This window comes from Haliotis asinina, chromosome 1, assembly GCF_037392515.1.
Source record: "Haliotis asinina isolate JCU_RB_2024 chromosome 1, JCU_Hal_asi_v2, whole genome shotgun sequence".
Lineage (NCBI taxonomy): Eukaryota > Metazoa > Mollusca > Gastropoda > Lepetellida > Haliotidae > Haliotis > Haliotis asinina.
In genome coordinates this window covers 73,986,391-74,248,739 of record NC_090280.1, presented here as the reverse complement: position 1 = coordinate 74,248,739, position 262,349 = coordinate 73,986,391, and the positions used below count along the sequence as shown (strand labels likewise).

Below are 262,349 nucleotides of genomic sequence, written 5' to 3'. Positions count from 1 at the left end.
CTCGGGTTCGATTCCCCACATGGGTACAACGTGGACATTTCTTGTGTCCTCCGCCGTGATATTGCTGGAATATTGCTAAAAGCAGCGTAAAACTTACTCAATGCATACTTAGAACTTGTGAATCCTGCAGTCGCTACATTGTATCTGTTTTTTCTGGTACGCCAGGGGTCAATTGTGGACTCAACCACTCGTCCGTTTTACCTGCCAGAGAAGCATCAGATCAATTTCCGCTGTTAATGAACTGCGGAGAACACAGTGACATAAATCGCACACCAAGAATACCACCACCGCGTACCGAAACAGAGCACCATGGCCATTCCCAGAGGTGCATTCGACTCCGTCCTTTGATTAAAGGGCAACTCGAGGAATAATTACAGGAAAGTTGCGTGCCACTCTGTGCAAGTCACTGAATGACGATTTTTATGCACCGTGCTCCATGTCAAAGAGAGTGAGAATGGTTTTACGCCACTTTAGGCAATATTCCAGCAATAACACGGCGGGGGACACCAGAAATGGGCTTCGCACATTTTACCCATGTGAGAAACCGAACCCGTCTTCGGCGTGACGAGCGAACGCGTTCGCCGCTTGCCTACCCACCTCCGTGTCAAGGTCGATATTGGACAATTTTACTATTGAAATACTCCTCGGTTTGAAGCAAGCTATACAAAAATAGCATTTTCTTAAGCGTTTACTAACAAACAAGAGGCAACAGGGAAATTTGTGCTTAACACGTTCGCTCGTCACTCATAGTCCCGCTTCGATGCCCCGCGTGGGTGGAATGTGTGAAGTGCAGTTGGGTGTCCCCGCCGTGATATTGCTAGAATATAACTGAAGACGGCGAATAACTGGACTTTCTATATACAGAACTCACTGGATATTGAAAGGGTATACTTTCCAACCTCTGTGTCCAGTGGCTGTTTTTAGTGACCATGCGCATGTTTCATGTTGATCATCGTACAGTAACAGGACGTTGAAGGTCAAACAACATGCTGTCAGAGTAAGCGAACATAATTACTTAACTATGTATGCAATGATTTATTAAATACATGTTATCTGAAGCACGATGCGGTAGCATATAGCTAGTAGGTAAAGCGGTAAGCCGTTCCAGTTAAGACCCAGAGTCGATTGTTCATAATACATAATACACTCCTTTGTTTAACTCACTCCAAATTACACCCTGTTCCATGTGGAATCTTCAAAATACTTACAAAACGTATTTATTTTGGAATGTCGAAGACCCGGATCGATTCCCCACATGGGTACAATCTACATGTGTCCTGTCTTGTATTGTCCATGCCAAGTGTCCACCCAGAACCAACACCAACTGGAGCTGTGATGATATATCGTAGTATCGATAATCTTGATACTGTATCGAAAAATAAATATATCGATACTTTTTTCGTATCGGGGTACGTATCGTTGACCTCAAAATTGTTATTTGTTGCTAGGAATTGACCGTTATGTCAAAATTTACATTGTTACTTGATATCAAAATACACGTTTCTAAAGAAAATAACTGAAGATGGCATATCGAATCGTATCGTTCCAAGATATCGCAATACGTATCGCATCGTGAATTGTCTGTATCGTCACACCAACACAAGCTTGAATATCGCTGACCAAAGCCTACAATATCACACGGACGCTCTATATCCTGGCTATGGAGCGTATCTGATTGAAATCTGAGGTTGAATTGTATATAACCAAATAATGATTCGCAGGTATTGTCCTGTCACCCACATTAATAAAAGCGATAATGAACCTAATTTTCACCTTATCAATACATCTCTGTATTGATATATGCAAGCATATACATTATTCATTGCAGCGCCAATAGGAAATTATTTAATCGTTATCAACACATTATTACAGGTCTTTAGTCACTATATAGAAGGTGTTGTGTTTCATAATTCACGTGTTCTTGAAATACGGTCCTTGTAGCGATTCCCGTGCAGGTTTCCAGAACATGTGTATGTCGAATGGGTCCAGTACATGGTGGATCAGGTGCTAACACTTTGTGATATGGCTAGGTAGGAACGGGGTGTGTTATAAATCTGGCTAGGAGCGCCATGGCCCGTGAAAATCCAGTTTAGGACTGGCCTTCAGAAACTCTTGCTTGTCGTAAGAGGCGACTAACGGGATCGGTTGTCAGGCTCGCTGACTTGGTTGACACACGTCATCGTATCATCACTGCGTAGATCGATGCCCATGCTGTTGGTCACTAGATTGTCTGGAGCAATATTTACGGATCACGGCCATATAGTTTGAATGTTGCTAAATACGGCGATATATTTAACAAAAAAACAAGCGAACAAACAAAGAATAGAAGCACCTTAATGTGCTTAGCGTGGACGATATACACACAAGCAATCACAACATCGACACAGCACAGCCGTGTAGCATCTATAGCAGAACAAGTGCTTAGGGAGGCGATAAACAACAACCACAGCACCAACAGTATATAGTGCACATGACTGTCTGGAGTATGTGTAAAGGGAAGTGAGGAAGTTTAGTTTTACGCCGTTTTATCAATATTCCAAATGGACTTCACTCATTGAACCACGTGGGGGCCCTCGGCGTGACGAGCGAACGCTTTAACCTTTAGACTACCCTACGGCCCCAAACTGTGAAGAAAAGCAAGCACATAGACAACGTCCCGGACGGACACAAACTTGCGGCGTGAGTCGTTGCCTGTCTCCAAGCCAGTTTCTGCATTTCCTGTGCATCAAGACATAATTCGGAGATAACGCCCTTGACTATTAATACATTCGGAAGGCAATCAATGCCGTCATTACCTGGTAACTGAATGCAGGAACACAGCTATCTAGAAATATTGCTTATATCGATTTTAGCGTCATCCAATGTGTTATGTATTGACACCATCCATTACACCAGGAGACAGGTAATGGGTTAGTGCAAGGTGCCTCACGTTTGGGGGTTGTTGTTTTACGTCGAGTCAGCAGTGGCGTCACAACCACCTGTAAATATCCAGACTATCCTGTGGTTTGGAGTAGATACCAAAATACATCACAGTTGTAGTGGTGGTAGTAGTAGTAGTAGTCGTCGTCGTCGTCGTAGTCGTCGTCGTCGTCGTAGTAGTAGTAGTGGTGGTGGTGGTGGTGGTTGTAGTAGTAGAGTAGCAGTAGTAGTGGTGTTGGTAGTGGTAGAAGAAGAAGAATATTAGTAGTGTTGTAGTGTTGAGGCAATACATCAGTCGTAATCATAGTAGTAGTGGTGGTGGAGGTAGTAGTAGTAGTAGTAGTAGCAGCAGCAGTAGTAGTAGTAGTAGTAGTAGCAGCAGCAGCAGCAGCAGCAGTAGTAGTAGTAGTAGTAGTAGTAGTAGTAGAATATTAGTAGTGTAGTAGTGTGTGGTGGTGTTTAGTAGCAGCGGTGATGGGTAGCAGTATGATATTATCAGTATAGAATACTAGTGTTGCTAAACATAGTATGAAATGGGCACAAATATAATATTCTGTTTCTTACCGAAGTGTTAAATTGAGGAAAATGAACCCAAACCTACTTTCAAACGCAGGCTGGCAACCCGCATGGTGTGGTGTGGTGTGGTGTGGTGTGGCGTGGCGTGGCGTGGCGTGGCGTGGCGTGGCGTGGCGTGGCGTGGCGTGGCGTGGCGTGGCGTGGCGTGGCGTGGCGTGGCGTGGCGTGGTATGGTAGTGCAGTGTAGTAGTATAATGTAGCAGTAGTAGTAATTTAGTTAACAGTAGTAGTAGTAGTAGTAGTAGTAGTAGTAGTAGTAGTAGTAGTAGTAGTAGTAGTAGTAGTAGTAGTATAAACCCGACAAACCTCTCTTGGGATTAAGTAACTTCCACAACCGACACAGCTCCACAACTAAATCTCAACTGCGCCTTGTGTTTGTACCGAGGTCCATCCTGCTCTGTCGTCTCGCCCACGAGGATCATGTCATGACTGATTCACGTTCACTGCACTGTTTTTGACAAACTGGGAACTCATTCACTCACTCTTGCTTCTCGGTTCGGCTTCACGAAACCGAATACCAGCATTCCTAAAGACAATGATTATGCAAGACAATAACTATGCAAGACAATGATGACACAAAACGGTGAATTTGCAAGACAATGACCCTGCAAGACAATGACCATGCAAGACAATAATACATCGTAAGTGCAAACCAGTCCTCAACGTCTCAATTCCTTCAGTGAAATACAAACATAAATACATTAAAAAAACACACTTTCCAGTGTCCCCTAGGCTTACCATAGGACTGCAGATCATAATGAGTAACTCAAGTAGTGTCTGTCAATAAACGAAACCACGTGTATCTAATCCTAATCGATGGAATACATACATTAGCGCACTCAAGCCCCAGAGCCATGTTTTCTGGAACGGCAGTCATTACCCAGTTCACAGGCCAGGGAACTGTGCAAAGGCCATGAAAATGTAGGGTATTCAGAGCCATTAACTCAGTTCGACAACTTACTTTCACCAATATTTGATCCGGGCTAGATGGCCGTTTTGTTTCCCACACATTGTGCCTGAAACCAATCAATCGTTTTCTCATAAGCATTTTACCTGCTTCAAGACAATTGGCAAGGTCGACAAAATGAGTATTAGACCGTCACACATGCCAATCTGCTGCTATCGGTCTATTGATCTGATCAGTGTTGTGGATTCAGCGATTGGCACATTTTATTATGTTAGTAACAGTGATTGTGTGAAGCCCCTAAGCTGGCGGCTTGCCCATCTGTGTATGTAGGCATTTTATTACTCGTCTGAAAATATATAAGGTGGGTTTCATTGTTAGATCTTGCATTTTAGTCAAACTTTAGTTACACCCATTACACAGGGCTATTTAATGATGAAGTTGGGCATATTAAAACAGTATCAAATATTCTATAGTTCAAATAAGACCCGTTGTTATTGACTGTGAATACACGGTGCCATTTACGGAGTGGTCATATGTAACATACTTGGGATTACACTTTATCAGTAAAGCACAGATTCTAGTACTCTGGTTGGGTTGATTCCCATCTGGGATCGGCGGTGGAATCCGAGGTGGAAGCTGCGGTGGCTGAGCATGTTAGGCGGCTGACTGTGTGTACTGGCGATTACGTGTCTGACTATGAGGGGGTGGGAAGGGGACATTAAAATGTCTTCTTTATCAATCACTGTCGGGGATCACTTTGAAATCTTTACGTTCAAATACAGGTTACAAAAGGCATGGTCCCCGTTACAACGATACTCAAAGTAGGTTACAATGCATTTGAGCGAAAAAAAAACGCTATAAAATGGATTGACATTGGGCGCTATATTGCAGTCCACCGTGACATCATTTCACTTGCGTCAGAAAAGTGTGACGTCATTACACTGATTTGGATTGTGGAACTAAAAATTTAAAGGTTAAAGTTTCCCCACATCGTATTCACATTTAAGCCAGCCGTTCTGCAGGCTACACGCTTTAAATGTCATGCTGAAGTAAAGGACTCCGATATCATGGAAAGATGTCCTGGCATAAAGCCTGGCATGCTTCCCAAACGTTCCCATACCGAGTCAAATCCTCTTCAGGCAACACCTCAACTTAAACTGATAGGAGCCCGTTCATTTTCCCTATTAGAGTAGGGATACACATAAAGTAGTTCCAATGTAGAGCTTGGAATCCTGTAGGTCAAGCTGTTTCAAACTATAGGTAGCCTGGTTCAATGCCATTAGCTGTGATTGTTGAATCTACATGTCTCCCAGCTCTACAGCGAAAACAGCATTGTTAATTTCCAATTTAAATATTTTATTGAAAGGTCTTTGCGTCATAATCTTCTCAATGCCCAAGCCCTGAGATGAGTACGTGGTAAAGTGGATTTACTGATCATGTCACTTTCAAGACGCATCAATAATTCCTGTTTCCATGATAACTCAACGAATCTTGGTACACATACTGGAAGTTGATATGGCTTGAAATATGCATGTAAGTTTGAAGATCAATACTGTACATGATTAATACATGCAGTCACTACATGCCTACCAGCTGTACCAACTCCGCATTCTCTGATATTGGCGGAGGTTTGCAATGAAGAAAAACACGGAGGCAGAAGTGAGTGAGTGAGTGAGTGAGTGACTGAGTGGGTTGGTGTGTCAATTGACTATGCGTGAGTGAGTCTGTGACGCCTTTCTGAAAACACTACCGTGAGCGCTTTATTTGGAAGGAAGGACCGAGTTCAAACACACACATGCACGGGTTCGACTCATCCGAAAACAGCAACAAAACAAGGGTGAATCCAGGTGTCGAACCAATTACATTCCCCCACGCCAAGGGACGTAACTCTGCGCCCAAATACATCATAGAAGTGTGGCTCCATTAGGACATTGCAAATTATTATGGTGACAGTAACGATTACAGTGATGATATTCATGGCGTCGTCCACTCTTCTCATTCTGTTTCTTGGAGGCAGTCGTGACAGAGAGAACTGCTGACTAAAGTTTTTAAGTAGATCCATTCACAAGGAAGCCTGCACAGTGAAGTAAGGCACCAATTGTTAACAATAAAATATATAGTTAATCTGATGCGTGAGCTTTCCAATAAACACTGAACCCTACATGACGCCAACAATTACAAGACCGAGGTTATCTCTTGACCCAGCTAATATCAACTTATGTAAGCTGAGTTTTAGGATTACTGATATCAGTATGTCCTTGCAGTTGCAGCGAAACGTTTACAAACGTTTCTTTGAATATTAAATTTGTTTGGCAAAAATGGTTTAATTTGGATGATTTCGGAACCGATTCCGGTTTTTATCCGCTTAAAGGTTTAATATTATTCACATATTTAAATGAAGCTGTTGTTGATGGAATAGAGTCCATAAAAACCTTCGTAGCGCTACGTGAGTGTGTCTTTTTGCATTTATCAATATTCCAGCAATATCACAGCAGGGAACACCAGATGTGGGCTTCATACACTGTACCCATGTGGACAGGTGAACCAAGGTCTACGGCGTGACGAACGAACGCTTTACCCATAAGGCTACCCCACTTCCCTGCGACATTCGTAAGTCCATGATAAACTATAGAGCTACGACAGGTCGCAACGTTACGAACACTTTGTGGATCGATACACAGAATTAGATAATTAGCCTTTGTTTAGGGGTGGAAAAATCAATACGACTGATTTAATTTACACTGGTACATTACACAAATTACCGCCATGATCACCAGTGTTGAGATTGATTTTCTCGCAGTCAGGTATGAAATATTTATTTTCCTGCTCTGTTCGTGGGTTGAGTGAGAGCTGAAGATAACTAGTGGAGTGAAGCTTGTATATCCGTCACTGTTTAGTTTAACATTTCACAAATGAATCTGAATACATGTAACATGAGTAAGTCTGTTGTCATGGTTATGCAGTAAAACGGTGCAGTTAAATACTGTTACCCGGTAGAATGGTTTGATGTTTGATCCTGATATCGACTAGCACCGTTTGCCTGGTTTCATTGACGGTTGAACTATCGGTCGATTAACATTTAACGGTGAATCTATTTCAAGGATTAAGGTCGACAAAGTGGATGTGTGACTTGTTCTGGTCATGGAGCCGGATGAGGGCGCACAGGTCCATTGTTTTACTTTCAGTTACTATGTCGGCATATGGTTGTGACAAATCAATGAATCTTTTATTTGTCCCAAGAGGATCCCACGCTTTTAAAGGATTTCTGAACAGAATTCGTTTACCAACGTACCTGGTTTCAAATGCTTCAAGGCGATGGGGTAGCCTACTGGTTAAAGCGATCGCTCGTCACGCCGAACACCCGGGTTCTATTCCCGATAGTACTAAATGAGTGAAACCTATTTCTGGTTTTCCCCGCAGTGATATTGTTTGATTATTGCCAGAAACGTTGTGAAACTAACTCACAGAGATTCTAATTGCTTCAGGGGGCGGTGGGGTAGCCTAGTGGTTAAAGCGTTCGCTCGTCACGCCGAAGACACGGGTTCGATTCGCCACATGGGTACAATGAGTGAAGACATTTTCTGGTGTCCCCTGTCGCGATATTGCTGGAATATTGCTAAAAGTGGCGTAAAACTAAACTCACTCACTCCAATTGCTTCAGGGTATCCCACGGTGAGGAGATTACAAGGGCATTTAAACTGCACTTTTTTGTGATCAATACTATTATATCAAATGCATTTCAATAATCAATAAATGTATTCCCGACTGAACATACATATCACTCGACATGAACATTTCGCACCATGAAAAGGGCCCGCCGCATGGGAATTCCCGTTGAACTGATCCCAACCCCAACGCTGATTGTAAAAGTCGACTGATATTGCCTTGTATAGTCTGGTTCATAATTATTGAGAATTTTTCTTCTTACTTTGAGCTATCCTAACACCTCAACTGATTCACTGATACTTAAAACTAAGTAATGGTATAAGGGAGGTAACTCATCTTGGCCTACTGAGTATAGTACAACTAGAGTTACCTCCCCTGAATTTGTAGCAGACGTCATTTTCCTCAGCACTGTCAACAATGTCTGCTGAGGATAAAAGAAGGTTGATTTTTGAGTTGTGTAATCAAGGAATTGATGATGTAAATACATTGGCAGAGAGAACAGGAACTCCTCTTCCTACTGTGTATAGGATTAGGAAGAATTTTAAAGAGGGAAAGGATTTTGGGCACCAGAAAGGAGCAGGGAGACCCAGAAAATTGGACTTCTCAGATCGCGTCCGGCTGGGAATTTTAGCGTCTAAAAAGCAAAGGGCAAGCATCTCCAACATCAGGTATGAAATGATAGAAAGGGGATCAACAGTTGTATCAAAATCTACAGTTAGAAGAAATTTGATTGATCTTGGATGGGAGAAAAAGACTGGAATTCCTTCTCCTCTCATGAAACAAGAACATAAAGACAGGCGTGTTGAGTGGTGTTTGGCACATGAAAACTTTGACTGGGAAAATGTGATTTTTACTGATGAAAGCTCAATATGGGTATATCCCAATAATGTGAAAATATGGACAAAGTCTGCGTCAGCACCGTTGTATCACGACCTAAATACAGCCCAAAGTTTCATGTATGGGGAGGGATATCCTTATTAGGAACGACCCCGCTGTGTGTGTTTGAGGGAAATCTGACAAGTCAACGCTACACTAACATATTAGATAATTTTCTCCTTCCAAGTGCACGTGTTTTTTATATAAATGACTGGATTTTGCAGCAAGATAATGATCCTAAACACACCGCAAAACATGCCAAGCAGTGGTTTCAGGAGAAAAATGTGACTGCATTACCATTTCCTGCATATAGTCCTGACTTAAATCCCATTGAGAACATTTGGGGGATGATGAAGGAATGTGTGAATCAAAAGGGGTTGACAAACAGCGCACCCCTGCAGCTGTGGACATTGCGCAACACATTAATCAGTGTATTTTCCAATCAAGATTTCATTGTATACTGCCGAATTCATAAAGCCGAACATTTCGAGTGAATCAAACCAGAGTGACAGTGATGGTTATGCAGCTTATTGCGCCGTAAGAGAATCACAATACCAAGCCCACTTCATAGTATCCCACTGTTAGTAGCCTTGGCGTCATTAGGTATGGATGTTACATTTGTGAGCGATGACGCTATTAGTTAGAGAAGACAGCATCCCAAGGTCACTCACAGCAACTACCTTTAACAGATTTTCGAAACCGGTACCTCCTCTACTCTGTTCATATTTATGCCTCTGTTTAAAAAGATTTGACAAAATAAATAAACAATGTTGCGCTTCTTTTGTTGTTCAGTACATATTTTTTGTGTTACTTAGTTTGATGTTTAAAGCCGCACACAGCAATATTCCAGCTATATGTGGCGGCTGTCGTCTAAATGATTGAGTCTGGAGCAGTCATCCAGTGACCAACATCATGAGCATCTATGCACTGCAATCGGGGTACGATGACATGTCAACCAAGTCAGTGATCCTGACCACCCGATCCCGTCAGTCGCCTCTCACGACAAGCATGGGTTGTCGGATCTACAGGATGTCAGACTAGATAAGGCGAAGAACTAACCGTGTCAACTTTAGGCAGTCCAAATTACAAAGCTGGATCTCCTAAAAACGCTGTCCGAACTTACACCGGGGACTATTTGGTGAGTGAGTATGGCTTAACGCCACTATAAGCAATATTCCAGCAATATTACGGTGGGGTACACCAGAATTAGGCTTCACACATTGTACCCATGAGGAGCATAGAACCCAATTTTCAGTGTGACGAACCACTTGTCAACCCCGCCGCCCCAACGAGGACTATTGATTGCATCAATGGTGTTTTTCTGCCAGTAATTACATCTCCCCGTTTGAAATGAGAATCGCTATTATCAATGGCTTCCGATGTTGCTAACAGCTTTTAGGGACAATACAGGGAATCAATAGCACAACTTTACCAGTCGTCTACAAAGCCGTTTGCTTCATACGGGATTTTCGATTTGCATGTCATCGCAGGTAAAGGTACCAAGCATGTAATTAGATCGTGATTTAATAGCAACTGATATATCTGTATTGCGCTGGCAGATTATCGTGCTGGTGAATCCATTTCACACGTTTCCCGTGTCTGCCATATTACGCCACGTTAATGATATTGTTCAAGGTACGGACGGCGAAGAGCTTTCCCTGTAACATGTCATTATATGGCGTCAATGGTGACATAAAATAATACGGTATTCCTGTTGTATTGGAGATCATATATTGGAAACCGTCTGTGGTAATAATTAGTTACCGGAACTTGTTCTGCGACACTTACCGGAGGGACCTTTACATGATTGATTCCAAGTTTGACAATGGAATCAATTACAGGGTGCCAAATCATCGGACGTGTCGTTTGATGTGTGTTTGAGTCCAGGGGCAATCAGCACGAAATAGTATTCTCTGTGAGAAAGTGAAGTGTCATTTATAACAGAGCGCCTGTCTATCTCATTGAGTAGCAGATATCTGGGAGAATGTCACTGAACGACAAAAATTATCACTCGCTGACCTTGGAAGCCAAGAAGTGAGTATGGTTTTACGTCGCGTTTAAAAATAGTTCGGCAATATAATGGCAAAAGACACCTGAATGAGATTTACACATTGTGGGGAATCGAACCCGTGTCGTCAGTGTGACGTGAGGACGCTTTAACCATGAAGCTACCTCATCATACCCGGAAGCACACGGTGGACAAAGTTTGAGAGCTTTTCACTAAAGTTTTATTCCACAGCACTCCAGCAAGAGTACTGAGGTTACCATTGAGGTTACCACACAGCATCGTTATAAGCAACAACACAAGTATGAGTGTATCATAACAGCAGAGTCCAACAGCCACGCGGAAGATACTAGGCTTTACGGTAAAGAAAAAAAGCACAATGAGGTTGTATGTTGACTGGGGAGGTTTGAGGGAATCTATACCTGCACCTCTGTGAAACGATGTGCGAGGTGCAATGATATACATTCACACATAATATTTTAATTGTCACAGCAGGGGCAAGCAAGGATGTGTACTGAGCCCTCTATTATTATCAGTTTTCATTGAAGAATTGTTAAGGGATACTTCAACTAACAGGAATCGTGAATTGGAGTTCATTTTTTTCCAGACTTGCATAAAATTCTGCTATTATCGTTTGCCGATGATGTTATTCTAGTTTCCGACGCAATAAATGGTTCACAGAAGAAACTATATATTCCTGATAAATTTGCATAATCATACGGTCTGTCGATAAATCTAGATCAGATGAGTGAATGAGTGTTTAGTCGAAGAGCGGCTTTCTGTTAGCAAGAAATAGCTCTATGAAGGTAACGTTGTCTCAACCTGTAACCCCATAGTGTTGCATACTCCTATACACCAAAGATAAATAAATGTGTTCCACATCTATCAGCTAGGGGTTAACGAGCTATAGATGAAATGAGTGGAAAGCTGGTTTTGTTGTCACTTACGTTTATTAAAATAATGAACAATTCCATACACGATAAAGTCTATTATGCTTGTGTATAGAAACAAGTGCACTTTCTGGTTTACAAAACATTCCTTTACTATGATACATACGTTCAAACATTACATGCTAGGGTGTAGCGTGCGGAATGTGTACAACGCGTAACATGCTCAGTGTAAGTTCTCTCTCGTGTCGTGCTCTCGTTCCGTGCAGTATTACCCAAAACTCATCGAAATGAATAAGTATGATATGCTGATTAATGAGATAAATATGAATAATGTTATTGCTGTCCGCTGCATGCTATTTCAAAAGACTGAAGTAGTGTGAGAGTTTGTGACAAACCCTTATTTACGAGAAGTTTGGGGAATGTTTTGATAAATATTTTGCGTCAGAACAACCAGTCCAGTGACAAGTATAATGATCATCGATCTACGCAAATGAGACGCTATGACAAAGTTGAAGTTAGCGAGCCTGACCACCCGATCATGTTCGTCACTTCCGCGACAGACATGGGTATCCCATGAAATATTCTAACCCGGATCTTCACGGAAATGATCAGTCCACGATAACATCATTTGCTCACTGGATATAGATAAGCGTTCACAAAAAAATACGCATGCGTAGCATACGTAGTATGCATGCTGACATCGATCACCAAGGAGCCGTGCAGATGAAGAAACCTAATTACTGTATAATTAATATCTTGAAAAAAGAGTAATGAAATGGGTTACCCTTAGGATATATAATGCAATATGTCTCATTTCTCTTTGTTCATTATACTACCGTTAAAGAAATAATGTTTTTTTATCTGGAGACATTTACTATAAAAAGATTACACTCGATCATTCTGTTAGACAACAATACCATTTCTGTTACGAACATGTCACGTTACCATGCCTATGTCTGCATATAACCTATTCATGCCACCCAGGTATGTTACACACATTGTATATTTCGTGACCAAGGTGATATACAAGACGTAACCATTGATCCGTGGCACACTAAGCTGATATGTACACAGGCACTTGCGTGTTCATTTCAATTCAGTTCGAAATACGTGATCAATAGCCGTACGTTGACACGGTCTTGAGTAATTCTGTCCATTGTCCTTGACTAATTCTGACCGCCAAACAGGCCGAGAATTGGTTTGTTACTATTTGACTTTTGTGTTCTCACCTTATTTTTGTTATTTATTATTTATTGTAATATAGATTCTTTACTGTTGGCACTAGCAATGTAAAGTGGTAAATGTAATTACTGCCATGTCATTGTACATTTGATACGCGAAGCACCATGTATATTTGTGCAACACGACACGTACTCGCAGTCAGGGATCATCAAATCATAAAATATATACCAGGGGTATGAACAATATTTGCACATGCCACATGTATGCTGGGAGCTATTCCTGATACTGACAACTGCAAGGATGTTTAGAAAAGTGAAATCAAATAAAAAAGCAGCAATTGCAAGCTTCATCAATACAAACAAGATACTGTAATTTGAGAAACGTCTCCGCGCCACACACTATGACTGGAACTCCCATTTCTGAGGGGAGAGCAATGTATGTATATTTGGTAATACAGATTACACCCATTCATTTTCATAACTTCTTAAAACCGAATTATTTTTCATCTCCCATTTGATCTGTAGAAAAGACATGACATGACTCCCATCAGACCAGACATGCGACCCAGTGTAGTGAAAATGTAATGCCAATTATCAGGCTGACAGTATTAAATATGTACATCTAATGGTAGCCTGGTTAGATACACAAAGACAAATAACTAAAAATAAAATAAAACTAAAATAAAAATCTTAATAATTCATAACAAGAGACTGAAGCAGAAATGTGCCCTTTATCCTATAGTAAGCCTGAAAATCGCTTTTTTTTAATGTACAGCTTGCAAAGAGCACAGAGCATTAAGTAGGATGTAAGTGAGTGATTGAGTTTAATTCTTCACTGCACTCAGCAATAATCCAGCTGTATGGAGGCGGCCTGTAAATAATCTAGTATGGATCAGACAATCCGGTGAGCAACAGCATGAGCGAACCTGACCACACGATCCCGTTATGGGTTACCGAAGACCAATTCTGGCCCGGATCACGACGGGGACGTAGGATGATGTTCATAAACACGTACAGTGACCTGTTTTTGTTCTGGGCAAGGTCAATGTTTGGTCTGGTGACAGTACAATCATTCACAAATATTCAGTATTGATATCTCCATCTTGCGGCTGTCATCAAGGGGGGATAAATCGTTAGCCATAACGTTTAATTCTTTATGTACCTATATTGAACATCACGTGCTGACAAGGGTTACAACTGCTATTTTATCGTAAGAGGTGACAAACGGGATGGGGTGTTGTAACTCGTGGACTTGGTTAACGCAGAGATTCCGTTGTACCCTACAGGCAAGATCATATTTGCAGAACGCTCTCAGAGATATATTTGCTTCAGGGTCTGTATGACAGACGAGAACATAGCTTGGTAGTGATGATACGAGACAAAGATGAGCGTATCGTGTCGCATCAGTGGATATCCGAGTGTGTGTTTACTGTGTTTTAGTTGAAGCTAAACATGCGTAATAAATCTTATAACTGCATGAATATACACGTCAGTGCAAGAGAGTAACCAGTCTTGACAACCCTCAGAAACCAACTCCGTCTGATCCAAAATACACAGAACAGCAAAAGAATCGCAACTTTTTAACAGAGAAAATGAACATGAACGCTTACTTTTACCGAGATTTCATTTTTCTTTCGAAACTTGCGTTTCTTTTGTTGTTCAGTATATTAGGTGAATGGATCATTGAAATTCTGTGACACCCGTGTTAGCAAGGATATGTTGCGATACCCAATTTGCAAGACATCCCAGACTGTTTGACAACAGGGTTATCTAACACAAGAGGAAATTAATAACTTTATATCTCAGTATTCCTCGAGCCATTCCGAAAAACAGACCTTGAAATCCAATATTTTCTGTGTACATCAGGGACAAATATCAATAAACAAAAGTGTAAACGTTCTGTTGCTAGTTCATGCTGTACTCGGTGATCGAATTACTGAGTCAGAGTTAAAACGGGCTACTTGACTTACACATCGATGGACATGTTTTGACACAGATTATGTACGCTAATTGAGTAGTCCACTCGGTCATGTGTTCAGATAAACTTGCCGTTGGCATCACTGAGGCCTCAGGATAAACGGTTAGGGCTAATGTGGTTTTATGTCGTTTTTAAAGCAATATTCGAGAGCAACATCGGCGGGGAGTACCAGGTGACGTTTCTTGGCCATTTTACGCCGCTTTTAGAGTTATATACAATATAACAGGTATAAGGCGGCGGTCTGTATATAATCGAGACTTGACAAGACAATCCAGTGATCAACAGCATTAGCATCGATCTACGTAACTAGGATACGATGACGTGTAAACCAAGTCAGTGATCCGGACAACCCGACGTCATGGATTACTGACGACCAATTTAAACCCGGATCTTTGCGGGATTCGAACCCCGGTCCTGGGCCTGACGAACGACCATTAAATACTTTAACCACTCACAAATGAACAGAAACAAATTCACCACGTGTGTTATGACCACATGCGTACCAGTAGTTTTCATTTTATACACATTTTGTATCATAATATTTACCCTCAACTGTCAATCTTCCTCTGCCTCTTTCTAATAATTGCTTGTGATATTATTGGTTATTGTTAATATCTTTGGATAAAAGTTTTATAAGTTGCAAGAACATGTGCCTGATCCATTTCACTTTTTGAATAAAATATGTGTAAACTAAACAGGTAAACGCCTGTCAGGTAAATCAACAACACGTCTTTTGACAAGCGTCAGACACATCCATCCATATGCGAGATATCGGCGTATGAGCAAACAAACTTGAAAGAGACGATTACAAGCATGTCTTGATTTACACATGCACACACTCAATATACATACATTTTTAATAGGTACACGCAAATCGGTTGCCTGCTTCATACATATTTAAAGTAATTACTACAATGATTGAGAGACACTAACGGATTGCCCACCAAACCAGCAGAAGTCAAATGAAAAAGGAATCAACTTTCTTCTCAGTTTAAATAATGTTCAACGTATTTATTGCAACAAACTTCATGCATTAGAACCATGTATTGAATAACATTTTGTATCAGCATTAAAGCACGCGTGTAATGGAAACGACACAAATTAACTCTGTCAAAGATCTCCCTCCTTTGTATTTATGCCAGCAATGTTAAAACTTTGGTCATAGTGGAACCATGTGTCCAGGGTTGATATCATGCATTTGCTTAATGATGATTCGTTGAAACAACAAACTAGAACCGAACATACACAGTCCAGGCGTCTCTTAGTACATTGATGAGCACAATTTGAACACCAGTTTGGCTCCTGGAATAACGAATGAGAGTGTGTCAAGTTAAATTTATATTCCCATTGTGATGGCCGTACACTTCTTCTGTCTAGGTGATGTCATCAATATATGACGGGGAAACATCATTTTACCACCAGCGTATTACAAAATGTGGAACAAATAGTAACTTCCGACACAGTCCAGTCACACAAAAATAACATCAACAAGAAAGCCATTTACCATTGCGTTCCCTTGTCGATTTCAAAAGTTATAAAGCCACAACATCTTAACGATGAAACAAATCGGATTTTACCAATCATCATCAGTCTTTTTTCCCATCATGTTCACATAAAACAGTATGTCCACATGTGATTTATGTGGCACTGAGGTCATTATCGGATTTCGCACGCGAAGACTGCTGTAGAGGCACAAGGCGAATGCGTCGTTTCTGTGAATGAGATTGACCTACATCAACTGTCTTTATTTCCTCCTTAACATGTCCAGAGGTTAGGTGCACTTTTGCACGAGTAACTTTCTGTGGACGGAACTTTGCATCTAACTTCTTACTTTTACTCTCGTTTTGTGGGTTCAAGGTGCACTTTGTCAACGCGTCATTAAGATCCCCCTCGGATTTGCTGAAGTTCTTCAAACTTTCGAGGTTGCTCGTGACAACAACTATTCTTCCGTCTTGGGATCGCTTCTGGTGTACAGGGGAGGGCACAAAAAGGTTGTTGCCTGTTTCTGGGCTGACAGGTGTCCCTGGCGTTCTGCAACCAGCATCCGAACTTGCCGAACTCTGTCTTACAGGAGGCAGACCATCGCATTTTTCAACTTTGATGGACGGAAAGGCCCCTGATTTCTTACCGGAAATACTCTTGTCAAGTGCCAATGGGCTTCTTGGGCTATCCATTGAATCATCGGAACTTTCCCTCTCCCTCGGCGCAGGTGAACACATTGTGTGCCTGAGCCCCAATAGCGGGCTACGCAAATTTCTCGAGCCCACATTACCCTGAGCGTCTGCTCGAGTATTCCTTAAGCCTTTTCTATCCATTCTCCTGTTTAAACCTCCCAGTCCTTCTAAATTCGGATTTGTCAGGTACTTTTTGTCTGAATATGTAACGGGTGGCGAAGCAAGTTCAGTATCATTCAACTCTGAATTAACATTTGAACGTTTTTGACTATGTTCCATAGGATTACGAGCAAAAACATCAACAGACTTTGGCCGGGTGCTAGTTCCTCTATCACTTACGTTTTCAGGAAAAAAAGTATACTCCGATTCACCACGGGACCTATCGTCGGGAGCACCCTGTTGTCGTTCATTTGAGAATCCCAGCGGCGGTAAGTCCTTCACATTCACATGTCGTCTGCTCATGTCGTCTGCTCGACTTACAACTTCGCAGACGATACTCCATGACTGTGACTCTTTACCTGTCTATTGCCACCTTTGCCTGCACAATTTCCCGCTCTGACTGTCACGTTGTGTGTGGATCTAATGGACAAGGCACGGTTAAAGCTGTTGAGCTTCTCTCTTCCCATCATTAATTTCAACTCCGCCGAGATGCATTGATTGCTTTGGTCGGGAAACTGTTTTGTGTACAACTATTGATCGGAATGCCGGAGCCAGGTTGGGCATACTCGGCTGCCTGGTGTCAACCAGCGATTGCACTGACGTCACAGCCTGCCCGTGACTGCATGGTATTTCCCATGAACAAGTTTTTCCTTCCTTTTGTATCCAAACCTTTCACCAGAAGGACCCAAGGTATATGTAAGTTCTGTGTCTCTTGCACAAAATCCACGTCAGTGTATGAAATGCTAAACAGATACCCTACGTGAGAATATCCACGAATGAATAATATATATATTTCTGATCGAATGACTTTAAATTGTATTTAAATGGGAATAATCTTTCTTTGTTTTTGTGCACTTTCACAAACTTAGTATCAGGTCCATTAAGTAAATAACAAAATTCTATGAAGTATGTATATCTCTCCAAACAGACTAAATATATCTGGGAGGTGGTGGTGGTGTGTGTGTGTGGGGGGGGGGGGGGGGGGGGGGCAGCTCTGCATGACAAATGTATTTTGATAGCATAGCCACCTTCTCATTGTATCACATCGTGTACTTCTATTTTGTGCATTCGATACGGTGTTTGATGAACGTGATAAGCCTTCAATAGACACCACGTAGTGCTGTGCAATCAGGTGTAGACAGTGTACCACTAGAAGACCCCATAGTGTGTTGACGTAACGCATACCTATGATCAGACATAGGCTTTTTAATCTCCTTTAACAGAACGTTTCACATGCCATGCCCCAATATTGTCTGTACATGCTCCATTTTGGACCGAAGAGAACATTAAGCAATGGTGACTTTTTTCTAAATTCTAACGTCTGTTTACGGTGTTAATATAGGCAAATGCATTAAAAGTGCATAGTTTATACTATTTCTTAACACAATTTAGAGAACTGACTTAACTGTTTATGAACTCCATGCAATATATATACTCTTCAAAAAAGTAGGGGATAATGAGTTGTCAATTTGGATAGGAAGTGTAAATGTTAACATACGTTTCAAGGACAGACATCTCATGAACGCACCACCCTTTCCCTCTATTACCACCCCTAAACACAATGATATGCACGTGCACAACGCAGTAGCCCCATACACGTGCATAGGGTCCCATTTTTTATTTTGACGTTTTTTCAAGAAGGTCGCGAAATCACTTAGAGCATTTTTTGACACTCATCTTCATCACACATTTATCAGTATTTGTTTCTAGTCGTTTGTTTAAAAGTGAAAATCGTATAAATGCAAATTACATGTCATACACCAATCATCTTTCAAATACTACATTGCAAATAAATATGCCTGTAAGGAAGTTGAAATGGTGATGCACTCTCAAACCTTTCAATAATATCATACCAACACTGACTCCGATAAATCTCCTAAATAATCCTAAATAAAAAAATGAAGATTCCCTACTTTTTTTAAAGAGTATATCTATGTATAGATAGATAGAGAGAGAGAGAGATAAATAGATATAAAACACTATAACCATGCACTTCCTCTCCCACAAATTGCATTTTGTCCTCCATATACTTCATACGTCATACTGCTGGATTTAAACAAAACACAAATACATTGACCATATGGTCAATGAGCCTGTGCATGCTTCATAAAAAGAACAAGGCGCTAGCTGTTTTCTTAACAACTTTTATTCTAACAGTATCACAGTTTCTAGGATATACAAACAGTTTCTGTTGCTTGGTTACATTGTTGCCATAGTAACTAAACTAACACCCATCTACTTTCTCTCTAACATGTATTCCCTATTACATTCCACAACATGCATTTTATTTCATTCCGTGTACAACACTACAATCAAAGTGCTATATACACCCTATATAATAGACAGTTTGTTTACAAAAGAGTATGAAAGCTTTACTAACAAACCATAGAGCGTAACTCCCGAATCACAGAATGTTTTCTTCTTCTAAATGTGCGTATTATTTATAGTGCAATGGACACGTTCATTATACTCCACCGATTCTACAAATGCACCACATTGAAATGATCTGAATTTCACACAGTGAAACAAGACGTGTGTGTACCGAGCTGGTGTTACTGAAGGAAAACGATTCGGGCGTACATATAACAGAACATAAATGAGATACTTTACAAAGAGCGCAGGTCAACAACATACCTCAGAGATATCGCATAAGGTTAATTATACAGATTTACTACTGTATCCACGGGACGACATACTTCTCACTTATTAATGTGTATATGGACTGGAAAATGTTTAACATTATTGCAAATAAATGTTTGCGAAGCATAGACTTGTAATGGTTGCAATATAGAATTATTCACAATATCCTCCCAATAAGACAATTGGATACACTTCTTCACCAATATGTCCAGTTTGTGAAACAGAAAAAGAAGCTGTCAACCATATGTGATGGGAATGTGAATATGCTTTTATATTATGGAAAAAATAGAATCATGGTTGAACTCAGTACAGGTACAAGTGGAATTTACAAATGGAATCGTTTTTTTTGGGAATGAAAGGAAAGAACAATAATCCCAATAATGGAATCATTTCAGCAGTCAAACACTATATCTATACATGCAGTATAAATGGTATCAGGCCAAGGTTAGATTATATAAAAAGTTATATTGTCCGTAACTATGATGTCAGGATATGATTACCAAACAGAGGAATTGTTTGGGTTTTTTCCATATATTGGCCACCTTTACATTTAATACTTATGAAATAATCCTCCCAATTGTACATTTTCAACCAAATGTACACTTTTATAAATGTTTACATATGCCATTGTATTATTTTGAAACTAATCGATACGTTTGCCTGTACTCATAAAAGAATAAAAGCATAAACGAAATAATATGTATATTAAGACGTACTCATTTCAGAAACCATATAACAGCCAGTTTAATGTCCCGGTATTGTTTCATCGCATATCCTTGCAATAGGATTATCAGCGAGGTAGTTAAAATGCCTTAATAGGCTTCGAGAGGTCGTTCCATTCCATATGCATATTTGATGCCAAGAACTGAACGTATTTATATTGCGGTTCGTATGGATGTACAATGTACATTTGACAATGTGTAAATCATTTAAAAACTTTTTTGTTAAACAGGTATCAGATACATTATTTATGCCTTTCTATTATATTTCTCATCATTTGTAAAATATGAATTAATTTAGGACTATTATCAGACAATAGGCAAACATATGAAACTATTTAATCAATATTTCATTTGCTGATAACTGTTACATAGTACAGAACGATGACATATGTTTGATGCCGTTTACAGGTGCAATTCATACACATGATATCATAAACGATCGTCAAATGCGAACTATGTATAGCATAATAAAGCATATGTCTGTATTGCTAACAGCTTCTTGTTAACTGTATAGAGCGACGTTTCGAGAGGGATTCTTTTATCGTTTTCAAGCTACCCGTGACTATACCAAGTGATGAGAACATTACATACACTATGTTGTGGCGATGAGACCAGATAGAGAGTAAGAACATCAACAGTATGGACTATGAAGCCCATAAGCCAGTGTACGCTGCTCTTGCTCATTATCTGGTTGTAACCAGTGATGTATCACTTGTTATCCAGTTATATGCTGTTATTAATTTTAATCTATGCTCGTCTATGATAATCTATGCATAGTATGTATAGGGTGCCCCCAGAAATTGAACCGGTTTTGACACGTATTTTCTCATCGATAGATGAACTGAATTTATTAAAACTTTTCTCAGAGTAACCATCAACGAGTCTACACAACATCTGAGAGACTGGTTGCAAATTATGCGAGCACTGTTGAATTTTTCAAACATAAATTTAGTTTCTCTACCGCTGATAAAATACTTGTCAAAAACCGGTTCACGTTTTTGGGACACCCGATGTATATTCTTCTTATAACATGGTTGCAGTTACATTTAGGAGATAAACATCATATGTTGACCAGTTTCCGGGTGTTATTCAGTATATGAAGCACGGGAATATTTCATTTGAAACCTCCGTCTGGCGCCGTCGGTTCTAAATGTATTCCCATGCTTCAAATACAGAATAATACCCGGAAAGTGGCCAACACATGATGTTTACCGACAATGTAAACAAAAAAGTAAGCCAAAGGATTGTACTGTCTGCACTCGTTTACATCGAGTACGGGTACAGCAGTGAAGTGTCATCGATTGTCCGTTTCAGCTGGTTCCTGTGGTAGCATCTGGAGCTACTCACTTGTGACGTCATTCTGACTGTACGTCACAATATGATTCTCATGACGTCACCACTGATGACACAATAAAACAATTGTTTGCGATGTTTCTACGTGTCAATACGCACCGAATAGGCTTGCAGTTTCAGGGTATCGAATACCATTTGATAATGTTTTTCAACCAATCAGATTACAGAACACAGTGACTTGTGGTTTACAATTAGGTTTAAACCGGCGTAAACATCTCCACCGAAACGTCACACTGTTCAATAAACAAGAAGTGAACTGCATAAAGTCGTAAGACTCAGGGTCATTAACGTCTACGATGCACGACATTACGTGTAAGATCAAAGAGGAAAGAAAGCCCGAAGTGAGCAGATCTTAAGACGTTCCCCACATAGTGAAAACCACGAGCAGTGGTGTGATGTTTATATACGGCTATAGCAATGAATCAAAGAGATCTAGGATTGGAACACAGCATTTGGTGCAAGAATAGGACAAACGCAGAAACATATCAAACTCTGTCATGTTTTGTTTGCATTAACAAACCTTTACAATGATTGCTGCAAACTACGTGCATTTTTTACACAAGACATTTTTATGCATTTAACACGAAATTAAAAATCAAATGAACTACCACCATCGCAGTTGAACAGTTATTTTATGATGGAAGATTTACACCGATGGTATATACGGTTAAACCCCGTTGTGTCGAACTCGTCGGGAACAAGGGGAAAATTCGACTTTTTCGAGTGCTCGACACATCAGTGTGCATAGAAATGAACAAGTTCCAACACGACCAAACTCCTTACAACATCGCTTTTTCTACGACCGAGAGATGACTTCGACACAACAGAGAATTCGTCTCAGCCGAGTTCAAGACATTGGGGTTCAACTGTACCTACATTTATTGCACAAATCATGGAACTGACGCAAATTAACATATAATTAAATGTGTTTCAGGCAAAATCTAACCAATGCAGCAACTGATAACTGATCCTACGTGTACTGTCTGCTAAGAGGATATGAAAAGAGAACGTCCTACACCATGGGAGTTAAAGGCTAGAAGAACTAAGGCACGTAACAAACTCTACGTGTATGTAAATACAGTCCATCACATACGCAAGCTTCATCACAATATGAATCAACAACAAGGTATATATGTTTACAAAGTCCCCGTTTTTCTCACTCGTATAAAATTCAACAGACATCATCAAACACAAACACACTATACATCATATACAAACATTAACATCATGAACAAACTTCAACCTTATGAACAAACATCAACATTAACTTCATCACGGCTGTATCAATTCTCTGCAACGTATCCATCCAAGGGACTGACGAGACTGGAGTTTCATATTTAATTATTTTGTTTCAAAATTGCACTTTCAAACATTAATTTTCAAACTTGATCCTATCAAATTGAATGACTTTGTGAATCCAAAAGAATTACATACGTTATCTCTTCGTAAACAAAACGGCAGTCACAGTTAATGTATCAACACTTTCCAACAATGGATGACTAGGACACGAATTGCACAGATACATCACTGATGTTTCGTCTCCACTCATTGGTCCTATCACTCTCCTGTTAGTTTTAACGAGGCCTTGGTGTCATTGGTCAGTCAGTTACAATGCCCATCACGGGTTGCTGACGAACGTATGGAAAGCCATGACGATTATCAGTCATAGAAGAATTCACCATTTTCATTCCAGTCATGTTTATCCTTCTCCCAACATCGCCGACATGATACGCGTGTTATGTACAATGTATTGCTAGTATACGTGTTTACTACTTCTTTACGCAGTTTCTAACATATATACATACACACAGTTACAAAAATTTTAATAAGCATGAGTTCGTCTCACAACTTCACTTGTAACGATTTTCGTCCCAGTAAACTGGAAATTCCACTTAATGAACTGGCAGAAAAATGTTTGGCAAAGGGGTGCTTAAAGACAACAAAAATGTTTGGCAAAGGGGTGCTTAAAGACAACATATATTTCTACTAACATTTCAAATTGTCCTGTAACTCTACCTGACTTTTGTGGGCGCGGGGCAACATCTATCAATATAATTACTAACTACTAACCAGATGTCCAGCTAGTTTACCTGTCTTATGTGGTTCAACATTATTTTTGCCTCCATATTCTGCTTGCCATTCAAACTGTCCAGCAACTCTACCTGTTCTTTTTCTGCCACTTGACGCAACATTATTTTTTCATGTATTTAATTCTAACAATCCAAAATTTCCAGCAGCTTCACCTGTCATCTCTGAGAATGGAGAACATTAGTTTTCCCTGCTTTTTCTACCAGTCATTGAAACTGCCCTGCAACTGTACATATCCTCCGTGGGGTGCTAGGCAACATAATCTTTCATGCACTATCTATGAACCATTCAAAATGTCCAGCTAGTCTACCTGTATTATGTGAAGCAACATTATTGCTCCCGTATTTTCTACCAGCCATTCAAAATGTCCATCAAAAATACTTGTCTACTGCGGGGCGTGGGGCAGATCAAAGTGTCAAACTACTTACTATTCCTGTCTACTCTGGGGCGTGAAGCAACATTTTTATTTTCCTGTACGTTCTGTTAACAATTTAAAAGTCCAGCACCTCTACTATTTGAATATGGGATATTGTTTGGATCTGATATATCCCCAGGAAACGGAGAATTTGAAACATTAGTAGGAAACACGTGGAATCCAGGGTGAATAATTGGAAACACGAGGGATCATAGATATCTATGGTAAACAGAGAATCGTGGATATTTCTTGGCAGCAATGTTGATAAAGAATTAATGTAATCAGGGCCTAGACGGGTCTGCCGAGTTAATCGCAATAACTCGTTCGTACTTCACCTCACCTTGACCCGTCAGTTAATCAAATAACCTGAGACAATGCATGTATCTGGCATTAAGATTAGGGGCATAAATGTTAAGGTCCAGAACATCAGGATCTGGGAATTTGTGAATCAGCAAATGAACCAAGTGAAAGATGCTTGGGCTACCAAACATAGAAATACTTTTATGCAGAGTAATACTCTACACGCCACTACAAAGAGTTTGCTTATAAAACAGTGTACAAAATAATACAAATACGGGTTATTTGTACAAAATTGCTCACATTTGTACATTATACTACATTATATACGTCAACATACTTACAGAGCAACACAGTTTCTCTAATACATGTTTTATACATCTTCCATGTTCTACTTGTCTACAAACACTATCATGCGCGAAGGTTTTTATACACAGCCTGACAACCTTTCGAATGAGGGTTTGTCGGGAAAAGTCCTTGGCATCGTTGCCATCGTAAAGGAACAATTATATGTCTCTATATCCCCTGATGGTGTTTTCAGACACAATGAACCTTTAACAAAACCGGTGTATATCAGATGCATGGTAGCGTAAACATATGACGTCTTCACATTGTGTGCATTATGACGTCATCACATGATGTGCACTACTCAAAGGTACACAGGGATTCCAGCTTCACTCAGGTGTTTTGGAGATTCCATTGGCCATATCATTTGCTTGATCCTCTGAAAAGGAGAAATGTTGGGTTTTTTAATGAAAACTCCATAGCATGTCATTCCATGATATTACACTTGATTACCATACAAGATTTTACCTTTATCTTTTCCTACTAACCTCTAAGAATGAATCTAAGTAGGGCTAGGTGAATACTGTTGACAACCTCTCTGAGCATGGGTGAATGTATTGTAAAATTACTGTCGTGCTGAGAGGGTACGTCCCGAATCATTTAAAGTATGATTTATCTAACCACGATTATCTAACCATGAAGAATATGCGTTCTTTATGGCTAGATTTATCCCCAAATGCGAACAGCTGAAGGGATGGTGTAAATCCAGCTTGGGTTCATGCAGGTAGCAAAGGTACTGTAAGTGCCCATGTTTGCTAACTGGTGATCGTACCTAAGTTGTTGGTGATCTTTTTTCATTGTGTAGTACTCTATTGTGCTATATATTTTAAGTTAACGTGCTAGTTTTAAATCTCTAACTGTGACGTTCGAGTTGTTTAAATGTCCATTGGCGACAGACTTTCTATCCTATAACATTATATCATAACATACATCATTACTTATACTTAACACATGATCTGCGGAGTCACGAAATGGCGGAAATATTGCCGATATGACTTTGAATTTTAACTCGCTCACTCACTGCCTGTACGTAACACGGTCGTATTGTATTACCGCACTCAACGGATTTTGTCTCGTTATCTACAGTTGTTTGTGTTAAATATTCATGATGGAATGTTGATAAATACATCCAACTGTTTCCATAGATACTGAATAATTACAAATCCCATGACTAAGTCTAATGGGGTTTTTTGACGAGCCGAATGGGTTTAAGCATCACCAGACCTTCTGTCAGTGGTGTACAAAAACCTATAGTTCATAAAAGCTCTTCTAAACCTGTTGTCACTTTGCCTATTGCATTGTGGGCGTCTCCCAAACTCATCTCCTGAAGACCTGGGTTGGAATGGTCCTTCGTAACCCATGCTGGTCGTAAGGAGTGACTTAACGGGATCGTCTCGCTGACGTGGTTGACACATGTCATCGTAACCTAGTTGCGTAGATTGATGCTGATGATTTTGGTCACTGGACTGTCTGGTCCAGGCTCGGTTACCTACAGACCGCCGTCGTATTGTTGGGATATTGCTGATTACGCCCTTTAAACAAACCACCAACCAAGCAACCATCTTATACCACTTCTCCGTGTAGCTATTACAGTGGGTCTTATAGTGTGAGTAATAATTATAGTTGACAGTCATGATATACTTGGGTTTCATCATGAACATACATTTCATGGCATGATTCAAACCTGTGACCTAAGACATATTATTTATGTTCAGCATTGAATATAAACTTTTACTGATTAGCTTACGTGGTACATGCGTAACAGCATGCGAAAATGTTTGGTGTCCTTAATTCAGCTGAATGTGTTGCGGGTGGTCGCACACACTTTCATTTTGCATCGCGACTCACTCCATTATTTCATATTAAGATATTCATTTGCTCCTATTCATTCTACTACTTCCAATCATGCAGTCGATAAGCAGAACACTAGTGAGAGTTGTTTTACATCACCTTTAGCAATACCACAGTATTATCACGACGGAGAATACGAGGGTTGTTAAAAAAAATAATGGCAACAAGATGCGCTTAGCACATTGTACTCATATGGGAAATCCAACCCACGTCTTCGGCTATTCGAGCCAACGCTTTACCCACTGGGATACCCCAGAATAATAAAGTCCTTCTCAGCATAAGACAGAATGTGCAAAGTTGCTTACAAAACCTCCCAGGCATTTTTTATTCTTGGCATCCCTTTCTTGCTTACGACATGCGTTGGATGCGTTTCGGGTCAGTATTTGTGTGTGACAGTTAGAACGGTATTGTGCCTGTGGCAGTATTTTCAGTATGGTAAATGCGAATTGTGACGTCACGCTATGATATTCATACACCTTCCATGTAGGCGACAGGGAATTGCAGTGATAGGATTGGCAATTGCGATTTGTGCGTCATTTCCTGTTTCGTATTCTGCGTCAAGGTGTCTTGGCGGCTGTTCTTCAACCAGCAGAAATGTATGACACGCCTGAAATATGTTTGCGTGTTTATAGCGCGCCGTTTAGCTTTCTTCAAACGGGCTTTAAAAATAACATTAAAGGTTACAAGAATGTGTTTCCCGTGTAAGATACAGGATCCCACTGTCTACAACCTAACATCTTGAGTTCAGGCAACACACACTTAAGTTGGAGGATGTTTTCAAATCTATTCTCGTGATATTAGAACTTCAATACATCCACTTGACAAAAATATGAAAGTCTAATTTCTTTTCGTAGCCCGACTTCAGGCTTTCGCAATAGTTATGAAACATTCGGATTGATAAAGCAAATATAATGGGCCCAAATCGTCATTGTCGTACCACTTTTGGCGGAAGGTTAATAATAATTGTTTTAATCAAATATGTGCTGCAAAACATGACATTATGTATCCTGACAAATTATGGGGTCTAGACGGCGTGTTCGGTTACTGACTGCAAGATTGCGAATGATTTGGCACACTGGCCATCGGGGTTAACACTAAATCAGAATGACATGTTCCCTGAGCATGTAGCGTGTGCAAAAACTGAGGTGACAGTGATATGTGAGAGCTGTGATTGGATGAAATAGTGAAAGACGTTCATCGTCTTTAAAAACACACATATCCAGTAATTAAAACTGACCACAATTGTAAGTATTTAGTGCTGTCACTTTTATCACCATGACATGCTTATTGAATGTAGAGATATTTTCCAGTACGGTAAATTTAGTGCGGAAACGGGGGTTAATGTGTTCAGTTTCTTGTGCTCGGAATATTGGCAGGATAAGTTAGCAGGAAAGTGTATTAGTTATTTATATTCTAGTTTAAAGGCCAGTGTGTACTCATGTGTACATGGAATGGCTGTTGACAGTGTAGGGGATATGTACAAAATATTACGTTGTTATGGAAGTCTATGGGAAAGCATTTGATGATGTGTAACTTATGGTACAAGGGACGTAACTCTCCATTTGACTTACACGCTGGCCGCTGACAAGAACTTAATATTTTACGAGCGCTTTACCCACCTCTGAGAATGATCCTGTTGTAGTGACGGCGTGTATAATGAAGTATATCAATATACACGCGATGGATGAAGACACTATCAGCCAGCCTACCGTAAGAGACCAGTACGGGTAGGTGTAGGTTCCGTACGACGGTTGAGGCGGGTTATACAGCGACAGGATGAACAGGGACTAAAAAAATAGATAAATATGTTTTATATACGTTCTTCTAATAATTTTCTATATTAGAAGAAAACATGGTCATCAATATCCCCCGCGACAGTCATGTCCTGAAAACACATACCCAATATGACTTCCCTATCAATAATGGTTACTGATCATGAGAAAATCTGCCCATTGTCCATAACGTCCCTACTGTCCATAACGTCCCCATTGTCCATAACGTCCCTATTGTCCATAACGTCCCTATTGTCCCCATTGTCCATAACGTCCCTACTGTCCATAACGTCCCCATTGTCCATAACGTCCCTATTGTCCCTATTGTCCCTATTGTCCATAACGTCCCTATTGTCCCCATTGTCCATAACGTCCCTATTGTCCCCATTGTCCATAACGTCCCCATTGTCCATAACGTCCCTATTGTCCCTAACGTCCCTATTGTCCATAACGTCCCTATTGTCCCCATTGTCCATAACGTCCCCATTGTCCATAACGTCCCTATTGTCCATAACGACAAGGGCAATAAATCTGTAACAAATGGTAACACGGTCTCCATTTTCCAACTAAAGGAATTTGTTGGAAAACACATCCCAAAGTTGATTTCCCTATCTATAATGGTTTCTGTAAATATCTGTTCCAATAATCTCGGACAAGCGGAAGCATGGACGGACGGAAGCATGGGCGGACGGAGCTCCAACGTGTAACACCCCCTTACTTACTAGCAGGGGACAATAAGTTACGCACACGCACATATCATTAAAACGTCTTAGAACGATACCCTCTGAGTGGAGTTTTCGTTTTAATTTTTTGCATGTTGTCTCTTTATATCTTTTGTGAGTGAGTACATCTGTACGCCGCTTTTATCAATATTCCAGCAAAATCACTGTGGGCGACACCAGGAATGGGCATAACTCATTGTAACTCATGGTACTCATTTGGAGAATCGAACACGGGTCTTCAGCGTGACGAGTGACGCTTTAACCACAAGGCTAACTCACCGCCCTTTCAATGGTTGTGAATCCCAGCATGCACAAACCACACAATCCCATGATGGACATCGCGAGGTTAACAGTATGTGATTTTTGTTCAGGAAGATAAATGTTTATATGCAGGAAGGCATATCTTTACCCTCTCCTGTAAATACCACAGACGCACACGCAAAGACGTACCAGCAAGAATATAGGACTGAGGAAGGTCCACGTGATCCTCCAAAAGGGCCCAGGGGGAGAACCAAGCATAGCCTCGATATCTTGACTGAACCTTTTCGTACCTGGGACGTAAAAGAGTGAGTGAGTGGGTGGGTGGGTAGGTGAGTGAGTGAGTGAGTGAGTGGGTGGATGGGTGAGTGAGTGAGTGAGTGGGTGGGTGAGTGAGTGAGTGGGTGAGTGGGTGGGTGGGTAGGTGAGTGAGTGAGTGAGTGAGTGGGTGGGTTTGGGTGGATGGGTGAGTGAGTGAGTGAGAGTGGGTGGGTCGGTGGGTGGGTGGGTGAGTGAGTGAGTGAGTGAGTTAGTGATCATTTATTTCGTACATGGTCATGTGGTCAACAGTAAATCATGTGCGATTAGACAAAAACATGTATATGTGTCACACTGAGAATATACTAGGAGATTATGTGTTCTTAGATATTTTGTGTTTTGATGGAAGTAGAAACACTTTGTAAGTGACACAACGTCTTAAGCGTCTATTCCTATTGCTTACTCTCGCTAATCGGTACATATTTGAACATGAGGGTAATTACGACACAGTATTCGAGTGAACATTTCACACGATACTCATTGCAAGGTGGGCATACTAATAAATACATTTCTCGTCTAATTCAGTCCCACAGGAACTACAATACGCAGTTTCATAGCCTTGGAAGTATCTGGACGAATTAACATTAAAATCAAGTACATTGCAGCGAAGTTTTGTCATAGCTACAAGACATTTTTCAAGATTATCTGTCTTTATGGTTGAACGGAACATCAGTGATTTGGATAAAGCTATATACTAAAACTATTCTTGATAATAAATGTCTTTACAACTCTTTTTAAAATTCTCAAGAAAACATTTTTGTTGACAACATCTTGTGCTATCCATACATAGTCTAAACTGTGTCTGAATATTAAACTAGATAATAGATACTCCATATCATATAGTTTTCGTAACATTTCATAACATGGTCCGTGTATGTCCATGGCTTCAACCCCATACGGATGTTGTAGATCAAACCATCGGCGATTTATTCCAATAACACGCTTTCAGCTGACGTATAAAATTTGCTTTAATTCTTAGCATAGTCTTAGTATACATGTTGTGGGTCAGGTGGCTTGAGCAGAACTGTGAATATGGATACATAGCTGACCATATATCCAGGAGACGGCTGCCGCTTCGAGGAAGACAACAAGCAGGATCGAGATGGGAGCTCCGTATGTGTCGAACAACTGAATGACGTAGATCCCTCCCTAAATAGAAAGAAATGTAATTCAATGGATTCGCGAGATTCAATAGTTTCAAAAATGATAAAGGTAATAGGTCTAAGAGTTTGGGTGTTACATTTGTGATTTAGTTCAATAACGACGTGGCAGTGAGCGAGTGAGTGAGTGAGTTGGGTTTGTGCCGTTTTTAACAATATTCCAGCAATCTCCCAGACGGGGACACCAGAAATGGGCTTCACACAATGTACCCATGTGGGTTATCCATCCCGCTTCTTATTGGTGACGAAGAAGGGTTAATGAATATCAGTTATAACCCGCGATCTGTAAATAATCGAGTCTTGACCAAGTGATCAACAACATGAGCATCGTAAGTAGATGTGTCAATTACGCCAGCGAGCGGTGGCCAGCTGGGCCCATTAGTTACGACAAGCACGTGTTACTGAATACCATTTCTAAACAGGATCTTCTTCAACAATATTTGCAGAAGGGAACTGTGACTGAGTACTAGTGTGGTGGTAGCTGTAGGTGGTGTTGCCGGCGTTGACGCTGGGCATTCACACTTACGTATGTGGTGGTGACAAGACCACCGAGGAAGCAGAAGAAGATTAGTCCCGCCACGAACAACTCTCGCCTCTTCCTCAACACGGGCCATTCGTCTAGAATACCAGTTATGATGGCCTCCAGGCCTCCAAACTGTAAATACACAAGTGCACATGTGTACCTTGTACCGCAATACGTACCATACTGTGGTAAGAGAGTACCGTTTCACTCTCAGTATTTACGTAAGAGAGTACCGTTTCACTCTCAGTATTTACGTAAGACAGTACCGTTTCACTCTCAGTATTTACGTAAGAGAGTACCGTTTCACTCTCAGTATTTACGTAAGAGAGTACCGTTTCACTCTCAGTATTTACGTACCGTGGTGTCGAGTCCAAGCGTAATCAACATGAAGAAAAATATTATGGCCCAGAAGGACGACCCCTCGATGGTTGCTATGGCTTCAGGATACACAATAAAGATCAGGCCCACATCTGTGAAAACAAGAAGGTATATTAACATCAAATTCTAGCACGACATTGTGTCATACTCAATTCTCATTGGCTGAGAGTTCATCAAATCCGTACTTTAATGTAGTTTGAGGACCGTTAATCAAAGTTACCGCGTGTGAATGCAATGAATCCGTTGACCCTTTTGTTTGTGAGTGAGTGAGTGAGTGAGTTTAGTTTTACGCCACACTCAGCAATAGTCCAGCTATATGGCGGCGGTCTGTAAATAATCGAGTCTGGACCAGACAATCCAGTGATCAACAACACGAGCATCGATCTGCGCAATTGGGAATTGATCACATGTGTCAACCAAGTCACCGTGCCTGACCACCCGATCCCGTTAGTCGCCTTTTACGACAAGCACAGTCGCCTTTCATGACAAGCATGGGTTACTGAAGGCCTATTCTACCCCGGACCTTCAGGTGTCTGTTTGTTTGTAAACAAACATGCCGGACATAGGCGACTTCTACTTCGGCAGCATGCTTGAGGTTTCCGAAGTTAAAAAACAAATGCTTTGAGGAAGAATTTCTTGAGTTACACTTTGCGGTCTTAAATCAGCAATAAAGGACTGCAAAATTGAAAATAGAGTAGCTTCTAAATCACTGGAAAGCTGGACCGCTAGTGCCGATGACGGAAAATGTACAAAACATTTGAAAACTTCAAACTATGCTCAACAAAATAAGTCAAGGACCATCCCAACATTCACTAAGTATTTTATCCATCATAATAGGAACTATAAACACTTTAATTTTGAAAATCGGGGTGGTCCTCAATTTTTAGTTTTTTATTTTCATTTATTTATTTTTATTTCTTTATTTTTTTAGGGGGGGGGGTGTATTTACAAAGAACATGTTTTTGAGTCAGAAAACAGCGAAAAAGCTTAATCGGTTAAACTAAATTGAAAATGAGCCCCAGGTAGACCAGAGATTCAGAACCTGAGGGAATCGTTATCTGGTCTGGAAATGAAGGTTTAAGTGACGTGCTCGTATATTATCTTCATGTTTTTTCTGAGATGTCATGAGATATGAGATACTTCAAAGTGGAAACATTCCAGATTGGAATATAGGTATGATTGTTCCACTCCATAACTCAGGAGATAAGGCAGACCCTAACAATTACATGGTGATTTTCATTTTGAACGTTATGGGGAAAATATTTCTTAGAAAAACTGAGGGCTTGGTAGAACTAAACGACCTAGTACATGTATCCGAAGCCCAAAAGGGATTTAGGTCTAGTTACTCTACCACCGACAATATATTCACTCTACAATCATTGATATTTGTGTAAACCAAATGGTAGGTTCTACTGCGAATATATTGACTTTAAGGAGGCCTTAGACTATGTAGAAAGAAACAGGTATTATATAAATTAGCATTGAAGGGTTGTTATGTGCTCCACTCTTTCTGTGAAAGATGGGGATTTCAAGTCAGTTTAGATATAACCAATGTTATGATATTCAGAAAAAGGAGGCACTATTGCTAAACGCGAAAGGTGGGTTCTAAACAAAATAATCTAAAACTAACCTCAGATTATAAGCATCTAGGTATTCCATTTCCATTTCATCAACATTGAAATGGGCAAAAAGCATGTCAAACGCTCGCAGCTCAAGCTACACGTGCAATGATACCTCTATTCTCCTTATTTCGAAAAATAGTTGCACATACTTTCCAGCGGCTTGTAAAATATTTGATAGCAAAGTTTCACCAATCTTATAGTATGGGGCTGAAGTTTGAGGGACAAGCAAGATACTTTGGACAGTCTACTAGTACTCGCCTTACTCGTCTTTCTTAAAAATGTGGGTTTTTTTAGATGTAAATGGAAATAGAAATATTGTTGTATGGTTCACCACGTGACATGTGTTCTGTCATATACAATTGTATTGTAGGCTTTGAGGCCGAATTACTGAATAAAATATCTATCTACCTTTCTGTCTGTCTGTCTGTCTATGCTGTCTATGCTATGTATGTATGTATGTATGTATGTATGTATGTATGTATGTATGTATGTATGTATGTATGTATGTATGTATGTATCAGTGACACAGCCCTGTTGAATAACAGAACTAATTGATTAGAGAAATGCAATACAGAGTTGCGTCGCCTTGGAGAACCAGGAGCCTACAGACCTGGGTTCGAACCCCGTTCATCCTGACAATGATAGAAGCGAGTGTGGTACACCTCTCTTACACCTTTCACATCGATTTGGGCCTCCACTAATATCACAACCAGGGATACAACTGAAACTCAAACATACCCGGTATTCATGACATATACAATAATATTACTTATATATCTTACCGAATACCTCAATGTTTATTTTGAACTTTTTGAAGCATGGCTATCGGATCATGATTCGTATACTTCAGCCAACCTGTGTGAATCAAACTATTCGAATCTTCTATCTTGCTGTTTTTTTCCAGTGGGTATTGTCTTAGTAAAGTCGCCGCGATGTCATTCCCCTTCTAAATATTCACAGGGACTACATTTGAACGTTTCGTGTAAATTTATGTATTGGAAAGAGAGTCAAATGTTTTCGTGGCCATCGGTAGATTTTGTAGACACACGAAAAAGAGATTTAGAGTTATCTCCCTTCCATTAATTTCCTTTCGCAAAACGTCGGTAATTTCCGTGCATCACGCATGACTTAATGTTATTCGAGATAAAAAAGTTACTACCGTGAAGTACCGAGTGAGTTGCTGTTGGCATCGGGGTATATTGCAATACACCTCGCTTGTACATTGAAAATATTAGAAGAGCGTTCAGCCAATCAGACAGCAACATTTAGATATGGGTAAAATAAACTTACTTATTTCCAGGATACAATCGTCGATGACCGTACTTCAAATATACAGACATACATGCATATACTGAGTCAAAAAAGAAACTTCACAAAATGTAATTTTTAAAAAATAATGATGATGCATCTATGCATCCGAAATGGGATCCCTATCTTTCGACTCTAGAAAAACGTTAGCAAAAACCACTCAAACCCATTTGTTCGTGTTGCATCTGACGTTAGTGCCAAATAAGGTTTTGCACGTGCAGTCGATCACGTGATCTTCGCAACGAAGTTTTTGCAATGGTCTCCAGAATAGAAAAAAAACAATTTTAAACCACAGTTCTAACGGCCCTTTAAACGCCACGATTGTCACATGTGCAACGTGAACATCCCCTTAGCATGTTGCAAGCGGGAGGATCAGTTATTGACGTCGCAAGAGCAGCCGTCGTACTGTGTATGACTTGCGAGGTCGTCTACAACAAACTAGCACCACTTCTGATCGCCAAAGGTCGGGTCGTCCACGTGCAGAAGACCGACAAATCGACCAACGTCACCTACGTGACAGATTTCTGCCGGCTACATGAACCAGGGTTGAGATGTTTAGACTGTCCAAAATCGGTTGCGGGCAGCCAATCTCCATTCTTGACGTCCATATCGTGGGCCAATACTGATATCAACGTCAACGTCTGCTGTGGGCCCAACGCCACCTCTGAAGGATCCAGGGAGACTGGAATCGAGTCGTCTTTAGCGGTGGATCAAGGATTACCCTCAGAATGGCGGACGGCAGGCATTGAGTCTGGAAACGACGTCGTGAACGGTATGCCCAATGTTGTGACAGATTCGGGGGCGGAACTTGCATGGTGTGGGGTGCTTTCTGTGGGAACAACCGTTCCCGACTTCTGGTCATCCGCAGAAACCTCACAGCTGTTGCTTACCGCGACCAGGTGCTCACCCCTGAACTCGTTCCTTTCATGGCGACTTATGGCCAAGGTCTACAGTTCCAGCATGATAATGCTCGGCCGCATACCGCGATGTTGACACAAAATTTCCTTCAAAACGCCGGCCATCGAGGTCCGCTGACCCTCGAATTTTTATTCTTGTGACTTGGCATTATGTATACCCATGTTTTGGAACGATGGTGTAGCCTAATGGAACTGATTGTGGTACTGTCAGTGTATCGAGTACATCACACATATGTCAGCAATGAAATAATAACAATTTAACCATCTTACCATCTCTTGTACTTTTATAGTGCCCTGAAGAAAGAATGTGAATTTTTTTCTACTGGTTATTTATATTGGTTGACATTTGCATTCTTCCATGACATGGTCTGTGTATGTTTCCCCTTGTTACATATACTGAGGGAAACAATATTCGATACAAAGCCTGTGAAGAAGCCGGAAAATAAATAAGGGAACACTTTTTGCGATCACTTATTTGTTTCACTGGGTATATTTTTAAAATGAGTGCGTGAGGTTAGTTTTGTCGTCCTGTTATACCAATATTCTAGCAATATTAAAGCGGGGAACACCAGTAACTGACCTCACACACTGTACCTTTGTGATGAATCAAACCCGGATCTCTAGCGAGAAGAAATGATTAACTGTCTATTGTCTGAAAATTGTCTGTTGTAAAATTGCTGACAGAAATCAAATAACTAGGAAAGGATTCATCCTGCTCAGGATTATTGCAATTATTATTGCAAACTGCAAGTACATTTATTTGGATGTCAATATTTCAAGAATATGTCAAGAATTTACAACAATAGTTCACCGGGTGAAAGAAGGCTGGCTTATACTCTCACCTGCACGTGCCACCTTGTCTATGTCCCTGTTCTGTGTCTCGGCCATATATCCAAGAACAGAGAATACAGCGAACCCTGCCAGGAAGCTTGTGAAACAGTTCACAGCGCTCGTTATCAAGGCGTCTCTGCAAGGAAAATACAGGTCATAAAACAACCCATTTACTCCATAAATACACCTGAAAATAAGTACCTCCGAATATATGGAGGTTAGGTCAGGGAAATGTTTGTTAGGGTACATCTATTTAATTGGAATTTTTACCATTTTGTTTTCCGCCCTGCTCTTGTTTCTAAGGCAACCCGCCCTTCTGACAAAGTTGTTGCAAAATTCCTGTCCACGAAGAACAGAAGAATATGAGATTGAGCAATTTCATAGCGTTGCTCAAACCCGTGAAGATCCACATGCCATAAGAAGCGACTATTCTTGCTGTAAGAGGCGACTAACGGGATCTGGTGGTCAGGCTTGCTGACTTGGTTGACACATGTCATCGGTTTCCAGTTGTGAAGATCGATGCTCATGCTCTTGGTCACCGTATTATCTTGTCCAGACTCGATTATTTACAGACAGCCGCTATATAGCTGGAATATTGTTGAGTGTCGCGTAAAACTAAAAACTAAGCTCACTCACTAGTGTTGTTCAAACTAGTTGACATTTGAAATTTAAACGTTTTTTGTATTTATTTCATGTGGAAGTTACACAATCAACCCTCAAACATTTCTTAATTGAATTTTTATATCTTCTTTTAATTCATAAGTTAGCTGCAATATAGGATGTTACCATGAGGATCAGAGCTGACGTGGCTTCAACCTCTGTATGTTACATAGAGAATCTCACCCGAGTGTCTCTTGGTATAAATATTTGTATATGTTTCAGTCGTGAAAACAACAGGTAGGTGTAAATGTTGTTGTTCATGGCACGAGTAACATCTTGCTCGACGGAAGCACGTGTAACTTACCAGTGAATTATTATCAGGAAAGTAGTCCGTCATAACCTGCCCCGAGGTCATCACCATGGAGTAGCCAATCACGGGATTAGAAATCGATCTCAGACCAGTCTGGTGTATAGGTAAGAGAAGCTATCTTTCAGGGCCTGCTTCATAGAGCACCAAGGTGGCCGTAAGTGATTTTGGTAACCGTAGTGCAATGCTAAAGAATGGGAGATACGGTGAACCTCAGTAAAGGTTGCTTCGTGAAAGGAGACCTGGTTACAATATATCTTAGAGAACTAGTGCCTCTGTCTAAAAGGTTTTCATCTATGAAGGCGATACTTTCATCGAAAAACTTTCATCTACGTGTAACACGCTTACAGAGATGATACTGTTATCTCAACAGACCTTACATTGTGACTACATGTACATCATTTGACCTATTCTGTGTTTTCACAACTTACTGATATCATTTTATATATATTTACACTCTCAACAAAGAGATAGATTTATTGGATGATTGACTGACTGACTGATTCATTCATTCATTCATTCATTACAGCCAAAGGCTACATAAAACAGAAATGGAACTACTGTCGATAACTCTTGAAATTATGATTCCAAATTTGGCAGTGATAGATGTTACCTTTTCGTATGTGCGTGATAGCGGTATACACATAAAATGTGAGTATCATCTGTATAAGAAGACATCCTCTACGAAGATGAACGTATCCTGTACATATATGATATTTTCAGGCTGTGTCATTAAAATGCTTTCACAGAATCGAACACCTCACATGGCCAGTGGTTTGCAACTAGAATGGACATGGTTATATTGCTGGAAGTAGATATTGTTACGTGTTTGCCTATAATGAAGTTTGCTTCTAATGATTGCAAATAAAACAGTCACGCTGCGTCAAAGGAAATGCCACACATGGTCATATTTCCCTGAAGTTGATAAAACAGAGTGATCTCCCTTAGATAGTGTCTGCGATCCCATCTCTGTCCAAGCCCTTGTTCCCTGTTTCGTTACTTTTGACATTTGCTTTCAGGTTTGTTTACAGGCTTGTTTACAGTTGTTGATGGATTATCTCGACCCAGCTGTTCTCCAGTATCTGTACGTCTGACTGTTCCAATATTAACACGAACCGAGATCGACTCGAGACTGCTTTCGAATATCTGACTTGCGAATTATCTTGCTTTCGGAAACAACCGACCTTTCTCCTTGCCTCCAACAACGTTTCCTGAATGCGAGCACGTCATTCGATCAACACATTCTAGCACTACACTTATATTGGCATGTTATTTGTTGGTGCTACGTCTCTTTGCAATCAAAATCCGTTTTTCAATACAATTCATTATTTTTTCAATGCTCTTGTATACAAAGATTCTCAAATCCAGCCAGACGGGAGCAATGCGTGAAACCAGTGTTTTCTGATCACCCAACAGGACAGCTGGAATGCTGCTAGAAATGACGATGCCCCACACTCAGCTGTATTCCAGCTGTAGTGAGTGAGTTTGGGTTTACGCCTGTTTTAGCAGACATTGTATTCACACATTGTACACATGTGGGGGAATACAACGACCGAACGCTTTGACCTAAGGGGAATCTGAACAAACCGGGTGTTTGGCATGAGCGAACGCCTTAACCACAGGGCTAACCCTCCCCAAGACACACACTCTACCTCCGACGTCTGTAGACACTCGGGTCTGAATCAGACAACCCGGAGACTGACATTATCAGTATCGATCTTTGCACCACTTGGGATACCAAGACATGCTTTATTCAATCAACCATTCACGCATACTATGTATAGGTAACAGAGAGGCGATGGGGCCTAATGATTAACGTCCGCCAGTCACGCTAAAAGCGGCGCAAAATCATACTCACTCACACCACTTATAGCTTACTGAAGGTCACGTCTCTCTCGGGTCCTCACCGATGTGTCTGATCAGAAAAAAAGTTGCATGCGAAGATGACAATAGTGAAGCCTTACTTGTAACAATTATTGTTGAACTTGTTGTAGCTAGACAGGGCAAGCAGTACTCCAAACCCTGGTCCTAGGGAAAAGAAGATTTGAGACGCAGCGTCCACCCAGACCTAAAGCAGAACCAATAAAACAGAGTATAACTTGAAGTTCGTATTCATTCGTATAAACAGACATTTGTCATTCGTCGGTGTTGACGTACAAGTCGCTCAGATTTCCTTAGTTCCCGGGATCGAATCCTAAACATGGGTACAGTGTGTTGAGTTTATTTCTGGTGTAGTCGCCGTAATATTGCTGGAATATTGCTAAAAGTGGCTTGAAACTAAACTCACCGACTCACTCACCCATTCGCAATATAATGTCAGGATCTGAAATTAGGTATTCTTAACACATCCCAAACATTTTACAAATGAATATTCTTGTGGGTAACTTTAATGTGTTACGTCGCTTTTAGCAATGTTCCAGCACTTTTATGGCACGGGGTCTCCAGAAACGGGCTTCACAAATTGTAACCAAGTGGGGAATCGCACGCGAACGCTTCAACAATTAGGCTGCCCCACCTACTAACTCGGGGATGAAAGTACCAAACAATAACTAACATCAACCAAATGTTGCAAGGTTGATCGCTAAAACAATTAGGCTACCCCACCTACTAACTCGGGGATGAAAGTACCAAACAATAACTAACATCATCCAAATGTTGCAAGGTTGATCGCTAAAACAATTAGGCTACCCCACCTACTAACTCGGGAATGAAAGTACCAAACAATAACTAACATCATCCAAATGTTGCAAGGTTGATCGCTAAAACAATTAGGCTACCCCACCTACTAACTCGGGGATGAAAGTACCAAACAATAACTAACATCATCCAAATGTTGCCAGGTTGAAATCCGTTGCCGAAACACCACAAACCTCAATCATATACATCACCATCGAATAACTAGGGTTTTTTTGTTGTTGTTCAAAGACGGTGAGGTAGCCTAGTAGTTAAATTCTCTGCAAAGATATCGCAAAGGTCCGGGTTCGGTTCCCCACATGGGTACGCCACAATTTGTGAAGCCAATTTCGCGTGTCCTCTTCCGTTATTTGGTTGGAATATTGCTAAAAGCGGCGTAAAACCATACTCACTCACCTCATATTTGTTTCAGTTTTATGTTGATGTTGATGTTTACTTTCCTTTCTGTTTGTATAAATATGAAATCTGAGCATCAATGCTTACCTTCGCATTATGTTCCAATGTGACAGTTTATGCACGTGTAATGGTATATCCTAGACACGTATATTGAGTGTAACGGCCAAAATTGCATCGTGTAGTTTTTTCTTTAGCGGTTGGCATTAACTAGGCGCTATGGCAGAGTTACGTGCCCTACTCGCACGAGGTTTTCCTGCTGTCATGGCTGCGCCCATCATCGCTGATGGTTTTTTTGTTTTGTTTTTTAAAATAATGCCCAAGAAATGCCGTCTCATACAAACGGTAACTATTACAAAATTATACATGCAACAGTATTTCTATCATTAATATTTACATGCTGTAAGTTAAGCAGAATAAGTCTTTTTCTGGTTGTTTATCATATATTGCATCGCTGTAAGTTCGCGATGTGTAAACAATGTTTACAGTTCATGGTAAAGTTCGTTTTCAAGGTTCATATTATGTTTGTAACATATTTCATAGCCTTTTGGTATAATATCATTTATGTCCTTGCATTTTGGTGAAAGGTTTTTTTTTCCACAAATTCCAAGATTACCGTAAATATCCTATACTTTGATACAATCTTTATTTTCCTAAGAAATAAGCTAAATGTTTCATTCTTTTCTCTCATAAGGTGAGGAAATCTTTTGAAATATTTAGTCCACTGTAGTTTTACATTATATTTTCTATATTGCATAAGGCAATTAGAACTTTATTGGTAAAATTGCATAAGGCAACATCATTACTTTATTCAATGTTTAGTGTATATATTTGTAGTGTTTGCATAAGGCAATATTTTTGTAAGTATTATACTACAAATAATTCTACATTTCATGGCAATAGATTACTGGTATTTACACATTGTTCATCATAAGTAAGAATATCTTTGTTTATTTTTTCAGTCAATCTGTATCAAGCTATAAGAAGCTTTGTGAAGTTGTATGAATCTGTACCCAGTAAAAGTAAAGGAATAAAATCAAGACGAAGCAAAGTTGCACTTGAGTCCTATATAGAGTACATTCGAAGAGTTTTCTACATTGATACCTCTTGAATGTGTTAAAATATGAAACACTGGTCTTATCACGCACTGTATCTATGCACTACAAATATACGATCGGAGGTTAGCCAAGTGGTTAAGGCGTTCGCTTGTTCATCCGAAGACCCGGGTTTGATTCCCCCAATGGGTACAATAAATGAAGCCCATTTCTGGTATTACATTGCTGGAATATTGCTAAAGAACTGCGTGAAACTCACTAATACTCATATACAATGGTGGATGTTTCAAAAATGCACGAATGCCATTTATAGTACTGTTATAACCGCCAGTACTATTACCAACCCGAGAAGGAGCGTAATGTCTAGAAATGTCTTACTGCATGTGTTCAACGCCATGGGCATTACCAATGCCTGACCATTGGCGTCCATCTTGAGTTCACCTCCTTTCGGGATCTGAACAGTTCAGATCACTTGAGTATTGGATATACTGATTATTCCCTCGAGGTGAATAGGTTCAGTTGAGAAACATACAACGCGCTGAGAGTGTCATTTTCCACGTGAGTAAATTTTTAAAAGTACCGCACAACCGGTTCTATATGGCCTGTGGCGATCGACTAGAAGTACTGTTGTAAATATTAGTGACTGGAGGCAGTGTTATTGTCATGCTTTTCCTTAGCTGATTGAATTTGCTTCCAATTTGGACTGTGAGACTGTGAATACCAACTTATCAAAGGAATTTGTGAGGGGCGTGCGTGGCGTGGTCGTAGCGTCTTTAAAGAGTTACGTCCCGTAGGTGCGCCAGGAACCCGACAGAATATAAAATCAGCCGGGATGATTGCGGTTTAGTTCTGTGGTACTTAGTCCGTGATCGCGGCTTCTACAAGTGTAGCTGGGATAGTGTAGCCTAATGGCTAGGGCGTCACGCCGAAGAGTCGGTTCGATTCCCTTCATGGGTACAATGTATGAAGCCCATTTCTGGTGTTCACTCTTTTTAGCAGTAAACGTCTGAGATATGCATCGATTCAGGCTATCCTCGGCACGATATAACAAGAAGGCACTGTACGAAGCAGCGTAAAATAACACCAACTCACTATCCCGCGCATTATGAATTGACATCAACAAGAGGTCGTCAGTGTAACAACGGTTGGGTAACTGTCACTCAGTCTGTCATATCAAAGTAATGAGAATGTCCAACACAGTTTAATATAAAATGATTTTCAGACGAGCCACCTATTCAGAAACATTCAGTTCTATTAAGACTATTAAACTTAAGAATGTCTGCAGTGTTTATACAAGTTTTATTATTCGGAAAGAGAGACGTATGAAACTGATTACAGTGGTTTCCTTGTGGAACATGACATAATTACCCGATGACATAATTACCCGATGACATAATTACCCGATGACATAATTACCTTGAAGACGGTCCCTTACTTCTTGATTCCTCCGCCCTCTGTACAGGTTGGATAAACGGAGTTTCACTGTACAACTTGTTATATCTATCTCATGGTCCTGAAGACGGTCCCTTACCTTGCTTTTGATTCCTCCGCCCCCGATGTCGGTTGCATTATCGGGGTTTCCCTGTATAACATATTATAGTTACCTGATGGTCTCGAAGACGGTCCCACTGAGGTGTGAGATAGTATTTGATCCCGTCCAACGCGCCTGGCAGGGTACATCCCCTTATAAGGAGGATTATAAGTACAATGTAGGGTAGGGTTGCTGTAATCCACACGGCCTGGAAACAGAGTGAGTGAGTGAGTTTAGTTTTATACTGTACGCAGCAATATTCGAGATATATAGCCGCGGTCTGTAAATAATCGGATCTAAACCAGACAATCCAGGGATCGACAGCATGAACATCGATCTAATCTATTCGGATACGATGACATGTGCTATCCCAGTCAGTAAGCCTAACCACCCGATCCCGTTAGTCGCCTCTTACGATAAACATGGGTTACTGAAGATCAATTCTAACCCGGATCTTCACGGGTCCCTGCAAATAGAGGTGGACACATATAGAGGTGGACACGAATGGTCAGAGAAAACGAATGCGGTACAAATTTAAAACTAAAATTTGGATACAATGATGTATTAAATGAGTGTATATTAATCTTGACCAAAAAGTGGTTGAATTCGATGTTATATTCTTTTACACAAAGTATATTGTGTTGTCAAATTATTCTATAACAAACACTCGCTGTGACAAACAATAGGTACCGATAAAGCTTGATTGCTCAGAGAAAACAGTGCTGTCATACTCCAATGACATAATTTAGAGAAAATAACAGTTCAGTCGATGTTACCGCTTCCTGAACGTATGTTTGTTTGCAAAAAATAATGTGATTCAGCTAATATTGAATTCTACCTCATGTGTTGCCAAATTGTCAGTCATCATACTTTGCCTGAGCTCTTTATGCCTTTCCACAAGGCGAAGTAGACGAGGATAAACACCCCCATCAGACACAGGGTAATGGTGTACTTCAATCCCCCAAGATTCCCGATACCGTCAGAGAACTGAAGTTCAAGGACCTCTCGTCTGAAAAAAGCGAGAGAGTGAGTGAGTGGATTCGTAAGTGAGTGAAAAAGCTGATTCGTGAATGTGTTGTTTCGTGAGTGAGTGAATAATTTGATTCTTGAATGCGTTGATTCGTAAGTGAGTGGAAAAAGTTGATTCTGAATGAGTTGATTCGTGAGTGAAAAAGTTGATTCTTGAATGAGTTGATTCGTGAGTGAGCTGATTAGTGAGTGGGTGAATAAGTTTATTCGTGAATGAGTTGATTAGTGAGTGTGTGAAAAAGTTGATTCGTGAATCCGTGTGCCGGTGAATTAGTGAGTAACGTTTGAATAAAGAATAATTTTTTCGCTATCCGTTTCCAAGACGAATTACATCGAATACGTAATTGTAAAATATTCTAGCTGCCAGTAAACGATAGATGATGCAATTGTGAATATTTACGGTACCTTTCAGAATTTCGCGGTGCGAGACGTAATTTATATACCCGGTACACACGTGTATCAAAATGATAATGTATTTATTATGTATTTAATGAATAATGTATCAGTCTTGTACATAAAACAGCATCCATCCCAACATAAGGAAATGACCCTCACGCTTGTAAACAGTAAACAATAACTTGAAAAAACAGGGGATCTTTTCATTAAAATATGACAGACGAAAGACGGAAAGTATGAAATTCAAAATAATGCAATTTGATGTCATATGTAAATTTCTGTCATGTGCCACGTATCACACAAGCTGCCACTTGACGAGTCTCCTAAATCCTACTCATACGGTTAGTATGCGTCCACAAATTCCCCAATTCCACAGTACAAATGAGTACTGTATTACGTCGCATTCAGAACCATTTGGACTCCAAGATCCATCGATTCAGCCATTTGTCCATCCAACCGCCCCACGACAGAAATTTCAAACTGCAGAATTTATGCTATAACGCTCGCTTTGTGTCTTGAATCAAGCATTGTTAAGCGTCTTCCCTGAAGTCCTCCATGCTGTCGTTCGACTTTGTATCCAGCTGTGTACGGTATCCGCTATGAAGGACTATAACATCCCACCATTATATCCATTAGCACGTGTCTTTGATGTTGGTTATATATAATGAACACATCCTGACCTGATTGTCTGGCTGGTAGAGATGCTGTGAATGCGGAAAACGCCCCCAGAAAGAACCCATCGCTTGAGGAAATATACCATAGTAACAAGGTAAATAGGACAAGAAGGCCAATGCGTGTTGATACTTTTAGAACAACCAACCTTTGTCCTGGTCTACTTTGAAATACGAAACTATTTCAGTCTGTTATTCATAATGCTCTGTGTGAATTACGATCGAGTTTGCAGAGAATGAGATTGTATCCATTCTTACTTTGTTTGGTACAAACTGTTATCGATATCTATCGGGATTCCTTTACCATAAAACATTTCAGGGCATCACTTGTAATGTAACAGGGTTATTAGACTAAAATGTGTGAAATTAAAATGTGGTAATGTGATTGGTTGAATGGATTTGTTAACTGGACCTCGATCTTAGAAATCTTCCGTATATGCTTTGCTGCTTGGTCTGAACTATTTTATCCGTAGTCCTAAGACTTACAAATATACATTTAAAGAAATAATTAATATGGTAATTAAATATCATTTGGATTAAGAGTTAAATGAGCTTCGAGTTTTCTTTTGCCTGATGGGTTCATGACACATGATGTGTCATGACGTCATCCCACACCTTTCTACCGAGCGTTCTTTGCGGTCAGCCATGTACCCCTGCCACAATCCAATCAACAAGAAGTATATAAGCATATCTCTGTCAGTTTCATTTTTAGACATCTGGTTATTTAGTGAGGGGAACGTGAAATATGCTACATGCATATATTTCATTTGCTTTAATGGCTTTAATGTAGTTTGGAACCGCTGCAAATAGGCATCAATCTCAGTTGAATGTGTGCAGATATATTCTGCCAGCACAATCCACAGCAACAAATAAGCACCACAGTAGCAAGTCGCCACGTAAATATCGGAGATTCCCATCACCACAGTAGCAAGACGTCACGTAAATATCGGAGATCACCATCACAATTTCTAGCATGTCGTCCCGTAAATCTCACAGATCCCCAACTCCACACCAACATGTGGTCATGTATATCTCACAGATCCCCAACACCACAGCAATGTGTGGTCATGTAAATCTCACAGATCCCCAACTCCACAGCAATGTGTGGTCATGTAAGTCTCACAGATCCCCAACACCACAGCAATGTGTGGTCATGTAAGTCTCACAGATCCCCAACACCACAGCAATGTGTGGTCATGTAAATCTCACAGATCCCCAACACCACAGCAATGTGTGGTCATGTAAGTCTCACAGATCCCCAACACCACAGCAATGTGTGGTCATGTAAGTCTCACAGATCCCCAACACCACAGCAATGTGTGGTCATGTAAATCTCACAGATCCCCAACACCACAGCAATGTGTGGTCATGTAAGTCTCACAGATCCCCAACACCACAGCAATGTGTGGTCATGTAAGTCTCACAGATCCCCAACTCCACAGCAATGTGTGGTCATGTAAGTCTCACAGATCCCCAACACCACAGCAATGTGTGGTCATGTAAGTCTCACAGATCCCCAACTCCACAGCAATGTGTGGTCATGTAAGTCTCACAGATCCCCAACTCCACAGTAGCAAGTCGTCACGTAAATGAAGTAGTTATGCTGCAAGTTTGGTAGCAGATGATGGAATGATGGCAAAAACACAGACATAAACATAAATCCCTGTTGTTCATATACGTTCATTAATTTTCCCTTTTCCGCTCCGTGGAATATGTGGGTATTTTTTAAAATATAAAATGAAAGAAACATATTTCATATGTATTAAAATATTTGTTTAAATATCATTTGAACTGATTGTTAAAAATGTTAAGCATTATTTTCCAATCATGAAACAAACACCGTTGGTGAGGCATCGGTGGTGTAAGTAATTCATAGATTAGACAACCTACTCAAAAAATTCTGTTGATGCAGCGCTTGCCCAATCATCCGACTTAAGGGCACACACAGAGGCATTGGTGCTATTGCACGCGATGATACGATCGTTGAAGGTGGTACAATTGGGAGTGTTCCACGTGTTGTTGCAGCTCAACCACGGAACTTCTGACCGGAAGGAATAGAAGAAGAAGTACACCGCCCACGCTATTATGGTGTTGTAGTACCAGGATACAAAGAAGGCGATGACACAGATTGACAGCCCGATACCTGCAGTCATAAAGGACAACTTGTTAACACAATAACTAGTTATAAAGAACAGCTTGTTAACAAAATACCTGCAGTCATAAAGGACAACCTGTTAACAAAATGCGTGCAGTCATAAAAGACAACATGTTAACAAAATACCTGCAGATATAAAGGATAAACTTGTTAACAAAGTACCTGCTGTCGTAAAGGAATGGCAACTTGTTAAGAAAATACCTACAGTTATAGAGGACAAGTTGCATTCCACATGAAATGACAGTAGATTGTGAAAACACAAAGTTTCCGTTTTCACAACTAGTGTTACGAATTCACGTTTAGACAAACATGTAGGCAAGATAATTTACCTATTGAAATATACATGAATTCTCCACCGCCCCACATAAGTATGCCTCACTCTACGGCACGAAGACGCTCCCTTCTCATTGGTTGACATTTCGTTTCCGGGAGAGAATTGTTCACTGTTGTCAAAAAGGTCGATTTAAGGTAATTAAATGTCGAAATGACGGAACTCTTAGAAGGTCGTGGGATAAGGACAGGGACACTAGAAACATGACTAGTGAACTTTGCAGCTATGTACAACAACGCAGACGTGTACAAGTGATCAGAATATGTGTACCAGCGATGGGTGGACGTATACTAGTGATCATAATGTATGTTTCAGAGACCAAAAATATGTACCAGGGACAAGAAAATGTACCAGTGAAGGGTGGACATGGACCAGTTATCAGCAGACGTGTACCACTGAACAGAATATATGTTCCTTCGAAGAGAGGACGTGCACCAGTGACCAGAGTATATGCACCAGTGAGCAGAGTAAATGCACCAGTGACCAGAGTATATGCACCAGTGACCAGAGTATATGCACCAGTGACCAGTAGACGTGTATCAGTGACTGGAATATTTACCTCACACATAAATGTCGCTGTGTGATTGGCTGAGAGCTCTTCTATTATTTTCAATGTACCCCGTGTACAACCGAGGTACGTTGCAATACACCCTTCTGCCAATGGCAACTCATTCAGTACTTCGTGGTATAGACCCGTGAAGGTCCCGAGGTAGAATAGGCCTTCAGCAACCCATGCTTGCCATAAAAGGCGACTATGCTTGTCGTGGGAGGCGAGTAACGGGAACGGGTGGTCAGGCGTGCTGACTTGGTTGGGACATGTCATCGGTTCCCATTTGCGCAGATCGATGCTCATGTTGTTGATCACTGGATTGTCTGGTCCAGACTCGATTATTAACAGAACGCCGCCATATAGCTGTAATATTGCTGAGTTCGGCGTAAAACTAAACTCACTCACTCATTTTATCTCGAATGACATTAAATCACGCAAGATGTATGCGAAAGGAAATCGGAAGGGAGATAACTCTAAATCTGTCTTTCTTTGTGTCGTACACCATATCTAGCGATACCTACGAACGGATTTGCCTTCAAAGAGGTTTGAAATATTGACAAAATGCTGAAATGTAGTCCTTGTGAATGTTAAAAAGTACACCGCGGCTACTTAACTAAGACGATACGTGAGGGAAAACAGAAAGATGCAAGATTCGAATCGTTTGATTCACACTGGTTGGCTGAAGTGTACGATCCGATACCATGCTACAAAATAAACAAGCATAGAGAGTACCTCAACCCACGCCCTTCGAGCACAGGGAACATAAACAAGCATAGAGAGTACCTCAACCCACGCCCTTCTAGCTCAGGGAACATAAACAAGCATCGAGGGTACCTCAACCACGCCTCCCTCGTGACGAAGCACCATTGACCAGTAAACATGTACGAGTGACCAAACTATATGAATCAGCCCCAAGACCAGCGACCAGAATATATGTACCAGTGACCACTCAACATGTACCACTGACTAAAATATATCTACCAGGTAGCAGTGGACGTGTACCAACGACCAATGAAAGTGTACCAGTGACCAGAGTATATGTACCATTGACCAGAAAGTATGTACCAGTGACCGGAATATATCTACAAGTGACCAGTAGACGTGTACCAGTGACCAAAACACATTTACCAGCAACCAGTGGACCTGAACCAGTGATCGGAATATATGTACCAGTGACCAGAACATATGTACCAGCGAAGGGTAGGCGTGTACCAATGTGCCATTGACCAGAATACATGTATTAGCGAAGGGTGGGCGTGTAACAGTGGACCAGAATATATGTACCAGTGACAAAGAAAATATGTACCAAACACCAGAAAATGTGTTCTAGTGAAAGGTGGATGTATACCAGTCACCAGTAGACATGTACCAGTGACCGGAATATTTGTACCAGTGACTAACAGACGTGTACAAGTGAACAAAATTTATGTACCAACGACCGGTGGGCGTATACAAGTGACCAGAAAATATGTACCAGCTAAGTGTGGACTTGTACCAGTAACTAGTAGATGTATATCATTGACCAGAACATATGTACCAGCGAAGGGTGGACGTACCAGTCACCCGTAGATGTATATCATTGACCAGAAGAAGTGAAACAGTGACCTGTAGACGTGTGACCTGTACCACTGGCCACATTATATGTAGCAGTCACCAGTGGATGTGTACCAGAGTCCAGAATATATGTACCAGCGAAGGGTGGACGTACCAGTCACCCGTAGATGTATATCACTGACCAGAAGAAGTGAAACAGTGACCTGTAGACGTGTGACCTGTACCACTGACCACATTATATGTAGCAGTCACCAGTAAATGTGTACCAGTGACCAGATTATATGTACCAGAGTCCAGCTGATATGTACCTGCGGATAGCTACTTTGTACCAGTGACCAGTAGGTATGTAGCAGCAGATAGCAATATGAACCGCTGACCAGTAGATATGTACCAGCCACTACCTGATCTCTAAAGACCGAACATTATGTATATGCCATTAAACCTGCTCAAGCCACTAACAGATCTGCACCACCGATCAGTTCATATGTATCGGTGAGCAGTAGCCATGTACTAGCAACCAGTAGATATGTACCAGACACAAGAAGATGTGTACCAGTCACTAGTAGATACGTACCAGCCACCAGTAGAAATGCACCAGCCACCAGTAGATATATACCAGTCACCAGTAGAAATGTACCAGCCACCAGTAGATATATACAAGCCACCAGTAGAAATGTACCAGCCACCAGTAGATATATACCAGGAACCAGTAGAAATGTACCAGCCACCAGTAGATATATACCAGCCACCAGTAGAAATGTACCAGCCACCGGTAGATATATACCAGCCACCAGTAGATATATACCAGCAACCAGTAGAAATGTACCAGCCACCAGTAGAAATGTACCAGCCACCAGTAGAAATGTACCAGCCACCAGTAGATATATACCAGCCACCAGTAGAAATGTACCAGCCACCAGTAGAAATGTACCAGCCACCAGTAGATATATACCAGCCACCAGTAGAAATGTACCAGCCACCAGTAGAAATGTACCAGCCACCAGTAAATATGTACCAGCCACCAGTAGAAATGTACCAGCCACCAGTAGATATATACCAGCCACCAGTAGATATGTATCAGCAGCCAGTAAATGTGTACCAGCGACCAGTGCATTTGTACCAGGTTCTAATAGATCTCTATCACCGACCAATAGATATGTACTAGCCACCAGTCATATTGTACCATCCAGCAGTAGATACTAGTACATACAGCCGACCAGTAGACTGTTCAGTATGTACCAGGCACAAGTGGATATGTACTACCGGCCTGTGGATATGTACCAGCGACAAGTACATATGTACCAGCGACGAGTAGATATGTACCAGATGTACAAGCAAGATATGTACCGGCCACAAGTTGATATGTATCAGTTACCTGAAGTTATGTACCAACTGACAAGAGAAATGTACCATCGTACAGAAGAAATGTACCCGTGACAAGCAGATATGTACCAGTATCATATAGATGTGTGCCAGTGACTATCAGATGTGTCCAAATGTGAATCAGTAAGGTTTCACGTCGTCTGTATTCGCGTATTAGCACAAGGCTTCCAGTATAATTAGGTCTTCACACAAACGTTGTCACCAGGATGCCATCCTATAGATCCAGCTCTGTGGTAGTGTGGAAGAACGATTGCACCGGGATATGGCAAACGTGACAGGTACGGGCTCTCAGACAAAAGCAGTAAGGACTTTTCTTTTTTTTTTTTTTTTTTCTTTTTTTTTGTGAGGTTAGTTGGAGTGAAATGGGGTTTGCAAGGTGAAGCGAGGTGGGGTGAGGTTAACTGGAACGGATGACTGAGTGAGTGAGTTGTGTTTCAGCAATACTGCAGCAATATCAAGGATGGGGACACCAGAAATGGGCTTCAAACAATATACCCATGTGGGGAATCAGTTAGAAGAACCAACGCTTTAACCAGTGGGCTACCTCCACACTGGGTGAGGTGAGCCGAGGTGTGGTAAGATAAGGAGGTGTGGGCGAGGTGAGGTTAGGTAGGGTGATGTTAAGACAGGCGAGACAAGGTTGGGTTGAATAAGTGAGGTGAGGTTAGGTGGAGTGAATGAGAGAAGAGTCGATGTGGGGAGCGGTTAAGTGGAGAGTGTAAGGTTAGGTGGACTGTGGACGATAAGGCGATGTGAAATGATCGAGGTGAGAGTGTGATGGGTGAGGTGAAGAACGATGGGGTGAGGCTAGGTGGACAGGATGAGGTGAGGCGACGTATGATCTTGTACCAGTGAGATACCATATTATAATACTCTGACGCATTGTACTGACTTTAACGATACCGTCCCCTATTCCTTCGAACCTTAAACCTAACAATTTGGTTAGGTATGATGGGGCAGAGAATCGAAAAACGGCCTTTTGGAAATGCACTATATACTGCACCAAGAGGCGGTTCGACACGACCCTGGCATTCGTGTTGACTAACCTTGATTGATGATCTGATTGAAACTAAGATTTGAACCGACTGCCAATGTATCCTAAAGCACCTAATCGATTGAACAATAGCTGCCAGATCAGTAGGATATGTGTTATTGACTTGGCTATGTTTGGAACGTGTCCTCAGTGGGTGAGGAATCGTTTTTGTTTACAACTGGTAACTCACATTTTGTTAGTAATTCATAAATATCAGTGATGAAACTGATACATTATTAATATTGTGGAAATGAGTAGAAGGAGTACTCATTGTCTTGGTCAATGAAATCTGAAATCTAAATATTGAGATATTCTAATTCATTGATGTTCCTGTGCCAAAAGACAGATTATGCTCCAACCTAGTCTTGTTATTAAGAATATAGCATCAACGAATAATTTTGTCTTGTGCTTTCTTTATGCAGATATGTCTTGTTTTATAACGCATTCAAGGTTTCATTCACCTAATTTTCACCAGCTAGAGCAGTTCTGCTGAAGTTTATCCGAGACATGCATCACTGGGTTCACAGCGTGGAGGCTTGTTAAGAACAATAAATCTTCAAGAACTACATATTCTAAACCCAGAGCAACGGATGCTCAGCTGTACCATTCAAGTCAGGATATTCGACGTGAACGAAGAGATCAGAGCGTCATCCATGCATGAAGCATGTTCTGTTAAGACGCGGAAACACCCAATATAACGGAAAACACTGCAATAAAATATCAGTTACATCAACTTCAAAAACTATTAACGTTTCAAATTAAGCAAAGTAAAGTCGCCATTATTCTTGTAGGTCAGCGACGTCGTTACGTCGTCGGCCATCTTGTTTACTGCGGCGCCGAAGTTGATGCGCATTTACAGCCGGAGTTGCGTAACAGATTTGCGCCTCTCATAAATATTCATTGATCTTTAATTAGAATGGCGATTTAACGACGACAACAACGTCGGCCCTTATCATCAAGCCTCGCCTGGCATTGAGTGCTTGATATTTTGACACAACTGATTCGTCTATTATTCACGGATGCTTAAAGCACAGCTACGTCGGCCGCGATGTGGCCGTCTGGTCTGTAGCTCGTTCTTATTGAGATCCCAGGACAGGGTAAGCGTTGAGCAGTCTAGATCCATTAAGGCTGGACAATGGGGTCAGACATTTAAGAAAAGCGGACCCTGACATTTTTATCACGCAATAAGTTTAGTTAGTCTGTCTAAATAATGTAGTCATCCTGATAAAAGTCAGAGGTAGGTATCCTGTAATTTAAGGTTGATGTGTTACAGGGAAGATGTATAATCAGGGAATATGCATAATCCCTGAAAAGTTCAGGTAATGTGTATGACTGTCTGATATTCACTCACGATCAGAGAATATACATAATACCTCAAATTTTCAGGGATTATACAAATTCTCTGGTTTTAGGAGAGGTGTTTAAAACATATTCCCTGAAGATGTTTTTTGTTTGTTTGTTTGTTTTTCTTTCTTTTTTTCTAAAAATATAACTTTTAGCTTGTCAAGATAAAACAACTTAATGACTGTAGTCACAACATCACGGATGAAGTAGTGCAAGATTTCCCAGTCACTTCCGAGTATGTCAGGTTTATCAAGATCACCTAACTATGTTTTGTGCTCTTCGTTCCATTGTGTCCACGCGTGCTGCTGAGGTTGTTTACCGGTTATTGGATATGTTTCTTTTGTTTGGAGCTATCCGGAGTGACAACGGATCAGAGTTTACTGCCCAGGTAATTGCCGACCTAAAGCAAATGTGGCCAGACCGTGTAATGGTTCACGGCAAGCCTAGGCATCCACAAAGCCATGGCTCTGTTGAAAAAGCCAGTTTTTATATTAAGATCATGTTGGTAACATGGTGACAACAACAGAGCTGATTGAACAGTCAGACTCAAGTTAGTACAGTTTCAGCACTCCTTAGTAAAGACCCCAAAACTAAGTTCATCACACCATCCCTGTGAGATCATCCAGAAGCTTCAAAGTGAAGATATCTTCTTGCTGCAGTATTTGATCCCGCATCAAGTGAAGAGTCCGACACGTTTCCAGACCCTCCAAAGAAACCGACCTTGTCATACCAGCATCGAGTGTCCTTCGTGGAAAGTATTCCTGCAATCAGGTTTATGTTTGTGCTGCTGCCCTTTACGGTTTTGATCATAATTCCAAATACAAGAACATTACATTTCGACACGGTGCTAAGTTTGAGTCACAACTGTGGTAGTCAAGTATTTGTCCGTTGCAATGGTGCCAGGTAAAAATAAAATGCCAAAGAAACCGCTGTATATGTTTCAACACTAACGTTTTGTGCAAGGTGTCATTCTTCTGTTACATGTAAAAATAAATTAAATACCGGGGGATCTTGTTTGCTTGTTTGGATTTGTTAATATTTTATTTAAATACTTCCATGAAAAAAATATTTTATTTCAATACTTCCATGAAAAAAGGACTTAGGTGCTACAATGAGAAGTTAGGCATTTACACTTTCAAAGTTTCAGGGAATATCTCTTAAAAAACCTCCTAAAACCAAGGAATATGTATAATTCCTGAAAAACGTAGGTATTATGTATATTCCCTGAGAAAAGCATACATTACACATATTTAGTGAAATTTTCAGGGACTCTGATTACACACACACACACACACACACACACACACACACACACACACACACACACACACACACACACACACACACACACACATATATATATATATATATATATATATATATATATATATATATATATATATATATATATATATATATCGCGAGACTCTCCCTAACATGTATAAACTCTTCTGTCCACCTCTTGGCTGTGACATGTGTAGCAGTGAGTATTGTTTTAAGCCGCTTTTGGCAATACTCCAACAACATCACGGCAGGGGAGACCAGAAATGTGTCTTACACATTGTGAAGATGCGAACCCGGGTCTTCGGTGTGACGGGCAAACACTTTAACCACCAGCATATCCCATCCCATCAAGTGGCAGCTTATGTGATACTGTGGTCCATATATATATATCCTGGATGGCTCTTTAATCTTGCGCCCTTTTTCTGCAAGAACGTGATCAGTGTAGGTTCCTAAGGCTTGTTTATTTTCCGCAGGTAACAGAACTGTTGTCCTAATATAAGATATCGTTTTGACATTTGTTCAATGCCCTGACAATGCTATGACGTCATGAACGTGTTGACGTCACAATGCCATCGCTGCACTGCAAGTCTAATGACAGTACCGTGTTCAAAGATATACGTATTTTCAACGAGAACTAATTATTGTGACAAATAAAATGTCACCCTTTTGTCTCCTGAAAATAAATGTATCAACAATCGTTGATAAATGCAAAAAGTATTCTCAGCAAGCCTCGGATATTGGTAACTTTATCAACTCGTATGGATATAACTGATATCAGTAGACGCCTGGGTGATACTCTCTAGATAATGCCGATGTAATACATACATTGATGTTTGGAGTACAGTAACGAGACAATACTAACAATATGGCATTGTGGATACAGAAGGTATTGACTGAATACAGAAGGTACTGACTGGCGAGTGGTTTAATGCAGCATATGACAGGATGAGAGAGGCAACAGTTCTGTTCAAGAATACTTCATTATGTGGAGTGCGAGAGTATTTGTATAGTTATATAGCAGCTAACCTGCGTCTGGTGTTGATAACATGAGCACATAAAGTGGTTCGTGTGGTATGAATATCACTTGACTCTATATTGTTAATCAGTTTTGCATCATAACAAAAGGTTTCGAGGTAACTTGAATTATACCTCAAGGAATACAACGGATCTCTTATTGGAAGATAAACTGAGTATGTCTTCACATGAAGCATGCATGTTGTTAGTACAAGCGAAAGAACCTTTGTTACACTAATTATGAATGAAAACGAGTCGTATATAATGTACTATTCGTTTTTATGTTTAGTTGGTTGGTTGGTTGGTTGGTTGGTTGACTGATTGATTGTTTGTTTGTTTGGTGACAATATCCCAGAAAAATTTTTTAATCGAGTCTGGACCAGACACTCCAGTTACCAACAGCAAGAGGATCGATTCACGCAACTCGGGTACGATGACAACCAAGTCAGTGAGCCTGACCACCCAATACAGTTATTTGCCTCTTACATGCACGGATTACTGAAGACCAGTCATGGTATTCCCTACACCATGAGACAGAAAGGCTAATAATACGTATTATATGAACTCAAAAATATCAAACACAGATCGTAATGACCGCTTTATCTATGCCAGAATTCGTTAAAACCAGGTCTGAACGGCCCTAGATTCACACGGTGTATAGAAGATAGGGTGCCTTTATTCTGTAGATGGGAAATTATTACTTACGTATACTAAAACAAATGTACAAATGCAAAATGAACAGCGAAACAAAGCTGTGCGTATGTATCTTCTGAAGCAGCTATACCGAAATTCCCCATAAATAGAATAATAATTATTAGGTGTGTTTTCACTCATACTGCCGACTTTTCACTTACTGATAATGCAACATACTGTGGCCTTACAATTAAAATACCTCGCGTAATCTCTTAGAACAGAAACCCTAACTCGAACTATCAGAGAAATATTGAAATATTGCTCGCTTCCTTGTGCTCTTAGCTATTTATCATAATTTGGACAGGAACTCTTCACTGCGAGTAAGTAGATTCACATATCTTGCAAATATTCCAGATATCGGTGAAGCCTGAACAAGATCACTGGTTTGGTTATTGACTGACATATGGTGATTTATTCAGACTGTATGCATACTACAGATTACCGACCGAAGACTGCAGATTACAGTCTAGAATATGCAGACTTCCGGCACTATGGGTAATCAGACATATCAAATTGGTCTGATACCGTCAAGGCTCAAGAAACAATTACATTGCTGAAAGGCATTTGCTATATTCACCACAATTAATGTAAGTGTCAGGTCGGCCTTTTCTCTTCCTTGTATTATTTGTTATTCGTGGCTAGAATTTTGAAAAGATACATATTAATATGATAAATCGTTATGGATCAGTGTACCCATCCACAAAGGATTCGTAAAATTACGACATGTCGTAACTCTACAGTTTATCATAGGCTTTCGACGATTGTACTATTGTGAAAGTTTTGTGGATTGGACTTTTTTGGAACACCAGCGTGGAAATAATCTTTAAGGTTCAGGATTTTAATCCAAAAAGCACTTGTACGTTTTTTACCTGTCGTGACTCTACAGTTTATCAAAGGCTTACGAATGTCATATTGCTACGAACATTTTGTGGATTGGCCTTCAGCTCGTTTATAATACCAGCGTGGAAATAACTTGTGCCATTTGCACAACTGTTGATAATAATTACACACTTCTGTTGTCCGCTGTCGTGGGAATATAACAAATTGTAATTTTTCAAATTATTCTCTGTTGTATTGCTTAAAGGAAGCCGGAAATCGTCCAGTGAAAATACACATAACACTGCATACTTTTATGGAACTGTAGCGCTGAAATCAAACTTGTGCACAACTGTAAGTCATTGTCTCGGGGCTAATGGTTTATTGCCTTGCACCAACCAAACAATTATGAGAAATATAGAAGAAAGGTAAAACGACAGGATAAACCATACGTTTCCATAGCCAAAAACATGACTCCTTGACGTCTGAAATGTCAACAAAAAAAGATGCGATACGTTCATCCCTTAACGATAATATAGCATGCATCTATCCAACTGACTCCAAATGGCGGGTCCCAAGCATTCTGTTCAATCTCTGATATATAATACCCATTACTTAAACTTGTCAGTGTTTAAGGAGAGAGGACAAATTTAAACATATGGGTCAATAATCGAACACACAGAAGACGGGTTTGCAAGCACAGTTAAAATGATCCTGCCGAATCCCAGCTATGACTCCGGTATTAGCCTTTATTTCACATGAAAGCTCCTCTCTTCGACCGCGATCCGGGTAATTACGCTACGAGTCTCAACGACGGACCTGGATTAAGACGCGGCCTTTACCGGGCAAATAACAGCCGCCGATAAGGCAATCTCAGTTATGATAATGTCCATTGAACTGCAACATCTCTGCATTACAATGATAATGACAAGGCAACAGAATCTTATCCAAACGTTGATGCAAGAACCGCCGATCTCCAATTGGTTGTGTTCGGAAATTAGACGGCGTGTTCCTGTCCGGATTTTAGGATTGCGGTATGGTTTACATGGTGCTGGCAGGGCAACCGAACGAGACCCAGAAGGAGTGAAGGTTCTAATGTAACATCCACGGGTTGAACTTTTCATATGGGTTGTTGGGTCAATGGATATTTCATCGAGAAACAATGAAAATTCATAAACGTGTTTTGATTGCACGGATTATGTTACAAATATTGGACGTATCTGAGAAACGATAAGCCTGCTGCTGTATAAATAAGCAACTTGTGTCCATTTTGGACATCCTTAGGTCCGCAATGTCGACGTCCTTGACAATTGATGAAGGACATTTGGGAGGAAAGAAGAGTCACAGGGATGACCCGGTAGAATAATCTGTCAAATGTGGCACATACATTGTAGAATCGAATACAGTACTATTGATCAATCATAAATGAGGCAATAACTTATTAAATACGGTTAATATAGAAAATACCATTATAATGCCCACGTTTTATTAGAAATTAATTCCGTATGTAGTTCAGAAATTGCATACGAAAGATAAAATTATGTCGAATCTGTTTGGGAGACGCTTACCTCTGACTGAACCCTCACTTGTAATATTTTCGTTTCGGTTGTTGCCTGACCGTATTTTCAGAGGACAGTCATTATGCGGTAATTATAAGTCAAATACAATGCAATCCAATATCTGAATTTTCATTTTTGGTGACAAATTTTCATTTATCAGTCAAATTCTTCACCCAAATGTTTTATTCGGCAAGATGCCCCGGATAACGTACAAAGATGATAGTCGCTTATTCTGTTACACATCTCAGAAACAATATTCGTCCGCAAGATCGTATTACGAGTAAAGCAAAACTTTCTGCTGGTTTTGTTGGTTTAAATGACTCTTCATAAGCAAACGTTTTAAACCTTTGAACGACTTTTCCAGGATACTGAAGATTTTAGTTTTACGCCACTTTTAGCGATATTCCAGCAATATCACCGTGACCAAAACTAGGCTTCAGACATGGTACCCAACTCTTCATCGTGATGAGAGAAAGCTTTAACCAATAGCCTACCCCACCGCCCCTGGAACACGAGGAACGAAAGGAATAGGAACGTAGTGAACACAGAAAGCAATACTGTAGACTGATGCTTGCAAATGCAATGGGACTAATTAAGCCTAATTTTAAGCTCCGTTCATATGCACACAATTTACTCATGTAAGTAAACATGCACATATATAAACGTACATACGTATGTGATAGTAAAAGTACTTTGCGTTCACACTGAAATCATATAGAGTGAGTAAAGTTGAAAGTGACTAACAAATGTATTAAATAGTCTTCTCTTCTTTTTTTTTGATGAAATTCAACAGGGAATGATGTTCTCTTATCGCTGGCGCTTTAGAAGACAAACACAAACATATTTACCGTTATTGCAATAGGTTGTCACAAGACAGACTTCTCTGGAAGAAAGGAAGACCGTCTGTTTGGTGGAACGACATGAATAAATCTTATGACGGCAAAGACTAGTACGGTATTTTAGAATGACCAAATGAGATTTCCATGTTATCCTCACAAAAATGCAGGATTAAGCTGTTATCCAGTCTTTGAATATACGAATTGAAGTTAGTTGCAATTGCACTATACTAGTTGGCTTCAACTTTAGAATTTAGATAGAGCTGTGGGGAATATCTTTGATGTTTGGAAGTCCACTGTTTGTAAATGCATTCATAAAGTTTATGACACCATATGTGCTTCCGGAATATGCAATTTTCCCCGGAATGAAGATGACATTATATAGTTCACTTACAGTACAAATTTGCACATGTGCTTTTACACCTGATCCTGACCACATGTAAATTTGCTCCTAGTGTATATTTACACGGAGTAAATGCGTTCACATGACACATTTACACACGTATGTAAAATTTGCCCATGTGTGCATTTATACAACTGTGCCAACAGGTGCATGTGAACGGGGCTTCAAATTTTAGATCTCACATAAGCAAGCAATGGTTGCTACGTTGGATATTTTCTCATATCCTGAGTATCCAAAGATGTCCTCCGAACCTGCACTCTCTTGTCATTTGGACCAAAGTATTTCATCCAAGTTACGCTTCACGTAGTAGCAGCAGACCAGGGCACGTATTCTCGACACGTTCCTATCCTTAAGAATTCGTAACTTTCATCGTAGCCAATGTATTAAGAATGAGCTTAAGAAATTCGTAAGGTTACGAACGTTTCGAGAATAGCTAGCCTGGTTGGTGGTTCCTCTGTATGTCGGCAAGCATGACTGATAGTGCCGTGGTGTGATATTCCAGCAATATCACCCAAAATAGGCTTCCCAACATGGTACCCAAGTCTTCATCGTGATGAGAGAAAGCTTTGACCAATATGTATCTGTATGTCGGCAAGCATGACTGATAGTGCCGTGGTGTGATATTCCAGCAATATCACCCAAAATAGGCTTCCCAACATGGTACCCAAGTCTTCATCGTGATGAGAGAAAGCTTAACCAATATGTATCTGTATGTCGGCAAGCATGACTGATAGTGCCGTGGTGTGATATTCCAGCGAGGCTACCGCCTTGCTTACATCATGTTGGTCAGCAACGTATTCAACATGAACGTTTAACTGACGTACACTGTTAAAGACGTCTCCATGCCAACACACGTCGTTAACGCTGACACGTAATGATCAATAGCGCCAACAACTCTTTCACTTATGAGGTTTGTATCTCGAACCCTTTCAACTTTAGTTTTTAATATTTCCATTTTAAGTATATTTGATAAGATGTACATTGCCTTGTCAAAGGATCTTGTACATGTTTCTAACTAGCGTTTACAAACTACCAGTCTCATGGGACTGAGGAATCAGGATAACAACATAGTATGACCAACACTTCAGTGACATGTGTCCTGTCGTGTGGAAATCTGTGACTGTGTTTACCAGCTGCTTTTGAGTTATGACTTCACTTTTTGAAGTATGAGTGAAGGTCGTTGTGAACACTTCATTTTGTGAATTTGGATCCAGTGGTAAAAGAAAAACTTTCACAAATTCACGACTAATACTACAGATATTGCTCCAAGATAATGTTCAGTTTATCCAGAACCATCGTCGTACAGAGTTAGGACACCACAACACATGTTCTGAAGGGGCAGTGAAGTCTGATGCAAAGATGGTCGAACTTAAAGATTAAATCCCGCTATTCAAGCCTCTAAACGTGGCTCAAAATTACTGGTCGCATCATTTATACCGTTGTTTACAACAACCCTACCTCACCCAAGACTTTCTAAAACAACCCCAAAGTATCCAACATCATCTAAAACACATTACATCAATACAAAAAAACACATCCTTAATCAACCCCATAACTTTCAGAGAAAACGAAAACAACCCAAGCAATCTAATGCATTTTGATTCATTCTAACTGTGAACGATAAAGCACAATCAATCTCAATCACATAAGTCTACTGTAAGCAAACGCCATTCACACATTTAGCATAATAAGTAAGCGTTTGTTTCTCTATCTTCGAATATGTTTGGAGATCATGTTACTTGCAGCGTTCGGAGGTCTGGGAAGTGATGATGATTATTTTATATTCTAAATGGAAATAAGCATTCATTATTATTTCCTGTAAAACAATTTGTCATGTCACTGGCGTCGATTCAACAGGGGCAATCATTCAAGGCACATTACAAGCCGGTCATAAACGTTCATGCCATGTTTTTTATAATTCCATTTGTCCTCTTCTAATGTCCGCAGTTGTAATTAATGTTGAGACAACCACTCACATTTAAAGATACTTGCAGGTAAGAAAGATACAAGGAACTTAATGAAGCAGAATATCCCACTCTCCACACCTGCTCTTCCAAACATTAAACCCGAAAATACCACTTTACGCTTTGTCTGAGTGTTCATGAACGCCGAACTCAACTATATTCTGTCTGTGTGGCAAATAATCGAGTTTGGATCAAACAGTTCAGTGATCAACGGCATGACCATCTATGTACATATTTGGGATACGGTGACATGTGTCAACCGAGGCAGCGAGCCTGACCACCCTATCCCTCTTACGACAAGCATGGTTTACTGATGACCAATTCTAACCCGGGTTACTAAAAGTGGTGTGACGATTCACCGATGCGTATCGATGCATCGATCCATAGACCGTCGATACAGTGAATCTACACGATCTTTGACATTGCCGTAAATCCCCATACGATACTTCGAGTGAGCTATGATACGTCGATGTTTTTCTTTGAATGTTGCCGAATCGCGATATCTGTCAATAAAGATATACTTTTGTCTGAATAGGATATACGCATACTTAATTTCCCTTTCCTTTTTGTCGGAAATTCATAAAGCCAAGAACAGTGTCAAACATAGTGCTCGCATTTTATTACCATTCACAAAGTCCGTGTACACACTTATTTATCACATGAATATGAGGGGCGGTGGGGTAGCGTAGTGGGTAAGGGGTTCGCTCGTCACGCCGAAGACCCGGGTTCGATTCCCCACATGGGTACAATGTATGAAGCCCATTTTCTGGTGTCCCCCGCCGTGATATTGCTGGAATATTGCGAAAAGCGGCGTAAAACCTAACTCACTCACTCACTCACTCATGAATAGGAACATTGAAAATATCCTGTCGGAAATTGACGAAATACTTGAAATGGTTTCGATTTGATCTGAAGGTGTTTCATAGTTGGTGTTAGAATTATCGTATCGCCGCCCTTGCCTCGGGGTTTCTATCATATCGCAGCTTCATTGCATACTACCTAGGCAATACTACTTCGCTGTGACTAAAATCTAGGATTGTGATGTATCGTATCGCAGGTTGTATGCCAATACCACCACCAGTTACTACTGCAGGTCAAAACGGGATACAAGACTTACCTTTGAAACAAGGGCATATCCTTTTCCACACAGTGAGACAGCCACACCTCTGGAACTGTCCCAGTGCCAGCTCCATGTAGAACAGAGGTAGGCCGCCAAATATCAGCATCACAATGTAGGGGATAAGAAAGGCACCTGCACAAGATGAGAACACATGGTTGATGACAGCTGTGAAAATATATTATTCTTCTGCACGTTCACAAAGCAGCCACACATGGCTAGCCACTATTGTACTACAAGGAAGTATATCAGAATTTAACAATTTGTAAATAAATACATCTGTAGAAAATAGGCATGCACGTTTAACCATTGATTCTAAAAGAAACATACATTATTACGTATATTATTCATAGTCAAATAGTCAAATAGTCAAGTTCGGTGACGTCACATCTTTCTTTTCATTTTGTATAATATGACTAGAGAGATGTTAACACAAGCTGTTGAGTTTGTTCACCAATCTAAAATGAGGTTCACGAATAAAAGTATGTTTAAACTGAAAAGAAATGGATTGAAAAATCAAACTTAAAATCAAAATAAGATCCGAAACGTTGAAGCAATTTTACCATTAATGCTTCGTTTAGAGTCGTCTGAGTGCATTCATTCCTTAATAAATATATAAAGGGTTTGAGACGGTTTTATTATATTCGACTTACCAACCATGTATTCAATAGATTTTATAGCATCAGTATTATGGTAAAACGTGTTTGCAGACTTAATGGTTAGTTTTAGTGGGTGTAACTGCTTGAATAAAAATTTGTTTATAACTTATGCAAACATAGATGGGTAGATCAGAACAGTGTGTACCATAATTATGCAACTATTTATGTCAAATAGTGATGTGCCAGGTATTTCCGTGCTTGTGGGTGGGTGTCTTGCCAATCAGGAACATTCGTTACAAACACATGCTAAGTCAGGTTATGTGCTCACCTGAATCATATGGTACAAGTCGAAATACTCTGAGTGAGTATTTTTTACGCCGCTTTTGACAATATTCCAGCAAGATCAATCCAGAAATGGGATTCACACATTATACCCATGTGGACAATCGAACACGAGTCTTTGTCTTAACGAGGGAACGCTAGAACTGCTGTCCCAGTCAAGAAACAGAATTGAATGGGAGGCCATCATTTGCTTCACTGACGGACATACCTGGAACTGTTCTCCACATGTCTACGACCAACGTCATAATGCAACACTCATGTTCAACAGTTGCTGTCATACATGAACATTGCTGTCAGCATAACGCGTTTTAAAAGCTGACTTCCTGAACATACATGTACATTTTCAGCGTTAGAGTAGCTAACGTGTTGTGTTTTAAAACGGGTTGGGTATTTACAGCATATATTCTTTGACTGAATAGTGAGGTATCGATTTGATCGATCTTCCAACACGTAATACACGTGTATGATCGTTCATCATGAACTGGGTCATACGTCTCTCTTCATAGTCTGAGCCAGTTAATAAACTTCTAAAAACATGTTGAATTGTCTATTTTCATGACACACATTTGACAAGTATAGTCACATTCGAATGATATCCGCCATCGCTGGCTCGGTGACGTGGTTCTTTGTGTGACATGGTGCCTCGCTGACTGGAGCCGTTGTTCATTATATCAGTCACAGGGTATAATGGTCTTAAAAATAATTATGTCCGTTAATTTAGCGCCAAACTTCAAACCAGTTACGTTCGTAATGGTAACTATGACTAAAGCATTAATGTTCATTATATAGTTCATTACACCGCCATTTCTGAAGAGAAAGGTGTTAGATAACTTAGCTTTTCAGGGTTGGACCTCATCAGGCAGGGAATTCCATGCCATGTTCTGGTATGGCTTGTAACCAGATGATTTGGGGTTTCACTTTGGTACACAGCGCAGATTAGAATTATTGTTGGAAAGTTATGAGAGAGGGGTTTTGGAGATACACAGGGGAATGCCATGAAGTCTTGAGTCAAGCACAAAGCACCGTACGTAATGCAACTGAAATATTGCGGTTTGAGATGTTAAGCAACAATATAACAAACACATTGTAAAGATGGTATCCGTTGTAGACAACTTCAAAGCATTTACATGACTTGACAAAGAAGAAAATATATTTCGTTTCAGGCGAAAGAGAGACAGTAAATACTTATCATGTACCTTCTTCAGGGTCAGTTTGTTCAAAGGTTCAACTGGAATATGTTAGAAACGCTACCTAATAAACCTAAATCGCCGATCCTAAGAAATATGTTACATTTTAACTTTATTACCTCAGAATCAACATTCAGGTTGAAAACGATTTACCAAACACACCCAAAATCATCTGACAATGGATACACGTTGCTTACACTTTTGATGATTGTCTAACATGAAAGTACAAAGAAGGAAATAAATCACAAGGCCAGGGAATCTTGGAGCAGCGCCGATTGGGCTATGCGAGTCCATAGTACAAGCAGGACTTCAGGAACACCAAGCTCTATGCACAAGGTACAGGCCATGAAGTGTTTAGACTGGAACGCAGCATCACACACACACAACCTGTGTAAAGGATTATGTGCTTCACGAATGCACAGACCGCATAACAGAATATCCTCGATCCGTCCTCATCGATGATAAAGACGTCGGTCGTCCTGAACTACGCAAAGTAGGGAGCCATTGCATGACTACTCAAGGATACAATTGGGTCTGTAAGTACGTCACAGACATTAGCACTTCCGATGACAAACAACGTTGTGCATGCCTTTTCGAATAGGGTCATGGTTGTACACTTGGTCCCGTCTACTAAAGTCATATTTGGCGGTCGCGCATTCTGAAACCAGAACTGGTTCTTAAGTATATGTTTGTCGCCGGAACTCTGGTACCGGAAGCAGGTTGAGCCCGTATCGCATATCAAAAGTTGGCGTTCGCAAAGGGGGCCGGGAACCAGCTCTGTACCGGAAATACCGCCTCGCCAGACATACAGGCTCTATTGTCTGTGGGAATGTTAACGTCCCAGGGATAACAACCTGCAGCCAGTTGTCTCTCCATTTCTTGACACTACCACAATCGTTTATTCAGAACAATGGCAAACCCCATACTGCCCGAATAGTCCAGGATCTTACCCGTGTTGCCCTGACCGTCACGTTCTGTCAATATTAGACGGATGGGACAACTTTGGGGTCATATCTGGCGACACACAAGACAACTTAATATCCTGCCAATCCACGTATGGCAGCCAGCAGAGGCATATACGCCTCGGACTCTCGCCAGTTCAAGGCATGTCTTGATGTTTGAGGATGCACAAAGTCAGTCCCCACTGTATTCCTCAGTCGAAAAAATCACAATTCGGTAGTGTATGTTAAATCTACACCTGTCTGACTTGAAGTTTTTCTTTCTGATTAACGGGGACAGCTGATTGAAGTCAATCTGGCGATCACTTGTAAAATCATATAGACATCTGGTTTAGTAAGCAATAATATAGTGTATTATTAATAGTGTGTGTGTGTGTGTGTGCGTGGGTGTGTGTGTTATGTTTGTGTGAGTGTTTGGGGGAGGGGTTGGGAAAGTGTTGGGGGTTACATTTTTTAAGATAACCGTTATGACCCAGGGTATATGCACTGGGATTAGGTCGGCCCAAGTACAAGACATAACTGAATTTAAACATTTTTAAATTTTCCAAGTTTTTCAACTGGCAGAGAATACGTGTGGTAGCCTTGTGGTTCGCTCGTGAAGTTGAAACTCATGTTCGATTCCCACAAGAGTACAATGTGTGAAGAGTATTTCTGGTGTCCCTCGTCGTCATATTGATGAAAGCGGCACTTAGTTTAACTCACTGGCTCACTCACTCAGCTGGCAAGCCTAAGTCAGTATCTTTTGACCAGTAGTTATTATAATTATAATCTTCTACACTCACGTGCAACAGAAAGGTCCCAAAAATATAAATTATTATAACTGATGTCTATGTGGCCATATACGTGAATTATGGTTGGGTGTAATCTCCCAAACACACATTAACATTATATGTGAAGGAAAAGCACCTGGTACATGTCTTAAGCTGTAAAAATGATTTGAGTGCCAAAAGGTCCCGCATGTGAAGAAAAGTACCCGTATAAAACGCGAGTTAAACTGCGCTCTGTCATCACTTACATCCGTATGACCAACAAAACATTCCTCGATTAACCTCAGAGCAAAGAGAGGGAGCAGTTGTTATGCTGGAGGTGGGAGCCACGAACTCTCATGTTGCAAGAATCATGGGCTTCGCAACACGAACAGTTGGAAGACTGGTCACACGCTTGAGACAAACTGCCAGGACAGCAGACAAGCCAAGGAGTGGATGACCCAACGTCACCATCCCCTAGAAAGACCACCGTTGACGGGTGCTTCGTCTGAGGAACAGATTTGCAACTGTGAAACGTCGACAAAACGTCTGGGGCATCGAATCAGCAGATGGACAGTTAGCAGACGTCTTCGTGCACATGGTATCCGTGCCTACCGAACGTTCAAGGGCATGACGTTGATGCATCAACAATTACGTCGTAGATTGGAATGTTCGTCAGTAGAATCAAGGAAATTGCTGTAGAGTTTTTTAACAAATGATATTTTAACAGACCTAGAGGTTAGGTACGTGTCTGAGCGTTCCTCCGTTGACCAGGAATGCGTTAATTCAGGTCCTGCAGGGTCAAAGGCTACAGGTGCCAGATCACGTGATCAGACTACACGTTCACTCTGTACGACGGTGTGTCGAGGCATGCCTTAACGCCGGAGGTGGTCACATGCATTACTACAGATTTTCCTGTCTTTTGGAACTTATTATGCTGCGTGTTGGCATATGCACGAAAACCGAGCGATTAACCGTCATTTGTAAACGTAGTCTACAAACATCTACATAATTATAACATCTATAATAGCCTACCAAATTGTAAAATATAGTTTCTTACTGATAGAAAATCTTGAACATACGTATTGTGTTTGTGACTGCTGTTTGAGAGAGAATTATATACATGGGGACGTTTCTTTTGCACGTGAGTGTAGTTCAAAACGCCTGAAAAAACAGGTTGCTTTTTTTGCTGAGATAGATTACATAGGGCGTAGAAAACACACTGTGATACCAGAGAAGGATACGCATCTTTTCCCAACATCCCCATCCCATTCCTCATGCCCTCATCACATGATACTCACATAATTTACATTAAAGAACTACAAGTAACGTTAAGGCTTCCTTGTTTTAGCTGGGCACGATTGACAAATAGTACTGTTAAAGTGAAACAAAAAATTAAATAGAAAAGACAGAAAGACACTAATTTCGTGTGGATGAAGGAGAATGTCAGAGCGGAGCGACACATGTCCTGACCAGCTTGACACAAGTGACCCAAAATGCGCAACTGCATCGCTAATTCCGTCAGTCTTGGCATTATTGAAACGGAAGTAATAAACTAAACCTGTTGACAAGTCAACACGCCATCTTCCCTTTAAGCTGGATATAACCACTACGAACGAGGCCATCACGGAAGTACATGTGAAAGGTTGGTCCCATTCAAATTCTTGCCGGAACGAAATTTAGCGTATCGTATAAATTATGTCTTCTTTGACTTAAGACATCAACATGGGATAATAGAAATGTTACCGAAAATAAAACCAGACCATATCAAAGCTCGTTTTTTCCATTTTTTCGGCGTGTTTATTATGTTTTCATGATCATATAATTTATAGTTGCGTTGGGGGTGCGATTACATCTTCACTAAGGGTGGTTTATTAGACACATTCGATTATGCTCGCCTTTAACTTCATACTGCACTGTTTGCTTCTAAAAAATAAGAATAACTTCTTAAAATGAAGGCTTGTTACCAGAAAGATGTTTGTGTTCATGTTTAAATGAAAAGAATATTCTTCCAAATGTGTCAAATATAGCTGCTTATTTTTAAACAAATGGACACCACCAACCCATCCCCCACCCCACTGAGGAAAGAATATTATTCTAAAGCAGCTAAGCCAATACTATTTCGTGCAACATCGGAAATGATAAAATGGACATACATTTAAGTTATAAGTGTATAAGTATTAAAATGTTATGCGTACGTATATTCATATAGTTCTGTATACCATATGACATTTAATGTTTATTACCAATGTAAAGGTATGGATAATTTTTGAATGCACAATTTCGAAGACTTTCATGTTAGACGTTAGACAAAAAACGGTAACATATATGTGGAAATCCTGAAGAATATAAAGACTATCTTCTTGTCTCTCAAATGGTTTGTTGGCTTTGTCCCCTAGTCATCTCACAGACATAACAATGAATATCCAAAGGCACTAAAATTTGAAATATTCTATCAATGAAAACGATCGTGTCTGAAATAATTCAAAAGGAATATGTTTCATCTTCAAACGCAGCAAACCCTTTTTGATTGATTATGTTGATTATGAACTCGCATTTAATTTATTATTGAAGACTTTCCAATGGCGGACTTTCAGTCTGTACTTTCCTCCAAAATTACAATAGGACACGCCAATACAAATACGGAATATTTATATTAATAATTTATTGTGGTCTCAAAAGCATCAGAAGCTTTGACTCTGAACACCACATAGTGAGATAACCTTTGATCATTAAAAGAACACGGATAAAACGAATCGATCTTATTCTGTCCCAAATGACAAATTTGAATGTCTCCTATAACGGCCCGGAAGTGATGTCAAGGTTCAAGAACGACAACTTCTGAATTGCTCAAACGTTCATCAGTACTGAATGTCATTTAAAAGAGAGTGTTTAAGGGGTTTTGTTCCTAACAAATACTTCAGTGAGTTTCAGAACCTATTTAAAAATGATTTTCATTGAAAAGTACATAAATTGCTTATATAACTGACAGGCCATGTGTGCTTTGCATCCGTAATCAAGTACGGAATATTTCAACTCTTAAGGTGTCTCCTTAGAATGTTTATGGATTGAACATGATCATGAATAACCATGTAACGTTATCCTGTAATGAAACTAAATTCACTCTCAGATATTGGCATGGACGTCAAACTGTCCACGTATGTTCGCAAGAACACATTTACATCGACAGAATGGTATTCCACATCGGTATTAGTTCCAGGATGACAAGCAGCAATGGACATTACAATTTGCAAAGGGCATCAGTTTTGCTTCCATTTACGTCATTTTCACATCTGTTTAAGCCACTATGACTATACGGCAGTGTGGAACGCATGAAAGTTTGCCTTAAGATATATTGCATCCTTGATTATGGAAGTTAGCCGTAATTTAACGACACTAACACAAACCTGTGTAAACAAAGATACAAAATTCAAGACCTTGGTTTAGCATTCACAACTGTCCATGGGAGACTAATAATCATACTTGGGCAGTGCCAGTTCAACGATGTTTACGTGTATTCGCGTTATTACTTGAATTGCCTTTGCATGTAAATATAGTGAGCTTCTGTAGTGCACAAGACAGCCATCTTTGATAACACCTGGCGTCCTTACGCTTTTATAGTTCTTCAGAAACAGTTTATTTGGAGGGATTCATATAACGTGAAGGTTTTAGCACAAATTCACTACGGTTTTGTGAAGGTTTGTGTCGTTTTTATGAAGGAATACCATGAAACCATGTGGTGAGTCAAATCCTGAAGTAGACAAAAACAACCACTCACCAGGCTCCTCTTACGTATTGGAAGCGACAAGCACACACTACTCACTTGTGACAACTGTGGGAGTCGAACGGGTGAGTAAGTTTTGTTTTAAGCTGCACTCAACAATTTTCCATACATGCATATGGCGGCGTTCGCGGCAAATGAAGACGGATGTTTTCAGTTATCATAAATATTTAGTGCATCCAGTGCCCGTTTGCCCGTAGCTAGTAAAAATCCAGTCGGGCCAGTACATCTCCATGTCACTGATCAGACTGGCTATTAAACTTTCATGGGGTCATTTTTAATAGAGCTCTCTGTCTGACTTGTTAAGCTATAAATCACTTTTAAATTATGTAAACCTGTGACCTGATAAATGACGGTATTTTAACTTTTTGTGATCCTTTGCCTAGTTTCTACATACAAATTTGGGGCTAGTGAATTACTTTGTAGGCTCGTAACTTTCAAGCATGGTTAGCCCGTCTGACAAGGTAAATTTATAAACTACTTCGCACACTAATCTGGTGGCATCACTTTTGAGTGATCGATATATAACTTTTCATCACTATTTTGCGTTTTAGTCTCAGTGGAAACTCTTTGAACGATAATCTAGACTTGTTACTCACTAGCACTGACGTTTCAATTTCAGGTCACGTCGTTATTGTAAGGGATTTGGACATTGATGCACTTGTTTATAAGACCAGTTTGAGCTAAAAATACACCGACATATTTTTCCTGAGCTTTTGTTAAGGGATACATGCGTTGTATATCACAAAACCTCGTTATGGATTGATATTTACACGATTCCCCTTAAGTAAATCTCGTGGATAAATGACCTTTTATGCAGGGTAGGGGTTATTGTCTATAGCCGCTGGATAAGACACAGTTATTGACTCAAATAAAGATTCTTGTCTCTGTAAATCTGTAACATTTATGCAAACGAAGAAATGATTTTGTATCGATTTTGGACGTTCGTGGCGCGATATTCACATTTCTTCAGATTCAAAAATTGTAAATTTGTAATTCTATACATTGTTTTAGTTTGTGACGATTCTGTGGGAATTATCTGCAATCCTCATTTGCCCACTCACGTAATACGTGTATATTGTATTGTGTCAAGAGAGAGTGAACACATACTGAAGAGGATGAATATTATGGGCGAAAGTTTATGATATCAAAAACATTTGGTGAGATACAGTATTACATTCTTCTTAATAATTTTTTCTATCGCTTAGCAGGAACATTGATCGGCAAGAGTCAATACGTTCTTTTACATTCAAATATGCATCACATTAGAAAATTAAAAGTTCAACCGCCAGACCGATCTATAGACGGATTTCGATCAAACTTAGGGACGCACTGAAACCAATCATGGAACTGTTGATTACTGGGACAGCTCACACTATTCCAGATAGGATTATAGCTCACATATTTGAGTTTGGACCAGACAAACCAGTGATGTAACAGAAAGACAACGTTGTATGGTCACCGCTTGACCTCAGACTATCAGGCCCTTTCTCTAACCCGTCAGGGGAAAACTATCCTGACTTATAGGCGGCATTCTATCCTAAATTGCAATGAGCAGCTACCATATTCTCGTCAATCACAAACTGCGTTTCCCGTTATATGTACAAAATAGTTGGAAAATAAATCCTATATACTGTGTAAACTCACTGAGGGCCATGTTCCAAGTAGGCGTGAGCGACGGTGTCATTCTACCCGAGTGACAATAGTTCCTTACAAGTGTTCATTTGCTAGCACGAGGGCTTCTCGATGATTAATCAATAGATACGTGATAATTTGCAATTATTTTCACGGGTTAATGAAGGAACTATACCTTCTATGAACTATGGTGTTGAAACTACCGCCCAAGTGTTGACGTGCTTGGGGCGGCTTTTAGCACTTCCATTGTGTTGTGTTTAGATGCACTGAAAAGTAGTTTCATAGCACAATATTTGCAGCTTCGGTTTACAAGGGAACACTTCCTTGAACAAGGCAAATATTTATCTGCTGGAATTTCACAAAAAGCGCGTAATATTTATTGGTGTAAAACGACGTCAATGAGGCATTGTTGTGAAACAAGTGAATCTTCTGAAGTGATTGTAGAAAGGGTGTCGATACTCGTCAGCTTTGATACTCAAAGGAGAATAACGTCATTTCCAACGTAACTTCTGGAAATCATTTCTTTTCTTTTTTCTATTCCTTACTCTCTTTTTTATTTATTTACTTATTTATTCATTTGTTTGTTTCATGTTTCACAATTTTCGACAGATTTATCTTCGCAGTTTTACAGGTTCTATCTAACGATCTAATACAATTTTGCCACTTTTAAAGTAACATTGATTCAGTGGGAATAATTGGTGAAAACAACATAATATGGCGGTATTCATAAGGTTCTATTCGATCTCAAAGGATCCCTCATTCCTGTGTATACCCTTCGCATGAGGTATGCCCGAAAGCATACGAACATCAATTCAAATTATTATGCGCTTAATGCTTGTCTTTATGCTTGTGATAAACAAGAGTAATGCCTATTCATCCGGGTACACACATAAAAGTGAAAAAAAATAACCAATCGTGCATTTTACTGTGTGGGATATATTTTTAAACAAGAGTAGAAGTCGTGGACATTGTTGTAAAGTGAACTGCAAATGCAGAGTATGAATTTGGGATGTAGATACATATGTTTTAGATGACAGAACTATGGTATACACAGAACGTACATTTTAAGGCAGTCAGGTTGCGGATAAATACCTTAGGCTCTTTAATTATTTTGTAGAAATGTATGACAGAGAAGCAGAAATGAGTTACAAGATATATCAAAACTGATGTACGTTTGACTTTCCACCTAACTCATGTCCTTTAAACGGGTCGTGTCCTGAAAAGCACAGATGCGTCAAGAAATTTTCAAACTATCGGATTCTATTACATACCCGATGTCTCCTAAAAAGTACATATACGTCAAAGGAAACTCTCAAACTATCAAAATCCTATAGAACACTCGTGTCTCCTGAAAAGAATATGTACCTAAAAGAAAACTTTTACACGAATTGTTTTGACAAATGAGGTTGATTTAAGCAGACTCTTCTAACCACTATCACCTGTGACAGTGGAGTATTTTTCTATGTTTTGATTATGTTTGCTCGAATGGGAAAGTTAACTTTTCAGAAACTACCTATCTTAGAATTAATGGACACGGATGTCTTTGAGGTCGCGTATATTCTTACCTCCTCCATTTTTGTAGCATATATAAGGAAACCTCCAGACGTTTCCAAGATCCACTGCAAATCCAATGACTGAAAGTAGAAATTCGGTCTTCTTCCCCCATGATTCCCGCTCAGGTTCAGATTTTGGTTTTTCAATTATTTTAGTTGTTCCATCCACCATTGGCAAGCCTGGGCTGGGAGTCATAGTGGCCGGTCCGTGTAGCCAACGCCCAACAATCAATATTAGTCCCTTTCCCGCGCTTTCTCACTGTCGTCTGCTGGCCACACAGAAAGTCGTCTGCCAAGAGTTTCCGAACTCAATTTGGGAACCCATGAAAATGCATGTACCAGCGTGATCGATCCCAACAATGTAATGGTACGCTTAATTACAATGTGGCAGCGCGGGAGGTTCAGACGCCTTCCAGCTATAGGTGGATTCTTCTGAAGATATCATATCCTTACAAGTATCGAAGAACCATATTTTATGTATCGTTTGCTGATGGCGGCTTTGTGAGCTAGTAATCGATCAACCATCAAGATAAGTTGCAGAAATGTTTGCGTTGTTTGTCAACCCCTTCCCGTCACCAGATCACCTTCAATAATTTGCCCAATAGAACGGGATGCCTTTTTTATCCGCAAGCCACCAATAACAGATGCTAATGCAAGCGGTTGGACAGCCAGTCGATGTCTAGAGGACCGCGGTCTGCCAGAAGCTCGCTGTCGCCTGTTCACGGTCCGCTGCTCTTAATGAGAACTTCCAAATCGGAGAGAAGTTTGTTGCCCTTTCCCCAAGCAATGTTAGGTTTACAATGAATGCGTGAACTGGTGGTATTTAGTGAGTGTTCTTTCCTGTCAATCCGGATCGAATGAGTTACACTACCAAGACAAGACTGTATGACTTATTGTATAGCTAGGGCATGCTTCTGGCCATCGCAGACACCATCAATAGACGCATGTAGCTATATATGGCACATGCCAGGTTGTCTTTGTATCGTAAATATTTCTCCTTGTCATGTACGGTTTTCGAGGTAAAATTGCATCCTGCACGAATGTCGCAGCATAGTGCTGAAGCCGTCTCACGTCACGAAGCCGGGACTGATTCACGGGCATGAACATTTTCACAGAACAAATAACTTTTATACGAGCAGATTAAATTTGTGATTACATGATAACGATGTTTGAACCCGCTGGGCTGTTTTAAACAAAACTAACGCTTTAAAGAATCTACCAATTTTTGCAGTACCAATGCAAGACGACCATGCGATCGCATTAGTTGCCTGGATACTGCGGTAGTATTCTGGACATTTTTCAAACAATGAGAAGTTTATAGCGACGTCTTCAGTTCTGAGGTTCACAAGATTAAAGGAATCTTATAATTAGTAATCTTAATGGAGGAAGCTCTTATCGCCTGGTGTAGATGTGAAAATGTGAATATGTCTGGAAAACATTGCAAGGGGATTAACAAGTTGTGATGATTAAAGTTTCAGTTGTTTTTCATTTGTCATTTGTCGAAGTTTTCCGTATCAATATCAAGTATCATGGATCTTTTGCCGCTTTGTCGACTAACAGGCAATCACAAACCATCGATAGATCGATCAGTCGTTACAGCCTTTCATGTGAGGAGGTTTGAACAGTTGTCTACAAGAGCGTTAGTGCATAAAGGTCACCCTGAAAAACGTCAGCTAGGTGGATGTATTCTCTAATGGGTCATGTTCGCTTCTGTTTGTCGTCCTCCGGGTGTTCTTATAATAACAAAATAAGATACAACAAGGTCTCACACTGACGTAAGCTAAGTGTTGGCACATGTGTAATTTCAGTATCGGGACTACCTGACATGACAGCTGTTGATAACACGTTGTTACTGCGTGTGCTGAACCAGGAGCTAATTCCACGTTGGACAGGCCGTAGGTACGGTTATATTAGCAATGGAAAGAATGCTCTGTCACTCGAGAAAGCGAAGCTGTTATGAAAAGGAACTGCATGTTTGATCCCACATGGTCAAAACTTCTGTATTTCACGTCTTCCGTTGCGTCCCATCTTCAGACCTTCAAGTATCGCGACTCCAAGATCTTAACAATGAAAGAAATTACTTAAATAACCCACAAATCATTACAAAGCCGGAACCATAAAAACAAACACTGCAATACTGATGTATAATGAAAAGGAACAAAGTACTGATTGACGAGAGTTGTCACTGATATTACCATTATATTCGTATATATGAAAACATGAACAGAAATGCTGTTGTACAAGTCATTTGCTAGGTGTACATGCGATGTTAACGTTGTAATATTCACGAACAAAACCAGCGATTTGGACTGAGACAAAACCTCCTAAACACAACAGACTCAGACTGTTGTTTCTTATCAGTTTGCTTGTGTCAGTACTGCTAATATTTTATCTGTTTTATAAGAAAAGCGATCGTTTTCTGTGTTACCTCAGGTTGGATTATTATTTGCTAGAATTCAGTAATTATACCCTCTACATTTTTTTCCAAGCATCTTTTTCCACACACATATGACAACACTGGAATCTTACAATGTTCTTTACCTATTAATATTATCGAAAGTGCTGTTATATTTTCACTGTGGTCGAAATAAGCTGTCATTTACGGTTATATAACCGTTGTACATAATCAATTATCAATAATAAATATGGTGCTAAAATGGAATGTTTTGTGTAATCACCTTCAGTCTAAACAAGTATCTTGTAAACTTTATTTGTTTTACTTAATCTACTAATTATGCTGAACTGATTCATTTAACTGTTCATTTTCCTCTTGATTTAAAAGATGTATTGATGTATTGACAGTGTGTATGTTATGTGTTAACTCTATTCTGAAAATCGATCCTAATGGTATACTAATCACTTTAAACAATTGTTTATCATATCTTTGAACTCAAAGAGATTTTTCTCATTCGCAAATTCAAAATTCAAAGAAATATCTGTCAAACCATCTCTTACTACACTGATGTTATAACTGAAGGTTTATGACAAAATGTCAGAACTGACAACTTTTTAAAAACTTTATCCCACAAGTTTGATCAAAACGTTATAGACAAAGCTTTTGGACACCCCTTCCAATGTGTCCTGTCTTCAAGTCTTAATGTTTCATGACAGCTCCAAGATCTTAACAGTGAAAGAAATATCCAACATCAATATCACAAAGCCGGAATCATAACAACACACTCTACAATACTATATGGAATATTCAGTGTGCTGTGACTATTCAACTTTGATTTCTTTTGAATTTGGTTTCTTGTTTAACGCCGCAATGAGCAATATTCCCGTTATACGGGGACGGTCCATAAATAAATCGAGTGTGGACCACCCAATTCAGTGATTAACAGCATGAACATCTATCTACGCAGTTGGGATACAATGACGTGTCTGAACCAAGTCAGCGAGCCTGACCACTCCACCCCGTAAATCGCCCTCTTACGACAAGCATGTATTACTGAAGACTGATTCTAACCCGGATCTTCACGGATGCATGGTTTGTATGTTAAGTGGTAATCAACACATAGATGATATCAAATGAGTGCCCATGTCATACCACGTTTACGACTGAGTGCCTAAATGTTGGTATTTCCCGAGCGACAGGGAGGGATACACAAATATTTGCGCAGGCGTGTCGTAAACGTAGTATAATATGGGCACGACCATAATGTTCTATACAGACGGGCAAAAGAAATTTTCTCCTCGTTCAGTTTGATTTCACTTAAATATAAAAGCAAGAAATCTAATTTTGCAGTTTATAATTTGTGAAGCAATGACATAGGCACGTGCTAGGTGCAAACGATTTTTAACAAGGCTGTTTACTTATTGAACATGTTATCGTCGTCATGGCGGTCTCCATTCGGGAGACATAGCAAAGTGTGGATAGAAGTATATGTCCACTTATGGCTGTCCGCAGGTGGAGGTCTTCCTACGCAGTTGTCACCCGCGGTCTGGGGCCTGTCTGAGGTCTGGCCAGTCTGTTGGTAACGCCGACGAAGGTTCCTGACGGTCACGACGGAGCAAAGGAAGGTTCTTGCAACGTGACCCGTTGTAGCGCCTATTTGCAGCATCAGATGGTCATCTCTCGCTCTGCTGAAGTCAACTTCGGCATTGTGAAGTGGTTTTCTACTGAAACACGATCTGCCCTGTGCTGTCAGGTGGTGTTAAACCATGCGTGCACGTGCATTTTAACCTTGATTGCAAAATACCTGGATTTTGCACAGTTGTCACGAGGTGTTTTTCAATGTTGGTCAGAATCGAACCCTTGTTGTTGGCAATAACTATGGGACAATTTGCATTTGATTATAATTATAACTTTGCAAGAGAATTTGTTTTTTGCTCATCAGTAGGTTTATTACAGAGGTAGTCAAACTGACGAAAATAAACCCAAATCTACTTTAACACACAGCCTGGGTACGCGCCGTCGCAACGCAACGTCATAGAAGAAACGTGACGTCATAGTTTTGTTCGTGACGTCATCTTGACAGAGTGATATTTTGCCCTATGGCATCGTATGGCAAATATGAACCCCGATGTTTTCGCCCTCTTTGGTAATAAATGATTATATTGAATTCCATCCTACTATCACTGGTCCAAATAACGTACTAATAACTACGATGACAAAACACTTAACGAAAAACACAACACAAACAACAATGTAAGGTTTCACATCCTATTGATGTTCATGAGTAAATTATTAAATGGATTTTGACTCATTATGCGAAGGACTTGTGTGTGAATATCATATATTTTCAACACAGCCAGATATGTGCAAACTAATTAGGCCTTTAAGCGCGAGTCTACAATATACAAGAAGTATAGATCAAACCTTGAAGAATTGATCTTCAGTAACCCATGCGTGTCGTAAGAGGCGACTAACGGGGTCAGGTTTGCTGGTTTGGTTTGCACATGTCATCGGTTCCCAGTTGATCAGCTCGATGCTCATGCTGTTGATCACTGGATCGTCTGGTCCAGATTTGAGTATTTACAGATCGCCACCATATAGCTGGAATATTGCTGAGTGCGACTTAAAACTGAACTCACTCACTCACTCACTCACTCACAAGCATAGATCAAATGGAGAACCTTACTTCCTGGTTTCCTGCCCCTGTCTCATCATTATCCCATCATTGCTATACATCACTTTTCTACATTCCTCCACGTGGTACCTTTGGCTTCGTTGTAAGATAACATCAAGCCAACATGTCGTTAGATAACTGGAAATGGTTCAAAAGGAAAGACAAATCTTTTCCCTTTCTCTTCTTCGAGTTGCCATAATTCCAGGTCTTGAAGGCCTCTACAGTTCCAATATCCTATCAATCTCTCGTTAGTCAGCTCACAGATAAACAAGGATCTGTTCTCCACAGCAAACGGTGTAAGACCTTATGTGTTCTCTTCCCCGTGTCGGACAACTCCACTATCCGAGCTGCCGTAAGGATGGATGTGAAACCAGTTTTTTATCTCCATACTTCACAGATCCTTACGTATGTTCCCAGTCCCCAGAAATGAGCTTCACACATTGTACCCATGAGGGCAATCGAATCCGAGTCTTTAACCTCTAGGCTAACCCAGTGCCCCTCCAAAGTATGCTCAAGCAGGCTATTGTTTAAGAGACCATTGGAATAGTTTTTTTAACATGAATAGTCGATCAGTACGTTCAATCACAAATAACAGCACACTTGTGTCGATGTTGATAGGGCCTATGAAAACACTTGAACCTATCTGATTGTCCACACAACAGCGAAAAAAAGCATACGCAGGAACTAGTGTTTGACTAAGTTCGAAACATCCAAATCCTGCATAATGTTGGACTTGGATGTAGTATCATCTTCTCACAAGTTCTTCAATATTCGTATTAAATGGTGAATGAACAAAAATGAAAAATTATGTTTCATCTTCCGTGACTTTATGCAATGACCGACTTTCCTTCATATCATCAGTCACACGGATACTTTATAGTATTTTGTTTTCCCAGATACTAAAACGAGCTACTTAGCAGCAATAATTATACATTTTTAAATTTACCTTTGTGAATTCAATGTAAATTATATCTGGCGTATCTATACAGTTTAAGCACAACTAAAAGTCTAAAGTCTTTCTATCAGAAAGTTTGGAACACCAATATCTTTCCATGGTTCGTTTGTTAAAACTTCCATTGATTCCCACATATGTGTTCGTTTGATCAAGTAATAAACAACAATATATGTCATGCATCTAATGTAATTTACATGCCTTAATAAAATATAAACACAGAAACATCAACGAGTAATAAAACTTGTACCTAACACTATGTATCGACATCAATCACCCAAGATCCTAAAACTGACAAAGAGGTGCAGCTTTTGATGATATCTTCCGCCCACTTCATGGATTCCAGACGTCTAAAACTATATGAAACAATTGCTTCTGTGTCTAGTATGTCCGTTGTAAATGACTTCTGTATTTATGGATGATATGGTTGTCTCAAGTTGTAACAGTTGTTCTTTTCATTCGTAGTTTATTGTTGTCATTTTCGTCCAGATACGTACCAAACATATTACCCAGATGAATAAATCTGGACGGAGTTCACTGAAGTCTGGTATTGTTTGACCTCCGATGGACTGGTTTGACTTTTTGACTCGTGTCTGTTGCTTCCGTGGCATTAACCACTGCAATAGTTCTGTAGTGCTACAGGTTCAATCCCAGCAACAAACACCACTACCCACTGAACCACTACCACTACCCTCTAAGCCCTTCCCAAACACACCCTCCTTCAACTCCTGCCATAAACACCATTACCCAGTTAGCACTTGCCACAAATACAACCATACACTCCCATCCTCCCACAAACACTATTACCAAACCTACCCTTGTCACAAACACCACTATTCACTGTGTCCCTCCTGTGAACCACAACACTCTCTCATCTCCTGCTTATCACTACAGCTCATTCAGCTCCTCCCACAAACAACTCTACCCAACCAACTCTGGCCACAAACACGACTGTCTACACAATCCCTCCCACAAACAACTCTACCCAACCAACTCTGGCCACAAACACGACTGTCTACACAATCCCTCCCACAAACAACTCTACCCAACCAACTCTGGCCACAAACACGACTGTCTACACAATCCCTCCCACAAACAACGCTACCCAACCAACTCTGGCCACAAACACGACTGTCTACACAATCCCTCCCACAAACAACTCTACCCAACCAACTCTGGCCACAAACACGACTGTCTACACAATCCCTCCCACAAACAACTCTACCCAACCAACTCTGGCCACAAACACGACTGTCTACACAATCCCTCCCACAAACAACGCTACCCAACCAACACTTGCCGAAAACACTACTGTCTACACAAATCCCTACCACGAGAAACGCTACCCAAACAATCCAGAACACAAATATGACTAACTATTCGATCCTTTCCACAAACAATCCCTGTTACAAACCTCACCACCTACCAAGTATTTGCAACAGGCATGTTCAGCCGAATCAATCTCACATCAAGTCAGTTCCTCCTGTCCTTTCAAAACACAATCTACTGATCAGTAAGACATCAGACGAACTAAAAACGAAATCCCTGCCACAGAAATCCCAACAAGGGACACACATCCGTGTTATCCAAATCCTTTCACCTTCAGACACAATCCACCAAATATCAAAATCCCTTCAAAAACCCTTCTTCAAAAAACATGCACACCCTACGAATTCCTCCAGTAAACGTTTCAAGCAACCCAATCTCACTACGACATTCCTACCCTTACAATGTCTTACATAAAATTCATTCAAAGCATTCGATCCTTTAAATATTCTACCTGCTGCATCCCCCCACAGAAACATTTCGCCAATCCAGTTATTCATATAAACATTCCAACCCACTCAGTGCCTAATATTCCAGGTAATACAGCCTTACCACAAACCATCAAAATCCATTCAGTTCCACATCCCTGTCTGATATGATATTCAATATTGTGGATAACAGCGCTGGACCTCACCCTTCTCGATCCGTCATCTCCTGTTTGCAGCACAACGTTATCGAAACGTTACCATGGAGTCCAAATAGGACATACACTCAAACCGGATCCAATATCTTTGAGACTATCTTGGATACTAAGTTCGGACTAGAGATCATCTTGCTCATACGTGTATACCACATTCAAACATTCTATACTATCCCCATAACAATAAATTTCAGTCCGTCTCTGCCATACTCGAACATTCTAAGCAGTTCCCGTCACATTCACTTACGCTTCCGCTTAGCAATCAATCAATCTAAACCTTCATTGTCAAAATCAAACAATCTGTTTACCCTTGTTCGGTGTCGCAATTAACCATTCTTTTCTTTCCTTATCACAAAAAATCGACACAATGTCTGTATCCCTGTTGCATCTCAAGTATTCCGCTCCGCCCCTATCTCAATCAGACATTCTACCCACCCTGTCTCCTACATTTCGCACACAGTACCTTACAACCACCGCACCCACTCTAACACTGACACATACTGACCATCAAACAGCACATTACAACCACCGTACCCACTCTAACACTGACACATGCTGACCATCAAACGTAGCACATTACAACCAGTCTACCCACTCTAACACTGACACATATGGCCATCAAGCACAACACATTACAACCAGTCTACCCACTCTAACACTGGCACATACTGGTCATCAAGCACAACACATTACAGCCACCGTGCCCACTCTAACACTGACACATACTGGCCATCAAACACAGCACATTATAACCAATCTACCCACTCTACCACTGACACATACTGGCCATCAAACACAGCACATTACAACCAATCTACCCACTCTACCACTGACACATACTGGCAATCAAACACGGCACATTACAATCACCGTACCCGCTCTAACACTGACACATACTGGCCATCAAATACAGCACATGACAACCACCGTGCCCAGTCTAACACAGACACAAACTGGCCATCAAGCACAACACATTACAACCACCGTACCCACTTTAACACTGACACATACTGGCCATCAAACAGCACACTATAACCAATCTACCCACTCTAACACTGACACATACTGGCCATCAAGCACAACACATTACAACCAGTCTACCCACTTTAACACTGACACATGCTGGCAATCAAACACAGCACATTATAACCAATCTACCCACTCCAACACTGACACATATGGCCATCAAGCACAACACATTACAACCACCGTACCCACTTTAACACTGACACATACTGGCCATCAGGCACAGCACATTATAACCAATCTACCCACTCTAACACTGACACATACTGGCCATCAAGCACAGCACATTATAACCACCGTACCCACTTTCACACTGACATGTACTGCCATCAAACACAGCACATTACAACCAGTCTACCCACTCTACCACTGACACATACTGGCCATCAAACACAGTACATTACAACCACAGTACCCACTTTAACACTGACACATGCTGGCCATCAAACACAGCACATTACAACCACCGTGCCCACTCTAACATTGACACATACTGGCCATCAAGCACAATGCCTAAACACTGAAATAAGCTAGGTCTTCTTTGTATCAAGAAAGCCTGGATAAAATGCATAGGTTTCCTTGGAAAGATTTATACTTTTCGTTAACACATCTTGAATGCAAATGTGAAAAAAACGTCAGTGATCAATAAAATGCGGGCTCGTTCTTTAAAGTAGTGATTGTTATTTCCCTACAGAGACAAAAAAACATGCGAACTTGCTGGTGCAGAAAGAACACATCAATAAACTCGCGCGACATACAGATTATTTATCAACACTGTTAGTGATGGCAAATATACTAGTATGTCAGAAGAAAAGTGAAATTTTCAGATACAGATGGAAGTAGAGGTGCAGGCTATTAGAGAGACATATTACAGAGAGAAAGACATAGCAAGAGACAGTGACCGAGTATTCAATTCCGCCTGAGATGGACCAGATTTACAAATGGCATATATAATCTAGACCTGATTCCAACCTCATTTACCCACATCAGCAATCCTGCAAGCTGTTTGTAACGGAGTTGCCATTGCTATTATACTTCCTGGGACGCACTCAGCCCAGTGCGCTGTGTAATTAGATATACCTTGAGACGTTCTTTGACCACTATCACAAACCGTTTACAAAAAGTTTACATCAGCATGATGGCTCTCCTGGCGGAGCTCTACCTGTAGTGTCGCTAATTGCAGGTGTCATTTCACCTCGAAAAGTACAGAAGTGTCATCAGAAGTAACATGCTTAGCGACACCGACCCTTTACAATATGTCCAAGCACGATGCAAGCATATGTCACTTTGGCTGGACAGTGTCTCCAGCCTGGTTTCTTATGTGTCATCACATTTGCAATGGTCTGACAGATTCGGCGATAGTCTATGATCCAGGCCAAGATTTCTCGAAACAAACATTTATACTTTTAGTAAAATACCAATTGAGTTAGACAGGTTGAAGCAGCTGAATAACTGAGCTGCATTTCTAAAATTGAAAAGACCAGGTAACCTTCTTTCAAACTTAAAGTGTGTGCTATGTTTGAGAAAAAGTCGATATCAGTATATTCTGGCAAATGCAGTTTTGCTGCGCTTTCTCGAATTTGAATAAACAACTTAGGTTTAAGATTGTTTCGAGAAATCGGGGCCAGGTAATGAATGGACAGTATCCAAAATATGTAACTATGGCTTAGATATATCTAATCTAAATCCTACTGACCTTTGCGAGGTACATGTTTGATCTGTCAAGCCAAATTTTCAGTTTTGCTTTTTTACGAATTCACGAGAAGAGGATAGGTATTAGTTTTTTTTACCTTCTTAAACATTTTATCATGGATAAAACGTTTTCTGTTAAAAAGATATTCAGGTTCGAAACCATTGATACTGTCTATCTTAATGGTATAAACAGTGTAACAGGGACCGCTGACTAACATCTGCATTAGTTCTTACATGTCATATAACCACAGATTTTGTCACATGATTGGCCAAACCGTCGTAGCATCCACCAGGTCATATATCATGAAACGTCGAACTCATTACTATCACGCGAATCCGCATCTGTTCTCAAGACAATTCTGGATTCGACGAGGCATATACACCTAATCATACGTCCAGTGTCAGCATTGTGATCCATTCGCTCTGTGGAGCAGCTCCACGCTGGTAGAGAGTTGGTTGTGGTTGTTGACGGTGACGTACGCGCGTCCAAGAATATCCCAGACATGTTCGACTGGACGCAAGTCTGGACATATTCTCCTGTTGGAGATACATATTAACGGCATGCATCCTGTGCGCTCTAGCGTTGCCATCAGGAAACGACGTCCATGTCGGTGCGCAGATAGCACAGCGCGCACCTGCGGGATGTTGTCACGGAAGAACTGCCAAGCCAAACGTCTGTGGATGTGAACGTGTTCTCACAGTGAAAGTGACTGCACCCTATGCCATTAATGAGGCACCCTCAAAACGATCGTTATGTCCAAAGTTAACGGCCTTAAAACGCTCTTTCCATCTACAAAGCTGTTGCAAAAGGCAGGGTAGTCCAAAGGTAACCTCGAATCTTCCGAAAATATATCGTTTGCCCAATGCCATGGCAATGGATTGCCTCTTTTGAAAGCAGCGGCCTCTTGCAAAAAGAGGTGTCGTTTAGTCGGTTGTAGAATACCTCGTGAATTACGAGCATGCAGACTCCATCCGTGGCAAATGTTACACACCGTCCGTCCACCCATTCACACCTGTAGCTGTGAGACGTCACCTCCAATTTGAGAGGCACTTGAGACCACCGTTCTTATAAGGTCTTGCGCGTCAGTTGTCGCTCATGGACGAAAAATCGACGATCATTACCAACGTTATTGTCTTTTGATACTGTGATTGTGATGTGCTTATTATTCAATGCTTGCCAATTGTACGAAGCAGTTCCTGATAGGATAATCACCGTGTAAAAAAACGTTTCATTAAGTTCAAAACAATATTAAAACGACAGTCAGTCCGAAATGTACCACGTAACTGGCGTATTTGCACGAAATTCAGAAGGCGTTGTGAATGGAATTATAACAATCGTCTTCTAAATTCAAATACAATTAAACAACTTGGCTCCATAATAATGTCACACCTAAATGGAATATCGTCTACTTTGGTATTGGTACGCATACAATGATCAGTTGAATCCTTCGAAAATGGAAAAAATACAAAACAGCGATGTAATTGCCTCAATTTCCAACGTTCATGTGCGTTGCTCAGAATAGTCGAATAACCCTTTGCGTGGGTCGGCATTGAGGTATATTACTTTTATTATGTATTCCCTCAATACAAATGGAAATGTGTGAGCCGGTTCCATGTCGCATTTGGAGATATTCAACGAAACAAACATCATTCCTCATTTTAAAAATTTTACTGCAATAGTTATTTTCTGTGGGATAACACTTTTTTTAGAATAAATACCAAGCGTCTCACTTTGAGAGCTTGATTTTAGGTTCACATTTCATAAGTCCACCTTAGCCCTATACAACGTCCACCCATTTCCCACCCTATCTCCCCCATGCCACCCCCTTTATATGAAGTTGCGGCGAACGACAGCTGGGTTCTATCAAGACAGCACCTATACAATTTAACGTTTTTAATATTCCGAGTTATATTTTTGTAGTTCGAGACAAGCCGAATACTAGACCCTTCTCCTATGAGGGCTTTCCTTAAATCATGAAAGTTCCATCATCTAAACCATAGTGTAGACAAATGTATTTGCGTTATAATGAAATTTCTTGATATTTTCAGTAGATCTTTCAGCATCGTGTTTGTGTGTCAAGCCACTGTCTCACGGTAAATCACTTTAGTGTTATTACATTTAGGGTACTAACTCCTTTAATTTGACTTTAACCTTGAACAGAATTTCTTTGAAATACTCTTCCAACACGTCCTGTTTTTTTTTTTCATGCATTGGGCCTTTTTTCATGTCAGTCAGATGCATCGTTCTATTGCCGTTTTATAGTCACATGAACCAAGATGGGTTGTAAAGAAAGTAGTTTCGTAATTCGACACAGACAGCAAAGGCACGCAGCATGTAGAGAAGACAGACATCTATTCATCGCCTGATGGCAGCTCTTTTTCTTTGACCGCTCATTTGCTTACACATGACTTTTCATCGTCAGTATGCGACATTTTGAAGGCTGTCTGGCGTTACAACAGTAAACAATGAAGGACATCGGGCAGTAATTAGGTATCAGATAAGGCCGCGTTTCGTCGTGGAGCACCAAAACTGCTCAGGTCAGTTCAAGGGGGGCTTCTTAGCATTCATAAAGCAATGAATAATCATAACTCAGGAATGCAGCTGTTGAGATACAGTCTCGCGAAGTCTCCCGTCTTGCTCCGAGTCGTTTCATTGGACAGAACGACGCCCCTTACGATGTTGAAAAGCAACGTTTCAGACACAGGTCGCTTATGTATAGATTAAAGAATCGCGGATGATTCCCACTTAAAATTAAATGTGTGTTTAGTTCCTCGCCGTGGGATCATGTGTTCTTCTAGCATTGACCTGGGTTTTGTTTTGTGAATCGTTGTTAAATGTGGAGAAATTATACAGCAATCTCTCTCTTCGTGCACGATCCCTCTAAGCTATTTTTAGCCTCGTTTCTTGGCGGTGTGATCCAGCAATTACTTGAATGATGAATCAAACATAGTTTTAGACTGTTCTATCGATATGGGTTTCTTCGTCCTAAACTTGCATGGGCTCGTGGTTTTGATTGTCTTTGATCGAAAAAGAGCTATTTTCAGTCAAAATTAAAGCATTTTTTGTGAAGCGTGTCATTCAAAGAGATAGCGCTTTTTGTTTTGATTATGTTAAATGGATGTTACAAGCGTAAAGAATGTAATGATGTGTCAAAACATGCAGCGTTCTCTTCAAACTATCTGATAATTACACGTCTTCATTTTAGGGGCGGTGTGGTAGCCTAGTGGCTAAGGAGTTAGCTCGTCAGACCTGAGATCCGGGTTTAATTCCCTGTATGTGCGAAGCCCATTTTTTATGCCCCCGTTGTGATATTTGTGAAGTCTTCCTAGAAACCAGGTTAAACTAAATTCACTCATTCTTCATCTTAAATCGTTCTTCAAAGAAGTTCGAACAAACCATTGGATTAAATTGAAACGTATACTCGCCCTCTCTCATCTCTATTTGCACCCTGTCTCATCTGTATAATCGCCCTCTCTCATCTGGTGAAGTTCGGCGAATTTTTTGTTTTACGTTGCACTTAAGAATGTTTCGCTCATATGACAACATGCACGCTTGTGTATGCGTGGCTGCTTGTACTAGCCAAGACTGAAGCTTGTGCAATAGTGCTAGCTCGCTGAGATCATCATACCGCAGTTAGGCATGCTCATCCAACTCAAGCCCATTATACTGACTTCTTATGGTGCCCGTTAATACCGAGCGCCCGGCAGCGAACGATAAGTACCATATATTTTAACCTCTTGTGGTGTGGGTATAGAACCTGCGACCTTTCGCTCCCCGGCCAAACGCTCTATCTACTACACCACGCAGGCGGTCGCCAACAGTACGTAGTGATTCAGCAACGCTAATGTACCCTCATCTCCCTTATGCTCAGCTGAAGTGCAATTGTTAAATTATACCATTCGAAAATAAGTAGGGAATATTTCATCCTACTATCATAACACTTGCCAATATCAACGCACATATAATAAAGTAATTCATATATTGCCAAAAAGAATGATATAAATTGTCACATTTTCCTTTAATTCCTCTTCATCATCTGTTTTCTCCCTGGCTTCATCATTTGCATCTTGTAAATCCAATATTTGATGTTTTTAATGGTATATAACTGGGTTAAGTTAAGGGTTCATACCTACCTTTGGTAAGATCAAAGAGTTTGGTCATCTTACTTCCGAACAGCTGGTGTCATCAGTATAAATTTACAATGGATCTTTTGTCGACTTTGAAGATTTGTTGTTTCTGTGTCGATTCTTTTCTTTTCAAAGTTGTTGTATTTCACGATAGGAATGTAGGTCCTCAACAACCCATGACTAATGTACATGCTGCTGAATGAAACGAGTAGTTTCGTTGAACGTATGTCAGTTTTCCATTGATTTCGAATGTGGAACGCTTCAACCATGTTCTTTCTGATTTTTCAATTTTCTGCGTTTTAAGTTTCAAATCTTGTCACTAGCTATATATAACACGCATTGACGTTAACTAAATATACATCAATGTAATGTCTAATACATTTATAGACCATGTTAATACTTAGACTTACAACTGAAATAAATAAGACAATAACAAGTTTTAAAAAACACCAGTTTTAAGTATTTAGAACTTTGTGTTAATGTGAGTTTTATCAACATAAGAACTAAAGCTTTCATCAGTGAAAAACGGATATTAAAATAATGGCGAAACAAGTATAGTTTAGTTTCAAAATCCTGTTCTTGGTAAGAAATGGACAATTTCTCAATTTCAGTTACGACATTCACGGATATTTGTTATAATGATGATTGAACCTGCTTGAAATCAGTCTTAAAAGGTGTGTATCCAACGCTGATGAAAACTGTCGTCAATAGCTTTCCTTTGTACACTAAATTTTTAAAAAAGAACAAACATTCACCGCAATTCCTTCATCTAGAATGAAACTAATAGCAAACAAAAACATGAAAGCAATGAGTGAAAGAAACCAATTGTATTTCAGACAAAGTGTCATTTTGACAGCAATTCATACATTTCCTTTATGCTATTGGCAATTTCAGGAAATGCATGTCGAATATGCGGGGCCACGACAGAAAGTAGCATACGGTCACCACCGCTAACGATTCGCTTCTAAAACGAGGCCCACTGTCACTCACTTCAAGGTAATCGAGTTGGCAGAGCATGTGGATCTCTTTGTAATTCATCACAGTCTCGCGGTCACTGTAAAGAGATCAATGTTTGATGACGTCATCACTTTCTGGTGTCTGTCGGTCAATACGTCAGCGATTATTGTGATATTGCCTTTATGGAGATATCTTCTGGTGTAAAACGAATATTCAATGAGGCTTGAGCGCATGTTTATTGCAATAATGTTGTACGAAGGAAACTGTGATGGTTTTGTTCATAAAATTTGATAACAAAGGAATAACACTGGCAAGTGTTTTGAATAATCAATACGCTGTCTCTACAAAGGGACTGTTTGGTATGATTCGGTGTCTTTCATACACAAATTCAAGATGAGGATGAAGGGTGCCAATGAATAATTCCCATTTTGAGAACTTTCAGCGTGGGTGAATTTTAGTTTCGGATGCTGTCAACTCGTTCTGACTTTAACTTCGTTTGTCTCCATACACAATGCCCACACGTGGATATGCCTGTCGACATTTTGACTACATTTCAACTAGTCTATATTCGTTTTGCTTGTGCCATATGTTGTCTTTATTCATTTCGACTACACTTTATTCAACTCATTTTGACAAGATATTCAGTACTCATTTGGCATTTACTCATTTAGACTGCACTTCCTTTAGCTACTCCTTGTTTAAACTGTATTCAGTGTGTGTGCACAGATTCAGTTTTCGTCTTTCCTACACATCGTTTAGTCTGTACTCATTTTGACACACCTTATTCAGTATGATCTCATGTTGCCTACACCATAATTCGGTTTGTACTCGTTTTTCTACACTGCATAAAAGCATAACTTGGTTTGCCTACACCTAATTAAGTTTGTACCCAGACCTTATTTGGTCTGCACTCATTTTGCGTTTACTCGTTGAGACTATATTCGTTTTGTCTGCACTGTCTTTACCCATTTTGTCCGCACCTTATTTAATCTGTACTCGATTTGACTACATCCGCCCCATTGTGTACATACTTATTCGCTCCATTCTGCGCTCTCGTTTTGTCCGTTTTTCATTTGGACTATCCTTAACTTTGCACTTACCTCCTCTTGTTCATATCGATTTTACCTCCACCTTGTTTCACCAATATTCACTGAGACAGTGTAGTCCCAAATATAGGGAAACCAAGTTCTATTGATGGTCAAGTCTTTATTGCAATGAGTGTGACGTGTCTGTGTTTGCAGTAACACCGTAATCACATGCTTGATAACGGTGGTTGTACCTACACCGACACGTCGCACACATTGCAATAACGAAGTTGACTACCCATACAGCTTGGCTTTCCTTCACCCATACAACTTCTAAATGCCTCTCAAAGAAGTCCCAAATATCACACATGTAACATTGACTTAACCTGGGTCCTCTTGTGATGAGAGAATCACGGTCAGTCATGTCTATTTTTTATAGCGTTATCTGACATTTTATCATTGAGTATTTAAAAGAGATTGTAATTAGTTGATAAATTTTGATTAAAATGTTTTGCAAATAGCTGACGAGTGTACTTTTATTATTGATAGTTTAGATTAATAACTGAAATTGTTCATGGCTATACCCTCAAAGGGTAAAGTACCACAACATTATTGCTCGTAAGACATGACACATTTAAAGTAAATTTAAACGTGCCTCTTTTTCAATTGTGGAGTATGTGTGCTTTTAGGTTATGGCTAGATTTGTCCTCAATCACCAATAGCTGAGGAGATGGTGTAAATCCAGCTAGGATCCATGCAGGTAGCAAAGGCACTGTAAGTCCCTAGTCTGGTGATCTACCTTCAGTTGTTGGTGATCTTTGAGTCGTTTTTATTTTGTACAGTCCAAAGTGATTTTATTTTGTACAGTCTACGGTGATTTAATTTTACGATAGCGTACTAGATTTAAATATATATACATACATTTGCATGCATGACATCATGTCCGTCCTGCGTGTTGTGCTTTAATACCATTGAGCCCACATTGCGTTTGCCTACACCCCATATGGCCAACCTTCTTTCTTGATAGCAGTTCATTTTACCCAATCTCATGCATTAATCTTGTTGTGTATTGGTTCCCTGTGAGAATACTGGGCAGTTGATAATAGGGGATAACCGTGAATTGCTACTGGCATATATCTGCAGTCAGCATACTCGTGTAATTTGTCTAGTCAAGGTTACATGTAAAATGGAAGACATTTTCTGTACAACTTAAATTAGCTTGAATGATTGGGCTTTGACTTTGCCTTAGTTGGATGTTTTTAAGGTTTAGTTAAGTTGCGGTTCTAAAGTACTACAGTCTCCAGTTGTGTCTTTTGAAGGTGTGAAGGCAGTAGGTAAATGTCACAGACACTTTCGCCCAATGATTATTGATAGTGTGTTATTTTAGAGACGTCTTAAAAAGTCACCTCGGTACACTTAGAGCAGTCATATGTACGAGCATGAGACAAGATGGATCTATTAGAACCCGAAACCCCTTGTTCAAGAAATAGATTAAGATGCCCCGTTTCACAAAGCTGTCAGTACAGATAGAGCAATCATATGTACGAACATGAGACAACATGGATCTATTAAAACCCGAAACCCCTTGTTCAAGAAAAAGATTAGGGTGCCCCGTTTCACAAAGCTGTCGGTACACTTACAGCACCGATATGCACGATCATGAGACAAGATGGATCTATTAAAACTCGGAGCCCCTTGTCAAGAAATAGATTAGGGTGCCCCGTTTCACAAAGCTGTCGGTACACTTACAGCACCGATATGCACGATCATGAGACAAGATGGATCTATTAAAACTCGGAACCCCTTGTCAAGAAATCGATTAGGGTGCCCCGTTTCACAAAGCTGTCGGTACACTTAGAGCAAGCATATGTACGAGCATGAGACAAGATGGATCTATTAAAACCCGGAACCCCTTGTCAAGAAATAGATTAGGGTGCCCCGTTTCACAAAGCTGTTGTAAGGCTACGACACTCTTTGTAACTTTTCTCGTAGCATCCGGACCGTGTATACTGTAACGTTGACTTACGACATCCGTACCGTGTATACTGTAACGTTGACTTACGACATCCGTACCGTGTATACTGTAACGTTGACTTACGACATCCGTACCGTGTATACTGTAACGTTGACTTACGACATCCGTACCGTGTATACTGTAACGTTGACTTACGACATCCGTACCGTGTATACTGTAACGTTGACTTACGACAGCCGTAGAGCTACGATACCTCTGAAGAAGCTTTAAAACTGTTCATTGGACCCGTACAAGTATATTTCTGTATGTCACAAATACACATCATCTATCGAATAATTTGCCAGAAGTTACCACGGGTCCTGATTGTCTAGTGTGCTGCTCTGGTGTACAGAGTTGAGTCCAATAAAGCACTCCAGGAAGCCATGGTCGTGTTTTGGTATACCATATTCGTCCAAGTAAATGTTTCTAGTTTTCCAAGAAAACTATCTGTTCTGTTACGTTGACAAGGACTATTGTAAAAAACGCAATCAGTGCTTCCCTCAAACGTTTCGGGGAAACTGGTTGATTGTTAACACCGCTCTCAGCAATATTCCAGCTATATGGCGGCGGTCAGTAAATAATCGAGGGTGTACCAGACAATACAGTGATCAACGGTGCATGGCTACAATTCTAGAAATGCTTTCTTACCGTATATCATATATGTCTGCCCATGGAGATTCCTGGTTAGAGTAATGGTTAGCGCGTGTTTTTTGTTTTTTCCAAACCGCACACACCAATATTCCAGGTACAAAGTGTCGGTCTGTAAATAATAGAACCTGGACGAGACAATCCAGTGATCAACAGTATGAACATCTACGCAACTGGGAGACGATGACGTGTCAACCACGTCAGTGAGTCTGGCCACACGATCCAGTAAGTCGCCTCTCACGACAGGGATGGGATACCGAAGACTAACTCTACCCCGGATCTTCACGAGTCCGTTTAGGGTATTAACAGGTCATGAAGACGATGTTCATGATATCGACCATTAGATTGTCTGTCACACGTTCGATTAGTCACAGACCAGCGTAATATACGTGAATGTTGCGTGTGCGGTGCTAAACGGCCAAAAACTTTATTCCCTGTTTAAATAATAATTTGTATGGATACTATTACAAAAGTATTTTCAAGTTAACTCAACAAAATCTACAAAATGTTCAAACCAGTCATTCATATTCGTATTCATTTTTATAATCCTTCAGGTATTATTCTTCCGTATGAAACTCTTTTGCAACGATCTAACAGATGTCAAGCTCTCAACATCCTAATTCTGTCACGACTCGCGTTTCATTTCAGAATGATTATGTCATTCTCTGTCAAGACCTTCAGCCTACCAAGAAACACGTTACCGTGTTTACAACATTGTGTAACACTCGGTAAACTAAAACAAGAATATTGTTTGGCATCTATTTCAATAAAGTAAATAACATTAATAAGCTCCTTAAGTGGAAATTCGCTCTTATTACAATAAACATCTCACACGACATCTGAACTAACATTGCTGCGATTCAAGTAAGAATGCCTCTTTAGGATTGGTCAGCATTATCCTTTCAAATCATATCAAGAGCAAAGGCAACGATTCTTCGAAACTGCAATATCATTGACATAGTGACCACATTTCCAGTTATTGATATGAAACATTTTAGGAACCGTAAAAACACATCAAACAAAACACCAATTACGTTTCCTCATTATCCAGAGGTGTCTCATTTATCAGCTGTGCTAATAGGAAAAAGCAAATCTTAGCCCGGGTGTATATTTCAGTGTGACTGTCACGTATCCTGCCGGACCATCCGGTCAATATGTAGTCGAGATGTCGAGGTGAAGCGTGGAAAGCGATCGTCGTATGCAAATGACATATTTATCTGGAGGAGTGTTTCGGTACTTTCTTGGAATCATTCCTGTTGCGATATCTGCTACGCTAATCAGAGACATTTCTGGAACTGCCCGTTGACTTTGAAGTATGGAAGATTGAATGGGGCATAATGACGTGAAAGCGGCTTTTGTCAGTACAGGCATATTGACCTTCCTGCGTTGCCTCCGACCCATGACATGCTATTTCCTTGGATTTACTGAATCAAAGAGGCGCCAGCAGAATTAAGGAGCAGTAGCAGGGACACACTTTAACGACTGTGATGGAATAATCTTGTGAAATTATTCCCCTAAACTTCCTTTTCACAACTAAGGGTGTTCTTATGACCAGTAAAAACCGTGCCCTAAAAACAGATTTCTTCATAATTCTCTGTGTTGTTTCAAGTCAAACGTTCTCTCCCGGTATAAGGGATCACTCATTTTATGTTTTTGTTATTCAAACAAAGAACGCTTTATAGCGAATGGGTGTGATTTAAATTGCAAAGGACACTCGAAATAAAAATGTCCATTCGCTATAAACTGCTGTACTATTCTACTGGGGGAATGTGTGAGGTTAGTCCTACGCCGCGTTTGACAGTATTCCAGCAGTATTACCGAGGGGGACACCAGACACCAGACACCAGAAATGTGCTTCACGCATTGCACCCATGTTGGGAATGGCATCCGGGTCTTAAGCGTTACGAGCGGACACTTTAACCAGTAGGCTACCTCGCCGAACTTCTCTTCTTGGGGAAGGCAAATAAGTAAAGACTGTGACAACACTGAGCGTAAAACTTTAAACAACTGTTTCAAATCTTAGGAATGTTTGTTTATTTGTTCACTTAAGGACCAATGCTGTTTAAATATTGAAGAAACAGAGATTTTTGTGTTATGAGGTTCCAAACAGTCCCATATTATGCAGATGAATAGGCAACAGTTTTGTTTGGATTCTTATGTGGTGTAAAACTAAACGAGACTGACTGAGATGACAATAACACGATGATGATAAGTCATAATTATTATTGTCAGTGGTGCCTACACACCCATGTACCTACGACAGCAATTTCACCTCATTTCACCTACTGTCATTTGTAACATTTCAAATGTCAATGATATTGATATTTAGAATTCTTCATACCAGATTTAAAGATTATGCTGTTGTACTGTTAAACCAACTGTAGCAATATTGCAATAAAATATATTCAAACTTCAGTAAGGAACGTCAACATGATGATTCTTATCACAAAAAATGAGACCCTTGAAGATCGGGTTACAAACAGAATACTGATCTCCAGTAACCAATGCTTGTCGTTATGGGACCGGGTGGTCAGGCTCACTGACTTGGTTGACACATGTCAGCGGTTCCCAGTTGTTTAAATCGATGCTCAAGATGGTGATCACTGGATTGTCTGGTCCAGACTCGATTGTTTACAGACCGCTGCCATATAGCTGGAATATAGCTGAGTGCGGCGTTAAGCAACAAACCAAGCAGCATTAACATGATTGATATGTTCAAACTATTACTAGAAGTGTACCATTCGGACTAACGAGGTTTCATTGTAATAGCACCTTCCTTGATAATGTTTGGAATGTATTTTTGTGATGAGTGTATTTACAAATGCATATCTTGACCGTATATATTTCTTTCACAAAATCCAGCGTTTTTACTACATGCCAATCTTCCTCTGTACAGAGAGCGCAGGTCCAAAATCAGGAGAAGTTGGTCACGGAGAGTCCTTGGATGGGTGACCGTGTTTGGCACCTTGACTCCTGAGAGTTTTTAAGACTTATGTCCTGCCCAACAACGAAGCATCTATGTGGGCACACCTTAGGCAAGTGGGTCAGTTAAAATTACCTTTGTTCACCCAGCGGAAAATGGGTACCCGGTGGTATAAGTCATGACGATCAACCTTCTTCCGCCTCACAGGCAGCTTGGATTATCCGGGAAAATAATGTCTATTATGTTGTATGCCTCGTTCAATTCAGCGCTATATACGTGGCCAGTTATCAGTATTATTATTCCTTGACGAGAACGGGTGGGTCTGTAAGGCAGTTCTGCCTAAACAGTTCAACTGTCGAAGGGTCATTTAGCTTAACGTTGGAGGAATAAGTCCAAAGTGAATCTGGCCACAAACATTTACCGTTCTGTGAATCAAAAGTGCACAGGTAATGGGGTTGAGAGACCAAGGATAACAGTCTGTGAGAATCTTAGCTTCGAACCACAAAGCATGGAATCTCGATATGGCACATCCCCACCACTGGGGCAAACCGACACGAATAAGAATATGGCCGTTTTCAAAATACTCATACAAAAAGGCTAAACAGGAGAACTGTATATTACAAATTATGTCCCAACTGGCGCACCATACAATCCTGCTCGAAGACGCAAATCTGTGTAGATGTGACTAACAGTTGTCGTACTAGTCTCCCAGTAAATCACAACTGATTCCCATCGAACTTATCACTGGCAGCCTCGCCTTTGCATTATCAGTAGTCTTGCAGAAAATAGCACCAATTGATACTCATTTATAGTCACTGGTAAACATCTTGCATTGAGTCATGGCCAAAGCGTACTATTTGCGCAGTTTGGCCAGCTAAATGAGGAATTGGTCCTGAGATCAAAGCGTGAGTAAACGGTGTTTGCATCACATGGTAGTACATACATGAAATTAGGCAGCTGTACCGCTCCCATGTGACTACAATAATGATTCCCCCAACGACGAACCAGAATTAAAATACTTCCATGTCTGAAAGTTTATTTTTCTCCGGACAACACCAGAATTTTTCTTCATATATATGGAGAAAATAAAGCCACGTTTTTGGAATGTACAGCCAGTACTTCATACCCTACAACTGGGTTATCACATTGTATCTATTCAGTGTTCAACGAAATGAGAAAAATGGATACTTTCAACAAACAAAACCCCATCTCTCGTACAAAACGTATTTATCTAATATGTTAAAATATGAAATTAAAGGAAGTTTGTGTTTTTTGTCAGATGACAGATTCGATCAAGAAGGAACCAATTTGACAATTACATAAACATGAATATATAGTATATAAGTTACCAAACTTCTCAGGAAGCGATTGTTCGACTGAATGTAACTGATCTTCGTACTTACATGAACCACTATAGATGTCAAGCCTGTATATTCAACATTGGGTATTTTTTTCGTCTTTCCATTTCTTTTTGTTCTTTGGGTTTTGTTTTGCTACTAAATTTATTGTAACACTAATTAATGCCCTGCAGATTTGTCGGACATCTCTGTCCCTTCAAAATATGACCAGTTAGTATGTCCATGGGGATTGCCGCCCAGTACAGACAATGTTGTACGAGATAATGTAGAAGGATGTCATGTAGTACAGCAAATGTAGCACTGCCGACCTACTACAGATAATGTCCGTGGGAACTACCGACCTACTACAAATAATGTCCGTGAGAATGGCCGACCTACTACAAATAATGTCCGTGAGAACTACCGACCTACTACAAATAACGTGCGTGGGAACGGCAGACCTACTACAGATAATGTCCGTGAGAACTGCAGACCTACTACAGATAATGTCCGTGAGAACTGCAGACCTACTACAGGTAATGTCCGTGAGAATGGCCGACCTACTACAAATAATGTCCGTGAGAACGGCCGACCTACTACAAATAACGTGCGTGGGAACAGCAGACCTACTACAGATAATGTCCGTGAGAAATGCAGACCTACTACAGATAATGTCCGTGAGAACTGCAGACCTACTACAGGTAATGTCCGTGAGAATGGCCGACTGACACAAATTGTTCATTTGTTTTTTGAAGCAGGCACGACATACAGCGAGACGAGCGCGGACAGACAAGACGAAAGACAGGCCAGGGACTAGGAGATGTGAACTGACCAGTCAATCCTGCCCATCTACTGCCAAGTGTCAGCCTCAAGTGGCCGTCTTCCCCTGGTATCTCCTGTCGATCGTTGTGTGCAAACCGTTCAATCTGCCTCACAATCTGTACTGTGAGAAATATAAAGCCCATTCTAATTACGCCACTGCGTTCAAGAGCTATGTAGGTGTTCAACTGCTACTATATTTACAACAACATTAACCCATGAAGATCCGAACTGGTTAAAACTGGTCTTCATGCTCACCATAAGAGGCGACTAACGGGATCAGAAGATAAGGCTCACTGACATGGCTGACAGGCCATGCTTTCCCAATTGCATAGATCGATGCTCATAAAGTTGATCACTGGATTGTATGGTTCAACCTCGATTACTTACAGACCGCCACCACGCAGCTGGGAGATTGCTGTGCGCGATACCAAACCAATGACATTAACCAAGTTCTGTAAGTAAGGAATAAAACGTTTTGTAGTTCTAGTGTTACGACAATTTATAAAGTTGTCATTTGTATCAGGACTCCAGGTCTTTGATTTGAAACCCGCAAGAGTAAGTATGGTTGATATAAGAACGACCATAGGTCTCTGGTACGACAGTGCATCGATATATAGGTCACTTTGGGTGATGCACCTCAACACATTCCCCCCAAAAATGGGACAACTAGATCCCACATATCGTATGGGACAAATAATTTAGATAGCGGGGGTCATATGGGGGTCATATCCCGCATGTAGTATGGGGCAAATAGATTCCGTATGTCGTATGTGGAAATAGATCAAGCATGTCATATGGGACAAACAGATCCAACATACTGCATGGGGCAACAGATCAAGCTTGCCATAGGTGGCAAATAGATCCGTACTGTCTTCACATCTCTACGATGATAATCGTGGCCCCTGCTTTCAGTCAATTTCTTGCCTGGTCCAAAAAGATTCAATTTCTTTGTGACCATAGTTGGATTATTATTGACCACACGCACGCACGCGTGATAACAAGCACACATCATACAGTGTATAATGTTTAATAAGTGACAATGTATAACACAATATATCAGGCATTCATAATGTATGGAATATGAATCATGTCATGACAGGGAATATAACATATGGCAATCTTCATGAAGTTGCGGCTACCGTAGGGATCACACAAACATTAGCTTGTTACCTCGAACACCGTTTGATTTGTTTTATCCACGCAAATAACATGGAAGTCTTACAAGGCTTAAAGTTAAATGTTACAAAGAGAATACTGCTTCCAAATCAGTGCTGGTAGAACAGTTTTGAATGATTAACAAAATGACAATTGCTCTATTGAGTGTGATAAAAAAACAAATTTCTAAATGACATACACAAAAAGACGACCAACATCTGCGATGTGCAGTGGCTTCTTCATCATATGTAACTGTTCTGTTTGTTATTGAACGCCGCTCTCAACAATATTCCAGCTATATGGCGGCGGTCTGTAAATAATCGTGTCTGGACTAGACAATCCAGTGGTCAACAGCATGAGCATCAATTAGTGCAACTGGGATACGATGACATGTGTCAACAAGGTCTGTCCCATAAGTCGCCTGTTACGTCAAGCATGGGTTCTTTGGAACGTGAGTGAGCCTAGTTTTACGTCGCTTTTAGTAATATTCCAGCAGTACCACGGGGGGGCACCAGAAAATGGACTTCACACATTGTACCCATGTCTTTGGGAAGTATTTCTGAAACCGTGAAGGAAGTGTTATAACTGGTATTACATTTTCTGAGAAAAGTACAGATTCTAGTACTTTTTACTTTTTATTGGTTGAGTCCCGCCCAGGATTCAAATCCACATCCTTAGAGCCAGGAACCTAATCGTCAGCACACAAGGTCAGCCGTCTAATCCATTGAGCTACCACGGCTTCGACGAAGGAGGTTGTTTTTTCCTGTTTCGCTATAAACAATTTGAAATTCTGTTTTGGTTCAGCTTACAACTGACTTGGAAGCTAATTGTTCTTGAACGATTTTGCTTGGAAAGTAACGACTGCAAATCAGTCCAGTGTTCCAATTCCAACAGTAAAATACCTTAATCATGTTTCCTTGTCGCAGTTTCAACATGTTCAAGTATTTTTTTCTGACAAGACATGCATATATGTTTGCAATCAAAATGATTTAGTACCCAAGTACCCAAAAGGAAACGATGGGTGTCGCTCTGATTTCTCTGACTGAAAGACGGTTTGCAAGGGTACTTTTTGAACATTTGCCATGACCACAGTTCAAAATTTCACAAGCTGACAACATTGAAAACGGACAGAGGGACACTCCTACGGCAATAGGGCCTGTAACTTTCCCGAGGTGCTAGTTCCGGTTCTAAATTTGTTCAAGCTTTCGATATGCGAGTTGGGGTCCAGCTTACTTCCGGTACCAGGTTTCTAGTGACAAGCGTATTATTCAAGATCCAATTCTAGTTCTAAATCGCGCGACCGCCAAATATGACTTTGCTAGACAGGAACCAACCATGGTTGGCTGTGACAGCAGTGGCCAGTCGTAATAAGTGACTAATTTAGGGATGGTTAAATCGGAATTTTATTAATTCCTACAAGGATAATCGGTTCCTTACTGTCAACTGACAACCACGAGACCATTCGAAAACGCATGAAACACTGTTTGTCACCGGAAATACTAAGGTCTCGTGACGTGATCTAGTTAATGGCCCAATTGCCCAACGTAGAAGCACTAACTGACGTTGTGTTTGAACTTTAATGGCGATCAAACCTTACGTAGACACGTAACTAAATCATTTACAGGTTGGCAAGTTTAGTTTAAACCCACCATCACGGGCAAAGGATGCAATTGGTGTTCGAATCCACAAACATCGGGTTTTCAAAAGGCAGGACATTGCTCAGCGAAATGAAGCGTCCTGTACTTGAATGTCGCCTGTGTATTGCGATGACGATTCGGGTCTCTTAAAACCCAAAACAGTGATAACAAGTTTTGTTAAAAACCGTCAGAGAACTTTAGACATTGGTCAAATATACTATCCTAGATTCAAAGAAAATTTGGTCACGTTTGTTGCCGTACGTCTGAGTAAGTGAGTCGAGCTTTGCAACACTTTTAACAATATTCCTGCAATATCATAGCGGGCACACCAGAAATGGGCTTCACACACTATACCCATATAATGAATCGAACCCGGATCTTCTTCGTGACGCTTTAACAACTGGGCTACTCCGCTACCCCGTACATCTGAGACCACAGACATCGAACCTCGCTGTATACACAGTATGACTCCGAACTCGACCCCTGTCAACCTGATATCCGTTTTGATACGGTCTAAAGTTGTGGTCACTATGGTCTAATAGCGCACTATCCATATGTTTTCAAGTGCCTGAACATTTTACAAGGGTATGAAAATGGTAACTTCTTTTCGTTCAGTTGTTCAAAGTGTTATTCGTTATCAAATGTACGCAGCCTTAGCCAACCGATGTAGGGTGTGTCACCTCGTTTACAACAAATACAAGCGGGCGAAAAGTGTGGTCATACAAGGGAGGTAACTCTTACGAAACCCGCTTTCAAATCATTCGTGACCACCTATGTCGTTTCCTTAAGCCTGCAGTTTAGGAGAAGGGTGTGTGGTGATGAATTGTTCAAAAAAGGTCAAACTGACATTGAACAGATAACAAACATAAACAAATAAAATCAAAATAATAAAGAAGAATGTGTAACCTTAGTTTTCGAATATTGCACTGTAACGATGAAGACAACATATAGTAAATTCAAAACATAAACTTCGCCCTGATTTTAGCTTACAACTATGTATGTTGCTGTAGGTAAAACCGTTGTCAGTGTCATGTGATAGAGTACGTATATTGTGTTTAAAGAGCTCTTTGGACAATAGTTCTGTTACTGCATGGTGTGTCGGTTTTTCTGGTAGGAGTGAGTTTAGTTTTACTTCGCTATTAGTAATGTTTCAGAAATATCGCGGAGGGAGACACCTAAAGGGGGCGTCAGATAGTGAACCCACGAGGGGAATCGAACGCGGTCTTCGGCGTGACGAGCGAACACTTTAACAACTAGGCTACCGCACCTCCCTCATTTTGGAAGAGATGAGTTTCTTTTAGCGCCGCTAATAGTAATATTCCAGCAACATCACAGAGGCATTTTGGAAGGAAGGCGATACGGGAGCAACGACATAACTGGTACAACATGCCGACAGGATACAGCATCAAAAACAGGGATATAGAATAGACATGATTCGAAATAACCATATAATAGGTCTCGCTGCGATCGAGCAATATTCGAACCTAATTCCTAAGTGTGGGCACGCAAAATGCAGTACACAAAATGCGTTCCTTCGTCTTTTTAAAAACGCTAAAATATTAGATTTGTGACGAATATACGTATTTTGTTAAACCCTTCGGTATTCATTTCGAACGTTTGTATTAAAATAGTAAATACCTCGGTTCTCGTTATCAGTATATCTGGCTGTTAAAATACCAAATATACTGATGAAACAACCACATACGTGAATAACATATTTGACATTTACCATAAGCATGACATATTTACACAACCACAAAATATACCTTGTATTTGAGCACCAGTAAAATCGTAACAATATAAAGAATGAACAATGAAAATATACACCCACGTGCGTAGCAACGTTGCTGTGCCAAGCTCCCACATGAGTAGTAGACTGGTTCCCCTGCCCTATTCCGCGCTGCGCTATCGCTGCACTACAAGGACAGGTCAGGCCCGCCATTTTCGGTGGAGATTCCTCCCGGTAGTTTTATGACGTCAGTCCAGTCCATTACTCCACGTAAATATTCAGAATTGTGTTGCGCTTGCGGAAAAACGACGTGTTGGTTCTTCACGTGGTAAGGATAACACTATATCTGCTTTATTACTGCGATATGGTGATATTAATGTTCCTTCTCACTGGGATATACCATCCGGTGCTATATTTAGACTACCGCCTCGTCCAATGGAACGAGTGAACTCAGCGCCCCTGACCTGTCCTTTGTGTAGCCAGCTTGCTGAGCGTAGCATTGGCAGAGTACCAGTCTAACATGATTAGCTTCCATTATGTGAAAACTGGTCGCCCTTCCGCCGAAAAGGTGTCGTTGTCGTAAGTGTCGTAAAGCGTCGTGAACCGTTCTTGACATGGCTGACGTTGGCTTGAAGTCGTGAAACCATACGAAGGACTACGTGGCAGACTCGGTACAGTTTCCTCCAACCTGGCTGCCGGGCAGTTCTTCCGTATCAAAACTCTGTGGTGAGGAATATTTACTTTCACTGTCACTAAGTGTCCTGTTCACATGTGTAGGATACTCAACTGGTTTGACCATTCGTAGACACTTCTGAAATATCAATAAGTGGGTGAAAGGATTCATTCCAAACATAACGAGTCTTCAACTGAGGCTGTGTATTAAATAGATAGATGAGTGACTTTGGTTTTAAGCCGCTTTAACAATATTTTGACAATGTCACGTCCTTTACACCGCGAATGGGTTTCACACATTGTATCCATGTAGGGAATCGAACCCGGGTTCGAACGCTTTAACCACTTAGCTACGCAACCACCCATTAGTAGATAAGTGGTGACAGTTAAGTCATAGACTTAGTGGGAAGGATGAAGTTGTAATGCGTGATTGAGGAGTATGAAAGCCCGGAACATGGCAGAACTTGGTACATGAGATGAAACCTTCTGAAAAGGTTAACCTATACAGGTTAAAAGATAAAAGTCCAAACGTTGAAGAACACTAACTAAAATCATCATAAAATGTGATAATTCATCGATATCAACTTCTTTATTACTAGTTGTACTCCGCACTCCGCTATATTCCAGGTGTAAAGCCGTGAAGACCCGGGGTAGAATATATCTTCAGCAACACATGCTTGCCATAAACGGTGACTATGCTTGCAAAAGGCGAGTAACGGGAATGGATGGTCAGGCTCGCCGACCTCATTGAACCGTCATCGGTTCCCAGTTGCACAGATCGATGCCCCAGCTGTTAATCGCTGGATTGATTATTTACAGACCGCCGCCATATAGCTGGAATATTGGTGAGTGCGGCGTAAAACACCACTCAGACAGCCCAGCTGTGAATAGCATGAGCATCGATCTACGCAACTGCGATAGGATGACATATGTCATCCAAGTCTGCGAGCCTGATCTCCAATTCCCGTTAGTTATCTCCTACAAGAAGCATGGGTTGCTGAAGATCAACTGTAAGCCGGATCTTCACGGGTCTCCTACTATGTTATCCCTTCGCCCCCATGATGACAACCGATCACAGTGTCCTTACCTGCTTCATGGTGCCTTTAGACGTAAGGAACCAGTATACCATGAAGACCGGGATACAGAGAAGTGACATTGAGGTGAGACACCAGCCCAGCGCCACAGCCCAGGGGGGATATACGTAGGTTCCTAGGTGTATGCCCTGATATCCGATGATGGACAGCACGAACAGAGTCTGAAAACAATTGGGCATAGCACGTCACGATATAATTCTAGAAACCCCAGAGCTCACCGTTCATCTTTTCTGACTAAAGATTTGACAAAATGCAACATGCAGTTATCATGAATATATGCCTAGGATGAAAAACTAAAAACATTTTTTGAAAATTCAAAATTTAAACTCACACCGCCCATGAGTGGTGTTTTCTTTTTGTTCATGCTTTCCGACGTTGTAAATGACATTTGGATTTAACGTCGCTTTTGAACAATATTCTAGATATTTTACCAGTTCAAAGTTGTAGGGAAATGAGAGGCGATGTAGGTGTTTGACGTTTACCCATTTAGTACAGAGAAACATGGAACAATTATCGGAGTGAATTCGGGACTCGATTCAACGATTCTTTGCTAGCTTCTAGTCCTTCTAATTGGTTTTACTTCATTTGTAGCATCTATAGAAATTCGGAACAAGTTATTCAGCATTTGTTCCGGAAAGAGTAAGAACAAGGACATTCACCCTTTCTTTAGCGGGGACATCAGATAGCATTAACTTGTACCACATATTTCAGTTTTTAGAACAACGTCTTTGACAAGGTAACTGAGTCTTCAATGATGGTTTTGATACTTGTTAAAAGCATATAAATCAAAGAGATTGAAAAGGCCAGTGAGATTTCCACGTGGAGGATGTTGTGAGTCAGTATTCCAATCGCCTTCCAATTTTTGTGCTGAGCAATCAGTTTCACTTGGGGCTTAGTTCAGCGTATTTACCAATAAAGGTGTCAAAGAGTGAAATTTGACGTAATGAAGGCTTTCCTTACCAGCAAGCTGAGGGGGCAAATCCCGACCCAACAAACCTTCCAGAAGATGCCCGGGGGTGATCCCAGCATGGTCTGGATATCCGAGGAGAAACGCTGGACTCCTGTGGGGAAGATATATATGTGACGGTCACAGATACCTGTACCAGGATGTAATATTTGTCACTCGAGAGAGTCAGTGAGTAAGTATTGTTTTCCGCCGTTTGTATCTGTATTCCAGCAAATATCACAGCGAGGGGACACCACAAATTGGCTCCACAAAACCCCACGTGGGAATGTAACGCGGGTCTTCGGCATGACAAGTGAAAGCATTAACCACTAAGCTACATTGTTTAAGCGGTAAGAGGGGCGGATAACTCTATATCAAAGTGAACGGTAGTTCCTGTATGTATCAACGGGAAATATGGGAATATGTGAGCTTAACTGCGCGCCTGAGGCATTCGTGGCCTACCGTAAATCCAGTTGACAGCGATGGCCTCGATGAAGCAGATGAAGATGAGAGACATGGGAGCCGCATGCGTGTCCATCAGTTGAATGATGTATTGACCGCCCTGCAACACAAGGGAGATAACTCTCCAAACAATCCTGTGGTTAGCAGCATATGCATCGAACAATACAATACATAGCTATGTCGCAACGATCGGCACCAAATATGCTTATAGGCAGGCCAGAATGTCTAGCAATGAACAACACATGAAGTCATGCACGCCGTATTCATATATGCCTAGGGAAACATATAAGGCAGCACGTACTACAGCACAAACGTTCCTCTATATTTTTTTAGGTTTCCACACAAGCACTGTATTGCAGTGTGCGTGAAGAAATAAGGAACAAATACAGGAACACGCGTGCTTTCGTGTGTTCCCTTATTTGTTTACTTGAGTATATATCCCGAGGGGTCATGACAGGACTAGAAAACCCAGAGACTACACATTTAACAGGTTGTCTACTTACATAGGTCGTTGTTGGGAGGCCGATGAAGAAACAAAGTGCAAGCTGAGCAAGGACTACAAGTTCACGCCTCTTTCGTAACCTGGGGAACTGGTCAGTGATCGCCGTTATACTGGACTCCAGACCGCCAAACTGTAACCATTGCAACAAACCGTTACCGTTATAACATCTGACGATACGTAAACCTTCGCTCCTCCAGTACGGTTCCTTCAGCTGAAATTCTTGATTCGGTACCATTTCGGGTCGGTATCTACCCGGTAACACCTTTAAACATCCCCCATTCACATGCAGAGGGAAATTATACGTATCGACAGTCGCTTTATGCAAAGCAGAATAACTTAACTAAACCATAACAACACGGTGCTAACTAACACTGCCAGCATGGTCATCACCTGCCCGAGCACACGGCATCAAGGAAGATAAAGTCTGGATATCTGGAAAATAGCCAGAAATACCAACTGGATATTTTAGGATCGATTAAAATATGGAATTCAATGAAAGCTCGGTAAAGCAGATGGCAGCGTTGCCATTGATATCCTGATTTGTCTGAAAAGGCAGTCTCCACGGTAACTGACAAGTGGGTAGGATTTCCGGATTATGCATGGAATATTGCAAAATTTCGATTAAAGATAACTGCAGTCTTCCCTTTAAATTCGTATGCTGAATGGATGTGAAAAGAAGCGGTTGTTATTGTAAGTTTACTTGCATTCAATTTCATATAGGCATTCGCAACATTTGCGAATCAAGGCAACTGGCATGCACGCTTACACACGGACAGCATGTGGTTATATCCAAAAACAATTGCCAGAGCAAACAGAAAGACAACCTCGGGTGCTGGTGGCGGGTGTATGGAATCATCGAACTGTCAAGAACGAAAATGGATTAGGCTTCTGCTTGAAATTTGAAATTCGAAATTCACATAATTACTTTCTGACAGGACGCTTACGTATACACCTTTATTACAACTGACTTAAAGCGGTTGGAGGAGGAAGGTGTTTTACGAGTCTATTTGGGCCACTCACCGAGCTGTCGAGGCCCAGTGTAATGAGCATGAGAAAGAAGAACACGGCCCATGCCGGCGACCCAGCGAACGTCGCAATGGCCTCTGGGTAGGCGATGAATACAAGGCCCGGGCCGTCACCTGTAAAAGAAACAATGGTTAATTTATCAGTTTGTATGCATTTTCTGTAGTCTAAAGCGGCCTTCACACCGCAAACTAAAATTTGACAACATATGCTGTTGAAATGCTAAAAGTTGTCAAACTCGCGTTTACAATCGTCAAACACAAGTTGTCAAACTGAGGGTCTTGTTTCTATCGGTGCGGTCACGTGATAATTTCGTTGACTGCGACTGGTTGTTTCTGAGCAACACAAGTTTGTCGACACTTCAAACTTGAGTTTGACAACATCGAAAGTTTGATGGAAAAGTTTGGGGAGAATAGACACCGATTCTATTTCTAGACAACACTTTGACAACTCTGAAAATGGTGTTGGTGGTGAGTTGTTGGAGTGTTCACACTCTCAAACTCGAATTTGACAAACATGTGTTGTTAAACTTTAATTCACCGAGTGAAGGCCGCTTAACATTTCACATCTCTCTAAATATGAAACTACAGGGTAGCATAGTGGCGCTCACTTGTCACTCAGATGACCCGAGTTCGATTCTTGGGTGAAATGTGGGAAGCCCATTTCATGTGCGTAGCTGCGCACTAACTCAACCAAAAGCTCATTCTGGAATGTTCACGTAAGTTATGGTACACTGCATATAAAACAGTTTACATTCTTCTAGTGGTTACAAGTATGTAAAAGCGAAAGACTTTTAGTTTTACACGAATTTTAGCAATATTCCATCAATATCACAGCGTGGGACAACAAAAATGGTCTTCACGCAATCGAACCCGGACAATCGGCGTGACGAGCGAACTCTTTAACCACTAAGCTACCCCACTGCCCGTTATTGAGATGATCACCATTATACACACACATACATGTTACCAGAAGGAATTCTGGGTGCGAATACAGCGGCTAAATGGAAGACATATGTTGTAGGCAACAAGCACCCAAAATGCTCAAATAAAGGATGACGATAAGAAGTGAGAGTCCGTCTAAACTGGTACTTACTCTGAGCAGCGACCTGGTCCACTTCAACGTTCTGGAGATGGGCCATATAGCCGAGAACAGCGAACACAACAAACCCGGCCAGGAAACTTGTCAAACAGTTGATGACAGGTGTGATCATGGCGTCCCTGATAACGAATCAAGTTTAGTTTTAACAGAAGTAAACAACAACAAAATACAAACAGGGTATGTAATTATTAATTTTAGTATGACACTTCGGGTGTAGTCAATGTCGGAGACAAAGGTTACAGTTACCATGATGTATTTTCAAGCCGCTTCAAACAGTTTCCTGACAGTTTCTTTAAGAGGCATTTTAGAAGTTGGCTTGATGAGGATAGAGACTGTTATGGATAGACAACTTCTTTCTAGTGTGTGATAACGGTGTTCGAATCTGCACTGACACGTCGCAGTCACTGCAAGAAAGAAGTTGTCTATACATAAAAGTCCTTATCTTCACCCTCATGTTTTGGCAAGGTTGGTCACAGGCCTACCTGTCTTGGCGAGGATTAAAGAATACATCTTTTTACCTGACCCCCTATTCGTAATGTATATTTTTAATTATTGGGGGTTATTTTCTGGTTGTTTGTTTGTTTGTTTGTCTGTTTGTATTTAATCTTCAATCCTCGCAAAGACACGAGGGCCTGTGACGTTGGTGGGTATGTTTGTCGCTTAACGCCCCATTCAGCAATTTCTGTATATGATCGAGTGTAGACCAGACAATCCAGTGATGCCTGTAGTCGTCCCTTAATTACTGGAGACATCTATAGGTTGCTGAAGACCAGTTTTACATCGGATACTCTCGTGTGCAACTGGCAGTAATAGCTAGTCTGGTTCAACATTGAATGAGCTATTGCGCTCTAGTGTTACTCACAGAAAGCAGTTGTTATGGAATTTGTTATAACTGGCTAGAGCCAACAGGGTGCCGAAACCTGGTCCAAGGGAGAAAAAGATCTGAGCGGCTGCGTCTACCCACACCTGAAAAAAGTGGGTCAGAGATTGAGACAAAGAGTGAAATGAAATTTTACACTTTGTTGAATTGTGTTTAAGAGCTTCCTATCCGAAAGTGATTGAGTTTAGTTTTACGCCGCTCTCAACAATATTCCAACGGTATGAGCATTGATCTACGCAAATGGGAACCTATGGCATGCATCAAGCACGTCAGCGAGTCTGACCACCCGATCCCGTTAGTCGCCTCATACGACAAGCATGGGTTACTGTAGATCAGTTCTAAATGGGATCTTCAAGGTCCTATCCTAATGACAATCAGCTAACTATACGTTGCAGGATTTGTCTGATGTACAGAAAAATATCTAGATCCTTATTAGATCCATATATAGATCTTTATTCAACTATGCTCATTTCCGGTCTCCAATGCCGTGAATTTGCAGTAATATTGCTAAAAGCGGCGTAAAACCGCGGCGTAAGAAGCTCCCTTTCTCACCTATGTCAGGTGTGCGCATGCGTTCTCCACACCTGGCTCACCAGTTTCCTGAAATACCGCGATGAGTGTTACTTACATCAACAGTGCCAAGTCTGGAGAAGTCGGGCCTAATGAAGTAGTAGATCCCTTTCGACGCCCCGGGGAGAGTGCATCCTCGGATGAGTAGAATGAAGAGAACGATGTAAGGGAGAGTGGCGGTAACCCACACGGCCTGGGAACACAAATTGTTTTTATTTCAAATTGGAAAACAAAGGACGCAATTAAAATCAGATTTTCTGCCTGACCTCTGCAGCGCTTTTTGAAATTTGAAGAACACATGACATAAATGCTTAGTATGGAGTAGGATTCGGTGAGGTGAGGTGAGGTGAGGTGAGGTGAGGTGAGATGAAATGGGATTTAACGTCGTACTTGAGAATATTTCGCTCAAATGACGGTGTGTATGTGAAGGTACTTGTACAAGACCAGGCTTAAGCTGGCTTTAAGTAGCACTAAGTAGGGACCATGTTTAATCGTCTTTTAGAGTGACGCGGTCGTGAATCGAAGCTGTGCCCTTAGCGGAAGCTCTAACCACTACACCATGGGCACGGTACTAAGAAAATGATATGCCAACTTTCGGGGATTTTTTACAAAACACAAGGCGATTATTCTTAAAAGTGTTTTGATTGAGACAGGTGTCCTGTACCGTGTTGTGAGTGGAATATCAAGAAGATAGTGGTACCAGTACGAAACACAATCAAACCCGGGTATTCGGCGTGACCAGCGAACGCTTCATATTTTGGCTGTTATCTTGTTTTCTGTTCGTCTTTCGTTACTGGTTTTTCGTTTGTTTGTTTTTGTTTTTTGTTTGTACAGGACTCTATTTTATTTTGTACGTCAGTCTATACATATCTGGTTTCCTCAGGGCGGAAATTGCCTTATTGTTTAGTATGATAACACCATTAATTGGCACGCACCTTGCCCGATGACTTGACCCCCTTCCACAGACAGAAGTAGATAACGATGAAGATAGCGAGAAGACACAAAGTGAGTGACCACTTGATGTTGCCCACGTTGCCCACTCCATCTGACCACTGGAACTCAAGAATCTCTTTCCTGCAACAAAGATCCTGCCAGATGAGTCTCATTGTCAATGGTCACATTTCCTCGTTCCAGTCATGCAATATCACTTTAATGAATAATCACAAATCAGCCTGGTGAATGAAACGTTTTGGGCATTCATGCCACGTAAATATTAAAAGATGTCAGGTGGGTGACTTTGACTATTTCTAAGTCTGAACATCATGTCATGATTGTGAGGGCGGTGGGAGGAGTCTGCTGGTTAAAGCTTCCGCTCGTCATGCTGAAAACGCAGCTTCGACTCCCGACATGGGTACAGTGTGAGCCCATTTCTGGTGTTGCCTATCGTGATATCCTTGGAATATTGCTTAGCTCAGTTCAGTTCATAATTTTATTTCGATTCTGTGACCAATGCATATACTCTAATTCAAAAGCCTCTCTGCCAGATTGCGAAAAAAGCAACCAAATATATTGATGTTCGACAAGTCAATAGCCTTTTTCAGTTAGAGCTGGATTGAAGTTCAATGAAATCTGTGTTGTGTTGTTTTACTTGTTGCTCTTTTGAATAAGAAGTCAAAGGCGGTTGAGTGACCTCAGACAGTGCAAATGATCATACTGAAACCAGTGATCATGGATATTCGCCCTGAAATCCCACATTCGCCCTGATCGTGTTACTTGGTTGGCCATCATCATCATCAGTTTGTCATCAACTTTGTACTGCTGCAATATTACTTAAACACTATTGAAAGAGTCCTCTTCTTTGCCCCCGATATTACCTGCATGGCCTGAGGAAGGGCGGAAATGTTACATGAACAGAACAAAAGTAAGACATCCGTGTGTTCATTATAGGTCTTTACTTGTCTGATGCAGAAACTCGGCAAGATTCCAGCTTTTGCAAGCGGTCTGTAATTATTCGAGTGTGAACCATACCAACCGGTGATGGCTGTCATGAACAACGATATTCTCCATCACGCACCCCTTTCTGTAACCTGCAAGATGACTTGTCTACCTATTATATTAAAACAGATACCCACAACTCACACTTGTGTCCTATCGTACTGCATATCTGCATATGTGTGGCTGCTTGTACAAGCCCAGACTTAAGCAGGTTTTACTGTGCTAGTTCACTGAAATACCACGCAGCGAGTAAACATGAATACCACACTCAGATACATTACACAGACTCAGAGCCGATCATTTATGCCGAGCGTCAGGCAGGGACCAATAAATACCATATTTTAACGTCATTTGGTATGCCGCGACCGGGGATCAAAACCGCCATCTTCCGTTCTTCAGACTGACCCTTTAACCACTACACCACACGGGAGATTAGACATTGTAACTTATACTTACAAGAAATACTCGGTAGCTGCCGTGACGGATGTGTTGGTAATGTTGTCGTTGTTGGCCAGGGATACACAGTTGTGGCTGTTCCAGCTGTTGTTACAGCTCTTCCACGGCACCTCTGCCCTGAACGAGGACACCAGGTACAGCATGCCCCACGCTATCACGGTGTTGTAGTAGGACCCCACCAGTGTCGCGATGATACACACGCCGAAGCCGACACCTATCAGTGGAGTGCACACGGTGCTGTTACAACTGTTAATTATGATCTTGTCAGAAATGCTAGGGTAACTTAGTGGTTAAGAGTCACGCCGAAGACCCGGGCTCGATTCCCCACATAGGTACAATGTGTGAAGTACTGGAATATCGCTGAAAGTAGCGTAAAACTAAACTCACTCACTCACTCTTGGTAGGCGTTGCTTTGTAGTGTCAAGCCGTGCTGTGCAATTAGAAGCGTGTAAATCATACAGCACTGATTCTCGATTTGTCAGCAACGTCCCTGTGTTCTTGGTGTCACTATGCTGGTAAACACTTAAGGAATCTATTGCTTCCCTCCCAGATCAGGTACTGTTCAAATCACTGTTTACCAAATCAACCCACTCGCAAATGATTTCCTTTGATCACACATAAAAATCGATGAAAGACTTTTTCAACAACTATCGTTTTGATACAGTTATTTTTGTTTTCTTACATTTCTTTTGAACAAACGGTATATATAGTCTGGTTCATAATTATTGAGAATTTTTCTTCTTTGAGCTATCCCAACACCTCAACTGATTCACTGATACTTAAAACTAATGGTATAAGGGAGGTAACTCATCTTGGCCTACTGAGTATAGTACAATTGGAGTTACCTCCCCTGAATTTGTAGCAGACGTCATTTTCCTCAGCACTGTCAACAATGTCTGCTGAAGATAAAAGAAGGTTGATTTTTGAGTTGTGTAATCAAGGAATTGATGATGTAAATACATTGGCAGAGAGAACAGGAACTCCTCTTTCTACTGTGTATAGGGTTAGGAAGAATTTTAAAGAGGGAAAGGATTTTGGGCACCAGAAAGGAGCAGGGAGACCCAGAAAATTGGACTTCTCAGATCGCGTCCGGCTGGGAATTGTAGCGTCTAAAAAGCAAAGGGCAAGCATCTCCAACATCAGGTATGAAATGATAGAAAGGGGATCAACAGTTGTATCAAAATCTACAGTTAGAAGAAATTTGATTGATCTTGGATGGGAGAAAAAGACTGGAATTCCTTCTCCTCTCATGAAACAAGAACATAAAGACAGGCGTGTTGAGTGGTGTTTGGCACATGAAAACTTTGACTGGGAAAATGTGATTTTTTCTGATGAAAGCTCAATATGGGTATATCCCAATAATGTGGAAATATGGACAAAGTCTGCGTCAGCACCGTTGTATCGACGACCTAAATACAGCCCAAAGTTTCATGTATGGGGAGGGATATCCTTATTAGGAACGACCCCGCTGTGTGTGTTTGAGGGAAATCTGACAAGTCAACGCTACACTAACATATTAGATAATTTTCTCCTTCCAAGTGCACATGTGTTTTATGGAAATGACTGGATTTTGCAGCAAGATAATGATCCTAAACACACCGCAAAACATGCCAAGCAGTGGTTTCAGAAGAAATATGTGACTGCATTACCATTTCCTGCATATATGAGAGACGTTTCGATACAGACTCCTGTACCACTGTCAAGCAGGAATGTCATTATTGCCTGACAATGGTACAAGAATCAGTCTGCTCTCACGAAATGAATCAAGTTTGCTATATACTGTATGTTTCAACTTCTAAAATGCCACTTAGACAAGTTACATTTATGTTTAGTCACACTTTCCCTTGGGCGCTAGATTTTACACTGGGGCGAGGGAGGTCAACAAATGAAATTTTTAAAAGTATTTCAAAGAGAAGCAATGAAACTGAAAAAGTGAGTCACAGATGAAATTCACTCCTCCAAATATTCAGGAACTAATTATGATAAAATTCACCTTTCCTGTGTTAGTTGTTATTGTATGCCTTTGGTGTTGACGTTTTAACCAGATGAACAAATACAGAAAAGGAACATGGATAGGTGCTTCTTGGGCTCTACCATGCTGTGTGGTATGTCTTGAACACAGCTGTTCATCAGGCACGTTAATCTGTCGTGACATGCTTGTGAAACCGAGACACAGGGTAGAATGGTGAATGTATATTAATGAACTTACCCCATGAACAGTTCAATATAATTTTTCTCTTAAACCTATATCTGCTGAAAGGTTGAAGCTTGTCGGTTTCTTGGTATCCATAGGTCATGAAGAGACACAGGTCTTATGAATTGTGAATGGGGGCGGTGGGGTAGCCTAGTGGATAGGGTTCGCTTGTCAGGCCGTAGGCAGAATTCTTGACATGGATACAATGAGTGAAGTCCATTGATATTGATTGGGTGTTGCTAAAACCTCACACACTTACATGAAGTATGACATTTAAAGAACGGATGTGTATACTTGTAACTGAACTGGCCAGACTTTGGACTCACCACTGAACATGGGGCAGATCCTCTTCCAGACTGTAATGATGCCTGTCCGCTGATACTGACCAAGAGCCAGCTCCATGTAAAACAGGGGGATCCCTAGGAACACCAGCATTATCAAGTAGGGAAGCAGGAACGCGCCTGTAAACAAGCACGTGGTATTTGTCAGTGGGTGAATGTGGTTTTATGTCACGCTCAATAACACTAAGGCTCAAACAGAGCCATCTCTAAATGGAATATGGCCAGATTACTTTAGTATCTAGTCTGTCACGTCTCTGAACCACATACTAGTCCTTACTGTCTAGCCCACATTGCAATACTGAAACCTGAAATGAAAGAAAAGTCTATATTACCAAGGTCCTGCATTTCTCAGCTAACTGGGTTCTCTTTCAAGTCGAATGGGTTTATGAGTTACTGTTAAAATTATCTGCATTATAGACAGAGACTAAGCTTTAAAGTTTAAAGTTTCCTCCTCTCTCTCTCTCTCTCTGTCTCTCTCTCTCTCTCTCTCTCTCTCTCTCATCACATAATTAGCACAGAACCCAGGGCAAACAGCAACGTTGACGACTGGAACAACAACCTGAACAAAGTAACCACAAAGAGCCACCCAATATCAACGAGATGATCCTGCGCTATAAGCGCGAGCAGTCGGACACAGAAGTTCGATACACGAACAACAGAAGCAACCAGAAAACACAAGTACCGCAATAGTGACGCTCATCTCCAGTCCAGCAACCATATTAGCAAGGTGGATTACACTGTTTTTTGCCCATCTACTGCATTTACAGTGACAGTGAACATCGATTTACTGTATCAGTAAGGGTACAGTATCAATAGTAATAATTTATCTATATTAACTACGGTACGGTGCAATAAAACTCTCATTCAGGGTAAGTTCGGAATATACCACATCACCGAACTGGCCTGGTTACTCTCTCACACATAGCCAAATTAGCTCCCAGAACCTCGGTGGTAAAACTTAGGTGAAGTGGGAGGACACCATTTAAATACAGTAAAGTAGACTGCAGCAATGACGAACGCCGCTCACGATAGTTCTCTGTAACGGTTATTTTTATTTTTCACTTTTTATTATCTTTTGCATTTCGACTAAACTACTGTAAGAAGCTGGCTGAGACAAAAAGCGTTCGTTATATGGATAACTTCGAATCATGCGTGTTCGTTATAAACATACATGTAGTACGATGATATAAGTTGTATGCTTCTCTCGTCGGTAATACGATGATATAAGTTGTATGCTTCTCTCGTCGGTAATACGATGATATAAGTTGTATGCTTCTCTCGTCGGTAATACGATGATATAAGTTGTATGCTTCTCTCGTCGGTAATACGATGATATAAGTTGTATGCTTCTCTCGTCGGTAATACGATGATATAAGTTGTATGCTTCTCTCGTCGGTAATACAGTCTGATGGTCGGGTGACGCTGCTAAAAAGATGCGGACGTGGGACCATATTACCCACGACAGAAGCAAATACAATATCTCGGCGGACATTGGTTGGCATCAACCAATATTTACCAGTTAGGTGATACAGAACCAAACAGGTCACCCCAGTAACAACTTAACTCAGTTTCGTTTCCACCGTGTTTGAGGTCAGTGACCGCGGATGTCCGTGTACCAGGTCAGTGACCCATAATGTCCAGCAGCAGGTCAGTGACTCAAGATGTGCAACAGATGGGAAAGATTCGAACGTCCAATGCGTTCAAGATTTTGAAAGCGTAAGCCACATGTTTTTACCCGCAACAAGCAAATGTATCCCCTTGTCAGTGAACAAAATGAGATCTTTATCGGACCAGGAAGATCAGTGGTCGTTTATACCATAACATTAAATTTGCAGTGTACATATTGCTTATAAATTAACACTATATATAGCATAATCACACATGTATGTATATAGATTTGAATAATGCTTCTTTTTTGTTTGTTTGTTTGTTGTTTAAAGCCGCAGTTATAATGGCAGCGTTCTGTAAACATTCGTGTCTGGACAGTCCAGAGATCAACAGCATGAGCATCGAATACGCAAATAGGATACAATGACATGCGTCAACCAAGTCAGCGAGTCTGACCGCCCGATGCCGTTAGTCGGGAGCATGGGTTACAGAGGGACAATTCTAACCCGATTCTTCACGGGTAAATAATTGCTTTTCAATTAAGGCACTTTCCGTTCACATGTCCGCATTGTAATACCCTCTTGCCGATGTGTCACCTCCGGTCGCAGGTGACAAGACTATCTGTGAGCAACAAGTACGCGATCAAAGGATGCAGTGACCGTGGCATATGTTTTGTACTACTTCATCCTATGCATCAGTGAATCTGAACTAACACAACCCCTACAGAATAAGGGGAAACTGAGATAAAAAAAAAACACTTTTTAAAATATACCGCTATTTTTCTGGTTATAACTAATGAATAGCTTGTGTAATTCTTGATTTAAATGAAAAACATGCTGTGTCTGTTTTTACCTACTATGGGGTAAAGTACGTCAGAGTGAGTGAGTGATTTTAGGTTTACGCCGCACTCAGCAGCATTCCAGCTACATGACGGAGGGCTGTAAATAACAGAGTCTGGAACACATCTAACCTGTTATCAACAGCATGAGCATGCATCTGCGTAATTGGGAACCGATGACATGTTTCAACAAAGTCAGCGATCCCGACCACCCGATCCCGTTAGTCGCCTCTTACGACAAGCATAGTCGCCTAAGTGTCTTGGGCCAAATTAACGCTTCCTCAAAAGTACACACGCCATTGTATCCCAGCTGCATAGATCGATACTCATGTTGGTGATCATTGGATTGTCTGGTCCAGACTCGATTATTTACAAACCGTGGCCATATAGCTGAAATATCGCTGAGTAAGACATTATACAACAAACCAAATCAAAAAGATACGGAATGGGGGCGGTTGCAATTTTGATCTGAAGGAAGCAACTTCAGGTATCGAAATGTCAAAGGATCACTCTGGTCTATCGATGCGTGCAAGAACATGTCGAGGTTTTCATCCTCTTTATTTATATTTTTGTTCACTCGTCCTAAATTGGCACTACAAGCGAGGACTGTGACATTATCCCTGCCTCTGTCGGAATACAGCCAGAGGTGGGTCTGAAATCATCCTCTTTGATGAAGCTGCTCCTTAAGGGCGTTGTAACGTACCATCATGTACTTATCGAGTATCTTGCTGACATGCGAACAACGAGCCCAGCTCTCACCTTCTAAAGGAGTATCTTGTATTCACGTACTTTAACGAGAATCCTGTCCGCCTTACGGTCCCTGAAATACATTAGGCTACTTTTTCTTTCGCAAGCCCCCTTTTCCAGTGCATAAGCGGACTGCATAAGTAGAGATATTTGATAATATCCCTATTGCATTTGTAGAGACTTAGCGTCAGTCGGTACGTTTGAAGTCTTCACGAACAAGTTTGTCACTTTCAGGAAATGTAACAAACATGTCTTACTTGCTATACTATACTAAAACAAATATGCCTATTCTCACAAATACATATACGTCATTTTCAAACACTCGTATGAAGTACATCACTTTCACGTACCCTATGAGAATGTATTTCACCTTCATGTACTCTAACGTATATACATGTACATGGCCACTTATATCTTTTGTCAGTTAACAGGACAGGTCTCTTACTTCAGTCCCTCTCTCCCTCTCTCTCCCTCTCACACACACATACATAGAGAGAGACAGAGCAAAGTTTGATCCTGAAAGAAACACTTTAACCCTTCACGTCGTCAAATTGCACAGAAATAGCTCAAATGGCGAACTATATCACCGTTTAGCTGATTTCTTCAGCTCTTGGCTTTTAAAGTCGCACTTAATGAGAGGAAATTTCACGAGATAAGCTCTTTGTCAATTTCAGTTATTCTTTGCACTGTTTAATCACAGCTCCCGACAATGTCAGGAATTTTCCAAGATTCCTAGCGTTAAGTGGTGCCTATGCATTTTTTCTGTTATTTCTTTCAGTAAAAAAAGCGTCATGACGTCTTTGGACGATGAAACTCAAGAATTAAATGTAGCGTCGAATGCAATTAGATTTTATCATCGAGGGTGCCGTTTCACAGGAGTTAACAATGTTTTTGGTTTACAAAACGCAAAGAGAGTGAAACCATTTAATTGAAAGGATTTATCGTCGCATCTGAGTTAACGCTACGTTATGCCAGTGGGTTCCCCTACACTGACGCCAGGCTTCGAATCAGATAACCTTTTCATATCACGGCAGCACTGGCGGTACGGTATGCTCCTGGTAACGCTGTCGGTCGGCCACTGGGTCCTAAATTGTCTGTGCTGTCAGATAAAAAAATACATAAACTCTGTATGTATGTCTATAAAAACAGTGACAAAGATAGGTTAGTGTTTAGGGCTTGAATTCCCTTTGCTCTCTTCGATGCCATAGGTTAAGATGGATAGGTTTCCAGTTAACGTATTTTCATTCACTATCACTTGACAAATTCGATATGGCTGAATTGATGCCGATGAGATCTTAAATTTTCATTTTAACTCCACAAAAAGGCTGGTCACAAGAAATCAAAAGTCGATAATTTAAATGAACAGCAAGTTTTTCATCGAATATAAATGTAAATTAAGTTTAAGTCTTTAGTTCTAAATTGTCACCAAACCACTACACTTCATGTGACAATACTGGCGGAAATGTATAATATTACTAGTTGGTGGCAGCCCAAAGTACTTTAATTCTGGAATGATTTATAAACACATAATTTTGTTTAAAGCCAAACTCAACAGTATTACAGCTACTTGGCGGTGGTCCGTAAATAATCGATCCTGGAAGAGAACAATTCAGTGATCAACATTATGAACATCTATCTACGCACTTATGACAGGATGCCATGTGGTCAATCAGGTCACTGAGTCTGGCCACCCTATTCCTTTAGCCACCTCTTACCAAAGGTATGAGATACAGAAGATTAATTTTAACACGGATATCTGACTGGAACAGTAATCCAGTGATATGAAGATGTTTCATCTTACTGCTGAAGGAAAACTTGTAGTGGTGCATGGCTTAGTCATTTATCGATTTGGTGACTCCCTGAATTACTGATAAAGAGATGATAATGCAGAGATACTACAATCCCTGACTGCGATTCACCCAGTTATCAAGATCACAAGTATAGTCTTAAAAAAGTAGGGGAACTGTACTTTCAATATACCATTGTCGAAATTCGGTTTACAAATTTCAGTCAGTAGTGTGTGATTTGACCTTGAAAATCCTGACCATGTACAGATGCAAGAAAATCATCTAATTATCGGGAAAATGGCCTACAGTGATTTATCGACCTGCCTGAGAAAACGTCAAGATTTATAAATGACACCCCGTGCACTTGTAGGAGGTTCCCACGTTGTGCACGTGCTCCCCATGCATTGTGTTTGCGTGTGGTGATAACGTGAAATGATGCTGCATGCACAAGATGAATGTCATTGTAACGTTCCTCAATGGGTTTTCTTTCTACCTGACTTGAAAGTTCAGGTTCCTTTACTTTTTTTCAAGAGTATTGTATAATGTATAGTATTCCCAGAAATTATTGAGAATCATGTTGCGTCATGTAACTCATTACGTTTATTAACTTCTGGCGTTTTACTTACATAAACATGTTGAAACATCATCCTTTTACAGTCTCAGTCTTGTTTTAGTACTTTGTTAGACCTCCTCGCTCAGCAATGCATGCCTGAATACGCCTAGGCACACTACCCATCAAAGTTTGTAGGTAATCGTGTGACAGGGTATCCCAATATTGGACCACCTCGGCCTTCATATCTTCAATATTTCTCAGTCCCTTTTGGTTTATTCTGTCCTTCATGACTCCCCACACATTCTCAATTCGGTTTAGGTCTGGGCTGTAACTGGGCCAGTCTAAAACTTGAACATTTACGCCCGACAACCACTATTTTGTGTAGCGCGCAGTGTGTTTTGGGTCATTATCATGCTGGAAAATCCAATCATCTTCATACAATGTTTGTGCTGTCGGAAGAAGGTGACCATTTAGAATGTCAACGTATCTTTCTTTTGTCAAGTTTCCTGTGAAAACACACAATGGCGTCACTCCGCGAGCCGATATGCCAACCTACATGTGAAACTTCGAGCTATGTTTTGGTCGCTGGTAGATAGGTTTGACAGTATCTTTGGTCCAAATTTTCACACAATTAGGGAACAGCCAAACAGAACTTTCACCCGAAAAGAAAACATTATCCCAATCTTGATTTTCATGAGCCCGACACCAGTTTAAACGTTTTTCCTTTTGTGCATCTTCCATCAACGGCGAGGGAATTCCACGTTTTTTCACCCAATTAAGTCTCTGTAATTCCTGCCTAACTGTTTCATTGCATACCTGAGGACTTCCTCTGCTAAACATTTCATTTCTGATGTTCTCAACACTTTTCAATTTGCCCCTACTCACAATCTGCCCAAGTCTTCGGCGATCCACAACACTGAATTTCCTAGGCCGACCTGCCCCTGCTTTGTGCTCTATCCCGGTTCCTGTTTGAATATTCTTCAAAGTTCTGTATACTGTAGACAGAGGAATACCATGTCTACAAGCTAACACTTTAGGATCAGCCTCACCCCTTTCAAAATCATCTAGAATGAGCTTTCTTTTCTCTCTTGCTGTAAATTCTGCCATGTCAAGACAGGAAGCCGTCTGCTCAGACAAGGGAGATAACTCTTGACGTAATGAGCTGCCTTCTAAGCCTTCAAGAGTTGTCTCCCTTATTTAGTATGCTTAGTGCATAGTGAAAGCCCTTTTTCCAATCTTAGCATCATTAGAAAAAAAACAAAGATTTTCTCAATAATTTCTGGGAACACTGTATGTTGTATCTGAAGTGTGATAAGTTGCGGGTTCTAGTAGTGACGTAAGCGGAGAGTAATTATTGGGGTTAGTGGTTTGCAGTATGTGAAAGCATTGTATGTGTCTGGGTAGTAAACTTGTGGTCACACTCACTGTATTTATGGATTGATATGAACGTTGCAACCAGTTGGAAAGTGTATGTGTGAGTCAGTGTGGCTGTTTTTTCCTGTATATCTAGCTGGTGTGAATATAATTCTATCCTATGTTGTAGTGAGAATGTGTCAGTGAATTGTTTGTATATGTATTGACATTTAACATACACCTTAACTGAGGTGAAATACTATTATATGTAACATATTCGTTGAGGTTAGAAATGCGATGGAACTGTGATTTATATGAAGGCTTTTGAGAATGTCCCTCAACTAGTATACTAGCATAATTACAATACTCAGACATCATTCAAGTGTAATGTATAGTAGTGTTGTTGTGTATCAAGTCACTGTAAAACAGCCATGTAAACACATCTTGTGTGGGCGAAATATGTATATTGTGTATATGTAAAGACACCATGTAAATGGTGTGCTTTTTGTATCTAGTGTCCGGGGTAGATGTTACACCCAGTAAGGCTGTCCCGCCGATCGTGAGGGATCAATCCTGTATTGCCGCCTGTGATGTGAACTGACAACTGTGCATATGGGGTGAGCGATGTGTCAGAGTAAGGCTGTAATGGCTGACCAGCAGAGATCGTATACACAAACTGCAATCATACAGAGAGAGTTGATTTACAAGTAAGATTATGGCATCAATTAAAGGCAGTGGAGGGATACACTGGGATGTTCCTTCGTTCTACGGTATAAGACCAGTGTAAACCATTATAATAAATCCTTCACTTGCTACAATGTGTCTAAAAGCTTTATAAAACTAAACTCACTCTCTCATTAAAAAACATGTGCATCCCACACAGCATGGATTGAAGCATAGATTGTTGTGGTAAATGTCTGAACCTATTACTGTGAGAAAGTCCTATAGAGGTTTCTCCAGATATGTTGTCGCGACTACTCTGTCTGATACCTGTAATTCCAAAGAATAGTTACCAAACTTGTCATTAGGTAATGCAGATTTTTAATACTATCGTAAACCACATGTTTCGTCAAAAAACAGTCACACATGTTGTTATTTTTAAAAATCTTGTTAGGAAACAAACATCAAGAAGCTGGGTGGTTTTCAATGTATATCACTAGTAAACATGATTTTGACGTGAACCTTATGTTATTGATTTATGTAGCCGTGGTTGTAAATACCTGCGTCTATATGGCTGTTTTCTGCCAGTTTAAATGCAATGGAATTACACCCATTGTTTCTGAGGCCAGACAGACTAGTTTCAGATACAAGCTCTGCCAGATGCCTACTTCGTTATTCAATATTGTATCAATTTTCTTTCTGTGCATAAAAGAGTCAATGTGTGCATGACTTTTTCCCAAAAACATCAACAACAACAACAACATCCTGTCGCATATCTACATGTACATGCGTATCTATATTAGCAACAGAAAAAATAATGATTGGTTTTTTTGGTGTTGTGTATTATACATACTTCATAAGGGGGGCTCGCGGTCCATTTGATGCTTGGAGAGGCGGTACCTGGTTAGTTTATTTTCAAAACAAATATTTGTTTCCCGAAATAATTTCCACATAATTTCGTCTCTGGTTTTACTCAAACCAAATAGTTTTTCTGTGATGTCGTGAGCATGAAGATGTTTCGAAACATTTTGGCGCACTTCCGAAAAGGAGATTGCGTTGAATGAGGCAATATAGACATCTACTTTGTGAAACGCTGAAATGTTACGTAGAAAACTTAGCGTTACAAAAAGCGAAAAGCTTCAGATTTACAACAGTGTGGATTACAGGCAATCTAGAAAATAGACTTCAATATTACGATGCAGTGAAAAGGCTGCAGAAACAGGTGTTTGTCTTTCACAACATCTAATTTGGACACTCGATACCAAACCAGTATAACATAATTTTCCAACGAATGCCACATACGTTTTATACACCTCGGGTCTAGATCGGTACACAAACTGAAGGACATATCGTCGTCAGATTTCTAACGAGCCATCACGCCTTCCATCGACACGGTTCTCTAGAACCTATACAGACGTGTCGTCTTCAGCTTAGGGTTTATCGGTATGCCAAAGTGGCACTCTCCGGCGATCTCACTTGTCGACATTAGCCGTATCGGTTGACGTTAATTTTGGTTTTAAATCAAAGAAAAAAAACTTATGGACTTATTCTGAGGTAATATTATCATTTATCAGCTGAAACAGTTACGAAGCGGCTGGGAACATGGTCTCGCTTCAGTGCTATGTCTGGTGCAAACTTGATATTTTAATAGCAAACTGGTAAATTTAGGCTAATTGGCAGAATATCACGGATTCCAAACTCGTAACGAGATGTAAAATGTGTAAACCGGTTTATTTATTCTTTCCTATACGTAACGTAAACATATCTTATGTCGCTGAAACTGAAAATACATATATTCTTGACGTGATGTAAACTGGAAAGGTGTTAATGTTTAGGTGGGTGTCCGTGTGGATGTGCTTGTTGATGTGCTTAAGGGTGTGCTCAAGAAAGCGTTTCTTGGTATACTTTTCGGTGTGCCTCTGGGTGTTGTAACGTATCTGCGTATTCGGTACCAATGAACGTGCTGAACATGGGCTTATCTGTTCACTGGAAATGATGGAAATGAACTTTTCTACTTCAAAGTCGTACACTTGCAACAAGAGGTTGGCAGTACCAATTCTCACCACATCTCATATATTTCAAAGACCTTCAAGGACGTTAGAATGACTACGTACCCAGTGTAAATACTGTAATGCTGTCTTTCCATTGCTATCAAACACTAATCTCTAGAATATCATTACGAAACAAAATGGCCCCCCATCCGATTGCACCGAAAAGCATTTCCAACAAAACTACCACTGCAGTCGAAATCACTAAGTGACACGGTTTCAGTATCGGTACAACTGTAACTTCACTCGATTCCTTTCGTACCCCGTGGAGATCCGGTTCAGAGCCTCTGGTCTTCAGAAACCCATGGTTATAGAGGCGACCAACGGTATCAGACTCACCAAACTGGTTTAACATATGTCATCGTATCCCAATTGTGTAGATAGATGCTCACGCTGTTAATCACTGGACGGTCTGTTGGAAACTCGATTATTTACAGACTGTATAGAAGGAATATTTTGAGTGTGGCGTAAGACGTAATACACTCACTCTCTTTACATCCAATACTCCTAAACTGACGTCTTAAAGCGAGGTGGGTTTTTATTTCTGCCGAGAGGAATGTTTTACATCAAAGAAACCATAGATTATAACATTTAAATTAGAAACCTTTGACTTGTCACAGCAATATATTTGATCAGAACAAACTGTATATTTATAGCTATGGAAACACACAACATGGGAAGTTTTAGACCCTAAATATACGAGAAGTAGATCACATATCGCCCTGTCGAGAATAGCTATAAATATATGTGCACAAATAGACCCAGTGTGCCCCCCAAAATCTACAACTACTACTGTCTATTAATACATGAGTCACACGCAGTTATTGCCATCATGATAAACTGCCGGAAGAAAGTTCATGGGTAACACCTGTTTCAGATGACGCAGTGTATCAGAAATGGGCCTCCGCACGTCGTCACTGTAGATGAAGCAATCATATGGGAGCTGACCCGGTGGTACGGGCATCTGACGTCTACGCATGGTCGTATGAGGAAGGCGGCAATGTTGTGTCGTCACTCACGCCGCAGCTACATGTACGGCAGACGCAACAAAGGATCACCGTCACTCAACCTAACAAACATATACCCGTGATTTCTATTCTGGCCAAAATGGTACCACTTCAGAAATTGCATTGCGCAAGGATCAAAGACATTGCTGTAATTGTAGACCTCTGAACACGGAAGCGGCCCTAGAGGAACTCCTTTGTTCATTATGGAGCTGATTATACAATAACAATTAATTCAGAAGGACTCTTGCTGCTGCGAGGAAGAACTACCCTATTAACACAGGCTAAGGGCGGTATCGGACGCCAGTAAGGAGGTTCTGACACTGTAGTTTGGACGCTAACAATCGCCTGCAGCACTGTGACATATCGGAAAGTTTGAGAAAACGCCAGAACGAAGAAAGAGAGCATTGAGGATACGGGCCCTAAGGTTACAGAAATTTGTGGGGGTGGAGTAATGGAATTTTGTAAAGAATTGATGAATGTTGACCGATTTTACTGTAAATGTCGCTACAAATAAAAGTGTATGTGAAAGCATTGGGACTGGACATATAGCACGTCTGAAACTGGATACACGGATAATTGAGATGATTATACATGTAATTATGGCATCAAACGGGAGTATTGAAAAAACTTACGGTTCTGAAAGTTTGATGTTTTTGTGATTAAAATGATCCGTAAGATAAGAGGGAACGTCGCCAGATCGGGCTTGTGGGAGGAAAAACGTGTATGATTGTTGTTAACGTCCTGTTTATGTCGCCTGACGAACACTAGTTCTTTTTTTTTTATTCTTTTCATATGATGCTTGTTGAGCCAAAACGCAGTTCCAAATTAGGTGTTTCTTATTACAATAAGCTCTAAAATGGAAAGGATTATATTTTTCTTACACCCTGCAGTAGACTCATTTCAGATACAATATGTACAACATTATGTATTATATTATGTACATGTAAGCATTTACTGGGAATTTTTACAAAATAATGTTAAATAAATAAAGTTCGTCTTACATATTTTGAGGTATATACATTTAGCTCTGGTTTACAATAATGGTTGTAACGATTGTTCGGGGTCAATAAAACAATCGAGATAAGTATCTTTAAACACCTTCGGGTCAACACATGAAACCGTTCCTTTTTACAATAAGAGCGTAACTCTTCATATGAACACGTTCTTGAAAATGACACAATTCACAATACACTTATTTTTCAGTGGTTCCTGCAAGCATAATTCTGTCTACAGAGAACCTTCGCAAGTTATCTGAGGTGACAGTGTGGGTACCTAGCACAATCTTGACGATAAACCCTCGACTCATTACACTAACTAACCTGACTGCATGCAAGTTTTGTACTGGCCATCCCATGTTGGTCCGCGTCTTTAAGATCACTGACACTCCTTGTGAAAAAAACATAAACATCATTAACTGAAAAACTCGCCTAGAACTACAGATATGCAACAATGACACCAATCCCTCGACATTTCGAGACTCTTACGACTTTTTATTAGCAAGTGGGAGAATCATTTAACCTAAAGTTGATCCGTGCGCTTAAGTGCATCGCCGTTACCACAAGCAAAGAGTGCGGGGCCGCATCACGAGTGGATGAATCTGCATTATTGTTAATTACAATCTGAAAATACACATGTTTCAGTAATAAAAAACATGGGAGTGCGCTTATTTCATCTGGGTAATAAACAGTTCATATCCCTCGGCAAGGTTTCTAAACTTGCCAAAACGGTGAAAATGCACATTTTACCCGGGTCTGTTATTAACGGTTCTTGATAAGTGTAGGCGTTTGTCAATCAGCAGGATTGCGTAATCAATTGCACGTGTTCTAAAAAGATTACTTAAACATTCAAAGTGCACTTATTCCTTGCTCTGTATTTTGTTTTTGCGATGCCCATTATCTCGAACTTAATCTTCAACACAGTCACCGTCATCACGATCATGTTTTTTAACATTATCAAATCAAAAGAAATGTAACACCTCGTATGATAATGACAATGTTTTTATCGTCGCCGTCATCATCGTTGTCATCATCGTCGTCATCATCACCATCGTCGTCGTCATCGTCATAGTCACCATTGTCGTAGTTGTCATCGTCATTGTCGTTATTGTCGTGATTGTTGATTTCATCCATAATATCGTCAAAGGTATATATTTTCACATTAGTCATCATCACCATCATCATCATCATCATCATGATCATAATCTATTTCATCATTGAAATAAAGCTCGCACAAAACAAGTGCATGCCCTTGTTTACGGCAATATGACACAGTTTCACTAGGCCGATTAATACCAATATCAGAAAGAATGACACACGTGACTTTATGAGGCCGCTGCTTTTCCACTATACGTGTACAGCAATAGCATCTCTGACGTCAGAATCCCACTGGCATTAACAGTCAGTCAATAGAAGGTTCTTAACATTGCAAGATGAACAATGATGTAACGAACCATATCACCTATCCTGACCATCCGAACCCGTGGACTCAATTGATTCATACCATCTGCTCACCGATTCGGCCTTCGGTAACCCACGCTTGTCGTAAGAGGCGACTAACGGGAGCGTGTGGTTAGACTAGTTGACACATGATCGATAATCGATGCTCATGATGTTAATCTCTGGATTGTCTGGTCCATACTCACTTATTTACAGACCAGCGCCATTTCGGTAGAATATCTAATGCGTTAAGCAACAAACAAACTACTATGGGTTTCTGGTGTGAAAAAAAGTGAATTAAGAAACTCTACTGAGTGTACTGCAGCCTTGTAGACGAATGTGAAGACGTACCCGCAAGGTTAGATAGTTTGTATTCCAGCTGCCGACAGACAAAGGAATAAAATTTTTGCGATAACCCGAACACACGACCTGTGTGCAGAGACATACCGGTATAGACTTTCACACCGTAGCCCTCATTCACAGGATCGGTACAGGAAGTGCGAAAGTATTTCGTAAAAATACTTTTTCATACAGAAATGCTCACACTACAAATAAGACCGCTATCAACAACAACCTGGGGCTTTTTTATCGAATGTACGAATGACAGCCATGTTTTATCACACATTTTACCATTTTTATCTCAGGGAGCGTTTGGAATTATGAGCTTGTTGAAGCACGGGAATCTTCTTAATCCAAATAGCAGAATGTGTTTCGCGGAAGCGGAAGTACATGGATGTACTTAGGTGCAACTGAGGTTATGCTGACTGACATATATTCAAGTGAAACACTGGCTTAAAGAAATAGTATGAAATTAATCGCATTAATCATTCTTTCAGGAAAATTGGTTTATCACGGAAAGGAAAGCCGTTTTGGTGTTTCACATAGTAACTTAAATTTGACACCAGATGTAAATTTATTATATTCATATGTAAAATGCTGGGAAGGGAGTATTTCATTTGTGAATTTCAGTTGATGCCAAATATTTTTGCTATCATTTTTGTCAACTGAAGGTTTTCGGGTGAAACTTCTAACGTACCTTGTAGGGCTAGGAACTGAACGGGAACGAGAGCACAACCACTGCAAGCACGAGTATTTAGAGACCGTCGTCATAAAAATGGAATATTGCAGAGTGTGAAGTTCAAGTACACACAAATATGTTGGTAGACTTGAAATATAACACTATACATGCCATATGTGGTGTCGGCTATTTCGGACGTAAAGTGCCCGGCTGTCCAGTTGCATGTGGCATGGGGACTGCAGCCTACATTTTACACACTGAGAAAAGCGACTATAATCTCCATGAACCAATACAGATGATTGCTGGTATCTGCGGGTTTCTTGTTTCCTACTTTTTGTATATTTTGTCTTTGAGGCTGTTGTTTGTTTGTGTTTGTTTCTAGGAGGGGAGGACCGTTGTTGCTATTTTTGTATAGGTCGATATTTCGCATCTTTCTTTTTATTTTTTTTACTAGAAGTCTTTGTACACTTTGTGTCGAACAGGTCCATTGCACGGAATGAGAACTTTATCGTCTACAGTGCAACGTCTTCCCGGGGCTTATGACCACCTGGCTTTTAATCCGTTACCAGTCGAACCGTAATCTCTCAACATAATGAGTGGATATCAGCGAGCCTTACCACCTGATCCCATTAGTCGTCTTTTACAACAGGCAAACCTTCACTGGTCCATGCATGAACCATTCTACAGATTCCTTTATAAGACAAGACAATCTCTATGTGTCATACAGACAGTTCACAATGCACGAATTCGTGGAATGACTACCCAGCAACGGAGAAGAAACATTTCGCTCGGTCTCACATAGTTGATGAAATACACTCATTAATGGATACAACGTGTGTGACGTCAATGTCAAAGGTGATGTTAATATAGATGTTATACTCTTTTAATTTGCACGCCACTCGTCGCTGCTTCGACATATAAGGCACTAATTCCTCCTCGATCTTTATACACATTATGTATATCAATAATATGACATAGCTTTTACTTGGGGAAGCGTGTGTCAAAATGTCTCCATTTCACTTGGGAAACGGTACATACTTTGCTCAATCAAACAAAATTGCACATTTCGTTTTGAAGTTTAGTGCTCCAAAGGTGTTTATTATGAGCTATGGTGATGCGCACAGCTGGTAATGTTTGGAAGGTCTGGAATTTCGTCAGTGCGTAGACTTGAACGACTCTGGGTCTTCCTCCCCAATCTAACATGTCGTCATGGAACTGAGATTCCTTTCAAAACAATCCTCACTCACCTAGGACGTCGCGAAATACAGCGGACAGTCGGTATGACAGTCGGAGTTAAGATATAAAATGACAGCGTCGTCATTATCATGAGAAACTGTGCGGTCAACAACACCATCCTCTACCATATCTACACATTAACACGTCATTAGGAAGAGCAACTGACGTCATCTTCGGTTGTTGCTTACAATACAACGTGACAAAACATATTATCAGAATAGCTTGGGTTTTTTCACCTTCCCAGTAAAAAAAGCACACACCCACGTTTGTTTGTTAACAGGATGAAACAATGAAGATAAAGTTATACTTCATTATGTGATTGTGCTGTATTTGTATCATGCTACTTTGAAGCGTTTTTGGCCATTGTCTTCATCATTATAACATTTGGATTAGTAATACTTTGATCGAGTCGAGCTTTCCTCTCCTGGCAACATCGTGGTCTTTGCGTTATGTTTATCAATTAAAATAATTCTACTTAAAATACCAAATTCCATGATTGTAGAAGTTGACTTAAGTACTATTTCTCATAAATGTGATCGCCGGTAGTAATGCGACGGGGGGACACCAGAAATGGTCTTCAAACATTGTACGAATGGGGGAAGCGGACCCGGGTCTGCAGCTAGACGAACGAACACTTTGACCATTTTACCATTATCCCTCTAATGAACGTTGAGGACTACTTGTGACATATGGCATGGTGTGTGTGGGGGGGGGATTCTCCAAAGTGGTGTAAACGGCAAGAACGTGATTAAAGTGTTTCCTGGTCACGCCAAAGACCCGGGTTCGATTCCCCTAATAGCGCCGTGAAGCCCGCCGTGATATCGCTGGAACATTGCTAAAGGCGGCATAAAACCAAGCTCACTCGAACCACTTTAACTTGCTTCAAACAGACACATAACACAATTAAAAACAACTGGTTTTAAACCAAATTCGCGTTTGGATTTGAGAGAAATGACAACTAAAATATGAATGTATAAAGAACGAAACAAAGACCGTTTGAGATGCCAGAGGTACCTGCAATCAGCCATTGAAGATATAACGTTGATAAGGAATTTTGGGTCACCCCATGACGTCTTGTAATGATGCTGCCACTCCACAGACACAGCGTCCATCGCGCCCAATCTGGCACTGATGGAGGAGAGGTGATTGGATAATACAAGGTATTTACTGCCAAAACAGACAACGAACCACTGGCACAAACATCTATTACCCTGTCAAAACGACTTACGATTCACATACGTACAATACCCCGGGAGACAATCAGAGCGAGTCTTTGGTCGGTAAGCGATACGGAATGCCACTTAGAATCCACAACTCAGATTGGACTATCAACAAAATGAATATCCAAATTCTCAGAACACTTATCGTATCTTTCGTAGACGCTTAAAACCTCGTCAAGTTACATAGCCGGTGCCTTAATAAAAGATACGACTGATTACGTGACAACTTTGCAATAAGTGTATATTGTTTGCGGTTTCGATACGCGTCAGTTCGTACGTCTACGTGTTTAAAATGCACATGAATGCATTAGACTATATCTCACAACTTAAAACGTATAGATAAACAGTTTAAACCTTGGTTCCAAGCTTGTACTGTAAGGGTATTGCTTGATGAACAAACTGTGTGTTAGCTGTATTGGGTGACGCCACATCGTAATCAGAAAATTATGAAATACAAAAATTCGCTTAAAACGCACAAATTCAAAATGTTTTACTTTCAACAACATATCTTTGACGATTTTCTTACAGTTCAGCTTTGACAGCTGTTTCCTTTTGTTTAGATTACATGTGGAGCCAGATAATTGCCAAGAGATATACCTGTAATTCCCACACTGTGGACCTTTATTCCTGGCACTGTATGTATGTATCCTTAAGCGCGGAGTGAGGCTATATGGTCGTAACAACGCTTGGAACAGTATTTTAGTTACGTCACAACATGTGAGCAAAAGATCTTGAAACTCGGAATGGTGCCGGTCTCAACCGTTTATCAATTTGGCGAAACCCTTATGCACTGACATTGTCCTGGTTTGAAATCGGGGCGAACCAAGATTCGAACCTACGATCCAAGTTTCCAAGTCTCCCAGGGACAACCATTGTTAGGTTTATACATACACCTGATACAGGGTATTACGATTTACAGTTTAAGTGTACAGACATGACGATGTTTAAAGGTTTTAATTCGATTTCCCAGCACTACCAGTTTAGTTTTAGAATTTGGCTTGGAACTAAATGGGGGTGGTGGGGGAGCGTAGTGGTTAAAGAGTTCGTTCGTCATACCGTAGGTCGGGTTCGATTCTCCACATGGATATAATGTGTGGAGTCCTCCGCCGTGATATTGTTGTGTTGCAAGTGGGACATAACTCAACTAACCCACTCACTCACTGGAGTGAATAGTTCAGTGACACAAGATATCAATAAAAATGGTTATACCCTGATTTGACATGTGAGTCTAGATTTTCGAAGATCTCTTAGCGCTAAGACAGTCGTAAGAGCCATACATAACATTACCTTATGACAATCTTAGTGCTAGAATAGCTACGAATCCCTAGCTAGACATCACCAAAATTGTCTACTACGTCATATACCATTATATGCCCAAATCACTTTCCACTATATTCGTACCATGGCCACACAAAATCAAAACATCAAGTGTTGTTTCACAGTTAAACTGTTTGAGCAATTGAACAGATAATAAGATTTAAAGACATAGAGATGTACAAACTAATATCCTGATAAGCACGTATTACTAGATGTGATATAATTATTGATTGATCAGCCACTCTCAGCGGAATATCGATGGAATGTTTACCTTACAGTGACGTTTTAAAAGGCTAGTGGTAAGGACAATATTTTAGTTTTGTCCACAAGAATTTCATATGGAGTTTCCGTGAACTACAAACGTCCTTTTGAAATCACAAAAACAATGCTTCCATAATATGGAAATATGAAACGAACTAAAAATTACAATATTCCAAAGAATTTTCGAGCTGCCATATTGTGACGGGAGTCTCGATTTATTTCTAGACGCCCCAACTTTCAGCAACGCCCTACATATACGTAGGAACGTTGATGACAAAGCGGTACTTTTCTGCTTACTTCAATCACCACAAGTAGATGTTGTGTTAAAGATCGCCATAACGTTATGATAACAGTGGCGTTGACGTACTTTATTGAGACAGTCGCGGTAGGGTCTCCCTTTTCTTATCTGTGGGGGCGTTTCTACTCTTCATGTGAAAAAGGATCACAACTGACGCGATGAAAGGTATTGCTGTATCGCATTGCCTCTCATCAACGGATTGGTCTTTTTCACATCTCGTAGATTTATTTTTTTAACCTTTTAACCTTTTTTTGTACCGGGAAATAGACAATCAATTGATCTTTTCACTACATGAAATAAGACTGTCACATATCTTCCTCTTGTTATGTGGAGGTGTTGGGGTTTTAAGATCTAAGTCATATAACTCTATTTAATGCATCGTATATGTTTATTTGAGAAGTTGAAAGATTCTGTCTTCATTCATGATAGGGGTGGAAGCTGTTCTCTTTTCTTTTGCATCTATTATGTCTGGATAATAAAGTACGTGTTAAAACATTTTTAATTATACTTTTTTGTTTATTCATCTGTTTATTTGTTGGGATAATATTTTCGTTATTATTTGTATTTCTATCTTTTTATTGCTGGCGATTCATGTTAGTCTCTATGGAGGCCAAGACAACCTCCCTCCCACTGTGCATAGAAGCAACATATTACTAACAATACTCAACAAAGTATAGTATATCGATCACATACTTATAATAGGATGTCTTGTTAGCCAATTTGTTAAAATACCCGTGAACACCCGCGTTAAAACTGGTCTTTAACTAAGCAGGATTGTCGTAAAAGGCGACTAACTGAATCGGGTAGTCAGACTAACTGACCTGGTTGACAATATACCACCGTATCCCAGTTGCGTAGACGGATGCTCCTGCTGTTGATCACGTGATATTCTGGTCTAGACTCGATTATTTACATATACCTCGAATACTGTTGAGTGAGGCGTTAAAAAACAAAATACAATATATTATTTTTTTGCATGTGAATCTTCGAGACTTAAAACAGACCAATGGCTAGAAATGTTTATACCAACGTGACACCGTCTGTATTATTCCGTATAAGATACAAGTCAGAATGTTATTCCTTGCCGTATTCTGTCGTATTTGTTAATATTTAGCGATATAATATATTACAATCTTGAAACATGTGTGTCTACACGTGGGATAAATATAGGGATAACAGAGAAACGAACACCAGAAATCATGACATATTGATAATAGTATTACTCACACGATTACCTCACACGATTACCTCACACGATTACCTCACACGATTACCTCACACGATTACCTCACACGATTACCTTCGCAGATTAAATAGTACAATGGCTCTGTGAACTAAGGTCAGCTTGGGTACGTGTACCGAGGTTTACATCATGGGTATGACGTTCGTGGACCACGGTGTATTTGTTTTGGTTTTATAAAGCCTTACACAGCAGTATTCCTGCTTATATAAAGGCAACTTTAAATAATCTAGGCTAGATCTGACAATCCTGTGATTAGCATGAGCTTTGATGTACACGCCTATGCTGACCATGTTGCTGACTTACTTCACTTGAACTGACCTGAAACTGATTCATTGACATTCAGGAGAGTCAGATTCCTCATGTTCCATATTCAATGATTTGTTCTGATTCATTCATTTTCATCAACATTGTTTCGAAACAATTTGTCTGTATCGATATTCATAGAATAAACATCCCTTTACTTGCACGACCTCTACAGAAATTATCTTAATTTATACATGATCATTGTTGAAGCGACTAAATGCATAGACAGTCATAAAGAATATCAAGTTGGAAATATTTTAATAAAAATAAACATAACCACGAGGGGGGCTATGATAAAGAAAACAACAGATATTGTACCCAGATAAAGTTTGTCTCATTGACTTGATTGTTGAGAATTTTGACGAAGCTTCTTTTGTGCCAAGTACTGTTTCATGTGGCTTATTTTGTTTCCACGTCTTGGTTCGATTCCCCACATGGGTACGATAGGGGAAGCCCTAGTCCGAAGAATATTGATATTGCTGGACTATTGCGAAAACCGGCCCCAAACTTACTCACACTCTCCATCTCTGTACCCGTGGTCTATAGATATTAATCATCCCAGCAACCAACCACCTTAACATCGATCTCCTGTTGGATACAATGACGTATCAATCAAGTTAGTGAGTCAGACAACCTGGTCCTGCATGTTAGTCGCGGTGGATTGCTGAATACTAACTCAGGTCCTCGCTGATTGAGATGATCTTTTGTCAGTATCCTTTGTCTCGTATTGGGCATTTAACATTCAAATTTGAATACTTTGTTTAAAGATAAATCGACCCACGATTTCAGAATTTCGAATATTGCCAGTCGTAAAAAGCTGTCTTTTTCTGTGCAGAGGTTGGATTCCGATGGGCAAAAATAATGAGGCCAATGTGGGACTGAAAGCACAACATAAATTCGTAATTAAAATAAAATATTTTTGAAGGTCACACCTGCGTCTTTTATTCTGATTCGAGCAACAGTTATCTAAACGATATCACTTTAACATCAGTGTTTTTCTGATCTAGCGACCATAACGCTTTGAGAGAGAATAATTACTAAGATATGTCCATGAATACGTGCAAACACCTAGTTCCGGGTACAACAACGTGCAGTAAACTTGGATAAAGTACTGTGATGATACGGTCCAGCCGACCCAGCTGTGAATGGGTACCTCGTACGGATGGGAAAGCAACAACAACATGGTTCGCCTAAATGTCTACAAGATCTGTATGGTCCCCAGGGAGTTGAGAATGAAAAATACGATGTGAGAGTGACATTCTATGACCAAGGGAAAATTATAAGTGCATTTCAACAGTCGAGGTGAGAGGTATTGGCGCTATGCAAACATTATATATTATCTTTCTTCTCCTATTATTATTATTATTATTATTATTATTATTATTAAAACAATTAATTAAGAAAGGGATGCCCTAGATAGTCCCACAATTTCCGATTCGCATTATTTCGATTCCAACCAGTTCTTTCTGCAATGCAAAAACCCAAAATGAAGCAAATCGCCCGATTCTACCCTCTCATTTCTGCTCATTTCCAATTCAAAAGGAATTCTTTCTTTCTATCAAAATTATATTAAATATATTCAGAGACTAATCGTTCGTAAAAAGGTGTTCCAGTTGATGTGAGATCAGTCGATTTAATCACTACACGTGTCGCAATGGACGTAGAGAAATAGGATAAGATACGATACCAAGTCGAAATCACTGATATTACAAAAACGGCAAACCACGACTGTGTAAAATGAAATTGAGTTTAAATAACATATGTTGCCCATATATCTGTTATTAAATTCACTTTCCTTTTTCACAATGGTGGTTTGACGCTTTGTAATACCGGTGATTTAAACTTGGTATCGTTTCTTTTGCCTGTTAGTGTATTTAACGTTAAGACAAAGGATTTTGGTGGATCGCACAACTTTACAGAAAAAAAGATGAAGCTGGATTAAAGTTTGGGATTTCTTTAACTTAAGTAATACTGCCAGCAGAATAACGACTTATCTCGGTTACACGAACTGTTCACAAGATGTAGAAGCAATGGCAGGAACACTGTCAAAAGCTTTGTTTTTCACTGTTAACGACAAGGGTGTCGGTGTGTAGTTTGTGGTAATGTGTTGGTGGGTGTGCTTAGTGTGTGGGTAGGCGTGAGGTATTAGGGGCAGGTACCCACCGCTGCTGTCTACAGGCTTGTAAGTTAAGCAATCATTTCCTGTCTGTATATGGTATGCATTGTAAGTTTCATGGCAGTAATTCCTGTCCTTGTCGATGTGTTCTAGTACATCTAACAGTTCACATTCCCGCTAGTTCGTTAATCTCAAAGCCATACTCGTTCAAACTTGCTGAATGCGGTAATGGAAGCCTGTCGCCCTTCTCTCTCTTTTGTCAGTAGGACTGGGGCTTACAGGAATGACTGTTATCTCAGTCACCGTCTCCAACCTGGTACACCGTAATCAGTGGTGGATAGTATGAGCAAAGATCAACGTTGCTAGGACACGAATATCCAGGTCAGGCATTGTCTCGTCCCCTGTCACATTTCAGTGACAGAGCAGCAGGGTAGTCTAGTGGTTAAAGCTTTCGCTCATCACGCCAAGGACCCCGGTTCGATTCCCAACCTGGGTAAAATGTGTGAGGCCAATGTTAGTGTCCCCCTGCATGATGGTACGGAATATTGCTAAAAGCAGCGTAGAACCAAATTCGCTCAGTCACAATTTCAGTGACCCACCGAACCATTCATGAATACTGGCCACATGCCGTGGAAATACTATGACACAATAACACAATGGACCATGACACAATATAAGAGTCACATCAAAGTAAACTGTCATTCAAACTCGCACCCACTACCAAAATGTTCACTTTCCGATTAGCGTTTTAGCATGTCAAATGCCAATCCCGTCTGCAATGGGGAGTGATTTCGTACTTATGGCTTTTCACATTCCCTGCTCATAAAATGTATTCTTTAAGTTAAAGAAGTTTTATTAACTAGTATAACATGATACATGGTCCCTAAATGTAACATAAAGAGCACTGGGTAACATGAGTATTCCTTTGTAAAATGCGCCCCAAACCTCGCGTGGAGGTGCAGGGGCCTTTGCTCGCTTGTCTATCTCGCAAAGAGAAATACTTATCTTTCTTGATTGACATAAAGATATAGGCCTGTGAAATGGCTTCTTTTTCATTCTTCCCAGTCCGCGGGGGGCTATAATACACAGTATAAATATGTTGTCAATTATATGTCTATGGAAGTATGTGTCATTGAATTCGATATGAGACCCCAGCGTAGCTGTCAATCAAACTATCACGTGACAGGAGAAGTGAAATCCACATTGAAACACTGCTAACGTGAAAACTTGGTCGTATCTCTCTCTCTCTTTCTCTCTCTCTCTCACCCTCTCTCTCTCTCTCAAATTTAATGCACAGTAGGGGAGTAGGTTTTATACGCCAAAGAAAAGTAGATAACCTCAGAAATGTAGCTGATTTGTGGATCCTCATGCGGACGTCTACACAAACACAAACTTTCTGGAATTTTTAAGGTAAATTCAACCATGTCTTGGAACGAGATTGCAGTGCTTGAGTGACTGTCTCTTTGGTTGGTTGTTTAGTTTTGCATTTGTTTGGTTGCATGTGTGGAATCGAATCCGGGCTTTCGGTATGAGGAGTCAACGCTTCAACCACAGGGCAGTCAGTTACTACAATGACTGCAGCGACACAGTGTAATTACGATCAGACGGATAAACTACCTGTGGAGTGACCACCTGCTACTACATTAAAACACGTGGAAGATAAGTCCATTTGCTTTTACCTGGAAGGCTAGAAGACAATACTGAATATGTCGACACGTGTAGATTGTACCGATAATTTGTCTCTTTAATTTTAATTACTCGGTATATCTGCGCACCGTTTACACTGTACAACTACTTCCGCTACTGCTACTACCAGTACTACTACTACCACTACGACTTCCGCGACAGCTACTACTACCACTACTATCAATACTACTACCAATACTAACACGACTTCCGCTACTGCTAATACTACCAATACTATCAATACTACTACCACTACAACTTCCGCTACTGCAACTAGTACCACTACTGCTGTTGGTGAGGTTTAAGGCTCGGATTCGATTCCTCCCTGGGTAAAATACGTGAAATTGCCAACGGAGTCATAAAATGGCACTCGTTCACATGTTCAGGTTCTTGCAATAACTAGGTATATCTTTGCTATTACAAATCAGGCTAGAAGTCATAAGGAATGTCATGATCAAACACACGCGGAACTGGACATGGCTTAGATTTGTCCTCTTTCCCCTATTTACAAAGTAATCACGAAACTGCGCCTATAACTGCTTCTGGGATTACGACTAGCACTAATGTTAATGCTACATAACTACAATTAAAGGTCACCATGAATTGAGAAAATGACTGGCGGAGATTATCAGCCCCACACTCAGAATGTCTATTTCGTACTTTTCTTTTATAAGGGTGCGATGGGTGATTAAAGCGTTCGTTCGTCACACCGAACACCCGGGTTCGATTGCCTACATGGGCACAATGTGTGAAGCCGAATTGTGGAATCTGCTGCCTTGATATAGCTGGAATACGGCTAAAAGCGAGGTAAATCTAAACTCATACAAAATCCAGGCTTACCTATAGCCACGTGATAGGACATCACACACGGAAGTCTGGTGTTTCATTATTAAGAACGCTGTATGAATTCAATCATTTCTGTAACAGTCCAGTTCAGTGATGATATGAACCTGTGACAAACTTCCTGTTTTATATTTCGGAAGAGGTGCAGTATTTGTTAAGAAATGGAAACGTGACATTGAATGATCATCCTCATGCATTTTTCAGAGGCGCGTCATGGTGTTTTTGATTGATTACATATTGAAAAATCATGCTAATTTGTGTATTCTACTTCCGGAATGAACTGACAAGAAAGATTTCTCTGGCGAAAGCAGAGTTTGACTCAAAATAAATTAGTTACATTTTTTCAATATTAGCAATAGTTTTAATGACCGACTGGTCTTTCTGTTAATATGTGTGTTCTGACTAGTAAGGCAATTCCTGGCACATTATCACATGGGTACAACGATTCCCCACATGGGTACAACGTGTGAAGCCCATTTCTGGTGTCGCCCGCCGTGATGTTACTGGACTATTGCTACATGCGGCGTAAAACAATACCAACTCACTTGTACATTTACTAAGACAATGGCAACTATTAGTTTATGTAACTGCAATGCTGTTGCTGCAGCTGGTACAACAACTGATACTACAACCACTACAGAATCATGTCACCAAGGCAACTGTCATTCCTTCCTCATAAATACAAATCACAGAATTATTACACAGCAGAGATACATTCTGTTTTATGTGTGTCGAGCCACCCACTTCACCTGTTGGTCGAAGATAGGAAGCAGTTATTCGTCAAATGCATGAGTCGTAGGTTTTGTTTTCAATCACCAAGTACCTCTTTAAGTAATGTGGCATTGTCGGAATTTAAATGGAGTAAAACAGAAAAAAATCACTTACCGCCGCCATTTCTGTAGCATATGTATGGGAACCGCCATACATTTCCTAGATCCACAGCAAACCCGATGACCGACAGTAAAAAATCCACCTTTTTACCCCATGTGTCCCTTTTCTCTCCATTTTCCACATCGGTGTCGTCTGCTCGTTTCTCTCCGTGCGGCAGCAGAGCGACGTTCGGCTGTGTCATCCTCGGAACTCCTCGTCCCTTTACGCCGACTCTCGTTTCATTCACCAGACCTCGCGTGTTCAACGGCAGCTTGGAGCTCTGATTGGCTAACGATACATCACTGACAGAGAACCCTCGGTTCACGTGACTCGAACTGTGAATCTCCTTGTCTCTGTCTTGCAAAAGATCAGTACTGCTTCGACACAATTCGACAACACCGCCGCTCTCGTCACAATCCAGCTTGCTCACACCACCAGTGAAAGGATCACCACTAGCTTCGGTGTAGCTCAGGTTGGCGTTAAACGGCATGGCGTAATGTATTTGGCACGGGTCTGCAGAAAGTGACCACCCTTCTCTCACCCGATTAGCGTAATCTGTAACAAAACACGGGTGTGCTACCAGCGATAATACGACACATACGAACCACCAGTGAATTATTAACAAGATGGTAATTGCTTTTAGGTTAGACTTTTTTCCCCTTTCGCTTCAAGTGCCGATATCAATAATATCAATATACTAAATATTCGTTGATTACGTCATTTGATGAATGTGATAATGAAACATTGCTGCTATGTAAATATGCTTACATGATCTTAGTGTGCTGTTGATGGTTTGGTAATTATCACTTGTCGTACCGTTAACCTCGCGGTCCCTGAAGCGCATAATTTTCCCCACGGCCTAGCCCTTTCTGAATTACCTGTGAAGATGGGGGTTAGAACTGGTCTTCGGGCTTGTCGTAAGAGGCAACTAACGGTATTGAGTGGTCAGGTTCCCCGAACAGGTTGACACATATGTCTTCCTACAAATATATCGATGCTCATATTGTTGATCACTGGTCCAGACTCGATGAATGGAATACTGCTGAGTGCAACAACAATCAACCAATCTTTCTGCAGTTCTAAAATCCTAAGGGAAGCAACTCTTGATTACCTCAATTTCAGAGTGACCCAACTCACTGGGTCTCCTTTTCAGTTAAAAAGGAAGTGTTTGTTTCTATTAGAATTATATGTGTATATTACCTGTAACCTCTGTCATACATCATACATTATTGTATGCCAATTCGGTAGCTCTCAGTTGTCGAGTTGCATTCAGAAACAACGAGTGAGTGAGTGAGTATGGTTGTAGGCCACTTTTAGCAATGCTCCAGCAATGTCATAGCGAGGGACACCAGAAATGGGCTTCGGACACTGGGAAACAACCAGTATATTTCCTTGTTACACACCGAACATCCGGGGTCTATTCCCAACGTGGGTACAATATGTGAAGCCGTGAGATTGCTGGAATATTGCTAAAAGCTGTAAAAAACTGAACTCACGCACTCACTACTCTTTAGAAGAACATTTTGGGTAAGTTTAACTTTTTGTTTGTTTGTTGTTTAAGGCCATACTCGAGTCCAGAGATATTCAAGTCTGGACGAGATAATCCAGTGATCAACATCATGAGCATCGATCTTCGCAGTCGGGGTGCGATGACATGTGTCAACGAAGTAGGTAAGCCTGAGCATTCTATCCTATTAGTCGCCTCTTAGGCACGTGGTCAGGCTCGCTGACGTGGCTGACACAGTTGTCTAACAATGTGTCCAACGCGTGAGAAGTGAAAAATAATTCTTTAATATCACGATATGTCTCTTTGACATGGATGAAAAACTCGCAAGGCATGGTGATTTTAGACGCCTTCTTTATACGTGGTTGGTAGAGTAGCCTAATTGTTAAAGCGTTAGCTCGTCACGCCGAAGTCCCGGATTCGAGTCCCCACATGGCTACAACTTGTGAAACCCATTTCTGGTGTCCCCTGCCATGATGTTGGTGGAATGTTGCTAAAAGCGGGGTAAGCCTAAATTCACTCAAACACTCTCTTCGATTTATGTAAAAATCCACATTCACGTTAATAGTGAAAACGGCCACAGATTCCTGGGACACAACTCTGCTGAATTATTTGACAAACAGTACCTGATTAAAGAAGTAAACTAATAAAGTGCTCAGCTTAGACAGATTACTATCACCTTAGATTAATATGTATAGCAGTATAATAGCTTAAATATACCATAACACAGCAATATCAACGTAAATCAGAGAGTACTATACTACTACATCAAGCAATATCACAGCAATAAATCTGATTTAACAACGACAGTGCCTCAATAGCATAGCGGTATATCAGCAATATCCCAATCATGGCACCAGAGAGTCAGATAAACTAGTGGTGGAGAGAATGAGCACCGACCAAGCCGAGGCCACGAGACCCAGCTACTGAGTGTATTTCTCCAGGCAATAACTGACCAAAGTTACCTGCCTTTGATGCTACAGGATACACTTTTTAGTCGTATGAAGACAAGCATACAGTCGAAACGTAGACTGCGAATACGTATTTTCTGCTGGCAATACTTATCCATAATTACCTACCTTAGTTGCCACCGGATACCCGTTTTATCATAAAAATAAGCACACAGTACCGCAGAAAGATACTGTATGGAGACTGCAGATTCATTTGTGCCTCAGTTGCATAAACCATATGTATTTTGTTGAATTACAAAATTAGCTTTAAAAAGAATTGTATTTTACGTTGCACTTCTTTTTCAGTTAAATCAGTTGAAAACACATTGTCAAGTGAGTTTATAATGCCCAAAGGATAAAGAAGCAAAAGACGGACAATTGTTTTCATTGAGACCACCAAAACAACATATTTCAGTCGACGGTCCGACATGAAACGGGCGGATATATACATGTAATAGATTACTGCTGAAAACGGTGCTACCCTCAAGCATTGCCATGGTATCACAGCACTCGGAACTTCCACATGACAATCATGTGACATCAACATAACATGATTACTGTTGGCAATCCTACACCGAATATAGGTCGATAAACCTGTCACTTGTCTTCTTGGCAACAATATCCCCAGCTACCAAATGTGTGATAAACAAGAAAAAAGGACACTTTTATGTAACCTATGTTATGGATTTTCTGCTTTCCTCCTACTCACAAACAGGAAATATGTCAGATTTATAGAATTCATCTTTATGCTCGTTGAAAAACACATGTTTGTCCTCGATGACGAGGTTCATTCTTGCAATGGAAGAAGGGGTACTGTATGTCAAATCCAAACACTTGACTCAAGCAGAAGTAAGGCTCTATTTCTGAAGCTTCAATTTAAAAGAGAGTAACAGATTTACATTTTAAACACTGATATGGCACAAGTAAACTCATTCTATGTTTCTGATTCCAGTTCTTCCAAAGGGCCAGTCCGGAATATGAGAAAATGCACTTCTGTACAAAGAGTTGCCGTTATTTCTCTGTTTTAACGCACTTGTTGCATGTTGTTCTCTCTGAGGTCCGCGCAGTTGTCAGTAGTTCTTTGACGTTGATCCGTCGTGACAGCTGCTATGTACAAGTTTCTTTATCATCCTGCAGCAGTCAAGTTTGCTAGAGGGCCCCACCTACAGTCGACCCCCTTTATTCTCTAAGTTGTGTATTTCGTATATCAATCAAAAGTATACTTAACAACGTGCAAAACTGAAATGTCGTACCGAATCAACCCGAGACGAAGATAGTTTTGTCGTTTTTGTAATAGTCAAAATATAGCTTGGGAATAGCTCTCCATTACCCCTGATAAATGATAGCTTAATTCAACACTTTGAAAAGAGGATTTTGAAAGTTGAAAGTGAGTCACAATTTCTATCGAGCCTTGAAGGAGTGAGTAAGTGAGTGAGTGAGTGAGTGCGTGAGTGAGTGAGTGAGTGAGCGAGTTTAGTTTTACGTCACACTCAGCAACGTTCCAACTGTATGGCGGTGGTCTCTAAATAATCGAGTCTGGTCCGGACTATCCAGTGACCAACAGCATGAGCATCGATTTACACAACTGGGATACGATAACATCTGTCAACGAAGTCAGGGGGCCTGACTACACGATGCCGTTACTCGCCTCGTATGACAAGCAAGGGCTGCTGAAGATCAATTCTAACCCGGATCTTCACGGGTCCTTAAAGCATTGACGTTCATGACATCAGCTGTGGATTAGCTTTAGAAACAACCAATGCTATATGAAAACATTTTTGCAAGTTAGATGGGTCCTCAGACTCCTCGCTGTTCTTCATCTAAATATTGGTCGTATTTAGCCTGTATGAATATATAGTGTAATCGGCCACAATCAGTTTTTTAAGAAACGGGAAAGTGGCATAGGGTCGTTTCTTTCGGTGCTTGGAGTGAGTAAGTATGGCTCTACGCCGCTTTTAGCACCATTCCAGCAATATTACGGTGGAGGATACCAAAAGCGGGCATCGATGGAACAGCGAACCCTTTAACTAAAGGGCTACCCCAACGTCCCGCAATCGTGATTCATGTACTCCATGACGTAAACTGTAATTATATAACCTATGTTTATACCAATCTTCTGCCTTAGTACAAACGTAGGTTTAAGAAATAAAATCACATTAAACTCATGATGAGGCAAATGCCGCGTTTGTGTAGCCTAATGGTTAAAGTTAAAAAACAGGAAAGTGAGAAAAGAGTGTTTCATTATTTCCTTCGAGTGAGTGAGTACGGTTTTACGCCGCTTTTAGCAATATTCGAGCAATATCATGGCAAGGAGCGCCAAAATTCTCTTCATATTGTACTCATGTGGGAAATCGAACCCGGGTCATCGGTGTGACGAGGGGACGTTTTAACCACTAGGCTACTCCTCCACTCCCAAAACCAAATGGCTTATTCCGGCTGACCACTGTCTGTCACATGTGTTGTTGTGGTGCCCTCAGATGACCTGTTTGTTGATGTTCTTGTCTAGTACCGTGTTGTGCAAGGCTTTGTGCATTAGAACGAATATTTTGGATATGCTGAACATCACTCACGCAAAGGTTCACATACACGTGTACTCACATACTCCTCAAGACGGGTCAACAACTGATATTTTATATATTTTGTCGATAAGATTCAATCAACACACATTGACAATTATGTTATTTGCTAACCCGCATGTCCAATATAATAGTAATAAACACGTCTTTGGATTTTTCTCATGATGTCACAGTTTTGTCCCCAAAATATTTTCACCGTGCCATTTTCTAATCTATGCATTAATGAATCGAACGAAGTATCTGTTCGTGATCGTAAAGTTCGTAACGAACAAGCGGGCAGCGCCGCTAACGTAAAATTGTTTCCCTTTATTGGATAACCGGTTTCGTACGCTTGCAGTAAATCTACTGCACATTCCTGCTGTGGATTCGTCGGTGTCCGAGTTTCAGTTTTTATTTAGAAAACCAAGTTTATTTTTCAGATTAATCTGTCGGCCTGCATTGCTAGTATACCTTACTTTTCCAGACTCAAAAATATATCCCCTTTTCTTCACTGTTATACCTAACTGATAGACAAATGATAGGCTGAAATATTCCTGCTCAGTGAGTGATTGAGTTTAGTTTTACGCCGCTCTCAGCAATATTCCACATATATGAGGGCTGTCTGTAAATAATCGAGTCTGGACCAGACAATCCAGTGACCAACAACATGAGCATCGATCTGCACAATTGGGAACCGATGACATGTGTCAACCAAGTCAGCGAGCCTGACCACCCGTTAGTCGCCTATTACGGCAAGCATAGTACTTTTACGGCAAGCATAGGTTGCTGAAGGCCTATTCTACCCCGTGACCTTCACGGGTCTATCCCTGCTGATATCATAGTTTCAAAGATGTAATATATAATTTGTATTTTGGCTTACTTTCAGTGAATAACACGTCTATCGAGGCAATGTCTGATACAAGAGCTAAAACAAGCATAACAGAAGCACCATGTGATTAAAGGGAAGGCCAAATTCCAGGTAGACAATACTACTCCTTCCTTTGTTTTATGTATAATCTGATCTTGTGTAATCTGAAACTTTTTAATCATTCACTCGTATCTAATCGAAGATTTATGGAATTAAATGAGGTGATGTTATAAAATACAGTAAACTCATGGGCAAAAGAAAGTGAACACTTTATTTTGAATTTTTGGCAAAATTGTTTAAGTTAGTAAAACCTTTTAGGCCGAAACGCTCCGCCCAGACACTTACTAATCATTCTGCCAAACGCAGCATGCTGGCTGTTTAGAAGCGCGTGAATTTGCGAAACATTCTTAGAGATCTTGCAAAGTGCTTGTCGAGAAATGGTACACGAAGTCAGCGAATCGGTGGCCACACATCTCAGCTGACAGAAAACCACCGAAGTTATGCCACGGTTGACGGCCCAAGAGAGAGGGGCTGTAGGAATGGTGTAGATGGGTTCCAGCAACAGCCAGATTGCCAGGACCCTGAACTTTACACGTGGTACCATCATCAGGTTGTTTCAACGCTACAGGCAGACTGGCAGCGCCAGAGACAGCCACAATCGGGCAGGCCATGTGTTACGAACCAACAGGAAGACCGCCATCTGCGTACTCTTCATCTGCGCAACCTCTTCATCTCGGCAACGGAAAAATCGGCACATGCAGTATGATATGTCATCAGTCTACGTACAGTGCTATGACGTCTGCGTGCACAGTTCGACGTCCCGTGCGTGGAAACCAGGAACATCGTGGTGACCCAGGAACATCGTGGTGACCCAGGAACATCGTCGCCGCACAGTGCAGTACTGGGCAAAGACTTAACTTTACTTTGACAAGACGCTACTTGGTACGAAATTGGCAGCGAGTGGTGTTTACAGATTCAGATGTCCCATTGTATGTTTTGCTTGATTTTATCGATCAGAAATAAGCGTGTACACCTTCTTTTGTCCACTAGGTTAGTTTGTAATCGAGGTATTTACTGCACATGTGCAATGACATACCATTGCAAAGAATTTTAGAGCAGACGAATTTACTTCGAGATAACAGTTGTTCAGGACTACTGGAAATACTGACTATTCCATAAACAGGCGAGATTATCGGAGTTCGAGTTTACTTTTTTCACAGTTTACGCTATTGTATAGTGTATGGTCACATTTATGTACAATTACTTTTCAAGCTTCATGGACCCGTGAAGGTCCGGGGTAGAATACTATTAGGCATTCAGCAACCCATGCTTGCCATAACAGGCGACTATGCTTGTCGTAAGAGGCGACTGGACAGGACTGGATCGGGTGGACAGGCACGTTGACTTGGTTGACACACGGTTCACAGCTGCGCAGATCAATGCTCCTACTGTTGATCACTGGATTGTCTGGTCCAGACTTTTTACAGACCGCATCCATATAACTGAAATATTTCTGAGTATGGCGTAAAACTAAACTCACTCACACTCCCATTTTACGCTTCATGTTCATACCAACTTTACAACAGTTCAGCTTCTGTTAAGCCGGGATTCATGGTAGGTTTTAGGCTCCCATACGAACATGCCTGTAACAAGCGACTAAATGGATCGAAGGCTCGAAGACTTAGTTAGTGTGCGTCCTCGCCTTACTGATGCTCATGTTGTTGATCACTGGATTGTCTGATCCTTTATTTCCAGGTCGCTGCCACTTAGATAGAATCCAAACCGAAACATGACTCTCATTAACCAATTAACTTACTTTTCAGCCTATCCGACGTTTCTCGTGTGAAAGTGAAAAGACCATGGTTACACCTAATTCCGATTTCTTGTTTGTTGAAATAATGACAAATAATTTTAATTTAAAGCTTAGAAAATCGTATTTCTTTATTCTGTATCGAGGTTTAGGCAGCATATCCACTGTTAACTAAGACAGATTGTTTCTGTTTGAATAGAGATCATACGATGATTCACAATTCATCTGGGTCACTGGTTACATCTGTTATGCGTTCTTTCGCTTATTAAGTGTATTGTTTGTACCGTACAGTGTGATTCATTTAATATCAAGGCCGTACCAGACCGCCAAACTCCTCTAGCGGCAGAGCGTCGTTATGAGATTTCCACGATTTCCAGATTTTCGTTTCTCGCTGCAGGATGTGCGACAATGCACGCCTCATGACGTGTTTGCAAGGATTAGAAGGAGCATAGTTTTGCAATATACAAATACTGATTAATATCTATATATCCTGTTGAATGAGTAAGGCTCGGGATTCTGGACGGGTAATTATCCTAAGATGCGCAATAAGACGGAACCCAGTCAGCAGGAAACGAGACTACTGTGTATTCAATGTTCTGACTCGTTTGCAGAGTCCGGCTTTAAAAAAAAAGCAAATAACTTCAGTCAAAATCACGTTGACAAATGCATCCTGATGGGGTGGGTTGGGGGGTAGAAATTCTTTTAAAAAGCTCTTTCACAGTGAAACTTAGAGATCAAACTCCATTGTCAGGATCTGTATTTTAAAACCAGTCTACCGCTTGTCTCGAACTCTGATGGTAAGTGAGTACATACATCCATGTCGTATTATTCGTAATTCGAGATAAGAGGCATCAGACAACAGAGTCTTTGAATCTCTGCAACGAAACATCGAGCCAAAAGAACTGTTGGTGTTTCGATTTACTTACACAAACATTTATTAACTTATGTTGCATTCAAGGGTCCTTCGCTCGAATTTTTCTCGTCAGCTGTTTACATTTAAATATTTAGGTAAACAAGACTGATTATACCTGACATTCTGCAACATAGTTTCCGTGGTACCATAGACGCTCATAGACATTGTGGTCTGTTTATTAAATTATATTACACAATTCTAAATGCAGTAATCATTGTTTCTCAGTACTCAGGTAAAACGGTTTTTTTACACAAAACAATGCTAAATGAGAACAAATAATTACACCCATTAAGTCCCAGGCTTCGCAAACGAGCGGACAAAAGAGACAAATCCAAGACAAACCAGACCAATCAATGCGTGAAATAATAAGCCAAATGTCATATATGTCCGCTTGTGCAAGAAACCCCACTTTCACAGCGTCTGGCGAACATAATATCTATAATTTCTTTACACAAACCTGGATCTACACCAGTAACAAGCAACACCGCCGGGGGCGGTGCCGGACTTTCTACTCGCGCAATTCTGACAAGAAACGTTTTTAGCTACGGGCCTTCCTGGCAAATTAGGAACTACACAAAGCCCTACATAGAGAAGCACGAAACAACAAGACACACTTCCTTGGCCCTGGGTCAAAGGTCACTGGGTTCATTTCAAATGATGACCCCCCTGACCTCAGATTTTTAAGCGACGTGAAACCGCTTTATGCAAAACCGGTTGTTTTTCTGGGAGAGCTAAACCGACGTTTCTGCTGAGAAATATGTATTGATATGATTATGTGTGTACTTCTTCGTCAAAGTCACTGCACCTTTTTCAGTTGCTCAAGTCGCATGGATACATCGCCGGAAATTTACAACCTTCGAACACTAATGCCACCGCTGGTAGGAAAGTGAAAGATTAATGTTTTTTTGTTTTCAAATTCATTCCGTTTTACCCACCCATGGTTGTGTACGAGTATTTAGAGTTTCAAACAACGAATATTTGAGACACCTATCATCTGGCTCGTAAATTTGCACATACTGAAGTTCAAAATTAAGTGCACATGTGATCTAGGGAGGATTATTCAGCTTTGAGATATATTTGTTTTAGCAACATGTACTATGTTTGTGGCCTGTCACAATCAAAACATCAAAACGTTTTCAAAATATTTACGTTGGTTTGGGACGTCAGGCGTGCTGTACGTCAGTCTGCTTACATGCATCAAATGGGTTTTTTGTACCTTTCCTTGTTAAATATTAACGCAAGAATTCTAAATGAAACGGGTACGTGTGAAATATTGCTATATTCTTAAAGAATATTCAGCTTATATGCAACGGTTTTTATTTCATATTTAGGTTCCATGAGCTGATACAGTTACGATCGAGTGTATATGGAAGACTGAAATATTTAGAAAACCAGCCAATCAGCTCAGTAGTAATCCACTTGACAAGCGCTTTAGAAATATTTCTCTCGCTCAAGGATTTCTGTCATTTTCTGTATTTCGAATTACGGATGGCTTTAAAATATCAATGTCAAGGCTATCAGATAAAGTATATATTATGGTTGTTTCTGTCTGAGGAGTTTTAGACTTCAAGCTTGGATAAGTACCCGTGTATTACTAAAATAAATGAAAAGGTTTGTTTCCTAACTTTAAGAGAAATTCTAAATATGAGCAGGTCATGGCATATCGTGATTATATCATAATACATGTATGTTTTACTGTTTCTATCTACATCTACAAACAATCAAGCTGAGTCAAAGAATTTCTCCTGTTGAAATGTCAGAAAAACGCCAAAACCTCCCATGTTATCGTGTCCGTATATATTTCAGCATTATCTGCATGTGCAGGTTTGTTTATTTGAAAGAAAAAAGAACGACCACAGAGTCTGTTTATTATGAAATAGAAAACTGAAAGAAATGGTATTTAATTTGCATATGATTATGTCACTCATACCTTCAACAATACAAAACATTCTCTGGCTGGAGAAGTTTATTTTTAAAAAACCCAAAACATTAGCTGAATTAAGATTGGAATTGAAAATAAATCTGCACCCACATTCACCTTGCAATGTTTGAAACGGTTTAAAAGTGTGCCTACAAAAGCTCCTTTATCGGTAACAGTGCAACCATCCACAAACGTGGTTGTTGGCTGGATATGATACGAGGGCTGGTCAAAACTTTCTAAGCCTACATAACGTTTTAGACAGGTGACATGAACTAATCTTAGGAGTCTTGTTGGACAGTATTCTTCGTCAGCATTTCCAGTCATTTGCTTCAGATAGATTAACTAGTTCGAAAGCAACAACTCTAGATGATGACGCACGGTATGGACGGCCCTCTACATCCATTAATGCAGAAACAGTAGAAGATGTGGGGAAATGTATTCTTGCAGACAGTCGTGTAACAATTGCTGAAGTTGAACGAGAAACGGGTCTAAATCATGGACCCATTCAAACTATTATCCATGATCATTTGGGCATGAACAAGGTATCTTGGGTCCCAAAGTTTCTCAATCCTGATATGAAAGAAAGTTATGGCCACCGTGTTCTGGGATGTGGTAAGCCATGTTGAGAGTCAAAAGACTATCACTGGTGCCTATAGCTACGACACTGATCTACGCCACAGACTTAGATAATCCATCAAAGAAAGGCGCCGTGGTTTGTTGAGGGCTGGAGTTCTGATCTTACATGACAATGCTTCGTCTGAAACCTCTCGATTTGCAAAGTCTGCAGTACATCAATGTGGCATCGAAGAACTTCCTCATCATCCATATTCACCTCATCTGGCCCCAAACGAATTTTACCTATTTCCAAAATGAACATCTCCGTTGAAACGCTATGCCGGTATTAACGACCTCCAATCTGCTGTAAAAGAGCATTTGACAGGACTTCAGCGTTCCATGCACATGGAATTGAGGAACAGAAACACCGATAGTGCATTACAATCAAGGGTGATCATGTGGAAAAATAAAATATTAAAATCTGACCAAATCGTTTGTTGTCTATGTTAGGCTTAGAACATATTGACCAGCCCTCGTAGGGTTGATTTGTATATTTCCACCTGTAGTATCGTTCCTAGTTTGGATATGATATGGCTAACTTGTATATTTCCATCCTTAGCGTCACAACAGTTCTTGGAATTAGATATGATGGGACCAACTTCTATATTTCAAACCAAAGTGACAAACCGTTCCTGGATATGATATGGCTAAATATATCTCCATCCTAAGCTCCATCCTATGGCTAACGTATATATTTGCACTACAACACTACCAGTTTATGGTTTAAAAAAAACCCTGTTCATGGATTGGATATGATATGGTTACTTACCTATTTTTAACTTTCGAGTTCCAACTGAAAACAAATTGGATATTTAAATCAACTGATCGTGCCCATAAATCGAAGGAGTGAGTGAATATTGCTTCACGCCGCATCTGATATCTGCTTGAATTTGCTCATATAATTTTGAAAACCTGCTGACCGAAATGGAAATGGTTGATTAATGGTTGATTAATGGTTCAATAATGTCACAGTGTACATTCACAGTGTACCGCCTTCGAACTCAAGATTCACAAAAGAAGCACTACTTCTGCAATATCGAGCCAATTCGTCAAAGATCGTTTCAACATTATGTCAAATTTTATCAACATTATATTATTTTGTTATTCTATGCCAAACCAGTTTGATTCCCACCATGGGTACATCTCTGATGTCGCCCGCCATGATATTGCTGGAACACAGATAAAAAGTGGCCCAAAATTCACTCACTCACTCTGCCTGAATGGCAATGATACTTTCTAAAACAACATTAAGTCAAAATATGTCAACACTACAGTTTGCTCAACTTGACCTGATACTAATGCATTCCGTGACCGTGTCACAACTGGATGGGTCTATTATTCTGAAGGGGTCTCCATTGTCAGTTGATTGCTCGAACAGCCTTGTCATGCTGAACAAGGCAACCGTTTGACATGTCAGTGTCGAGATATTGTCTGCAATGTCCTAACTTTCTTTCAAAAGGAAGCTACAGATGGTTTAATATTTCTGATCTATGCGTGCGCAGCACGAAACAACATTTATAACATTCTCTGCTCCCCTATTTAATGAAGTTGACTCGACCGGCCGTTTGTGCCATTAGGCCTTCCTGGTCATGCATTTGGTGAGTAGTTCAGGGCAAGCTGAAGACGCTGATGTCTCCAAATGGTAAGAATCATGTGCCAACACTATTCTTGTTTCTCATTACCAAACATTCAACGCGACCCTCAGCTTTTCATTTTTTACTTTGACCCCCAAAAGGTGAATGAATTGTTACACCACTATGTTTTGATTTTCTATCGGAGAAAAGGTGTAAATTTCCACAAAAATCAAGGCATGTGAGACACAAAATAAAATAAAATGTAAAAATAAAATCTGCCATCCAGACCCATATATATATTCCTTTTTAAAAGGTGATGAGAAACAAGAACAGTTTTTGTGTGGCCTACTAATGTGTCTTAGCACAATCTACAGTGGAAGCTGTCTAAACCAGCACTCATCGGGACTGAAGAAATAATCAAGTTTAGGCAACATGCCGGATTGTAGAGCTGATGATAAGTGTACAATCCACGGACGGGACTGATATTTTATGCCGGTGTTGACAACTTGCCGAATTGGTCAGATACTGGTTTTTACAACTTCCACTATATCAACCAAATGTCAACAATATATCAGTAGTATGTCATCATTATGAAAATAACGTGTCACACTATGTCGAAACCTCACTCCACAACATGTCATAAATGTGACAGAATGTGTCAGCGATATGTCTCTAAGTCAACAGAATGTCAAGACGTAAACGCCCGTGAAGTTGCGGCTCAGAACTGATCTTCAGTAACCCATGCTTGTCGTAATCGGGTGGTCAGACTTGCTGACTTGCTGTGTTGATCACTGGATAGTCTGGTCCAGACTCGATTAGTTACAGACCACTGCCACGTAACTAAACTCACTCACTCTAGACTTAGACACTATATTTCAGTATTAGATATGCCTACGTTATCAACACTGAGAAGACGTAAACACTCTGCCTCGAGAATATTCTAACACTGTGTCAGAATACTTCAGCATTTTGCCACACTAAGTCAAAACAGTATCAGCATTAACAGTTGGCACATTGTGTCCGCATTGTCAGCGGTTTAAATTTGCTACTAAACCAATTAATTTCACAATGTGTCAAGACTTCGTTAATATTACGCATTCAGTATATAAAAAAAGCTACTAGTATCTTAGAAACCTAGTGGAGCGGTGGGGTAGTCGAATGATTAAAGCGTCCGCAAATCACGCTGAAGACCCGCGTTCGATTCCCCACATGGTTAAAAAAGTGTGAACCCCTTTCTGGTGTCCCCCACCCAGTGAAACCATACTCCTCGCACACCCACTTACAAGCCCAGTAGGTAATTACAGTGGAATCTGTCTATTACGAACTGGCCTGGGGAAGACTCATTTGTCCGGATTATAAAGCAGTTCGGATTAGTCGACCTTTATTCCCGCTACCGTAGAAAATGCCATGTTGAGTTACGTACAGTATATTGTCGTGGATAAATATTGTTCTCATAACAATTTGATTGGTGGGACTGTTAGTCCGTAATCCGTATTCAAGAGAGTCTGGATCATAAATCAAGCTTTAATGCTAAATTTAGAATAATTTTGTTGTAACACTGAGAGTCGTCCTGATTTTGAAGAAAACCGGTTTACTAACATCCCGGATCTGACAGAATCCACGGTACCGCCCAACACCACTTGTCATCCACATCCTTTGCTAAGAAACAAACGTCCCCCCGTTTTTAACCCACTCATTCAATGAAAGAGATAATGAAGGTTAGGCTACTTTCCCGAGCGTTAGTCTGTCACACATAAGGCACAGGTTTCATTCTCGCGGGGGCGGCACGTGAACCTCTTCGTTTCGTTGTATGGCTGTGTTACACACTCTGATCTGTGAACAATGATTCCCCCTACGCGTTTGTCTTCTTGTCGGTTACTGGCGGACATTCAGTACACATTTTAAAGGCACAATGTCATTCATTTTCGACAATCTGTTTGGATATATTGTTTATATTTCGGCATATACTGTCACTTTAGCTTCCTATTGATGCGAAAACCTTAGTGTCCTTTTCGACCTGCCTGAAATCTATAAATTAAACTTCGATGCGAACAACTTTCAAACAGAGAACACTTGACATATATAGAAAGTAAACAATTGCTCCGAAAATCGAAAAATGGCGTACACAGTGATATTAGTGTTTGCCTGTAGTGAGCGACTGGGTGGCCTTTAATGTCATTCGTATATTGTGTCTGATAGTGCAATATTCATGCCAACAAACAGGACTTCCTTGTGAGGACGTACAACATCATACGGCCACAGTATGCAGCTGTAGGTGTTTTACTATAGTTGCTGTTTAGTTAGCTGTTGACTAAATAGTTAAGTCGTTCACACGTCCTGAGCTCATTTCATCAGAAAGAGTTGGGTTGTGAGTGAGTGAGTTAAAAGATAGAGACATTTTGCCAATATTTCAGCCATATCGTGACTAGTGAGTGAGTGAATTTAGTTTTAGCAATTGTGACTAAAGCATGTTATTGATTATCAATACATAAAGGCCTAACATGAAAGCCTGTCAAGGACATTAAAACAACTAGATTATCATACTAGAAAGTTAGAACTAGTAATAAAATCTAAAACATTTTAAAAACAGAATATAGATTTCCAACAACGGAAGGCAGATCACCATACTAGGGACCATGGGGACTTACAGGGCTTTTGCTAATACATGGACCCTAGCTGGATTGAGTTGTAAGAACGGAAAGCGATATCATTCGTCTAGTATCCTCTGTGCAGCAACACCTGTTTCACTATAGCTGTTGTTTAGTTGTTGACAAGCTTTCTAGATCGGCAATACATTCTGAGCTTATTTCCCCAGTAATGTATTTGAAGTAAAGCAGTCAGATCGAGGTAGGTCAAGACGCACCGTATGCATGTCGGTAGAAGACTGGGGTCATGTTGTTGTTATTGAATGTTTATCTCAAAATTAGCGGACCGTGACAACTTACTTGTTGGACGATGTCAGTCTGATTGCTGGGGTACTCTTGTCGAATTGATGACCTGGCATGCAGGTTCTCCTCACCCGGAGTCCAAGACCACGCACCACAACACTGGTGATCAGGGGAGATACGGGCGCGACGCGCTGTCGTCTGCTGACAAGTGTGTCTTTCACAGGACCTGTCTTAGTGTCACCTTGATCGACGGGGGACATGCATACATTAGTCACGTGATTGTAAGGGGTATTTGATGGATGGGGGCTGAAAAGGGGGTTTTGAGTTTGTGATAGAGCTGTTGAATTGACAACAGTTTGGGGGCAACCTACAAAACAGAACACAATACAACAAATGATAGTGTACTTTTCACCAGCAAGCATGTATGTTTTCCCTTGGGGCCGAGATATTCACCTATGGACAGAGGATAGTGAATGAGACTGGCACTATTTAAGTTACATTCTAAGATGCTTCGGTGAAAGATCAAAGGCGCCGACAATACTTTATCAGACGATAATGTGCACTTTTTTGCATTACGTCACAATGTAACCCACGTCACGTGCTTTAACTATAATAGTTCAGAGCGAAAGTGTGCTTTATTACACTATACATGGTGGTAGAACGAACTGTATTTCTTAATTACGGCATGGTTGGGTTCATGTGGAAGTCCTAATGTAATGCGTCCTAAAGTTCATCATTCATATCCCAGTAACATAATCTGGAATCAGAGGATTCTGACACTACAACGGGACACAACTCAGTATAGACGGCAGATTGATGGCAGATGAAAATTGGAGCCTACCTTCAAGATACGTCCATCATTAAATCCATAAATTTATTATATTTACAAGTTCTAGAATAGGGACGGTATTTATAACCCAATAGTATTTCACACATGGAAATACGTTTTACCTGTCTGTCAAAAGAGAGTATACACCTATTTCGAAGGTTGCTTGAGCGGGACACTGCGTTCTAACTAGAAATAGAAATGTTATGAAGTTAACACTGTTTCTACGTTGACATTTGTAGCAGTGTTTCCAGATATATATATAATGTTTTGATAGCGTTTGTTATTTGTTATTTGTTATTTCCTCTCAAAGTTTAAGTTCATAATTTCCTTTTGCGACATCTTTTGTTTTCAAAAGAATGCATGACCGACCGCTTTTGTTCATATCGGTACAGTTAACCATTGCCTGAATACTCGCTAAATAAAGCAATCAACTGGAATGTGATTAAGCTGGAATTAGTTGCTGCAGAGGTTGCAAGAAAACGTCGACGCGTTCAATTTGTGTTTATTTCTCCTTTGAGTTGGCGAGTTTGGTTTTACACTGTGTATCAGTTGCATAATATAACGGTGTATGTGAGTGCGCTTAGTTTTACGCAATATTGCGGCACAATCACGACGCTGTATACCAGAAATGGGCTTCACACACTCTACCAATGTGGGGAATCAAACCCGAGTCTTCGGCGTGACTCATTAACCTTCACCCTCCTCCACCGCCGCGTATCAGTCATGTGGATCATAGCCCATTGTTTGCAGCCAAGCGAAAGCTACAGCAAGGCCCATTTCCAAAGCGTTGTACCTCCAAGAGTTTGAGCATTGGAGTACGGGAGTGTGATCGTCGTAAACGCTGTAAATGTTATGGGAAAGAAAACCCTTTCTTGTACCCCCACACCTCACCTCTCATGGCGATGAAAATGGACAGTGGAGGAGACGAGGAGACTGGCGATGGATCATGGACGTGCAGAAGAAACCCAATAAAGGAATAATCGGTCTCGCACACCCACGAGAATAAAGTGGAGTGTAATCAGAGTCAAGTGTATTTCAGCAAGTCAAGACTGGCTCAGCTCTTGGCTCCCTCCTTTCATATCTTATCTTTTAATGTTTAATACTTATTCTAATATTACTTTTTTTAAAATAGATTCACCTTTTTTAAATAAATATAACTCTTAGTCTGTGAATATATGCCAGTGATGTTAAGAATCGGACATTGCCTTGGACGGGTGCGACAAAATATGGCGGACCTCGCACTGATAAAGACGGTTGGAGTTTTTGTTTGTTTGTTTTACGTCTCACTCAGCAATATTCAAATTATATGCTGTGACCTGTAAATATTCGAGTCTGGACCAGTCAATCCAGTGATCAACATCATGAGCAATCTATTCAACTGGGATACGAGAACCAAACTTGACCAGTCAATCACCCTAACTGCCTCCTGATTCCATTGGCTGTTGAAGATCAATTCTAACCCGGATCTGCACGGACCGAAGATGGTTGATGAAGTATTAATGACGGACAATGTAAGGGCGAGCAGCTTCCTGGCATTGGTTCCAAACTGGTTCTGAGTCAGAGCGATCCTTCACACACCGCCTTTTGGGGTGAGTTTGCGTACGTTTTGAATTCCAATAAGCTTATATCGAAGATGATACACAGTCGGCATCTCGGAGACCGAGGTGCATCTCCAGCATATGACTGGCGGGATGTGAAAGAACCACGCCAGTATGAGTCATCACACCATCAACCATTGGTTTCTCTGATCCGGATCAAAGCAGTATCGCTAGGTCACTGGTGAGTGAGGACAGACATTAGCCATTCATGTTGTACTAGTAAGTCGATGTATTTCAAACCTGTGTTGAAGTACCGCTCTGGTATTCTTGTCATAAGACCACCTCCGTGGTTTAGTGGTTACAGCGTCCAACCGGGCAGTGGAAGGTCGTGGGTTCGATCCGCGGGGGTGTCAGACGAAAGCACGTTAAAATATGGTACTTGTTGTTCCTTGTCTGTCGCTCGGCATTAATGGGTACCACAAGGACTGGTTGGCTCGGAGTTGGTATAACGTGTGTGGAGTATTCATGCTTAACTGCGGTATGTTGTCTTAGTGAGCTGACACCTTAAATTACATTTGTCACGACATTTCATTGTCTACTCGCTCCATTACCTTTTCTGGAAAGGAGTGATGTGTACCAGTTTCAAATTAAAGACTTCATTTTGTCATGTAACATTCACTTTTGATAACCGAAATATTCCCAGTACTTTGAATGTAACTTAAGTAGGGTAATATCCTCGTATCTCTCCATTCCTTAAGCATATTGTCCATCGGCTCCATTATTTTTCACGAACGGAGATTTATTTAGATATGACCCTCTACATAAAATCAGCTTAAGTCTGGGTAGTACAATCAGCCACACATACACACGCATGCACGTCGTCATATGAGCGATATATTCGACGTCAGAGCCCTTTTCACCTCACCTCACCTCACCTCATCTCACCTCACCTCACCTAGGCTTTTCCTCGTCCCATAGTCAGGTAAATGTATATGGTGAAGAGTGAGCGAGTTTAGTTTTACGCCGCTTTTAGCAATATTCCAACAATATCACGCTTGGAGACCCCAGAAATGGGCTTCACACATTATACCCATGTCGGGAATCAAACCGTATTTTCCTTTGATATGGTGCAAAGGCTCAATCATGGTGTGTATGAAAGTCAAAACCGCGATTTACGTCAACTAGCGGATCCTGCTCTGCCAAATACACGCAGCTGTGCACTGCGGACAATGGGTACCTCAGATGTCAGCACCACCACCGTGTATCATTAAACCCTGACACGAAACCGGTTCACAAGAGGTATTTACGGTACACACACTCCGTTATAGTGAGTGAGTTATGTTTTATGCCGCTTTTAGCGATATTACAGCTACATCACGACGGGGAGCACCAGAAATGGGCATCACACACTGTACTCGTGTGGGGAATCGCACCTTGGTCTTCAGTTGAGAATTGATCTTCAGTACCCCATGCTTGTCGTAAAAGACTACTGACGGAATACGATAACATGGTCAAGGTCACTAACACGAACGTGTCATCATATCCCATTTGCGTATATCGATGCGCATGCTGTTGATCACAGGTTTGTCTGTTCAGCTGTTTGTACGGGTTTGTACTGACCGTCGCCATATAGCAGGAATATTGTTGAGTGCGACGTAAAAACAACAAACAAAGATAACATAATTTAGATTTCGATCAAAGTATTCCTTCTGTAGACAAAAAATACACGACCTTACCTGAATCTGCTGATGGTTAAACGGCGCATACAATCAACTCTGACAACGAAATTCCTGGGTTTTATCAACTCCTCACAGCATGCGCTACACAGATACCCTGCAAGGATTACTCCCCAGTAATCTCCTCATATTGATATGCGCATGTACGCACATTAAGTCATGCGGTACATATCAAACATTCTTGTGCCATTATAAGCCCAATATAGCGTGTAGTCTCTGTTCCGAGCTCACTAATCAGACAACCTTCTTGTAATTGTTAGGTGCGGATTGCCTCATCGAAAGGTATTTGTTTATATTTTAGCACTCGTGGGTGTTAGATTAACCAAGGCTATTCAATTGAGTGGCATAACTCGATCAACTGAAATAGCTTCCACTCAGTACTCGTAGATTACACGTGTTTGCAAGTCGACCGTGGATTATCATTTCCTTCAGTGAGCTGTTATCGTGTGTTTAATGGTCATATGGTGTCGGTCATGTTTTGGGATGAGAATGAATTGGTTTTAAATCACCGATAAAGGGGATACCTTTAAGTGGTATTTTGGAAGGTGCGGTATCTGTGAATCTTGTGGCATACAGATGTTTGAACGGTGTGCTTTCTGGAAACACCGTACTGATAAAATAAATGAGTTAATGTTGTTCGAACTCTCGCTCTCACAGCGTTATTTACAGCTGACTGAGTCAGTGTTTTCCTCTGTGGGACTGCACGAAATGTCACATCTGTAACATACGTTGCCTTGGTGAGTACGTATTGTCCGAAATATCACAGTTTTAATTGCAGCGCCCCTTTAAACGTCGATGACAGGATGAATATTGTTTAACGCCACACCTAGTCACATTACAACCTTAATGCAAGCGATCCGTAAGACGCTCTGACAGATTCAATGTATTTATTTAGTCACTGCCAGAAATATCACAACTGTTGCATTTTGAGGGAGTATTGTTTGAAATCGCAGCTCGAAATATCACAGGGGCTCGAAACAGCACAGGGGTTTGTAACGCTAAAACTGTCATCAAGGGGGTCTAAGCAGTACATAAAAGTAAAGGGGTGTAAAGAGTCTATATAGTTTATATAGTTCGTGACAGTATATTCCTTATGTCAGTTTTTAGCGTTACAAGCCCCAGAGTTTACAGGAATCCATCAGACTCGGTCATCCAGTAATTGAATATTGTTTTACGCCACAGCCCAGACCATCACAGCTTTATATATAGGGTCTCTCTAGACTCAATCATGGAGTGAGTGAATATTGTTTGGCGCCGCAGTCCAAATGTCACCAGCTGACTGAGTGTTGTTTGGGGCCGCAGCCCACCATCGCGCTGCAGTTCACTAGACCCGGTGAGTGAGTGAATTGTGTTTGCGAATTGGTTCATTTCGAACACTGTGACATGACATGACCTGGGTCTGACAGCGTTAGATACTATACACGCTGCCGCGGCAGGATGAAACACAAAGTAAAATTCACGTACTAACGTCCAAGAACCCGGGCTGTTTTGACGTAAGACAAAAGGTTAATCCAGTCACTGGGGTCTTGTAAGACACGTTTACAATATGCCAGGAAAATCGGCATGATGAACTGAGTGAGTGAGTTTAGTTTTACTCCGCAGTCAACAATATATCCAGCTATATGGCGGCGGTCTGTACATAATCATGTCTGGACCAGACAATCCTGTGATCAACAGCAGTTGGGATACTTTGACATGTGTCATCCAAGTCAGCGACCTGAGCACCACATCCCGTTAGTCGTCTCTAACAACAGCAAGAACTGCTGAAGATCAACTCGAACAAAATCGGACTTTAATATATTTGGCACTGGAACCAAATTTGTCCTCTTTCATAATAATATGCTTAAAAGGCTCTTGTCTGGGAAGAACCGGATGATATCGAGTTCCTTCACTTCATCAGATCATTACATAATTATGCACAAGAAAGGTATGTACATAAGTATATGTTCGGTACTCCTGAACTACAACACTTTGTACCCATATACAGTGGAAGCTGTCAAATCCGGCATCTGTCCAATTCCTCAACTTGTCAACACCGACACAAAATCTCAGTCCCATCCGTCCCTTGTACATTTATCATCACCTCTCCAATCCGGCACATTGTCTAAACCGCATTGTTTCTTCAGCCCTAGTGAGTGCTGGTTAAGACAGCTTCCAACTTTTAATGCAGTGAATCTTGCCAGACTGTCCACTAGGTTGGAAGTTGTCTAAACCGGCTCTCATCGGACTGAAGAAATAGTCCGGTGTAGACAGAATGCTGGATTGTAGAGCTGGTGATTAGATTACAGGCCACGGATGGGACTGAGACTTTATACTGGTGTAAACACCTTGCCGGATTGGGCAGATGCCGGTTTTGACAGCTTCCATTGTACTTGACGGATGCGTTGGTATTTAGAAGGCAATGAAGTGTTATTGTACGCCTCGTCCCCGGGTTCGATTCCCCACATGGCTGCAATGTGTGAAGTCTATTACTGGTATTCCCGCCACAATACTGCTGGAATATTGCTAAGAGTGACGTAAATCCCATTCACTGTTGTTGTACTCATGTTCCCCTCGATGTCCCAAATGCAGGACGTCAAAGGCTCGCCATACGTAATGTGAATCAAAATAATGATGTCTTGCTGGTAAAGACTTTTGTTCCTCCTTATGGTTCGACATACTGTAGCTTCACAGGAGATTCTGGCCTGTAGAATGTAACAGTACAGTGTATGAAACTCCTAATAAAAGACAGGAAGCCCACAGGGCTGATAACTAAAAATGTTGCCGGCCTTGTTAACATGTAAACCCTGTATTAAAGATGGGAAATTGAGATATGATGTTAAAAGAAAGTAAATGAATGAATTACTTGTAGTTGGGTAAACTTAAACACGTGCAGAATCAAATTTAATAAAACCATGACTTGGTCACTATCAATTCATTTAGTGTTACTGCCATCAGAAAAAGAACGGCATTATTCATTGGCTGGAAACATTCTCTAGTCCAGTAACATTTAGTGTTACATAAATAGGTAGGTTGATCTGTTACAGTTTGATTGATCATGAACTATACAGACATCATCTAGTTACCACAGTTGTAAATTATTTTCGAAATATTTCCTACAGTCAATATATAGCCTTGGAAAATGTATTGGACCACAGGGCCGGCTATAAAATAAAGTTGTAAGCCCGTCATGAAACTAGCAAGCAGCGGGCCGCCGGACAGACGCTATTTCGCTCACTGAACAGTATGATAACCCCAATTACGTTACAGATTATGATATCCAGTTATGCGAGAATTTTATCGCCAGTCTCCGGTTACCAGAAGATGAGCATGTGCCTTTCGGTAGCAGACATTTTTTAAAGCTGTGGAAATAGATCTAGACATTTACATTTATATGTTTGGCATTGCTATATGGTCGTGTGCATAGAGTTCAGGTCACAAAACAGTTTACGTCAAACAAAGTTGGATGAGGAGAGGTCTTGGTTGATGGTTGACTCGTGTTTGGCAGCTTGACGCCTGAGAGTTTCTTGGACGTCTGTGCTGCCCCACCTGGAAGCACGTGTGATACATGTGGTCTTACATAAGGCAGGTGGGTTTGTTCAAAACTTACTGCGTTCAACCAACAGAAAAAGGGTACCCGGTGGGATAAGCTATGTCGTAATAACCTTCTTGAGTCTGCCAAGCGGTTTGGGTGTATGTGTTCATGTTCTAAGACAACAACATATGACGAAGCTAATTAGGTAGGGTTAATGTACAAAGATAACAATGCAAAGCTGAACCCAATGAGATAAACGGTATTACAATGAATAATTGCAAGTTGTCATTCATAAAATCGTGTCATTCATTTTCTGTCTGCTTCCTAGTCGTACCAAAAGACGTTAAATATCATATTGTTTTTTCTGCCCCTGTCTGGCGCTCGGCATTAATGGGTACAACAAGGACTTGCCGACGCGTCGAAGTCAGTATATTAGTAGGTCTTAACTGTGGCACGGAATCTCAGCACTGTAAAACCAACCTGTACAATGTGGGTTAGTACAAGCAGTCACGCATACACATGCGTATCACCTCCCTATAGAAATTGGCCGTTGTGCAAATGTTCCTAGAGAATATCGTCTGAGCTCTTTATGTAATTCTCATACAGTCGGAGATGAATTTCATTATCTGTTCAAGTGCGATGCTTTATTATAGTATAGACAAACCTATTTACCTTCGGGCCTGAATTCTGCATCCCTGTGGAAAGTTGTCAAACTGTTCTCCTCTAAAAAACTCTCAATCTTAAAAATCTTGCTGTGTTCATTAATGTAATATTTAAATCTACAAAGATACCTTAACATTTGCCTCTTCTTCGCTGTTTATCTGCCCTCTTGTCATATTTATATTTATATTTATTTGTATTCTCATGTACCACCATTGGCGGTATACGGAACTAGAACATTTTTAGTAGTGTATTTTTGGAACGAGTTGGAAAATATTACATTGGCCTTTACAGATAAATGAGATATAAAAGAGATATTTAAAGCAAACAAAAGCTAGAGTATCCCATAACAAGAAAGTACGATAGTTTGTGGATGACAACTTCAACTATAAAGTACTTTATTTTCTTTAATACTCACCCCCTACACGGGTATTATATGTGAAGTCCATGTCTGGTGTTCACGGCGTTATAATGCTGGGATATTGCTAGCAGCAGCGTAAAACACAATTCACTCACTCATTGACTCTTATCACATGTACTCACCAACCATGGCAGTCAAAGAGATACTAAATATAGTATGAACAGATGAGATTTTTTTAAACTCAAATCTCAATTATTAAATGTGAATATTAGCAGAACATAACTCCAGATTCAAAGACAGGTGAACAGTTAGTATTTTGTCAAGTCGCCATGGGCAGCAATGCAGGCTTCATTGAGGAGGGGCATATTACTGACCAAAGAAGTTAGAAAGTCGTGGTCCATGTTGTACCAATATCGGACCACCTCTTCTTTCATTTCAGCAATATTTGTCAGATTTTTCTTATTGACTCTTTTTCTTCATAAGTCACCAAACATTTTCTTATTGGTTTTGGATCAGGACTATAGCATGGCTGGATTGGGTCCGAAACCAGGCCTGCTTTGAACGATGTTTTGGGTCGTTGTCCTACTGAAAAATTCAAAGGTTTCCATAGAACAAGTGAGCAGACGGAAGTAAATGTCCCTCGAGAATATCTGTGTACCGGTCACTGTTCACATTCCCTCTAAACACACAGAGGGGCGTTGCCACTAACACAGATATGACCATTTTGTTCAGGTTTCATGATCGGTGATGGATTTCCTCGACCTTTATCCCAACTCATTGCATGCAGCTCAATTCTAAATTGTCTCCTTACAGACAGCCCCAGTTCTTCTATCAGTCATATTCAGTCTTAAGTCTTAGAAACATGAATACCAAGCCGCCTCCTGTCACCGACGGTCAATTTTCTTGGCCTACCCGCGCCACCCTGTTGCTCAGTACCATATCCATTTGTAATAGGGATGCCCGTTCTACTTGAAATCACTTTAGCTGATCTGATGTCCTAGTAATAATACTCTAAAATCAACTTCCTCCAAATCATCCATACTGAGCATCAATGAAAGGGTTGTCTGCTAGCAAGTAAACAAAGGGGGATAACTCTTCACAAACTAATGAAAAAAGATTAACGGAGTTGTCTCTCTTGAATGAAAGCAGACACTTGATAACTGGTCAAGACTGTTTATACTAGAAATCAAATTAAACATATTCCTAAATTCTCGGTAATGTCTGGTCATGCCATAAGAGTTTGAAAATATACATAACTATTATATGAATGAAAAATGGAAAAGCGCCCGCACTATATAGTGCGTGGATTGACATGATTTCGCCTGCAGAACAAATAATTACGTTATAATGTTTTTTCCCACATAATTTAACACGATATTGAACAGTGGATCTTTACCGCACTGATGGACTCGGGCAATGATTATTACTACAACTGCACTCTTAAAAAGGGGCGATTAATAATAAATAAATCAATCAATCAATTTCTATATACGTGGAAACATCGTTAAAAACGTGAACAGACTCTGAAAAACTAGCACCTTTTCGCCAGTGGATCGTGCCTTCTTCCTTGTAGGCCTTGTTGAACAAATGTCTCATTGATAGGAAGAACATTTTCTACAATTTATCAGTGTTCGTACAGGATAGATTGATCCTCAGATATTAGATATGCACTCTTTTCTAATGCTTTTGGTTTTGTTTAGCAGCTTTAAGATTTATGTTGAAGGGCTATGTTTACAGCCCTAAAATGTTGTATATACAATAAAGAACTTGACGTCCATAATGTTTTGTCTTATGTCTCTCAAGAACCTCAAGATGAATCACGTCATTGAAATAAACAGGATAATATGGCCTTTCAAGACCTTGCAGCGAAGAGACTTGACGCCACCACCATTGATAATAGACCGTCGGGTTTTGGAAAACGAAACGTGCCTTCTATTCAGATATTTCAGTCTCACTGTATGCATAGAACCGAGAAAGAAAATAAACCCATAACACAGCTATGACAAGAAGAGGTGACTTTTCAACAATCAACTGTCCCAATTTGTGTGTCATCAGGTGCAGACGCTGATGTCTATATTGCAGTACTTTTGACGCATAATATTACATGTTTGGCGACAGCCGATGCACTTTCTTATTTTAGCTTGCACTATAAATACAGTATCATGTTGATGGCATGAGGGCGGTGGGGTGACATAGAGGTAACAGCGTTCCATTGTCACGTCGAAGACCTGGGTTCGATTCCCCACATGAGCAAAATGTTTCTGGTGTCCACCGCAGTGATATTGCTGGAATATTACTAAAACGATGTAAAACCACACTCACTCGCCGATGGTATGATTAGGTTAGGTTCAAAGCCGTATTCACAGGAACTTATCAGCTGTGTATAAATCTGTCCACTAATAGTAGTAGTCAGCTCATATGGCGCTCGTATCCTGGCACATTGCCTGCCCATGGCATTACGTACATTACTATCACACATTCGTACTTTCCGATACTTTTTTAACGCCTTGGGGATCGTGCAGCCATGCTGCCTGTTGAGAGCAATGAGCTAAACACTTACACTGCCAGCGCATCCTCACGGGTACCCATTTTAAAGCTAGGTGAACTGTGATAGTGTGGCTCTAAGTATCTTGTCCACGGACACTACACAAATGTGCCCACCTCGGGGCCCGAACCTAGATGTCTCCGATGGGAATCGAACCCGAACCGTCAGCATACCATTGCGCTCCACGTAGGTCAAGCTAGTAAGAGAGTGTAAAACAATAGTGAGTGAGTGAGTTCAGTGTTACACCCCATAGCAATACTCCACCAGTATTACTTCGAGAGTTTCCAAAACAGGGTTCACACTTGAACCCTTGTGGCAGATCAACTATTGTTGGTGTGACGAGCGAAAGCTAGTCACAGACAAGCCCGCCTTAGAGCAAGACAGTTGAGATAAATATGCATCATCATACCCTGGAAATCATAGATCCACTGAGGTAGAACGAGAATACGTCGGTCATTACGAGTAACTCAGCTCGATAGACTAACGTGTAATTTCTGAAAGGAATATATTTTACAGAAACATATCGGGTCCTAAATTATGATAAAAAGATACACTGAATAGGAGCTATAGGTTTCCTTTTCCAGAAACTGGAAGTCTAGACTTGCCATATAGATTTCATGGGATGTCTTGGTTATTGTTGATCCAATATGGTTTACAGTTTCGTGCAAGTTAAAAAGTTCGAATAAACAATTTGGGTAAATACAGTGTATGGTCAGAGATTTTACGAAGACTTCCAGTAATTGATTCCTTGGTTTCACAGAGTTTCCCGTGCTCTTTTAACAATCAATGTCACAATTATTCGGTTTGAGAATAATCATGTTTACATTTTATTCTCAATGTATTTTTCTGTAAATGTTTGGTCAGTAATATCTGTTTTCATCAATATCATCCATTTGTACTAGTTTCTTTGCAACATTCAACAGTATTTCAACTGTACGGAGACGTTCAGTAAATACTCGAGTCTAAACTAGACATTCCACTGATCAACAGAATGAGTATCTGTGGGGAGAATTGGGTATGATAACGTGCGTCATAGACGTCAAAATGCCGACTAACGGGATCGGGTGGTCAGACTCACTAACGTGACTGACACATGTCATCGGTTCCCAGTTGCGTAGATCAATGCTCATGCTGTTGATCCGTGGATTGTCTGGTGCAGACTCGAATATTTACAGACCGCCACCATGTAGTTGGAATATTGCTGAGTGCGGCGTAAAACTAAACTCACTCACTCATTTAGGGAAAATCTTTCATACGAGGTGACGCAGCGTTAGAAAAACATGCTACTGTCACTTTGTACGGACCCACAAAAGGTAATATCATGTATGAGCGTTTGTCTCAGGCAAATGATACTAGTGTCTTTTGTCTACGACCCATGAAGATCCACAAGCGATCTTACCGCTATGACTGTCATAGAGAGCATATTAAAGTGTAGGTGTTAGGTCACCTATCGCTGCTGTCGCACGATTGAACGGGGCCGGGTGCAAAAGCGACACCCATTTCATCAAATACACCCCTATGCATTGCCAATGAGGTTGAATCCACGGTAGCTCACGCTTGTCGCCAATGAACTCACTGTGACCTGTTTCTTGTAGTGTCGTCGTACCATAAAGGAGTCAATATTTATTCTTCTCTTCACGATTGATTTGCAGCTAGCTAAATCTTCTTCTGCTTATATACCAGTACCCGTGTGCTGACATATTTACTCTCTTGAGTTCCACACACAAATATACAATAGTGAGCATAAGGCCGGTTTCGTGGACTCACGTCGCAATGTATGCCACCCAACCGTATATCAGCTTGGTGAATCACCTAACACAACCCTACTGTGTGTCAGTGTTGCTCACTATAGTGTCAAGTGATGCAGTTCCGAGAAGAAGGTGATGCTGACGTCCTACATATATACGACATATCTGCACTAAAATATTATGTTTGTTGTTTTATACCGCATTTAACAATATTCCCCTACATGACAGCAGCCCGTAAATAATCGAGTCTGCAAGAGAATCTGCAAGTGATTAACACCATGAGTATAGATCTACAGGAATGCGTTGCAAGCGAGTCTGAGCACCCGATCCTCCTCTTACGGCAAACATGGGTTGATGAGGATCCGTTCTATGGAGTTGTACTGAACATTATCACATTGTATGATATTTCAGTTACTGACCTTTGTTCACCTTAGCGCTTTAACCATGACAATACTAAGAAGGATAAACAACCCATCCGTAACTGTTTGCAGGTATTAAATGCAAATAAAATATCCTTGACCTTATAGTAACCATTTAGGGTTTATATGTGGTCTCGGATAATTATAATATCCTAGCAAGACCTTCAAATAACCAAGAGAAGCATCGATTGGTGGCCAGTCTTTATTCTGTGCCTTTCATGAGTAGACTACCCAGAATAAATTCCGTTATACACCACCGATGTAAATACCACCGATGCTGCCATAGATCGAGATATGGTTGCACGTTCAACGGACTAATTTGTAAACGTACAAATGCTGCCATCTCCATTCCTGCCCACCCGAGTCATGAGATTACCTCGTACGTTGAAAGACTCGAAAATGCAGAAATGACAAAAAATATCTAGCAGTTTTATCGGTTAGTGTGTTATCATAGAGGAATCTTTACTCCTCTCTACAGACACGGCGCTTATCAAGTAAACTCTGACTGGTTATAGATTTGGGACGGGCCATTCACATAGTGTTAAACTCATATGCTAATTATCTAACAACTTGAAAATGATAATCAAAACTAAGTGAGGCAGCATATAATATTCTCGTTATTGAGTAAAACATAATAAATGTTCTGTTTCGCTCCGTTTCATAAGTCTGAATTATATGTGTAAATCTGAGAAGGGAGCTTATATAGAGGTGTTGTAGAGTAGCCCTGGTCTGAGTGAGGAAAAAGTGACGTATTTCAGAACAATGCTATAATGTATGTTCTGTGTTTGCAGGCAAATATACACAGAGATGGCATGTACTGCTGGAGATTGCCAAGGATAACTATGTCGAGATTACAATGTTGCCGAAGATTCCTGCTATGTTCATGTCCTACATGGCTGGGGTTCGCTGCATGAGTGACATTCTGCATGTGTACCTGAGGCCGAATGCTGGTGTTATCTTGCTCATTGATGCAAAGTGCCGGAGATCAGTGACCGCTTGGAGTCGTCAGCCCAGTTCCCAGACCTCAGTCAGTTTGCCCACAAGTGTAACAAGCTACAAGTCATCCTGTCACTGTGACCTCTCCCTCTTTGATGCTCTTGTGGGACAGTGGGGGTTCTCTCGTCACACCGAATATCCACACTTTCATTACCTCTGGACCTATTAGTATTTAGTAGGAACATTCATACTCACGGGTGATCAAAAACATTATGGGCTGCGTGTTTGATGTCATAGTGATTTGCGTATCAACGGACACTTTTTCAGTAAATGTTTCTTCATAAAATAGTATTTCAAAACTTATACTACCTTTAATGTGATAAGGGGTGATCGGGTAGCCTAGTGGTTACAGCGTTCGTCCAACATTCCCTACATGGGTATAATGTGTGAAGCCCATTTGTCCTGTCTCCTGTCGTGATATTGTTGGAACATTGATAAAAGTGGCGTTAAACTAAATTCACTCACTCACTTTAATATGACAAGCCCATGCAACTTTGAGCAGTACGATTCTGTTGGCACGCAGGTGACAAAATATGTACTTTTGATGAAAATAGTTACAACCCCTTTCTTTTTACCGATAATTTATTTGTATAGTTCCAACAGAAGCAAGGTTAAAAGGTTTGAATACATTATCTTTCAAGCAATCGAAACGTTTCCCATTACAGGCAATCAATAGCCATTAAAGTGACGGTGTTTATGAATGAGTATACATTATCATCATCGAGTAGCCATTTCGTTTCAAAATGGCGTTCTGATTTCTACTTCGTACATTGTCCATTTATACAAATATGTATCAGTGACACTTTTAAAGCAAATATGGAAGCTATTTGGATCGCTATTTGTGTAGAAATGTCTGATTAAGGTAGAAGTGCCCTGTTACCAATGACAATACTACAAGCGGCATATAACTATACTCACTTACTCTACACTACAGCTCTTCGAGCGTGCATGGTGTTTGGGGATGTCCCCACATCCTTCGTCAATAATAAGAGATGGACAATACCACGAAGGGAAAAGAGAAAGCAATTAAGATGATCCACAAACAAAAAGACCTTCAACTGCCACCAGTAACGAGCTTTTCTTTGTTACATAATCACGCAACATCCCAACTACATGTATATGGAGGCGGTCCAGACAATCCAGTGATCATCATCATGAGCATCTCTCTGTGCAGTTGAGATACGATGACCGCCTGATCCCCTTAGTCGCTTCTTACAACAAGCGTGGGTTCCTGAAGAACAATTCTGACAATAGATCTGAGATGGATAGGGGTGCAAACGTTCCATCTATAAGGCAAAAAAATCTATATGTACTTATGATCATGGATGATCATCAACACGCCACAAGTCACATGCCACATGCCACATGCCACACGCCACATGCCAAAGCCAATACAGTAGACACCTCCTGTGATCAGAATATTCTGAGTAGTTAATTAACTGACCCGGACAAATCGTATCCCGAGAGGGGATCCGGAGTATAGATCCTCAGCAACTCATTGCTGGTCGTAAGACACAACGAACTGAGCAACCTGTTTGCTTTGAGTTGCGCCCTGTGTCAGTGGAGGACGGGATTCTGGAACTTGTTTAACAGGGTTCCAAGGCATGACTCCAGGTGAGATTGCGCTAAGGACATCTTATCCTGAGATGATTTACATCGTTCAGTACCCATGGGTCTGTTTTGGGTTTCAAGAAAGACGGTGCCGACATTTCAACCCCCTCTCATATTTTCGTGCAGCAACCAAACACAATTTTAAAGAGAACAGATCAGTCCGTGCACAAAACTAACAGCACATATCGTTTCTTTGAACTTTCTACAAAATGTGAACACTATGGTGCGTCAACATTTCTAACTTTCTAACACAATAGGGTACTGATATGAAATATATATGAGTTCAAGAGAAGAAACTAAGATATTTGCTAAATCTACCGTCAATATATTTCTAACTTAGTAAAATTCCAGTAACTTACACAATAAGTTGTATCACCATTTTCTCCTGAGAAACAGCAATGCCATATTCCTTTATTTTTGCATCATAGAAAATAGGCCTCTTTCTCTCGAGCAAATCGTTCCTCGTCAGTTTGCAAGTCTTTATATTTTGCAATCTCCCCATCTCTCTTACATTTCACGAACCACGTCACAAGTTCACTGCCCAGAGCATCTACCAATGCTTCATCCCGTTCCAGTTCCTCAAGAGCTTCAGACAGTGTTCTTGGCAGGTTCTCTGTCTTTTCTGTCTTTCCCGGCGGTGGACACTCCAGTTTCTTGATTACACCGTCCAGCCCTGCAGCGATTGTAGACGCCACAATGAGGTAAGGGTTACTCTTTCCACTGGGAAGTCTATTTTCGATGTATGTACCTGAAGGACCGTCATTCTTGATTCGGAAACATGCCTCACGATCTTCTATACCCCAGAATATTGCTGAAGGGAAAAAGGGCTGGTGAAGCCGCCTGTAGCAGTTGACGGTGGGGCTGTTAAAAGCGCATAGTGCCTTACTGTGTTTCATGATGCCAGCAATCCACTGCTTTGCCATAACAGATAGATTATCAGGAGCGTCAGCATCATAGAACAGGCTGTCTCCAGATTGGTTCCAAAGTGAAAAATTGAAATGGGCACCAATTCCTGTTGCTTTGTTGTCCAGTTCCGGTTTGGACATGAAGGTGATAACTACATCTTTCACATCAGACATCTCCATCAGGCCCTGTTTCAAGTTTAAGACCATATCGGGACACTCTATGCCATACTTCGGTTTGGTCACAGCTTCAAACAGACCAGAACCAAACTCAGGATGATACCGCTCAACATCAATGTTAGAATCCTTTAAGTTTTTGTCAATGTGAAGTAAAGTTTTGCATTGCTTCTGAAGTAACCTCTGACTGTAAGCGTCTTGGCCATAAAAGACAGGCTCCATTGTATCTCTGTGCATCATTTTAAATTCAATTTCATAACCAGAATACAATTTATATCCAAGTTCGTCTAACCTCTTCAGTTGTTTCCTAGCAACGTATCGTGGACACGCCTCCTGGGGAACACCACCCTTCTTCCACCGAGACTCGCATAACATTTCAGCGACCTTGACCCCATCAGCAACCCAAGGGACTGGTCTCAGCGTGTCAGGGTCGGGGTAGCTTAACATGCTGCCAAAGTTGAACATCTTTGGGTGATCTATGAAGACCTTTTCTGTTCTTGGACCGGCCAACAAGACCCCTGCAATGTGGGCATAAATAACATTACTTGACAGCATTGAAACCATTAAGCACCAGGTGGTTTAGGAGATTTAAACGTCCAACCATCAGATCGCATCGTATGACCAGGGGACCAGCCCGGAATCGTTATAGGGCATTTTAATAGTGAGTATCGTTACCTCGTGTTATATAAAATGAGGGCGATGGGGATGTTTGTGACCTGTGAAGTACTCGGAAACCTGCTGAACGAGTTGTATTCCCAAACAGTTCAAGGATGAGAAACACATTTACCTCATCTTTCAGCTTATATTCTAGGGCCTCCTGTCACAAAGCGTGTTAGAGAACTAAAGGTTTTTAAAGATTGCTTCGTGAAAGGATTCAGCGCGGGCCTTGTTTGCCGTCGACAAGGGATTTTTCCAGTTACCTGAATTGCAATAATGTTATGTTCTTAAACTAATGATCAAAAGACATTATCAATATTAATCGATTTGTGCTGAGTTGTTGTTTACGTCACACAGGCGTTATTCCAGCCATAGTGACGAGATCAAGTCTGTATTCATACACGTTTAATGTACAAAGTACAAATGCGACAGTTCTTGAGCATGAAGTCCCATGTCACAATGTCACGGCGGGGGAAACACGAAATGGGCTTCAAGCATTGTACCCGTGTTGGGATTCGAATCTTCTGCTTGACAAGTGTAAACTGGCACCGCTCCCACGGTCGATCTCTCAAGTTAAGTGAGTGAGTGAGTTTAGTTTTACGCCGCACTCAGCAATATTACAGCTATATGGCGGCGGTCTGTAAATAATCGAGTCTGGACCAGACAATTCAGTGACAACAACATGAGCATCGACCTGCGCAATTAGGAACCGATGACATGTGTCAAGCAAGTCAGCGAGCCTGACCACCCGATCCCGTTGGTCGCCTTTTACGACAAGCTGAGTCGCCTTTTTCGCCAAGCATGGGTTGCTGTAGACCTATTCTACCCCGGAACCTTAACGGGTCTCTCAAGTTAAGTCTGTTCTCGGAGCCATATTTGTAGTCACGTACCTAGTTTCGTGCCCGTGCAAAACAGGCCCCGAGGCAATGACTTAAGTTGTCACAGCCTGATATCTGATATCAGCATCCGTATCGTTACACACTCCGACATCACAGACTCGACATCAGTATCGTTACATTACATTCTCTAACTGCACAAACTGGACATCAAACATTGTTACATTACATACTCCGACATCACAAAGACAGCATCAAACATCGTTACATTACATACTCCAACATCAAAGATTGTAGATACAGATTAGATTATAACAATCTGAAAACCCCAACAGTACTCTACGTACTGCGACAAACCAGTAAAGATTCGGGTTACGACTGATCTTCGACAACCCATGCTTCCGTGCATGAGAGGCAACAAATGTCATAGGGTGGTCAGGCTCGCTATCTTGGTTGACAGATATCGGATTGTCTGGTCCAGGCTCGATTATTCAGAGACCGCCGCCATTTAGCGGGAATATTTGCGTAAATCTCACTCTGTTTGTTTACAGTGTTGAGGACAGAGTACTTGAGTGTGTATATCGGTTGTGTCATATATATGAACAGGGCGAACACGATCACTTTATGGTTGTTTGCCGTGTGTTGTACGTCAAACCTTGATACGTGACCATGAAACGGTTACGAAGTACAGCTACACTTGGACTTGGTAAGTAGGTCAGTGCTATATCAACCGACAGGGGAATTCAAAAGGTCATGATGTGGTTGCAATAGCGGTATGGTTAACACTGATCGCAATACTTGCTGTTGTCAGACCAGGGGTAGAATATAGGACTTAAGCAAGCCCTGCTTGCCACAAAAGGCGACGATGCATGTAGTAAGAGACGACTAACGGGATCGGGTGGTCAGGCTCGCAGGATTGGTTGACACCTGTCACCTTTTCCCTTTTGGGTAGATCGATGCTCCTGCTGTTCATCACTGGATTGTCTGGTCCAGAGTCGATTATTTACGCATAGCTGGAATCTTGCTGAGTGGCGTAAAAGTAAATTGCGTAAATAAACTAAATTGCGTAACCAGAATTTTTAGATTAATTCATCTATAACTAGATGCATAAATATTAATTAGTATTATTTCATACATCTAAGTACGTGTGCATAGCAACGCTACGCTCGTTCTAATCCGTGCAAACACGTCGCACAGCGTGCTCTGTCGTACACCGAGCTCTGACAAACGGAAATCTGGAAATCGAGAAAATCTCAAAACAAGAAAAGTTAAGGCCTTGCCGCTAGAAATGTTTGGCGGTCTGGTACGGAACTGATATTGCATCACATTGTGCGTTACAGAACTATTCCGAATAAACACACACAAAAAACAGAATTCAGTGTAAATATAGTTGTTTGTAGTGTCAGCATCAAGCCCTCGACAGCGGACATCACTACTTAGACGCACCGGGATGATGGCCTGTGCATCTTCATTATCACGTTCTGAACAGTGAGAACTGCGAAGATCCGAGTTAAAATTGATCTTCTGTAGCCCATGTCTTTAGAGTGAGTGTGAGTGAGTTTAGCAATGTTCCAGTTATATTCGACTATATATAATCGAGTCTGGACCAGATAATCCAGTGTTCAACAGCATGAGCATCGATCTGTGCACCTTGGAACCGATAACATGTGTCAGCGAAACTAGCCTCCCGATCCCGTTAGTCGCCTCTTACGACAAGTATAGCCGCCTTTTATTCAAGCACGAGTTGCTGAAGGACTATTCTACCTCGCATCTTCACGGATTGCTTGTATTAGGCGACTAACAGGATCGGGTGATCTGGCTTTCTGACTCGGTTGACATATGTCATCGTACTGCAGATGTGTAGGTCGATGCTCGTGATGTTGATCACTGGATTGTCTGGGCCAGACTCAATTATTTACAGCATCGCCACCATATAGCTGGAGTGTGCCGTAAAACTAACTCACTCACTCATAGTGACTTCACCGTCTTGACATCCAACAGAATTTTCACATAAACGACTTCACAACCTCGATATCCAACTGCACCGTGTCATATACCCGACTTCACGATCTTAACATCCAACACCAATATTTCATATACCCGAAGTCTCACCCTCGACATCCAACAGCATTATTTCATATACCCAACTCCACAACCTCGACATCAAACACCATAACTTTCTTTTCTCGCCATTACACCGCCAGGTCCAGCGGTGCACACTCTACACCAACGTTAACGACAGTAAAGCCAGGTGTGTAAAGTGGGTAGTAAGCTGCCTTACCTTCAAACAAATTGAGCCCGTTATCCAAGTAACTTGCTGCATGGCGTCCCGCAACCAGCTGGCCTCGATAAGTGCCGTTCAGGTCGCAAAGCGACAGCCGGACATAGTCGTACTTGGCTATTTCTTTCTTGATCTCTTCTAACTTGGACATTGTCACTTTGATGAGACAACCAATAAACAGCAGTGTTGTAAAATGGCCCTAAGGTGTAGAGACAAATCGAAAGATGCACGTTCAGCTAGTTTACCGTTGTTTACCGTCTGCAGCGTATACAGTATGTCTATCCCGTCACACAAGACAGTGTTTACACTCGCCCACAGCACTGATAAGTTGGGGCATGTTAACTAGGTCAGAGTTACACATTGTAAAGGCCGAACAGATATTCGAATTGTCGTGGTGGTGCAACAGTGGTGTTGCGCAATGGTTAATACTGGCTGCTGAACTCGCTGTTGTGTAACAGGTTTCCACCACTGTGACACTGTCTTAAATGTTACGGACTTAACAGGTTTCCACCACTGGTGACATTGACTTAACGCATAATTATCTATAAGTATACCAGATTATATCCCAAACGACAGACACCCATTTGACAGGCATCCATTTGACAGACACTGAAGGAGGTTAATTAGGGTAATACCTACGGATATGAAATGGAATAGTCCACTGTCTTGAGTATAGTGGCTGATTAGGGCCATCGCTTTCTCGCCTTAAATTTTAGAGGTGAGAAGGTGATATCGCGAGACGAGAAAGCGATAACATGAGGCGAGAAAGCGATACCACAAAACGAGAAAGTGATAACGCGAGATGAGAAAGTGAAATCATTGTGCGAAAAAGCGATAGAGCAAGGAAGCGAGAAAGTCAGAAAGCGAGAGAGCGAGAATCGATATTACCCACAATTCAGTCCTGTCTTGGCATGATTGACTACAAACTGGAGCTCAATCGCCATACGTAGTTTCTTAATGGTATTATATGGTTTTCAGTAATGTTCTTGTCCAAGAATGATGTTGTTTGACTTGACGTTTAGAGATTCGTCTAAGATAGATGTAGATTTCCTTTGGCATACTATTCATACGAATTCAACAGTCATATGGTGAAATACCGGAAACTTTCATTTTGTGAAGTGACAAAAGGAATTACATATTTTATGCCATCACTGAACTGGAATTGCCTTAACCAGCTTAGTGACACCAAACAGTAAATATATGATATTGTGTGACCAGCGTGTCGGAATAAATAAGGCATTGTGACAGCACTAACGCAACCCAATACGGTATATTCAACCACATCCAAACACTCATCCAAATATAAAATCACTGCAACAACCCAGATTAAGTGAGTGAGATGAGATTACGTTGCTCTTAGCAATAGTCCAACAAACTGGAACCATTTATGTTTATGTCCCTTTGTTGTATTTCACAGTTATCAAAAATACAGCTGTATTTTCTTGAATTATTAAAGATGATAAAATTTATTAACTGACGATCTTCACCTATATGAACCCAAGTCGCTCCTACCCTTGGAACGAACAGACGCGCTTGACAGTAAAGCACCTTCGTACCAAAATGTAGAAAAAGAACCATTCCACAGTCCATGGTCTAGGCACAGTCCTAGGCAAATGAAACGATGCAGTCAGACGCTCGTCCAGTCAAAGCTGAAATAGTACGCATTTAAAGGTTGGTCAAACTGACCATAGTGAACTTCGAGTGGCATTTAGGAGTTGGTGTGCTGAGCAATGGGGAAAGGGCTATGGATGTGCAGCTTCTTTATTAAATTATTTGCGACGTTGTGGTGTAGACACTGTTATCAAGCACGTGATGTGCAATACTGCAGGAAAGTCTTATACAGTGAAAAATGCAGTGGTGGAAAAAATTCTAAGGAGAGGATAACATTGTTGGTAGCGGCAAACATGAGTGGAAGTGAAAAACTTACGCTGTTAGTCGTCGGAAAGTCAGAAAAGCCTAGATGCTTCAAGAATGTGCGCACCTTGCCTGTGCACCTGCTCCCGACTCGGACAGTGAAGATGATGAACCTCGTCCGAAGCCATCATTTGCTGAGGCCAATGCAGCATTAGAGACACAGCGTCATCTGCTTGTGTGTGAAGGATCAGACAATTCTACTTTTGACTCTCTAGCAGATGTATGAGCAGCAGTCAACAAAATGAAATCGGCAGGACGTGGCGTGCAGAGCAAAATTGTGGACTATGTTAAACGCAGTTAAGTGTTATATTGTTGAAATTGTTGTGATTGTTAAACATGTTCTAGATAATGTATTTGAACAATGAAATCAGAATTTTAATGTCAATGTACAAGAATAAAAATATGTAGCCCATGTATATACGTGTCTCTTCATCTCTACAAGCCAATATGGCGGTCAAACGTGAATAACGAACAACGGATATAGCGAACTAAATCCCTTGGTCCCTTGGAGTTCGTTATATCCGTGTTCTACTGTATATACGTGAATAAAATTTGTTCAGTAAATTGATTGATGTTTACTCATTAACAATGCATGATGTACGGTGAAGTCACGTGTCCATGTAAATAACAACCCTTTCGTCTGTATCACGTTTATCTCATCTCATACATATCGTCACTAAAGGTATGTTATGAATATATGATTGAGACAGTTTAAATGACATTTATATGTCGAATGTTGATGTGTAAAACATTCCGTTTGCCATATCTGACCGCCATCGCAACTTATGAATACACTGTTTTACCTATCTCTGTATACATGTATTACATGTACATATCTCAAAGGATACAAATGCTCGTGAACGCATAGACTTTGATAAGCTGATTGGTGACGCGTGTATCCAGTTGACGTTTTTCAAGTCTGTAACATTTTCGTTGTCAGACGAGGACTTGAAGGTCGTTCAATATATATAATTATCTACCTGTATTATCTTGCTTATAATTTGGTCAACTTATGTTAAAACTATTTGAATCTAATAAGAGCAACAGGTGACATTCACTGGGTTGCAGACAAATAAACCCTCCTTCACATCTACAAAACACGTATCATCTTTACACCTCCTTTATCCCCTACCAATTATGATAAACTACACTCCCAACAATATAAAGCCCTCAACATAGTAAAAGGTGCAAAAACGCCTGACTTTGTCTTTGCTATTTCTTCATCTAATGTTCATTAATACACCACTATGAATATGTGAGTTTTATATTTTACAGGTGTTTTATTATATAGTGCATTATTCCCAAAGTGATGATTATATGACGTTTTCGTTTAACACACCTACCACGTCGAAGAATTGTGGCACTGTCTCAAGTCTAGAGTCTGAAAATGAGGAGAGACAGTTTGTTGAAGTATCGATTTATGTTCAAGCTTATGGACAGCAATAATAATATTATGACACATACATTTGAAACAATACCTTTTTACCACAAGAAATATATGTGTAGAAATATATATGTTTGAAATATGTACAGGTCCTGATGAAAGGCACAGGGTGTATAACATTCCATCACTGATACAATAAAGCCCGACGTCCAGAGAGAATATGATAGAGGATTTTGCCAACGTAAAACCACGTGGGTAGCAGGGAGATTGGTTTGTTGTTTAATATCGCACTCGGCACTATTCCAACTGTACGGTGGCGTTCTGTAAATAATCGATAGTCTGGACAAGACAATCCAGTGATCAACATAATGAGAACCGATCTACGTGATTGGATTACGATGACATGTGGTCAACCAGCTTGACCACCCGATCACGTTGGTCACCCCTTTCAACAAGCATAAGCTGCTGAAGACCAATTTAACCCCGATCGTGTTACCCCAGTAACATGGGTCTACGGAAGGTACTGATCGTGTTACCCCGGTAACATGGGGGCTAGGGAAGGTACTGATCGTGTTACCCCAGTAACATCGGGGCTAGGGAAGGTACTGATCGTGTTACCCCGGTAACATGGGGGCTAGGGAAGGTACTGATCGTGTTACCCCGGTAACATGGGGGCTAGGGAAGGTACTGATCGTGTTACCCCGGTAACATGGGGGCTAGGGAAGGTACTGATCGTGTTACCCCAGTAACATGGAGGCCAGGGAAGGTACTGATCGTGTTACCCCAGTAACATGGGGGCTAGGGAAGGTACTGATCGTGTTACCCCAGTAACATGGGGGCTAGGGAAGGTACTGATCGTGTTACCCCAGTAACATGGAGGCTAGGGAAGGTACCGATCGTGTTACCCCAGTAACATGGGGGCTAGGGAAGGTACTGATCGTGTTACCCCAGTAACATGGGGGCTAGGGAAGGTACTGATCGTGTTACCCCGGTAACATGGGGGCTAGGGAAGGTACTGATCGTGTTACCCCAGTAACATGGGTCTACGGAAGGTACTGATCGTGTTACCCCGGTAACATGGAGGCCAGGGAAGGTACTGATCGTGTTACCCCGGTAACATGGAGGCCAGGGAAGGTACTGATCGTGTTACCCCGGTAACATGGGGGCTAGGGAAGGTACTGATCGTGTTACCCCGGTAACATGGGGGCTAGGGAAGGTACTGATCGTGTTACCCCGGTAACATGGGGGCTAGGGAAGGTACTGATCGTGTTACCCCAGTAACATGGGGGCTAGGGAAGGTACTGATCGTGTTACCCCGGTAACATGGGGGCTAGGGAATGTAGTGATCGTGTTACCCCGGTAACATGGAGGCTAGGGAAGGTACTGATCGTGTTACCCCGGTAACATGGGGACTAGGGAAGGTACTGATCGTGTTACCCCGGTAACATGGAGGCTAAGGAAGGTACTGATCGTGTTACCCCGGTAACATGGGGACTAGGGAAGGTACTGATCGTGTTACCCCAGTAACATGGGGGCTAGGGAAGGTACTGACCGTGTTACCCCGGTAACATGGGGGCTAGGGAAGGTACTGACCGTGTTACCCCGGTAACATGGGGACTAGGGAAGGTACTGATCGTGTTACCCCAGTAACATGGGGGCTAGGGAAGGTACTGACCGTGTTACCCCAGTAACATGGGGGCTAGGGAAGGTACTGACCGTGTTACCCCGGTAACATGGGGGCTAGGGAAGGTACTGACCGTGTTACCCCGGTAACATTGGGACTAGGGAAGGTACTGATCGTGTTACCCCAATAACATGGGGGCTAGGGAAGGTACTGACCGTGTTACCCCAGTAACATGGGGGCTAGGGAAGGTACTGACCGTGTTACCCCGGTAACATGGGGGCTAGGGAAGGTACTGATTGTTAAGGCTTTGCAAGGTATTATCTCACTTCCTGATACTCGTCTTTATGGCTCACTGCAAATGTGTAGCTTTAGCCCATGGAATAAAAAGTACAAGTAAATAGCTGAAGAGAAATACTTCTTTATTTGTGGAACACGATGTTGGGAAGCATATTCTTATTCCTTTCATCAGATGTATGAAGAAACTAGGAAACGGAAAGCTATATACGAACATTTGAAACAACAGTCATAAGATAACATGGGAAGCTGGTAGTTAATTAGCGCTAAACTGGTAGGGTGGATGGGCAAATGAAAGCCAGGGATTGTTCATCCACGCATGAGTGATGAGATAACAATGGTGCCATTTATCAAGGGAAGTGACAATAAAGAATTGTAAGCCAGGAATTAATGGTTCATTCCCATTATGACTACTCCCAGTTTGACTACCCATCCAATATACAACTTGTTCCAGTCCAGTGGTTGCTAGCTCTCTCCCCTTCATCAATGTTAGACTGTTCCATCGATATCTTCCCATTGTGACTACTCCAAGTTTCTCATCAACATACTCTTACACATACGTTCCAACAGCACCGTAAACAACTATAGCTGTACCGGGTTCATAAACATTTATTCAGCTAAATACATAGGTAATTATATTTAGATATATATGTAGCTATACATGATGCACACCTTATAGTAAGTGAATTAAGAATAATAATTGACATCAGCGCATGAAAAAGTCTACAGTAGGTACCTCGTTGACGATCAGGCATGAGACAGAAAGCTAAGGGAATCATAGTAGTGCCAGTGAGAGAGTGAATCACGTACAACTGATGCCAAGGTCTTGGACACGAATAGAAACTTCCATCCATAAAGAGGACATCAGCCTGCTGTAACGTTGAGAGTGCTTCTTCTGTCGAAAACACCAGCAATTTGTCACCATCTCCGTCTTCAACAGCCTAGTTAGTGATTTAACAATAATGATTGTTATTCTTTTCACAGGCTTTTAATAACACTCATTTTCTTCAACGAAAACACTTTCGGTTTTTGGAGTTATTGTTGGATTATTACCTGGACAAACTAAAAGATTAATTACAAAAATGCCACAGAATTTGAAAGCATGTGCATTTCGTTTCTATGCGACTAAAACAAATGGGGATTCAGCTTCCCGTTGGATTAAGTAATACCAGAGATCATACTTATTTAGATCTTCGCGCAGTTTTAACTAAATCGCATAATTTATGGCAGAACAACCATCAACTTCTTGTGGGCATCGGGTATCTGTGCGTTCATCGGTGAGGTCAATGAAGAATGACTTCCATGCTCTGTCACACATTGCATCTATTGAACTGAAAAAAGGAGATGCACCATTTTGATATTAAAGAAAAATTAAGAAGCAATATTAATTCTTGATTATACAAACGCTTTGATATTTTAAACTTATTTCTGCAGGTAAAGGACAATCCAAATACCAATAGAATAATAACTACCAATAACTGCAAATTATCATTTTTTTATCAACAAGTTTTCATTCAATAAAATGATTTCTTTGGTGTGCACCCTTAGTTAACAGAGACATCATTTTGAACATATTATTTTCATTATTACTTACCTGCAATAACCAAGAACTGTTCCTTGAAACTTCTTTTTCCTGGACATCTACAAGAAAACATAATATGTTTATGCTTTGATTGGTGTAATTATATCAGTATAAACTTGAATAAGGTGATGTAACTCATAATTAAACTTCATTAAGAGGAATAATGATAAAAAGAGAAAAATATACTAATTCATGATAAATATGGATATTTGCTGCAACTATATTCATCACAATGAACAAAAATGAAAATATGTACAATTACTGTCATCCCAAAAGTGTGTCAGACTTTTGTAGAATGAATGAAATATATGTTCGAGTCATATTAATAAACAAAATGAATGCTGTGTCGTCTGCTACATGGTAATTGAAATGTGCAGTACATGATGCAAATGTGGGTTTACGTAAAAAAGCCATCAAAAGTAAAATATCGATCGTAGCCATATATACTTGGTACCAAACAAGAGAAGAAATCGCCGTGAATGTTCACAATTTTATTTTAAAAATGCTAGTAGTAAGCTGTTATTGTGAAAGCGTGCGAAAATTAAGTAAATATTTCAGAAAACGTTCATACTTCGTCGTATTGCATGAGCGTAAATAATGAATTACGCGACTTCCACAGACTTATAAATACCACTAAACCAAGCTTGAGCTAATCTGCTTCTATTACATCCCGGTAACTAAGGACTGGTATTGAGAATTAGTAGTCGTTATTGAAAATCAAAATCGGGATTTTCGCCGATTTTGCGCCGTCGCCATTGTCCTCACAGAACAACGATCACACATGACAGCATTCATCAAATACAAAGACATGTATATGCTTTAGCACCCCAACTAAACCTCAGACGCACTATTGCAAATATAAGTCTGTACACAAGTATAAATGACAAAAATTACATCTTACCTTTGTAATGAAAATACGCGAAATCTATGACTGAATTGAACACACGTTTCAGTCAGCTTCCGGATAGGCTGCGCAGTACAAGCCGCAGCGCTGATGGTTTCGTGCATTGGCTTGAGGGCCGTCCCTCTTTTGTATGGTCTCTGGTTATACACAGGCAATGTGACATGTGCAGACAGGGCAGAATTAAGGTAAATATCGCTTTCTCGCTCTATCGCTTTATCGCCTTGTTATATCGCTTTCTCGTTTTATCGCGCTATCGCTTTTTCGCTTTATCACTTTATCGCTCTCTCCGTCTCGTGCTATCGCTTTCTCGTCTCGTGTAATCGCTTTCTCGTCTCATGTCGCCACCAAATTTAAGGCGAGAAAGCGATGGCGCAATTCAGCCACCATACTTGAGAGACTGAAACCAGGGATAATCTACAACAGAGAGAGGTCACTCTTTTGCTTTCTTTACCATGTGTACTAATTAACCTGTGTCTCGTCATGCTCCAACGCACACAGTGACTTGGCTCGTTCCTAACACAACTTCAGCTTCAGAACTTCAGCCAGTTTATTGCATCAGTAGGAATTTTACAAGGAATGAATGAATTATAATGAGAATTAAGAGCAAGAATTATCAGTGAATAAAAAAAGAAATAAAGAAAAAAGGAAGTACATATGTGAATGAATAAAAGAATAAATGATACGCCACTGTCATTCCTCCCAAAACATGTTTAAGAATGCAAAAGTAACACATGTGTTAACATCAGCAGTATTTTTAATTAAAAAATCTACATTGAGACATTTTTGTTTGCATTAATATTTAATTCAGATATCTTACTGAATGTGGACATTGACAAAATGTTAACTGACACTGTCACACACCACTCAAAAACAGAAAATTTAGAATTATCACAAAGCGTTATAAACACCTTTCAAATTAAAGATCAACAAAAAATATTAAGATCAACACGAAAGAAAGAAGTTACAGAAGTATAACCCTTATGCATCACCAGCACCAATGACGGATCAGATCAGATCGTCAGATTTTTCACACACATCACATACGCCATAACATGGTATTTCAGATGATGAAACTATCACTATTACTTGCAAACACATTTCACCTGATACTACACTCCCCTCATAAGAATGAAAGGTGTATGTGAAAAATGTTTTGAAGCAATATCTAGGAACACTCGAACAACGCAGAGTAGTATTTCAATGGCTGAATAGATCAATGAAATGTCATATTTTTCACACACCTCTAATACACCCTAACAGATTTTTAAGATGATGAAACTATCACTATGACTTGCAAACACATTACACCTGATAATATATTCCCCTGATAAGAATGAAAAGTGCATGTGAAAGATGTTTTTGAAGCAATATCTAGGAACACTCGAACAACGTCGTTTAGTATTTCAATGGCGGATCAGAACAGATAGGCGATATGTCACATTTTTCACACACCTCAAATACAAAGTAACCATTTTCTCAGTCATAAAACTATCACTACTACTTGCAACTAGCTTCCAACTAAAGGTATGCTTCCCTTCTAAAAATTAAACGAATGTGTGAAAAATGTTTTTATCGATTTAATTGAGTCTATCTTCGCGGTGAATCGAGAAAGGAAGCCAGTGAGCTATAACATACCGACTTGAAACTTAACTACAAATCTACTGTCCCAATGCTGACACTAATAACAATTACTTGACTTAAACTGAAGTGACAAAATAGTTAACATATCCACTACATATAGGTTTCCAGTTGTTACAACACTCAGCGAAGGTAATCAGGTGTTGAAAATAAACCGGGATCAATCTTAAATACTAAACTGCCGCCATATTGTCTACACTGGTCACGTGACGAGGCTAGACATAATTCCAGCGGCTTTTCGAGGAGTTTCTCCTCCCTCTCTATATAGGCTCCCTGCTGATCACTCAAGAAAAGGACTGTGCACTAATTATCCGACGTTGAAAAGTTCGGTACGCGGATTCATACAGTTTGCACATTGGTTTTTAGTTTCATACCTCAATGCAACGAAAGAAACACACAGTCAATCTTTAACTAAAATTAAATGTTTGTCGACAAAGGACAGTAAAACAGTGTTCCCGTATCACAGTTTAGGGGTGAAACAAAAAAAATCTATGCTAAAGACTTTCTGGAAAAGTTTCTGGGCTACTTCTTTACCCTTCATAAGGTGAAAGATTATCAGGAATTCCCGTATATAACATATATTTTATGGTATAGATGATTTACAATTTGTTTATGATCTTTTGGGGCATTCAGACATCTGATCAGCATTGTACATAATAACCAGGAACAGATTATGCATGATACATGTACACGTGTACTGCAGTGAGCGAATAAGTATGATTTTACGCCGCTTCATGCTCATCCTCGATATCTCCAAAATGTTCGTTCCGATAAATCTCCACTATACCCTGGACGCATCTACGGCCCGATAATTTCATGCTTTTGAGCAATATTGCTAAAGTGCGTTAAAATTATTGAGATTATGGTTTGTTTTTATCAAATTAGAAAATCAAAACTACTTTCTACTAGTAGTTAAATATGTATTTGAATAATGACTTAAGGGATTTTGCATGACACATCTTGTAACATATCGACTTCTTCCACAGAAGCGAAGTGGGGGTCGAAGTGACAACACTGCGCGATAAATTTCTTCACTTGCTAAATTCACTTGGTTTATAAACGTTCACTCACCAGTATATGTAGACACTAGTCAATGTACGTCTTTATATTTCATCTTATAATCATAATTACTTTCTAATCATGCCTGTATACAATTTGAAACTTAATAAAAAGAGGCGATCTGCTGATACGTTTTAGCCAGAGATCATAGCGCCAGACAGTATCAAATGCTTTACGAAAATCGATGAAAACACAAAACAGTTTCTTCCTCATATTTTGATATTTTGAAGGCGCTTGGATAGGATTGCCGTGAACAGCTTGCCTAAGCAACTAACAATGGATAACCCCTTGTAGTTATTGGGGTCGGCTTGGCTACCCATGCTTTTTTTAAATGGGCTTTATGTAACCGTCTGACCAAGCTTGAGGAAAAACCCCATGATCTAGCACCAGGTTAAACAATTAAACATAGGCTGGTAGCATTACCTCAGTAGAGGCTTTGATATATTCATTACGTACATGCCGTAATCTCAGCTTCAGTGATCCGACTGTCTAACACGGCTATGTCAGCTGAGAACACATCACTCATTCCTACATTTTCGTTATGGACATCGGTATTCAGGCTAAAAAATGGTTAAATAATGTGTCGATTTTAATTTCACACGGCTGATTTGCGCTTTTACCAAATGATTTCAGGATACCCCAAAACGTTTTAGGGTCACTGCAGTTTGTCTCACGCAACCGCTGTGTACATTAGTTTTTTAATAATTTGTAAGACTTTCTCATATGTTTTCTGTAGAATTAACTGGCCGCAATGAATAGCCCTCTTTCAACATTGCCTTTATGTAACCCATACAATCTTTTGTGCTTATGGTAATTCCTTCGGGCCAGTTTACATGTTTTGTCAAACCATGGTTTATGATTTGATTTGTCCCCTTTTTGGATAGTTTTACACCCAAATGTATTCTTGGCTGCGTCAACAAGTGCTTGTGACATGACATTCGTAATTCCATTTATACAATCAGATACAATACTATAATCGACAGAGTCAATTAGCTTACTGATTTCATGCAATACATTACTATCAAACTGGTTTACATAAACATCACGTTTACAGGATTCCTATGGATTCAGTTTTAAACATGCAGTACCCTTCTCACTTATTTGTGTAAGATTACATACCTTCACCTCACATCTTAACTTGATTGAACATCTGACAATATTCCATCAAAGTCACATATTTCAAAATCCTCTATATGAGGAAAGATTTCGGCCGTGGCAACACAATAGTCAACAACACTGACATTCTTGCAAGTATGTTTTCCGATATCCTTGTCTCTGCCAACTCTCCCATTAACAATATACACACCATTGTTTTTGCACACATCCAAGAGCATATAACCATATGAGTTTACAATTTTGTCAATGTTATGTCTCTCAATGTTGATATTATTTGCACTAAGTATTTCCACTTTATAGTACAATAGGAATTCGTCAGTTAGGTCATTATCCCTAAAAAATCTATCAAAACTGTACAATCGAGTCCTTTGTCCGAGCATTAAATTCACCAGTTATGCAGGCATAGTTGGTAAGTGTAGACATACTAACAATATCAAGTGTTCTTTATCTGCATATTTACTGTTTTCTGGCGGCATGTAAACACATCCTATGATTAAATCAGATGGGAATTTGAGATAAGTCTTGGAACTTTTACACCATAAAGATATATCATTTGTCCTTGGGATCACAGATATATAGTCTCTCAGATGTCTTTTCACAGCTAATATGATTCCTCCCGATCCACGATTTGACAAAGGTTGAGGTCGAGTGTTTGAATAGACACAGTATCCGGTATTTGAAAGAAGGGTGTTGTTTTTACACAAACCAGGGAGCCTATATGTTGTAGATTATCCCTGCACGAACACGGACACGACAGAGTGTATTCAGTATGGATTAGTAAATGTATATTCATAGACATAAAATGTAGGTTTATACCAACTAACACGGATTATAACCTAGCGACATCAAGTGATTTTGGCAGAATCGTCTATGAAACCAAGGGTTGTAACTAGGAAACTAGGCAAAGCAGGAGACAAAACTAAATGATAGTAGATTGTGACAACTTATAGCTTTCATTTTTCACAACAGCTGTCGCGATTTCAGGTTTGTACAAACCTGTAAACGAAATATTTTACCCCCTGAACTGTAGATGAATTCTGCATGGGCCCTCATATCTGTACCTCACTTTAAGCCACGGAGACACGCCGCTCTGATTGGTTAAAATTTCGTTTGCGGCTGAGAATTGTGCACTGTTGTCAAAAAGATCGATTTAAGGTAATTAAAGATCGAAATGAGTAGCTTTAATGGCGGGGTTTCATTTATGACGATGCCAGCGAGTGATTTATATATTTGCAGCCCCTAGGGTATATGTGATCTTTAACGATTAGTACATAGCGCTTATCAAGTAAACCGTGACTGATTTAGGACGAGCTATTCATATAGTGTTAAAGTCATATGCTAATTATCTAACAACTTGAAAATGGAGATCAAAATTAATATAACTGAGACAGCTTTTCAAATTCTCGTTATTGAGTAAAACATAAGAAATGTTCTGTTTCGCTCTATTTCATAAGTCTGAATTATTTCTGTAAATCTGAGCAGGGAGCCTATATACATGTAGAGGTGTTGTAGAGTAGCCCTGGTCTGAATGAGGAAAATATCCCGTATTTCAGAACAATGATACAATATATGTTCTGTGTTTGCAGGCAAATATACACAGAGATGGCATGTACTGCTGGAGATTGCCAAGGATAAAGATGTCCAGATTACAATGTTGCCAAAGATTCCTACTATGTCCTTGTCCTACATGGCTGGGGTTCGCCACATGAGTGACATCTGGATGTGTACCTGAGGCCGAATGCTGGTGTTATCTTGCTCATTGATGCCAAGTGCAGGAGACCAGTGACCGCTTGGAGTCGTCAGCCCAGTTCCCAGACCTCAGTCAGTTTGCCCACAAGTGTAACAAACTACAAGTCACCCTGTCACTGTGCCCTCTCCCTCTTTGGGTTCGCTCTTCACACCGAATATCCACGCTTTCATTATCTCTGGACCTATTAGTATTTAGTAGGAACATTCATACTCCCGGGTGATCAAAAGCATTATGGGCTGCGTGTTTGATGTCATAGTGATTTACGTGTCAACGGACACTGTTTCATTAAATGTGTCTTCTTGAAATAGTATTTCAAAACGTACATTACCTTTAATATGATGAGGGGTGATCGGGTAGCCTAGTGGTTAAAGCGTCCGTTAATCACGTCGAAGACCCGGTTTCGATTCCCTACATGGGTACAGTTTGTGAAGCCCATTTGTCCTGTCTCCCGTCGTGATATTGTTGGAACATTGCTAAAATTGGCGTTAAACTAAATTCACTCACTCACTTTAATATGACGACCCCATGCAACTTTGTGTAGTACGATTCTGTAGGCACGAAGGTGACAAAATATGTACTTTTGATGAAAACAGGGACTACCCCTTTCTTTTTACCGATGATTTATTTCTATAGTTCCAATAGAAGCAAGGTTAAATAGTTTGAATACATTAAGCTTCAAGCAATCAACACGTTTTCCATCACAGGCAATCAATAGCCATTAAAGTGAAGGTGTTTATCAATAAGTATACATCATCGTGTAGCCATTTCGTTTCAAAAATAATCCCGGTGTCTACTTCCCACATTCTCCATCTTTACAAATATGTATCAGTGACAATTCTAAAGCAAATATGAAGCCCTTATTGCTATTTGTGTAGAAATGTCGGATTAAGGTAGAAGTACCAATGACAATGATACAAGCGGCATATAACTATACTCACTTACTCTACACTACAGCTGTTCGAGCGAGCATGGTGTTTGGGGATGTCCCCACATCCTTCGTCAATAATAAGAGATGGACAATACTACGAAGGGAAAAGAGAAAGCAATGACGATGATCCACACACACAAAAAGACCTTCAACTGCCACCAGTAACGAGCTTTTGTTTGTTGCATAATCACGCAACATCCCAACTACATGTATATGGAGGCGGTCCAGACAATCCAGTGATCATCATCAAGACCATCCCTCTATGCAATTGAGATACGATGACCACCTGATCCCGTTAGTCGCTTCTAACGAGCACGGGTTCCTGAAGAACAATTCTGACAATAGATCTATAGGGAAGATATAATCTATATGTACTTATGATCATGAATGATTATCAACACGCAACATCGTTCAGTACCCATGGTTCTGTTTTGGGTTCCAAGAAAGACGGTACCGACATTTCAACCCCTCTCATGTTATTTTCGTGCAGCAACCAAACACAGTGTTAAAGAGAACAGATCAGTCCGTACACAAACCTAACAGCACATATTGTTTCTTTGAACTTTCTACAAAATGTGAACACTATGGTGCATCAACATTTCTAACTTTACACGACAGGGTATTGATATCAAATATATAGTGAATGAATTCAAGATAATGGCACTTTTTCGGGTCAGAAAAAGAGAAGAAACTAAGATATTTACTAAACGCACCATTGCTATCTTTCTAACTCAGTAAAATTCCAGTAACGTCGACAACAAGTTGCATCACCATTTTCTTCTGAGAAACAGTAATGCCACATTCCGTCATTTTTTCATCATAGAAAATAGGCCTCTTTCTCTCGAGCAAATCGTTCCTCGTCAGTTTGCAAGTCTTTATATTTTGCAATCTCCCCATCTCTCTTGCATTTCACGAACCAAGTCACAAGTTCATTGCCCAGGGCATCTACCAATGCTTCATCCCGTTCCAGTTCCTCAAGAGCTTCAGACAGTGTTCTTGGCAGGTTCTCTGTCTTTTCTGTCTTTCCCGGCGGTGGACACTCCAGTTTGTTGATTACACCGTCCAGCCCTGCAGCGATTGTAGACGCCACAATGAGGTAAGGGTTACTCTTTCCACTGGGAAGTCTATTTTCGATGTATGTACCGGAAGGACCGTCATTCTTAATTCGGAAACATGCCTCACGATCTTCTATACCCCAGAATATTGCTGAAGGGAAAAAGGGCTGGTGAAGCCGCCTGTAGCAGTTGACGGTGGGGCTGTTAAAAGCGCATAGTGCCTTACTGTGTTTCATGATGCCAGCAATCCACTGCTTTGCCATAACAGATAAATTATCAGGAGCGTCAGCATCATAGAACAGGCTGTCTCCAGATTGGTTCCAGAGTGAAAAATTGAAATGGGCACCAATTCCTGTTGCTTTGTTGTCCAGTTCCGGTTTGGACATGAAAGTGATAACTACATCTTTCACATCAGACATCTCCATCAGGCCCTGTTTCAAGTTTAAGACCATATCGGGACACTCTATGCCATACTTCGGTTTGGTCACAGCTTCAAACAAACCAGAACCAAACTCAGGATGATACCGCTCAACATCAATGTTAGATTCCTTTAAGTTTTTGTCAAAGTGAAGTAACGTTTTGCATTGCTTTTGAAGTAACCTCTGACTGTAAGCATCTTGGCCATAAAACACAGGTTCCATTGTATCCCTGTGCATCATTTTAAATTCAATTTCATAACCAGAGTACAATTTGTATCCATGTTCGTCTAACCTCTTCAACTGTTTCCTAGCAACGTATCGTGGACACGCCTCCTGGGGAACACCGCCCTTCTTCCACCGAGATTCGCATAACATTTCAGCGACCTTGACCCCATCAGCAACCCAAGGGACTGGTCTCAGCGTGTCAGGGTCTGGGTAGCTCAACATGCTGCCAAAGTTGAACATCTTTGGGTGATCTATGAAAACTTTTTCTGTTCTTGGACCGGCCAACAAGACCCCTGCAATGTGGACATAAATAACATTACTTGACAGCATTGAAACCATTAAGCACCAGGTGGTTTAGGAGATTCAAACGTCCGACTATCAGATCGAATCGTTGTAGGGCATTTAAATAGTGAGTATCAATACCTCATGTTACATAAAATGAGGGCGATGGGGATGTTTATGACCTGGGAATTATTCGGGATCCTGCTGAACGAGTTGTATTCCTAAATAGTTTAAGGATCAGAAACACATTTACCTCACCTTTCAGCTTATATCCTAGGGTGAGTGAGTGAGTGAGTTTAGTGGGATGAAATAACCAAATCAAACAAACACCTCTGTGTCATCACTACTACTTTCACAAATCACGTATGATGCATGTCACGATATCAGTATGACCTCCACGGCCGTCCAGACAGTTCTTGAGCATGAAGTCCCATGTCACAATGTCACGGCGGGGGAAACACGAAATGGGCTTCAAGCATTGTACCCGTGTTGGGATTCGAATCTTCTGCTTGACAAGTGTAAACTGGCACCGCTCCCACGGTCGATCTCTCAAGTTAAGTGAGTGAGTGAGTTTAGTTTTACGCCGCACTCAGCAATATTACAGCTATATGGCGGCGGTCTGTAAATAATCGAGTCTGGACCAGACAATCCAGTGATCAACAACATGAGCATCGATCTGCGCAATTGGGAACCGATGACACGCGTCAACCAAGTCAGCGAGCCTGACCACCCGATCCCGTTAGTCGCCTCTTACGACAAGCTGAGTCGCCTTTTATGGCAAGCATGGGTTGCTGAAGGCCTATTCTACCCCGGGACCTTCACGGGTTATATCCTAGGGACCCCTTTCACAAACCCCTAAAGCAATCGTAAGTCACTAGGGTAAGCTAGAGGCAGTATTACAGAATGAGACTTGAGGTTAGCCCCAAGGGGATATTTCAGTTATCTGAATTACAATAATGTTATGTTCTAAACACCTGATCAAAAACATTATCAATGTATATCGAGTTGGGCTTTACGTCACACAGGCGTTATTCCAGCCATATAGTGACGAGATCAAGCCTGCATTCATAAACATTTAATGTACAAAGTACAAATGCGTTTGAAAACTCATAAAACAAACTGTTCTTTTCCAATCATGTTGGTACTTGAAATGAAATAACAAAATCAAACAAACACCTCTGTGTCATCACTACCACTTTCACAAATCACGTATGATGTATGTCACTATATCAGTATGACCTCCAAAGCCGTCCAGACATATCTTGAGCATAAGGTCCCATGTCGTCCCTGCAATTGCATTTCCAATCCTCCAGTAACACACATTCTACATTTTCTGTGTGCTTTTCTTTGGCAGGTATGGACTGTTTCCTACTCGCCGGTCAAGAACCCAGTCATGTTCTGTTGCTATGACATTTGGTCAGCGAAATGTCATGCCAGACAGGCACGTTGTAGTGAGTGAGTGAGTGGGTGATTGTGTATTGTTATACGCCGCTTTTGGCAATATCCCGGACATATCACGACGAGGGACTCCGGTAATGGCCTTCACACATGGTATCCGTGTGTGTACTCGAATCCGGGTCCTCAGCGTGACAAGCGAACGCAGTAACCACTAAGCTACTCCACAGCCCCAGGCTACGTTATGGAATATGAATGTCCTGAAACACAATGCCCCTTGAGAAGATCCTCTGAGAACGAGGAGTAAGTGAGTTTAGTTTTACGTCACGTATTCCGACAATGTCACGGCGTGGGAAACACGAGATGGACTTCACACATTGTACCCTTGTTGGGATTCGAAACCTCTGCGTGAAAAGTGTAAACTGGCACCGGTCACACGGCCTAAGCCCTGACTACTAAATGCCTTTGGTCATTACCCCGTTGCGGTTCAGTGGAACATCTCAAGTTAAGTCTGTTATCGGAACCATATTTGTGGTCACGTACCCAGTTTCGTGCCCGTGCAAAATAGGCCCAGAGGCAATGACTTAAGTTGTCACAGCCTGATATCTGATATCAGCATCAGTATCAGTATCGGTACTTTGCACCCTCCGACATCACAGACTCGACATCAAACATTGTTACATTACATACTCCAACATAACAAACACGACATTAAACATCGTTACATTACGTACTCCGATATCACAAACTGGACATCAAATATCGTTACATTACATACTCTGACATGACACACTGGATATCAAACATAGTTACATTACTCCGACATCACAAACTCGACATCAAAGCTTCGTTACATCATAACAATCAGGGTTACGACTGATCTTCGACAACCCATGCTTGGCATTACATACTCCGACTGCCTAAACTCGACATCAAGAATCGTTACGTTACATACTCCGACATCACAAAATCGACATCAAACATTGTTACATTACATACTTCAACATCACAAGCATGACATCAGACATCGTTACATTACATACTCCAACATCACAAACCCGGCATCAAAGCTTCGTTAGATTATAACAATCTGAAAACCCCAACATTACTCTACATACTGCGACAAACCAGTGAAGATTTGGGTTACGACTGATCTTCGACAACCCATGCTTGCCGTGCATGAGAGGCGACAAATGTCATAGGGTGGTCAGGCTCGCTATCTTGGTTGACAGATATCAGATTGTCTGGTCCAGACTCGATTATTCACAGACGGCCGCCACTTAGCGGGAATATTTCTGAGTGCATCGTAAATCTCACTCACTCACTCACTCATTCACTGAAATTACGGCTCAAAGCTGAAGCCAAACAAATTCTTTTTTTTTTTTAAGTTTTTAGGACAGTGAGTGAGTGAGTTTAGTTTTACACCACACTCAACAATATTCCAGCTTTATTGCGGTGGTCTGTAAATAATCGAGACTGGACCAGGCAATCAAGTGACCAACAACATGAGCATCAAACTGCGCAATGGGGAACTGATGACATGTCAGCGAGCCTGAACACCCGATCCCGTTTGTCGCCTCTTATGGGTTGCTGAAGCCTATTCTACCCCTGGACCTTCACGGGTGTTGAGGACAGAGTACTTAAGTGTATATATCGGTTGTGTCATATATATGAACGGGGAGGACACGATCACTTTATGGGTGTTTGCCGTGTATTGTACGTCTATCTTTGATACGTGACGATGAAACGGCAGTACAGCTACACTTGGACTTGGTAAGTAGGTCAGTGCTATATCAACCGACAGGGGAATTCAAAAGGTCATGATGTGGTTGCAATAGCGGTATTGTTAACACTGATCGCAATACTTGCTGTTGTCAGACCAGGGGTAGAATATTGGACTTAAGCAAGCCCTGCTTGCCACAAAAGGGGACTCTGCTTGTAGCAAGAGACGACTAACGAGATCGGGTGGTCAGGATTGCGGGATTGGTTGACACCTGTCAGTCGGGTAGATCGATGCTCCTCCTATTGACCTCTGGATTGTCTGGTTCAGACTCGAGTATTTACACATAGGTGGAATATAGCTGACAGCTGCGTGAAACTAAATTCACTCATTGACTTATTGTCAATTCAAAACATTAATTACACATCTCGGTTCATGTTGACTGGGTTCCGTCCTATTGCGCAACCATAATTTTTAGACTAATTCATTCTAACTGGATGCATAAATATTAATTAGTATTTTTTCATATATTTAAGTACTTGTGTATTGCGACACTACGCTCCTTCTAATCCGTGAAAACACGTCGCGCAGAGTGCTCTGTCGTACACCGAGCTCTGAGATATGGAAATCTGGAATTCGTGGAAATCTCAAAACAAGGCTTTGCCGCTAGAATAGTTTGGCGGTCTGGTACAGAACTGATAATGTATCAACCGCATTCTGCGTTACAGAACTATCCCGAATATACACAAAAAACATGTGTAACCAGTAAGCCAGATGCATTGTGAATCATTTTACGACATTATCAAACAGAGGCAGTCTGTGACGTCTTAGCTAAGGTCATGCTGTCTAATTCTCGCCATAAAATATAGAAATACGATGTTATTAAAGTTTAAAATTAAAATTCATTTCTAAATACCATTTTGTTATGAAACAAGGAATTGGAATTCAGTGTAACCATAGATGTTTGTAGTGTCGATTTTCACTTTCTCACGATAATATTGGCATCGGCTGAAAAGTCATTGTCTTCAAAGGTTAATGAGGTCTGTCCACCTGGAGAGCAGTAATATCAATAATATCACCCTATGATCTACAAGCATATTGTTGTGAATAATGACGACTACAAAACGCTCAATATGTTACCAAATATTGCAGTTTGGTGGGGGCTACTTATCCATGTCTGAACACGGGAACGGATGCATGTCCCGACCGTGATATTGCTGAAAGAGGCGTAAAACTAAACCCACTCACTAATTGTGGACTGCATCATTTTACATACAGACCGGTTACTTACTACCCGTGTCTTGAAAAAAAAAATGAAAGAGCATTCTTATGTATAAAGGTTTATGGCAAATCTTTCTGATGTACCTAAGTACCTACATGTGCATATATGTCCCCACATAGGTAAAATGTCTGAAGCCCACCTCCGTTATATTGCTGGAATTTTGCTAATTAACATCACTCACTCACCAACTCACTCACTCACTCACTCACTCACTATACGTTGTCACACAATATCGACAGCTTCTACTACTACTTCTACTACTTCAGATGACAACCTCTATATCATCATGGGGCGATGGGATAGTCTAGTGGTTAAAGCGTCCTCTCATCATGTCAAAGACCCGGGTTCGATTCCCAACCTCGGGACTAATGTGTGAAACCCTTTACTGGTGTCCCCCTACCGTGGTATTGCTGGAATATTGCTAAAAGCGGCTTAGAATTACACTCATTCTCTGACTCTCCATCCTCATTAACACGTTCCACTTCAAGGCCCTTACAGTGTGCATCATTACAACGGCATCAAGCCCTCGACAGCGGACATCACTGCTTAGACGCACCGGGATGATGGTCTGTGCATCTTCATTATCATGTTCTGAACAGTGAGACGTGTGAGGACCCGATTTAAAATTGATCTTCTGTAGCCCATGCTTGTCTTAGGAGTGAGTGCGAGTGAGTTTAGTTTTACGCCGTACGCAGCAATGTTCCAGCTATATGGCACCGGTCTGTAAATAATTTAGTCTGGACCAGACAGTCCAGTAACCAAGAGCATGAGTATTGATCTGTGCACCTAGGAACCGACGACATGTGTTAACTAAGTCAGCGAAACTAGCCTCCCGATCCCGTTGGTCGCCTCTTACGACAAGTATTGACGCATGGGTTGACGCATGGTCAAGCATGGGTTGCTGAAGGTCTATTCTATCCCGCATATTCACGGATTGCTTGTATTAGGCAACTAACAGGATCGGGTGGTCTGGCTCGCTGACTTGGTTGGCACATGTCATCGTATTGTAGATGTGTAGGTCGATGCTCGTGATGTTGATCACTTGATTGTCTGGTCCAGACTCGATTATTTACAGATCGCCACTATATAGCTGGAGTGTGCCGTAAGACTAACTCACTCACTCATAGTGACTTCACAGTCTTGACATCCAACAGCATTTTCACATAAACGACTTCACAACCTCGATATCCAACTGCACCGTGTCATATACCCGACTTCATAATCTTAACATCCAACACCAATATTACATATACCCGACATCACACTCTCGACATCCAACGGCATTATTTCATATACCCAACTTCACAACCTCGACAGCAAATACCATAACTTTTTCTCACCATTACAACGCCAGGTTCAGCGGTGAACACACTACACCAACGTTAACGACAGTAAAGCCAGGTGTATAAAGTGGGTGGTAAGCTGTTTTACCTTCAAACAAATTGAGCCCGTTATCCAAGTAACTCGCTGCATGGCGTCCCGAAACCAGCTGGCCTCGATAAGTGCCGTTCAGGTCGCAAAGCGACAGCCGGACATAGTCGTACTTGGCTATTTCTTTCTTGACCTCTTCTAACTTGGACATTGTCACCTTGATGAGACAACCAATTTAACAGCAATGTTGTAGAATGGCCCTAAAGTAGGATACAAGTCGAAAGGTGCACGTTCAGCTAGTTTACCGTTGTTCACCGTCTGCAGCGTACACTGTACGTCTATCCCGTCACACAAGACGGTGTTTACACTCGCCCACAGCACTGATACGTCCGGACACGTTAACTAGGTCAGAGTTACATATTGTAAAAGCCAAACAGATACAGGGGGATAGGGGGTTTCGAAATGTCGGGGTGGAGCAACAGTGGTGTTGCGCAATGGTTAATACTGGCTGCTGAACTCGCTGTTGTGAAACAGGTTTCCACTACTGGTGACATTGACTAAACGCATAATTATCGACAGGTATACCAGATTATATCCCAAACGACATACACCCATTTGACAGACATCCATTTGACAGACCCTAAACTAGGAGGTTAATTAGGGTAACACTTACGGGTATAAAATGGAACAGTCCACTGCCTTGACAGTTCGAGTGAGACTGAAACACATTATTGAGAAGTCTTTTTGAAAACAGAACTTCGTTGTAATTAAATGATAACCTGTTTCTCTGGGAATTACTTTCGAATTTGAAAACAGGGGTTTTGATTGTTTTAACTGATTGAAACATATTTTATTCATTCAAGAAAATTGTTGTGCACAGGTTATCCGACATGGAAAGGTCGTCTTCCAAAACTACGATATGTACAACAGAATTTAACTGAGAAAACGTTTGTTTGAGAGATATAGATATGTACACATTTCAAAAAAGATACTTTCCGTAAATGAGAGACCTGCATTGCTATGTAAGACAGGATTAATACCAATCAGTCTTCTAATTCTAACCATACTTTCTGATATCTGTAACGGTTTATGTCTTTGAATAGTATACAATGGAAACTCCAGGAAGTAAGGAAAAACTTTCTCACATCTCCAATTCTCATAAACCATGTATCAAATTGTGGGATCATTTTTTATCATGAGCACGTGGATGTTTGGGCATTTTTCGCTGATTTTTATCATTTATTGAATTCATGACAATGATCTTTCGAACGCTTCAAATTTGTTTTGCAATACATCGGTTCATGTTTAAAAGTAGCTGTAAACAGTATGTAATACTAGTATTTTGCAAATTTTAGTTTATAACAGTTGTCTGAAGAAAGTGGTTATATTTACACAAGCGAATATAAACGTTTGATGGGGAGTATGTGTCGATTGTATCTGTCTGCGTTTAGATCAGTACAGGCGACCTTGAGGTGACAATGGATGATTTGACAAAATCTAGTCCCAAAATTTTAAATCAAGTAATTGTGAGTGTCTGTTAGGTTTATCATGGTTTTAAACTGATTCAGGGAATGGCCTTTACAGCCCCACAGGGCAACGAAGTCTACGGCATAATCGCGCTCAGTAAAATCAGGGATATTCAACAACAGTCAACTGTTACAGTCTCCCAAGTAAAATGATTGAGAATATTTTTGCGCTCAGCAGTTAATAGTTTGAAGGGAAGTTGGAGGATTCATGTCCAAATTTCAAAACAATCAACCTGTACTATAAGTTTACAATACAAGTTAGTGGAGTCATCTCCAAAAATCAAACAATGAATGATCTCAAGATTCCCGATTCACTTGGCTTCTAATCATTATAGGTAGTCCCGGGGAGTCTCCTTTATAGGTTTACAGATTTAGAGTAGACAAACTGGGACTAATCGGCTACAGAGGTACAGTTCATTATTAAGTGCAGGGTCGCTCCATTATAGGTTTATGTTCACGAGTAGTCAAACTAGGAGTAGTCATAATGGGAAGAAATGAAATTCTCCCAAACCGCAGACTCTCCAAAAGCAACACTCGTTGAAGATGGCGGACAACAGGTCGCATGAGGTTACCTCTTTCGAGAAAATGTCAATGACTCCATTAACTTGGAGGAGGAGGTGTCCAGGAGCATGAAGTTATGTCCACAAACTAGCAGCTCAGTGTACGTAGACAATGACGTAAGTCAGCCTTACTTTTTGAAGACAATAGTGACACGTGCAATACCTCTCAAGCTAGTTTAATCATACAGTTAAAAAGGGACATGTATGACGTTGAGATCAATAAATACGGCGTGCGAGACGATAGTGCCCGTGAAATAACAGAATTCAAGAGTGCCGTCACCTCCCTGAAGGAGGTCTCCAGAACACTTGAAGAAAATCAACGGTAAATATCAGAAGATATATCAGTAATGAACGCAACTTTACCAGCCTTGAGTCAAAATTTCAAAACCTTAAAAAATCTGGTAAGGATTTGTGCTAAAGCAATACAACGTTTTTTAATACGTCAAACTTGACTAAGCGCATGGCCAAATGTTTTTAACCTTTTGCCCCTCACCTCACGAAGCAAAAAATAGCATTGCTAATGCAGAAATTGCAGAACTAAACAACCCTCCCCCTTCACAGGGCATACCCGTCACAATGGGCCACATTGATAAAGGCAAGCAAAGATCTACAACTTCTCACAAGAATGTGGCTACAGTAAATGAATATTCAGTAAACAGCCAACGCCATCGAGTTTTACATCAGTGTGACAAACACAACAGTAACGGTAAACTCAAGCAAAACATGCCCAGAGCCCATGCACTGCAAACGTTCACGAGGAGGCACAAGCTTTGTTGCCAAGGTCACAAGATGACACTGTCAATCCTGGATCTGAAGAGAATGATTCTAAAGAATTTGATAACATCTTTACATGTCCGCGTAAAGCACCATCTACATTTCATAAGACAGTCAACAGTGCGAGGTCTTCACAGTGTCAGCTGAGGAATCCGGCCTATTGCTACAGGATCCAGATATAAATGAAATCAAGAACAGTGATAATAAATTCAGGTGTAGACAAAGTGCGCGTCAGTACGCGTGTTTCCTTTGTGGAATAGCTCCAGATGTCAAGTCAGACGATATTGCCAAATACCTTTCCACTCGTTGTGTAATAATAAACATAAATTCGCCTTTTGACCAGAAGGACGAAAGGAACTGTTTCAGCTCGAATCAACACCATGTATCTGACCTCCCCAAACTTGAATCTCGAGCGTTCTGGCCAAACTTGATGTGAGTATCTTCATATTTCAAGTATACTTACCATCCACAAACTCAAGCGTTCAAATGTATATACATTGCATAGATGCACTCCGTTACCGTTAGGGAGAAGGAGAGAGATAGAGACAGGGAGAGAGAGAGAGGAAGAGAGAGAGACCCAACACACGAAAGTTGCATATGAAATACTGTATACCGACTTGGATGAAGGTGCGTTGAAAAAATACAATTCACTCGTGCGTTTCTTTTTTGAGAGAGTATCTCAAAAAGGAGTATCGGGTAATAAGAACACAAACGTTGCTTTAATGCTTTAATTCACACAGTCACGTGTTACAGAGGTCAATGGGAACTGCTTTTGTATGTATAACCATAAAAATCCTTTAGTCAGTGCATTACATCATTAACGATGCTTTAAAAGTACAGATCCTTGAAGGTGCCGGGGTAGAATAGACCTTCAGCGCTGAACCATGCTTGCCATGAAAGGCGACTGTGCTTGTCCTTAGAGGCGACTAACGGGATCGGATGGTCAGGCTGACTGACTTGATTGACACATCTCATCGGTTCACAATTGCACAGATCCATGCTCATGTTGTTGATCACTGGATTGTGTGATACAGACTCGACTATTTACAGACCGCCGCCATATAGCTGGAATATTGCTGAGAGCGGCGTAAAACTAAACTCACTCACTTTAAAGGTACAAATTCTAGAACGTTTGGGGTTGAGTCCATCCCTTTGTGTGCTGACGATTAGGTACTTGACTCTTAGGGTGCGGGTTCGAATCCTGGATGGGAATTTGTACTTTACTAAAGAAGTGAAATCCCAAATATGACATATGTTGCAACTGACCACTTTCTAAATGACATTGTGTAATCATTTCAAAGTGGTTGTGACATTATACAAAATGCAAAAGAACAACACAACAAGGGTGTCGACACAAATGCGCCCAGATATTGAGCATAAATAGGTAATATATAGATCGATCGTCCATAAGAGGAAACTTTAAGACAGTTTTCTATTGATTGTTGCGATTCGTGGTTCGCAAATATCAAGATCTGTTTTGTCGAGGGACATAGTCGTCGTATAGGAAATTAAGAACGATTACAATAAACAGCCAGTAAAACACACATTTACACTTAAAGTAGTTCTTTTACATAGAAACTATACGTACGATTATGTAGACACCTCCTCCGTTTACGATGAGTGTTATAAGCTGTTTACACTCAACAGTAGAACCCATCACGGACAAAATGCACCAAAAAAAGTTAAATCGGTTAAAAACAAATGTAATTAATTGTAGGTAGCGGTAGGGGGGATGAGGGTAGGAGAATAAATTCACATTAATAATGACCTCTTGACCTTCACTCCTCTCACTCTGAGTAACAAAATGTAGAACAATTATGACATCTGACTCAATCAGATACAAAACACTAGTGGGCAGACATAAATCATACAGAACTATGGTTTGTCTGCTTTGTGGTTTGGAAAAATACGTCTGCGTAAGTCTAATCCATGACTCCAGATAATTTTTCAACATGAGAAGTATATGTACGCCCTATATTTTCAATGCAAGAGTACTGGGAAAAGTTTGAGTTCTGAATGTAATTTAATGGCGTGTAAGTAATCTCGTGTTTCGTTTAATATATGGACCACAACATCGCTACTCTCGTGTAAACAGGTCAATAAACAATAAAGCAATTAATACCTTTTTTTCAGATAAAATACGTTTTTTTAGATAAACACGTCCGTAAATGATTCTTAGACCGTACACCATTGCTGTGGTGCGTGTGAGCTACGTTTTCTGATTTTGTTTTCCTACCGTATCGTGCATATTTTTTATTCGGAGATACGGCCTTATCTGGAGCTCTGCTAATCTGTAAGAGGTCACTCTGACCCAGCACATCTAGCTGTCAATAAGAGAAAGGTCGATTTGCCGGAACCAGTCTAGGTGAGTTTGTGTAAGCTCCATACAGTGATCAGCAGATGGCTAAAAGGTTTGAACTCTTGACAACGTCAGTACCGGAAGAGGATTCGACACAAAGTGACTTCGACTGTGCAAAGGCTGAGACATCAACGCACAGAAGACATTTGTTGACACAGCGATGAAATAATGCAAACAACAAGGGAAAAGCACTGCGATGGGAAACAAATCCTGACAGTATGTTCCTTCACAGATCAGGTCTCTCTTAAAGCCATATATCGCGTTGTTGACAAGTCTGTTGGTTGATCAGATATTGATAACGTGTATGAGATATGTCACATTGCAGGACCTGCATTGTGTGACTTTCTTGATTGTTAGTCCCAACGTTAAGATATACACTTGGCATGCTCACCTGCTGGCTGCATAAGACACCATCATTGAATGCACTATCATACCACCCTCAAAGAGTGGACTTAACTGTATAGGCGACTCTTTTATGGTTTTTTTGGGCAAATCAAGCGCTAATTATTGTAAGGGAGATAACTCTAGTGTTTGTCGACGTTTCATGTGTTCAAGAGAATGAGTGAGTGAGTTTAGTTTTACTCACTCACTCAGCAATATTGCATCTATATGGCGGCGGTCTGTAAATAATTGAGCCTGAATCAGACAATCCAGTGATAAGCAACATGAGCATCAATCTGTGCAATTGGGAACTGATGACTGTCAACCAAGTCAGCAAGCCTGACCACCCAATCCCCATAGTCACCTCTTACACCAATCATAGTCGCCTTTTATGGCAAGCATGGGTTGCTGAAGGCCTATTCTACCCCGGGACCTTCACAGGTCTCAAGAGAATGTGTGTAATCGGTATGTGACACTGAGAAACAAACTTTCTCATTTGTCGTAAGTATGTCTGTATCATTGGAGTGAGTGAGTGAGTTTAGTTTTACACCGCACTCAGCAATATTCCACCTATATGCCTGTGGTCTGTACATAATCAAGTCTGGACCAGACAATCCAGTGATCAACAGCATGAGCATCAATCTGCGCAATTGTGAAACAATGATATGTGTCAAACAAGTCAGTGAGTCTGACCTACGACAAGCATAGTCACCTTTTAATGATCTTCAGCAACCCATGCTTGTCATAAGAGGTGACAAACAAGATCGGGTGGTCAGTCCTGTAGTTGCACACATGTGATCCTATTCTAACTGTGTAGATTGATGCTCATGTTGTTGATCACGGGAAAGTAAATGTTTGTCGTGCATTGTGTTTATTTTTTTATAATTGAAATATCATCTCATCAGCCCAAACTTCACTCATCTCTAACTAGATTTGAAAGTCGATGGCTGTGAGTGCATTCTATGGATGTGTCTTTTGATCTTCACCCAGAGGTTGTGGTGGGATAGTGACTGAGTATTGATTTACACCGCTTTTAACAATATTCCAGCAATATTAGAACGAGGACACCCAAAAAGGGTTCACACTTTGTACCCATTTGTAAAATTGAACCCAGGTCTTGAACTCTTCTGCATGACAAGCAAACATTTTAACCACCAGACTTCCCACTGACCCTCAGCCTGTGTGAACAATGTATATTGATAAATATCTATAACAGTAAATAGAACATAGATAGATAGATAGATAGATAGATAGATAGATAGATAGATAGATAGATAGATAGATAGGATGGATATTTATATAACGCACATAACCACCCACTAGTGCATGCTCAAGGCGCTGGTATTTTTCCCTCGATCACTGGATGTCAATGTCAGCAGCACTTCGTATTTCAATCTCAACTCCCTGGGGAGTATACAACTCTTGCTGCCACTAGGCACATCGAGTTTAGTATGGCTCTCTCATCCTAACGGGTTGTGACAAGACTGAAAGAGTCTGCACAAAAAGTTGACTCCAAGGTTTTTACATCCGGTCACCGGTGGGCTCAATCCTGAAACCTCAACCTCGCTGGATCACTAGCCTGGCGCCTTAGCCATCTCGCCCACCATGGCCAAATTTTCTGTATTATTCTGTATAATTACTTTTCTTTCAGGTCTACAAATAGCTGTTCGCTACTGTTGCAGGGACTCTGAAGATGGATGGCCATGTAAGTGACTTTATATTTTGTATATTGTGAGTCCGGACAGTGCTACTGTGTATAAGCAGGGTAGAATCAAATAATCTATTTCAGTTATTTCTCCCAAGTTCATACTGAAACGAAACATTTGCAGTTCCAACTCTCATCTTAATTCATTTGCCCCAAGCTGATGTACTAAAAGTCTATATTTGTATTCTAATCTATTCTATTTTGTTTTATTCAAATGGTTGAAGAGTCATGTAAATGCAATTATATGAGCACGAAACATTCTTAAGTCTATTATTGTATAATAATATAATACAAATTTAATTAGTATTTTTAAGTCCATCACAAAAATTACTAATTACTGTCATGGAAATTGATGATCATATATGTTGAACCAGATCGCGAAAAATGTACCACAATATATCATATTGTGAAGCTCAAATTGCAGTATATCGGTTAACAGGTATTATCGCCCACCCTACAAGTTACAAAAGAAGTGCTTGCAGTCAGTGTTGCTGATGTGTCAGTTTCATCTAAGGCATTCAGACTTGACAAATCAGGGTCTTACACGACATTCAAATGTTCATTCAGTAGTCAGAAATGTAGAGAACGGCCAGAAAAAAACAATTCACTGTGTACAGAGGGATGTACAGTATTATTCATAATACCCACAAGACATCTATGACTTTTCACTGCTTAAAACAGCATTAAACTAAACTCATTCATTCATTCTATTACTTTGCTAAGTGTTTAGTTGTTTCTTTCAGAGCAGTTACGTGTATTATATCATTCATCAATCCACATGATCAATGATGCATTCCAGAAATTATCAAAATGTACACTGTTACTTCACAGGACCCTCATATTGCTTGTTAGGACCCTTAAAACTAATAATTAGGCCCCCATGTTTCAAGTTCAAACCCTAATCACTGTTGATTATTAGAGGGATGATTAGGTCTCTGTAGTCACTGTCTCATTGAAATACTACAGATCTTTACTACAGGTAATACCTTTTTACAAGATCTGACAAACCCTTGTTAGGTCATGTTATGTGGACACTGAAATCACTTAGAACCTTCAAATCCACTTTACCCTACCAAGACAGATGTAAACTGACAATCTGAGTTAGAATTGATCTTCAGTAACCAGTTTGTCATGAGAGGTGACTACCAGGATCGATGATTTGGTTGACACGTCATCATATCCCAGTTGTGTAGATAGGTGCTCCTGCTGTTGATCACTGGATCACTAGTCCTAAGTACCTTGGATGCATCTACAGCTGAGCCCGATATATTATATTACCTCCATCTGCTGGCTTTTTATCCAATCAGGTGTGTACGCTGAGAAGATGAGTGTACCATTGGCTACTGTGAGAAAATGAAACTAGCAAAGGGAGGCAATACAATTATTGAGGGTACTTCATCCAGGGTACTTTTGGAGATTTATCAGAACGTACATACCCTGGAGATTGTTGAGGAAGGGCATGTATAAAAATCTGGTAACTTGAGATCAAATAGGTTTTCCTGCAGTGTCTTGAATTTCTGCTGAAACAGGAGCCATATGTAGAAAGCTCACATCCAGGAGAGTGCAAGAGACTCTGGAGTAACTACATGGTTGTGGAGGTGCCGACTGACGACAGTCTTTTATGTAAGTAGTCTTTCTATAGTTTGACTCAAAAGCAGACCAATGAATTGCAGTGTAACTCGAAATGCTGATCATGATCAAAACATCAAAAGGTTTTTGCATAGTTTTTGTCCTAAAAATAAAACAGCTGTTTAACAAACTGTCATTAAAATATTGACACAGTTCACTGTTTATTCGAGGGAGAAGTGCAGAGAAAGGCACAGCCAGGTGTTTGAGAAGCACATGCACAAGTGCTGAGAAAGTAGTTTATTCATTAACCTGTGCTGTGCTGTCTCCATGCTTTCTCTCACACCTGGCTGTCCCTTTCTCTGTGTTATGTTTATTAGTTTTCAAACTAGACTGCAATTCATCTGTGTCTGTCTTTTGCAATTCATCTGTGTCTGTCTTTTACTATTTCTTGCTCAGTCAGATCGTCACTAGTGTTTTTGACCTGTTGACCTGTGAAGATCTGGGGTAGAGTAGGTCTTCAGCAATCCATGCTTGCCACTAAAGGCGACCATTCTTGTCGCACAAGGCGATTAACAGGATCAGGTGGTCAGGTTTGCTGACTAGGTTGCCACATGTCATCAGTTCCCCATTGTGCAGACTGATGCTCAAGCTGTTGATCACTGGATTGTCTGGTCCAGACTTGATTATTTCCAGATCACAGCCATGTAGCTGGAATACTGCTGAGTGCAGCATAAAACTAAACTCACTCACTCTCTCACTCAATAGTGTTTTTGTGTTCCTCAGATTGTGAGGACTGCAACCTTGAGTACGAAGGGGACTGTTCTGCGCATGGACCTCTCATCATGGTTACAGACGTAAAGGTATACATCTTCATCATGTTAATAGTTGAAATTCCTTAGAGGATTTGATCATATTCTGTGGAATTACATTTGTGACTCAGTGGAAAAGATAAAATTTGTCTATGGTCATATCTATGTCATTTACTTTTACATAGATGATTCTACTGTGTGAAAGAAACGTTCATCTACAAATACAACATTATAATCTACATGAAGAAATGACAAGTTATAACCTGCTGTCAAATAATCAGTTTGGGTAACAGTATTTTCTCAAGAAATCAACAGTAGGTTAAGGTTAGTGTAAGTTAAGCCTCTGGTTGAATTCATCTATCATGATTATTTTTGCCTTTTAAACCTGTTTGATCGACTATCTGAAACTTAAATAGAATAACTCACTATTACTATATTATGTCAAAGTTTTGTAAAAGGGATTTTATTTTTTTAAAGTTTATAATTATTGATGATATTGTGACTGCCTAAAGTGAAAATGAATTCTAATCTGTTGAGACTGAAGTTTATCATTAAAGTACTGTCAGAAATAGGAAAAAGACCAAACTGTTTTTAGGCTATTTTCGGTATCCCCTAAACATTACACAATTGCAAATAGCATATTTCGAAATAACCCACATCAGCCTGAGTGGGATTTCAGTGTGATGTGTCATTGGATCCAGAAAAACATGGTTACTTAAGCTTGTAAATTCAGGCAAAACTTAGAAAAATCACGAATAGCTGCTAAAAACAGTAGATTGGACTATAGATTCCAATCATGTTGCTCAACCAGGTCTGGCGACAGCCGTCGACTCAACTAGCATGAAATTGCATGTGCTGCCTGCATTCACAAAGGGTCATCTCAAAGATATTTTATGCTTTTTCATGTGTGTTGAATATGTCTGCTCTATTGGTTAACATCTTATATGCTTTTCTTTCACAAAGTTTGATAAAGTATGATACCCACACAAAAGCTGAAATCAGCCTTCTTACTAAATGTCTGAAAATATATAGGTGGCATGACCCCTCTACAATTCTGGATATTATTTGTAAACTGTTATGACATGCTGTTTTCGTCCCCAGTTTCTTTGCCTATAGGATTATCTTATCTCAACTGATATGTCTTGATTTCAAAATGGGCGTTTGAAAAGTGTCCTTTGTAATGAAAAGCATTGCACACTAATTTGCAAAAAGTCATGGTTTCTTCCAGATAAGTCGCTTTGGACTGCATTTTCATTTCTGCACTAATCTCTCCTTAGTAAAGTCCTTTCTATATGTGTCCTATCTCCCTACCTCTGAGACTGTAGTTCGGCCGAACATTGTTTAACAGATATCTCACACTTTCACACAATAACTACATAAATTGGAGACATACATTCGTAAAAAAAGTGTGTTTTTTTTTATTTCCATCAGTACTTTAGCTCCATTTTCAATTGTCCAAATATTTCTTTCAAATGATGATTAACTAGTGCTGATTTGATAGTTTGTCATGTATTTGACATGAATCAATACTTGTCCCTTGAATATTCCAGGAAAGACCAGGAAGTGTAGACAGGGCTTGGAAAACTTTGCCTGTTGGTCTGGAGATTGAGGAATCGGGTATTCCAGGAGCTGGTCTTGGAGTTTGGACATACCAGGACTTTGTTCCACGAACCTGTTTCGGTCCATATGAGGGAGACATCATCAGCAATGAAGAGCCTCCTAAACGATCAGGATACAGCTGGCAAGTAAGATGTTGTACAGAAAGGTTGTTTAATGGTAGCGGTAAAACAGTACCCTTTGGTATTAGTAGAACTGCAGTAATCTGCCTTCGGTTTGGCATACCATGATGCAGCTCCAAAATTTGGTATTTTCTGTTTTGTAATGTCATATTACTAACCCTTTTAAATCTTTCTTCAAATGTCTAGAAATCAAATCGTTTTGTCAAAAGTCTATGCATTTCTCTGCTAGACAGCCATCATGGAAGTAAATTTTCATACACTAAACCAAAGGCCTTGTGGTCGGTATGTTTTGTACAAGTTGTGATATAAAAATGAACCCACAAGATCAGAACTTAATATTTTTTAATTTACGTTTTATTGTATTATACAATATCTTACCTTCCTAACTTTCTTTTACACTAAACCTCTGTCAAACAATCTAACACCCAAATGACACTAATCTCAAGGCCTAACCAACATATCGGAACAAACTAACTACAATTTCACTTTGAACCCCGCACTTGGTGAAACCACATGCCTTTTTCATTCTTGAGCAAAGTAAGGTGTCGCTAATGTCAGGTTTGTTTTTGCAAACTGTTCGCAAGTACACAAACTGAAACCTAATAACCTGTCTGGATAACAGTACAGTTCGTACTATGAATAAACCATAATGAACAATACATTTGTGTGGACAATCCTGTTGTCAGCCTTGTACTGCAAAATGTATTGTAACCCTGTTTAAAGAGTTTGTCTCACAGTCATTGTTGCAATGTTACACTTAGTTCGCAGAGTTACAAAGCCTGGTTAGCCCTCTTCAGGTGCAGAGTTGCTTCCCTTGGTGTAACAGAGACTTGTGACCTTTTGTCAAAATCAAGTCAAGATTTTGACTGGCCATGTTTCTTGACACATCCTCAATATCTGCAATGTATATGTTCCGATAAATATCCACTATTCTCTGGATGCATCTATGGCTCGGCCCAATAATTTTATTACCTCCCTTGGCTGGCTTTTTATCCAATCAGGTGCTTACGATGCGAAGTTGAGCATACCAATCACAACACAGTGTCACTTTTTAAATTTTCTAAGCAATTAAACTTGGAAACACAATTCATGCAGAGGAACTCTGAAAGAGGCAGAAGGAAGTCTTGCATATATTTTTTTAAAGTTTCAGACCTGACAGTTTGTCTCTATGATTTCCTTCAAATCTGAGTTGCACTGTGAGCAAGCTTAGTTGTAATGGGGGCTACTGTGAGAATGCGGAGCCAGCAAAGGGAGGTAATAAAAATCTAGCAGTAGATCCGCCAAGGGTGCAGTGGTGATTTATCAGAATGTATACCCTGGAGATATCAAGGATATTCTAGACAAGGCAATACCCATATTCAACAAAGAAGGAAACACTTGTGACTTTGTCCAGACAATTTTCCCAGTTGGTTTGTTGTTAAACACCACACTCAACAATATTCCAGCTAAATCAAGACTGGACCAGATAATCCAGTGATTGACACCAAGATCATTGATCTACACAACTGGGATTTGATGGCTCGTATCAACCAAGTCAGCAAGCCTGACCACCCGATCACATTAGTCGCCTTTTATGACAAGCATGGGTTGTTGATTATCAGTTCTAAGCCACATCTTCGTGGGTATGGTCAATTTTGAGCTAAACCATTCTTGTGGTTTAGCAAACCTGGAAACATCTAAGACTCACAGAGTTGCATGACTTGAGTCTACTCCACACCTGATACAGTAGCAACATGCCCAGTATGGAAACCGATAAAAGAGTGACTACTGACTGACTCTGCGAATATAGTCTAGCTGTAACTGTTTGTATATAATCAAGTCTGGACCAGACAATCCAGTGGTCACCAACATGAGCATCAATCCACACAACTGGGGTCTAATGACATGTATCAACCATCAGCCCAGACCACTTGATCCTGTTTGTCACCTCTTATGACAAGCATGGGTTACTGAAGACCAATTCTAACCCAGATCTTCACAGGTCTCTCTGATAAAGTGAGTGAGTGAGTGGGTTTAGTTTTACGCTGCACTCACCAGTATTTCTGCTATATGGTGGCAGCCTGTAAATATTATATCAAGTCTGGACCAGACAATCCAGTGATTGACAGTATAAGCATTGATCTGATCAATTGGGAACCGATGACACGTGTCAACCAACTCAGCGAGCCTGTCTCTCTGGTAAAGGAAGTTGAATTTTTGGAACATCATGTTTAGATACTGAAAGTACTGGGGATATTTTCATTATCATTACATGTCTAAGGTCATTCACCTGTACAAAAATTGATGTATGGTTGTCTCTAGAGACATGGTAAGAAATGTTTTCAGAAGCAAACGTTATGTAACATTTACTTCTCTGTGCAATGTTGTGATACAATTTTACATTCATTTTCATTCAGATACACACTGATGGACAACCTTCCCACTTTGTGGACGGCCACAACTGCAGCACCGCCAACTGGATGAGATATGTCAACTGTGCTCGTACAGAGGAGGAACAGAATCTGATAGCCTTTCAATACAAAGGTCATATCTACTACAGAGTGTACAAGAAGATTGGTGTTGGTTCCGAGCTGCTTGTATGGTACGGACACAAGTATGGGAAGGAACTCGGTATTGAGAGACAGCTCAAACTGCCACCAAGTCAAGGTAACCCACTTACACAAAGAGTGAGTGACTGAGTATTGTTTTGTGCCACTTTCAGCAATATTCCAGTAATGTCACGGCAGGAGCACTGGGGAATCGAACTCAGCATTTGGCATGACGAGTGAACACCATAACCACCTACCCCACCATGCCCACTTACGGAAAAAAATCTGTTATCTTGGGTAGCCTGTCAGGAAAAGTGAAAGCTGTCTGTGAAATTGCTGTAAATTGTTCTCTCAGTCTCTTTTGAAGTGAAAAGTGTCCACATTTAGTTTTGGCCCTGATGGTGGTGAACTTCAAGTTGCCAGTAGATTTTTTATAAAATAGCATGAGGATGTTATAAATGAGCTAAATTTGAAAGTGTTTTATAATATGTGTGGATTTGTTGTCAGTGAGTCCAGATTCTGGCATTGCCATAAATCTGTGAATATAATGAAGAGGATAAGCTCCACACTCACTCACTCACTCACTCACTCACTCACTCACTCACTCACTCACTCACTCACTCACTCACTCACTCACTCACTCACTCACTCACTCACTCACTCACTTTTGGTGTAAAGTTTTGTTCACCAATTTTCATTGTGTTTTGATTATCAAGACATACAAATTTGTTTTACAATACATCAGGTCATGTGTAAACCGTATCTTGAACCAGTATGGAATATTCGGCAAAATCTAATTTAGAACAGTTGACTGAAGTAAGCGACTTCATTTATACTAGTAGTTTATTACCTGTTTTCGCCATTCTTATGCATTCTTATATGTTTTGCGAATCTCTTTCCAGAAAGCTACCCATGTGACAACTGTGACCTCGGGTTCTCAACTGTGTTGTTCTTATGGAAACACTTAAAGAAAATGCACAAAGGAAAACTGACAGCTCAGTTGAGGTTCATAGTGAACACTCAGGGCATTAACAGCTCCGACCTTGGAAAGGAACTGGAGAACCAGAACAGTAACCGTGGCAACACTGAAAGTGCCAATAGTGCTGGGGGCGATGGGGCATCGATGGTGCCAATGAAACAGGACAATGGTTCCCCTGGAATCCGGCGCTACCAGTGTGGGCAGTGTGGGAAGGAATTCAAACAATTAAGTCACCTGAAGATGCACATGAAATACCATAGTGGAGTTAAGCCTTTTCCATGTGGCGAGTGTGGAAAAGCGTTCACACAATCCAGCGACCTTCAGCGACACATGTTACTTCACAGTGGAGCGAGACCTTACCCCTGCAGTGAGTGTGACAAGACGTTTACCCGATCAAGTTACTTGCAAAAGCACTTGCGTTGTCACATAGGCGTCAAGCCGTATAAGTGTAGTGAGTGTGGAATAGCATTTGCTGAAACAAGTGACTTAAAGACTCACATGAAGAGTCATACTGCCGTCAGACCTTATCTGTGTGGTGAATGTGGTAAAACGTTTATAACATCAAGCGACCTGACCTCTCACATGAGGTGTCATAGTGACATCAAGCCTCATCAATGTAGTGAATGTGACAAGACGTTCACGAGACCAAGTAACCTTCAAGCACACATGAGTTGCCACAGTGGAGCCAAGCCTTTTGAATGTAGTCAGTGTGGAAAGGCGTTTCCATTGTCAAGTTACCTTCAGAAACACATGATGTGTCATTCTAGTGTCTGGCCCTATCGATGTACAGTGTGTGGTAAATCATTTAGACAGTCAGGTAACCTACAAACGCACTTAAGGAGCCACACTGGTGTCAAGCCTTTCCCATGTAACGAGTGTGGGAAGGCATTCTCTAAGTCCAGTGACCTTCAAAGACACATCAGGTGTCACAATGGAGTCAAGCCTTACCAGTGCAGTGAGTGTGAAAAGGCATTCACAACCTCTGGAGACCTGCAGAGACACATGAGGTGTCACAGTGGTGAAAAACCATACCAGTGTACTGTATGTGAGAAGGCTTTTTCAGAGTCTGGTGGTCTGCAGAAACATTTGAGATGCCACACTGGTGTTCGGCCTCATCAGTGCAGTGTTTGTGAGAAGGCTTTCACAACGTCAAGTCACCTGCATGTACACATGAGATCTCACAGTGGAGATCGGCCATATCAGTGTAGTCAATGTGGAAAGGCTTTTACTCAGTCTGGAAATCTTCAAACACACATGCGCTCTCACAGTTGATGGAGCTGAGTTGGGACTTACTGTTGCAGTAGGTGTTGAAGGTCATAAAGTCTACAGCCACAAGACATGAGGGGAAGTGATCTTTGAAGATCTGGTTTAGAATTGGTCCTCAGGCAACTCATGAGATCAGGTACCCTCATGGTACTTTTCCCAGCTCTTGTGTATATGTTGGGTTGATAATAATAGCCACGTTTATGTTCCCTTCAACCACTCATGGACTCATGAAGCTCTGGGTTAGAATTGGTTCTACAGAAATCTATACTGGTCACAAGAAGTGAATAACATCATCGGGAGGTCAGGCCCACTGACTTGGTCATCATATCCCACTTGGATAGAACAGTGTTGGTCACTGGATTGTCTGGTCCAGATTCAATTATTTACAAGCTGCCATCATATAGCAGTTATGGAGCAGGATTGAAACAAGAAACAAACACGTTGGTAAACATTGGTGGCAGCTTAGTGTTCTTTTGTAGCTTAAAGACAAGGCAGGCCCAGTTAATCAGATTCTATTCTGTGTGTTTACTTATGTGCTCTGCACAGAGTATCCCCATGTAAGGTTTTACAATCATGTTGAAATCAAATCATCTGGCACATGATGCCTTTGCTTCTGGATCTCAGAACAATTCTGAAGTAAGTTTGATCAGTTCAACTCTCAAATATGCACCAATTCTTCTTTCAAAACTCTCAGTACAATTGAGCACAGTATTCAGATAAACATATCTTATTTAAGTCTTAAAAATGATGTTAGGTCTTTTGTGAGAACTGTGGCATCACGTTACAAAAGAGTTGCAGAAGGTATGAAAGTGGTAGAATAACTGGTTCAGAAATCTGAAATCTGGTTGCTTCAAGGAACCATTCATTGTTTGATTGCATGGTTCAAAATGTCTAACGAAGGGTTCTCAGAAGCGATCCCGTTAGTCGCCTCTTACGACAAGCTGAGTCGCCCTTTATGACAAGCATGGGTTGCTGGGTTGCTGAAGGCCTATTCTACCCCGGGACCTTCACGGGTCTGTAGAGGTAGTAAGAAACTACTGTTTGTTATTGTTGGTGTAAGATCATGGTACACAAGTCAACAATGTTTTTTTCATCAGACCCATTACAAGTTAGCATTTGAGAAATATTTTGATGTGGAGTTTGGTACAATAAAATTAAGACATCAGTACACATGATATGCTTGTCAAGTTATTTTTATCATCTCATACACACAGCCACGCGGGGTAGCTTAATGGCAAAAGCGTTGATCACGCCAAGGCCCGCTATCAGTTCTCCACATGGATACAATGCATCAAACCGAAACATGAGACTCATTAACCAATTCAGACATTAACAAACTTTTCAGCCAATCCGACTTTTCTCTGTGAAAGTGAAAAGAGACACTACAAACAACTAAGGTTACACCAAATACCAGTTCCGTTTCATAAGAAAATGGTATTTACACACTATTTTGTAAGCGTTTACAACACACACGGTCCTATTTCTATATACCACATGTCTATGAAGTCACAGACTAAGACTGTCCCTGTTTGAAGAGGTCATACAATGATTTACACTATTTCGATGACGCCATGTTCACTGACACTGTAGCGGAAGATGAATTAACATTAAACGATGAAGGAAAACCTGTCCAGATACATAAACAGTTAAAACAAAATTATATTTTTATGACATACGTTTTCTCAGATACTAGATCTATTATATGGTCTGTGGTGTGCTGTTTCAAATTTAGCGGTAGTAGAGTACAATTACAGAAGCTGTAAAATTTTCATAAACCCTATCTGTTTAGTGGAAAGTAACATTCTCAAAAGTAAAATTTCTGGGCTAATATTTAGCCCAGTCACGATTACATTGTACACCCAAAATCTCCGACTGGCTAACGCCATCTCGGTGAAATGAACTCTCGTCCTTCAAATACACAATAACGCCAGGAAATTGCCCAACACATGTGTATCGCCTATCCATTAACACTGCTTGACCTGAAGTAGTATAATGGAAGTACAGTTGATTACCTTACCGTACTAATGACAACAATACACTCTCTTGTTCTGTTGCATCCTCATGGAAATTTCCCCGCCCAAATGCAACTTTTCGTCAGCAGCCTAGTAAATTTAAACATGCTGACGCATTCGAATTAAATAAAAGTTATTACAATTCCTGTGAACTGTCTGTAATTCTAAAATACAGTAGGTTTATCTCCTAATTGCAGTCTGGAATTAATATACATTTCACAACAAGTGTCAGTCATAACATATGGTGGTACATCAGCCTTTTCACCTGCATATTGTTCCTGCTGCCTTAAATTTAGCAGCCGTGAAACCTCTGTTGAAGGAATCAACGTTGGATTCAGATCAGCTGAAAAATTATCGTCACTGCACCGAAACAGCTCTCCTCAAGATGCCCAGTGATCTGCGACTGAAGGTTGACGACAGGGTGCTTTTAGTGCTGCTTGATCACTGTTGATCACTGCAAATTCCCTGAGGATCAAGTTTGGTACTGGCCAAGATATCTTATGGAGTAATCTTTAATCCTTTCCACACAACGGTAGATCCCTTCATCAGTTCACCTGATGAATTTCCACAAGGTCAGCTCACATGACGAAGGGATCTGTAATGATCTCGAAACGTTGTGTGGAAAAGATTAAACAAGATAATCCATAGACTATCTTGATTATCTACGACAACTTCTAAATGACGCTAAAAGACATCACAAGCTAGGTATTGCAGAGACCGCCTTAAGGTGGTTGCAATCCTATATCACTTCTTGGTAACAATCCGTCTTCATTGATGGATCGTACTTGAAGGAAGTCATGGTCAAGTGTGGAGTCTCGCAGGGTAATGTGATAGGGCCTTTAATTTTCATTTTGCATTGTATGTGAAACGATGACCACAATGTCCAGTGTCATCAACATGCTGATTACAAACAGTTTCTAATTCTTACCAGGACACTAACATCACACTCCAGTATATGCCAGATTGTTTTGAAGATGTCAACACATGGATGTTTATAAAGTATGCCTTCTGATTAGACCTCTTACACATATTGGCACAATTTGTTAAGCTCATCTCGCCATTGCTGAAACATTGCTAAAAGCGACGTAAAACCATATTCGCTCACTCTGTCACTCAACTATACGTATATTCTTTCATCTGAGAAGTATCAGGAATACACGCAAGTACTTATCAAAGGGACCCGTGAAGGTCCCGGGGTAGAATAGGCCTTCAGCAACCCATGCTTGCCATAAAAGGCGACTGTGCTTGTCGCAAGAGGCGACTAACGGGATCGGGTGGTCAGACTCGCTGACTTGGTTGACACATGTCATCGGTTCCCAATTGCGCAGATCGATGCTCATGTTGTTGATCACTGGATTGTCTGGTTCAGACTCGATTATTTACAGACCGCCGCCATATAGCTGTAATATTGCGGCGTAAAACTAAACTCACTCACTCACTCACTCACTTATCAAAGGACTCTGCTGCCATCCTCAGTCTGTCTCGCCTTCCTCGTCATCCTTTGTGTACATTCCATTTTGCCGACTCTCTTATGAAAACGTATTTACACTCCGGTGGCTATGCTTCGTGCAAGGTTAAACATGACACTACCTACGGTATACACCATTCAAAAACAGAAACTTGACACTTGAAAATGTTGAACTTTATGAAAATATTTGACACAAATCAGTGCATGCTGCATCAAAACATGCGGGGGAATGGCTGCCGATGACAGAATGTTTGAGAGAAAGAACCGTTGAACAAAACGTAACGTTACAATTACGTCTGTAGAGAATCGGTAAAACGCACTCTACACAAAATGCACGTGCAATGGTACTCATTGGTGGATCGGAGTTGGTGGATCGTAGTAGGGGCGGATGGGATGGAGGAGTTCAGTAGGTTCTAACTGGTTAAAAAAATAATATATTCTACAAAATTGGAGAGTACATAGCTTTGCGACGTCATCACGTATATGACGTCATAGCATTGTGAGTCAGGGCATTGTACATAATCTACTGTCATACAAAATGACACACAAGCACTATTTCCAGTCCAACACAGTTTTTGATGATAAACTTCGTTCTAATATCCATCCAGGCTATTCTCGAAACGTTCGTAACATTACAAACTTGGTAAGCCCATTCTTAAGACATTGGCTACGATCAAAGGTACGAATTCTTAGAGCTTCGAACGTTTGGAGAATAAGGGCCCACCACGTTTACACCGCCCTCTGTAAGGCCAAGAACGGAACTCAAAGTATGTGTGGACAACTCATGTTCGCATTTTCACAAAGCGATTTTGCCAGGACTTGCAGTCTATATCGCTAGAATATTGCTAAGTGCAGTGTAAAATTAACTCACTGAACTCATTGACGTTCGTGTTCGGAGAAGTACATTTTTGTTGAAAACTAATGAATGATTGTTCATGATAAGCAGCATCTCACCCCCGTGTATACTGATATCAGTAATATCAACACAGGCTCATACAAGTAAAACCATCCTTGGCAAGACACGGATATTTGCATGTTTATCAACTCGTATTGATAAAATTCATATCAATCGACACTTGGTGAAATTTTCTATGTCTTCACGACTGTTGATTTAAACACCTTTTGTTGGGCTGGAAACTGTAATAGACTGTTTATCAAACTAATCATCATTTTATGCCAAGGTTCCATAGACTTGCACAAAAATATGTAAACATGTCAAAATCGCTTTGTGAAAATATATCAACTTTTGAACGTACAGAATATCAGACAGTCCACTAATATGGCCGTTTTTGCCACAGCTTGAAATTGTTGTTTTGTGTTTTGGCAGTTTCGGCTTCAACTCAATCGGCGAGCGCTCTCCCATTTGTTTACATGTGTACCGAAGGCAATTTTACACACAACGGACAATACAGATCCGTTTTGAGCAGGTATTGTAACTTTTATTCGCAACATTAAATCATACCTACGTAGTATGATGCACATTAAGGTGCACGTGCCCATATCGTGCAAAACGGTCTTCCCGACCTGCGAATCCGTGCGGATCCGCTTTCGTTCCATTGTCACATTGTGATGATATAATTGGTCATGTTTGTTCATTACTGACATAAGTGAAAGATGTGGCTTAAAGCAATTTTCCCTTGGACATGTTGTAATACCTTAGCGTCATATTCAGGTTGAACTTAAAGTTTCATAATGTCCCTATACACAGTTGCAGCTGAAACATATCTGTTATCCATCTGTCTAGTTGCTCACTTGGGCGTATGTAGGAGAATGAAAGGGGAAAATGATTAAATATTTTAAGCAGTTCTGTACAGAAGGGTTTTGAGTTGACTTTTAAAAGTGGATTCACAGATGGTGGCTTTGACTGAGTTCTGATGGTAAAATGTTCCATAATTGAGGTGCAACAGTGGAGAAGGCTCTGCCACCCATTTTGCTTGTGGATACTTGTTAGGACAACAAGGACTGATCAGAGGAGAGAAGACTTGATGGCTTTTACATATAGATAAGCTCCTTAAGGCAGAGGGCTCTTTTCCCTGTAGAGGGCTTGGTGAGTCAGTAACAGCATTTTAAAGAAGATACACTGTTGAACTGGCAACCAGTGGAGAAATTCCAGAACTGGAGTACATGGTCAGTGCATCACTTTGCGTGTAATCAGTTTCACAGCAGAGTTCTGTGCTAACATTCAGCTTACAAAATTGTCTTGTTCCAACGTGGCGGAAACTGAAGTCGCATATGTGAGGTAATTTCAAAACAGCATGACTGTGGTGCAATACCAGTCCTTTCATTTAGGGGAAAAGTTCAATCAGAGACCATATAATAGATTTGTGGTCTCTGGTTCAGGTCATGTTTGAAACAGATATTCAGGAGTGGGCTTTATACAACGTTGAAGATTGATCTCATTGTGAAAAGAATTTTTTTACATGAATGTAACACAGAGCTTGTAATTGAAATTGTCATTGAAGATTGTTAGGTTGAGTAATAAAGGTTGAGTAATATATAGCCTTCAGTATTCATAGCCTCATAGTCTCTGTTGCTTGGACACAGGCAGCCTGTCACACAGACCCTGGTACAAATATATCCAAGAACGTCCATGCAGGTCCATCCTCGATATCTCCAGTCTATATTTTCTGATGGAACACCACCATACCCTGGATGCATCTCCGGGTCGCCCCAAATGATTTCATTACCTCCCTTTGCTGGCTCCACATTCTGACAGTCGCCAATTAGCAAAACCGCCATTACAACCCCAGTTTGTTAGTGCCAACAAGGATAGCAGTCACAGCTGCAAAGGTTTTTGGCAGTGCGACTCAGATTGGGGGGGAAATGATACAAACAAATTGATAGGTCCGAAAAATACGTGCAAGAACTCCTAATTGTTTCATGGAACCTCTGCATGGTTTGTTTTGCCAAGTATAATCGGTTAGACAATTTAACAGCAAAAGTGAGTAGTGATTGGACTGCTTAAAGGTCACATGCAACGTAAAACAGAACTTTGCAGATTCTGGTACCTATCGGTATGCACTTACCGAAACAAATCATAAAAAATGCCAATTCAACCTATAAAGTTGAAAAAAACGCGATGAAAAAAAGCCCGCGAAATCGGAGTTCAAACGTTTCGCTAAATCCCCCCAGCGCTGGGGGGAAACTGGTTTCAACAGCTGTGCTGCGCTGCGTCCATAACGCATGCGCAGTGAATAGGTTCACGGAGCTTGACACAGTATGTATGCCCAGCGTCTGAGATCGTGAGCAGTAGTCTAATCTTGGTTGTCTACACAAACAAGTAAATAATCTACTCGTTACATAAAACAACTTGTTGATTGTGGTAAGCAGTCTCTGTCACAGAGAAAGCTCATTGTCTGGTTTATTCACACCTATATGTCTGTCTGCCTGTCTGCTAAAGACAACATGCAATACACAGCTTCAATCATTGACCACGTGCAATTTGAACTTAACACCTATCAGACTATACGACATAAAGAAAATAAGTTGATTTATGACTCGTGCACCCGAGTCCCGTGTCTGCCACATTATGTAATTAGGCACGTGTGATACACATGACATGTTTTTATGTCTGTGGGTTGCAAACAAACTACATTCATTTTTTTTCGGATGACTGGATCTGACGGAAACTGGTGCAAACTCTTGTCAGTTTCAAGTCTTGCTTTGTACTTGGACGAATGACAGATTCCAGCCACGCAGTAGTTTACCATCTCTACTGAGATTATTTTTGATTGGATCGAGCGCAAATTCAGAGAACATGTATTTTCCAAACCCAACATCTCTATATACATTCGTCATGGATAACGACTTCTTTTAGTGTATATGATTTTGTTTGACAACAGTATATGAATCCACACTGAAACGATGCATCAAGAACACAAAAAGAATCTTACTTGTCTTGTGACTGGCTATACTTCTAAAATGCCCATCAAACAGATCATCTTTCTGTACACACAATGAACCCTCAGCATATCCGCAAATGAAACAGCCAAACGGTAGCCGTCGTTACACTTGAGTGCATATCCACCCGCTATGACTGGGTGCGGTCTCCCGAGGGCTTCGTTTCGGGGGAAGTAAGCCCAAGTACAAAATATTGCACTTTTGAATCGCGATTGTACGCTTATAATCTTGTTTATTTGGGTTTTTTTAAAAGCAGCAATGTATATTATATGTCATGAATAAGTGATAAATGTGTTTTAATTATGTTTGATTTTTTGGTTGCATGTGACCTTTAACTTCTCAGCGTAGACACCTGTGAGGATGAAAAGCCAGCCAAAGGAGGTGATAAATTCATTGAGCTGAGCCGTAGATGCATCCAGGGTATAGTGGAGACTTTTTGGAATGTATGCCCTAGACGTATCGAGGCTGATGCAGGTCTAGAATATGTGACATGTCTAGATTTCCACAGTTTCAGTGACTGTAAATCATTATTTTTTTCAGTTCAGTGTGTTCATTTCAGGGACTAGTTGTTAGTCGAGGGCACACGTCATGTCTTGGAACACTCATAGTTGACTTAAGGGGATAAATAATGAAATCGCCTGCTCTGCCTGAGTGGGAAATCCAGTCATGATCATGTGATGATAATCTTTGATTGATACCGCATATCCACACTGACTTTAGCAACAACCACTACATTTTATTTACCCCTATCTGGTATTGTGATGATTTTGTTACGATGCTGGGTCCATATTGAACTTGAGGTTATTCTGTTCATCAGTTACAACTTACAGGGAAGGGTGATGTGTGTGTAACAATCTGGAGATACATAACCACAAAAGATACATACATACATACATACATACATACATACATACATACATACATACATACATACATACATACATACATACATACATACATATATACATACATAGAGAGAGAGAGAGTTAGTTAATCACACAGAAGACACAGGTTCAATTTTCAACTCCCCATATGAGTACAGTGCATGAAGCCCATGAAGATACTAGAATATTAATTGCTGAAAGTGTCACAAAACCATAGTCACTGCACAATATGCACTTTTTCAAGTTCTCTATGTGAGTCATTAGCAACATTCCAGCAATTTCACTGCAGGGAAAACTAGAGATGGACTTTACACAATGTACCCATGTAAGGAATCGAACCCAATACTTTGATGTGATATGCAAATGCTTTTACCACCAGGCTTCCTTACAGCCCCAATTTTGTGTAAGTAATGGAGGGCAATGCAATCATCAACATTCAAAAAGCTGCAGTCTGCCTCCTCCAAGTGTAATTAACACTGAAATTAGCATGTTCTTTGAGATTTGATTTTGTGTTAATGTGTCCATTGCATCATAGGGGGCCACTTGGGTAGCTTAGTGATTAAAACAGTTAATACCAAACCCAAACAGATACCAAACCCAGTCAGAGCCGTTGTGTGTGCACTCAATTGTAACAAAATCTTTTCATTGGCTGGCTCATTGGCTGATAAACTTAGCAGGCTCTCTGTTCACGACATAACAATAGGTGTTAATTTCAAATTGCATGTGGTCAATGATTGAAGTTAAACAACCAGAGCAGGTTCTCTGTTCACGACATAACAATAGGTGTTAATTTCAAATTGCATGTGGTCAATGATTGAAGTTGAGCACTGCATATTGTCATTGGCAGACAGGCAGGCAGACATGGAGGTGTCAATATACCAGACATTGACATTTCCGTGTGACCGAGGCTGCTTGTCACAGTCAGCATATTCTTTAGGCTACAAGTAGATCATTTACTTGTTTGTGTACACAACCATGATTAGACTACTGCTCACAACGTCATACTCTGGGCATGCATACTGTTTCCCCCTCTGCCATCCAATTCACTGTGTATGCGTTATGGGCGCAGTGCAGCACAGCTGTTAAAAAAACGTTTTCACCCAGAGCTGTGGGGAAATTAGTGAATCGTTTAAACTTAGATTTCACGAGCTTTACATCACAGTTTTTTTTCAACTTCATAGGTTGAATTGGCATTTTTGATGATTTGGTTTGATAAGTGCATACTGAAAGGTATCAGAATATGCAAAGTTGTGTTTTACGTTGCATGTGACCTCATCAAGCATCATCAAGCTCGGACAGTCCTTGGATGGGTGACCATGCTTGGCAGCTTGACTCCTGAGAGTTTCTTGGACTTCAGTTCTGCCCCACAATGAAGCACATGTGACACATGTGGTATCACCTTAGGCAAGTGAGTTTGTTCTAAGTTGCCTTTGTTCACCCAGCAGAAGTGGTGAGATAAAGTCCTTCGACTATGACCTTCTAGTGCCTAAAAGGCAGCTTGGGATATCCAGGGTAATAACAATTAAATTCTGATTACAGAGTCCAGTGAGTAACTAGTCAGTTGGATACTAGGTGTTTTTCTACTAGAATTAGTATTACTGGATATTAGAATTGTTCTTATTATTATTAGTGAGAGAGTGAGTATGATTTTTCAGGAGTACACAACCCGGAGGACATCTGTCAGCTCAGTTGAGGAACATGGAAAATGGTACTAACACCCTCAACATTATTGGGTAAACAGAAAGTCAGGATCAGAACACTGAAACACAGAACAGTAACTCCAGTGATATTGTTGAGGAGAAATGAACCAGAGCACTGACACACAGACCATTTACACTTGTGATATTGTTGAGAAGACAATGAACCAAAACTCTCACAGCCAGATCATTAACACCTTTGACACTGTTGAGAAAGCAATGAACCAGAACACTGACACCCAGAACATTAATACCTTTAACACTGTTGTGGAGACAATGAACCAAAACACTGACACCCAGAATATTAACATCTGTGACATTGTTGGGGAGACAGAGGCCCCAAGCAAGACCACGGAAACACAGAACATCAACACCTGCGTCATTGTTGAGAAAACAATGAACCAGAACACTGACACCCAGAACATTAACACCTGTGACACTGTTGTGGAGACGGAGGCCCCAAACATGAACACTGATGCTCAGAGCAGTAACATGTCTAGTATTTTAGGGGAGAGAGGGAACCACGAACAGAACAGAGGTTGTTCTGAAGTCAATATCCAAGACAATGGCATCAATGAAGACAGGAACAAGGGAGGTGAGGGGACATCAATAGAAACCAATAACACCCCGAAACAGAATAAAGTTAGAAAAGTCCGTCACTGTCGTAAATGTGGAAAGGATTTTAGTACAAAGCGTGAAAGGAAGGCACATAGGTGCCTCAGAAAGCCCAAGTCTTTTACATGTAATCGGTGTGAGAAAGTATTTACACGTCCAAGTGACCTTCAAGAACACATGCTAGTTCACGCTGAGCGACAACCTTATTCCACTTTTTGTAACTTGTGTGGAGCTAGATTCACACAACTTTATTCAAAGAGGAAACACATGAAGGTTCATCTTGAACGAAAAGCATATTCCTGCGGAGAATGTTGGGAAACATTTCCACGGTCATCTGACCTGAAGATGCATATGAAAATTCATCTTCCAAGAAGACCTTGTACAGAGTGTGGGGAAACATTTCCAACGCAAGCAGAATTGACGAAACACATGCTGACACACAAGGAAAAAAAACGAAAAAAACGTTGTTCATGTACAGACTGTGGGAAAACATTTACAAATGTTCATCGTATGAAGCAGCATGCAGCAGTGCACATTGAAGTCATGCCATATCCTTGTTTCCTGTGTGAGAAAGAATTTGCACGGCCACTTCAACGAAAAAAACACTTGGCTACTCATGATGTTGACTGGCCCTTGTGAGTGAATGAGTTTGGTTTTAACCTGCTTTTGCAATAATCCAGTAATATAGCTGGGGACACCAGAAATGGACTCCACTCAGTGTACCCATCAGCAAGGCGGGCAAACACTTTAACCACTAGGCTACCCCACAACACCTGACTCATCCTAATTTGTACAATGAATGTGAGGAAGCTTTACAGGAAGTGAGAGTCCCGCTACCATACCAGTTTGGCAAAGAAGGATGTGTGCCTTTTCCCTCCAAGGACGTCCTTGGAACATACCCAAGAGGATCCGTGTTAGAATTGGAATTGGACCCATGAATGTTTTACAAGGCAACTAGGATTGAGTGGCTAGACCTGCTGACTTGGTTGACACATTCATGTCAACGTACCCGAATAGCATAGTCATGTGCTCATGCTTTTGATCACTAGATTGTATGATCCAGAGTCAATTATTTTCGGACTGCTGCCATATAGCTGGAATGTTGCTATGTTAAACAACGATCACTGATCGATCCAGGAACACATTTTAAGATATGCATGCTCATGTCAATTGATGGACTATCTGGTCCACCCCAACCAGCATTATGTAGTTTGAATATGATTGAGTGTGTCAGTTAACAAGGACCACAATAATTTAGTCAGCTGCTGAAGCATATCTCACGCTGTAATCAAATATAATGAGTAAATAAATTACCTGCAGAGGCACATTGTGAGTTTAATTTGTTCATTGCTTGTAAAACCATGATCTGGATTTGGGTGACATTTTCAAAATCAGACAAAGCTCACTGGCATCGAACCTGAAGAGAGTGTAAAGATGGAAGATGTTTCCTCACATGGATGCAGTCACATATTTTACACATACTCAAGGCTCTTAAGTGAAGTGATTTGGGTAAGCAAGGAACTTTGGATAGCCGCAAAGTACACCTTGTGTTATCCAAGAGCCATTTGACCTTAACTGTGTATAGGTTGTGGAAGAAGATTTGGACATTGAACTAACCTCATAACCTCCTGAGGTGGGGTCAGCCTTCTGAGATGACATTGTAAGAGTCTTTGCAAACCGTCATTTCCACTTGAGTGAGTGAGTTGATTTTACGCAGCTTTTAGCAATATTCTAGCAACTTATCACCTGGGAACAGCAGAAATTGGCCACCTGAGGTGCCACAATGAGATCTGAACTCCTGAAGTACTTATAGTATGAGCCATGGTGGCCTAGCCTAGCAGTTAAAGGGGTTAAAGCGTTGGCTCGTCACACCGAAGACCCGTGTTTGATCCCTTACATGGGTACATTATGGGAAGCCAATTTCTGGTGTCCCTGCCATGATAGTGCTGTAATATTGCTAAAATATTGCCCAAACCATATTGAGTCATTCTCTCACTCTTTCGTACTTGGCCTTCATGGAGATTCTGGGTTGAATATGTCCTGAAAATGAGATAGTTTAGAAGATCAAACGCAGTGTCTTGGTTTCTTCAGCCCTGGACATTATTCGTTTTGGCTCACATTATCGACCACTGGATTATCAACGCGCAAATATTTACAGGCTACCATCAATTACATGAAATTTAATATTACGTGATGGTGAATTAAGCAGTAAGCACTTCGGCTAGTGAAAATATCAAAGTTAAACAAGTTGGTGTAAAATATGCGTTACTTTCTTAGATGTTACAAGGATAATTGTAATGATTCGATATAAACATTCCATTCCACGTTGTTTTATTGATATATCATCACTTTCTTAGTGAGATAAGGTGTTCGATTTGATGATTTGCATGTAAGAAGTTTGACTTGGAATGTAGAGTATATATAAAATTGGTAATGTGTTAGATGTGTTGATTACACGGCCAATGCTCTAAGTTTAAAAGTTACACACACACACAGACTGCAAGATTGTTGTCTCAATAACCTAGGCTGATGTTTTGTGAAAACAGTCAACAAATTACCGTCCACTTTCTGGCAAAACAGATCACCAGAACAGACGTGTGGTGTGGAGGTAACTTATACACTCGAGCATTAATTCTGCAGCACCTATATACAAGGTTATAGTTTTGAAACAGGCAATCATACGCCAGTACACAGGAATGCACATTTAAAGCACGTGTTTCACACAGTATCTTAAAGCTATGGATAGCATGTACACGTGGTGCGAACCTGTCGAAGCACTCTGTAGCCTAACGTTCTCATTCACAATGTGAGTAAGTGTGAGTGAGTGAGTTTAGTTTTACGCCGCACTCAGCAATATTCCAGCTATATGGAGGCGGTCTGTAAATAATCGAGTCTGGACCAGACAATCCAGTGACCAACAACATGAGCATCGACCTGCGCAATTGGGACCGATGACATGTGTCAACCAAGTCAGCGAGCCTTACCACCCGATCCCGTTAGTCGCCTCTTACGACAAGCTGAGTCGCCTTTTATGGCAGCTTGGGTTGCTGAAGGCCTATTCTACCCCGGGACCTTTCCGGGTCCATTCACAATGTGTACATCAGGGTTTTCAGAACGTCTTTAAAAGACGACACAACGACAAAAAACCTATTTGACATGACTTTCGGAATTTACCGCAAAAGGCAATGACATTCTTGTTTTATGACTAAACGCTATCCCATCGGCCTACCCAGAGACAGAGTGCAGGGGTACGCACGCACCACCACCCACCCCACCCAAACCGCAATTCAGTCACTACTTGAGTTTACTTTGGAAAACCCTGAATAAAATGACCGATACGAGAACTTTATGATGTTATGTTCAGAACATTGTAACTGTAATCGATAATTTACAAGATCTGTTCACCGAATAACGTTGGCAACACCTAAGCACCAAAGGTATAGCCTCATTTGGAGTGAGTGAGCCTGGTTATGCCCCAGTTTAAGCAATATCATGACAGTGGACACCAGAAATGGGATTCATACATTGTACCCATTTGTGGAATCGAACCCGGGTCTTCAGAGTAATGAGCGGACGGTCCAACCATCAGGCTACCCCCATCTCACTTGTATAGATGCATCGGGCACACAAAGGTTCCTTGACTTGTAAAAGCTTCACACCGAGTCACTTGTTCCCCAGTGGATCAATAATTATTAATGACTGACCCAGGGGGTTGATGTTATGTGTTCATGGTGCTATTGAGAGAAATATAGTTCCTTTACTTACAACAGTTAATATGAACACATTCAATGCGATAACAATGACAGGTGATCCATCGCTTCTGCCTCATGTACAGGCACACAGGGGACAGAAAGGCCTCTTGGTTTGTACAAGCCACACACAAGTTACTGCGATGTCTCTGATAGCTAGTGATCCTAACAGTGTTTGCACTGTGTTCTATGCCATACAGTGCATGAGATCATGTATCCGTTCTTACCTCTAGATCAGGAAAGCAAAATGTAAACTGTTCCTGGTACTATAAAATCTCTCTCTCTCTCTCTCTCTCTCTCTCTCTCTCTCTCTCTCTCTCTCTCTCTCTCTCTCTCTCTCTCTCTCTCTCTCTCTCTCTCTCTCTCTCTCTCTCTCTCTCTCTCTCTCTCTCTCTCACACACACACATATAGGCTAATATTAACACATTCTGAGTCCTAATTTTACTTTTACTTTTACATATGCCAAAATTGCTTTGAAGAAATTAATAACCCAAATTACAATCGCAAAATGAAACATTCCAGCGTTCAAAAGTTAATATTACCGTTTTGACTCCAGCTGTAAATTGCCGTTTTGTATTTTGGCAGTTTCGGGCTCAGTCCACACAAGACCACACAAACTCCATTTTCGTTAACTCGTCTCCCAAAGTGGTAAGATGCACAATACAGATGTGCGCTTCCAACAGCCAGTCAAGTATCATTGTATGTACTGATGCATTTATATATGACGCGATTAAGATGGCTCAGATGCATTGTGTAAATGCACGTCCATGTTTTGATCGTCGATCTAGCCGATCTGTGCGAGAGTGAAGTCAGAGGCAGAGTAAGTGATAATCATGCAATGATATTTGCTATATATCGATACATTTGGTCTATTAAAACTCGACCCGGGTGGGTCCGGGGTAGAGCAGGCCATGGCCAGATTGCAGGTAGATCCGGGGTAGAACAGGCTTTGACTAGATTGCAGTTTACCGGCTTTCAGTAGCCCATGCTCGCCATAAAAGGCAACTCTGCTTGTCGCAAGAGGCGACTAACGGAATCGGGAGGCTAGTTTCAGGCTCACTGACTTGTTTGACACATGCCATCGGTTCCCAATTGTGAAGATCGATGCTCATGCTGTTGAACACTGGATTGTCTGGTCCAGACTCGATTATTTACAGACGTGTGCCATTCAGCTGGAATATTGCGGGGTAAAACTGGACTCACGCACTGTTAACACTCAACTTTTCTCTTGGGATTTTGTAACAAATACATTTGTTTAAAGTTATTGATAAATTCGGCCATTATGTTGTTGCTGTCACCCTGCAGCAAAAGATATATAGCATCTGTTACGGTTACATCTTGAAACTGCTGTAGAACAAAATGGTAAATGGCGTAATTTCAAAACAGCCTGATTATAGCGCAAGTAATATTTAGCCTGAATAAGTGCCTTGTATTCGAGGCAGTAGGGTGGGGATGTTTATCTATGTGAAATTCAGAATCCATGTCTCCCACGCCCCTGGATGTGAAGCAGCATACGTGTCAACATTGGTACATGTGTTTGAATTTCTTCTGTTCTTCAGAATACAAGGAAGGAAAATGGCCTTCTGTGTTTACAAGGATCTAGAGATGGACATTACAGTAAGCAACCACAAAAATATAAAGTTCATATTAAAACAGTCAATTTTTATTACTGTCAAACCCCAATCACTCTGGAGGAGTGAAATGCGACCACAAAGAAATAATACAAAAAGTAAATTGAACATGGGTGAAGAGGTCTGATGCTCGTTCTTTCTCTAGCTTGTTTTCTTGCAGAACTAAAGTATTACCTTACGTTCATACACAAAACATAATACAATTACAAATGCAGGTGTGCACGCTCCTGACAAACCCATGACTGGTGACAAGCAAATATGGTATGATGTGATCACAAGTCATTGAGAGCTGGCGGTGATATTGTAAACCCCATGTGTAATTCACATAGAAGTGGGATGTTTAATCAGACCTATCTGAGTTAGCGTTCACAAGTTTGTTGCTGTATTTAGTGCTCATCAATATTCGAGCTATCCATAGTGTGGTTGGGTAGCCTAGTGGTTAAAGCGTTTGCTCTTCACACAAAAGACCCAGGTTCAATTCCCCTGATGGGTACAATGTGTAAAGCCCATTTATGGTGCTCCATGCTGTGATATTGTGGGAATATTTCTAAAAGCGTCACAGAACTCACTTACTCCAGCAGTCTGTCCTTGTGAAATGGAAAGTTCAGTTTTGTTTTAGACTTTCAAAATGCGAGTCTTAAGCCACAAGGTATAAAAATTAATTATTTAGTTTGTTTGTTTTAGAAATAGAAGTACATTATTGAAATGACTGTAACAACAAGCACTGCTATTTCAGCACCTATGAGAACTATATCTGTTGTTGCAGTTTGAGATTTATGAGAATAACGTCTATTGTATTTTATCTGTGAGACTGATGGCCATCTTCATAGTAGTATAGGGAATGATAGTTTTAAAACACTTTCATAAAACCCCTCTACAAAGCCTTATTTACTAAATAAGGCTTTGGTTGGGTCATTAGCTTTTGCTACTATTACCCCTACTATAAAAAAGTTGGCGGTAATTACTGTGCCTTGGTAGGAGGTAATACTGTGCCGTACGGTACGATCAATAATTCTTCTCTTACAAATCCCCTACCCGGCCCATCCCTCAAGTAGTATAAGTTAGGTTCGTCGGCTTTCATATCCACTTTATCTATGTTGTAAGTTTTGACTGACCATATAGGATCGGTGGCTCGCTTACGGCTATCGCCCCTATGTCATGTTTATATCGAGGAAACAGTTTAACGTGAACCGCCTACGATCTCTTTGGTGTTCATAATAAAGGCTTGCTGGGCTTTTTGTATTCCCTGTTCTATGTACTTTTTTTTCTCGTCCTCGCTGATAGCAGACTTACGAGACTTGGATCGAATATCTTGTTTCATTCCGTTATATTTTTTGAGTTCAGAGAGGATTGAACGAAACTCCTCTTCTGAGATCTTACTGTCAGAGAGTGCCGTGGAAATTCGCTCACTCACTGTGTTCAGCTTTGCTTCGGCCAGAACCCTGATCTCGTCGTGTTTCAATGCCTTACGATTAAGTCTGCGTGATACTAACTTAAGCGCCAACCCTACCAACCCTGTCACCCCAGCCGTTATTTCAATACCTAGCACTATAGGTGCAGCCACGATGGTGGTTAACAACCCAACGCCTGCCGCCCCTAGTCCCATGCTGGTTGCCATAAGGGTAGTGTCAGCCCCGTCCACGATATTGAAAGCTCTATTATATTTTTTACATAGTGCTTTCCGCGTGTCACGGTCTTGTTCTAGTTGGCGTTTCACATCACATAACTGCCTCAAGCGGAACCCATCTACGGTTTCCAATGTCTTCGCTACTTCCTCTACAACTGGGTACAGGCCCATCCTATAATGTATATTTTGAAAGATATTTTAATTGGGGTTCAGTTAATATTCTATCAATGTATTTGAAGTCTACAAGTTCTAGACTATTAGTCAGGGTAATAGGTGAGAGGTTAATAGAATTTCCTGTTGCAATAAAAACCCTACTGAGGCTTGTTAAGTGGTTTATAGGACCCGTGGTATCCTGTTGTATAACAATACGGCAATATTTATCTTGGTGTTCTCTAATCCAGCTTATATACACCTCGGGTAAAATTTGGTGTATTATTGGGTCTCCATCGGATAAACTCGTAAAGAAGACTTCTATGATGAGGGTGAAAGGGGAGGATATTCTATCAAGATTACTGCTAAATGTTAATTTATTGTTTGGATAAGCAAATAACCCCTTTTTATCGTAACCAGCAGATTGTCTGTGTACTAATTCCCTCTCCGGAATGAAATCCCCTGCCCAGATACCATTGTTCTTAATCTTAGAGACAACCCCATTATTTAATGTTATATAAGGTGAGGTGAATGTTAAGTTGATCAGCCATTTGGGCTCTTTTAAATCTGGTAACGGCACCCGTCTGTACACGTTGTCTTTGAAGTGCAGGATGTATAATTCATCTTCCTCACCAGGCTGGTCGAATCCCTCTGTATCTCCCAGGTCGTTAAGCGTAGTGTTGGGATGATGACTGGTCATTATTATAATATTATTATATAATTTCCAACTGGTTTTCTGATAATAATTCAGGGGTTAACTTAATACCCATGAAGTGTATGTTGTCAGGCAGGAATATATTGATTAATGATATCTTGTTTTCCACGATCACGTTGACCCCCTGCAGACTGGTCTTGGAGTCGACACCCACCCGCACGTAAACGTTGCAAACTTGAAACTGGTGTCGTTTCACCCACCCGAGTTTGATCCCCTTCACGATCTCGACATCATTCACCGATGGTTCCCCTAGGTAGACTTTGATGAACAATGTTGAGTTTGCCGGTAGATCCTCTAGTATCTTGACCACGCCTTCGAATTCAGACACCAACTGCAATTTCACGTTTTGCATGGCCGGTTTACTCGATAGCACGTGGGCTGCTATAGTGTTGACTGGGCTGACGACTATACTACGTCTCTGAGTTGGGATGTAAGCCACGAGCAGGGTTCCATTGTTCACGACTTTATTTAGGTGGTTGTCTTTGTTATCCGTGAACACGTAAGGGGAGACGAGTTTAATATTGAGAAACCATTTGTTATCGGGTAACAACACCCACTTGTCATCTTCGGTGAAGACGAGCATATATGGTTTGTTTTTGGCGACGGTAGTGCTCTCAACATCGTCTAAGTCGAACAGTTTACCTCCGAACGATGGGTATATTACCCAATTATTATCACCGATGTTGACAAGGGAGTACTTAGTGTTTACTGTTGCTCTTGTGGTATCTATCATATCACTTAGGGTTCCACCGGAGGGGATTTCAACGCGTTTGTAAATGTTGTTTTTCAGTTGCAAGGCATACGATTTACCATCTACTCCGGGAGCGTCGAAACCGCGTGTGTCTCCGAGGTCGGAGATCCCGATATTGACGCATTTTTTCACTCCGGGCCCTTGTGCGCTGGTCATGTTACGTGAAGCGTTAAGCTGAGGTATCCTATATTTACAGGATTATGATTTATATCTAACACCGATATTGTCAGCTCAGGTATGTTTCCCTGGGTTAATCTCTTATACTGCCGTGGTGAAAACGACTCGGTTCTACCGTCGTTGAATTTCTCAGTTTTCACCGGCACTGCTCTCAGTATAGTGGAAGGGTGGCCTCCTTGAATGTTGTACGTTGTGCTCACCTGATCGAGATGAATGTACAGCTCTCGGTACGGTACTAGGTCGGGTAACTTCGTGCCTGTGACGGTTGTTGTTGGTTTTATCTCGTCAGGAGACATACCGAGCATCCTTGCTAATGGTCGGCCGAGCCTCAAAGGGTTTATTCCATTGTTGATTAACACCACTGTACCGTTTGAGTCGTTCATCTTGAGTTCGGCTCCCAGGGGTTTGAAGACCTCGTCGTTTAGAGAGCACACGCTGTAGTAGCCGTCAGTTATCTGGCTGCGAGTTCCACTAACGAACAGCTTATTGTTGCTGATATTAATGTTAGTCCATTGCGGTAGGTAGGTGATATCGCAGAGTGCGACTTCGAGTTGACCTGACGTGTTATCGATCGCGTGCGTCAGCTGAACGGCCTCACCGCTCGTTATTCCTGGAAGTGTTATGTACATATTACATATATATTTATTATATAATAGTTTTAAAATGTATTCCCCTGGTGTGTTGTACCCTAAACTGGACGTAGATTTCTCCACCATGAAGATCGTGGTTGCTCCTGGGTTGTATTTCAATGCCAAGTTTATAGATATGCCTGATAAGTATAAGCTTTCGGTGACTAACATTGAGGCAGTCCACGCTTGGTTCAACAACCCTATGCAGTTCTGGCAGAACCAATTCAACTTTGCCGTGTGGTGCGCTACAACGGGGTGTGGTGTGACATTGACCGACACTCGGCGTGGGCCGCTGAGTCAGTCTGTGTTCAAGTTCCACGTGTACTACCAGGTCAGACGTATCCTTAAAGAGATCAGCGCCCCCCTCCCACAGGACAAAGCGTGGGACGCAACAAACAACCCGTACGATAGACGGGTCTACGAACGTATTTGCAACGAATTCGAAATAGACCCGAAGACGGATTGGCGTTTGCCGGGGCTGAACCACGGGTTGGGTATTCCTTACGCTCATGGGCTCTCGCCAAAGGCATTTGACAAACATATACTAATAAAATTTATGCAACGAAAAATGTTTAGTACGGAACGTTTTTCCCATGCATTAGCTGATCTTGTTCCTAAACCTAACAAATCTGGACCAAAACCAGTGAAAGATGCCAGTGATGATTTACTGACACTAGGTATACTTAGGCAGGACTTTGCTTTGTCGAGTAATGAATGGAGGGATGATCGTATGGACTTTAAAAAAGGTGGTGTTGGTTTCACAATCCAGAAAGTGGAGCAGTCAACCACAGACGGGTGGAAAATGTTCATGCTGGACACGTCGAAAGGATTCACTCGTGCCGGGGTAGTCAGGTTGAACGACTCGATTCGAACGTACGTGTGGGCGCTGTTGGGTGCGCAGTCGATGACGCGTTCCAACATCATCGGTAAGGGAACTGCTTACGACGCTCAGACACAATTCGTTTCCAACGTTGAGGATGCTATCAATTCTCCAGTTGATCTCCCGCGGGCTATCGAACGCTACCAAAACGTGTTAGAATACGCCAGGTCGAAAGTCGACTACGTGTTCGGCGTGGGGTTGTACATGGCTCCGAGTGATATGCAACTGAGAGTAAAAAAAGTGGTGGGTTATAACAACGAAATAGTCATAGCCACGAAGAATCAAAAGTTGGGTATCAACCCCGATATTAACACCACCTATATCCCACACATCCCACCACGTGAAAAGGGTATAGTTGCGTCGCCCCCGGAGCCTAAAGTTCATGTGGGGGTACCCCCCACACACTCTCATATTCAGGCTCAGCAGCATATTGATAGTAAAACGGCCCTAGTGGTTGGTGGGGTAACTTTGGGCCTTATTTGGTTAAAGATTTCTTAGCCGCTACGTACACCAGACCCGCCACGGCGGCGATGGCTGCCCACAGGTTTTGACTGAGCCACATGGCAGTTTTAGACAGAGCGCTCAACAACCACGAGACGATGCTACCCAGGATGCCGGGAAGGGCTTCGGCGGCTTTACCAGCCAGTTTAGCTAGGCCTTCCCCGAGTTTTTTAATCCAGTCTTTAACACCACCGCTGGGAGTTCCCCCGCCGGCAGGTGTGGGGGTTCCCCCCGTCAGTGACACCACGAGGGTTGATATAATGAAACCCAATGCAGTCAGAATGCTGGCGATGGTGATCCCTTGCTCCCGGAACAATATCCGAATCCTGTTGGCTAAAGTTGTATCCTCGTTCAGTATTCTATCGATTGTTTCCCGAATACGACTGATCTGGGATCGAAGCTGTTCACGATTCGAGGAAGCGGATTCCAATCGTGTACGTCTCTCGTCTTCTAAATCGCGTAGTCGTTCATTGATACGGCGCTTCATATCATCGTTTTCAGTTTCGTTGAGTTTGGTTTTTTCCCTAGCGATGTGCTCGTCGATTTCGTTCAGTTTCCCCATGTTGTTCACGAGTTCTCCACGCACGCGTTTCACGGCTTCGTCTAAGCCGCGCAGTTCCCTTACCGGAAAGTCAAACCCCGGTAACGGTTTGTCCCAGTAGGTGCTCAACAGTTTTTCTATGCTGTCCGAGGCTTCTGTAGCACGCTGTGGTGTCATTTCATCTCTAGTGGTGAGGTGGGATCTGGTAGCTTGCAGATCTTCTTTAACGGCCTTAGGTATTGCACCACCGTAATCATTCATGTTTAGATTTTTACGGATAAATTCAACACCATAGCGGCTGGCTAGAGTTGACAAGGCCAGTGGTTTTTTATTGCTCTTGTTAAAGAGGTCAACCCCTGGGTCAGACTTAAGGCGTAGAACACCCTTTGTATCAATAAAAAAATCCTTATGGTATCGACCCTGTGGTTCAACGTAGTTTTTATCTCTTCTTAAACTTTCGAAATAATCATTTACCGTTGTTTCCAAGAGTTCTTGGTTCAATGGTGAACTAGTAAATGAGGTCTCCTGCTCATCATCGAATGCCTGGGCACTAGCGCCCGGCATCTCATCCATAGGTATGTCTTCATCCATTAGTATTAAAAATATATTTCTTTTATATAACAATGTACGGTAGAAAATTAGATCCTTTCAGAAAATTGAGAGAGCCATTAGGAGCCAGAGCCGTGCGACAGTCGGTGACCATCACCAATAATCCCAGCAAGATAGACCAGAATCAAACTCTGCTGGTTAGATTTCCAAACCTTGGTGAGAATGACCTCATTGTACCAGGCACTGTTCGACTGGCGTTCAATATCACGTTGACCTCCGACAACGACAAACGCGAGCTAGTGCGGAACGTGGGTCGAGCTATCATCAAGAAAACGACCGTCAAGATCAGCGGTAACGAGGTGCTGAGCATCGACGACAGCGACGTGTTTCACTGCTACAAGGATCTCTGGAAAAGCGAGGGAGAACGAGTCAATGATGTGTACCAGGGTATCAGCAAATCAACCCGGGCGCGCATAGGATACGTCTTCACGACAGACCAGCAAGACAAGCTATCGGACGGTGAAAAGGCCATCGCTCTAGCATACGGAAATCGATTCTGCGTGCCGCTCGACTTCGAGTTGCTCACGGGACACGCGCCGTTTTACCAGGCCGCGCTGGGTGATAGGCTCGAATACGAGCTCACGTTTAACGACTATAGCAAAGTAGTGCGTACGCCGAACGGTGACGAGGCCAGTTATGCCATAGACAACATCTCTCTGGAGTTCGACATGGTCACTAGCCCGGAGCTGGCCAGGCAGGTTCGAAGCCAGTACTCTGGGAAGATGGCTATCCTGTACGATCGCGTATTGAGGCATAGATCAGTCGTGCGAGATAAGAGCGACACTGTGTGGAATATCAACCTGAACGTGCCGGCGAGATCGATGAAAGGTATCCTGGTCGTCCCAGTGGAGGATTACGAGCCATTCCAGAGGGACAGCGAGAAGTTTTTCAACCCCGAGATTGAAAAGGTGGAAGTGACCATCGAGGGCGTGCCCAACCAGCTGTTCAGTCATGGTATGAGGCCACACCAGCAGTGGGATGAGATAAAAAAGCTACCAGTGGGGGATTACATAACAAAGGACCTGGACCTAAGCTCCGTGCAGATCGGTGAATACCTGACCACCAAGTACGCCCTATGGTTGGACATGCGATCCACGGATGATGATAAACTGCACGGTAGCGGGCGCCGTATAGATAACGGCAGCGAAGGGATAACCATCCAGATTACTAAGAAGGCTCAAACCGCTGGTAAGTTGAAATTATATCTGTACGTTATTATGGACGCGCAACTTAATATAGACAATGGGAGATTCGTGCAAGCCATCTACTAGTGGGGGAGACCCCCACACCCCCCTGGGGTTACCCACTGACCCACACTGCGCTATCATATGCGGGCAGACTGGCTGTGGGAAGACCGTTTTCGTGTTGGATATGTTGGAGGGTTACTACAAGGATGTGTTCGATAACATCGTTATCATGTGCCCTACTCTAGGCATGAATAAAACGTACGCGCGACCTTGGGTAATGACGGACCCTGACGTACACAAAATCGACCCTGGAACACGCCTGCAGGACTGGTTGAAAGCTCTTCACGAGAAATTTAAAGGGGAACCGACGCTGTTCATACTGGACGACTGCAGCGCTAATCGCGAGATAACAAAAAAGAGAGACATGCTATCGTACCTGGCCTTCTCCGGCCGGCATGCAAATCACAGCGTCTGGGTGCTAACGCAGAAGTTCAACTCGGTGTTGAAAGACCTCAGGGAGCAGACGCGATGGGTGGCCTTATTTCACTGCAAGGATAGGGATTCGTTCGAGGAGTGTTTGAGAGAGAACGATGTGATGAGTAAATTAGAACGGGAACGGGTGAAGAAACAGCTCGCTGAAACTAAACACGCTAAGCTCGTTCTAAAGACCGACCAACCAGTAGCATATATAGTTTGCTAAGCAAAGCTAAGCAAAGCTAAGCAAAGCTAAGCAAATGCTAAGCATAGCTATGATATTTGAAGTATTTGTCGTGTGCAACTTAACCTTCATTTCTCTGTGTTTTGTCTGCATCGGGTATTATATAGTTAAAACTAAATCTTACTTGTTATATTATAAGATGGAGTGTGAGGAATTACTCGAACAATTGTCGTTGGAGGGTTCGCCCGCAGGCCCCACTGATGACAAGCGAGAGAAACTGGTGGCGTTGGCTGTTGGCGGCAAAGCCAAACATTACTTTGGAGACTACACTCCGGATAAAATTAACAAAATGTCAGCCGAAGAAATCGATAAGCTGTACGCTAGATACGAGTCCCGGCTAGGAGCAGAAATGACAAAGACAATAGGATCGGCTATGACCCAGATATACACCGGTATTGTGTCACATTTCCTTCCCATTCCACCAGAGCGCCGACTTTACCTGTGGGAGGACCTCGAGAAAGACCCTTTTATCGAACACACCGTGAGCTCTATCAGCTGCGGGCTGTACCACAAATATGGTATGTTGTTGGCTCCAGTGACGGCGGCGATTATCACGGCAAAACATTGTCAATTTGAGAGAAAGAATAATAATAATAGTATAGATGGATGCTGCACAGGAAACCCCAGTGGTGGTACCCCCCACAGTGGAGGTACCTCCAACAGTAACCAGGCAGAAGAATCCTAAGAGAGTAGCTGCCGGTAAAAAACGGTGGTGTAACCAACATAAAGTGACCAACCCAACCCGACTGTTGTTGGCTGTAGGTGTAACTGCTGCCTTGGCTATCTCATGGTTATATACACGTGAGGGAAACCCTCACCGTGAGGTGGTACCTGAGGTGGTAACCCCCACTGTTGGGGGTGTGGGGGGTACCCCCACCGTCGACCCGCATATCATGTTATAATTTTAATATTTTTATATCATATACATAATGTCTGAGGGGAAAACGTTCGTCAACGACGCATACCACGCCACAGTGGTAGCCAGTCTAGCCGTAGGGTACGCTCGGTTGACTAAAATGGTGCTTAAACAACCAACTATCAAGCTAGATTTCAACCTGCAGGATATGGGTATGCTCATAATGAACCTTGGTATGGCGATGGCCACAAAAGACATCCTAGTAAAACAAGGAATAATACCTGATAATATAATGAAATAAATATAGGGATGGCCACGATAGCTATGATGGTTGGTGGGGCGTTAGTGAATGCCCTGGCATTTTCCGGGAGTAATTTCCTCTTCTCTAAACTACGAGATGATCACGCGGCTGAAATACAGGAAGAAAGGAAGCGACACGATCTCGCTACTGAGAAATTACAAAGAGCACAGGCCGAGTACGCTAAAAAACGCCTCCAGAGGATCGATTTTATTAACGAACAACTCACGCGTGAAAACCATGCCGTTCAAACATTCAACGATGTTGATGAAGCAATGAAAGAATACTATCTATTAACTGGTAAACAATTGGAACCGCTCAATAAACCCACACTCGCTCAGTACTACACACCATCCAAGGGACAAATGAATCGTGAACTGGGCTTCATAGTGTTGGGTATAGCAGCTACTGCGTTGGTTGCAAAGCAATTAAACTAAAATACCTATATAAGTAAACATGAGACCCGCTCCATACCGATGCGAATACATACTTATGGGGAAGACCGAGGCCTGTGGTAGGAAATGCAGGAATCAGGGGTTCTGTTGTTTCCATATGGGAAGTCCTAACTACACGTGTTCTGTGTGTGGTATCGGGGTTAAAGGGCACTACTGTTTATGTAAAGCTCACGGAGCGAACGTAGTCAGACATCAACTCATATACGAGAATAAAAAAGGCTACATAAAAGAACGTAGGCGACTGCTCAAGATAGCCACTTAAGGGTTACCTCCCCTTACTGTGAACCAATTAGACATTAGTTCTCTTAGGTGTAAACACGATGTCTACTGTAAGCGAGCTCAAGCGGGTCGCAAAACAGAGAGGTGTGATCGGGTATTCTAGAATGCGGAAGTCAGCATTGTTGAGATTACTAGGTTTAGAAGCCCCTCCTACGGTAAAACAATTAAAAGCTCAAGCAAAACAGCTTGGATACACGGGTTATTCAAACCTGGGGAGAGCCGGGTTAACCGCATTGTTATCACATGCCCCCGTAGCAAAACCTCCCACTGTAAAACAACTGAAAGCCGAGGCACACGATTTGGGTTTAGGCGGGTATTCTCGTATGAGAAAACCACAGCTTGTAGAATTATTACGACAGAATAGAGCTATTGACCTACAGTTCGTGAGCACTGAGCGCGCTGTAGGTAACTATTTGAGAGGTTGGCGCATGCACGTTGATAGAAACATAGACATTATAGATATCAAGCCTCTGATAGCTGATAAGGTCAACCAGGAACTAAATAATCTAGGAAGTATCAAGTTTCAGATCACAGTGAAAATGTCGCTCGATAAGCAGGTTGGGAGTACCACTGAGTATGTTCAGCCTTACTTCCGAGGTCAACAAGAGGTCGTCACACATGCAGAGACCATTGATGCATCAATCGATACAAGTTTTCAGCAGATACGAGAATACCTAGAACGCTACACACACTTGGGGTCCGGGTGGGCTGTAGATAAAATCGATAATGTCTATCTAGACATAGCTAACTACGTGCCGTTCAGAGGCGGGTCATACCTAGCCTTGCCTCCCTACTATAGAAACAAACATGCCATAGTAAACGTTAAGAATAGAGGAAACGATTGCCTGAGGTTAGCTATCAGGTCAGCCTTATTTCCAGCTGACACTAATCCAAACAGGCCTTCTAATTATCCCCAAGACGATGGGCTTAATTGGGATGGTATAGATGAACCAACCCCAATATCCCAGATCACTAAAGTAGAAAAACAGAATAATCTGGCTATAAATGTCTTTGGGCACGAAGGTAACACAACAATAGTACACAGGGTCAGCCCGGTGAAGGATCGCCAAGTTATCAATATATTCATGATCCAGCGAGGTGAAAAGTATCACTACACGTGGATAAAACATCTCAGCCGGTTGTTGCACGACCAGTCGAAACACGTTGGGGAAAAACACTTTTGTGTACGATGTCTACACGGTTTCAGTCGAGCTGATTTATTAGAATCCCACCGGGATGATTGTCAAGGTGTGGGGCAGACGGCCATACGAGTCGACATGCCTAAGGAAGGTGAAAATATCCTAAAATTCAGTAACCACAAGAACCAAATGTCTGTACCTTATATATCATATACGCCGACTTCAAAGCCTTAGTTGTGGGGGATACCCCCAGTGGTGCCGCCGGTACCTTTACCCACAAGACACAAGAGCATAAAGCCTGTTCGTTTGGATACATTGTCGTCCGTTGTGACGGGGAAACGAAAGCTCCGGTAGTGTATAGGGGCCCTGACGCGGCTGAAAGGTTTCTAAAGTGTTTGCAGGAGGAAGAAAAAATTATTAGGAATGCATTGTATAGAATCGCTCCCATGCGTATGACCCGAGCCGACAGGCTAGCTCACGCTAGTAGCACTAACTGTCACGTGTGCGACTCACCACTTAGCGGTGATTCGGTGAGAGATCACTGTCACATAACTGGTAAGTATAGAGGCGCCGCTCACAACGCGTGCAACCTCAAGCTTAAAATCAACCCTAAGACAATAAACATCCCCGTTGTCTTTCACAACTTGAGAGGGTACGACTCACACTTGATCATGCAGGCCATCGCGAAAATCGATGGTAATATAACGTGCATCCCCAACAACATGGAAAGATACATCTCCTTCAGCTTAAACGGACTTAGGTTCATTGACTCGTTTCAGTTCCTCCTGTCGTCACTCGACAGTCTGGTCAAGGCCAACAATACCTTCCCTATCACCGATCGATACACAGACGCCGAGACTAGACCCCTGCTTATGAGGAAGGGTGTGTACCCCTATGAGTACATGGATAGTTGGGCCAAGTTCACCGAGACCAGACTACCCCCTATTGACTGCTTTTATAGCAAGCTGAATGAGGCGTCCGTCTCACGAGATGATTACTCGCACGCGACTAACGTATGGAATAAACTGGGTTGTAAGAACCTGGGTGATTATCACGACCTGTACTTGAGGACAGATGTACTGCTGTTAGCCGACGTGTTTGAAACGTTTCGGCGGACCTGTTTAAAGCAGTATAAACTCGACCCCGCATGGTATTACACCAGCCCAGGTCTGTCGTGGGACGCCTTGCTTAAAAAGACCGGAGTTAATTTGGAATTGCTCACAGATTACGACATGCACCTATTCATTGAGAAAGGCTTGCGAGGTGGGATTTCCATGGCATCCAAACGATACGCGAAAGCAAATAATCAATACGTGAAAGGTTACGATCCTAACAAACCAACCAATCACATTCTCTACCTCGACGCAAACAACCTGTACGGCTGGGCCATGAGTCAGTATCTACCTACAGGGGGATTCGAATGGGTACCCCACGTTGATGTTATGGGGGTTGCACCAGATTCGAACAAAGGGTATATCCTCGAAGTTGACTTAGAGTATCCCAAGGAATTACACACATCGCACAACAGCTATCCCCTTGCACCCGAACGTATGAGGGTTAACACAGACTGGATGTCTGAGTACCAACATAACTTGTCAGGTGGACGTGTGACAGACGTTGAAAAACTCGTTCCTAACTTAATGAATAAGACCAAGTACATCGTTCACTATCGCAACCTACAGCTGTACCTGTCGTTGGGTATGAGGCTGACCAAAATACACAGGGTGCTCATGTTCGACCAGAGCCCATGGATGGAGCCCTACATCAGAATGAACACAGACCTACGAAAAAAAGCCACCAGTGATTTTGAGAAAAATCTCTACAAGCTCATGAATAACTCGGTGTTTGGTAAGACTATGGAAAACCTGAGGAAACGCGTGACCGTGAAGCTGGTTAGATCTAGTGAGGAAGACAAGCTCAGGAAATTGATAGCCAGTCCGGCTTTCAACCGTAGTAAGATATTCACAGACAACCTGGTTGCCCTACACATGAAGAAAAGCCACATAAAATTTAACCGGCCTGTTTACGTGGGGATGAGCATCCTCGATTTATCCAAACACCTGATGTACGACTTTTACTACAACGAGCTCAAGAAACAGTACGGCGACAGGTGTGAAGTACTGTACACTGACACGGATTCCCTACTAATGGAGATTCGAACCGAGGACGTGTACGAGGACATGAAAAAACACCTCGATTTATACGACACCAGCGACTACCCTAAGACCCATACCCTACACAGTACGGTAAATAAAAAGGTCCTAGGTAAGATGAAGGACGAGTGTGCTGGCACGCCCATAGCCGAGTACATAGGTTTGAGACCTAAGATGTACTCCATACTGAAAGCCGACAATAGTGAGATCCGGAAGGCTAAGGGGGTTAAGAAGTATGTGGTGAAACAACACATCAAACACGCCAGATTCAAGGAAGCCCTGTTCAAGACCCGTACCTTTAGACATAAAATGAACACACTTAGAAGTGATGGACATAAGATATACGGACTGACTATAAACAAGACGTCCCTGTCGCCTATGGACACGAAACGTTGGATAGCTATTGATGGAATAAACACATACGCGTATGGACATGAAAAAATTTGAGGCTATTTACTACAGCCCGCGTGGGTACTGGAAAGGAGCTAGCGCAGTAGATAAGCTAGCTAAAATAGCGCGAGTACCCCCGGAGGAAGCCAAAACGTGGCTTGAAAAACAAGCCCTGTGGCAGATCTATTTGCCGGCACCACGCTACGTGCCTAGAAGGAGGTTCGGTATTAACATACCTAATAGCGTTCACCAGGCAGACCTACTGTTCCTACCCCACGACAAGAGGTACAAGTATGCCTTAACCGTAGTGGACGTAGCCAGTCGTTACAAGGAAGCCGAACCCTTGGCCACGAAAGATTCGGCCCAGGTAGCCAGAGGATTCGAACGCATATACAAACGCAGTCCGCTGACGTGGCCAACAGAGCTGCAAGTTGACCCCGGACGGGAGTTCATGGGTGCCGTGTCACAACTGCTAGCCAAACACGATACAAAGGTCAGGCGTGGCACGGCCGGAGCCCATCGCAGCCAAGCCATAGTTGAGAGATTTAATAGGACTTTGGCTGAGCGCTTGTTCGGCTATCAGTATGCTAGGGAGATGGCCACCCCTGGAAAACGATCGACTGAATGGGTCACGAGGTTACCCAAGGTGGTGTCGGCAATCAACCATGAAGTCACCCGTCTCACCGGTAAGAAACCGGCAGACGCTATCAAACTAAAATCAATAGTTGCAGAGTCGGCCGCTCCATTGCGTGGGAAGGAGAAACAGATACCAGATAGGGCCTTAGTGAGGTATCTATACCAGCCGGGGGAACACGAGGGCGATAGCCGTAAGCGAGCCACCGATCCTATATGGTCAGTCAAAACTTACAACATAGATAAAGTGGATATGAAAGCCGACGAACCTAACTTATACTACTTGAGGGATGGGCCGGGTAGGGGATTTGTAAGAGAAGAATTATTGATCGTACCGTACGGCACAGTATTACCTCCTACCAAGGCACAGTAATTACCGCCAACTTTTTTATAGTAGGGGTAATAGTAGCAAGAGCTAATAGCCCAACCAAAGCCTTATTTAGTAAATAAGGCTTTGTAGAGGGGTTTTATGAAAGTGTTTTAAAACTATCATTCCCTATACTACTTTCATATTGAGCAATATATACTTTGTAGTGTATCTATTATACTCAAGTGACTCCTTGTCACATAGCAGATCATTCATTATCAGTGTCATGGTTTTCCAATTTCAGGTGGTACAAGAACCATCTGAAGATTGTCCTTCCTCTCCAGAGTGCAACAGACCAAAGAATGACTGTCTGGACAGTACGCTGTCAGATGACGATTGTAAGTAACATGGAAACCATTGAAGAAAAGGAAATGCTTATTGTCTCTTTATTCTAGTCACAACATTGATCGTTATGGTGTAAGGTGCTTCACACCCTCAATGGTATTCATCAGAGGTAGTGAGGTACGTGGTTTGCTCATCACTTGGAAGACAAATGTTTGATTCCCGGAATGTGTGAAGTCCATGTTTGGTGTCCACGCCATGATATTGCTGGAATATTGCTAAAAGCAGGGTAGAGTTCAACTCATTCACTCTGGTATATATCAACCACATGTGAAGACATCAATGCCATTATTTCTTTCCACAGACCTCAAAATATGATTCTTGGGTAAAAGATCAGTATTTGTTTGACATTAGTTTAGTCATGGTTTTTGGTAACCTAAATGACCCCAATACATTTTGTTATATTTATAGGTGTATATATAGCCATGTGAAAGGTTGATGCACATGACTGTACCAGTTGTTCATATTGTTTTCATGAACACCTTTGCAGATAGCCACCCGTGTGACAGTTGTGACCTTGAGTTCTCATCCATCATGTCCTTGTGGAAACATATCGAGAACATGCATGGGGGAACACTCACAGTTCAGTTGGGGAACAGGGTGAACTCTCATGGTGCTGATAGTCATGATACTGTTGAGGACGTAGGAAACCAGAACAGTGAAGACATTAACACATGTGACATTATTGGGAAGATAGAACCCCAAGAAGAGGATGAAGACACAAAGGACATTAACATGCATGACATCACTAGGGAACTAGAGACTGAGACAGAAGATGCAGACACAAAGGACGTTAACACCCATGACATTTTGGAGGAGATAGAGGACACAGACACAAAGGACATTAACACCCATGGCATATTTGGGGAGGTAGAGACCAAGGTAGAGGACACAGATACAAAGGACATTAACACACATGACTTTTGCACAGAGATTAGGACCCAGGTAGAGGACGCAGGCACAAAGGACATTAACACATGTGAATTTATTGGGGAGATAGGGACTAAGATGGGGAACATGGACAGAAAGGACATTAACATGCATTACATTGTTGAGGAGACAAGTAGCCACGAACAGAGCAAAGACTGTCCTGAAGTTAACATCCAGGACAATGGCATCAATGAAGACAGAAACAACAGAGGTGAGGGGACATCAACAGAAACCACTAGGTCAGAGAAACATGGACAGAATCAAGACAAGAAAGTCACAAAGTCTACTAAATGTGGAAAGGAATTCAAGACTAAAGGTGAACAGAGGACACACAGGTGCCTCAGAAAAGCCAACCCTTTTCCATGTGATGAGTGCGGGAAAATGTTTCAACAGCCAAGTGACCTTAAAAAACACATGAGTGTTCACAGTAAAGAAAAACTTTATTCGTGCAAGCACAGAGGGTGTGGGAAAACATTTTCAATCCAAAGAAACCTTAACCGACATATGAGGACTCACAAGGAAGAAAAACCTTTCTCGTGCAGCCAGAGCGAGGAGACATTCACACAGTCAAGTGAACTGAAGGGTGAGTGAGTGAGTTTAGTTTACAAAACACTGAGCAATATTCCAGCTATATGGCGGCAGTCTGTAAATAATCGAGTCTGGACCAGACAATCCAGTGATCAACTGCATGAGCATCGATCTGTGCCATTGGGAACTGATGACATGTGTCAACCAAGTCAGCAAACCTTACCACCTGATCCTGATTGTCACCTCTTACGACAAGCATAGTTGCCTTTTGTGGCAAGCTTGGGTTGCTGAAGGCCTATCCTACCCCAGGACCTTCACGGGTCGTGAGCTGAAGGACCATATGAGAAGTCACAGTCTCATGTAGTTATTGCAGAAACCTTTTTCAACAATGTTAGGCAAGACCAATTTTGTTTGTTGTTGTACAGATTTTTGTTTGAAGACTTGAAGGCAGGAAGAGAAAAAACTGAAAGTGAAACCACCAGTCAAATTAATGTTCCTTCTAAATATCAAAAGTGTTTTACTTCTGGCAATTTATTGGGCAAAAACATAAACTCAGAAAAGGTTTCTTGTAAGTGTACATTTTTGGCCACTGAAAATGTCAAGAATTTATGTTTTTAAGAGGGAAATTTAATTTATTTATTTTTTTGGTTTTTGTTTTCTTAATGTTGAAAAAGTACGTCCGGAAGGTATGTTGACACGTGTCATTGTATCCCAACTGCTAAGATCAATGCTAATGCTGTTGATCACTGGATTGGCTGGCTCAAACTCCATTATTTACCGCCCACCGCCATATAGCTGGAATAGTGCTGAGTGAGACGTTAAAGAACATGCAATGCAATCCAGTCGTGGAATATTGGAAGTGACCTCTTCTTCTTTCATGTAGGTGTGTATTTGGCAATTATTTTGTAATAAATTAGGGTCTGTCTATCTCAATCAAGTACACAGAATGTTCTTGAAGACTGTAACAATCACCTGAAAAATAAGAGGTATGAGGGTGGACTTGTGATAACATAACATTCTTTGAATCATCTCCTACAAGTTTTCATAACTATTAACATATCTTGCTAATATATACAAGACTGCTAGGTCCAGTATACTTGGCATTGAATTTGAAAAAAAATGGCGTTGAATTTCTGAAAAATGGCAGCTTAGTCCCTAGATGCACCAATTTGTAGTGAGTGAGTGAGTGAGTGAGTTGAGTTTTACGCCGCTCTCAGCAATATTCCAGCTATATGGCGGCGGTCTGTAAATAATCGAGTCTGGACCAGACAATCAAGTGATCAACAACATGAGCATTGATCTGCGCAATTGGGAACCGATGACGTGTCAAGCAAGTCAGCGAGTCTGACTACCCGATCCCGTTAGTCGCCTCTTGCGACAAGCTGAGTCGCCTTCTGAAAAGAAGGAATGTCAGGTTCATGAATACAGACAGTTTCCTTAGGTACCTGGAAGATAATGTCTAGGCAACTGACACACCAGAATACCGCCAACGTTATAAAGTTATAAATGATTAATAGGAACGTCATATCAACATTGCCATATTGTGGGTAGTAACACAGAGGAGAAGCAATGCATATAAGCTATGTGGAACTGTTTAATTGTTTATAGTTTGACATGTATTTGAACACTGTTTGTTTTGAAAATACACAGAACAATCCCCGACAAGCATTGCAGTTTCTCCTGAACCAGTTTGTTTGGAGGACACATCTGACATCAAAGGCCAGGTGTTGAACACCAACGACTTTCAGGCTATCGTAGAGGTAATTAGACCACTAAAAAACCTTTTCATTATATATACATGTATTATCTATTGATACTGTGCCGATTTCCAGCTAGGCTGTTCACAGGTGCTTCATTTTTTTTCCTTCGATTACAGTATGTCAATCTCAAAAGCACTCCGTATAACCAATCTTAACTTAAGCACACAGGATTGTGTACTGTACAATATAGGTTGTGACAACACTGAAAGAGTCTGCACACAAAGTTGACTCCAAGGTGTTTACACCTGGTCACAGGTGGGCTCGATCCCGGCACCTCAAAGTTTGCTAAAACACTTGGACAACTTGCCCACCACGCCCCCCAAGTTTATGAGCAAGATGAGAGTCTCCAAAGGCACTGAGAACAAAAGTGGCCAGAAAGCCTCATACATCTATCTCTCAAAACCAAAAATACAAAAATATGATGCTTTATAGATCAACAACTTGTTTATTATGTGATGTGACATTTCAGTATCAATTCTTACACCTTTGTCAATCAAGAATGAAGTATAAGAAAGACTTACATACATCAATAGCTATGAAGTTAAAACAACATGTAGGTATGCATGAAAAACAACATGCTGGTATACAAAAAATACCAAATCAAAGTCTTTGATCATGTTCAATATAATTATTGTTACTACTTAATCATTTCAGACATTTAGAAGACTCCACCCATCTAAACGCCAATGTGACCCTACACGAGTGCTAGACTCCAAACTTAAAGAATGGAGGGCTAAATGCATGGCAGTTTTGGGTTTGGAATCGGAGAAGGTATGTGCATATCAAAAATGGTCAGTTCATGGCAGTAGTTTGTCACTATATTTTAGTTACAATCAGGTACTTATTCAGAAGGATTACTTATCTCCCATCAATTTTTTTATAGCAATAACTCATGATCGGAGCATGGATATAGAGCATGTCCGTTATTCATATGGATAAGTTAAGACTCTTTCATTGTTGTCACAAACCCTAGTGTGCACTACACAACCCTGTGTACTTAAAAGAACCCTAGAATGCTTTAGTGAATGAGCAGATGTTTGCCACATGAATATATGCAAAGACTCACTTGTCATGAAACTTGCTCAAAGTACTAAGACTATGTGTCCCAGTCCACCCAGTTATGAATGGGTATCTAGTAAGGATGGGTAAGCTATATTTAACTTGGTGCACCTAGTGGCTGTATGATCCCCAGGGAGTAGAGATTGATAATAACGTAATGTTGAGACTGACATCCAGCAATGGAGGGAAAAACAAAGCGCCTCTGAGCAGCCTAGCTGGAACTCGGCACTATCTAAATAGATTAATAATAATAAGTAATAATAATGATATTAAGTGTGTTATTCTATTTCAGACCTACTTTGGGGGTGCCTACAAGGAACATTTGGCAGTTTCCGTGATGTCTCAAAGATGTTATGATACTGCGTCAAGCATCATGAAACAGTATCGACTCAACCAACATCCAAAACAGAAATCCACGATTGTCAACAGGGCGCTGTTCAAAGAAGTCCCAGGAACCAGAGATGAAGAAGCCTTGTACCAAGCATTGCTAGATTTTAGTGATGGAAAGATTGGAAAAGAAAAGTTTAACAGGACTCTAAAGATAATGAAACAGGGAAAGGTTTGATTATTTTCATTTCAATTCTTCATATGAGTGAAAACATCAGATTTCATTTAACAGTCTCATAGTCGGCTTTTTAACTTTCAAAATCCATCCTCAACATAGCGATGTCTACAAGCAACAATTCTCATTTCATAACATCAACCAATCATTTAACACCTTATTTCAGTGCCCAAAATTATGTTCTTGCTGTGTGGCAATAATTCAAATAGGTATTCAAGTACTGAATTAAAATAGTAATAATGGTTATCAAAAATTGAAACTACGGTGTCAGATTCAATTCTTGATGAATCGTTACAGCCCCATTTTCTTAAGGTAGTATATCCAACATATGCTACGTTTGGGATTTCTGTATGTTGCCTGCACACTATATATTACATGTATATTGCAGTCAGACAGACCTACACAACAACTTGATTAAAGATTGCAACATTTTTCATTACAGCAAAAAGACGAATTGTCATGGAAAAGGGAAAATGAAAAGTTGAGACAAGAACTGAAAAGGCAGCAAGCCATTATTGAGAGTCAAGAGAAGAGGATAGCTACTTTAGAAGCAGAACTAAGGACTCTTAAGGTTGGTAAAATATAAAAGATGCCATGATGTACAAATTTATCGTAATAGCTACAAATTTGAGTGTACAATTGCACTAGAAATTCTATGAAATTTGAAGAAAATTCATTATTATTTGGATATATAGACAAAACATGTCTTTTACACAATTGAATACATTTTCACGAGAAAGAGACAAGAATAAATGTATAGGTGATAATTTGGAAATCTGCTTGTAGAGGTGTGTTAAATTAAAGCTTCACCCTTGACAAGTGTCATATTAGCTTTCTCAGAATCCATCATGATTTAAAGTATTTAGTGGATTACTAGTTTTATGTTCAAACTACCAATTTTGATGCATGAAACTACTATCTGCAACACTTTGGGTTGGCACCAATCTCTGGAATGTTGATACTCAGTTGAAACTTATGTTCATATATCTATGCTTAACATGTTCATTGTGCTGTGTTTTTGTGGTAGACATTGTGTAATGTCGTTAAATTGTTATTTCAGGCATCTCAAGATGATGGCCCATCAGAAATGGAAGTGGTGGAATCTAGTGATGTAAGTACTGTGCACAACTACACAGAATATGTCAACTCATTATTGAACTGTTTTTGTCTCCAAGCAAGCAGAACTTTCACATCTTTAAATAAATGATAGATATGTCTTTACGTAAGAAATAAACTCTGAAGACTCGCCAATATTCGCGCGGCTGGTTGAGTCCGAGGTCATTAGGTCGAGGACCAACCCAGGCGCGCGAATATTGGCGATTCTGAGGAGTTTATTGCGCTTAAACCTAAAATCATGCATACTGGCGCTCTAGTTTCGTAACATGACGACGGCTACAGTGCAACTTGTGTGCAATGAATGTACAACTTGACTGCAGATCAGTGGGTTGTGATCCCCGTTATACTGCTGCTAGATCTGTACACTTTGTTGTGGAACGTGACGGTGCTAGAGTGACATTTGACGTGTAATTAGTGGATGAAAACATTGCGTTTTTGTTTCTGTATATCAATAACAGGGGTATTATTGTTCTGATTTTTGCGTTAGGACAGGGTCAGTAATAGGGCGCCAGTATGTGAAAGTGGGGCTCCAATATATGCGCTAAAGTCGCCAATATACGAAGCTAGATCACCAATAAATGAAAGATACTGGCCTCCTGTTCCGTCCTTATTGGAGAGATATGTTGTGTAATGGAGGCAGTTTTAGGTTTAAACATACTTACGTAAAACAAATCGTTGAAACATTAGTCTTGGCATCAGACTTTAAATCCCAAGCATACAGTGTCAGAACTCTAATCCTCTTAGTATCTGAGACTTCTGAAAAGGACCTAGGTGGTCGTTCGACAACTGGTCTAGATCACACATCCTAGAGTCAACCAAAATGGCATCCATGATAAATTGTTGTTAGACTCTGGTCAAATGTGAAAGACCTGCACCCATCCATATCACCACAGCAGCAGCAAGCCAAAATGTATCATTGGTTACATTGAAGAGATTCTCAATGATGCAATATAGACTTCACACTCCTACAAATTTATCACACAAAATTCACACCAAGTCATGGGTGAAAAAAGAGTGGCATGGTGTACAAAGTCATGTGTAATATTTCTTGTTGTAGAGATTATTTACACTAATATTTATGTCTGAAGTTTCAATTCTCTTCATGGCAGTGTTCTGTTTAGATTTCCTCTGTCTAATCAAAGCTGATCTTGAAAGCTGGAAAATATTAAAAGAACTAGAATTTTCCTGTGTTCGTTTATTTGTTTGTCTCAATATATTTTTTGGGGTAAGTACAGCAACATCCATGTATTCACATACACTGACTGCTTCACCTGGTGCAGATCTTGATTATCATGACGGCAGATTTTATAGCAAGGATACCATATACTACAATATACGAGGATCAAAAGTTTAGACTCACTAGTGTAAATATAGCCACTTACTTCGGTCAGCTGTTCTCAACTAAATTTTGCAAAGTGTTCCATACTGTTATAAGGTACTGTTTACACATGAAATGATGTAGCGTAAAACAAATTCGTACTGTTGAAATGTTTATTGGTCATGAGTTCGGAAAATTATGATAATCAGTGAAACTCGGAGAATTCTTCGCGAAACGTTACACCACGATGCATCTGTTCACATACGTGATATTTGCACATGCACTTCAGCAACTTTATGCCTGATCCTCATGCAATTCAGCTGCATTAAGTTAGTGGAGAAATCAGTCTTTGATGAAACCATATATGTGTAACACACTGAGTGTTTAAAGGGAGTCTAAAACTTTCGAAGAGAATCATTTTTTGATAAGTACCCAAATTTCAACTCCGAACATTATCTGTACTTACAGGATACTGTCTCGGATGACTTGATCCATGGACACAAAGAGGATAAGAGTATGGTATGTAAGACTTGGGTTTTTCACAGAACTCACTACATTATATGTTATTAAACAAAGTTTTGATGGAACATCTAAGTACATGTCAGTGTAGAAATGTGCATATGGAGTACTGTACAGATTCTGACATATAAAGATAGAATTATGAATAATGAGCTTACACACACAAATCGTTATGGATCCTGGTTCCTTAATGGGATGAGTCATGGTTAATTTGACTTTCTAAAAAGCATTTTGAATATATTGATGTTTTCCACTGTTTCCATGTAGGTTCATCATTTTATTGGAAAGCAATGACAGACAAAAGATGCAAATGCTGTGTGTCTTTGAACGTAAAGAATTTTCTGGATTTCATCTTCTTTTTATCCTATTCACTCACCTGATATAAGAAGATATACCTCATCTGGTGCAAGAATCCAGAAATTCTTTGTGTTCGTCAAATAGCATCTTCTAAATGCCCGTCAAGCAGTCTTTGCTTTAGGGCTTTTAATTCATTGTACATGTATATGTTGTCAGGCTGATCTCTTCTCAGAACTTATGCATCGAGTCAGCAATTTATTATCAAAGGACCCAAATCATACCATGTGGCAGTATGATCCGAGGAGTGACATAAGAATATTGGCTCTACCTGCAGTTATTTTTCTCATTTGGTTACATTTCAGATGATTGGGAAAATGATGGAGGGGAAGGATGAAGAAACAGGAATGTGGTAAGAATCTTTCTAACCAGGATCTGTTGTCATCGACGTATAAGTTACTACATTGATTAAATATTTTCCAATGGTTGGCTAAAAGGTCATGCAGTGCAGACAATTCAGAACTCGTTTGTTCAAATATATAAGCAGTTACCCATGATGAAATTGTCAAGGCAAAGAAATTCTTTTCGCTTAAACGTTCCTCATGAGACAAGAGATTACATATGTAAGATAATATATAACATGGACTTCTGTTAGCCTGATCTTTACCTTATCCTGCATTACTCTTTATGCATTTACTGCTTTCCTTTTCACAAGATGAAGCTGTGCGATGGAACCATTGAAGAGAGGTTGTTCAAACCATTTCGAGTCGCCATATTGCCATCATACTGTGCCCATGTGACCCCATAAGTGCTTATGTCACGTATACTCACATTACTGCCTGAACGCAACGTCTGAAGAACGAGAGTGGGACATCTGTCAAGCCAAGATGTAGGTCTAGGAGTCATTTGCCTGTCCATAGATCTTATAACTATCAGTTGGATTCAACGGATGGCGATTTTATTCTAGTATAGGAGGACTCCTCTCTGGAAACTAAAAAGACTTGATATCAGTGTTGGATAGGGTATTTTGCTAAGTTATCCCTCACCCGTTCCATTAAAGCGCAACGTTTTAGGAAGGATGATTTTCCTGTCCTTGTTTTGGAGGTTGCAGATTATCTCACTTTAAGCCTGTGATGCTGTGTATGCCAGACACTCACTGAGCCTTTGTTGAAATGGAAATTCGTCGTTCTCTTAAATCTCTATTGGCACTAGTTTCTGATTTGTGGGCAATTGCTCAGGACTTGTTGGAGAACAATCTGAACGGCATTGATCACCTACAAACCATGATGACTTTTCAACAGAGACAAATGGAACACGTGAGTAACCATCTAAAGGCGGCATTAGTTGAAGTCACATTCACACATCATTTGGGGCACTTGGCATTATCGGATTGGGACTCAGAGATTAAACAGAGGTTACTAGGCAACATTGGTCAGCTGCCTTCCTGTTTAATGGTGAAGTGTCCAGTGTTCACTCTCGGGTATCTGCTCAGGGTCGTGATGAGATGGCTCTGAAAGCTTTGAAACAAGTGTCGAAGAATTCAGTACTTATGGTTTCTAGGACAGGGAATTATGAACCTAGGCGTTCCTCCAGCCCGCCCTAGTGTAGTCAGTCCTTTCAGTGTAGAGGTTGTGAGAGAGGTAAACACGTTGGGAACTACCAACCTTGGTGGGAGAGGAGTTCCAGTAGACAGAAATCCCAGAGGGGTAAACAATGAAAGGTTGGACCGTACCGACTTGGAACTCCCACCCTCAGTCATTCCAGTCACAGACACTTCAGTAGGTGGGAGACTGGGTCGATATTGGAGGAACAGGCAAATAGGAGACAAGCTTGTCATCAACATGGCACGTATGGTTATCGACTGTCACTGATAGACAATACTCTGCTCTTAGTGTTAGCACTAGGTTTATTCCTCCAATCAACAGCAAATCTTTTTAGACAATATAAACATTAGGTTACACAAGAAAGTCATAGACATAGTACATGCTCCAACGCTGACACCAGGGTCTTACTCCCCAGTGTTTCTAATCCACAAAAAGGACTGACAAGTTCAGAATGATCCACAATGTATCTTGGTTCAATGAACATTACCTAGAACCCCCGCCTCACTTTCAAATGACATGTTGGGTCTGCTAAGGACCAGAAGCAAACCTCAGGACTACCTGATCGTGACGATATGGCTGAAATATTGCCAATGTGACGTTAAATATTAACTCACTTGGTCATGACTACCTGATCAGTCTACAGGACACGTATCTGCATGTGCCAGTCCACCCCAGAGACAGGTGTTTCCTCAGGTTCATTTTCAATGGTATCCATAACCAACTGGAATTTCTTTGGCTCCGTGGCTTTTCACATGAATAACCAAGCCTATTGCAGCTTATCTACATCAGAGGAATGCTGCGCCCAACTCCAGGTCAATTTCATCTGCACACTTAGTTTATTTGCAGAGGGCTTTACATACAAAGGGATTTTCTGCTAGAGCTGCAAGTGCTATCACTCGGGCACACAGACCCTATACTCGGGGGTTATATGACGATAAATTTAGGTCTATTGAGAGTTTTTGTAAGGACAAACATCTGGATCCGATGACTGCATCACCTCAATTCTTAGCGGAGTTTCTTGTTTTTGGATAATTGCAGACACCTTGGGGTCAGCACCATTAAGATGTATTTGGTAGCTGTGAATTCAGTGTTAGCTGTCCCTAAGGACAGAAAGATTCCGGAATAGCAAGGTTTGTTGCATTCTTTCCGTCTTGGGGATCAGAGGCCCAAGTTCAGACCGCCTGCTTGGGATCTGAATGTGGTGTTTTGTATGTTGCTGGAGGTGCCATTTGAACCACTTTTAGATGTTGTTAGACTTTTTTTCTCCATGCTTTGGCCACGACAGCTAGGGTGAGTGAGCTGCATGCCCTTGATGTCACCTGTTTTTGTTTTGACTAGACTGCCATGGAGCCATTCACTTGGGACTGTGCTCAGACTCAATTGCGAAAATCAGCTCCCAGGACAGACGAACAGATCATTTACGATTCCATCTCTCTCTTCGACTGAGGATGAAGTGAAATGACTTTTTCTTCCTGTTTCTAAGACATGTAAGGTGTAAGTGAGTTGTAACACCTTGCTGTTGGCTGCCAACTTGGACCCTCCTCGGGCTAATAACCCTCATGAAGTTATAGATGTAGCCTTCAAGATGGCCCTCCATAGTAATTGCTCCATTAGATCCATCATGGAAGGATGGTTTTTCAAAATGTGACATGGTTTTCGCCAGTCACTATTTGAGGGACATGGCTTATTTTTGGTCCCTTGGCAGCACAGCTATCCTGCATAACTCAGCTTTTTCGCCCGCCAATTGCTGTGCTACCTTCCCACTATCGTTTCTTCAGAGGTTTTGTTTATGCAGTAATATGAGGATACATGACATCTGCGCTTATGAGGTCATGTGGGTGCAGTGCGATGGCACTATGGTGACTCGCATGGTTGGAACAACTTCTCTTTGACGTTTCCATCGCAAAGCTTCATCTTGTCAAAAGTAAAGCAGTAAATGCATAAAGGAGCAATGCAGGATAAGAAAACAAATAACAAAAATATGTAGGTTTTACTAGTTCCTCATATTATGTTCTAATCAGGTTCAAGGTGAAAATTATGGAGGAAAGAAATTCTCGTGTGAAGGTTCACTGGATGAGTTATTCTAAGTCATATGATTCCTGGATAGAGCAAAGTCTCCTCAGACCCCTCAAGTCAAAGGTTAGTATGATGATGATAGTAACAATACATCGAACAATCAATGGATTGCAATTGTTGAGTCTCCGATAGCAATCAATGGATGGTAGAAACGATACATCTATAGTATCTAAGACTATCGACAGTTTAATCATTGACTAAGGTTGATAAATGCACATTGCAAAATATAGGAAGAACCACATTCGTTCAGTTTGCTTTAAAAGTGACTGAAACTACTTCAGCTTGTTTTTATTTCATATGAGCTATATATTCAATCGGGAAATATCTTCATATGGGACAATTCAAGGAGAAAAACAATAGATCTAGTACTTCAGTAGTTGGTTGCAATAGACTATCACTATCACAATAGTATGTTGCAATAGACTATCACTATCACAATAGCTGACTCCCCTCAATAGTCCCCACTGATGATGTCAAAGAACATATTTTTCAACACAATTCCAGCTTTTGTGTACGACTTGTATTGGTAGACAGGGCTTGAGCAATATAATTCACAAATCTGCATTTCAGTTTTCACAAGGGGACAAGGTTAGTGCCCGCTACAACATATCGAACGGGACAACATATCCAGCCATAGTTGTGGCCGTGGACGGAGGTATGTCTACATTACTAGTAGGTTTACCAGAATGTACTAACATTAGATATGCTCAATTTAGGATTTCTAATCATTATTATCCTCTGCAACAATGAAGTTGCAGGGTATATAGAAACCAGGTGCGTCCCATCCATCCATGGGTCTGCAAATTTTGTGTGAATCAGATCTCCAAAACTATATGTGATAGCTTTAATCAGACCTGTTACACATGTTAATCATGATCCCTAGATGTACCTTTTTGGGGTACAAATGAATTCTATTTTTTGCACTTTCCATGGAAACATGACTTTGGCTATGACTGTGACATGATGAGAATGTCATCTTGTCAGGAGCAGATCTTCCAAACTATACATGGAAACTTCATAAAACTTGGTACACATATCAAGCATGATCCCTAGATGTGGCTTTTGAGGATAAGACCCAGATATGAATTTATTTTTTTGTGGTTTCCATGGAAAGATGACTTGGGCTGTGGCTTTGAGGATGTTATCTTGTCCGGAGCAGATCTCCCAAACCTTTTGCCTTTTGAAACTTGGTACACATGTTCTCCATGTTCACCATGATCCCTAGATGTGCCTTTTGGGGGTTACACCAGTGTGTGAAATTTATTTTTTGTGGTTTCCATGACCATGATGACAAGAAGTTTGACTTTTAATTTGTTGGTAGTGCTCTTTTCCAGGGCAGAACTTTAAAACCACTCACTATTTCTTCATCAAACTTGGCATATAGATAGGTCTGGTGTTATAGTTGTGCCTTATGGTAGGGTTAGATTTCTGAATAAAATGTTTATTTTTGCATTTCCATGGCAACAAGGTTGACCTCGACTGAATTTAGTGGTAGTGTTCTTCATCGGAGCAGAACTCTAAAACCTTACAACTGTCTCCTTCCACTCTGCCATATTCACACCAAAACATTGACATACTGTGAACATAATTAGTAGACACATTCATGAAGAGCATTTTGCTGTTGTGGAGGATATTGATGACTTTATCTTCTTGTTTAAACTTGGTCTCGGATAGGCAGGGATATATCAAGAACTTGGACATTGCCAGGTATTTTTAAATGAGATGAAGATGAGACTTAAAGATGTTTCTGTACAAGAGTATCATTCAGGTAAAACTGAGAGTACAAGATACAACAGTTATTCCTTAGATAAACAGTATTTTTCCAGAACAGATTTTCAGTGTCGAAATTGAAATGATACTTAGCCTTGCTAAGAACTGGAGACATTCAATGTCAGCTAGATATTGGATATCTACACCATTATGGTTTTTTTACATGGTCCTGTGGCTGTGAATACAATAAACTGAATTAATTAAACATTCAACAGGTACATTTGAACATGGACTTACCTTGAGTCCTGTATTTGAGGGTCCCTGGGATTCATACTCACAATTTTCAGGGGGTGTACTATGTTGTAATGTTGTAATTCAGTTATTGTATTGTATTGTGTATCGTGATCATCACACTGTTACAGTAATCAAATTGTGAGTGATACTATAACCCAGCTAGTAGCAGAATTAGTGATAATTTATTGTTAATTGACCAAAACTTTTTACAAAACGTATTTGGACATTTTCTGTGTCACTTTGGACACGCTAATCAATTTCATTGCACCTGGTGTCAATTTTACACGTCCCTTAAAACCTAGAATTTTTTTAACATATGACATTGTGTATTTGTTTCAATAACATTCATGTACATATTTCATTTCCAGCGCTCACATTCTTTGGTTTTCTTTACTCTCTCTCATTGTTTCAGACAAGGTGCTTCTTCAATATGAAGACGGCTTGGAGAAGAAAATCCACCAAAGATATGTAGAAGAAAGACAAAGTGCAGCCTAATGCATTGCTCACCATGTTATTGAAAACTAAATTATGACTGTATAATATTTTGTTATAATATATTAAATATAATGTGGATGCTGATCACGACTGGATGATTTTGAAAATTATGTTCTTTTCTGTATCTTTTATGTCATGAATAAATCAGTTTATCTTTCAATAATATGTCTTCCTTTTCATTACTGTGTTTGCCAATCAAAGAGAAAGAATTTTGTGGAAAATATGCTTTGTTCACCTATTTATTAAAAGATATGTTGTTAATATTATCTGAATCAAATTGACATAAGATGATTTATCTGTTATGGTATATACAGACACACCTTGCACCTTAACTATGCAAGCTCAAAGTTAGATCTTTGCGCCCTTTATCTGAAATCCTGCAAAATATTGCAGCACCGGCATTATGAGTGGTTGTTTTTTATAGAGTGTTTATGTAATCATCAAGCTGGAATGGAATGTTGCAGTTTCGAAACTAGCACTGAAAAGATTGAGAAGCATGTGTTACACCTGCTAACATCAACTCCCATAGTCAACTCATTGGTCTGGACAGCTTAAGATGGATCAGGACAGGTAGATGATTATACTGCTGAATGTGAAATTAGAATGGATACCGCTTCAACGCCACACCTTGATCTGTGTTCATTGATACAGTGGAAGCTGTCTAAACTTTCACTCATTGAGACTGAAGAAATGTAGATTGTAGAGGGATGATAAATGTACAAGTCGTGGATGGAACTGAGATTTTATGCTGGTGTAGACAACTTGCTGGATTGGACAGATGCCGGTTTTGACAGCTTCCACTGTAGTTTCATAATTGAATTTCATTGGGATTTTTTTTATACAGAGAACGTGAACAATACTGTATGTAATAGTGTGAGAACACATTCTGGCACGTTGGCTAACAAACCCAAGTGACTGTCAGGTGTATTTCCATTGGAAGAGGTGGCCAACACTTTGTCTTCAAGGATTCTAAGTTCACTATGGACGTGAGACGTAGTCTATACATACCGCATCTGACAATACACCCACAATACCACTACAATGTCATCACTTATGA

At 40.9% G+C, this 262,349-nt stretch overlaps 7 protein-coding genes and 1 long non-coding RNA gene across 11 annotated transcripts; 3 read left to right on the top strand and 5 right to left on the bottom strand.

The window, feature by feature from the left end:
• Positions 1–25,495: 25,495 nt before the first annotated feature.
• Positions 25,496–74,621, bottom strand: LOC137282437 (sodium-dependent serotonin transporter-like). The gene is made up of 13 exons (XM_067814189.1): positions 74,438–74,621; positions 63,624–63,758; positions 47,478–47,730; positions 44,362–44,500; positions 43,565–43,699; positions 39,783–39,886; positions 36,863–36,987; positions 32,153–32,265; positions 31,799–31,927; positions 31,162–31,261; positions 29,987–30,087; positions 28,662–28,829; positions 25,496–25,570 (listed from the first exon to the last, which is right to left on the bottom strand). Exons 1-13 carry the CDS (start codon positions 74,619–74,621, stop codon positions 25,496–25,498), a joined length of 1,761 nt encoding a protein of 586 aa, XP_067670290.1.
• A 28,927-nt stretch (positions 74,622–103,548) lies between these two features.
• LOC137282422 (sodium-dependent serotonin transporter-like) lies at positions 103,549–141,647 on the bottom strand. The gene is made up of 13 exons (XM_067814171.1): positions 141,144–141,647; positions 115,667–115,801; positions 113,147–113,360; positions 111,691–111,829; positions 110,814–110,948; positions 110,168–110,271; positions 109,300–109,424; positions 108,202–108,320; positions 107,183–107,311; positions 106,680–106,779; positions 106,232–106,332; positions 105,265–105,432; positions 103,549–104,316 (listed from the first exon to the last, which is right to left on the bottom strand). The coding sequence occupies exons 1-13, from the start codon at positions 141,616–141,618 to the stop codon at positions 104,161–104,163; spliced, it is 2,100 nt and encodes a 699-aa protein (XP_067670272.1). The 5' UTR covers positions 141,619–141,647; the 3' UTR covers positions 103,549–104,160.
• Positions 141,648–151,510: 9,863 nt separating this feature from the next.
• On the bottom strand, positions 151,511–156,959 carry LOC137282429 (uncharacterized). The gene is made up of 3 exons (XR_010956810.1): positions 156,784–156,959; positions 153,034–153,057; positions 151,511–152,568 (listed from the first exon to the last, which is right to left on the bottom strand). It is a non-coding gene; the product is annotated as an uncharacterized lncRNA (long non-coding RNA).
• Positions 156,960–171,636: 14,677 nt separating this feature from the next.
• Positions 171,637–177,861, bottom strand: LOC137297055 (glutamine synthetase-like). Of its 2 annotated transcripts, XM_067829023.1 has the most exons (3): positions 177,537–177,861; positions 174,550–174,682; positions 171,637–174,280 (listed from the first exon to the last, which is right to left on the bottom strand). In XM_067829023.1, exon 3 carries the CDS (start codon positions 174,225–174,227, stop codon positions 173,106–173,108), a length of 1,122 nt encoding a protein of 373 aa, XP_067685124.1. In that variant the 5' UTR covers positions 174,228–174,280; positions 174,550–174,682; positions 177,537–177,861; the 3' UTR covers positions 171,637–173,105. The 2 variants fall into 2 exon arrangements, with proteins under 2 accessions (XP_067685124.1, XP_067685114.1); XM_067829013.1 differs by lacking the exon at positions 174,550–174,682.
• A 13,887-nt stretch (positions 177,862–191,748) lies between these two features.
• On the bottom strand, positions 191,749–199,848 carry LOC137297064 (glutamine synthetase-like). Its single transcript, XM_067829036.1, has 2 exons — positions 199,539–199,848; positions 191,749–193,721 (listed from the first exon to the last, which is right to left on the bottom strand). The coding sequence occupies exons 1-2, from the start codon at positions 199,687–199,689 to the stop codon at positions 192,547–192,549; spliced, it is 1,326 nt and encodes a 441-aa protein (XP_067685137.1). The 5' UTR covers positions 199,690–199,848; the 3' UTR covers positions 191,749–192,546.
• Positions 199,849–204,770: 4,922 nt separating this feature from the next.
• On the top strand, positions 204,771–216,842 carry LOC137297037 (zinc finger protein ZFP2-like). The gene is made up of 7 exons (XM_067828990.1): positions 204,771–204,913; positions 206,730–206,783; positions 208,313–208,406; positions 209,136–209,212; positions 210,712–210,906; positions 213,297–213,546; positions 214,331–216,842. Exons 2-7 carry the CDS (start codon positions 206,772–206,774, stop codon positions 215,677–215,679), a joined length of 1,977 nt encoding a protein of 658 aa, XP_067685091.1. The 5' UTR covers positions 204,771–204,913; positions 206,730–206,771; the 3' UTR covers positions 215,680–216,842.
• Positions 216,843–220,468: 3,626 nt separating this feature from the next.
• LOC137297044 (oocyte zinc finger protein XlCOF26-like) lies at positions 220,469–227,576 on the top strand. Its single transcript, XM_067829001.1, has 2 exons — positions 220,469–220,580; positions 225,593–227,576. Exon 2 carries the CDS (start codon positions 225,740–225,742, stop codon positions 226,886–226,888), a length of 1,149 nt encoding a protein of 382 aa, XP_067685102.1. The 5' UTR covers positions 220,469–220,580; positions 225,593–225,739; the 3' UTR covers positions 226,889–227,576.
• Positions 227,577–230,582: 3,006 nt separating this feature from the next.
• On the top strand, positions 230,583–261,455 carry LOC137297015 (uncharacterized). 3 transcript variants are annotated; one of them, XM_067828963.1, is made up of 14 exons: positions 230,583–230,819; positions 231,559–231,616; positions 246,930–247,023; positions 247,518–248,540; positions 250,136–250,245; positions 250,900–251,016; positions 251,597–251,863; positions 252,309–252,437; positions 252,927–252,977; positions 254,769–254,819; positions 255,479–255,525; positions 258,739–258,856; positions 259,364–259,448; positions 261,210–261,455. In XM_067828963.1, the coding sequence occupies exons 2-14, from the start codon at positions 231,575–231,577 to the stop codon at positions 261,290–261,292; spliced, it is 2,217 nt and encodes a 738-aa protein (XP_067685064.1). In that variant the 5' UTR covers positions 230,583–230,819; positions 231,559–231,574; the 3' UTR covers positions 261,293–261,455. The 3 variants fall into 3 exon arrangements, with proteins under 3 accessions (XP_067685064.1, XP_067685070.1, XP_067685079.1); XM_067828969.1 differs by having other exon boundaries at positions 230,595–230,819; positions 250,160–250,245; XM_067828978.1 differs by lacking the exon at positions 250,900–251,016 and having other exon boundaries at positions 230,595–230,819.
• Positions 261,456–262,349: the final 894 nt, after the last annotated feature.

What these genes read in the sequence shown, in the direction of transcription:
- LOC137282437 (XM_067814189.1), bottom strand. Translation starts at nt 74,621, where the DNA reads ATGACTCCCAGCCCAGGCTTGCCAATGGTGGATGGAACAACTAAAATA. An exon ending in GCATCAACAGAATTTTTTGA is followed by an intron (nt 44,501 to 47,477) that starts GTAGGTTGTCTA and finishes CGCTTTTTTCAG; the next exon opens with ACGAGAGGTCCTTGAACTTC. An exon ending in TCAGTCCTATATTCTTGCTG is followed by an intron (nt 28,830 to 29,986) that starts GTACGTCTTTGC and finishes CTATTTTTTTAG; the next exon opens with TCCCTGTTCATCCTGTCGCT.
- LOC137282422 (XM_067814171.1), bottom strand. Translation starts at nt 141,618, where the DNA reads ATGCCGTTTAACGCCAACCTGAGCTACACCGAAGCTAGTGGTGATCCT. An exon ending in TTTGCCCCCTCAGCTTGCTG is followed by an intron (nt 105,433 to 106,231) that starts GTAAGGAAAGCC and finishes AATTGTTTTCAG; the next exon opens with ACTCTGTTCGTGCTGTCCAT. An exon ending in CTAAAGGCACCATGAAGCAG is followed by an intron (nt 104,317 to 105,264) that starts GTAAGGACACTG and finishes TTGATATTTCAG; the next exon opens with AAGTGTCTACGAATGGTCAA.
- LOC137297055 (XM_067829013.1), bottom strand. Translation starts at nt 177,687, where the DNA reads ATGTCCAAGTTAGAAGAGATCAAGAAAGAAATAGCCAAGTACGACTAT. An exon ending in CGGGCTCAATTTGTTTGAAG is followed by an intron (nt 174,281 to 177,536) that starts GTAAGGCAGCTT and finishes CCCACATTGCAG; the next exon opens with GGGTCTTGTTGGCCGGTCCA.
- LOC137297064 (XM_067829036.1), bottom strand. Translation starts at nt 199,689, where the DNA reads ATGTCCAAGTTAGAAGAGGTCAAGAAAGAAATAGCCAAGTACGACTAT. An exon ending in CGGGCTCAATTTGTTTGAAG is followed by an intron (nt 193,722 to 199,538) that starts GTAAAACAGCTT and finishes TCCACATTGCAG; the next exon opens with GGGTCTTGTTGGCCGGTCCA.
- LOC137297037 (XM_067828990.1), top strand. An exon ending in TCATGGTTACAGACGTAAAG is followed by an intron (nt 209,213 to 210,711) that starts GTATACATCTTC and finishes TGAATATTCCAG; the next exon opens with GAAAGACCAGGAAGTGTAGA. An exon ending in GATCAGGATACAGCTGGCAA is followed by an intron (nt 210,907 to 213,296) that starts GTAAGATGTTGT and finishes ATTTTCATTCAG; the next exon opens with ATACACACTGATGGACAACC.
- LOC137297044 (XM_067829001.1), top strand. Translation starts at nt 225,740, where the DNA reads ATGAACCAGAGCACTGACACACAGACCATTTACACTTGTGATATTGTT.
- LOC137297015 (XM_067828963.1), top strand. Translation starts at nt 231,575, where the DNA reads ATGGCCTTCTGTGTTTACAAGGATCTAGAGATGGACATTACA. An exon ending in ATCTAGAGATGGACATTACA is followed by an intron (nt 231,617 to 246,929) that starts GTAAGCAACCAC and finishes TTCCAATTTCAG; the next exon opens with GTGGTACAAGAACCATCTGA. An exon ending in AAGTGGTGGAATCTAGTGAT is followed by an intron (nt 252,978 to 254,768) that starts GTAAGTACTGTG and finishes CTGTACTTACAG; the next exon opens with GATACTGTCTCGGATGACTT.